Consider the following 269325-nt stretch of genomic DNA (forward strand, 5'->3'; position numbering starts at 1 on the left):
TGTGTGCTTTGTGTCGTGTTGCAGTTAAACGTTCTGTTTCATCTTCCTTGCTGCGCTGGAAAAGGCTCGGGAGGTCTCAACATGCAGTACTAGTCTTCTCATCTGTCAGCGCAAGCCTCTCCAAACAGGGTAACCGGCTGGAGGCAGAACTCCACTGCAGGACAGGCTAATCGATACAGTTGCGGGTTCACAGTTGTGTCACACACCGGGTTTGTCAGCTCTACCCAGATCTGTGTGAGCAACGGCCCCCGGTCGGAGGGCTCTGGGTTTGCGGCGGATCGGCAGTGAAGCCGGGTGAGTGACTGGCTGAGAATGGGCACATCAGTCAATCGTATCCGCGCTCTGACCGCTACACATCACTTCAGCCCTTCAGTCAAGAGAATCAGCTACCACAGTCTTAAAATGAATATGCCACCCTCCCCACCAACCCCCATTACTGCGGTCTCACAGTATTATCTGTTTCACAATTCAAACTGTTTCGGTCCTGCGATTTTCCCTAGGTCTTCCACAGTGACACATGCCCAGATAGTTCGCGCGTTTGGCGGATTCTCACTAATTGAAAACAAGCGAATTCCCATAATTTTACAGCCCATATAGCGGGCACCCCTTCCACTCTGATTGTGACTGGGTCATACCTGTGATGTAGTCGAAGACCTCGGTGTCTATTTCGGGAAACTCGCTTCTGAGAATATCCACGTATGTCGCCATGATACACCGGCCCTGTCCGCAAGGAAAGCGCATGCGAAAAGCTGCGACAAAACAGAACCCCTTTCGCAGAGCGCTCTGGGAATCGTAGTTTTATGCCTTAAAAAGCAGTTTAAATACAATTTAATTGTAACGTATTTCGGCTTTGGATAATGTTAATCACTAGCATATTTAAAAATGAATTCAAAATTATCTTAATATATAATACAATTCTCTGATTGCTTTCTAAACATGGATCAAATTTATAAACTACAACTACAACTCCCACTGATGCCTCTGCCTGTGACGTTGCTACTAAATGCACAGCTGACCAGCTTGCTAGGACTTGTAGTCTTCAACTTGAAACTCTGGACTACAACTCCCAAAAACTAAGCTATTTAAAGACACGCCGTTTTCTTGGCCAGAGCACATATGAACAACTTTAATGAATTAGAATTCAGGTTTCGACCTACTGGAGGAAGTTTATAGTGTCCTGATTTGAATCTCGCCGCAACTCTCACAGTCTTTATCTATTCTAATTGTTTATCTGAAAAAATCTCCTCTCTCCGCAGGGGCTGAGGTACATGTAGCTCCTCACTGCTCTTCCTCTTTACAGTGTGGGGACCTCTGGAACTGTAGTAACAACCCTACAGGAGTTACAGGTGTCTTCAATCAGCAGTGAAAGATCACATTAATCTGAAAGTACAGTAGTAATAATAATAATAATAAGAAGAAGAAGAATAATTTTTTACACTTATATAGCGCTTTTCTGGACACTCCACTCAAAGCGCTTTACAGGTAATGCACCCCTACTCTTTTCGAGAAACGCCCTGGGATTTTTAATGACCACAGAGAGTCAGGACCTCGGTTTTACGTCTTATCCGAAGGACAGCGCCTGTTTACAGTGTAGTGTCCCCGTCACTATACTGGGGCATTAGGACCCACATGGACCGCAGGGTGAGCGCCCCCTGCTGGCCCTGATTCATTGTGTTACAGATTGTAGAATGAAAAGCAGAAAATCCTGAGGCTGCAGTCTGCCAATGTACAGCAATAGACAGAGACACTACATGGAAACAGTGCAGGTATATTTTATTCAGAATGCATGGACCCTGTCCTCTACAAGTTGTTGTTCATTTGACCACCAGATGGTGGTATAAGTCGTAACAAGCTATAACCTATGACCTGGGGCGTAATTATAAACTGACCAACAGAGGAAAGCCAGAATCATGTTGTGTTATCGCTGGTGCAGAGGCCCTAAGGCTAAGCAGACCCAGGAGGCTTGTGCGAGGTTCTCCTGTCTCTTTTCATCTCATTGTGTCCTGGGTGCTGCCAAAGTCCTTTGCCAACCCACCAAGATGCATTTGTGACAAAAGTTCAGCTGAGTCCAGGTGTGTCCAGTGTTTGGACTGCAGCCTCTCTGCGCACCGCCTCTGTGGAAAGGCTGTTGCTGTGCAGCCTCTCTCTCTCTCAGCTGCTAAGATCTTCTGGCTTCAGTCGGATTATCCAGGAGTTCGCTGTGATAATGGTACCCTGGCGCAGGATACGGCAGGTGTACTGGCCCTCGTTAAACTCGTTAGCAACAATACGCAGTTCGTGGTTCTTCATGGAGATGTAGCCCGGGACAGAGGAAGACAGCAGCTCCCCATCCTTATACCAGCTAGAGAGAGAAATCCAGAAATTGATCAGATTCCTGCAGCACAGCAAAGGAGTTTGAGCTGTTTCATGTTTTCCCAGCTGTAAGCTGTTGTACACAAGCCATTTCAAGCACTCAGAATGCAACTAAGTGTAGTGTGATGTGTGTATCACATGTGGGGTGTTATGCCCATACCTGACTTTAGGGGGCACTCTGCTTGCCCTGTTGCCACAGCGGAAGTTTACAATCTTGCCCCGGGGCACCAGCTTGGTCTTGATTTTGGAGGCAGGGGATGCCGTTGTGGTGTCCACTGGTGGGGGCTCTGTAACAGGCAGATAAATCAAGTAGCCAGAAAGAGCAGGGAGGGGAAGAGGGGAGGAGGACTGAGAAAATATGATGCTACTGTAGAATTTCAGGATATCCACTGGAGCAAAGAGCCCACTGGAGCACAGTGACCACTGGAGCACAGAGCCACTGGTTAGAGCAGAGTGTCCACTGGAGCAGTGTCCACTGCAGCACAGAGCCACTGGTTAGAGCACAGTGACCACTGGAGCACAGAGCCACTGGTTAGAGCACAGTGACCACTGGAGCACAGAGCCACTGGTTAGAGCACAGTGACCACTGGAGCACAGAGCCACTGGTTAGAGCACAGTGACCACTGGAGCACAGAGCAAGTGGTTAGTGCAGAGTGTCCACTGGAGCAAAGAGCCACTGGTTAGAGCACAGTGACCACTGGAGCACAGAGCCACTGGTTAGAGCACAGAGACCACTGGAGCACAGAGCCACTGGTTAGAGCAGAGTGTCCACTGGAGCACAGTAATGCTGGGCCCCTCACCATGACAGAGGTCGCAGCGCTGGGGGCAGTACTTCTGCATGAAGCCCCTCCTCCTCTCACAGAAACCCACCCGGGCCCAGGGGTCACACAGTCGCCTCTTGTCCACGCAGCCTGGAGGGAGGGAGACGCCCACGCCCAGTGAGAGCCAGCTCAGGAAACCCCCCCCCCCACCAGTCCCCCCGAGCCCCAGAAGGCCCCGGCTCACCGTAAAGCCGCTGGATGCCCCAGACGTCGTCGCGGGAGATGGTGCGCTGGCCGGTGTACGTGGCGTTGGGGTGCATGAGCGCCTGCGGCTGGCGGGAGTGCCAGAGCCCCAGGGCGTGGCCGATCTCATGGGCGGCCACCTGCACCAGGTCGTTCAGCCACACCCCTGCGCAGCACAAGCAGGAGTCGGGTCATCCGCCACATTTCTGATGCAGTACGTGAGTATTTCACAGCTCATGAGTTTGATGACAGCTTATTATTATTAATGCCTGCTCAGACAGCGACAGATCACTTCGACTGTTATGGTATTTATGTTGTTGGTATTTAGGGACAGAGAACAGGCATTGTGCTGCCAGCTGTCTGTTAAGTGCAGTCTGTGAGCTCAGTCTGTGAGCTCAGGGACTGTTTGAAAGTGGAAAGCTCTTTGTGAGCCGAAAAGACATCTGTGTCACATTTCCAGTTCTAATAAGCACGACTTTGCTTCGTTCCTGTACAATCCAGCCGGCTGTGCTGAGCAATAGAGTTTCATCTAACCAGTCTGGGGCTCATAAATGGTAGTTTTAGAACTGAGCAGAGTGCATCTAAATCAGTGTATGATTTAAAAGGACTTCATGACAAGTGCTGATATTGAGATATTGAGTATATTGTTGTCTATTTGTCCATTATCAGAAAGTCACTTTTCCCACTGAGGGTCAGAGCATCCATGAGCCCTTCCCAAAATCAGAGGGTGTGAGTAAGAACTGCATCCTGAATGGAGAGCCAGTCCAGTGCAGCACAAGCAGGTCAATTCTGAGACACAATGAGCCTAGCCAGTGCTCAGTGGCCACAAAACTGAACACAGACTGACCTGGCCAGCCAGAATGGACAGCCTAGGTGACAACGGCCTGGACCATAGAAACTGGAGACAGGCTGACCTGACTGTCCAGAGAGGACAAGCTCTGTGATCACTCCCTGGTCACAGTAATTGGACATTGGCAAACCTGGCTGTCCAGAGAGCACAAGCTATGCTCCCATTGTCATGTTTTTGTTGTAAATGTGTGTAAATGTTTTGCTAACTGGTATTGCTTTGGCAACACTGTAACTCACTGGTCAGGACAACAAAGTGCTTTGAGTCTAAATTTGACAGACAGAGGGAGAGTGGAGAGAGATACGGAGACAGGCAGGGAGGGGAGACAAGGAAAGAGAGGGAGCGAGTCAGGCAGTGTGGGGCTGCAGGGTACCCTGTTTCCAGCTGAAGCGAGACCTGCCCAGCACCCAGAACTCGTGGTTGTCGAAGTGGATCTCCCCACGGGGCGGCAGGAAGGCATGTGCCAACTCCCCGTTCAGCCCGTCAAAACAGGGGTGCAGAGGTGAGGTCCAGCAGTCTGTGTGGTTGAATGTGTAGAAGCCTGCCACACAGGAAACACATGGTCACACACACATATACACATTAACTAACACAAGGCCAGCAGCTATATCACCCTGCAGCTCTCAACTGGCTACCCACTGAAGCTAAGCAGGGTTGAGCCTGGCCAGTACCTGGTTGTGAGACCTCCAGTTTCCCGCAAGACCGTATGGTATAAAGAGGTTTGGTGAATGACATGACATGACAAGGGGTCACACACACATAAACACTACTAACACACAGGGGTCACACACACATAAATACTAACACACAGAGGTCACACACACTGGTCACACACACATAAACACTAACACAAAGGAGTCACACACACATAAATACTAACACGCAGAGGTCACACACACTGGTCACACACACATAAACACTAACACACATGAGTCACACACACATAAATACTAACACACACTGGTCACACACACATGAACACTAACACACATGAGTCACACACACATAAACACTAACACACAGGGGTCACACACACATAAACACTAACACACAGAGGTCACACACAGGGGTCACACACACATAAATACTAACACACACTGGTCACACACACATGAACACTAACACACGAGTCACACACACATAAACACTAACACACAGGGGTCACACACACATAAACACTAACACACAGGGGTCACACACACATAAACACTAACACACACGAGTCACACACATAAACACTAACACACATGAGTCACACACACATAAACACTAACACACACGAGTCACACACACATAAACACTAACACACACGAGTCACACACATAAACACTAACACACACGAGTCACACATCCCCCTTTCCGTGTCCTGTGTCCTTCTCCTCGTCCTCCCCCTGCAGGCCGGGAGCTCAGGGAGCTGGATGTGCAGTCGGGGCTCACCGATGCGGATGTCCGCAGGGCTGTCCGCGGGGACCTCCGTGAAGCTGAGGGGGGACACGGCGCTCCACATGTTGAAAGCGATGCTGATGGCACGCCGCGTGTCCTCTCGGTACAGCGTGCTGGGGAACTGGGTGATCCTGACTCCCGGACACAGGGAAACAGCGTTAGGAGTCTCCCTGCCCTCTGTCCCAGTCCCACCCTCTTCCCTGCCACCTGCCGCCTCTCCAGGCGGGCGTCACAGGACTCTCAGAGACTGCCAACCCCTCTGGGATTAACATCAACACAGATTTCACCCTGTATTTTATCCTGCACTGCTTGTACTGCACTGGACCTGCTCATCCCAGTGCTTTGGCAAAACTGCGTAAACGTGCCATGCAAACTGGGGCTTGTTTTGGAGAAAAGAAGAAATCTGGGGCTGGCAGTCTGTGCCAAGTGACTACTGTGCCAATTCCCACATCCTACCCGCCCCTCACTCCCGTCTGGAAGACCTCCCTCTGTTCACGGGCTCTCACTTGTAAGTGATGTTGAAGTGCTCCCACTTGTGGCCCATGGGGTTGATGGCGTAGCGTCTGGATCGCGCCCCCAGGACCTCAGCCAGCTGGCCCTGGGTTCCAGGAATGACATAGGACTGCCGGAGGGCTGACAGGCCCGATTCCTGCTCACGCAGCGTGGGAGGGAGGGAGGAGAAGCCGAGGATGAGAGGGTGGCAGGAAAGGGGCATGAGGGGGAGGGCGAGTCACGGAGGACGACAGGGGAAGTGGAGAGGAAGAGTGTGAGTCTTTTCCCGGGCGAAGAAGATGAGAAGATGCTACTCTGGCCGGGCTGTGGCACCTTCCAGGGTGAGGAGGCTCTAGAAGACGCTCTTACAGCCCAGAGAGGGTCAATACTCTGGAAACAGAGGGCAGATGTCCAACCATTGGCTGCCAGCTACGGCCTGCTCCGATTTGAGTTCCAACTTGTGCTGCAAGGAGGTGTCTCTATGTCATAGCTGCTGAGCTCACATGACAGAGCTCTGCAAATCTGCAGGAAAAGGATGTGCACTGGCAATGCAGTACAAAAAAGAAGGTAGCTGTGTCAGCATGCGTAGGCTGCAAAGAAACAAGTAAAGGTTTATTCAATGCTGAAAAGAGAAGAAAAGAAACACAAAATTCCGGCTGTGGAGCCTTCTTCGGTTGTCAGGAACCTTCAAGCTAACACCTGAAAAAGGGTCCACAGCCAAAACGTTGTGTTTTTTTGCATGGAATAAACCTTTACAGTACTGAGTAGCACATAGAGTAAAACAGCAGTTTACTGCAGTACTGTAGAACACAGTGCTCTGTAACAGTGTAATTCAACACAGGACAGTGTAACAAGGTACAGTACAGTGTGCACTGCAATACAACGTCTTACAGCGCAGAACACAATACCATACAGTACCATACAATACATACATACAGTACATACAGTACCATACAATACAATACCATACAGTGCATTACAGTGCATTATCAGCACAATGAGCTGTGGATTGTGCCAGACTGGCACCAGCAGGGAGAGGCCCATCTCTTCCCAGCTCTTTATCTGCAGCCTGGGCCCTGCACTCCGCTTCACAACCCTGCACAAGTATCTGTCACCCAGCTGTGAGGAGAGCAGGGCTCCCCTCTCCCGCCCCTCGCTCTCTGAAGATCTCACCTCTCCTTGTCCCGTCTGTTCTCCTGCCCCCCCACCCCTCGCTCTGAAGGGCTGCACACACCCGCCGCGGCAGAGAGGAGTGCCACACTCTTTATTACTGATTTAGCTGCGGTCGTGGAGAGTGAGAGGATGTTCTGTATTTTCTGCACAATGACTTTAATGGCGGTAGAGTATTCCTTTGGCTATTATTAGCGTGCTGGGGTGGAGGGTGAAAACTGCAGTTTTGCACTGGGGCAAAGGTCATGTGGGTTGAGGCTGCCCGAGAAAACCGCCCTGAGCACATTAGACCCCACCGTGGACCTGAGACTTCATTCAGCAAAAAATCTTTTCCGTTATGAACCAGGCTTTCCCTTCCAACAGCTACTAACACCACTGAAGGGTTTCAGGAAGGTAGAGCAGTCAGAGGGCTAAACTGAACAGTGTGGTCAAAATGAATCACTGGAAAATGAATAATGGAGGATGGTTCTTGGGTATCAAATCACTCGTCAGAGAACCAAGCTCAAATAAGATGGAAAGTTGCTGGATACGTGCCTTATCCCCTTATCTGTGCAGAGAAATGTAACTTATTTCCTTGTACATAAGCTGCTAAAAACTTGAATCCTGTGTCTGTCTCCTGCAGTGGCTCCAACATGCTTTAAAAGTTGAAGTTGCAGCTTTGAAGACAATTTTGAAAGCCAGCTGAGCTGTCTTTGAAACAGCTGCAGTTAATGAATCCAGACACAATCCCTATTCCTGTTGTCCTGATGTATCCTTTTTATCCCCACACCATGCTAGTAGTCCAAGCAAATGTAATTCTACTTACTTAGTTTTCCTAACTCTTCACCATTTTGACTACTCCACCTCAAGTATGACTATTTACCAATATACACAATCTAGCGGCCTCTAGTGGATGGCGGCTGTAACCACAGGTGGCAGACCACACTGACCTTGTGCTCTGTCTCATTCTACTGAGGCACAGCTCCCCAGGTCTGGCTGTCTGCTCAGAAACCATCACTGCTCAGAAGCTGTGAAGCCTGCGTCTGAGTGACTGCTGAGGAGTACTGGGTGACTGCTCCATGCTGTTTTTATTTATAATATCATTAAGAATAATAACATTGAGAGATAATTAAGGATTAAAGTTATTTACCAAACGCCATTTGATGTAAAGGAACAAGTAATAGGTTTATTCCATGCTGAAAAAAAGAAGAAAGAGAACACAACGTTTCTGCTGTGGAGCCTTCTTCAGGTGTGGATGTAGATGTAGACATTTGATGTAGACATTTGCAGAGTGTTACGTGCAAGCAGCTAAAATACAAACTGTTGTAATATAAAATGGGAAACTCAGCCTGAAACTGCTGCGTTTGTAAAAGGCCGAGGTGTTTATTTCAATTAATTACTTGTATTATTTAATGCACGAGTACGGAAGACCTCAGTTTGATAATCGTACATTATTGCTCAGGAATCAGTCCAGGAAAGAGTGACCAGACACATTCCCGAGCTCAAAGGAGTGCCCCACACTGAACTGAATCTTCTTCGTCTTGAACAAGCGGGACTCGGAGGGAACAAATTCAAGTACTCAATACCCTCCAAGGCACAGACCAGACCGCTTCTTCAGAATTAACAGCGACACACGCACAGCAGTTCACGTGGAGACCAAGGGAAAGTGCATTTAAAGCCGTAAAACAGGAGGCAGCTTGTTACACAAAGGGTTGTGGGGGTCTGGAACAGGCTGCTCGAAACCGATGACCTCCCCTATCCAAGGTGAATTGACTTTAGGAGCACTGATCCAGTGTTATGTTGAACTAAAGTGTTTGGACAAGTGTGCTGTGTCCAGTCTGAAGCCAGTCATGCCCAATCACTCACCATCTCTGCCCTCCAGCTGGGGTACCCTGCTGCCCCGCCGAGCGCCGTCATCAGCAGCCCTGCCACCAGCACCCCAAGACCCGCTGGTCCAGACAGCCCGGCCCGTCTCCGGCCCGTCCTCACACACCGCGGCATCGCTGTGACAGGACCAGCCCGGCTAGGCCCACCGGAGAGCCACTGCTGCGCGGCCCCAGCAGCACTACAACTGCAAAATTACATGAGACAATCAGAATGAAATGGAATAACCATCAACAAGCAAGTCCATAATTACACCCACACTGTTTTTATCGCCACCAGTCCTACAATTACAACACAATCAGCAGACTCGGAGCTACCATACCTGTGTGTGTAGGAATGTGTCTCCTGCGAGCTCGGCTCACTGTGGAAAGCGCTGGGACACCCGAGCTGCCTGAAGTGTCAGAGCCAGGCAGCGGTGTCCTCAGAACAGCAGCGCTGAACAACCGGACACCAACATCTGCGGGGGAGAGCAGCGAAAGTCCCCCCCCTCTCCACACCTCCCTCAGCGGCTCGTGTTTCTCTCTCCGCCTCTACATTCCTCCCTCCCGCTCGCCTCTCCGCCCGCCGCCACCGGGCCTCCTCGCTGGCGGCGTCTCAAGCTCGCGTCCACGGGCGGCCGAGTCTGTCGCCCTGGTAACGGCGGAGCGCCCTCCCGCCCTGCTCCCGGGAGCGGTCCTCGTTAAAGACACTCACGCGCAAGCACACGCGCCTCTGCGTTTCTGTCTCTGGGGCAACTTCCCGTTACGCTTCAGCTGTTGTCTGCCAGACGTGGGGAAAAAAAAACCGTTTGGGGCACTTTTTACGTTTGAAAAGAGAATGGATAATGGATGTCCTAACCCTTTTTGTCAATTAGGAGCTGTGTTTTGTGGGGACGTCTTCTCAAGTATTGTTTATTTCAGATAGTAACATGTGTCCAGAGAAACGTAAACTCTCTCCCCCACACCTTCCTAGAAGCACAAACACACTTGTGTATACATACAGGAGGTGATAAAGTACACTAGGTAGTCCACAAAAGTTCAACTTGACAAACTACAATGTGAAGGATGAGAGGAAGCAATTTTTGCTCATCTGTCTTTACATGAGCTATTTTTCGACAGGTTTCCCAGGCAGTAAAGGCCAGCCCCTGCAGGACGTGGGAAAGTCCACTTTCTCCTATAGGTGAGTCCAATTCTGCCAAGTTCACCGCTTGCTGCTTTGAAGAAGGCAGTCGTCTGCTGAACCCTCCCCGCAATGTGATGGTATAGCCCCCAGCACACTCAGCATGTGGGATCTAGGTTTGATACTGTACATCTGGATTCCACAGAACAGGACTCCAGATGTTCTTATTTTCCTTGGAAAAGGAAGCTATTCCTAACATATGTTGAAACTGCTCACTTGTTCTCTTGAGCTGTTCAATTCTCACCCCATCTCCTCACCCATGTCAAAAGCGACACTCCCTTTGCTGCTAAAAATGGTGCTAATTTTTCATAGAAATTTAACAGTCTGCATGCCACTTAAGTCATTATCCTGCATTTTAGGATTAAACAGAGAGCACAGTGGAGTCTTGATGGTAGGAGGTATTGTCAGTGTTCCTGTACAACACTTGTAGGGATATTTTTGGCTGTCTTGATTTTGTCAAGGTATGTGATGTCTGCACTGAGTTCACTCAGTGATTAAAAATAGCGATGTTAATCTAGTAAAAACCTAGAATTTCATCTGAATGCAAAACACCATAGTACAACACTGACTTTCCAGCTAAAGGGGTGTGTAAGTCTGCTTATTTTAACCTGCTGGCCATCCATAAACACTTGCAGTTTATAACACATTCTTTCACAAGTACATGAAGAAGTGGAAATATTCTTCAGTTAAGGCAAGGTGGATGGTTTCCATTTTCATCTCAAATTTGTCGTTTTGGGCTGTGATTTTCTACCCCTTGGACAGACAGGCAGGATACTTTCTTACTCTCTATTAGAGTCACTCTCTCCCAGCATTCCCTACGTGCCTTCTCTTCCCTGTTCATCATCAGCTGAGTGACGGTAACAGGCTCCAGCTGTGTGGCTGCTCACCCAGGGCACCAGGGCAGGGGGCTCTGTTACTGAGGTGTGAGCTCATGTTCAGTGAGTTCACTGGCACGACCAGCCCAGCCTGCAACACCGAAGACGCGTGAGCCTGCTGTTCGAACAAGTGGACTCTGCAGGTCAGCCTTTTCAGACTGTTCACCGTCAGACCTGCGGCTAGACCTGTCTCGCACTGCTCTTGATGAGCTGAAAGATACGGAGGCTTTCCTTCTTTTGTAAGTTGCTGTAAGAGCAAACCTATCAAGAGGCCCCGCAGGTGTAACCGAACATACAGAGCCCGCTACTTTCTTCCCACAAGCTGTAAGATTAACTCTACCCTTACCACCGGTGCACACTGATGTTTTTCTCAAACTGCTTGTCCGACTTTTTATTTTAAAGCTGTATGTTGACTTCTTGTCGTTGCTGCTGTTCTGTGTTTGTGTTTTTGGTGATTCCTTTTATGTCTTTTATTGGAGCATACATGCAAATAAGCATTTCATTGCATGTGACCAATAAACTGAACTGAATAAGTTCTCTTTCCCTTTTGAATGTGGAACAAGAGCACCACACCTTCGCCTCAGTGCCCACCCCTCTGTCAGGGAGATTACCCAACTGCCCTCCCCCCACTGTGGAGGACTGTATTTGGATTGGGGGGCCCTGAATGTCCCGTGACTGGGGCTCCCTGCCAGATCACACTTCCCTGGCTACCAGGTCACTCCTCCGGTTCTCCCAGCATGTGAGCGGAGACCAGGTGCCCTCAGCCCAGCGAGACGCAGAGAAGAGCCGCCCGGAGCCGACAGCTGCCTGCGGAAACCGAGACGCCCTTCGCAGTCCGGAACTCCAGCTTCACAGCTCAGCCTCAACAGAACGAGCCATTCGATTAAACAGACCTTTCTCATCTCAGGTTTCAGACTCAAGAAACTTTGCGACCAGGAATGAAGCTGGAACAGGAAATGGGCCTGCATATCCCTAGTTTAGGTCTGTGCTCAGAAAGCCCTGAGGAGCAGGAGGAATGTGCACGACCTGTTAGTGCATGTGTGCTTCAAACTTCAGGTAATAAAATGTATTGCCAATGATATATTCAACTTGTTTTAATCACATTAAAAATGCAGTGTAAAAAATTGCCTAGATGGTGAACTAATCATGAGAAGACTTCATTTCTACATACATTTACAATTTATACTGTACATGTATATACATGGTACAATGTACATTGTATATACATACATGGCAAATGTTTATGGAAGTTTCATGGAAAACATAAATCACTTCCATACAAAAGCAACAAACCTGTATGTCACAACCAAAGCTAAAAGGAACCTGTGCAGTTTGAGAAGAGTCAAAGGAGGCTGAGGCTCAGCATTAGTAGCTGTGGGTCTAGAGAAACCATCATTCAGAATTGACCAGCAAACCCCACCTCATGTTAATCTGTACTAAGAGCACATGATTGAGTTTAGTTATTTAGAGCTATGATGGAAGAGCCTGTGGATTTCCAGGACCAGGGCTGGACAGGTTTGGTGCAGAGTACTGATGGCACATTCACACCAGTCTTCACCCTTTCAAACCTAGTGCACGAAACAGAGGCCAAATAGAAAATCCATAATGGATGTGAACCATCACTGGCCGGCACCCCCATTTCAGATAGGTCCAAAATACATCAATTCCGAGACTCGCGCAACGACAGACACACAGACAAAACTATATTTTCCCATCACCTGCATCAAAGGAAAAACAAAGGAAATAAAATACAAAGGAAAGCACACTAGAGTGGTTCTATAATGTTTTATTAGGATTAACTGGACGATCACAAAGTTACCAAATGGAGATCAAACACGGAAGCAAAGGGCGCTGGTGCAGGCAGCACACTGACAATCTCTCACAGAGGGATGGTGCGTAGCATGACCGCAGGGCAAAGAGCTGCAGTAGGAGAGTGGGCAACCGAGACCCAATCTTGGGTCGAGAGAGTGTGTGTACTTGCAAGCGTAGGTGGAGTAAGGACTGTTGTGAGCAAGAGGCATGTAGTGTTAAACCATGTGAAACAAGAATGGAGTTTTGCTACCACTCTCACACAGGACAGTATAGTCAGACTGGGTGGCAAATAAGCTACTTGGATCAATAGTTAAATCCTCTGAATATTTCCAGGGTAGTAACCCCTTAGCAGCACTCTGTGAATGCTGTTAAAAGGCTGTGAAATGACTGGCTGGGAAAACTGTGATAGTGACTCCACCACTCACTTGACTCACTGTTTCTGCAGTGGCTGCAATTCCTGCCCTGGCAAGTGGAAGGAAAGATCCAGTGCACTGCCAGGCGGATTGCTGGGTGGAGCACCACAGGGAGGTGAACAACCTGGTCAGCTGTGACTGAAACACAGGCTAGTGCCTCTTGGCACGCAAACCCCACAACACTCAACAGACTAAGCCTACATACACAGCAAGAAGTGGGAGAGGACCTAAGGGATTTAGGTGAATGATAACCAGGGGGGCTGGGGTAGTGTTCTGCAGTGATCAAGATTTTAGAACAGTCCTTTTGGTCGGGCAGGCAGTGTGGGGGGAGACCCTGTCCACAGCTCAGATGAGAGATGGCCAGAGAGCTGCCACAGCTGATGCCTGCACACACGTACATACCAGGCCAACTGGAACTGTCACACGGAAACGAGAAAACTCCCACCATAGCGCTGCTGCTCAGCTTTTTAAAAAAAAAAACATACAGATTTTTATTTCTTTTTCCTTAACATTCTGAGAATTTGGTCACGAGAGTGAAACACTGTAGCACTGAAAACTGAAAACCACAGTATATAAGTACTAGACAATCATAATATTGAGAGAAATAGGCTAAAGATAGGGGGAGAAGGAAAAAAACACGGAATGAGGGATTCCGAGAAGGGGGAATTACCCTTCTCTGCGCAGAATGTGCTACTTTGCCATCACATTGCGACTATCCCTAAATGTCACGCTTGTAGAGGGAAGAGAATAAAAAAAAATCCAGAACAACTACTTAAAAAAAATATAACTCCATACTGATGCGTCCAGTTGCTGACTAAACACTAGATCTACGATACGGTTACACAGAGATGGGGAGAGCAGGTTGGCAGGGGGAGACAGGAAGAGAGAAAGTTATACTTCAATAAGACACAGATGGAGAGAGAGGACAGGCTGGGGGAGGGAGAGGGATGACTGCATCCTATAACAGCAGCAGGCCAGGGGCAGGGTAACTGTTCGCTGGGAAAGAGGGAATTAGGGCATTAAAAAATTAAAATGAACAAAATCAGGATTAACGCAGAGAGATGATGAGGGCAGGGTGGGCATGTGTCTGTGAAGCCCCTTTCTCTGGTTTACAGATTGGAAGGTGGGGGATGGGAAGGGGGGTTTGCATCTCTCCTGGTACACACCCCCTGGCATAGAGAGAGTCCTGATCTGTCATTCAGAATTCTTCAGTGATGGAACATTTTCCACAGGACCAGTTTTGCATTTATATATCATTTCTCTGTAAAACTTGTTGCCAGCACTCAAGGACAGAGGGTAAAGGTGTGAGGGAGGAAGGGATCTGGAGAGCAGAGGACATGATGTGATGCGAACAGGGAACCCTGCTGCCTTCCCCTCCCTCCCCCAGATCTCTCCTTCTCCCTCACTCCTTCCCTCTCTCTCCCTCTCGAGCTGTTAGCAGCGTGTCTCATAGATGCCGCTGCGCCCAATGTAGCGCACCCATTTGATGACGTCATGGTCGCTGTAGTTAAGCTTTGGCTCGAACACCTTCAGGTAGCGCACCTTGAGCCCTGAGGGAGCGAAGGGGACCTGTGTGAAAGACCAGGGGAGGAAACCATTAATAAATGCAGGAAATACCTAACTGGCCTGACCCACAGAGTGACAGATGCAACTCTGACTGACAGCATGAGACAAAAAAGGCACACACACCTCAAAGTTCATAGAGATGGGGGGACGAGCCCACTTCTTCTTGTCGTTGGTAGGCAGCAGCTCGATCTCTGCACTGATCTGGGATTCCTTCATGCCTGCCATCCGCTTAATCCTGGAGTGGGAGAGGAAAAGTGGGGGGGGGGTGGGGGAAATCACTATTCCACATAGATCAACACAGTGTGAACACAAACTCTACAGTTGCCTCCTGAAATAGGCTCTCGTACACTGAACCCACACAGCCAAGAAAATTAACCACAGCCCTGGAGAAAGTCTTAGTGAGGACACTGAGGCCACAGGGCCAGGCAAAACTCCAAAGGCCCTTGGTTGGTTTTTGTGCTACCAGTTTGGGAATCAGTGATTGGAGTATCCCTTTATAAGCCTAAGGAATTATTATTATTATTATTATTACTAATAATTAATATTGGTCCTACTCTAAGCTATTTTGTTAGTTCATCAACCTTGTTTTGTTAGTTTTGAAGGCCACTTCAGATATCTTGCCGTGTACAAGTACTGAACTAGTACTAGGTGTTCAGAGCACTCACTTCCAGACGATGGCATTCTCACTGGCCTTGTACTTGGCTTTGCCCTTCATGCAGATCACTTGCACTCCACTGGTGTTGAGAGGGGTGGGGATGCGGACCTGGAGGTAAACAAAAAAAAAACAAGTTGGGGGGCAGAGAGGGAGAGATAAGTTTCAGGATTTAACAGGGGTCTCAAAGACCTGCCATTCACTAGACTGACTTCTTGCCTTTAAAATTCCTGGTTTATAAGCTGCATAGCTTTGGGAATGGAATATGTCTATTACAAAGTTACTATAGCCTGCTACTGTAACAGAACTGTTCTACATAATTAAGACAGGCCTCCATGGTAAAGGGACTATTTTATTGCACTGTTACTCTAGCACATATAGTAGAACATTCAGCATTGTGAAGCAATTTAATAAGCTAGGCACACACCTCAATCTTCTGGGCCAGCAAGGAGGGCTTAAAGTTTGACTTGATGACGACCTTGACCTCCAGCTTGGTGCGGCCAACCTCTCTGACTAATGGGATGACCCGGAAGGGCAGGATAATGTCCTTGGTAGTGCGATACCTGTAGCCCACATACACACACAGGTAAGATTTAGACTTTTGTCTAAGCGAAAAGCTGTTGGTAACACTGTTAATTTAAACCAATATGCGTAGACAGACATGAAAATTCTAAACAGCTGCAATTCTGCTTTGGCAATGTTACATTTGGCAGACCTTGTGCAAGAAGGCAAGCAAGAAATGTAGTAAAGTAGGGAGCGATAGCAAGTAGATCCCTGCTCCCCACCTCCAGCTATATATATTTCAGGCCTGGTCAACAGAAATCGGTTCATAGAAATGCACTAAAACTGGGCAGGCTGAGGCCGAACATTATGCCAGCAAAGGCAAATGACATCAAAAGAGGAGACAAACCTCATGAGCTCAAACTCGCCATCAGGGGGAATGAAGCTGATGCTCCTCTCAGAGTCAAACTTACTGAGACGAACACACTGGTGGAACGTGCAGTCGTCGATTGCAATAGACTGCTTCCCGCTGCAGGGAGAGGGAAGGAGAGAAAGAAACGTAGCATGAGAGAGAAAATGGAAGGGGGGGGGGGGGGGAGAATGTTACAAACCTTCAGATCATAATTCTCTGTACCCTATGTCTCTGCAGTAGAAGACAAAACAGCTCAGAGATACGGGAGGAAAAGGAAATTACAGTCACAACACCAGACACCCTCACATCACACAGCAGGACCACTGTGTGATGGGACAAGGCTCCTGATAAATGCTGCACACAAAGTTAATGGGTCTTGTCTGTTTCAGCCTAAGAGGAAATACAAAGACTGAAACACAGCCCTGATTACGGAAAGCACCCGAGTCAGTGAGCAGCAGAGCGTGATTTTTTTCAACATGCTCTGGGGTCTTCACAGTTAATGAGGACTGTCTTGGGAACAGGATACCCACTCTACCGCCAAATAAATCATCAGTGTTTATCTCAACATATGTGAAAGTGCAGCCTTTGCTCAGAGGAAAAATGTGCTAAAAAATCAACACACAGGATCATTTACAGGAGATGCATCAAGACACCGATGTGGCATCAAGGTTGCCTGTGGAAAAACTTTTGAAATCGGTCTGAAGATGGACACACCAACATTAGAAACCTTTCTCAAGCAAATACCATGTGAATCGAGGCCACAATCATCCAATATGAGCTCTTCTGGACCAATCACATTGCCAAGACATCCAGCTCAAGACTCTCAAAGCAAGTTATGTTCTCCCAGATCATACAAGGGAAAGGAGCAAAAGAAGGGCAGAGAACAAGCTAAAGGTTTTCAAGGCTAACGTGAGGAAATGAAACACCAATTTATGGGAGATCGTTGGGCATGTCCCCCCAGAAGGGGAAAGTGTACAAGGACCTCAGCAATTGGAAAACCTACATATAAAAAAAGCAGAAAAGTGGGGGCAGCAGACACCACATATGACAGACCAAACCAACAACCCAGGGCTGCCTACAATATCCAAAAACACACCAAAGCCAAGCCTGACAATCCCAGATTAGCCTCATCAGCCATCTACAGGGCCAGTGATTAAACAGCCATGGAAGTCAACCTCCCTTGATTGAGATTCATTCTGCCCCCAGCTACTTGTGTGTGGCCCCAAGTCAGTGAAATAGTTAAGCTCCATCTCTCAAACCTGCTGTCAAGCCGATATCCTGTCAGTGTCAGAAGCCGTTGTTGATCCCATGGTTTGTTACTTTGCAAGTGGCTTTAGATAATGTATCTGCTAAATATCATATAAAAGCTACACTACATTATTAATTGGTTTTTATTCCTTTCATCCTAATACAAGTACAATAAAGGTATCTTGCCTAGTGCAGCTCTTACAAAGTGAGGATGATCTATTATTGAAAAATGTTTGATGGAATCAAATCTGAATCTTGAGCACAAACCTTGAGGACATAGCAGGCTGACAAAGGACTAAAGACCGGGAAAGTCCCAAAACTGAGCACAAATAAATCACCACATATTGTAGCTCAGCTTTGTGAATCAATGGAGGTCTGAAACCTGTTTATGTACTAAACACATGTCAAATGTGGAAGGGTGATGGGAAAGTGTTTTGGCTGAGATCAGTTTGTCTGAGCTAAGCTCTTTTTATAGACAAGGGATACCTTGCACCAACCTCTGTCCTGCTCTAAAAGCAACCTACAGGTGTGTCCATTCAGGTTAAGCTTAAGGGACAAGCATAATGAAGCCAAGGGGTGAAGGGGAGGCAATCAAGCAGACCAACACTGATCACAGCTGCAGGGCAATAAAAATGGTTTACTCTAAAATATACAGAAGGAACTCAAATGTGAGATGTGAGCTGAGGTGGGTTTGTGCACATGCACAAAAACAGCACAATAAGAATTAATGCATGCATGCGCACACACCCAACACACACACACACCCTGACACGCGTACACCCACACACAGAGAGGTACGCTACCTGCCCCCCAACTCACTGCGGTCCAGCACACAGAGAGGGGAGAAAACAAAATAAACAATAACAGAAAAATCAAAAGAACCTGAATTTGCCACACAATAAAATGCACCCAGCATTGCTGAAAATAAAACAGCTTTACAACTCTACACAGCAAACTACAGCATGGCATATTCCACAGGGTGAGAACGTTAGCAGAAATAAAAATTAGAACAGCCTGCCAAAGAGAGGGTGAATGGAAACCAACGTTTAGAACAGCAGAGGGGCTGGCATTGCAGTCAGATGTGCTGCTGAAATAAACTTCACATGCTGCACCAGACAAGGAGTACCTGAAACAGGGCTATTCACAAATTCAGCAACTGCAACTGTTCCTGTTAAAGTGCTCCAACTGGTCAGTGATGACACAAGATAAATAGTAAATCATTCATCCTGCTAACATTTAAAAAAAAACCTTAAAGGTAATAAAAGACGGGACTTTAAAACTTGAACAGTACAACTTAAACTGGAAACAATAACAGAAATGCAAAGAGAATCGTGTCAGAACTGACACTGGACACTGAGATACTTTGAGAGGCAGGGTTAAGTGAGTCTTTCAACTGCACAGAAAGAAACATGTGTAAATGAAGCCATAAGCCTAAATAAACCTTTCCCGTAATTACTGAGGCTTAGTTCCACGTAACAGAGTATCACGCCTGTTCTCTATGACAGGTGTTGGCACAAAGTGAAAATCGACGCTGTGCCCTGCTGACCACAGTGCTGCGAGTGTGCTGATCCAGCAGAGACATGAGACTACATGTGCTCCGAGTGATGTGTCTGCATTCACGGTGTAATCATGGTGTCAGCAGTCCTAAGGCCACCGTATGCGTGCCCTCTCACCTCTTGCCAGTCTCATCTGCGGTGCCCTTGCCCTGTTTGTCGATGACAATCTTGTCGTTCATCCCGAACTTACACTCCGGCATGCCGCTCAGGTAGCTCTTCATCACCACCCGGCCGGACACATGGGCACTCAGGACTTGACCTGGGGAGGGGCGACACGGAAGAGAAGACAGGGCAGGACAGGAGGGGGAAGTCAAGGGGACGAGAGAAAAGAGGGGAACAGGGAAAGGGGCGTTAACGTACAGGTCAAGCTATGACACTTGGCTTCTGCAGTTCTGCTACTGAAGAATAGGGAAAAACCGGATGTGATGACTGGAACAGCAGCAAAGAGAACAGTGATGGGGCACAGGGCATGTAACACTGTATGGAAGGCAACAGGAGGCACAGGACGTTAAACACCCTGTGGGGGGCGACGGGGGAGCACTGAGTTTTACCTTGTGGTGACATGAGCAGATTAACACTCTCCAACACATCCAGGAAGAGCTCGTTGCGGCGGTACTTGATTCCCTCACGGCGCCAACCAATCTGCCCAGTCACCTGACTGGTGATCTGAGACTGCTCCTCCTTTGTCTGAAAGAGGGAACAGGAGGAAAGGAGGAAATTAGTTGACCCACTATGCTGCTGTGTGGTATTAGTCTTAGTGTACCTTAAATTAGTAATGCTGTTCTGGCCAAAAGCCACAGTGACATCATGTGAAGGCTAGATAGCATGAACCAACAATATCAGATCAATCAAAATCCAAACAAATCCAACATGCCATTTTATGGGCAATAACTATGAATGAATTGTTCAGGTTGTTTTAGTGCAGCATTACAGCAAATAGATCAAACAGCACCACCTACTGGGTATATATTGAAATACATAACCAGCAAAGCCAACTGAAAAACCTCAGTAACAAGCATGCACTATTCTGAACCTTCGAGCAAATTCTTAACTGTGGTGAGCTGGAACAGGTGGAATACCTCCAGCTCTGGAGAACATGCCCCACCAAATAGCTATTCTCCAAGCCAGTTAAAGCAAATGAGTCACTCCACTGGAGAAAAGGGGTTCAGTACCAGAGTCTGAAGTGTAGCTCCTCAGAACACTCATGTGGTTTTTCACTTAAAGCCACACACACTGGTTATGGTTTGCTCAGCTCTACTCTTTGCAAAACATGTTCACTAGGAATGTGTCATCAGAAAGGCCTTCAGTTTGAACTAATAATGTGCTGTCGTTGCGGTGAAAAATCAAATTTCTCTGCTTGAGACAAATGTGAAAAGATGGAACAATATAAAGCAAAGCACAGATAATACAACTGACTACTGCTCTATTGTTAGAGGATATAAGCGTTATTCTTAGGCAAGCTGGTATTGGAATTAGTGATTGCCAGGTTAGGTGTACATACAGCAAGGAGGCTGATCTTACCTGGTGCTGGAGTCCATGTCATTCCCAACAGGCAGGAAGGATCCACGGAGCATGGAGAAGTACAGAAAGGAGACAAAAGAGGGAAGTGGTTTAAAACCTTCAAGAAGCACAAATGTCAGTTGTTTGTTGGTCCCCAGGGAGGATGGGTGTACCAATAGTTCACTGAAACTCAACCCTACATTTACAGGTTAAACAACTATTACTGAGTGTGATACTACAGTGCCCTCCAGAATTATTAGCACTCTTGGTGAAGATGAGCAAAAAAGGCTATGAAAAAATGTCTTTATCAGCTTGATCTTACACTGAAAATGAGAGAAATCTAACCTTTCAGTGAGGTAAAATTAAATGAAAAAAAATCATCATAAAATCTTTCACAAAAACACATCACAATTATTGGCTCCCCTGCATTTAGTACATGGTGCACCCTCCCTTTGCCAAGACAACAGCACTGAGTCTTCTCTAATAATGCTGGATGAGGCAGGAGAACATGTATAAAGCAATCTGAGACCATTCCTCCATACAAAATGTCTCCAGATCTGTCTCCCCTTCAGCTCACCCCACGGGTTTTCAATGGGGTTCAGGTCAGGGGACTGGGATGGCCACTGCAACAGCTTGATTCTGTGGTCAGTGAACCCTTTTTGTGTGGATTTGGATCATTGTCCTGCTGGAAGATCCAACCATGACCCAGTCTTAGCCTCCTGGCAGAGGCAGCCAGTTTTTGATATAAAATCTCCTGGTATTTGGAGTCCATGATTCCATGTATCCTAACAAGATTCCCAGGGCCTTTGGAAGAAAAACAGCCCCACAACATCACAGATCCACCACCATACTTCACAGTGAGGATTAGGTTCTTTTCTGCATGACCTTGACTCTTTTTAAGCCAAACCCACCTCTGGCGTTTGTTGCCAAAAAGCTCTCCGTCTCATCTGACCATAGAACCCGGTGTGTCACCTCATATTTATACCCCAGTGTAACAGGAAGTTGTGGATGACCACTTAAGAGTTCCTGAAGACTCAGGTGTGCTTAAAAAAGGTCAAATATGAAGGGAATATATGTCAATTAGACTTTGTTCATAGAAATTCCCAATAATTGTGACGTGTTTTTGAGAAAAGGTTTTTTTTTATAAGGATTTTTTTCTTTGAACAATTTTACCTCACTGAAAGGTTAGATTTCTGTCAAATTTTCAGCGTAAGATCAAGCTGATAGACATAGCCTTTTTTGGTTATCTGTACTGAGGGTGCCAATAATTCTGAAGGGCACAGTAGGTTTTACCTCTATCTTTTAATTTTTTACCTTTTTATTGTGGACAGCATTGATGTAATAAACATGCATGTGGTAAACCCATATTTGGTTATTTCTCCTTGTATTCACAGACATTCTGTGTTTGCAATCTTTCAGTAATTTCTCAAGCTCTTAGAAATCATCGGAAGATCCCAAACTGAACTGCATTGCCACCGATTACATCAACAAAGACAATTCTTAAAAGCAACACCCATGATAACAAAAGTGTCCTGTTCGTTGTGTAGAAGGGGGAATGAGAGGTCAATCGGCAGGAAAGGAAACCAAAATAAACAAGATGGAGGAGAAGACAAAGCAGGCACTGAAAGAACTGAACGAGGACCAGAAAGTAAGGAGGGGGGACTGTGCTGAGAGAAGTAACACAACAGAGGCTAAAGCTACTTGTCTTTTGTATTGAATATCACTAACTGCTCCTTTGCCCCTCCCAGCTCTTACCTGGCTCTTGATTCCCTGCTGTGTGATGAACGTCTTCAGGGCTCCAGTCTCGGAGTTCTGGGGGTATCCAAAATCCAAGATTTCTGAGGACAAAGAGAAAAAAAGCAGTTACACTGAAGCTGTCTGAAGCAAGCAAGCCCCTACCATAAAGCCAGAGCTTAAACAGGCTCTTCCAAGTCTCTCCAATTGAGCCTGACACCCTATTCCCTGTACACCACCCCACCATTCTCCCTGTTGTATAAAACAGACGGCACTGATGAAGGACTACTTCTGAGATACCAGTTCAATGTGAAGTAATTTTCATCATGACGAATGTTCAAGACACTCAGTGAGCCCGCTCCTCTTGAGAGGTATCAAACCCTCACAATAGGATAGGGTACAAGCAGACATTTCTGCAGCATGGCTGATGGCAGGGTGAAAGGTTAGGATACACAGGGGTGGAATCTGTCACACATATACACATATTCCTCATTGGCACACCAATACTAATCCCTCACTCCACACACTACACCTCTAGGGCACTTATGAGCACAGACATCCAACCCTCACAAACTTTACACCCATTAAAACACCAACCATCAGACTTTCAAACGCAGGATAGCACACAAACTAGAAAGGCACACAATACAAACACCAGCACAGCCAACGCAGATGCAGATGTCCACACATTTGTATTCATATAAAGGCGAGGACTTCACAATTCCTTTATTTACGATTCTGAACTCAACTCAAAAAAAGCACTGCATGAAAACAAACCAAGAGCAAACACTTCTTGCACATTCAGATTCAAAACACGGCTTGTTTTATTAAATACAAGTTATGTCCATTTTGAGGGATGTCCCCCCCGCTCAGCAGGAGCTTCCATACAGATAGCAACACAGTAGACTCACACACAGACCGGAGATCCATCGGACAGAAGAACACACTCACTGAAGATTGGAATTTCAGAGTGACTCAGAGCTGCAGGATCAATTTGCACCACCTTTCACAGCAAAATAAGCACAGAACTATAAGGTCAAATTAAAAGGGTTCCTTTCCTACAAATGTGTAATGTGACTGGAAAACACAAAGGCTGAAAGCAGAGGACAGGATGCCTGTTCAAAGCCCCCTAATTCCCCACTCCCTCTCACTCTTGGCCCTACATTGAACAAACCCACTTGACTGAAATCCTTCAAAAAGCACCTTGACGAGGTCTTCAGAGCAACAAGCTCCTAGCTGACTGAACGAGCTAGATAAGCCAAAAGGAGATCTTTCATGTGGGACCAATCTTGGGTTCTGTCAATACCTCCCAGAAACTCCACTTTAACAACACAGTAACAAACAATGCCAAAAAAAGAAATCTGAAATCCCTTTCTACCAGAACCTAATGGGCCATCCATGTAACACAACAATGCTGGCCGGTGGAAGAGCCCTCCTTGTTCAATGAGAAACCTACAGCAATTAACAAAAACGACTTGTAGCGAGGAGTATGACAAGAAAAAAATACAGGAAGTGGGGGAGGGAATGGGTGGTGATTTGAGAGAGAGTCTAAGAGTAATAAAGGGTACAAATTAATAAAAACCAATAAAAAGTATAATAATCTCCTTCAGATGGCCACTGATGGACAGTCTGGCTGTGCAATATTTTCTTTAGGTTTTGGTTTTCTCATCTGAATTCAATAAAAATCAAAACCTAAAAAAACTACAGCAAAGCAGAAACACTTGATGCATCATATAATAATGCCTTTAAAAAGTGTACAAAAAAGCAGGCCTCTCCTCACCCCCTGGGAATGAGCAGGCTATCCAACCACAGAGAACAGGCACCACAATACCAGCATCTCTCTCACTGCAGCTGAACTACCACTACGGACAAGCCACAGAAGCTTGGCAACTTAAAGGCAAAACAGAGACAGTGAGATGACCCAAGAGACCCTCAGAACGGCATACTTACAGAGACAAGAGTGCCCACATAGACTGACCTACAAACCACAGGGTATAGTCCATAGAGACCCTATACAGAGATAAGGGCCCAAAGACACACCTATAAAGAGGGGTATCTCCACTAAGACAAAGCCACGTACACAGGGACAGTGGCAAACCCCCAGAGACATGTAAAAAAGAGCGCGAGACCTACAAAGAGACCCAGAAAGAGAAAAAAGGAGCACTGCGTTACCATCCAGCAGCTCATAGATGAGGACGAAATTGTTCTTGATGTTCTCCTCACTGATCTTTCCAAAATAGGCAGTCATGACGTCGCACATCTTGTAGAGGAACTCGAACACCATGGCGGCATTGACATTCTGCTTGGTGACGGCCGCCAGCCAGATGTTGGAGCGCTTGACATGGAAGAAGCTGGTGCGCGCAATGTTGGTGACGGGGGAGCGGACCTGCTGCCGGGCGTGGATGACGTTGACGCGGAACGCATCCACAGCATTCCGTCTGGGAAAGAGGGGGGGGGGGGGGGAGGGAAAACAAGGACAAGGAAAGAAGGATGAAGAAAGAAAAGGTGAGAGAAAAAAAGACCAAGTCAAAACCCCAGCGGTCACTCACATCCATAATCAAACCACAGCTTGCATTTCCTGATATGGACTGGGGAGCTGGAGGGCTGAGTCATGCACATCCCCCACTAGAAAATGAGGATAGATCAATGCAAAAAGTAAAAGGTGATTAAATTCAGAATTTTGAGAACCGGAGTGTGAAGTACCAGTATGTTAGATCTCACACATATTCTTACAGCAGTCTTGCTCTCACCCCTCTTATTCACACAGGGTCTTCAAACCAGAATCTGCTGACTTGTAAGCATCTGATTGGATATGACCGAGAGCTGAACTGTAACAAATGGCTGTCCAGTAAATACTGAAAAAGAGGAAGTGCTTCCCCCTGCCTCTGTTATGCTCCGAACCCAAGGAGCAGTCTGCACCGTGAACAGCTGTCATTACTGCCGAGTACAGCAGTAGTGTGAGTCAATCCACGAACACTGCCAGCCCCTTGCTCAACAATTCCAGTTAACATGCTGTGCAGACAGACGAGACCCAGCTCCAAAACTAGGTGGAAAGATGTCAATGTAAACGCATAAATCTTTTTATGCGTGTATCGTCTTCAAACTCAGTTTCCCAATTCATAATTATTGTTTATGTTTCTGCTACCTACATGAAACACAGGTGCCAGGTGCTTTCCCCAGTCCCAAATTTTATTGATCTTTTTAAATTTCCTTTGTAGCTTCTACAGTGTTTGCAAATCCTATTATAGTATTGTCTGTAAACCTGACTAGCTTCCAACATCAGAATCTAGATCAGGGGTGGTCAACCCTGGTTCTGGAAAGCCATAATGCAGCAGGTTTTATAGGTCACCCTCACCCCCAACATCACTTGTTAGTACTTATCAAGTTGACTCGATTGGTTAGGTCAATTTAGTAAATGAAGTGATCCAATTAAGACCACATTTGGCCAGTCTCTGTCCTTAAGAGCTATAGGATATGGATATTCTAATTTAGTCTTGATACAATGCTTACACAAACCACCTAACTTAGGAAAAAAAGTTTTGCATGTTTAGAAATTGATTTAAGAGTGGTAAATGAAACCAATCGAACCCTGGCTCTCTGGGACAAGGATTGGTCAACCCAATCTAGATGAATTATATAAATTAAGAGCAGCATTGGTCCTAGAGGTGCTCCAATAATATTGCCACAATCTGAGCCCTTAACTGTACTGTTTTCCATCCATTAACTATCATTATTAAGTGGAAACTTTTTTTAGTTTTGTGCTACAATTGATGTTTATTACTCGAAGCAATTTCCCAAATCAGGTCTCCACTCACACACCATTGAGAAGGCTTGGTTTAGAGATCTAGTAAAACCGCCCTCTCTGCCTGCAGCCTTTCAGGAGCGGAGCTGGATACTCCTGACAGAACTGAATGCATGAGCCAACTGAGCTGGATCAAGGATGGTGAACCAGAATACTGATACACAAGTCCTCACACACAGCCTTCTGTTGTCACTTTACAGACAAAAAGGAAAAAAAATAATTATAGTTCAATAGCAGCAGGAGAGAGTCATCAAAAACAGAAATAGTTCTGGGAGGGGGTCACCCTGCCCCTTATAGTGCCTAGGGAGCACAATAGTGTGACCAATCCAAAGCTGCAACGGTGTTACAATGAACAGTTACCAGGGGAGGAAATAATGACCCTCTGCACATCAGCCAGATCCATTCCAGTCCAGATTCACCAGCCACTGACTACACAGGCTGTCAAAACTAAAAGAAACTGCCCAACAAGTACCATGTTGAGCATCTGCAAACAGTAAGCGGAGTTTGAAGGGGGAGTACTGAGTTGCTTCCACAAGGTTTCAGTGTACCCGAGCTGAATACCATCCCATGATGGCATTCAGGGAGTGCTGTGATGAGGGTAACTGGGTGTGGCACGGACATTTCAATTCAACAGAAGTTCCCAAACATTCTGAACACATATGCAAGGGCGCTTGTGGTTAAACAAAAATGAATACCTGCATGTGTTCAAATCAGGACAAAAGGCTATGCTGGTGAGAATCCCAAAATGGACGAGGCTGCTGTGCTATGGGGGTCTCTCTTCGTTTTCCGTGTGACCATTTGTAAAACGCTGAAAACAAGTGTCAGTCATTCCGTGGCACCATGCCATGACACAGGGAGGGGGAACGCACTGCCTTCCTAAAGCTGTGCCCAGGAGGTGGGGGGGGAGAGGGGCACTGCAGTGGGCATGCTTTAGGCAATCATCAGATGCCATGTGGCTCTTACCTATTCCTACAGCAGCCAATGGAGAGATGGAGATGGACAGAAATGGCACCAGCGAAGGGAAGGAAGGAGGGAGAGGAGTAACAGATCAAGAGAGAGGGTTAGAGAAAACCACAAGCACGCACACATGTATGCAAGGCTATCACACACACCCACGTAGGCTCACAAAAAGCACAGCGACATCACCCTTAAAAAAATAAAAGAAAGACCGCCATCTTCATGACAGAAGACGGCAACAGCTCACTACAAGACAGCACAAAAACGAACAGATCCAGGGGTTGAACACGGTGAGGATCGGGGACAGAAAAGGAAGTGTGCGGCACTGCACTGCAGCACAGATCAGTGTCAAAGCACAGGGCAACAGAAAAAGCTTACTACAGAAAACAGCTTCAGTTCATTTTTTTGTGGGGGAGAAGCTCACAGTGCCGATTAACATACAATGTGTGTTCTATACTAACAGATCCACATTTAAGACTGAAGGAGGCCCATGCAGCCAGCACCTGACTTGCAGAGTATACTCCAGGTTTTAATGTCTGAAGCCTGCTTATATAGGCACTGATGAAACATGAGTAAATATACTGATCGTGTTTTAAGATGAAATCTTTGTAAGCCTATTTTTTTAAGCTAAAGAAACAAAAAGGATTCACCCAGCACCTAGTGGCACCTCACATACAGAAGCCTGCAGCTGGAAAAAGCTGGAGTAGATCGGATTGCTGTGCAATATGAGTCCTATCAGTTTATCCACAGCTGTTAGTGCAGGACTGCTCAGTGCAGAGCACCAGTCTTCAGGCACAAAAGAGTGAGATATGTCCACACATACTGAAACTGATATGGCTAGTCTACTGTATACTATGTAGCTGGAGAGGAGCTTCAATTTTAATTTCTAACGACTATCTTTTTTGCAGAGAACCAGATGCAAAGAGATGAGCCCACCCATGTTGATAAGAACTGTACATTATCCAACAGTAACAACCACAGATAATGAGCCAGAAAAACAGAGGGAAGCAGTACTCGGTCATAGTTCCATGGGGAGTCATGACTACTTCCCTGAGTTTCTAACGTTCCTTTTTGCCACCAAAAAGAAAACTTTAAATTTGAATGCTCAAGCAAGTTTCCATTTTACATCTTGTCACTTCAAGGTTGTAGTTTTGAAGAATTAATACAGAAGGAACTACAATCCAGCCCCTGGCCCACTGGCCCAAAACAGTAAATAGAGAAAGATGTCAGCACAGTTCACAGAGTCACCCCTGTTCCAGTCTGCAGTGCCAGACCCTAGGACTGCTGCTGAAGCTCCAAAACAACACTGTTACCAGAGCCCTGCAGACATTGCTCGGGGATGATATGGACTACAGCTCTCTAGACCCATTACATAATTAGAAATCTTTCAGAACATGCAAGGAATAACAGATTTTGCACTGGGAAGTCATTTGATTTTTAACACAGATTCTTGCCTCCCCATGCACTCTAACAGTGACAACTGTGATTAATCAAATGTCACAATGGATCACAGTCTTGACACTTTTAGACAGACTTCATGAATGCATCTGTAATTGTCAAATTACAAGTGTCAATCAAAATGCATGGAAAGCTTAGGTCTGTCACAAAATAGAAAAAACAAAAAAGGCTTTGTCAAAACAAACTCTGGAATTTACTAGCTCCTTCAGGACCTTACAATTATCTGGCCCCAGACAAAACATCTGATTGGCTCTTCTGCTAAAGATATTCTGATTACCCACTCACTGCTCCTATACTGCACTACATCCTCTGCATCCTTTATAAATCCTTATTGAAAAGTCCTTTTTAAATGTCTTTTTAAGCAGATATACAAATGAGAGTAAGTTTGTTTGAAATGTGAATTTTTAACATGTTCTTACTGTTTCAGAGTTACTTTTCTACATTATTTCCATATTGAAATATTTTTTAAAAATCCATCATGTGACCACTGTATATGTTGTAAAGAATGCAAGGTAGAATAGCTTAGGGCACTGCTGCACAGAGGGGAAACAATACAAAGAGGCTGGAGCAAGAGGGGTGGAGAAGCTCTTAACAGGGAAAAGCCAGGCCCCCACAGCCAGACAGTCTTCCTAGCCTGCGTGCCCCGACCTGCACACGACTGCTTCACTCCATAAACACAGGTTGCTAATACGACATGAGAAAGGTCAGAAAAGCGGAGCATGCCATTCTGTCCATCATGATTTTTGGGTTACTAGCAACTAACTGATGTGAGAAACTCATCCAGGTATTTCTTGAAAGCAGCCAAGTACAAGCTTTGACAATGTGGCTGGGAAGCTTGTACAAGTTTCCCCACATCTTTGAGTAAATAAAAACTGCTTCAAGTTCTTTTCAATGCACTGTTTCCTCTACTTTATTCAAATATCGGTAGAGGAAACGGATAAGACACTGCACTGCAAAGGGCACTGATCCTGATCGAGTTACGTGCTGTAGAACTCTTATGCTGACTGTGCCAATGAAGCAGAAAAAGGAAACATTTTAAACAGTGAACTTGTAGTAAGGTTAACAACTATAACCTTACTGTAACCGCTTCTAAATCTGTTACTAATACTCCAGAGCTGTACAAACATACATAGAAGATCCCTTGCAGCTGATAATAGGTGGATTCAATCAAACTGATGCAAAATAAAAGTGTTTCTGCCATTAACACCACACCTTGCTTGAGAAAGAGAGAGCCTCTCCATTTATGGCTGGAAGAGGTCTTTTACAAATGCAACTGCTGGAGTTTTACAGGAGTGAAGGACAAAGTATAGTTAGCAGAAGGCTCACAGTTCAGATACTACCCCAGTAACTGCTGATAAACAGTTCTAGCAGCTTTGGATAAACGTCTATGCCTACAACCTGACTGACCAGAAGCAGGGGCTGGAGGAAGTCTGTACGAGATGGACATCCACATACTGCAGAACTAAACACTATACAGAACACCAGAAATGGGTCATCTGGTTCTGCCAGACTACAGAGATCAAAACAGATGTTACACCCATGTCAAATATTTCTCAAAATATGCTCTGTTAATATTACTAGAGAATATTATTTTCATTTCAGAACAGGACAAATTCTACAACAGGTCTTAACAATGAAGGCCCTCTGCATCACAGCGCCCCCCACCTCACAGGCCTCCCACTCACCCGATGTCATCGCGGTACACCCGGGAGATCAGTACCTCCCCCTTGTGGTTGTAGATGAACAGTCCTCCGATCATGGTGAGACTGCCTCAGTCATCAAGGCCCATGATTATCACAGCAGCCTGAAGACAGGAAATGGAGGAACAATATGCCAGAACATGGAGAGTGCAATTTATGAGGGGGGGGGGGGAGGAGAGAAGTGAAAAGAGACAAAAGGAAAAAAACAAGTTAATTGCATTGTTTAAAAGGAAGCTTCTGGCCAGAGTGACATACAGTACACCAATGTAATAAGACCCCAAGAACAACAGACCACTTAAATCGATAACATTTTTATGGACACATAGCACTCCTGTACACTTAAATAGAATGCAAACAAAAAAAAAAAAGAAGAAAACCACTGAACAGGATATAAACAGCTACAAGCATAAGAAGGCCAATAGGCACATTCTGCTCATTTGGCTGGCAACTGCAAAGTGCAATCGTCTACACTAACACTGTCACAGGAAAGATCAGTAAGGTGGGAGAGTACCTTTAATTGGTTTAATTCAATTTTCCAGAACCTCGTTCTAAAGCAACACGTGAAGTTCTACCCCTCCCTATCAAGGATTACGCCTTGTCTGATCCCATAATCCAGCTCCCGGAAAAAACAGAAGACAGGCCACATATACGCATTGATTTGATTACAACACCTACGCTGCAGATAAAGAAGGCGAAAGTGTGACAAATGCAAGAAAGAGGGGCTACACATGGGAAGAAAATACCGGGTAAAGGAGAGAAGAACCAGACAATGGTGTGTAATGGCAGGAGACAGGCATGAGCTGTGAAAGAGAACAGGAGACTGCATGCAAAGGGAAAAAGAACACGAGGCAGGAGAACTGCAGGGCAGTGGCTGGAGAGAGGAAGGGAGCCACCCTCTCCACTGTCAGTTCTTAGAAAAAGGAAGATCAACTGTTGTCTCCGATTACTCAGCAGACACACCAGTCAGGACACACCTCACAGACACTGGCAGGAGAGGGAAAGCTGCACACGACACATACACACCACTGGTGTTCATGTGAAATGCAACATTTTGTTATTAATTTTTTTGAAAGAAATCACTGGATTGGTAATATTACCAATAGACTATTTTCATTAACAACCTTATGTTACCTGTATTTTGACAATGGTCAAAGCTTTGGCAATACTCACTGAGGTTATGCCGATGCAATTGAGCCTTATGCTTGGCAGCACTGCGCTGAACAGTCAGCGACACCCCGTTTTGTGATTAATCAAACAACGACAGTGACGGGGAGAGAAAGGGAAACAGTTCAGACCGTCACAGTTCAGAGCAATGATCCATTTCAGGTCTTACTATCTGTTGGCTCCTACTGCTAATGCAGAATAACAACAGATCTTATGTTGGGTTAACCTCACAGATCCAAACGTGAAAATTCACCCAGAATAAGGTCATGTACTTGAAGCAGGCAGTCTGGAGAAAGCCTGAAATAGAACAAACTAACCAAGATGTTTGGTTCCAGTGTTAATCCTCACATCAGCCACAAATGTATCTTTTTGAACCCATTCAATCTGGGTTCAGATAGTGACACAGCACTTGAACATTGCAAATGGGTCAGGTGCACTACTAATCAATCCTCTTAGATGTCAGCATTATATTCGATATTTTAAATCATGACATCCCATTCTCCTGGCATCTATGGGCAGAGCCATTAAATGGCTTAAGTCCTACCTTGTCGAGAGTCAATACTACTTGTCAATGGTCTTAGTTTCAATGTTGAACTGTATGCTGCGGGGTTCAAAAATGGATCCTCTGCTACTTAGGATCTGAACAAGAGGAAACAAGGTTACATGGTCTGAATGATCACTTCACACCATGTAAATCTATGTCTGCACGAAAGCCGATACATATGCAGTTTTAATGCACACTGGTTGCATTCCTGACATAAAAGGTTGGATGACAATTTTGTTAATCTTCTCATAACAATGAGGTTATAAGGTTCCCGCCATCAGTTAGGTATTGATGCCCAATTTTCTGGCATGTTTCCAGTATGCTTGCTCCTACATGAGGAATCTGTACTGAAAGGTTTCAAAGGATAGCTATTTATACATTAATTCATTAACAGTCTTTATTTTGTGCCATTAATCCTAACCACCTCAAAGCTCTAAAAAACACTGGAGAGATAGGCCCTTTTGCATGAACAGTATCATCCTCACAAACATCTTAAGGATAGCAGGGCAGTAAGGGACTGTGGATGACAGCCCAACTCACTCAAAAAGGTTCTTTTAGTTTACCAACTCCTGCTTTAACAATGTTTAATAGCTCAGCAACGGGCCCAATGTCTGTTTCTGAATAGACCTGTTCACATATTCGGGATATACCTCTATGGAGAAAGCGTAACAGATTCACTCCATGTTTCACTAGCAGCAGGTTCTTGTACAAACTATACTGGTGGAGCAGAAAAGGCAAACATTAAATTTTTACTCCCCATCTACCGAATATTAAGAAAAACAAAAACATCCGGGTCTCCTGTACTGCTTCCCAGACCTGTAAGACAACTGACAGAATTTGCCCAGGGTCTTTGTGATTAAGGACAAACAAATGGAAGAGAAAGACTTTTACAAGAATGAAAACAATTCAGAAACTTTCCTGCGGAGAAGCTCACAGAGAGCCTGTATCCGGGATCACAGATCTCAGCATGCAACTGGGACCAGTGCTGATCCCAGACTAGGTCCATGCCAGGAAGGTGCAGGGCTCTGAACTGAGAGAGCTGCACAGGTCTTCTATACCACTAACCCCCGAGTGTCACACCCATGTAGCACTGTCTATGAGGCATCTACATAGAACATTTCATGAGGCCAGCAGCAGTCAAATTAAACATCCTAGAGAGAGACTGCCAGGAAACATCAATACCGGCATGTCTGCTGCCTCAGCAGAATTAATATCCTGTGTTGCTGGGGCCTCTCTCACATTCAGAAGCTCAATTTCAGATGATTTAAGAATACGAAAACGTGTGTATCCCAGGGGTGTTTGATAAACAAATCGTTTGCTGCACAAGAGCCAAATGACAGCATTGTGTGTCCTTTATACAGATAATATCAGAGCTGGGAAAACATCCAAATTAACACTATGACATGTTGTAAGACAACACTAGGGTGTTCGAGATGATTAGAATTATCAGTGAACAGAAACGACGCATGATAAGGGGACAGATCATTGCATCGTAGCACTTTGCCAGGAACAGCTGAGGCTGAAGAAAGGTGGACTGTTCATGTGATGATATACTCCCCTGCTTGCAGGAGCTACTGCAGAGCACAGACAATTCCAGTGAAACAATGAATATCCTGAATGTTCTAAAATCTTGAAGACCACTTCTGAAACAAATACTGTGCATTTTGTCTGGTGCCAAGATGGACAACTCAACACGAACCACTCAGCTGAGGGTCCCCATCCTCTGCGCCTCACACACCTGATAGGGGCCCAGCCAGCCCACACAGGATCAAGCTCAGGCTTGCATATAGCTCCAAACCACAAGGAGAGAGACTCGAGGAGCAGGAAGAGGGCAAATCGGCTTCATCACAGAAAGGAGAGGGATGGGCAGCAGAACACCACGGGGTACAGTGCCCAAGGTTTCATCTTAGTTTCTTCTGGATTTGAATCTACCTCCACTCTTAATTACGTAATTGAACAAACATGTACATGCTATGCTTTCCTGGCATGCAGTACCAAACAGAACTTGAGGATGCACAGCTATAGGGGTGAAAAGGATTCTCCTGTTTTTGAACAAGTGAACAAGTCAGAGACAGCTGTTCATGCAACCATTCACCGCGGACTGCAATCGCCAATCTCCAGTTGGTTAATTCCATATAAAACCTACATACCCACTGGTTAGATGAAGGCATGGAGCGTCTGAAGTTCAAATACGCACAGCCTGTATAGTGCTGACAGCAGGGGAGGAGCTTGCCCTGGCACTGAAGGCACAGTTACTCACTCTTACCTCCACAGAGAAGCAGCAGAAGAATTACACAACCTCTTCACTCCCTGACCCCCACACAGGGTGATACAGGAAATTGAGGACCAGGCTGGAAATACAGGATATCCAAATCCACACACACAGAGCTGTGCACCAGTACAAATCCATCTCATAGACTACCGCTCCAGACCAACGGAGACACTGTCACACTCCTCAACAATTCTGTTCGGAGCACGAATCTCCTTGTAAATTACAGATTTGAGACGAAGTCAAAGTACATCACCTCTGCTTCCTGTGCAGCCACTGCACCGACTGCGGCGCAACGTGCCTCGCAGACATCACAATTCAAGTCAGTGCTACGAGGAGGATAATGCGCAAAGAGCCTCACTGTACTAAATATATAAATATCCCGCGATAGACACTTCCAAAATGTCTGCTCCCGCTACCTCTGCCTTCGATTTCAAAGCACGATCCGAAGGTTGAGTTTTACTGCTGATTACGTCCATGATTATCCTACTGACACACACATAGGCAGGTCGTGATACACATGTACAGCAAAAGGCCTCGTCCGGAGCTGCACAGACAGGGGCTTTAAATACAGACTGTGTGCGCGTTATTGGGGGCGGACGGGAGGGCAGGGGCTTTGGGGAGACATCGCCGAATGGCGGGGGAATCGGCATCACATTTAGACCAGCGCAGTACGCCACACAGCCTCGGATGGCCACCTGCAACATTAAATCGTTAGGGTGCCGTGGCTAGGGAAGACCATTTGTGATCAGGATCCTCGCGTGAAAACCACCCCCCGAGAGATACGAGTCACCCCGAATCCGTTACTAACATGTCCGCTACAGAGCCCGAGAGCCGCCGCCGCCGGCTCCCCTCTCCTCCCCACCACCCGCCGCACAGGGCTGCACCCGGACACCCCGACAGCACCGCAGCCCCAGCATCGCCCTGGCTCGGCGCTGACAATCTCACCTCAACGCCTTTTTTTGTATCAGGGCGAAGCTGCTCTAAGCACTACAGCGGCGAGAATGACAGACCAAGATGTCTGCCTCGCCGGAAAACACCCTCCTACCGACGCCGTGGTCTGTGCGCTTTCACTGTACTCATCTTTCAGTTCCTCATCTGCCTTCCCCGGCTCAGGGAAGAAAAAACAATCCATTCAAATACAATCCCACTCCCTCTTGAGATTACCGCTTTTTCCCTCTGACCGTTACATCAACTAAAATAATGTCCCGGCTCGCCCGATACTGTTGGTCTTTCTACCGTATGGCAAACACCGCTCTTACCTTTCTCTCTCTCTATTTGCCTTCCTCGGCACAGAGCCGTTGCTCTTTCACCCAAGGTGCAAGGTACGACTTCCCTTTCGCCGCCGGGGCTCCTCAGCTCTCTGCCTCTCCCTTTCTCCAATCCAAGATGTCCGCCGCTCCTTCCTCCTTCAGAGAGCCGCTCCGTCAGCTGACCGGCGTCACGACGTCGTGACGTCACAGGCTGACGTAAAGGGGGAGGGAGCTGGAGGTGTCAGTAACGCCCCGCCTCGAAGACGCGACCAACTTGATCTGAATTGAACATTAAAAGGGTAAATACATTTTCTTCGTTCCTTAATGAAATGTGGTAGGGCCCTTGGGGCGTGAACTGCGAAATAGAGAAGTGAAAAAACTAGAGATTGCACAAAGTGTAAATCAAATACATGTCCTTAAAACCCAAAAAAACGTTTAACATGAAAAATAACAAAATAAGTTACCTGACCCGTGCTAGAGCCTTCGCGGCTCCAAACAATTTGTATGCAGTGAACTTCCTAACAGGATATCGAATGCCTAAAGATAACACTAAAAGCAGGAAGGGGGCCACCAGCCATTTGGAAGGTGCAAAAGGCGTTTCTGCAGAAATTTGTACCTGAACATTAGTGAGCTCCAATTCTTGAAGTTTAAATAATATTTGTATATTATTTTTTATACTGGCAGTTTGAGGCCGATTCTCCGCTTCCTACTGGCCTTAACAGTGCGGAAAAGATCTCTGGCCTACCGCTCGCTCCTGAATTAGGGCAGCCCAGATTCCTGGCAAGACAGCAGGTGTTGTTTCTGGCGGGTACCCCATTAGCCCGTGGGCATGATCAGGGTGACCTGAGCCTCACCAAATTCCCTCCAGAGCAGAGCAGGTCTGCCGAGCACTGAAGTCCTGTTACACTCATCAGCGGGCAGGTCATATAAAACTGCTCCTGAGCACGGTTTAGTAACATTAGTTTGGAAGTCAGTGGAAATCCCCCAACACCACCTACAGTGACAGCTTTTGGCGTTTTTCATTCAGCATTCATGCCTGTATAAGCTCTGTATGAGATTAGTACCCTAACCCTAACCCTCTGTGCCTGTAGACCTGCACAATCCTGCCAAATGAAGTTCACTTGATTTGACCCTTGTTCAGTTCACACACCACAGGTGAGCCTCTCTCAGGGGAGATTCAGAGTTCGAAGCCGTCGGTCCTGATCCCGCAGACAGCAACTCCACTCTCGTGGCTCCTCATGCCAAGCAAAGACACTGTGTCTGGACCTGCCATTTCTCTCACACCGAGCGGGAGTACCGGTGCAAGAACTCGTCTCATGAAGGTCTAAACCAAGTTCACGTTCCCTGTGAGTGGGCGAACGATCCAAACTTCGAGGAATTCTTCTTCACCATGACGTTGAAAGGCAGCTGTGTCAGCACAGTCGTCGAAGCTGTGCTGTAAAGTCATTGGTGGGCCTTTGAGACCCCTGGCACAGCTTTATGTGCAGGAAGGCCTGTGCTGTCACTGAAGACCCACGTCATAGCCTTCACTCTGAACTTGTGCCTCCAGGAAGGTTTCGCTGAGCACAGTACTAGACAAATCAAATGAGATTGAGCTTTGTTCCAGAGCACGAACAGCGACTGTAATGGTTTATCAATACAACGTCTATTAGAGTCCCCTCTACAAATAAGCATTTACATTAATACCTTCTTAAATGTTACTTTCAATCATTATAGTCTGTTGCTGTTTTTGTGTATATTTTTTAGTCATGTTTTATTTGTTATTAGATGTTGCGCCACTTGCTTTTTAAATTGCCCCCCCCAGGGATGAATAAGAGGCATGAGATGATCAGACAGAATGTGCCTCTCCCTCGGACCAGCCAGCGCACACCGCAAGCCAAGCCGATGGCCGGTGGCAGGGCTGTCCTCTCCGCAGGCCTCCAGTTCTGTGTGCTCAGCAGGAAGGCCGGCAGCGCTGCTCCCCGATAACCCCGCCGTCTTCCTGCGTCCTTCCTGGCCGAGCTCTGCTGACTCCGCACAGCCGCCTGCCGCAGACGCCCATCGCCCTGCTCCTGGTGTCGGAGTCCCGCCGGCCTGTCTGCACGGCCTCTCTCGTGTCCCATGGATCAGGGGGGTATGGAGCTGGGGTCTCCATCTTGTTAGATCAGCGCCGGTCGGCGGGTAGGCACAGCTGACGTCACCTCAACCAGCCGAGGGGTGGCACGCATTTCTAACCCCTGGACGGCCCAACAGGACTAAAACCTGCACGTGGATTGGTGAATAGATTGAGGCATGATTTAATCCAGACTTTCCCGATTACTAATCTTGAAATCCTTCATTTCTACAACGGGCTCTGTATAAGAAAAAAAAGGAATGCAGTCTGTCCTGGTTTTCCCAGCTGTTTTACAAGTTTTTGGGGATTTAGAAGCAAGTCATGCGGAGAGGACAGTCACAGCAGGACAGCATGGAGACATTTAAAAAGCTGGGGTATCTACCCAAGACCTTTCCAAACTCCCATAAATAATATCCCAGGCTAGAATCGAACCCACGAGTTTAATACTCTACATTTTTTTTTAATAAAACCCCTACGATGGGCACCTCCCTCCAAACGTTAACGTGGTAGAAGCGGAGTAGAATGGTGGATCTGTGGCTCAGGATCTGTGCCTGTCGCTGGAAGGTTGCTGGTTCAAATCCCGTGGCCGGCAGAGGAATTCACCCCATTGGGCCCCAGAGCAAGGCCCTTAACCCCAGCTGCTCCAGGGGCACTGTATAAAACGGCTGACCCTTCTCTCTCCCCGTCTGTGTGCCTGTGTAGGGTATGCAAAAACACAAATTCCTAATGCCAGAAATTGTATATGGCCAATAAAGTGATCTCTCTTAGAAGCATTTGTCCCACCGCTTCAATTTGTTGAAGCTGCTAAAGAAAAGTAGGTTTCGGTGAGATGTGTGGACTTATTAGCTGCTACCATTATAGGCTCAATGCACTGGTTTGTGACCCTTTTTAAGTTCTCAGGACACGAGAAAACAGACACTTTAGGCAATAAAACTATGTTTATAAATAAAAACAATTTTTCATAAAACCGCGTACAGTACAGCGTGTATGAAACTGAACCGTTCATCACTATACATTATCAGTTGCTAATTAAAAACTGTAGGTATAAAGGTACTCGGAGGAAAAAAAAATTAAAAATGAAAATAAGTTTACAAAGTTACAATGAAACATTAAGCCTTGTAAAGTATACAGGGTGTTAACGTTAGAAAAGAGAAAAATAAAAAAACGCTGAAATGTAAAGGAGAGAAAGAGACCCTCAGACAGGGTCTTTTTTCCCCCCAGCATCGGACCTCAAGCACAGACGCCGCTTAACAAGGATCCTGGATCCCAGCCGTGAGGAAACGATTTGGACACACTGCGCTGCCTTCCGCAGGGAAGAGGTTGTAGGAACGTCTCCTATTATTTAAGAAAGGGACAATCCGATTCAAATGGAGAGGCAGCCCGCCCTGGGCGAAACCAGGAGTCCAGCTGGCGCAGGGACCAGCGCTCAGCGTCGCCCGTCCGCTCCGAGCCGAAATGGCGAATAAGGCTGAACGGCATCAGCAGCTCAAGGAGGGTACAGAGAGGCGGCTAGGTTCGTCGCAGATTCTTGTGCTTACAGCTCAGAAACCATACCACCGGGTCGAAGCAGGCGCGAAGGGAACGCGGCACAATCGAAAGCGAGAATCAATCGCCGGCGAACCGCTGCGAGGCGCTGAGGGCGTGTGCTCCCGACGGGAGCTCCAGCCGCCCCCACGCTGACCTGCAGGCCGCCGCGGTCACCCCGGAACATCCATCACCTGCTCGACTGATGACGCCCGGAACCCGTGCACCGCCGTTCCCATGGCAGCCGCCGCAATGGGGTGTCTCTGCTGGTGCCGGGCAGCAAGAGAACACCTGGGACTGAGATTCAGCGATCCAGGGGAAAAATACAAATCGGAGAGCGAGAGGACTGGAAAGAGCACCTGACCACCAATTTTTTTGAAATTGTACCTGGATACAGAAAACTGAACTCGATACCACTATTTTCAGACTACCCCAAACCAGAAATCGTCGTCCAGGGGCCAAAAGCTCATACTAATTCTGTCCACTTAACGCAACAGGTTAATGAGAGTAACAGATCTGGGGTGAAAAAAAACAAAGCCCTAGAGTTTTCAAGGAGTAACAGCAGAGACCCTGGCTCTTCAGTAACCCAATCAGGGCAAATCGTTCAGGTGAAAACGCTGCACCCCCTTTCATGGAAAAAACACAAACTCTCCGCTTGCCAGGTGGTTAGCCTGTCAGAAAAAAATTCTGGGATCCCCCGCACCCCATCTTAAGACCCATGTCCATCTATGACTCTCTCTTTCTCCCCTTCAATAATGAAAACCAAAGTAAAAACACCTTCTCTCAGTCTCTGCGTTAGTGTACTTTGTTTTTGTTTGTTACGCAGTTAGTTCATCCAGACAGTACGAGACCATGAGGGAAGCAGTGGGGGGGGACAGTTCTCCTCCTCCTCAGGGTCCTGCAGCTACTGGTTCAGTTCATTCTGAAAGAGAAGGGAAATCCGGACCGGAGAGGAGCCCAGAGCTGCAGGAAGTGATGATTCGAGCGCCACGAAGAGTCGGGCCATTGATCAGCTGCTGGGTTCTTACAATCCAACAAATCAAGTGAACATTACCATCTTAATTCAAACCGGTTTTTCATTTAATGAGGAACAACAAGGGCAGTTTAAAACACAGTCCTCCTCTGTCTTGACCAGGCAAATCAGTTTCACTACAGAGGCGGGCAACTGCTCCTCCAGGGTGTCAGAGTTATTCCTACCCCCTCCCAAAAACACTATCCCAACAACGGAATAACGGAATGATCAGTTCCTGCAGCCCCCGGAAACGTGGGACCTATAAGCAGAGCAATGGTGTTGTTGGAGCCCTGTCTCCAACAACAGAAAACAGCAAGCAAGCGGTTTCAGGTTCGAGTTCCTTCCTCTCCCCCTTCCCATGAGCACTTGAGGCCTCAGTTAATGCGTTAAGGCAGAACCGACCGGCAGGCGTCAAGAAAGCCAGCGCCTACCTTCTTCACTGAAGAAACGAGCTGGCGCCGGCGTGCCTGGAGGGGAGGAGGAAGAGGAAGGAGAGAAAACCTTTCCTCGTCTCGTTAACTAATTAACAACCCCCCACACTCTCCCCTAGCGCAGCAGTCCGCTGCTGTTTGGACTGTTTGGACGGCGTGCGGTCACATGACGTCGACGAAGAACTCGCTGGGGTTGCCCATGGCCATGCGGAAGGACTGGCGGCTGGCGGTCAGCTCGGGCGGCACGGAGCCCAGGTCGCGGCTGGGTGGGGCGCCAGGGGGAGCGGCGGAAGATCCCATCAGGCCCATGGGGGGCTGGGGGAAGGGCGGGGGCGGCAGGCCAGGGGGGCCGTAGGCATGGCTGTGCGAACTGCGCAGGCTGTGGCCGCTGCGCACGCTGTGCTCACTGGGGGGCGCCGCCGAGCGCTCGCTGGGCGCCCTCTCCCGCCGGACTGTCGTGCTGCGCGTGGTGTGATCTGACTCGCTCCCGCTGCCTCCCGACTTGGGCTCGCTGGCCCCGCCTGCCTTCGCCGGCCCCGCCCCCTCCTTCTCCTTGCGGCGCTGCTCACTGCCACTGCGGTTAGAGCCGCTGCTGCGACTCCCTGCGGACAACAGCACAGGACAGGCAAGACGTGAGCGGCGGCACGTGACAGAGCTGCGGTGCGCACGGCCTGCAGAGAACATGAGGGTGTGCAGTGTGCACAGAGCATGAGGGTGTATGTGTGTGTGTGCATGCGTGCACGTGAGAGTGCGTGAGCACGAGGGTGTATGTGTGCATGCGTGCACGTGAGAGTGCGTGAGCACGAGGGTGTATGTGTGTGCGTGCATGCATGCACAGAGCACGAGGGTGTGCAGTGTGCACGTATGTGTGAGTGTGTGCAGTGTGCACATAGCAAAAGGGTGTGTGCCCTGAAAAATGTCTCCAGCCCAGCTAGTGACCTTTGGTCTGCACAATAACTGCACACTTAGTGTCTCAGTGCACCCGCATGTCTGTGGCTCCGTCTATCCAGCAGCATCCGTGTGCCTGCGGAGCACTCACCTTCGCTGTGCTGGGAGCCGGCGCTACCCCCTCCGCCCCCATAGCTGAAGGCTGGGTCATGCAGGGGGTGAGGGTTGTAGGGATGGGGGACGGGGTACTGGTAAGGGAAGGCCAGGGGCCACGGGGCTGCCCCGGGATGGGGCAGGGGGGCCAGGGTGTCCTGGTCCGACGCCCCACTGGAACCATCGTGGTCGTGGAGAGAGAGATTGGCCATGTCTGTGAAAGAGGAAGGGGCGGGGGGGAGACGGAGAAGACAGCGAGAGGGAGAGGAGGGCGTTACTCACTGGCTCACTGAAAACCAACAGAATTAAGAGTGGCCTCTTCGAGAGGAGTGCAGGCACAAGTAGGGAGAGGGAAGACGAGGACAGAGAGAGGGAGGGGGAGACTCACTGCCACACAGATCCCCGAAGATGTAGTAGCACTGCTCGGAGAAGGTGATCTTGTTGACGGTGTGCCGGATGTAGCCGGCCTTCAGCAGGTTGCTGGCGTATTTCCTCGCCTCCCGTCGGTCTGTGAAACCCTCCACATGGTGATAGAGCCAGTCTACCACATCGGAGCCTGGAAAGAGAGACGGGACGAATGACTTAGGGGGTATCTAACCTAGGGGGCCTTCTTTGTTTATCTCAGCACCAGGACTCAAGAGAAATACTTCCTCGGACGTCTGAAAAGTGGACAGATATTGCGAATGACACTTATATAATGGAAAGGGTAACATTCTCTTAATTTACACTCAGGAAGGTTAAGCAAGTACTGGTTAACCTGAATAAAATGTCCCATTACACAAGTCCACCCCTCTACCATCACATAATGTACTATGGTGTATAGTATGCATGGTTAAAAGACACAAGTACCCTTCCCTTATAAGATAAAGTATTAATGCATCGGCTTTAAGTTAATTTAAGTAACGCTGATCAGGTAAAAGCAGGAGTAAATCGCAAAACTTGCGGAAATCAGCTAAAATTAACAACGTGAATCCCTCCTCTGCCTCCAGCCCACACTTCTCTCTCTGCCTGTGTGATCAACACGCCCCGCTGTAATTAAAAGGGCACTAAAACGATCAGGAAGCCTGTAAAGTCATCTCCCCAGACTGCAGACACAGAACCTGGAACGTTCGTTACCATATAAAATCAAGACCCTGTTAAGAAAGGATGCTGGATAGTGGGAACTGGGGAAGACGGCAGAGAGATGCTCACACACTAGCGAGATTCATCTTGCTAGTCTACTGCGCCGCCCATTGTTTAGTTGAGCTTAACAGCCTTCAGCTCGGTTTCACCCCTCTCTGCTCTTCTTCGATAGCAGACCCCGTCGGCCAGAACGAATCAGCAGTTATCAAATTCACCATGTTAAATTTGCAAGACTTCAAGACCCTGCTCTAGTTCTGAAGTGTTACTGTAAATTAAACCGAAATGATGGCGGAGGAAAAAAACCCAAGAAACCCCGTATGCACATCTTACACGGAGAAGTTAAAAAGAAGAGCTCGTCAGACGTGGCTCCACCCTGGGCCGGGCCAGTCGTCCTCTCTGGCCGGGGCTCTCCGAGCGGTGCTCCCATGAGGGAACCCGTGAGTGTAGCTCCTTCAGCACTCATGGGGAGAACCGAAGCACTGCCCACTGGCGATGCCGGCTGAGGGGGGCGCTATTGTGCCACAAGGGAGGATACCGTGGGCTGACCCCACCGACCTGGCAGCACTCCCAGGGAAGGGAGAGTCACAGAGACGGAGGGGAAGCAAAGCGAAAGAGAGACGACAAGTACCTATGAAGGCGTTGGGGATGGTGATCTTCAGCCACATCCTGTCTCGCACCTCCAGGCCGGACTCGGGAGAGGCCATCGCCTTGGCAACAGTGGCCATGTCGCTGTGGATGGACAGGTGGAAATCGTCGAAGCCTGCGGGACGGGGGACAGGGGTCAGACGGGCTCGTGGGTACCGTGAGACTGGAGCACTGTCCCCCAGCACCGCACTGTGCTGCAGCTTCCAGTCAGTTGTACATCTTATAGGGATGTTCAGTAAGGGCTCCAACACAAAGAACACTGCCAGGATGGTCAGTAGCAAGTTGTAGCAAGCAGTTGTGGATGAGTAGAAACAATGTTATAATGTGAATGACTAACCACACTCAGCCCCAGTGCAGCATGAAGCTCTTCTTGATGAAGGATTCAACCCTTGTGGCCAAGCATGCAGAGTTGGGGGGGGGAGGGTTGTCAAACCTTCTACTGTTGTCTTGACTACAGGGATAACCGGACACCCTTTCTCAAAAGCAGCATCACTCAGATAAATATAGGACTTCCCAAGATGAATCAGGGCAACTTTAATCCTTAGCTGACATTTACTAGTGAAAGACATAAGTCTTGGTGATCTCACATTTCCGCAACATTTTACGGTGGCCAAGCATGGTACAAAACGCCTTGGCCAGACAGCGCTGAGAAGAGGCAGGCCGACGTGCTGGACAGCACCCCAGCCAGACTGGCCAGGTCAGCTGGCCAACTGAAAAACTGCCCCAGAAATGAGGCATCAGCCACTAGAATGGCCGGGATCTGTGAAAATGACCAGAGATCACTTGTGGGGGCTGGGGGGCAGAGGTGTTTGAGACAAATCAGGAGGCCTGTTTTTGCACAGCATTGCAGGCAGCAGGAACAGACTGACCTGAAACTGTTGAAATCCGATTCATCCATCCATTATTCAAATGATCTCGGTGATTTTCTGTGATCAGTAACCTGGCTGTTATCAGGCCAGTGCGCTCAATGAGCTAGATGGGCAGACGGCCCCCTGTCCACAGAAACCCTTCTCATGCTGCGAAGGGGGATGGAGGGTATGAGGGGCACAGCAGGTCACGGTGACAGCAGGGCAACAGGAAGCAGCACAGAAACCCGGCACGGACAGGAGAGCGGGTCTACGTGTCAGCGGGCGCAATTAACAGAGTTGTCAAGTGTAGCTGGGCGAATGTGTGTTAATGTATCAGTGTCCGCAATTAATGGTGCGATCGAGTGTTTTAACAGGGAGAAGGAGTGTTAATGAATCACTACCTGCAATTAACGGAGTGTACAATTGTTACCAGGTGTGCTAAAGGGAAACTGCAGTCCCAGTTTCTCAGCGATATGTAATGCGATATGCGAGTGATTAAGTACAGGTTGTGCAGCAGACATTTCACCGCAGAAATGTTAACTCTGCATGCAGATCGCGCTGGAACAAGTAAGTTGTACTTGTCTCAAAATCGAGAGTGATATTTCTATTGGATTAGAAGAGACAGCTTCACAAGCCTGCTTGTTTACGATGTCACTGGGCCACATCATGTCACTGCAGGTTTAGTTGTCCCATTCTGAATTGCAGAACATGGCACTGCGCAGACCTGGAAATCATGCCTGTTTTGGGATATAAATTGGAGGTCTGTACAAGTTACTATACAGATTATACTTCTACTGTGGTTTGAAATGCATTCAATGCCGATTCCTTCTAACCCTGGAATAGAAAACCAGTGTTGCAGTTCCCTGCTCCTGAGTTAGTCAGCCAGTGGCGGAGTGTATGAAGGTGTGTTTTTGAATCAGGGTTGGCGGGTGAACGAGTGTGTTAACAAGTCTTACCAGGTCTGCTGGTAAGTGAACAAGAGGGTGTCGGAGTGGAAGTGTGAGGGGCGAGCGAGCCCCTCGATGGGGGACAGAAGCGCGGCGCTCTCTCGGCCGCGGGGAGCCAGGCAGCGCAGGGACGCCACGACACTTACGCTCGGTCTCTGGGATGGAGCTGGTGATGGAGGAGCTGGTGGAGGTGATGGTGCTCATGGAAGGGCTCATACCGTACACCGGGTAACCCCCCGTCATCGCCGCCGTGTGGGACACCCAGGCTGCGGGGTCTATGGGCCGGATCGGCTCGCCTGAGGAGAGGGTGAGGGAGACCCGTTGGAGGGACGCAGAGGCCGGTAGAGGCAGACAGAAGGTCAAGGGAGACGGATACTGATTTCACTGGGGCACACAGAGCCAGTGATCTGACATTTCTTGGGCTGGGGAAGGAGCAAGGTGCACTGCACACCCACCACACAAGCAGGTGCCTAAAGACCTCCACAGTCTACCTGCACAGATACAGAAGCTTGTGTCTTCCTGAAAACGCATGCAGATGCATGGCCAAACACAAACTGGCAGCCTTGGTCAGATTTTCTGACTACCCAAGCAGCACCACAATCACATCAACACAACACTATTACACGAGTAGTGAGCAAAAACGCGTCAGCTCAGCCACTCCCGACCTAGAAACCAAACGGGTCGATCTGTATTGCTCAGAAGATCCTGAGAGCACCAAGTATAGCAGCTCGGTCAGACTAGATCTCAGTTGATTAATATCACTAGATTCCAGACTAGATCCCTGTGGTGCAGCCAAGCAGTGCAGGAAGCACAGGAGGCAGCGGGGTACCTGTGTGGGGGGAGCAGTACACCACATAGCCGACCACTGTGGGGGGGGAAAGATCCGTCAGCACTGCCCAGTGAGGGCCTCCCACAGTCCCCAACACACACACACTCATCACAATCATCCCAGCTCCAGCCACAATCACACACCACATGAGCGTGTGTTCACGTGTGGGCGTTGTGTGTGCCATACGTGTTAAAGGCGAGGGTGTCTTGCACTCACTCCTGGGCAGGGTGAAGCAGCCTCTTGGATTGGGGTCCCAGCACTTGGCCACAGTCAGAGTGATGGGTCTGTGAACAGACAGCACGGAAAGTGACAGAGGGCCAGAACCGAGGCCTGACACCTCCTTCACTCACACATAGACCGGGGCCATTCGAACCGTCACTCGCCACAGAACAAACCACAGAATAATCAAGACTCCTGGCTGTGCCAGCCTCACCCCGAGTGTGCATGTCTGGGTGTGGGTGTCAGTGTGGTGATCTCACCCTGGTTTGTGCACGATCTCCCGCAGCACTCTCACTGCATCATCGTTACTCATGTTCTCGAAGTTGATATCGTTCACCTGGAAGGCACAAAGATAAATACATATATCATCACCAAATGACCTTCACTCGACTCTCAGCTCCCCCGCCTGACCTGTCTCTCGCACGCATCCAGTCTCACTTGCATTTAGGCCACACCCACTCCCTCAAAGCCCCTCCTCTACCCTTACAGTACAGTCGTAGAAACCCCACCCCTCCCTTTAAGACACACCCACCTTGGAGCCCCACCCACACTCTCTCACCCGCCATGGAGTCCTGCCCACACTCCAGCTCTATATCCCAGCCCCTGGCCCTCACCTGCAACAGCATGTCTCCTGGCTCTATCCTCCCATCCGCCGCCACAGCGCCCCCCTTCATGATGGAGCCGATGTAGATGCCCCCATCTCCACGCTCGTTACTCTGGCCCACAATGCTGATGCCCAGGAAATTGTATTTCTCTGCAGACAGAGAGAGAGCTCAGACAGGTCCGCCTGGTAAGCAAAATACGAAATACCAACCAGCAGACGGATGTGTGTAATGTACTCACCCATGTTTAAAGTGACAGTGATGATGTTGAGAGACATGGTGGAGTCCGTGATACTGCTGAACGAGGAGGACTGGAGGGGGGGAGAGAGAGGGCGAGAGGAAATCAAATTTCATTTTTGAGTTTCTCACCCAGAATGTGTCTGAATATCTGACCACCTGACAACAGACACACCCTCCATCACAGCATCTGAACACATGTCTGAGTCTCTGTTCGTCAGTTCATCAAAGCATTTTCCCCCAAGTCCTTGCCCATGTATCCGGCTTTCCTACCCTCTCCATGCGTGGTGCCTTGGGTTTCCGGCGCCGGCGGCGGTGTCGTCTCATGAGCCGTGAGGAGCTACTCTGCTCTGTGGAGCTGCTGAACCTGGGGAGGCAGTCAAAGGTGACATCAATGGCATGACGTCACTCAACGCTATGACATCACTAATTGTGCAAATGAGAACTCAGCATGTGAGCGTTTTAGGTTAATCAGGAGGGAACTACACCAAAAATTGAATTACAGTAAATTAGCAGCGAACTGCTATAAGACTTCGCACCACAGTAACAATGCAGCCAGGGGGACAATTGAAAAGCCACAGGAATCCAAAGTAATGCAGATGCATGGATGGAGAGCTGGTCAACAAACAGGAAACAGCACAGCACCACGAGGGGTACCGCAAGGCTCCCCTTTGGTCCCTTTGTCCTCAAACCAATCCCAGTTGCGAGAATATTCTTCACAACCAGCATTGCACAGAATGCACGCGTGCAGGTTTAAATCTACTCAAAGAAAAGGAATGATCCGCCTGTGAACCAGCTTCGGGACCCTTGTGCCCGGCGCAGGAGAGAGGAAGACGCTGCACCTGACTCCGGGAGACACGCGCTCAAGCGATCTCCTCCAGCTCCTACCGCCAGCCCCAGAGCAAGGGCACACTCGAGCTCTCCCCGATAACACCGACCGTCACAGCAAACCCACTCGCCTACAGCAAGAATAACTGACCCACGCCCCCGGGGAACCCCACTCCCCGGCCAGCAGCGATGGAAGGCCCTGCACTCCCAGCCCTGGGCTGTGTCACCAGGGCAGAGCAGCAGGGGGCACCGGGCGCGCGGACGCCTTACCGGCTGGCCGAGTCGTCTTCCTCAGAGTCGAAGAAGCTGGTGGTCTCCAGTTCACTGCTCATCAGCGTGGAGGAGCTCTCGTACCCGCCCAGCTCCTGCCGCCTCTCCGGCCGCGTGTGCCCGTTCACCCGTGGCCCTGCAGGGGGCGACAGACAATGCAAAGCTCATACTACTGAGTGATCTACAGTCCCAGTAGAGGAGACCAGTCCCGTTACAGAAGGGGCTACAGTCCCAGTAGAGGAGACCAGTCCCGTTACAGAAGGGGCTACAGTCCCAGTACAGGAGACCAGTCCCGTTACAGAAGGGGCTACAGTCCCAGTACAGGCCAGCAGTAACAGGTGTGTGAATCTGGTATGTTGTTATGTACAGTGCTGGATAATGCAGTGAACTGGCTGGACGCTGGCGATCGTGGGCTGGAGGGCGGAACAGAGCACTTCGGTTACCGTGATCGTGCCCATCTCTCCGCCGGGGCCTCTCCTTCCGCAGGGACACCACCGACTCGGTCTCCGTCTCATTGTCCAGATTGTCCTGACTGCCCACAGCATTCGCACTGAGAGAGAGCAAAAGAGCAGCAGGACAGGGATCAGGGCCACAGCTGCGCACGTACTGTATCCATACCAACACGGGAACACCAGCCTGCTGGATACCTCCCTGCAGACCTTCCGGACAACAGAAATAAAGAGACGTGCGGAAAAGAAACCAAGGTTACGGCCTTCAGCTCAGAAGCCTCAAGAGGGAGGATAATAAACCACTTTCCTCAGAAACTACAACTACAATTCTACATGAACATACAAAAACATAAAAAGTAACAAATATCATCATCTTTACTGCATATGCACGGGAAAGCATGTACAGGATTTGTTCTGCAGCGGGAGATATTTGTGGGTGTTTTCTAGGTTTTCCCCAACTCTGAGCCTCTGCTATCAGGGGCTGTATTCTCCCCGATGGTCTTTGCAGATGTGCAGCCGTGGAAACGCAGCTCTGCTGCAGCAGCGTGGAAGGAGATGTTTCTGCAGCAGCTGCACACAATGAAAGCCACAGAGCAGCAGAGTTCATAGATGTTTTGTATTGTCCTGACATCGTGCCCTGTTTTGAGTGAAGAGCCCTAGACAGGGTGTCCCAGGAGTGTGTGTAGGGAGGGGCTGTTTGTCCCCAGGACACTCGTAACTACAGCCTCCAGGGGGTCTGAGTGTCATTGCTGTACAGTGACACAGCCTGCCACTAGAGGGAGACAAACACCACACGCGTAGCCGCGCACAGAGGCCAGGAGGGCACAGCTGCCACCTCAGCGGCTCAGGTGGCTCACAAATCTGTCTAACCCACAGCCAACCAGGCAGCGACCAGCTGCCAGGCAGAAATCCAGCAACACAGATAGCCACAGAAGAGCAGACAGGGAAAACGGCGCTTGTGACAGCATTCTCACCACTGAGGCTCCTGACTACAGGTTGAAACACTCCAGGTCAGCTTCCAGACACTGCCTCATGTAGGGCTCAGCAGAGCACAGAATATGAGCCTGAGGAATAGAGCTGGCAATCCTCATTTTTCCCCCCAAGACCTATCCAGATCAGGCAATCTGAACCTCGTAATCTAAGCAAGGGCCACCAGCACTGGGATGTTGCAACCCCTGATAAAAACCAGATCGCTTCTGTAAGTGTGTTAGTGAACCAGTAGGTGGTGCTCTTCCCTCCAGACTAGAACTCCCTAGCATGGTGAATGGGGACCGCTGTGCTGTGGGACAGCATCCTTCAGATGAGTAGTGAAACCACAGTCATTAGAGATCAGATGGTATTGATCGTAAGAGCAGGTCTATCCCCAGTGTGCTAACCCAGAGTTTAGTGAAACCAGTCTGGCTTTGCCAAGTTTTCTCCTGAACTCCACTGGAGAAGCCATTTGCCACCCCTCCACCAGTGGGGCTGCAGGTGCAGAAAGGCAGGGAACCCAGGCTGCTGCAGACACACACGCAGGTAAGCGGAGCACGTACACGGACAGAGGGACAGACGACTACTCACTGGAAAGACGGGGGTCTGGAGTCTCCGATGCCCCCAGTCCTCTCGATCGGAGGGGGAAGGTCCGATTGGCTGTCGGCACAGACCGAGCCCCCATCCGAGTGTGACCCATCAGCCGACACCAGCTGCGGACAGAAAGACAGGAAGACCATCAGACTAACTCATCCAGAAAATGGGGGACAGGAAGCCCCAGAGCTTCGACTGCACCTGGCTTGTCCCGTCCTTCCTAACGGCTCGTTCAGCCCAGCGCTGCGGCCTGCTCACCAGTAGACACCCTGGGGGACACCAGCGGCCCACGGAGAGGAGCTGCGCAGAGCAGACACACAGCTCCCCGCCTCCCTGACCCAGGAATGTGCCATTTGCCTGTTTGTTTTCCTGCACAGATTCAATGTTCTCATTAGCCTGCGATATTCTGGGAGCGGCATCGGCATCCTGTGACTCCAGTTAGCTAACTCAATCAGGCGGCTCTGCTGGGGGGTTCCCCCCCCCCTGTTCTGACCACTCTGCAGACAGGCTAGTTAAAAAGTTCTCTGGTTGGCAGACAGACCGATGCAATTTCACATTGTGGCCACCAGGGGTCTCCTTCTCCCTGGTTGCTCGTCGCCCTGGTCAGGCGGCATGTTCAGCAGTTTTGAAACCCCCCAGTAGTGCTCTAGTATGCGTGTTTGAGAGTGTCCCAGTGGGTAAGGTAGTGCTGTCAGGCTTGTGCTGGGGCTTGTGGGTTTTAGCAGTGCTGTCCTGAGGGAGGCTGGTGGCACTGTGGCTCAGGGCTGAGAGCTTCAAGACAGCCAGCTGTTGGAGCTCTTCTCTAGGCTCAGCAGGGCTGTACAGTGGTGGGAGTAACCACTAGTTCACTTTTCTCTTCTGTATGTTTAACCAGTGGGTATTGGCCTAATTCAGCCCTTCACAATGGTTCAGAAAGGAAATGGAAGGAGAGAAACTACTTCTGTCTTCCTGCCCCGGGTCCTGCAAGAACTAGCCGGAAAAGATCCTTGGAACAACAAGGCAGGAGCTCCCCGACTGGTCTAATGGCCTTCTGTGGTTCACACGCCACGGCCTGCACTCTCCTTCAAGGTGCACCCAGTCCCCCCAGTGCTCTCACACGCATACAACAGTCTGCCACAGCCCCTGCCTGGCCCTCTGTCCAGTGTGCGAGAGAGAGACATGCGGACCAGCTGCACTGTAATTGACAAACACTCGCAGGCAATTAACCCAGAAACGCTAAGCTCAGGACAAACAGAGACCGTGCCATGACACTGGGGGAGAAGTAAAGAGAGAGAAAGGGGACATTAGACTCACCATGTAACCCATCTAGCTCGTTTGCTTTTTCAGTAACTCGTTAATCTGAAGCTCCTACTTATCTGCTTCTTAAAATAATATAGGGTGCGCATGTCAACAACAGGGCTGGACAACACCCCCACAACCCTTTACTAAAAAGTACTAAATTCAAAGTGAGCGTGGATGTTCTGTACCTCATCCAGGAAATTGCTGGCTCAGTCTGATCCTCCACATTTTATACAACCCTGTTAGACGTTCTATGTCCTGCTGAGCTTCATGCAGCAGAGAATGTGCACCCTGTTTCATTGTCTCTGACACCCTCAGCCAACCTGTAGTTAACCTGTAACAAAGGAATTCTGGGAGGGGTCGCTCCCTGCTCTGGGGCAACTCCATGACCAAGGGTCAGAGTCCTGCAGGGTCTACAAGCAGTTTTCAATTAGCAACTGATTAAAAGCTAAAAAAAGAGTGTCTGACTTCCCATCCAGATAATTAGTTTGATTAAGTAAGATCAGAGGGCCCCTCGAGGTCTGGAGCTGCCTGTCTCTAGACTAATGACCGACCTATCAGACAGGCAGCTATTAAACACGGGGGAGGCATCACGATGCACCCATCGCCGGCCTTCACACGTGCTGAGAAGCAGCTGTGAAAGCATCAGGATAGTTTAGACAGGATTAAACAAACATGGTGTCCAGTTCAGCTGGGCCGGACAGGTGGGTTTTTCAAAACGTCAACCTCCCCACCCCCCACCCCCAAAGTGGCAGCGGAAGAGGGTCTGCAGGGTCACCCCGCTGCGAGCGGACGGGACCCCAGAGAGGAGGGGGTGGGGCACGCCACTCACCCAGGACACAACCCGGCCGTTGAAACAGGGCAGCTTGGCGTTGTCATCCGAGATCTCCTCCTTCACCACCCTGAAAGAGAGAGAGAGCGAGAGCACAGGTCAGGTCAGCCACCACAGCCACCCGCACGGAGTGGGGAGAGCCAAAATGTTTTCACGCAGAGAGAGGAGGCTCGAGCATCACTTGCGGTCTGGCAGGAGGGACGCGGCTGACTGATGGCGAGCCGGGGCCGGGCTCGACGCAGTTGACAGAACACAAGCCGAGTGGGTCCGCAAGAACTCCACATCGCCGCGCGCCAGGCGGACACCAGAAGGACTTGCTAGGTGGCTCTATCTTGTCACGTGACGGAAGGGGTTCGCAAAAGGTTCTGCACCAGGATCCACAACAAGCAGGCGTTTGCCAGGATCAAAGAGACTCGATCACCGTCCAGGAGGCAAGAGCTTCTTGCTTCCATTGCCTCATCTTTACAGCACTGTCAGCTCTTCCCAAACACGCCAACCCGGCAAAAACGATCAAGAGGCACCCAGCTTTCCTTGTTAATTTTGTTACCAAAAACGGTTTGAAAAGGATTCCTTGTTTTTATTTATGTGGGATCTTTTGCCAATTCATTTACAAGAAATCCCCCCCCCCACCCCAATCATCCAAGGAAAATTTCGTTTTTTCTCATGGAGGGCCTGCGGAGAAATGCAAAATCCACCGAGCACCCACTGTGTTACTGGAAATGACTCTGGTTAAATTAACGACCCGCGTCGGCACACGCACGTTACCGCTGCACACGCACGCCGCAGCGCAGGGGAACAATACAGCACAGCCCCAAGCGCACAGGCCCCGCCACTTGAAAGCGGGACCAGCGGAGCAGTATTTGACAGCAAACAGTGAGGCGCACACCGAGAACCCCCCCCCGCCACCCCCACCCCTCTTAACGACCCTCACAGCTGCTTCGTGAAAAGGTGGTGACCCCACGTGACCCCCCGTTCCCATGGAAACCCGCTGCAGCCCGTCAGCCGGGCCTACAGGGACAGCTGTGCAGCACAGAGCAGTCAGGGGAGGAACAATAAAAACACAACGCACGACACGCTCTCTGTGGGGAAGCAGAGTGGAGCAGGGTGCGCACACCAGTCCGAGGTCAGCCTCTGCGCGGTGACCCCCCCACCCTTGGGCTGGGAGTGGTTCCTGTGTCCCGGTCCCAGTTCCTTTCCCGTTTAAATCCGACTCCCAGGTCAGTGGTACAGACAGAAGGCTCTGGACTCTTTAGAAGTCCAAATGGGCCTACATACAGCCAGAACAACCCGGAAAACTCGACTTCTGCTCACTGACTTCCCTTGAATGTGTGGAGCTCACCAAGAGCTAGACACAGGCCTGTCTTCAGATCAAGAACTTCAGCTGCAGGGCTTCTGGGACTTTTATCAATATTGCTTTGAGACAACAAAAGCCATTGCAGAACAATCCCATTACAATAGGAGCTACAGTCCCAGTACAGTCCTTTTAGAATAAGAAATGATATCGAAAGCCCAGAGGAAGATTCAGGAAGCAATGAACAAAAACTACAAGGCTATCACACCAGTGATAAAGGCTCAATTCAAAATAAGTCCTTGGAGTATTTCCTCCACAGGGTCATGTTTATAGAAGCCAGCAGCAAGATGGCGTCAGTGCGAGTGCGTCAACACAGCGCCCTGCGCCACTGCGGACTGAGCAAACACTGAGAGACCAGCGGGCCACACAGACGCAGCTCAACACTCGCGTCAGTTACACACACCTGAACACCGAAGCCAACTCAGAAACTGAACACACTGCCAATTCAAACCAGAGGGAAGTGGAGGGTAGCGGCCCGGGTTCACGTTGAAGCCCCTTCTCCTGGCGAAGGGCGACACCTGCCCGAGCTCTCGGACCCGGGACTCCGGGGGCGCTGCTGTATCAACACACCGAGACGTGCGAACTCACTCGCACGTCAGCGGCCTGAGAAACAGACTTTTCCAAGCCGTTACATGTGTAAATAAACAATATGAAGAAAGCACTTAGAAGTAACTGTCATCAGCCAAACTAAACACTACAACTGGCTCCATTTCCAGGCAATTTACCAAACACCCAGCCCCACCCTCCCCACCAGCACACACACTGCAGGGAGGGGTAAGGGAGAGACAGACAGGACTCCAGCGGGAGGGGGGGAGGTTAGAGAGATAGACAGGGCCCCAGCAGGGGTGGGGGGCGAGAGAGAGAGACAGAACCCCGCCAGGAGGGGGGAGTGGGGGGGTAAGAGAGACAGAGTCCAAGGAAACAAGGTGACAGGACAATGGTCTACTCCAGCTTCTACCAGCTGTGCTCCTTTATTTTTTCATCTTTCCACCCAAACCCCCCCACCCCACAACCAGGGGGCTGCCAAACCTCACGCAAGCAAGCAGGTGCCGCTCTCCCAAACAGGGGCTCCACAGAGCAGCACACTCGTACCCACAGTACTGCCCCCAGACCCCCTCCTGGACTCACTTCAAAGACGGTGCGAAAGCCCACAGGAGCCTGTGCTGCAGCCGGTAAAACCTGGACTGGACTGCTGCACGGCGGGAGTCTCAACCACCGGCTTTGTGGCTTCGCGGCTTAGGGAAATCTTCACATTTCGGGCGGAGATTAACAAACAAAACTATTTATAAAGTCATCAATAATGCACCTTCCGCAGAGAAGCACGCTGTTAGCATCTGGCACTCTGGTGGAAGGAGGCAGGAGAGAGAGGCTGAATCTGAGCGCAGGCGTGTTAAAAGAACCGGTTTCACCACCGTGGAGGAGACAGGAGAGGTGTGGATCACATCAGGGGGATGAACCTGACCCCGTCAATACCAGGGTAGGTTATATAACATTACTAGATCTCCACTGGTCTCTAAGCAATGCAGTTAAGCTGTGACCTCGGGCACACAGGCACGTCGAGACCCTCCATCTGATCTGGACTCAGACCGGACAGTTCCCGACCGAGCAGGACACGCTGGTATACCTACACACGTGCCTGCGGACCCTCACATGCCTCACCTCATCACGCCTAACTGAAACGCCAAGCTGCCTGGAAACAGATCTGGCAATTTAGATGATTAAAGATTCGATTTTCTCCCTCCCCCCCCCAAAAAAAAACAGTCTTCCCCAGTGCTTACAGAGCCCCTTTCTCAAATATAGTAGCTCTGGAGGGGACACCTTCTCCAGTCCGGTCATAGCAAATATAGGCATACCTGCACGCGCACAGCCCCGAGCGCAGGCAGCTGCCGCCTGATGCGTTTTCCACGTGTGGCTGGAATGCGCGTGAGGGGTGGAGGAGGAGGAGGGAGGGGATTCCAGACACGTCTTGGTCCCAGCATCTCCGATCTCAGTTCATTCGCAAAAACAAACTCCAGGATGGACTCGCAGTAACACTGCGTCCTGCTTCCTAGATGAACGAACCGCAAGGGTATTCCGGACAGGAAGCGCCCGGCTGAAGGCTTTGGGGAGGCAGGTTCCACAGAGCCGGGAGGGACGAGGGCTCGACGTCCAGGACTCGCGAGGAGCGGGAAAGCTGAGCTCTGCTCCCCCTGTGCTGGCGGCACCCGAGACGAGCTCTATTAACCGAGACAGAGGGCAAAAGTGCCCAGCTGACCACAGGGGAGCGCCCGCACCCACCCCTGCCCCCAACGGGTACTGATGACCTGCGGGTACACAGGACGCCCCCCTGTGCTCCAAAGAGAGGGCTGGTCAACCCCGTTGACTGAAACTGGCCGACAGCGCACGCCTGGAATTCCACTCGGCGCCCAGTTCTTTCAAGCAGCCTTGCAGGACATAAGTTATTATTCCTTTTCCTGGCCGGTTCTACCTCGTGAAACTGGATCTGTATCCTGGTCACGCCGCTGGGTGTGTGCCCGGGCTGTCCGAGCCCCACCGCGGAGGAACAGCTGCCTCAGCACCCCGGCACGCCGACGCCACCGGCTAGCTGAAGGGCCTGGGCCGGGGCTCGGCTCAGGCGATGCGTGATCCCTCTGCCTCGGGCGCGCTGCCGCGGCACAGCGTGGCTCCGCGCCACGGGCTGATTCAGCTGCAGGGCAGAGGAGGGCTGGTTGCACGAGACCTGGCCCGACTGAAGGAAGAGAGAGGGGGTCTACCCCCATCCCGCTGGAAACCCAACGAGAGAAACAGCTGGCGGAGAAGGGGCTCGGCCCACACGCTGGAAGGAAACGGCCCAGAGCAGGCTCGCTGCATGGAAACACACCAGACTCCTGCTGTGCAGCAGTCTGAGCCGCTCCAAGCTTTAGCAGCTGCAGAGCTCTTGTAAACAAGCTAATGCCAGGTGCAGATTTGGAGCTTGGAAGCCAATTTTGAATAAATCTGCACAGATGCACAAAAGAAAAAATAAACTAAATAGACTTCCTTTTTACTTGATCCATACAGGTTGCAGATTGGCCCAGAGTAAAACCTGGAGTGGATCAGACTGATGTGCAATGGGAGTCTGACCTTCCTGTGCCTAAATATCACAAAGAGGACCTGCTGTTATAAGCAGGTCACCAGGGCACCAGTTTTTTTCTTCAGTCCCTCTACAGGGCCAGGTAGACACGTTTTTCTTACATATAGAGCAGCCAAATGCCTTGATAACTCTTTCCCTGAGAGGGGGACGACCCCCTCTCGTCTGCCCTCCCTCTTGGCATGGAGACAACCACTTCTCTCGGCTGCCCCTCCACGCAAAGACTACTGCCCCATTGCCTACCCTCTCCCAGACAACTACCCCCTCAGTACGCCACAGTGCTAGGAGAGCGAGTGTACTGGAGCTCCTTCTGGTTCTTGTTCTGCGCAAGCGTGTTAATTAGGGGCTCACCATCATCTCCGTCTCCATCACCCTCTCGCTGGGGAATCAAGTTACCCCCCCCCACCCCCAAGACAGCTCGTTAACACTGCCACCTTCAGACTAGCACCGCACTGCAGCCACTCAGATCGTCACATTACAGAAACGGTTCTGCTGCAAGGGTCCAGTACTGACAACACCTTTCGTTTTTTTTTTTACCACTTTTCTACTCGATCCTGCTGCTGCTGGGGTTCAGAAGAAGGTGTTCCACTGCTCTGCGCCACACGGTTTTCACAACACCCCGGCTGACTTCACAAGCAGCCCATACCGACATCCTCAGGGCTAGCGCAGGCAGACATTTTACACCCCCCCCGGTGTCTAGACACAAGGCACTACCCAAGTGCCTCCCCTTCAGGGCTGCCCTGTCTGCGCACTCCTCAGGCTAGGGCAGGTGGCTACACTCAGGATTGCTTCCACCACCCCCCCCTTATACACTGCTCTAGATGCCCTTATAAGCCTACCCTTTGCCCCTTCTGGGCAGGTATAGTGCTGTGCTAACCTCCCCTGCTCCGTTAGCGCCACCACCAGGCACTGCTGTGCCAGTATCCCAGCACTCCCCCTGGACCCCTCTCTTCTTCATCAGCACTTCCCCTCTCACCATCCACTTCCGGGGCACGCTGTCAGGGTGACACCTGAAGGACTGGCAAGGCAGCTCCTACCACCAGGGGGGCGATTTACAAAGGAGGACAGACAACAGCCGTGGGTCTGTCCTGCCCCCGGGAGAGGTGGGAATCTTGGGGCTGACCCGCTGAACTGAAGGGCAATGGGAACAAACGCCCCCTGGACCCCCACACAGGGCCCAGCAAGGCTGACCTTCGGAGAAGAGGCAGGCTCCCCCAGTCCTCTCTCTCTCTCTCAGCAGAGGTTCTGCTTGACCAGTGAGCCCAAACACTCCCTGTCGACTTCCAACACAGAACCGTCACAACAAAGAGGGTCAGGCGTGCTCACAGGCACCGGAGAATTGATCGCCAACACTTCACTCAGAGCAGGACTGGATAAGAGGCGCAGCACAGAGAACCCAACATGGCCGCCGAAAGAGGGACGGGGCGCGCCGGCCCTCGGGACAGACGAGCGAGGACGCAGGGATGGAGGTGTGGGTGCAGCTCGTCACAGGAGCAGCCCGCAGGTCTCTCACTAACACGCTGGCTCGCGTCAGGCAGATGAAAGCGGAGAAGAGAAGGAGCAGAAAGTAGGTCAGCCTCTTTTTTTTTTACATCCCTGATTCAGAGGCCGAAAGCAAAACCACATTTTAGTGCGGATCCTCCAGTACCTCAACTCCACCGGTGACCAGCTCCGGTTACACAGCCCCTCACACTCCTGCATCGCCGCACTCATCGCCTTCCACCAGCTCCCTACCGTTATTCACTGCTTTCTCTGCCAGCCAAATAACAATACAAGCAAACTCGAAGCAGTCTGGGCGTTTTTCAGATTTTAAATATGCCGCCAAGGTGCCAATAGCACCCTGAAGCCTGATCTCAGCAGAGGTTCATCAGGGTTCTCTGGCTCAGTAGAACGCCAAGTTAACGCAGTGAGTGGTGTTGGTGGACCAGCAGTCAGTGCTCTTGCCTCTGAACCAGAGCTCCCCACCCCAATGCCCCAGAAAGTCACTGGGGACACTGGGCTGTAGGAGGTGCAGTCCTCCAGATGAGACAGACATCTGAGATGGACCAAACTGAGGTCCAGACTACATGGTCACGAAAGGATCCCTTGGCACTGTTCACAGACAGAGGGGTGTAGGTGTGGACACCCCAATGTCCTGACTTAAGTCCCTGCTGGGCCTGAACAACCTGACCTACCGCCAGCTCCCACACTCAAACTGGAGAAGACCCCGGGGGCCGCAGTATTTAAGAGTGGGAAGATGTAAAACACTTGGGGTTCCTCTGCCATGAGAAGCGCTACACAACGGCAATTCATTTTCCCTGCGAGGGCTTCCTGCTCGTCTCCCAGGAGTTCCCGTCTTCCCCTGCAAGCCTGCTGCGGGAAGAGTGTCGAACACGGCACAGGCCTGCCTCACTACCCCCTCGGCCCCAGGACGCCGGAGAAAAGAGCCGCAGCTGAGGTGGGACCTGCCGGCGGTCAAATTCCAGAACGCTCCCCCCTGTCCCGTCAGCAGCGGAGGCTGGAAATCCACCAAGGCTGGAATATTCACTAGTGTGAACCTGCCGAGGAGGTGTCGCCAAACAACCGGAGAAAATTCCGAGCCGCCCCCACACAGGGCACGGATGCCAACCAGCACAGGTACCGCAGTTCCCATAATTCCCTTCCGCTCCGAGAGGGAGAGCGTGAGGAAGCAGGGCGAGAAGGCCGGGCGGACGCAGGCAGTCCTGCCGGGAGCACACGGGGGAGGTTGTGGGCGCTCAGGTTGCCTTGAGCTTCCTGCCACAGCGAGTCTCTCCCAGCTGTTTCCTAGACGATGGCAGCAACACCACGACCAGCTGACAGGCCAGACCTCACCGCTCCAACAGCCACAGGCACCAGGAGAGGAAAGAGAGGGGAAAAGATCTGAAAGGGAACCCGTCACAGAAGAAGCAAAGCCAGACCTTTTCGTTCCAGTCCCTGGCATCTCATCCCATAATCCCCCCCCGTACCCTCCTCCCTCTGCCGGGTGATTAAGAGGAGGTGTCGGATTACAGGCTAACAAGATCAGGGAGTTGCAGACGCGGGGGTTCACTTTGCAGGTTCACCGGGAGGCAAAGGGAGATTGACCCCAGGAGGGGTCAGCAGCAGAACTCAAGGACTCGGACTCATTAAAAGCCAATTTCCTCCTCGACCCGGAGAATTTTCCACCTCCGAGTCGGCTGCCAGGCCACCGCACAGAGGAAGAGGGACTGGGATCTCTCCCGGCTCTGCCAGGATGGTACACGAGCCACGAGCTCTCGTTGGCTAAAGAGCCGTTTAACTTCTGTGTTACTACGTTCAAGGACACACTAAAAGCAAGTCAGTTGAGCAAACAGTCCTTCTAAAAAAAAAAGCTCAGTTTTAGTTGAAATTCCCCCGAACGCGTCAATGACAAAACACTTGAGCAGTGCTTGACGCTGGCAGCAGCGTGGAGCAGTTAGACTGGCAGTCCTCACTACTCTGAGCTCTGGCACTGTCCCTCTGCGTTCCTCCAGCTCCCGATCTGCCACAGAGCAGCTCAGCACATGGAAGTTGAAAGCCTGATTAAAGGAAAAGGATCCTTCCTAATTATTTCTATATTATTTAATTGGGGCCTGGTGCAGAGTAGCCTGAGGCTCTTTGGTTTTCCGAGCTCTTAATTACTTAATTGGATGAATTACCGACTTCAGTGGCTTAATCCACCCCTGCATCCAAGCCTGCAGCCCAGCTGGGAAATTTCACTTCGAGAAGCCAGAGTTCACAGGGGCCACAGAGTTCGGTATTCTAGAGCCACAGCATCTGGCTCCTGACCACACCTGGTCTCAGGGACATCACTGGTCATTATTCTAATTACATAAAAAAATATTTCTCCTCCTCCTGCATTGACCAACATATGTAAATTCACTTACATTTGCTTTATGCCAAAGGAGAATTGAGAAGCTGTTTAGACGGTTCAGCTCAGCATTGTGAACAGCCTCAATTAATATTAATTCCCATAATCTGTTGCGAATGCAAGCTCTTCGAAGATAACAACCCAGAGATGCTTCCTTTTCAGCGAAGCAGCGCTGTGTCCAGGGACAGGCCAGCGGACTGCGACAGCTCTGCTGTCCGTTGATGTCCAGAGTGTGACAGCACACTGCTCCGATGGATGCGTGTAGCAGCGTTGCATGATGGGCCTGTGGTCAGCGCTGTGCCCAGGAGCCAAGGCTAAAGAACTGTACACGTACACACATTTTGTGAACGACACTCACACCAGGATATTTCGTTCTGGAAAGCCTGAATTCTTTTAGCATTTAGTGCTTCTTTTACATCGTGAAGCTTGTTATTTGGACACCGATCTTCATTAAGCAAGCAAAGAATCTGACCCCTCATTAAACCCTTCAGGGCACACCCTGCCCACAGGCATGACCATTTCACAGGCCTGACTGAGCCCAGTGCAGGACCCGAGAGTCAACATGCTGAACACCACTTCTGGGAAGGTTTACCTGCTTCTGTAAGGGAGCATAAACAGAAGTAAATACTGCAGTGCATAAAAGTCTTATTGGAGTTTACTTATGTGGTGGAAGAGTAGGTCCCTTTGTTAAATATGTAAATGGATTTGGGATCTTAAATGCCACAGAAATGCAAGAAATGACTTCTTTGCCTGCCATTGTATTCAAGGCTGAAGCGGTCCTCCAGCATGTTGCTTTCCTCTGCTGCTCTGAGCTGTGGGACATTAAGAATAAGAAAAACATCAGGGGAAATATTCTAGGTGCTGACTGCCAAGTGTTCGCTTTCCTCCCACACACCCCTCAGTAAGGGCTGGGCGGTCAGAAATAGCGTCACTCCTACAGCGGCAGCACTGTGTCAATCAGTGTGGCATGCATGGCTTGGCACATGCTGGGTTACAGGTACTATCCACTCACCTCTAGTCTGGCAGAGCTTGAAATGACCAAGCAGCCTTCACAGTGGCAGTGTGGTTAGTGAGGCATCTTTAAAGATTCTGGGCTTGAGTCCATATGTGTGGAGTCTGCATACTCGGCCCTGCTCAATTATATACTGTACGATATAGTCAATTTGTAAAGACACTGACAAAGGACACCATCTGTATCCATAACGGAACAGAGGACATGTGAATGAAGAGCATTTATTTTGAAGTCTGAACAAGAGGTATTTCTGGAACATGCGATCCAGAAGTAAAATAGATTGCCCTATGTCTTCTCGACAGAAGTCTGGATAAGATCTTCAGGTCAGACAGGCATGACTTTGAAAAACTCTTCATGACAGTCCAATTCCAGATCAGACATGACCAACGCTTCTCCATTGCTGTAAAGGCAGTTGTTGAAAACATACTTACCCTAAAAGAAAAAAAAACACACAGCTGCCCCAGACCACAACTGAGAAAGGATGTGGTTTAGCACCAGACCTGGGTTGCCCAAGCCAGACTGTCAGCCGGGGCTGGAGAAGGACAGTCTGAGAAAGTGATGTGCGTGACCGGAGTTTGAAATCTGACCAGGGCAGCACAGACTGCCTAAGCCTCTTAAAGAGAGAAAGAGGGGGAGAGAGACTTCACAGATCCTCCTGAAATCACGGGAGCCCCAGACCATCGCAGGACTGCGACTTGGAGAGACTCTTCTCTGCCCTACCATGGTCATCTGGCAGCCCTTCAATACCAACATCTCAGCAGGCTGCTTCTTGATGACCTCCCAGTACAAATAAAATACACAGAGAACCAGCAGTCTTAGTCATTTCATTACGTGCTGCAGTCCAAGCAAACTCTGTACAGATTTCCGAGCTTATCGCCATGATATGAGCACATTTGGACGGTGAAACAAATGTTTTCAGCTCAAGCGGTTGGCAAGACCTGCTGTAGGTCAGCCCCCCCCCAACAGGCTCAAAATCCGAATGAGTTGTAGAAACAGGCCTGTCTGAAAACCCAACTGACAAATTGCTCTGTTCTCTCATTTGGATCAGAAAATCGTCACAGCTTTCAGACAGGCCTGCTTTGAAGACGTCTTTTTACGAGCTTTTCATGTACAGTACACTCCTAAGCCTTTGGGCTCCCAGCAGGCTCTCCGGAGGAAAGGACTCTTTCCACCCAACCCGGCTGCTGCTCCGGCTTCTCTTCAGTGTGACTGTTAGCTCCATTTACTCATCGTTTAAAACAAAAACAGTGTGTACGACCAATGGCGTGGGTCTGCTGGAACAGGCCATGAACAACACTCTATAGACAAGAGCACAAGTTCACTGTGGAAACACACTGGATAGGAGCTTTTCAGACTACCGATTCTCAACAGCCTCCCAGATAGCACCTACCAGACCACGGTAAATGAACAGCTCTTGAAAGAGACAGCCCTGCAGGGTTACAGGCAACATTGGCTCCACACAGAGCCTCTTGCCAGACCCCAGAAAAATCACAAACCCACAGCCTGGTGTTGAGCAGGTCAGATCCACCCAGAAACGGGGGCATTTTGGACCAATTAGGCCAATTATAGAGTCATTAAGCTACAAAGATCTAAGGTTTAATATAAACCAGTGTCTCTTGAGGAAAGTGCTGGTTTGCCTCCTGTTTAGCTCAAGTAAGACACAAAGCAGGTCCACTTCCCTGACCTCCTCCTCCACAGCCCCTGACACCAACCAGCCTTATTAAACACCCTCTTAACCAACTGGGCAGGACAGTCAACAACAAAAACACAAAGGCTGCTCTTCACTGGCTGGACTACCGGTCACCTAACTCAGAATCCTATCCGAGTTGGCCTGCTTTTTCCCCCCACCAAACTTCTGCGTCTTGATACTAACACTCTCTTTCTCCCTGCGATTATGCAGGAGGCCTGCTAACAGCGGTGTGCGGGAAAAGGCCTGGTCAGCCAGGTAGCGAGAGCTGTGTGCACAGGCCAGCCTGAGCGGTCAGACAATGGAACTGAGACAACGTCACCTAAACAACTCTGAGTCGGCCGCCCGGCCTGCCCTGCATGTGTCAAACAGCTGATGTTCGGCGTTCAGTGCCTGCTGCGCTGCGTTTGGAAGACATCCGAAGATGCCAGGCACCTCTTTGTTTCAGTCTGAGCCCGGCCTCATATGTGTGCAGATCAAGGACAGAGAGGGTGAGCGGAGCGGAGCTGACAGCGAGCTGCGGCTCCTCCGGGTTCACAGTTTTCCCAAAACCCACATTCCAGGCCGGCGAGGCAGCCCGACCTCGCCGGGCAGAGAAGCTGCGCCGCGCACCAAACGCAGGCCAAGGCCCCCGAGAGAGGGAGGAGAGAGCGGCTCCGTGTGTGAGAAACTAATGGGGGACAAAAGATTTTTTTTTCCTCGTTCTTTTCTTTTCACAACAAAAGAGTCCCGTCCGTCAAAAGCAGTACCAGCCACCCCCACCTCTCCACACTCGTATCCGCCATTTTCACTCCCGAGTGCAGAGAGACGCCGCACAAAACGCACGGCAAGCGGCAAGCGGCAAGCGCTTGGGGTAGTAAAATTCCCCTCCTTTTTAACATGTTAGGGTGCAAGAGCAAGAAATGGAATCGATAATCGCGCATAATGCTGAAACAAAAACCTTCCTGCACTCAAATTAAAAAGGTACTCGGGCTGTAGTTATGTGAAAGGACTGTTGTTGCATTTAAAACAAATCCTTCCCGTCTGCTTTCTGATTTAAGATTGAAGGTGATGTCACCGGCCCCCTACTGAACTTGTGGCGAGATTGTTGGGATTTCTTTCGTGTAGGACCTTCCCACCATCTCTCTCTTTCGCTCACTCCCCCGATTCTTGTTGGACTTTATTTTCCACCAAAAATGCACCACCAGCTCCGTCTGACCTCGGTCCTGCAACCCCCCACCCCCGCCAGAACCAAACCCCCTTCCAGAGCCTGTAACTGAATCCCAGGCTCCGGCCACACAGAGAGCTGCTCACTCCCCCTATCCAGGCGCTCTCCTGCGTTCACCCCCCCGCCAGCGCAGGCAATAACCTTATATAGGACTCCTCCATTTCCAAAATGGACGCTGTCGATATGGAAAAAAAAAAATCTGGCTTCCGCGACATTTTTTAAAATCCTTTCTGCAAACCGCACCAAGCACCGAGTGTCCAAGCGCTCCCATCTTCCCTTCCCTCCCTCCCCAGCTCCAGCTCCGGGACCGGGGGTCACTCTCTCCCCGCACACCGGAGAGGGGAGCCGGGAGCGGCAGCAGGCGGCGGAGGGGGTTGGAAGAGGAGGGGGTGAGGGGACGGGCAAGAGCAGAAGTAGTTGGCTTGCAAAGAAAAATAAAGGAGGAAAAAAAAACAATAACACGGACAATTGTCACCCAGAACTGAAACAATTAACAACAACAAAACAAACCGTGCAGGTGTCCTGCCGCCTTACCCAAAATCGTCGTCCATAGATTTGAAGAAAAACTTGTAGCTGGGTTTATTGAGGACATTTTTGAAGTCTGCCAAAGTGACCCTGTCGGCGGGGATGGGCAGCTTGACCAGGTACGGGGTCTCCTGGTCGTCGATGTGGTAGATGATCTTGGTCTCCCCCATAGCGAGCCGCTGGGGAGGGGCAGGCCAGGCGCATCCAGCCCGGGGGCCGCCGGCTCTCCGCTGCGCTTCCCCGGGTCCCCCCCGAACACCGACCGGCGAGCTCTAATCCTCTGGCTCGGCAAGCCGGAGAGACCGCGGCGGCGTCTTGCCCCCACACACAAACCCAGAAAACAAACGCAACAGCTCCGGTGCGAGAATAAACCAATCCCTTCTGGTTCAATCCCCTCTTCTTTTCTCCGAATTAAAAAAAAATACAGAAAAAGTTTTCCTTCTTTCCAAACCTCCTGTTTATACGGGATCTCCAGATCCGTGCTCTCCGATCCCTTTCTCTCTCACTCGTCCCCCCCCCCCTTTTCTCTCCCAGTAGCAGCTGTCCGTCTTTCTCTCGTTATTCCAGGATACTCCCTCTGCAGGAGGAGGGGAAAAAGAATGGAGAAAAAATCAATGGAAATGCACACTGGTCGATCAGCGCCCCCCAGCGTCGCTAGGCGGACTAATCCGCGGAACAATACAATTTCCCATCCTTCCTCAATTCAAGCTTCTGCATGAGCGTCTGCGTCGGACCTGCATCGGGGTCAGGCTGGATCAGATACGGAGGGCGCTCCGTTCAGTGCGCGTGTCGGCTAGTGTCCAGGCCACGGCTTATTCTGATGACAGAATAGACGAGGAGGAGTTGAGCGCGATTGATCCCATCAACTGATCGATGTTGCTCGATTATGAGATGTATTAATACAATTTGCGGAACTGCGTGGAATTAGTTGGTTAATTATGTGTCACCGATAGTAAGCATGTCTTTGGACTGAGGGAAGAAACCAGAAGGAAGGGAGGAAACCCACATAATCATGGGGAGAACATACAACCTCCACGTAGATAGCACCCCAGGAATTGAAGCCAGAACCCCAGCACTACGAGGCAGCAAGACTAAGTACCGCACCACCAAGCTGCTCTATACCTTAACCCTGAAAATACATTCCTCCCCTGGTTCCACTAAGCCTGTGTGATTACACACTTCCCCCTGATTGCATTTGCTTATAGCTCATTTATAGTGAACTCATTGATTGATTCAGTATGGCTCGATTGAATGTAGGACTGCTGCAGTTATTTCTTGAAAAAAAAACTGGGTTTCTGAATGCTATAATCTGGTCCTCTTGAAGTCTTCTCTGCTGGAGAGTATAATATTCAGTTCCTTCAGCCTGTCAGTGCCCAGGAATGTCTGGTTACTCTAATCTGGAGTGATTTCTGAGCAGATATTCCTGATTTGCATGTGGAGTCAAGTTGTACACACTATTCTAATGGAGGTCTAACTAGTGCATTGCACAGTTTTAACAACTTCTCCAGATATTTTTTATATTAAACTCACTTGTTTGCCCAGCTCTTGCTTTGTCTACATTGTCAGGAAGAAGAAAATGATGTGTCAGCATAACCTTTTGTTACCTACACCTACAATTGCTGAAAACTATAAAAGCAATTTGTGAATTAGCATGCGCTGCTGAGGGGCAGCTCTAAAGGGGCAGCTGTGCAGGTCAGTGAAAAACAGACTTCACCTGGCAGGGGTCAGTACTGTCCAATACACACACAACCAGAGAGAGAGAGAGATTTCCTTTCTGTCCCATAAGAGAATGTAACTCCTTTTTCCTCATGAAAATAAGACCTTACAAACCAGTCATACCATTCTGGAACCTTTAAAGAACTTATCTGGGATGCAGGAGAAGGGCCCCTTGCAATTAACTGTAACCCCATTTAAAGCAGGCACTTATTTTCTTTTATGCTGAAAAGCTTGTAGTGGCTGCTGACTCACCTGCTACCCTGCTGAAGACCAGACAGGGATGTGTGGGAACCTGGATTGTTAGAAAGTGAGGAGCCCTTCCGCAATGAAAGATGCAGCCGACTCAATTCAGTTTAAAAGTGCCCATACTGACCCGTTAATGTGCCACTCATCTCTTGGTGGACCAATCTCACCCTCTAGTGGACAGAGCTGGTTACTGCAGCTTTGCCTAGGAGTATCTCTGGTTCCCTGACTGCAGAGAGCTGCCAGACCTGGTTTTCTCCAGAGCTCACCCTGCGGGCCGGCGCGTCTCTGTGCCGGGTCACACAGCTCCAGAGCTCACCCTGCGGGCCACTGTGTTTCTGTGCCAGTGTCACACAGCTCCAGAGCTCACCCTGCGGGCCGCTGTGTCTCCGTGCCAGTGTCACACAGCTCCAGAGCTCACCCTGTAGTTCACCGTGTCTCTGTGCCAGTGTCACACAGCTCCAGAGCTCTCCCTGTAGTTCACCGTGTCTCTGTGCTGGTGTCACACAGCTCCAGAGCTCTCCCTGTAGTTCACCGTGTCTCTGTGCCAGTGTCACACAGCTCCAGAGCTCACCCTGTAGTTCACCGTGTCTCTGTGCTGGTGTCACACAGCTCCAGAGCTCTCCCTGTAATTCGCCGTGTCACACAGCTCCAGAGCTCAACCTGCGGGCCGCTGTGTCTCCGTGCCGGTGTCATACAGCTCCAGAGCTCACCCTGTAGTTCACCGTGTCTCTGTGCCAGTGTCACACAGCTCCAGAGCTCTCCCTGTAGTTCACCGTGTCTCTGTGCTGGTGTCATACAGCTCCAGAGCTCACCCTGTAGTTCACCGTGTCTCTGTGCTGGTGTCACACAGCTCCAGAGCTCTCCCTGTAGTTCACCGTGTCTCTGTGCTGGTGTCACACAGCTCCAGAGCTCAACCTGTACTTCGCTGTGTCTCTGTGCTGGTGTCACACAGCTCCAGACCACTCTCTACTGGTATTGCACAGGTGTGCTGTGCTGGTTTTTTAACCCCTGCCTCAGCTATTTCCGGGTATTGGCTTAACTGCATCAGTAGAGCACAGCTGAGGTTTAAGCTAGTGCTTCACAGAGACCAGCTGGATCTGATGGACTTTGGGCCTCCATGACAGGGCTTGCCCAGCTGGGGACCCGGTCAATCTAGCTTGACTCTTGACTTCTCTGAAATAACGACTAATTCTTAAAAGTCTTGGACATAAATTAATTTGTGAAATTATATACTGTATTTGACTTAAACTTTAAGAGATAAGGCACGCAAAAGCAAAACCTGGAGGCCTTAGGCCAATTCCGATCTTAATTAAGGGCATCAACGCATTGAAGTAAGAGTTTGGCAGGGATGGCGACTTCCAGACATTGGGGTCACAGGTCTTGGGGCTGGGAAAGCTGGACGGCATCACTCTCTCTACTTGGCCGATTCTTCCGGTCACTCCAAGTGGTTGCTTCAGTATTGAGTCGCTGGCTTTAAAGCACTGCAGTGGGGTGGAATGGGAGAGTGTGTGTCTGTGGACAGACAGACGTTTGTGCTGGTGGCAGGGTGCAATATCTGCAAGTCATTCACACCTGCAGGGTGTACAGGGTGGCTTTCTGTGTACAGACACCGAGAGACTGAGTGTGCCAGACAGAGAAGGCGAAAAGAGACGACAGCTATACATTCCCCAAGGAGTGTGTAAAAAATTCAAACCATCCCAGACAGCTTTCTTCAGAGCAGGACACTACCTGCGTTTATTTCAAATATAAAGAATTAAAATACACTAGTGTTTCATTTTGTGCAAAATCAGTAAGGCTTCTGACAAGGCCTCATATTGGTAAATTACACCACGCCAACCCCCCCCCCACACACATCCCCTGCTACCTCGACAATACAGCCTGTTAAAACACAAACATTGTATATCTTTTTCTAAACTTCCATCAGAATCGTTAAGGCAGGCTGTGAGGTCAATTATCATCCATGAACTCAGTGATGATAAACAAATTTCACAAAATTAACGTAAATCACCATATTCTGAAATTCTCCCATTAATTAGGTTGCTTGCTTTTTTTTTTTTTAAAAAAAGTTTCTTTCTCCAATCAGGGAAACGCAGGCAGACAGGTGGAGCCAATCAGGAAGAGTGTCTGTCCAGACCGGGGGGGCGGGCTCATTTCATAAATGGGTGTGGCTGAAGCAGCAATTGGCCAGTCACGCTCCAAATTAGTAGCTGAAGGGCTGCATGGCACCAATGTGGCTCAGCCCCCTCCTGCTGAGAGGCAGGCTGGAGAATAAGGTGGGAGGAGCTACTTTAGCACCAGGAATTAAGGCAGGACCATCCAGTCCAAATGCTACGAAAGTTGCACTGTCCTCTATTTATAGATCCATCCCCAAGCACTTCATGAACTCAATTTTTTATTACAAAACATTAGAAAGAATAGCCCATGAGGGGCTCTCAACCCACAAAGGTCTGCTTAGGACACCCCCACAAGGAGCTATGTCATCAGCCAGCTGTGGTTAGGATTCCCCAAGCAGAGCGACACAGCTGACTGGGGGCTTTTAAAACAAGCAGGCTGTGTGGTCTGGACCCCTGTGACCTCGCGAGTCACCCGGGAGAGCTGCCCAGGCCCCCTGTCCCATGCTAACTCTGACTAGCTGCAACATGTCCTTTCTGCCGGGAGCTGAGCTCATTCGCAAGAGACCATCCCACAAGCCAACAGAGCTCTGCTGGCATCCACCTGGGCAAGGCGCAGCTCCTGTCCTTTGAATCGCACACGCCCACACCAACCCACTCTCCAGGAGACCTTGACCAAGGCACATGCCCACGAGGGCTGGGCACTAAGACCCAGCGGACGCTGTCGGGTCTGTGGGAGCTCAGCCCAGACCCCCAGCAGTCTGCTGGTCTCCCATTCCTGTTCCCTGAGTCTCTGAGGAAAATCGCTGTCAAATCCATTCTGTTAGCATTCCACAGCAGTGATTAATGACCGGCAGCGACTGTGCATAAAAAGTACCAGGAGCTGTGTGATCGTGCCAGACGCAACGTTTCGGAAGCATTTCTGGCACAGCGCAGTGGAGGAGGACATGGCGAGGACAGGCAGGGTCTACGGCTGTAGCACCAGGGAACTTGTGTCTGAAGGACTGGTCAGCCTGGAGCTGCCCAGGGACTGGTCAGCTGGTCTGTGTGCTGGGGGGTTCACACACACCACAAACTCTCACACACTAGTATTTCTAGACTTGACTCTTTATCTTCTTATTCACTGCTACACTCAAATCAATCTCCACAGGTGGAGAAAAGAGACCCCAAATAAATATGTTCGGCACTTTTAGACTTAAAAATAAAATACTGTATTATGATTTTTCTTTAAAAAAAAAGTCATTTATATTGTGTGGACATCCTTATGTTGTAACTATCAAAGGGGACACATTTTCTCAAACTTTGTCCCCACCTTGTTAGTAATGCGTACAGCAAAAAGTGCCACTGCACTGCAGGCTCCCGTCTCTCACTCACACCTATCCCTGTCTGGAGAGCCAGGGTCGCAGAGTGCGAACGGAGAGCCCCTTTACAGCCAGGTGCCTTTACAAAAGAAGACAGGTGGCACACAAGCCTCCACACTGCAGAAATTCACAACTCGAGACCTTGAAGCCCACCGTCTCTTCAGGTTTTTATTTATTACATAACTGAATGAAGTTTTGACTTAACTGCATCACTGCAGCCCTTTTCCCAGGTTCTAAGCTGTTGAGATTTAAAGAGGCCTATCAGCCTCCCAGGCCCCGAGCTGTGCATCCCTGTTGTACAGAGCAGTCAGTGGAGGAAAAAAATAAATCAAACATTATGACACATTTCAATAAATAATGGGCTTTGTGCGGGTTCTGTTAATGCTCCATCAAGCGGTTCTCTGTCTACAAAGCTCCTGTGCAGTTTAGGCTTGTCCAGCACAGGCACGTCCTGTGCACTCAGTCAGCGGCTCGTCCTGCCAGCCTCGCGCGCTGTTGTTACCTTCCACCTGGTTCTCTACACCGCTTTCTTCAGACGCTCTTCTCCTACGCTGTGGTGGGCCGGTCAGCCCCTCCGTGGTTCCGGCTCTGCCCGTTTCCGCGCCCTCTCCCGGACGTCAGGCCGACACGTTGACGTCTCGCAGCGCGATGGTGCTGCCGGGAGGGGCGTCGGCGGGGCGGTCGGGCGCCGGGGGGGGCGGGGCCAGCAGTGGGGGTGCGCTGCTCTGGGACAGGATCTGCTGCAGCGTGCGCCGCAGGTTGGGGTGCAGGCGGCCCTGGGTCTGGTAGAACACCTCCACCGCGAAGGACTTCATCACGCCGGAGCACAGGTCCTCGTACAGCGGCACCGTGTACATCCGAGAGGTCTGGGAGAGGGCCAGCGGGATGGAGCAGGAGACGTTTAGAGAGGGAGAGAGAAAAAGATCGGCATTGTCATTTCCTTACCCCAATAACTGTCCTCCTCCTCCCCCATCCCTCCTTTCCTTTTACCTCATTTCAATTCAAGATGCTTTACTGGCATAACCAATGAGTAAAATCAGTGTTGCCAAAGCAATACAAACACAATTAGCATTAAATTTACAGACACATCATAATATATTTACAAACATATGGAGCATTATTGGGAGACCATTGAACTGGCAGCCCAGTACGTGATCTCATGTCACAGCGTGAGGGACAGCTTTCTGTCCCCCTTCTGTCCCCACGCTCCCTCTCCAGTGTCCCACCCTCTTACTCCCCCCTGCTCACATGTGTGTGTAGAAAGCTCCGCACTTGGGACAGGTCCGGATAGAAGCCATTCCGCACCACGATCTGCAGCCAGCGGATCCGCACCTCCGCGTTCATCCCGTCCAGCAGCGCGGAGTAACAGCGGGACAGGCGGGACATCACCTCTGGGAGACGCACAGATCACTCCGTCACGGAGAGTTCGATTTCTCCCCCCCAACACGCCGCAAGGTCACCGGGGCGTCTCAGAGAAATACACTACCTTCACGGAGGCGATTTACAACGCCTGCCGCCAAGAAAAATGTAAAGAAGAAATCCTTTGTCCCCTGTGCGATGGGTATAGCACAGCTAAGCGACTGTTCCCTGTACGCAGCTGTCGGGTTAGTGTGACAGGAGTCTTAATATGGGCAGGGCAAGATGTGTATATATGTACTGTTGCATCTCTGAGAACAACATCTGTTTTTAATATGTATTTATCTTACTTTGAGTGTTGCTTTTTGTAGTTTTCTATGGTGATTCCAAAGACAAATTTCCACCCTTCTGGGCGGACAATAAAGTTCGATCTTAACGAACAGCTCCTCTGCCCGCGTCGCCTTCGCAGTGTATCTAAAGACGGACCCTGACAGGTGGGGGTCTCAGGGGAGCACGCGTGTCTTTCCTGAGCATGTGATGGAGTCGCTGCCGGAGAGCCACTCTCTTGTTCAAAACAATCGGTAATCCCCAGATGGGAGTGCGTGTGCAGTAACTAAAAAAGAGAATATTCCCTGAAGGCTGTCAGGAAGTAGAATTCACAGGTCACTAGTCTGGTGCGAAAACTGTACCCAGTTGGCTACCCCACCATTCACCCCTTGCTTGCTCACTCAATATCTGTGGAAAACACACTGAAATGTTATGGGCTATTGAGTCTGTGAACCAGCCGTAAGCCCACCTGTTCAGACAGCAGTGTGGAAGCACAGGGTCAGGATCTAGCTAGGGCCAGGACAGAGTACGCCAGAGCAAAAAAGAACAAGAATGGTGAAAGCAGGCTGCATCCGCCTTAGTGTAATTTAGTGTACTCAATAAGGCTCTCTAGATGACCGACAAGCCAAAGCATCGATTGCAAAGAGGTGATGGAGTCATAAGTGCTCTGTGGCCAGCAAATCAAAGGTCACAATCTGCTGTTAAGACTGTTCATAAGAGTTAGAGAGACTGCGGGGAGCAATTAAAAACATTTTTTTCCCCTAGATGGTGCACCTTCTAGGCACAAAGTTGGAGATTTTGTTTTTTAAAAAGAACTGGCAGTGAGCATTCTTGTTGTATTAAACAATGCACCCCTTTAAATCACTTCAGCACACTTATGTCTCTCACCTGCTTATCAACAGCGACACGTTATTTGGTTTCAAGTGTTTTTCATGCCAAGAGACTGGATCTCCATGTCACTGTGACTATCAGTTACTTATCGAATGCAATGGCAGCAGACTCGAGCTCTGTTAATGTTGTGCCTGTGATGCTGCAGTAGCAGCGCAGACACACACAGCCCACTGCTGCTTGCAAACTGGCAGGCTTCGGCGACAGCCGGAGACACTATTCATTTTTGACAGCAGGTTGCGGATGTACTCTTCTTGCTTTACCTGCTGCACGAGCCCCAGCTTCAACCCTTACCTATGACCCTGCCCCCCCACTGTACGGTGCCCCCAGTTTGCCCCCCCCGCAGGTACCGTGTGGCAGGGGTGAGCGGTCCAGCAGTCGGTCCAGGAACAGCACGATTTGGAAGGTGCTCCAGGTTGAGAGGTCGAAAGTCGCAATCGTCAGGAGGTCGAGAGGGTCCACGCTCCACAGCTCACAGAGCTGCTTGACCGGACCGGTCAGGACCGACCCGGCGGACAGATCCGGCTCGGACAGGGGGGGGCCACAGCCGTTCAGCCAGCGCTCAAACTCCAGACCTGAGAGATGGGGGGGGGAGAGAGAGGGGAAGGTGATCTTCTTTGACATCCATCACTCAGGGCACCTATTCTGGCTACTGGTGCAAGTGGGATATATTGTACAGATCGGACATGTCACAGCTTCACAATCTATTTGAGTAAGCTGTGCCAAGGGGATAAACTGGAGGACCCCCCCCGGCACAGCTTGCTCAATACCTCAATACCTGTGCAGATTCGCAACAGCTTCCTCTGTGAGACCTCGGATATATTTAAAGGGGAACTGAAGTCCCAATTTCTCAGACCGGTTATAAAAATCGCGGTGACAAAGTTAATTTGTTAACGTTATAGAAAAAAAAGATAAATTTCGTATTAAGCACAACATTTTGAACTTTTTGAAAGTACTGTAAGTTCCCATGTTGTCGCAAACTCGCAGTCCAGTTCCCACGAACTGCGACATGATTAGGCCCTTCCTGCTCACTAGTCTCCATTAAGACTACTGTAATGTGATGTACGAGAGTATAAATACAGGTTGTGCAGCAGACATATGACCGCAGAAATGTTCCAGCGTGATCTGCATGCAGAGTTAACAAGTAGTATTTGTCAACAGAACTGTATCGAAATCAAAAGCAATATTTCTATCGGATTGAAAGAGATGTATTCACAAGCCTGCTTCTGTGCAATGGCTTAAGGCTGCATACATCACCGGAAGTTTTGTTACCACGTTCAGAATCGAAGAACATTGCGCTGCGCATACCTGCAAATTGTGGTTTGAAACGCACTCATCGATGTCGATTCTTTCTCACCCCGAAATATAAAAAAAGATTTGCATTTCCCCTTTACATAGGAAAACATGAACTTACCAAGTGCCTTGTGCTCTTTCAGGAGACTCCTCTTACGCTGCTGAAACACACTCCCACCATTCACCCCTTCCCCGCCCTTACTCGTTCTCCTCTCCCACTTCTTTCACCCCCGCCTCTCACCCTCTCTCTGGGCCACAGAGCTCTCCTTCAGCTCCGGGAAGAATCCCAGGAAGAACTCCAGGAGGTCGTGCGCCACCACGCTGGTGAACTTGAACTTCTCGGTGTAGGCCTGGGGAGAGGAGGAGGAGGAGGAGGCTCGGTGAGGCGGACCGGAAGACCGACAGGAGCCAGAGAGAGGGGGTGGGCGAGCCCAGAGAGTCAGAGCTGAACCAGGAGTCCAGCGCCCAGCTGAAGGGCGAGATGACAAACGAGTCGTAGAGCTATCTGGACCTTGAGGGCAGGTCAGATCCCACCCGAAGCCCAATCTGCCTTCGGTTGTTTTCTCCTCAATTAAGATACGACATATTAAACTGCACTACCTTCGGCTGAACTAGCCAACATTAAAAGCATCCCAAGATGACAGCTAGGCATAATTAAAGAAACTAAACCTAAAACTGAATTGCTATAACCAACCAAGCAGTCGGCCAAACTGTGGTTATTACTGCAGAGGCAATAGAAAATCTGTAATTGATTAATGGGCCTGATAGGGAAATCATTAACAAGCCTAGGAATATTTCATCAATGATGCTGAGTAATAAATGATCAAGATGCTTCAAAAAATAATTGATTAAGGAACCTCACTGTTATTGGCTTAATAAAGTTTCAGATAACAGAATAATGAATATGTGGGTTGCAGAGATCAGTGCATGTCTATCTCACCCGCAGGAAGGCATCAAAGCGCTGGGTGTCCCCACACAACTGCGACAGGTAGGAGACAAAGCAGTAGCCCTTCTCATAGGTGAAGAGGTTCATCAGGCTGCTGGGATTTACACCTGGACAGGACACACACAGAGTCAGGCACAGCCGGACAGCACACGCAGAGCGTCCAGGCACGGCCGGACAGCACACGCAGAGCGCCCAGGCACGGCCGGACAGCACACGCAGAGCGCCCAGGCACGGCCGGACAGCACACGCAGAGCGTCCAGGCACGGCCGGACAGCACACGCAGAGCGTCCAGGCACGGCCGGACAGGACAGGCACAGCGTCCAGGCACGGCCGGACACCACACGCAGAGCGTCCAGGCACGGCCGGACAGCACACGCAGAGCGTCCAGGCACGGCCGGACAGGACAGGCACAGTGTCCTGGCACAGCGTCCACGCACAGCCGGTGCCTGCTGGACAACATACACAAAGGTTTTCTGGGTTTTCTATTGAGTCCTATTCTAATATATTTTACAACTCTCTACTCAGCTGAAATTAAACCACACACTCAACCATCAGACAAGCAGAACAGAACCAAATGTTTAGATACTTTTGGATTTAAAATGAAATGCCATTTGGGTGGTAAAAACGTAATCTCCTTTGTGCAGATCTCCACGCTGTCAGAAGTTACTGTGTTTTTGTGGACATCTTCATAATCTTGAGCTGCTTCACACTGAACAGCAGCTTGACCAATTTGTTGCACACCCCTGAACGTATTATACAGAAAAGAAGACACAAATGAAAATGGTAACATTGTTCTTGAACTGAGAGGCCTGTGCAAATCTAAAAGTCAGAAGCAAAGTCTGAAATGAGCAACAGCTAGCTAACTAGCCAAGAGCCAGACAGTTTGAAATGCACACTGTCATCACACATTGACAAAGCACAGGCAGGGCAGGTGTGCTCAGTGTACCTGGCTCGAATTTGACCTGCAGTTTGCTGACAGGATTGTTGTCTCCCAGCAGCCTCATCTGCCTGTGAAGAGCATCCAGGCGGAACACCGTCTCAAGACAGGTGAATGCAGCACCTGAGGGGAAGAGAAAGGGAATTGAAGAGAGAGCTAGTCTGTAAGATAGCAGATGAGGAACATGGTGTCAGTGACTGAGTATGACATTCACATTAGGCCTCAGCTGTGTGTCTCTGTTACAGATCAACATGTCTGTGATTGTGAGCCAGTGCCCTGCCAGTGTGCACAGCTCAGCATGCCTGTGATTGTGCGCCAGTGCCCTGCCTCTGTGCACATTTCGGCATGCCTGTGATTGTGAGCCAGTGCCCTGTCTCTGTGCACAGCTCAGCATGCCTGTGATTGTGCGTCAGTGCCCTGCCTCTTTGCACATTTCAGCATGCCTGTGATTGTGCGCCAGTGCCCTGCCTCTGTGCACATTTCAGCATGCCTGTGATTGTGCGCCAGTGCCCTGCCTCTGTGCACATTTCAGCATGCCTGTGATTGTGCGCCAGTGCCCTGCCTCTGTGCACATTTCAGCATGCCTGTGATTGTGCGCCAGTGCCCTGTCTCTATACACAGCTCTTAATGTCTGTGATTGTGAGTCAGTGCCCTGTCTCTATGCACAGCTCAACATGCCTGTGATCATGAGTCAGTGCCCTGCCTCTATACACAACTCTGAATACCAGTGATTGTGTCAGTGCCCTGTCTCTATAAACAGCTCTGAATGCCTTTGATTGTGTGAGTGCCCTGTCTCTATGCACAACTCAGCATGCCTGTAATTGTGTGTGTCAGTGTCCTGCCTCTGTGCACAGCTCAGCATGCCTGTGATTGTGTGAGTGTGTCAGTGTCCTGCCTCTTTGCTCAGCTCAGCGTGCCTCAGTGTTCTCACCATAGGCCTCAGTAGTGATACGTCTCTGTGCGTATGTGGCCAGCCCCTCGCTCAGCCACATCTCCTCCCAGGTGGCATTAGTAACAGCGTTGCCGAACCAGCCGTGCGCAATCTCGTGAATCACGTCAATCACCAGGAACTCTCGGCTCTCGAGGATCGAGGAGATGATGAATGTCAGACACGGGTTTTCCATGGCAACGATGGGGAAGGAGGGGGGAAGGAATACTATGTCGTACCTGCAGGGGAAGCCAACACAGCAGGGCGGTGAAGTACCACGGTCTAGTACAGTAGTGCTGTATTAGTGCTGCAGTGTCTTAAACTAGTCTAACAAAGGAAAGAAGTACAGTACTATAAGCCCTAAAATGTATAGTAGAGTGCAGTAAAATACAATGTAGTGCCGTGGTATGCAGAACAATGAAGAGCCAAATTGTACAATATGGTTCAACGGTGAGCAGTGTATTACGTGCACCATTGACCCATATATAGTACAGCAACTATATTAAATGTGCAGATATTTAACAGAGATGGGTTGGTCTCTCACCTGCCCCAGACATACGGTCCAAACAGCCCCTCCGCCACTGCCAGCCAGCGCTCCACACTGCCCCCCAGCTTATTGACAGCAGAACTCAGCACACAGGGCTCTGCCCACACTCGGCTCCTGACGGAGAGCAACAGGGGTCAACGCACTGCCCGGCGGAGAGGCAGAGGGGTTGACACGCGCAGCGCACCAAGAGAAAACCCCGCCCTCGGACGCAAGGCTTCACAGGCTGGACAGCAAGCTCCAGTGGAATTCAAATACATACATGAAACTGCGATGACAAAATCAACTTCCCTCCCTGCAAACTCACCGGGGGCCAATGTCGGCGGGCTGCAGGTCTCCTGCCACCAGAGCCACCAGGTAGGCTGGCACAGGGAACTCCATGGAGAACTGATAGGCCTGCTCCTGCTGACTGAACACACTGTGCGTGGCGCTCATCAGCACGGTCACTCCCTCGGGCACCTGGGCACAGCACACACCGTCAATACACACGGCGACCAACACGGAAACACCGTCGTCAGCGCACAGACACAGCTCACCCACTACCTGCACACGCCTTCGCTCACCGTACACGATGATACACTCAGCATACACACGGTCAATACACACTTCACCACTCTGTCAACACCACACGCGCGCCGTCAGTGCCGTGCTCCTGTGAAAGTACCGACAGTCACCGTGAAATGGTATCGACAGTGAGCCTGTCAATATGTGAAGTAATAGTGACCTGAAGTGTGCGAGTGATTCTGTGTTTATGCGTGAGGCACTGCTGTCAGTGGGAGCGAGGGAGAGTGAGAAACACGAGTGTTCGCTCACTTCGTCCCCAAGTTGTTTACACTGAGTGGTCAAGGGGCTGTTCAGCCAGAACCCACTGCCCTGAAACTACTGACACGTGCAGCCACTGTCCAAACAGCCTGTGTCTACACAGGGGGGAGAGAGGGAGTCCTACACATGGAGGAGACAGACCTGGCCAGGGAATGGAGAGTGAGAGTGACACTGTGGGAAAAGAACTCTCACACATACAAGAAACCGACGAGGTCAGAAGGTGGAGAGCATGAGACATTGAGGGACATGGAGTCTCATACTTAAAGAGACAGAGCAGAACAGGGAATGGACAGAAAGAGACACTGAGGGACATGGACGCGTACACATACAGGAGGCAGACCAGTTTAGACAACAGACAGTAAGAGACACTGAGGGACATGGACGCGTACACATACAGGAGGCAGACCAGTTTAGACAACTGACAGTAAGAGACACTGAGGGAGGTGGAGTCTTACACAGACCGGGACAGGGGATGGGGAGTGAGAGACAGTGAGGGAGGGAGAGACTCACGCGGATAGTGGCGGAATAGGTGCTCTTGACAGCGGGCGTGTCGAAGCAGGGGAAGAAGGACCGGTTGCACACGGAGTGACCCTGAGTGAAGACCAGCGGCCGCGTCTGGCCACACGTCAGCTCCGAGTCCAGCCACCAGATCTGCGGGACAGACAGAGACGAGGTAAGCAGAGAGTAGGAGAGAAGGCCAGAAGAGAAAGACGGGGAAAATTGGTATGATCGCAGCACTGAGACACTCCCATCGACACACAGCTGGCATCCTGGACTACTGTGGTAAGAAGACAATCTCCTGCCACTGCAGTGTGGGTGCAGCACGGACCAGAGCTGACGCAGAGTCCATAATATTCAACTTCACAAGAGCCGTCCAGCACTGAGCAGGGCAGAGGTATGGTGTGGCAGTTCGCAGCCGAGAGAGAGACGCCACCTGCACCAGCCCAACACATGGACTGCCTGTGCCTCTAACCAGCCAGGGGAAAAACAGAGGGGTACCGAAATAAACCGTAGATGAATCCAAGTGCACAAATAAAATGTTCCTTGAAAATGACAGCTGTCAGAAACATAAAGCTCATGTCGCAGCGAGGACATCAGAGATACACCACCTGGACTGATTTATCGAAGCAGGAAGAATGATGGGTTGTGTGGAAACAGCCCCAGTCCCCCAGAGACCAGCCCCCTGCAGCAGGGGAGACTGCGAGAGAGGCGCCCCCAGACAGCAACCTGCTTTCACAACTTTTGGCAAACCGATGACTAACCGGAAGGAAAAGGATTTCCCTGAACGAACAAGTGGAACACCTGCATCTCCCGAGCCCCGGCTGGTCCAAAACCTTGGTTCTCCAGCGCAGGTCCGCCGTGTCCCGGGCGAGATCAGAGCCCACAGCGCCAGCCACCGGCCTGGACCACCCCGCCAGCCCTGAGGGCATGTCCCTTCCCCCCTGCCAGTGCCCCAACAGGCCCCTGGCATCACAGCACAACCCGGCCTCTGCTTTGAGAGACAAATGTATGGAAATCAGGCTGAGAGACAGAAGAAACCCTGTCGCTGAAAAGAGAGGTTATGCCGAGAGAGACGCCGGTCCAGGACGGCCCTTCCCAGATGCTAGAGCTCTACGCAGCACAAACGGATCCTTCATGGGCACCTGGGGGGGAGAGAGACACTGCGGCACTGTTAGCGTCTGTGCTCCCCCTCTCCGTGAAGACGGCTGGTGCTGAGCTTGATCAAACGTCTTCTGTTTCCAGCCCAGGCTGCAGGAAACGGGCCCAGAACAGGCCCATCAGTAGGCCGTCCAGACCGCAGACAACATCGAGGAAGAGAGCAGAGACCAGCGTCGCCGTTCCGCAGGCCCGGCGCATGAGCCAAGCACAGGACCCACTGCCCTGACACTACTGGGCGCCCTGAGCTGATGCCTCCTCCTCACCCAGACGCCCTCCACCTCTGGAACAGCGGTTAGCCCCCACCGTGGGCGGACTGACATATCAGGGAAGACCAGCTGAGCCCTGAAACACGCCACGGGCCCCAGAGTCAACACCCCAGAAACCTGCAGCCCCTGCACAGAAAACAAACTGCAGCTCATTCGCACCTCTGCCTAAAGCTTCATAACTGGCAGACAGTGGAACCCAGGGACAAAAAGACAGCGTCTGGGGCCCCTTCTTTGAGAAGCAAGTCAGAACACTGACAGAAGCAAACCTCTTCCTAACCCCCTAATAATGGCTACAGACATGAATCTCCAAGGACCCGACACACTGCGCCAGGGTTTCGTCCATCTCAAGTCGCTTCTGAAAAAAGTTATTTCTTAAGATGCAGCTCAGGCACAAACAGCAATCGAGCACGTCGCCACCGTGACCAATGAAACCGACTTTCTCGCCCCCGATGTTAAAGGCGTGGGGAGACAGAAAGCCAAGGGGGGTGAGAAAGCCTGGAGCGGACTGGCGTCACTGGCCCGGTCAGCGCTGGGAGTGACCCCTGATGCCCACAGCTGGGTTTCAGGTCCTTAACTGGACTGATCACTGGGTCAGCGGCCTGCATGTAGTAACGACAGACGCATTTAAGATCTGCACAGCTGCTGATTATCACAGCTCTGGCTGCAGGGACTTAACTGAACAGATTGCTTCATCACCTGGCTACGTCTGACTCTAGGTCTTCAGCAACAAAGGAATTAAGAGTAATGAGGAAGCTTAATGCCCAGGACTGAACGCGGGCGGACTCCTCAGCACAGCCCCTCCTGCCCCAGGCTACAGTTTCTCCTGACTCCCCTGTCCTGACCTGAGGCAAGGCCCCTGTTAATAAAGTTTTCGGTGGCTGACCCCCCCTCCAGGAGTGCATAGTGGTAACAGCCCTGTGACAGGACCCTTCCCATGCTGGGCTGTTCAGCGCACCGCCTGCACAGAAAGAGTTCAGACAGCCAGGGCTTCCAAAGTAATTCAGAAATACTGCCTCTGGCAAACAAGGCAGACACTTAGAAAAACACGCGGCTGTTGTTGTCCTTAACCATATTAGTGGAAGAGACTGCTTATCACTCTAACAAAAAGGAACAAAAAATATTGATGTGACCTTTTTAGGACTTGATGAGGACACTAAGAAGATCATAAATGGGTATCACTTACTGTATATACCTATACCTGACGTCCCGGAGGGGGACAAAAGAAACTCCAGGGTAGAAATAACTGGAGTGTAAAACAGACCGGCAAACCAACCCGTTGAACAGCGTTGTTCCGGGCAGATGTGCACACCATCATCATCCTCATGCCCACACAGCTGTCATCACTGCTACTGGGATTGCTCGTCTCCGTTGCTAACATTACTACACATGCAGGGAGGTGCATATTAATAAACTATGACTAAAGACTATGAGCAGCTGTGAGGCAGATGAAGATACTTCCCTAAAGTTGCACAGTGCGCTGGGAGTTTTTTCCTGACATTCCAACCATCCAGATGAGCGCAAAAACTGTACACAAGCACTACAACAACACCGTTCACATACGCTCCGTGTACTCACAGGCTACTTCGACCAGAGTTACTGCTGCCGGTACGGGCGGCTGTCTTACCGCCGGGCCGTCGGTCGTGGTGTAGCGCACGGTGATCTGGAAGGCTTGGTGCGGCCGGAGCGCGGCGGCCGGCAGGCAGATGTTGAGCGAGGAGCCGTAGTCGGTGAACGGGTCGACCCGGTAGGTGAGAGAGGTGCTGGTGTCCGGGGCGCCGCCGGTACCGAACACCTTGCAGTCAATGGAATGGATGAGCAGAGACGGGTGGGTGTCCAGAACCAGGGTCTGGATCCCGGGCTGGACCGACACCAGCTCCAAGACCTGCCAGCCCGTCATCTCCTTGTCGACGAAGCTGAGGCGCAGGTCGAGGTGGAAGTGGCGGAGCTTGAAGCTGTGGAAGTTGGACGCCGAGGCGATGTCGACCCGCTGGCAGTGACCCGGCGCCGGGCCGCCGTCACAGGACTTGCTGGGCACCGTCAGAACTTTCCGGCAACAGCACAGCGTCGGCCGCTGGAAGTCAGACATGGCTCCGGAGTTGTAAAATAAATTAAAAGACTAATAAAAGTTATTTAAACACAGGGAAATAAAAAAAAAGATCAATAATAAAACACGATGGCAGCCGACGAGACCAGAGGTAGCTGTGGGGGGCGATGAAGACGCAAAGCTGCTGAAAACTGAGGTTGAAAAAAAAGAGAAAATATTCAGGGGAAGAGTGAATAAAAGTGATCCTGGCTACGTGAAATCCATCAGGGCCGGAGAGAAAAGCGAGTCCAGCATTTTCCACTGCCCACCGAAACAGACGGAGGGAGAGCAAAGAAGTTGTTTTGTTTTAGAGTTTAGTTAAAACAAACGGAAAATAAAGTCCAATAAAACAAAAGGGAAACAGGACGCGCAGAGGAGAATTAAAAGTTAAAATGAAAGAGGCTGAGCTGTGACTCCCTTTGAAAACAGGAAGTAAAACGGGAGGAAATCGGTTTCGGAGGAAAGTTTGGGAGCCACAGGGGGGCGCTGGAGAGCCGGGAGCAGGCCGAGGAGATAGCGGCTCCCCCACGCTGTCCGTCCTTGGGGCGGGGGCACTGTTTCACAGTCGATAGCTGGCGTTGTGTTGGAGCAGCATCATCTGAAGTAAATTTAATCTGATTCCAGCTCATACTGAAGTTTTCACTTCGTCGACATGACTCCAGCTGTGCCCAAACCATTGTAGACGCAGGACGCAAAGGGTTCCCCCATACAAAAATATGTTTACAAACCCGAAGCACGAAATTCCATGTTACTCCATCTATTCCGCTGCATGTGAAGAGAAAATGGACCTAACACAGTAACAGAAAACCTAAAAATCTGCAGTAGTTTCCAGTTTACAGGTGTTGGCCAAGCGCAAGTCCAGAGGACTGAGAATCGTGTCCCTTGCAGGACAATTGCTCAGCCACGTCCCAAAGTAACAGCCTGTTACCCGGCTCCGTGCAGTAACGGGAGCGCTGGCTGTAACCCCGGGCTGCTCACGACGGGGTAGTTTATAAAGTCACCTACCGGAGAACGAGCCCCCCGAGCAGTCGGTCTACACTGGGGACCCGACCAGAGAGGAAGAGCAGGCGGATCGCATGAGTGTTACTGCTACACTTCAGTAGCACCTTCCTTTTAATCTTATGCCATGATTCCCGTGTAGAAGATTGAGAATCATTACGAAATCTGGCGTATAAAAAGACCTCACATATTCCAAAGCCTGGATGCTAACAACACAGCCCTCCGGAGTAAGTGTGACACAAGGACTTGAAGATACCAGCAGAAATTAATTTGATTTACATTTAAAACATGTGGAGCAGTTGTTTGGAACAAGTTGCAAATCCACAATGCTAAATGATTCCCTGGCATCCTTTAAGAAAAGGCTAGATGAGATCTCCAAGACACCAACAGCTGCTAGCTCTGGTCAGCAGGTTTAGAACAAGAGTTTTTAACAAGCACAATTCCCCACCTTTGCTCCAACAGCATAGGAGAGCTGCGCTCCTCTACCTTACCCTCATGACCATCCTGTATCCAGGTCAGATGAGCTCCTGGTAACTTTAAATGAACCCAGGAAGAGCACTGAATCCTAAATTTACAGTAGCTTTAACATCAGACTCCATTTACCCTGGTATTAAATGCACAGTTATTGTTGGTTTTGTCTTTTGCAATTCTGACCTCTCTTTGTAACTTTTAAGAAATAGAAAATTGACCACCAGTTGAGACCATGTTCATGTTGATAAGATCAGCCTGTTGATGTCGGCACCAGGACACATGGAGCTGTTTAACCCCACTACCACCCCTAGCACACAGAGCTTACAGGGTAAGTGCTTATTACATCAGGGAAGAACACAGGAATGTTGGTAATGGGCAGTAAATAACATTGGTTTGTTGTTCTGATCATCATTCTTATAATCTTGAATATAGAGGACAATGTTTTTGAGAGCTGGTGACACCGCTACACAGGATGCTACCCTTGAGCTACTTTGGTATTTCCTTGACCTCTTAAGCCATTTTCATATTCCTCCACCATTAGAAATAAACACCCAGAGTGCAATGCAGTAAGCAAATGGCATCACTGCTCTATGTAAAAATGCAAGACCTTCACATTCAGATTTTAGGTTTTAGGACATAGGGCTATGAAGACCCTTAATTGGCCTGATAACTTGTCAAGAGTGGTTCCCCAAAAATCATATGATAATAAATTGCAGATTTAAAATTGTAAAGGTTTGTAGGTAGCAAGGTTCCAAGGAGCAGACTTGGCTGTATCCCGGGTTCAGTTGGTCACAGAGCACCCCTGGAACAGAAGGCCCTGTACAAGAAGAAGGGCACTCCTGCACCCACAGTGGGCAGAGAGACCCTGGCTGTTCTGGGTGGCACCAGGGAGGGGTCCCAGGAAGATTATCTGAGCTGATTTCAAGTGCCTGTATTATCCAAGACAAGTACAGGCAAAAAGCATGGAAATAAAATGAACACAAGGGTCCATGAAAAGCAGCATGGGCTCTTGGTTAACCTTGCTTCAAAATATTTACACACCCAAGTGTTAAGAAATTGCTTTGCCCATACGAACGGTACATGTCAAACACCAGCTTTAATTGCTGAACATTCTTTTGATTTCCCTCAACTCAGCCTTCCCACGTTTTAGCATCTCCATTTCTGTACAATATTTTTTTACATTAAGTACGCACCTTAAGTTGAAAACATTAAGGTTCTGGAAACATGGATTAAAGTGGATTACGTTTTTCTCAGTTATGTCGTTTTGCTTTGTAGAACTCTGAAAATCATTTTGACAAACAATTTAAGGCGTTTTATACAAAAGAGCACATGAACATTTACATTTCATCACTATACTGTTCTGTACGGAAGGTAATTTCTTGTAAGGATAGTTCTTGACTGCATGCCCTTTTTAACTTTTTGTTGGCTATAGTTTTATAGGTGTTGATGTGGAAGATGACATCCACTACAGCCTTAATCAAGAGTGAAAACCGAGATAATTGGACTGAATTGGCCTTTGCACCTGGGTGAATGCAAATGCAAAAGAAGTCTCAGTATTTTCTTATCTTATTACCCTCCATTTGGCTTCTAAGTCACTGAAAGAATGTAGTTCCTGCACAAGTCCAGATGCCACAGTTTTCACATCACAGAACTCAAACAATTGTCTCATCCAACAACTATGTGCATAATCTTAAACACACGCAAATATTAAAAAGATGCAGTTTTGTATAGTTTAAACTTATAAACAAGTAGCCCCCAAAGCTTGCTCTCAAGGGCTACAATCCAAAAATTTCCAGCCATCTCATTGAGAGTATTAGCTTGAGTGTGGATCAAAGGTTTAACTTGACCCAGTCAGGCCCCATTAGTATAGAGCCTCAGATGTTAAAAAGAGACCTAGGAAACTTGGTGAATTAATGAACAGAAGGACATACTGCATTGAGGGCTCTTGTGGCACAAGTGGCCAGAAACTGAATCAGATTAACAATCTAGTTACTAACACCAGTCATGATAATTAAGACTTCCAACACACAGAATAAACTCCCAAAATAATTTTAATATTTTGTTCTCATCTCTCCTCTTTCTCTCACAAGGCAATAATGTAGTCATGCTAAGGCTATAAAAAGTCAAAAAAAAAAAACAAACAACACACAGACATTCAGCCGGGCCTCCTGGGAAGCCACTACAGTTACAGTACGAACCCATGAACGGGTACAGAATCTTAAGACAACTTCCATGGGAACAGCACACACCTGACTCTCTGATGTTACAGCACAGCTGTGGTTACGCTATACAGCAAATCTGCCCCCAGCAGGCAGAAGAGTGTTACTACAGTCTAGGAAGGGCTCTGGGATGTGAACAATCCCGCTAGCGAGCCTGGATTGGATCCTGCGGGCACACCGCATGAGTGACGGACAGCTGGGATCCCACACTCCTCGACAGGGAGGAGACAATTACGACACTGTAATCAACGGGTCAAGAAGACACTCGACAAGAAAGGACGATTTCCTGAAGACTAAACACAGAAGGGTAAAACAATCGGTCCGCAGACAAGGCCTCTCGTAGAGGTCACACCTCAACAGGACTTGAGTCATTGGCCCTGAAACAGCACAGACCTGCAGTGCTGAAAGCCTGGTGCAGACTGGCTCCCAGTCTAACAGTGCAATGACAAGTCACATACCTTCTCAAAAAAATAAAAAATCAAGACCACCTCAGAGCCTGGGGCAGAGACAGGTTGGAGAGAGCAGCTCTACCCAGCAGTAGAAGTGGGTGGAAAAGCATTTCATCAGGTGCTGGATACCAGATGACAAGCACATAATTATACATTTCATAAGATGTTAAAATACTAAATACAAATATCAGACTACAAGGCTGGAACATAAAAATATGAAATCAAGAACATGTTACATCCAGTGAATATGTACATATAAAGTCAGTACAAAATAAACTTAGCTTACATTTACATTTCACTGTAAATATATATATTCTATAAAACAGACCTGTGTAAATATAGCTACACATGTAAAGCTTTGTTTTGATAGAAACTCAAACATTACAGTATCGCTGGTTCCCTGACTGGATCAGTTCAGAGTGCGTTTCAGATCAACAGCAGAGGAGGCAGTTCAGTCAGGACCGTGTCCAGCGGCAACATTTCTGTGCCACTCGGGTCCCTGTACTGGCGGAGCACAGCGCCCCCTGCAGTGTGTGGTGTGAACATCGGGCAGGATGCTCTTCTCCCCTCGTGGGCGTGGGCGCTCGACCTTCAGCCTCTCACGGTGATCTTGTTTTCCACAGCAGCCAGCATGGCACCGAAGCGCGAGTTCTCATTCAGCAGGAGCTTGGATGGCTCGTCAAACTCCACCACCTGAAGAGACCAGATTCAGGCTCAGGTCAGGCGAAGGGACGAATGGACTTGTGAAAGCAGGAGGGGGGAGTCTGTGAGGTGGGGGCGTGTGGCAGGAGTGATGCAAGGCGAGGAAGGTGCGAGTACCTGTCCCTGGTTGAGCACCATGATGCGATCACAGTTCAGCACAGTGTGCAGCCGGTGCGCAATGGTGAGCATGGTGCAGTCCTCAAACGCCTCGCGGATCGTCTCCTGGATCAGAGAATCCGTCTCCGTGTCCATTGCTGCCGTGGCCTCATCCAGGATCAGGATCTAGGGAACAGCCGACACCGAATTACACCGACGCTGTGCTAAGGGTCAGATGCCCACAACTGGGTGAGGTTCGATTCTCTTGGTGGTTAACCTGGAGGCATTTTTACACAGATTTTACTTGTATCCATTTCTTTTGTCAAGTTAAAAAATAATAAGAGTAGGCATAGCTCTACCTCTAAAACAAGAAATTCTTAGCATCTTGCAAGTGGTGGCTTAAGAATAGCTTTCTGAACTCATCTTTAATGAGATGGCTGCTTTGTGGCAGATGAAACAACGTGATTAAAGGTAATTATTTTGCTCTGCTGGAGGAGTGCTTCCGTGCAAGAGTTTCAGAAGAACAGAAACACGTACACAATTAAGATTGTAACCGATCACTTCTATAACACAAGAATATTTTTTTTGGGGGGGGGGGAAACAGTTCAGAATTTAACTTTTTGTTATATTATCAGCCTCTTTCCGATACTCAGCGAATCTTCCAATAAACTGATTTTCACAAACCCTTTTTTCAGGCATTCAGACTGGTATAACCAATATCCAGTCTTTATAACAATGGTATAATATTCATCTAATAGTGACCAACAATTTTCACCTTGGTTCCCAGCGTTCAACCCAGCGTTGCCCTGTGTGTGAGCACTGTGCAGAGCGGTTTGGAAAAGCGCTTACTTTGCAGCGGCGCAGGAGGGCCCGGGCCACACACAGCAGCTGTCGCTCCCCCACGGAGAAGTTCTCTCCGTTCTCCACCACCTCCGACTCCAGCTTCAGGGGCAGCTGAGTGATCTGGAAGGAAAACTACGCGTCGGCAAGCTGCTTCAACACGTCTGGCTTGAAAGCGAACACCTGAGCCAGAGCGCGGCCCGCTCTCGCCAACACCAGACACTCACACACTCCTTCATGTGCGTCCTCTCCAGCGCGTCCCAGATCTGCTGCTCCTCGTACTGATTGAAGGGGTCCAGGTTTGACCTGCGGGGGGGGGGTGGGAGAGTTGAGCAAACTCCACAAGGAGATAAAACACCTCTGCGATCAGACACCTTGAAATGAACTACAGGCAAAAAACAATTAAAAATGACCATCTAGCAACAAACTGTAACCAAAGCGTATTTCCGAACACCACGGATTAAAGCCAACCTGTCTCAGACAGCAGGGGCTCATCCACACAGCAGTGAGAACATGCGAACACGCAGCACTGCTGGACTGGAGCTTCGGAGTCCCTCAACGGCTGCTTTTAAAAAGTGGTTACTCAGTTTTTGGGCTTGGGTTTTAATAATGTGTGACTTGCAGAATGAAGTAGATACCCCTCTGCACTGTAAAGTTCTCTGTAATGCTTGACGAAGGAGCCACAGCTGAGGTTTAAGAAGCTGCTGTGACGCCGTGCTGCAATGGCAGTGCCCCACGGCGCCCCCACCTGACAGTGCCGCTGAACAGCACGGGCTCCTGGGGCATGATGGACAGCTTGCTGCGCAGGTCCGCCAGGCCGATGTCGCAGATATTCACACCATCGATCTTGATGGAGCCGCCACAGGGTTCCACTAACCGGAACAGCACCATGCCGAGAGAGGACTTCCCTGCAAACACACACAGGAACAATGACACCGCTACCTGCCTGAATCACAGGCCTTTTTCACCCTCTTTGCTACACTATTGAAAAATATCCAAATGAGCCCACACAAAAAAGGGGGCTTTCAGAGTAACAGAGGCAGATCTCCATGTTATCAATGAAATGTTCGTCAGAGTTCACCAATTCCAAATATTTAGATGGCATTCCTCTTTCACAAGCAGGGAGAAGTTGGACCCTGAGATTTAATACAGACCTGAACCAGTCCTGCCCACAATGCCAATCTTCTCCTTAGGCCGGATAGTGCAGCAGATCTTCTTTAGCACCAGGGGCAGGTTCTCTCGGTACCTCATCTCTGTGTTGTCAAACACAATCTCGCCCTCCTGCGGCCATTCCTTTGGAGGGGCCTTGTTTTTAATGCGGGCAGGAGCTTCAAGGTCCAGAGACTGCAGAGAGATAAACAATGAAGGCAAAAGTTCAGAGGTTAGGGGACTGGTCTATACCTTATGCAGGACTGGGCTGATCTATTTGAAGAAAGATGTCGGCTCTGTACCTTGATGTAATGGTTTATTCTCTGCACGGAGGTGAAGCGAGCTTCGGTCTCAGAGGCCAGACGCACAGTGAACTGGAAAAGCCCTGTGAGCTGAGATAAACAGAAAGACAAAGGAAGGAGAGTTTTTAGATGTCTTACATTGTCAGTCAACTAAAGTACAGGGCCATAGTTGTTCTGGAGATTCACTGGAGATCTAAGGTTAACAGCAGAAAAATGTTACATTACACAAAGCTATATAGCACCCAATGTTTAGAATTTACCCTGGTTTTAATTCACCCAGAAAACACATTAAAACAGTTTGTCGATATTTAGGCTTTTGTTTGAAATCACACCACAATCCCTTCTGGATGAAACAATGGTGGGTGCTCTTAACAAGGGGGATCGCAATAGAGTGAGCAAAATAAACCGCTACTGGGGCTCAGAGCTCAAGAGATACCCCTGACACAAAACCAGGACACACCTGCACAGCATAGGAGATGGCCAGACCAGCGTAGGCAGGGGGAATCTGGCCATGCATGAGAACAATCATGAGGCCGGTGATGCTGATGAGAGCCACACTGATGACGTCCAGACGCACAGCCAGCCAGCGCATCGCGCAGTTGAATAGGTAGACGGGTGCCTGGTTCTCATCCAGCAGCTCCTGGTACCTGAAAATACACGTTACAGTCGGAGTGCTGGGACTGTCACATTCCTGAAGGAGGCTACACCATATTCTGGTCACAAAACAGACCACGGATGTACAGCTGCTCAATACACCTAACGAGACTGAGCCTACACAGCACTTTAAGGAGCTGGCACAAACTAAGTATCCAGTAACCTTTTATAAAAAAAATGCAGTACCTTTTATCAAAGTATACAGTGGGCAGACCTTGCTGGGCTGTGGGTGTCTGTTTTGTTACCTTCTCTAGCCAAAAGCTAGAGATTTGCCAAAAGCCGAAGTGCAGCACTCACCTGTACAGGAACTCCTCGCCCTTGTTGTAGGCGTGCACCGTGGTCAGCCCCTGGATGCTGGAGGTGATGTGGGAGAGGAAGGGAGACTGGGTGATGTTGTCCAGGCGCTTCAGCTCTCTGATGAACACCCTGTGAGGAGCCAGACATCACACCTCATCAGTACCGACACACAACCTTGGTCTTGGTTTCCCCGGGAACAGGTCTGCATCGCTCAAGCAGAACCTGACAGCGCTAATGGCACCATCTGGATACAGTAACCAGTCAGCCAAACAGCAGAATCCCAGGACCAGTTTAAAACACTGCATTAAATGAGTAATAAACACATTGTGAATCTGAATGTTGGGTAGAGGTTTAATAAGAAAAGCATCACACAACTGCAGAAATTTATTAATTCTTCTTATTTCATCCAATGAAAAACAGCAAAAACATTTTAGAAAACAGATAATGGAGTTTAATGAGCATTCTATATTCAAAACAGAATGAGATGCACAGTTCAAATCTCAAAGCTGTGTACCTGGAAACCATGTGCAGGACAGTGAAAAGGATGACCAGAGGACCCACTGCAACCAGGAACCACGGGAACACACAGGAAATCACCCCGAGGCAGAAGAACACCAGGATCACGTTCTGAATAAACATCTCTGCCTGGAAGGGCAGCCGGGTGTCCACTGTGGAGAGAGAAAGAGGGCAGGAGTGAGACTTCATACAGGTAGTAAGCATGACCTGCACTAAACCAAACATCCACTCTTATTAAGAAACGACACTCCAGAACTGTGATAGCAACCAGAGTTTTAGATGTCAGCAGAACATCCACTTTGTGTGGCACCTCATAAAAAAAAAAAAAAAGGATTTTTTCTTAAAATCATAGTTGCAATTTAAGGCCACAATAACAAATAGGTTAAGTGCTTTAAGACATATCCCCCTTTATTAAGTCTGCTGCAGCATTCCTGTACAATGCTTTTTCAAGCTGCGTGCTGTGTAAGCTCAGGTACATTTGTGCAACATAATGTTTCCCAGTGGTCATGGAGCACTTCTGTTTAGGCAATGGCAGGGTAGTGCCAGCCAGCTGAATGCAGCTCTAGAGCAGAGAGGGGCGGAGGTCTTCACCTTCATCCATGTCCTTGGAGAAGCGGTTGAGAATGCGCCCAGTGGGGGTCGTGTCGAAGAACTTCATGGGGCTGCGCAGGATCTTGCGGAAGAGTTCGTCGTGCAGCCTGGAGGAGGCACGCAGGGTACCCTGTCCAGAAAATGGGAGACGGGATTCAGACCAGATGCTTCAATTTGGTCAGAATCACCAAATCACCCTCCCACAACACAAATACATTAAGACACACTTGTAGTGTGTTTGAGGTATCAAGACAATCGAAAAGATCAATAGGAAAGTCTTGCCCTTCCCCTTGAGTCAAGTCGGGACTATGATGGGAGAAGCCATCTTAGGCAAGAAGGAGATCAGCATCAAAGTTTACTACTAAACTGTAGCTGTAGCCTTTCAGGAATAAGAAGTTAGAGATCCCAAAGGAAGATACCTCTAGACCAAAGAATTTTACCAAGTGTTCGATGTTTATACGGCAGTAATTGGGGACAATAATCATTGATCAGTTAGACCTAGAGAATTTGTTTTAATACAGAAGTAAGAGCATGGGTTAAGGGACATCATCCAGCAATGACAGCTGAGACCTATCAGTAGACAGATTCTTTCCTGGTCACCCAGGAAAGTGAAGGGTGGCAATTCCAAAGTTATCATTTCTCTACAACAGACCATTGCCCAGTAAGACTCCTGGCTATTGGAAGGGGTTGGGTCAGCCAATCTTGAGCCATCACTAAATATCCTAGGAGAGGTAGTCAGATGTAGACTGATCAGATGTTAATGGTCTTATCACTGGCACAACTCAGCCTGTGTTGAGATATCCAGTTGTTGAAGTCCCTTAACCCAACAAATTGAACAGGGCAGCAGACAGTACTGCTGTTCTGAATCTGAAGGGGTTTCGAGGACTTTACCTTCACAAACGCTATCCCACGCACAAACTTGAAAATGAGTATGATGGCCATAGAGAGAGCGTAGATGCCGGCATAGTATTGCATCAGAGGGTTATCCTTCATGCTGTCACTCACCACTGTGTCATTACCCAGAAACACAGAGGTGTTCTACCAGAGAATAAGAAACATACACTGGGTTAGGAAACAGCAACTCTTCTATCATGTATTTTGAAGTTAATCTAAACGGAACTTCAAAAAGCAATGGTTTACATGCAGCACCATGTCATTTCCGAGTGTTCTTTGTCTGAGACGTGACTTACCCCACTGCCTTGCTTGATCCAGTAGCTGAGCCACCAGTTGCTGAAGGCTGTACTGCCCACATTGAGCACGAAGAGAGACAGGAGGATAAAGAAGACCAGGGGGCCACCAGCAGCCTGAATATAAATGCCATACACTGACCAGGGCACAGAACCCTTCCCCTTTTCCTCCACCTGCATCAGCTGGCCTGGGGAGACAGGGTAGGAACAATTAACAGCAGCAAAGACAGACTCCTGCAGTGCAACATGCGTGTGCAGTTACAAGCTTGTAAAAGATGACTGAAAACAAAACATGTTAAATAAAACACCTGTAACAATCATAAACACCATCATGAATAACTTCGGCAATGTAGATCTCTTGTGCTCGTTGTCAGGTATCTAATTAACCTCACTTTAATGCTGTTGTAGATTGTAAATGATCTACAGAGGCAAACAAAATGCCCTGTCTACACACAAAAACACAAAAAGACATGTTCCTCCGAGAATCGAGTCCCAAGATGAACGCACAAGGTGCTGATGCTTTTATAGCTAATTGTAACCGTGCTAGCTAGCAACAAGCTTGCAGGGGGAAATACCTTTTTAAACAAAACATTTAAAATCAGAGCATTAAGTTTCTCTATAACAGTTTTGTTTTAAACTTGGCTTCAGATGATGTAAAGATATAACTTAAGCTAAAAATAAGCACATTATAGAAACGTTTTGTGATTTTTCAAAAATTAAAAGCGTAGAAAAGTAAAATCTCTTTTGTTCTATACCTGGTTTCAGCACATAGCCCTGACCATGATCTTTTCTAATAATCTATTCAAATATATTCCACACCTCGGACCTCAAACTCAATACATGACTTCCATGTCCACTGGCTTTTAACAGCCGAGCTCTCCATTTTTGGGCTCCAGCCCTCAAAGTCCATACACATATTTTAAGTCATTTTTAAATATCTTCATTCTACTTCCCAGCTGAGTAAAAACTCAGTGACCAAGACCTACAGCTGGCACAACTCCCGGAAGAGAGTGCATTTCCTGAGGACTGGAGTTCAAGAACCCTACACAAAATGATCCGAGTGCAGAGACAACAGGCACAGATGAACAAAGGGTTTATTTCAAGCTTTGGACAAAAGAAGTAAGTGAATCCAGAAAACATAATAGTTCAGCTCTCCCACAACCTGAAGAACTTACCGTCATCCTTGCTGACAGGCTTGTCTTTCTTCACAGAGCTAGCCTTGGCTGCTTTCTCAGAAGGCTTCTTCAAGGAGTTGCTCGTGTTCTTGTTACTCATCTGCTCACAGACAAAGCATTTACACACAACTGCAATGGAGATTTTCCTTTAAAGGAAAGGTTGTAAGATAGCAATAAAATGCAGCATTTTTAATGTGAGATTCACGTCAAACATTATGGATGCCCTTCAAAATAGAGTGAACAAGAATGATCAACTTCATGGCAAAACATCCAGCACCCATCTTCACTCTACCCACACAGGATGTGCAGATGAAGAGGTGGAACTGACCTCAATGCAGGGGGCGTCCCCCAGCTGCAGGTTGTTGAACATGGCAGCGTAGTCTCCATTGAGCTGCATCAGGTCCTCATGGCTGCCCTTCTCTGTGATACTACCATCCTTCATGAAGAGCACATCGTCACAGTCCACCAGGTACTGCACACAGACAGGACACATAGAGGGAAAAAAAGAGTGGTTACTCTGCTTATTACCCTTTCTTCTCCATTTCAACATTTTAACCCCTTGTTATACTGGATCTCATTATGTCACAGTATCAAGGTTTATACCAGATCCTCACATAAAGGGGAGGCTTATTGAAATTAAAAGGTTCCAAGTCATACGGTTTATATTTATATATTAATATTGTTTGTAAACATGGAGGCTGGCTCTGCAGACCCATTGCCTCTCCCCACAGTCAACTCCACAGATTGTCTGATAACACTGTGTGGCACTCTAGCAAACTGGACCGAACAGGAAAGTCTGTACAGTGCCATGCTTATGAATACAAAGATGTCTTGCTATTTCAATCTCCATTTGTCTATAGACACGGCCGAGGAGGGTTTTAGAGTTTTAACTGTGATCCGTGCCTTGGGGAATGAGGTTCGAGTTGCAGGGAGAAAAGGAGGAGCTGTGGAGTGGGTACCTGCAGTTGATGGGTGACGAACAAGATGGTCTTCTGCTTGAGCTGTTTCTTGATGGCATGGTTGAAGATATGGTTACCCACATGTGCGTCCAGAGCACTGAGGGGGTCATCCAGGATGTAGATGGCCCTGTTGCTGTACAAGGCCCGTGCCAGGCTGATTCTCTGACGCTGACCCCCACTCAGGTTAGCACCGCGCTCCCCAATCTACAAGGGAGATGAAAGCAGAACCTGGCATCGGTCTCCATGCTCCTTCGTGCGTATAGTTTATTTTCCTCTCCCATTCCAAATTTTTTGATACAATAATCCATTTTGACCAATTAGATTTTTAACTGGGCAAGAAAAGGAAGCCACTGTGTGATGCACGTTTGTATGTGCTCAAATTGGAGTTCCAAGATGGGTGTATAGGAACATCATACATAACGTGCATGTCAATGTGCACTTTTAGCAGGAAAATTGTGCAACCAAGCAACAGCGTTAACGGACGTTCTGGGCATTATTTCTTAACCAGCCTTAGTAAAGCTTACTAACCTCTGTCATGTCACCATTGGGGAGAATAGCCAGGTCAGGCCTCAGGCAGCACGCATTCAGCACAGCATTGTACCTGAAAAACAGTGCTGATATTAGTTACTGCTGCGGAAATAGAGATACCAATGAGTTACTGCAGTTATACTGTTTACTATACCTCTCCTCCTCGTATTCTTTCCCAAAGAGGATGTTGTCTCTCAAGGTGGCATTCAGTATCCAGGCCTGTTGTGCCACATAGGCAAAGTCCCCATTCACTGCAATACTGCCCTCCTGCAGTGTCATCTGGGGAGGGAAAGACAGCCCAAGAGGGGAGTCATGCCTTTACAAGCCCCAATTCTTCACACGTAATACATAGTAAAGAACCATTCCAAAAGAAAACTGCTTTTTCTCTTCATTTGGATACAGCAGAAATCACTACCAAAGGCAGGACAATTAATCCAAGCGGGTTTGTGGTCCTGGTATTTGAACAAGTGTAACCTAGTTCATTTTCAAAGAACAGAATTTTCTCTCTAGTAAATTGGGACAACTAGCTACTGTTTTTCCAGTCATTCTGACCTCACTGCCAATAGATTTTTTTCCTCTTCAAAACAGCTGCAGTGTCCTTCCTTATTATACTGGATTGCAGTAAAACCCATGATTGTAAACATAGGTTTTTTATCGCCTTAGAATCTATGACTTGTGACCCTTGGTGGGCATGAAGATCAACAGATTACTAACCAGACTCTTACCTGTCCCAGAATAGCAGAGATCAGGGAGGTCTTTCCACTCCCCACACTTCCACAGATTCCAACCAGTTTGCCCTGATCAGAAACACAAAGGATAACACACATCATCACAAGTGCAAAGACAGGGGCAGAGTCTATCAAACCTACTGCTTCAGACTTCGCTGCTGCTTACATTTTGCACTGCAACTACATCTTTAAGACAAAGAACCAAAATTAGTGCCATTGAGACAAACATACGTACTTTAAAAAAGCTTCCCCTACCCTCTCTACCCCAAACTCACATGGCAAAATTACACTGATCACAAACACTTGACACTCACCCCTAGCCTGGTCTGAAACACACATCCCTCTGGACCCACAGACAAACACATACAACTCTCACCCCATTACCCCATGACAGGACCCACAGACACGCATACAACTCTCACCCCATTACCCCATGACAGGACCCACAGACACGCATACAACTCTCACCCCATTACCCCATGACAGGACCCACAGACACGCATACAACTCTCACCCCATTACCCCATGACAGGACCCAAAGACACACATCCAACTCTCACCCCATTACCCCATGACAGGACCCACAGACACACATCCAACTCTCACCCCATTACCCCATGACAGGACCCACAGACACACAGCACCCCTCACCCCAGTGCCCCCAAGTCTGGCTCTGACAGTCTCAGTTCACCTGCTGCACTGTGAGGTCGATGCAGTGCAGAATCCTATGCAGTCGCAGGCTGATGGTCGGGATAGCTCGGCCCTCATCCTCAGGACTGGACGGCTCCTCGTTTTCCGTGAGTAACTGGCCTCTCTGCTCCGCCAGCGCCGCCTGCTCCACCTTCTCCTCCTCCCTGTGCGGCCTCTTGCGCTTGCCTGTGCTAACCTTGGGGGTGCCCCGCGGCGTGGGTTGGACACTGGAGCTGGCCGAGTCCCACGCGCAGCTTGCGCCTATCAGCTCGATGACATTGTGGGGGCTCGCTGGTTTAGCCCTAATCATTTGAACCTCCTCCATTAGAAATAAACTCTAAAGAGAGTGGTGAAAAAGGTGTAAACATGAGAGCTAGTCAAGAGAGGGCACAAGCCATAGACAGCAACAACAACACTGGGCCTGAGGTGTGAGCTGAAGACTTCCTGCAGTTCTGAGGCCCCAAGCCCCTGTGGCCTGCCCTCACACAGCTCTGTGGCAGTGCTTCTCCTGCAACTACACAACTGATTGTTCCCGTTAAGTTGTTCCAGTCCAGAGTCATTTTTAGTAACCTTACAATCACAGCCCCTCAACCTAACAGGCATCAATATTGTAAAACATGGTCATGTATAAAGTCTGCATGTCCTGCTCCTCGTAGTACATGATGCTTCTCATTTTAACTAAACACCATGTTTTTTTCAACAAACAGCTGAGGAGTTAAAAAAAAGATAAAAGTTTTTAATTAATTAAGGGCTGAAAGTGTCAGAACTTAGCTGGAAAAAAACAGATGGCGGGGTCTAAATGACAACGATTGGGACGAACCAGAATGTTTTGAAACATTAGCAAAACCTATTTGGTTTGAAAACATTTTGCCTTAATCCATATTTGCATGCAATGCACTTTATTAATTGCATTTCCCCCTTTTTTTCTGAGCAGTTGTTTAGTTCCTTAAAGTGTGATGAATCTTCAGTACTTAAAGAGACTAGAAACAACAACTCATCATATGAAGCAATGCTGGCAGTGTGACTCTCTGGCTGACCAGTCAACCCCAGTGAAAATAAGACCAGCGTGGTCTTACACTACAACAAGGAGTAGCATGATGACTCCGCACTGTACTGGAGACATTCCAAGCATTCCCTGTGTTAAGGGTTCCTTGAATAGTGCATATACTCTGCTCAGTATCCTTCTTAGTGATAAAAGTCCTTAAACAATGAAGCACTTGTAAGGAATAGTACACATCAGCAGTTCTGTAAGTTACAGAAGTTTATAGTCATGACAAAGACTGTGCATACTGTAAATAAATCCCGAAGGCTCACCTTACCCGGCGCAGAAAAGCTGAAAAGAAGAACTGCCAGGCACAGCGTGTATTTTAGAGCACTAGAATAGAAGGCTGCATCTCAGCTATGCAGCAGTTGAGTGATCTCTCACCTTAAACCGCTCCATAGCCACAGAGGCCTCAGAGAGGGACTTCACTGAGAATGGGGTGACTTTGAGAGCGAAGGTCATGGCGTTGAAGACTGTGACCACTGTGAAGGCCTGAAGGCAAGAAAAATTATCTTTAATTAAAACATGCTGAGCACCACCACTCTGTTAAAATAATCACAAAACCAGCACATCATACCCGAGTGGGTTCATCCCCACAATTTAAGCAACATTCGAAACTTGGGAGTCTTTTGAGGGATATCCACGGACTGGGGAATTGTTAAAGCAGTTCCCAACCTTAAAAATCAAGCAATTACAGAGCTAAGACAATATGGTGTATTATAAATGATAGAAATGACACTTTTAGTTTGTTTGTTTGTATCGCAATAGGAGACAGTCAACATGGATTAAAAAAAGCTCAATCTTGTTTTGACTTGGAACCAACCACAGTCATAATGGATACATATAGAGCATAAGGTTTCTGACAAAGGTAGTAGACATTAAGAAAACTGGCCAAATTACAGGGAACAAAAGACATAAATAACAAGTGAATGCTCAATTTGGCATTATGTCATTACTGGGGTACCACAGGGATCTATATTATAACCACTAATTTAGATTGTAGACAACTCCACAGACCATACCGTAATGGTAGGTTTAACAAATACTACAGTAGCTGAAAAAAATTACAATGACCAAAAAGACTGGGAAAACTGCTGTATATTACATATTCGACTCTTTTAATTATGTCATCCTAAAATTGTTCAATACATTAATAAAGCATCGTTTAGAATATAGTGTGAAATGTTCTAAAACAAGATATTGCTGATATAGAATCAGTCCAGATAACATCTGCCAGAAATTACTGGTCTCAAAGAAACATCCTCAACTGGTAGGAGAAAAAAAGGAATGTTTTGTGTTGAATGGAGATGACCAATGGGGAGGCAATTTCAAGTATTCAGAATACTTAAAGGCACTAATAAAGCCAACACTGTGCACTGACAAACTACAGGAGACGCTCACGAACGGACACAGAGCAAACTACCAAGGTGTTCTGGAAGCCTCTACCACGGCTTGTTTTCTGGAGGAGATCCTTGTACTCATTAGCTAGGTGGTCTGAATGGGCTCCTCCCTTAGTGATTTTCCTTCCGTTTACAAATATTGAATAGCCAAAAACTGAATGAGGGTTGACAGAAAGTCCCCACAAAGAGCAATACAAGCTGGCGTGTGCTGTACCTGAGCAGCAGTTAGGTCGTAGCCCAGCAGCATGTGTATGGAGAAGGTGGCCACACTGGCGATGACCACTACAATAGGCGCTACACCCACAGTGATGCTCTGGAAGTAACCAGCACGCTCCAAGATCCTCCGCTCCTCCTCACGAATTCCTGTATCGCACAGCATAGTCAGATATTACACTGTGCACAAGAACCCGAACAGCACCGACAGTCAGCTTGGGGACAGACATCACACAGATTCTAGCCTTGACGGGAATGGCCCCGTTTATGGTCTTGAAAGTGGCAGTGCCTGGTAATATGGAAATTAAGTACATTACATAAAGATGCAGCACGACTGTTCAGAACATTATTACGAGCTCCTGAAGAGACGACCTATGTAGTTCTAATTGTTCCAAAAAAACGGAAGCAATTCACAGGGGCAGTGATTACTCAGACAGAGTAGTGCTCTGCAAAGCAGAGGAGGACCAGTAGCAAGCACTTACTCTGTACTCCATGAGAGAAGGCCTTCACCCAGGCATACATCTTAATAAACTTGATGTAGTTGAGAATTTCGTTCATCTTCTGAACCCGTTTATCAGTCACAGACACTCCCTTCCTTCTGAAATAAGCTGTAAGCCTACAGACAAACATCTGAAGAGCAGGCAGGACAGGTTACATGAGCCAGGAACGTTTAGCTGTAAAGTCTTACATGTGCCACACTGAAACCTGTTTACATTTTTGAAGACTACAGAATTCCGGATTAAGTGGTTTGCTGCAAAATAAATATGGATTTTCTGGATCACATTCTTCAGTTAACCAAAGACATTAAATAAGATCTTTACAAATAATTTTTAAATTCAGATTTAAACTTGCATCGAAACAGAGGGAGAACTGGTTTTGTTCTCTTGAAACATGCAGGAAGCCCACTACTGGCATTACAGTCCTAAACACACCAGTATCTTATTTAAAGATGCAAAAATCTATCTGTTCTAACACAATTAATTTAATCAAAGACAAGAAGAATATATCAAACAGCAGAAGAAATGTCATACTTTGGCCTTGTATGCCATCACATTTTTTTTTTCTGAATTAAAATTTCACAAGAAACATCTTGTATGTTTTCATAGGAAGAAGGCAGTAAAAAATATCCAAATATGTGCTTAACGCAGAAAGAATCACTGATTCATTAAATAGCCTGGAAAGTGGATAATAATGTGTTCAACATAACATTAAGTGCTTAACCTGCACTTTTAAAGTGGTCTCTATGCAAGAGAAAAGACGACAGGCCGTGGCCTCTCACCATAGCAGGGTAGAAGAGAATGAAGACTGCAGAGCCCAGCAGTGAGGTGGGTCCCAGGATGATCATGTTGTACACCATGCCCAGGATGGCAATAAGAGGGCCACCAGCCAGCAGACTGCCAACTGCTGCCGCCTCGAACATCCTCTGCCCGTCGCTCGAGCACATGTTGATCAGCTGTTGGCGATAACCAGTTCAGTCCAGTTAGTAACGCTTTAGTCATGTCATGCAAACCTGGACTATTTCGGTTGTAAAACTCTTTGAAGGGGGGAGAAACCGTCAGGCCTGGTACCCACACAGGTACCAGAGAGGCTTTTGTTTTCCTCTCCCTTGCTGTTGCTGCTATACAGTCCTGTCAAATGCTCTGCGGCAATCTATTGCTAAGGCAATGTAGCAAACAAAAAAACCCATCCCAGCTGTCATTAGGCATGCACTGGTTTTACTTGGTTATTTCAGCTGGCCAGGTTTTTGTGAACAATGTTGTTTTCTTTAATCGCACAAAATGCAATATACTTTGGATTTTCCTGTGTGAAGGTCTTTAATGATTTTGCAGTTTTGCGAATGAGATTTGTCCCCTTCTGAACAGCTGATAGACCAGCTTCACATCTAGACAACTCCCAAGTCTTCCCATAATCAAAGACTTAAACTGCATTCTGCAGATCTACTTCCTCATTATCTGAGGATCAGAAGGTGCTGTGTTCATGGTTTGGGCAGCCTGACCACTTCACAAAAACAAGCTCCAGAAAGGAGAAGTGGGGGTTTCGAGTGTGACTATGACATAGTGAACTGCAGCTGTGCTGACAAGGCCCTGAAATCTCACATGGAGCTGACTGGGTAGAAAAATGTTTTTGCCGCATTTCTGAAGACATGCTTCTTTGGGGTATCTGGCAGAGTCCCGTGTCTGGGACTGAGAAGTCCCAGGACAGCGTCACTGCCACCAGCGCGTGCCTCACCTCGCCCATGGACTTGTCCCTGATGTTCTTGAGCCGCAGGATCTTGTGGAAGGCCATGGTGAGGATGGCACCTCGCAGCCGGGTGGCGGTGCGGTAGTTGAGAGCCCAGGTGAGCGCCAGGGACCAGGAGCGCACGACCTCGGTGGCGAGCAGGCCCAGGACCAGGAGCAAGCCGTAGGGCAGGTCGGGCTGGCTCTGCTGCGTGTACTCCAGCAGGCGCTTCACCACAAAGGCCTGTGGGAAGGGGGGAGACAACACGCAGGGCGTGAGCAGCCATCCCCAGATGCCAATCACTGCAACACCAGCTTGTACGTTTCAAATGAGTAAAGAAATGAATAAACAAAGAATGGAACCCTATTCAACAACAGCAGTACTGAGTACTGGTTATAGTCTACACACTACCCTTTTTTGAGGTAAAAAAAAACGGAAAAAAATAAGAAAATACAACCTCTTTGGAAATATACAGTGAAGAGTTACCTTTGGGTAAATTGCTTCTCTATTAAGATCTTTAAAGAGAACAAAGAAACAATGAAAATACTGACATGACTATTTGTAACAAAGGCAAGACAAGGCACATTCCACTACGTGACTGAGTACAGTTTTTCTGTTCTGTTTGTGCGGATATAAAGACATTGTACCTACAGTCAGACTGGGGAAGAGGGAGAGGGCGCAGTTTTTTTATGCCTGAAAATAAACATCAGCAGTTTAATGATACAGAGACAATACGAGCAGAAAGAAAGAGAAAACGACAGCTCAGCAACAGTCAAGAATCTCACGGAAAAGGCTCTCTTTTCAATATGCTTCTCACCTCTAAGTGCAGAGGACCTGAGGAATCTGGGGAAACAGCCTCCCCTTTCACGCCTGCGAAACAGTTCTGTATTTCTAGAATACAATTACCGAGATGCACACAGACAGGCATCGCCACCAGCTCACAAACAGGCATTACCCAAGGAAGGGAAGTGCCATCAAACCATACATACACAGTTCAGGACAACAGCATGCTTTTATTGCTTTCAGATTTTTTAAAAAAAAAAAGCAAAATAAAGAGTGCATCAAAACCATCTCTACCATTTGTGAAAAAATGTGCATTGAGTACAAACACTTGGTACACGGTTATATAAAAAAAAAGCAGAAAAGACAAAACAAATGCTGAGGACACAGCTTATAGACACAAACGCTGTCCCTCCAAGTGTGACATTAGCAATGCCATGAAGTGAAGACAGGACTCTGCTGAAAATATGACTTCAGTCTCCCGACATTCATTTCTATACTATTCTGGTGTTTCTGGACAGCAACAGCACTATATAAGTTGTTCAAGTCCAGCTTCATTGCTTCCAGAAGAGCGTGACGAATTTAACCCCAGGGTGCCGATGTCGAATAACTGTTCTTTCAGCCTCCCAGAAGTGCCGAACCTCAAAACTAAACAAAGGAGGAGCCACAGAGAGAACTGGCTTGCAGAAACAGCCAAGGCATGCCACCCAGCACAGGGGTGGCAACATGATGGCACAGCACTGGTACTGTACAGGTCCTGAGCCTGGTAGAGCAGGGTGGCTCCTCATCACTCCCAGCTTGTCCCTCTTCCCTTATGCCTCAGGCTTGTCTTACAACCAAGCAAGCTGCTGCATGAGTCCCACGATCCCTCAGTTACTTTGCTAAAGAGAGGAAGCCCTTTCCCAGAAGTCTGTTGGAGGACAGGAGCTGATGCGTTTTTAGTCTTTTGCAGTTGTCCTTTGGCAGTTAAGTGTCCAGTATCCATAAGAAAATGTATCGCACCCCCCCCCCCCCCCAAATTAAAAACCAAGACCACGAGCATCTCTCATAAAGTAACAAACATCTTCATTTTTAAAATGGAAACTGACCAGCAGTGCTTTACAAAGAAATGAAACAGGCTAGAAAAAAAGTAGGATTAGTGGATAAAACATCTGTCATGGCTTTTCAGCTAGGAATTATTTCTATGCAGAGAAAAACATACATTAAAAAAAAAAGACCCTGTTAGCTGTAGGCATTCCTGGGTAATAAATATGCCCTTACCTCTCAGGCTTTTGGCAGTGGTTTCTGCGCGGTTCGCCCTCTATTTCTCTCCACAGTATAGGGACAGCCTGTGAATTCTAAAGAACAGCTTCTGTCACTTGCTCCACTGTTGGGACAGTAGTGAATCTCTCCTCCTGTGCCTTTCCACCCCCAGCCTGTTCAGCCGGCACGGAGACTGGACCCCATGCAGGCCTCAGACAAACCTGGAACAATGAAGGCCGTCGCCATGGCCAAGGCACTGAGTCAGCCATCAGGCCTTAATTCAGGGGGTAGCTGTTCCTCTCCACACTAGCTCCAGCCATCTACCCGGACTTTGGACTACTGTACACAGCCGACTCTCGCAGAAAGAGCTCAAAAACGTATCCTTGTTGCTTGGGAGATGGGCCTACAGAAACCCAATTCAGAGTTTCAAGTAACCGTGTTGGCCAAGAGACCGTCTTCGTGGGCACTTCTACAAGAAACTTCTGAATGTCGCTACCTAACCTCTGCGATACAGCATCCTTGTGGACTTCTTTGCATCCTGAAACTCAGTTTGTAATGATTTTCATATGCAAATACACAAACAAAGGCACTTAAGACTTACGGGGTAACTCGAAATGGTATAGAACACCTGTGAGCTTTTAAAATGATAATAAACATAACTGGGTTGTACATCCTCCACTCTTAATGTCTTATGAAGGGATCAGTCCGGGTCAGATTTGTTTCTCATTTGCCTGAAAAACTCCAAAATGAAGTGACAAGCCTATAAACAGACACTGGTAGCGTGTTAATCTACACATCAGAGGCTCTAAAGAAGAAACAGGGATTAACATTTAGGACACATGGCTAGTCTCCTACCCCTTACCTCTAAACTGAGGACAGCTCCTTCTTATGCTTGATTTTAAAAGTTTCCTTGAACACATTCTGCTCGCCTTACGTATGCCAAAAGGCAATAAATGAAGTACCCATAGAATAAAGGACAATGCCTTCTTGAGCACATAAGCTAATACACAGGCCGACGTACCTTCATTTTTCCAGATTTTTTCACAGCCCTACTGCAGACTTAACAGGGCTTCCTGAGGTGAAATCTAAAGAGCGGGCTCAGCTCCAATGCCTTTCAAAGTCATTCACACACCCGAGAGGGCTTGGCTGTGGGACTGATGCACCCATGGGTGTTAATTGTGTAGTTTTTCCATAGCAGGAGGGACTGGGTCAGGAGGAGGTGGGGCGCATTAGTAGGATTGCTCCTGGCAGAAAGATTAACACAAGAAGCCATGTCTGGAAACCACACTATAGTTAATGCTAACCAGAGAGCAACTCCTATTTTCTACACCCTGACAGCCTGCTGACACAGGGGAGGGAAACACTGGTGTAGGGCTATGATCTTGGACTCCTGATACTTTAAGGCTCTGGCCCTGCACCAAGGTGTTAATAAAGACAATGAAGGAAATAAACTCACTACGTACCCCGCAGTGGAGCAGTGACAGAAGCTCTTCTTGGCAAAGATGGTGTGTTAACCCTGACACCCGCAGAGAGAACTCTAGATCTGAAAAAAGTCTTGCACTTTTGCAGTTTTCACAGTATCAAGAAGAAGAAGAACAACAACAAATACCTATTCAATACATATGTACAAAAATAAACGTATTATGTGCAATTAAATAAAAGGGGATAGACTTCCATCAGTGGAAGGGAATTAAAGGAAATAGGGTGCTGAAAACAAATGAAAGAAGCAAAAGGTGTGGCTTTATTTTAAAAAGGTTACTATTTGTCAAAATACAGTGGCTTCTAAGGTTCTACCTGATCCCAGATAAAACAGACGTTAACGAGAATTACCCTAGCTTCTTGACTAGTCTAAATTACAAGAATTAGTTCAAAATACTTTAAGATGAAATGTTACCTATAGACAACCTTGATCTACCAAGCTCAATTTACTTACCCAGGACCAGAACCCTTGAGATAATTTACAAGGGGTTTCCTGGCAGAATGTAAAGTTACAGGAATAGTGGTTACAAGTCACATTCAAGCAGGTGCTTTTGCTAAGAAGGCCAATATCACTCTGCAATTAAACATGCTGAGAACCGTAAAGTTAAGGCCAGGTCTTAAAACAGTCAGCATGGTTGTGAACACCCGGAGGAATTCAACAAAATGGGTTTATTTCAGACTGAAGCTCTAGTTAACCTGGTCAGCCTCTAATCCAGACTGACCCCACCTCGTTGTCAAACAAGTCAGAGTTCAAGTGATTTCTTCATAAGGAAGTAGATCTCCCACTACTCTAACATAAGGAGCACTTCAATATTATCCAGCCCAAGTCCAAAATCACTCAAGGAGAAACGCTATGAATTTAACGATCGCTGTTCTGCTTTAGTTCAGATCTGAAAATAAAATAAAAAAGTCAAGCTGACTACAGCATGGGATCGTCTTCCATTACCCTTACCAAAAATACATGCATCCAATTGTAGTCATGCAACCATTTATCCAGTTCATAGCCTCCCAGTAAGGTCAGATGCTTTGCTTTTGGCATATGGAGTGCAAAAGCCCAGCACGCACAGCCCAGGTGGTGCAGATGTGCGTTTTGGTAAAGGTAAGTGTAGTCGATGTCAGGCTCACCACTCACCTTTCACCTTTCACCCCTCACCTTGGCGCTCTTGCAAGGGTGAGCCGCCAGGGGGCAGTGTGAGTACAGTTAGGGGAGAGATGGGGATGGTATTACTTACTGGTCCACTGAAGCCCGCGAGCTGCGTGATCATGAGGCACACTATAGACAGGAGCAGCCTGGTGCGGCAGAAACTCCAGGCCACGGCGTGCAGGGAGGCCTCGTCCCCGCGGCTCTTCAGCTCCACCTGCCACAGTGCCGCCAGCCTGCGCACACAAGAGCACTGGGAACTCAGGACGACCACTGAAATTGTTTGGGGGGGAGGCTTCTATTTTGTGGGCTGCTGACGGGAAGTATTTTCAGCCTGTGTTTAGGGCTGGGCGATATGGCCAAAAGCATTATCCCGATAAACATTTTCATATCAGTCGATATCGATAATTATCACGATAAATGTCAAATCGTTATTTCTTTCAAGATTAAAGGCAGATTTTTTTCTCCTGAGTGAAAGTTGAAGAAACCGGACAGTTAATTAAGAAATTAAACAACTCTTTATTTTAAGAACACAGCAAACACTTGCCAAACAGCAGAAACATTAAACAAATCTGGTAGCTGCCCGGTCTACAACACGTACGCGCGCTCGCGCAGTATTTTGTGCGCATGCGCATATCGTGCGCAAAGCATAAACATATATAATCGGACATTTATCGAACTTTTGTTAAAATTATATAGAGGAAAACTATCGTGATAATTCTCGTTATCGAATTATCGCCCAGCTCTACCTGTGTTCAGCAAATTACTTTGTTTCAAATGCAATACATACCATCTGACTTAGCAAACCCACCCTCAAAATGATAATTAGCCAAGATTTGAAAACGGGGCCCAGAGGAGAGAGACCCCAAAGGTCTGCCACTCATGACCAGGGAAGGGGAACCCAGCTAGACCTTTACTAAATTAAAGGTTACACCAAACTGATTTTATGACATTATAAGTTGGTACGGGGCTTCCCGCAGGAAAATCTTCCACACAACAGGCTCTAGTCGGGTAATGGGAAAAGTCAGTGTTGGATCCTTGAGAAAGTCCACGTTCCAAGAGAGTGAAATTGTAACGGGGACACGTCCACCCATTTTCTATCTGCTTCATCCAATTCAGGGTCACGGGGGAGCCGAAGCCCATCTCGGCAAGCAAAGAACACAAGGCAGGCTACACCTTGGATTGGACGCCAGTCCACGGCAGGGCAGATCGGGACAGACAGGCATACACTCACAACAGGGCCAATTTTTCAAGAACCTCATCAATCTACCAGCATCTCTTTGGACTCCTGTGGGAGGAGACCAGAACATCCAGAGGAAACCAACACAAATGCAGGGAGGACATATAAACTCCACACAGATAGCACCCTGGGTGCTGGAATTGAACCAGGGCCCCAGCGTTGCAAGGCAGCAGTGCTAACCACAGAGCCCCCATGCCTCTCTGCAACAGAGAGGGTAGTCTAGAACTCGAGCCTGATCTCACCAGATCTCAGGAGCTCAACAAGGCTGCAAGCCCTCCAGGAAAACCCACATTGCTACCGTAAGTGCAAGTGTAGAAGCAGTGTGCTTTCCCCTAGATCACAATTTTTAAAAAACAATGCTTCAGTACAGTTAGCAGGGACAGTGCTGTACCATCTTTGTTTAATGTTTTTAAGCCAAAAGACCCTGACTACTTGTTTCATAAAAAGCCAAAGGTACCATCCCTAATAATTGAGGCTAAAATCCTGGCGTTTAACCACCTTTCCCCTTAACTAGTTAATACAACAATTTGTCACTTCTCCACTTTTATCAGCTGTGTAGTGGCACAGATACCTTAAGTGGATGCAGCACAGCAGTGAAGAAAGTGGATCCCTCACTTAAGGAAAGCATCATATAAATACAATTGTAATAGGTTAATGGCTGACTTAACTGAAGTACAGCAGTTTCCATGAGAAAGTTAGCATTAGAGACTTTTCTGGTATGTTGCTGCTTGTGTGCTTGTAAACATAGTGTAAAGAATGATCAATGGGTCAAATCCACAGTCCGCCCTGACTACTGACCTCCTGCTGTTGAGCTCTGAACTCTCCCACTTGGACAATGCCCAGATGTCATCCATGAAGAGCTGCCCTTTCTTATGAGCTTTGAAGGCCAGAGGAGTGAGCCAGTTGAAGGTCATAAAAGAAAATAGACCAGCATTGTCTACAGGATGTTGGTGTCTAGAAAACAAAGAAGAGAATATCGTGCTCAAGGCAGGGAGAGGAGCAAGAACATTACTGGGATACGGTGAAGGACCGGGCATGCTCTTAACTGCTGCAGCGCTGGCTTACTTGTTAGTGGAGCGGATGGGCTTGAGGAGGCTGAGGCTGTGGTGGTACTTGCTCCTGTGCCTGTCTTCCTCCAGCTCTTTCAGGTGAGGAAGGGTCATGGTATCCAGAGGCAGACCCTCAGCCCGTGCTGCTGTCTCCAAGGCATCCTGGCACAAAGGGCGCTGCAGAAGACACACACTCATTCAGGAAAGCATTCATTCACTTAATACACAAAGGAAGTAGTGGGTATAAAGCAATGCACTTTGCTAAACAAATAAACCTAAACATGAAATGTCCCAGGTTCATAGAAGCAGTCAGAATCTCCTTTTACATTCAAACTTTCGCTCAGTTTTATTTAAAAGTAAATGTTGCAAATCCATACCACAGCTGTCTTTTTGGCAATAGGAGCAGAGCTTAAAAAATAAATGCGGGTTATTTCTCCAGGGCTAAAAGTGATTTTAGGATGAGGTTAGCTTACTCATTGCTGGGATCACGTGCAGGTCCCTTACTAACAGGGAGAACTTGGGAGAACAGGGAGAACCAAACCATAACAACCAGATTGGGCCCTTCTGTCGTGCCACCTAAGGAACATTCTTGCCTGCAGCTCAAAAGACACTCGATCAGACATTTCTGATGACTGGAGGAAAGATGAGTGTTGTGCATTGAAAACGAAGGCAGCTAAATAGCTTCCTCACCAAAAGCACCCATTCTTGTAAAACAGCTCAGTGACATTTCACTTTATTTCGTTTAAAACCTAATATGCTGCATCAAAAAAGCTCATTGAAAAAACTCCTCATTGCTCAAGCACCAATTTCCCTTCAGTTAAATGCAACATGGTTTGTGAACCCCTGAGGATTTTCACAGAATTGAAAGCTAAAATATTACACCTTCATTTGTGTTCTAACAATAGATGAAGTTAACCAGATAAAACAAATGTTCTTTCAACATTAATTGACTCTGAAATAATATGATTCTCAATTTCAAAGTGTGACAAAGAATGTGAATCTCTAGATTCAGTAACTGGTGGTTTCTCCTTGAGCAGCAATAACTGCAACTAAATGTTTCCTGGAACCACTGTTCCAAACAGGTTTTAAACAACTTTAGCCCATTACTCCATACAGATCATTTTCAGCTGGGTGACATCTGGGGGCTGCCCTGCTTGGACAGTGTGCTTCAGGCCCTGCCATAACTTGGCATCAGCAATATATCCCCCCCAACCCACAACTAGCAGCTCACTGAAGCTAGGCAAGTGTGAGCCTGGCCTGTACCTGGATGGAAGACCTCCTGGGAAAGCTAAGGTTGCTGCTGGAAGAATAATTATAAAGTATAGCTGTATAATAATGCCTCAGTATAGATGCAGTATACCGTAAAAAGGCGCCATCTTTTGGATGTGCTGTAAAACAGAGGTCCTGATTCTCTGTGGTCATTAAAAATCCTAAGATGTTTCTTGAAAAGAGCAGAGGTGTTATCCTAATGTCCTGGCCACGTTTCCCATTGGCCTTTACCAATCATGGCTTCCTAATAAACCCCATCTCTTCATTACTCTGGTATACTCCCAACTAGCAGCTGATGTGTGATCAGCATAGTGGTGCACTTTGTCTGTCATCACATCATCCAGGTAGGTACTGCACATCGGTGGTGGTGGTGGTGGTGGTGGTGAAGAGGAGTCCCCATTATGGTGATATGTAAGTGTAAGGATGATATTATGTAAGTGGGGGTTTTAGTCCAGCCTTTGCCTAGGCCATTGTAAAACAGAATTCCTCTTTTGCAGCCATCCATTTATAGAGCTGCTGAGGATAATGTTGAGGATTATGGTCGTGCTGCAAAACCCACTTTCGCTTCAGCTTCAGGCCCCAGACAGACAGTCTCATTTTCTACAATCTCCTGCTGCAATGCAGAATTCATGGTTGTGTGGGCAAGTTATCCAGATCCTTAGGTGACAAAGCAGCCCCAAATCATCACACTCCCACCACCATGTCTGGGGCAGAGCAGTGGGTCTGTGGCTAAGGCTCTGCGCCTGTGACTGGAAGGTTACCAGTTCAAATCTCACAGCCAGCAGAGGAATCCTACTCAGTTGGGCCCCTGAGCAAGGCCCTTAACTCCAACTGCTCCAGGGGTGCTATACAATGGCTGACCTTAAGCTTCTCTCTCCACCTGGCTGTGTGTGTCTGTGTCTCATGGAGAGCAAGCTGGGGTATGCGAAAAGACTAATTTGTAATGCAAGAAATTGTATAGGGGCTAATAAAGTGATGTTATGTTAGACAGCTGGAAAGTGGCTCTTCTGTTGAAAAGCACCATTTCATTTGACCTTTGACCCGTCTGTCCTGAGAAAACCGTCTAGTAAGCCTTGTGGATCTTTTACATGCTCTCTGGAAAAGCTTCAGAGGGGCAGTAATGTTCTTTCTCCTTGCGACCTGTCGATGAGCATCATTCTTGTTCAGTCATTTTGCCACATGAACCAAGGTGAGAGGGGCCTGTAGTTCTTTGGATGTAACTTTCTTTCTGAGACTGGATTGTAGAGGCCCAAAACATTTTTCCAAGGTCCTCAGCCATTAAAGATCATGACATTTTTTACAGTGAAGACTAAACGCACTTGGCATCTGATTTTAATATTTTTCGAACTCAGCCTCCAACATCTACCCAATTATTTAAATACCTGATTGTGGTTAGGAGTTTAGTTACTTTTTCACATGTCCTGTACCTTACTCAATTTAATTTTTTACATCATTTTGTTTCAAAAGACATGGAATTGGTTACTCTAAACCCTATTGGATATTAACAAAGATGAGTTTAGATTCAAGAAGGCTATCGTGGTAAAACTATAGCATTTCCACACTTTCTTTGGGTGTTTACAAACTTTTTCTTGGCACTTGTAGACCTCTTTAGATAGATTAGGCAGGATATTTTCAGCTTATGATCGTTTGAATATTGTTTGCGTGCGGCCTAGAAAATAGCTAATTAAGACTAGTTTCCCCCGCCCCCATGCCTTATACTACACAAATAGTCTAGTGGACCAGTGAAACACATTGCTCTACATTAAAAACATCCCTTCCAAGAGAAGAATTGTAACATGATAGTATATGGGTCAACACCAATTTTTGAACTCTCAAAAATGTTCTTTTATACATGAATGGAACTGGAATTCACTCCACCCTGTAAGCTAGGGCTGTAAAAGGTATTCATTATATTATTCGTTATTGGCAATTTGGGCATGTAGCTTACAAATATTTATAGGGGCTTTAATCAGCCAAGTGACTGAGGGTACACAAGGAGTTAATCCAAATGTTGCAAAAACTAAATCATTCAGTACATCTCATTTCTTCACAAACAATGCATTATACTATACACATTTACATATAAACATTAGCTGTATTTAAATATACACAATTTGAGCATATATGCATGCATATCTACCATGACAGCAGAGGGATACATGTGCCTGAAAGCTTTTGCTGTAATAGATCTTTCGAGTATCTTCCAGACAAAGAAAATGGTTTCTCAGAGAGACCGAGATAATCCATAGACTTCTTCCTGGACTTGGGACATCCTGGTAGTCAGTTCAGCAGGCAGTGCAGCACGAGACAAATTAGAGACCACTGCTCAATATGGAAATATGGTGCTGGAAAATAAAACACTGCGTGTGACTTGCCGATTTGATGCCACTGCACAGCAAGTTCTGAAGAAAATGGATTCCTAGTTTGATCAGATCCTAACGGTTTGGATGAGAGCCCATGTCCTCTCTGCACATTTCAACCAGCGCTGCCAAAAAGCAGGTTGGATCATCAGTGCCCTCTGCACATGCTGCAGTGCGAAACAGTTCTTTCAGAGCGAAATCAGCTTCTCAAGGATAAATTTCCAATCCTTCCTCAAGATCTAAAGCAAAAGGCATAGGTTTGCTTTCTTCCTGTGGATCATTAGATCCGTATGTCTGCCAGAACAATGCCTCAGTCAAGAAATGCAAACCTTGAGAATTACCCTTGAAGAAGCTGATTTTGGTGGAGAGGTTAAAAAAAACCCTCCGAACTAGATAGCACTTAAAAGGAACAATTTCTAGAATGCCATAGCAACAAGCTGTAACAGAACAAAGGAAGTGCTGAAAGGAGGGTCTAGCAGAGCCAGCCTTGAGTGGGGAGGGGGCCCCGATAAAGCCCATGTGCAAACAAAATAAAAACAGGGAGGACAAGTCCATGTTGAAGTCTCGCCTCTAACAAAGGGATGGTGCAATGCTGTAAAGCACCTTTGAAAATCCCGATTCAAGCAGGACTTTCATCCTGCTTCGCAGCAGCACAGTGAACAGTGGCACTGCACAGCACGTGCAGGGCTGGCAGCCCACAGTCACGTTTTGCTAATGCTCTCACGTTGCACATACAGACAGCAAGACCGAACCCCGAAGTGCCAGACAGCCAATTGGGCCGTCAGCAAGACGCTCCATGTCGTCTACCTGCAGCGCCACTGGCTGCGCTGACGGGCTGAGAGCCAATGGGAAGGCAGCTGTTATGTAAATAATTCAACCCAGGCGGGGCAGGCAGCAATTGGTGGGCTGGCTGCTGGTCTGGTAGCCAATGGGCACACAGCAGTGTGGAGAGGACCTCCAGGGAAGAGGCAGCAGAGCAGCGCAGTCCCAGCCCCGTCCTGCTGACTCAATGCAACAACACAGACCGGGGGGAAAGGCCTCCCAGCACTCCCACTCCAGATGCAACTCTGAACAGGCATTAGCTGAGGGCCTGCTGGAACCGTTTAAGTGGAGGTTTCTGTGCCGCAGCACGAGACTGGATAATACTTAAACTCAGTTTAGACATTGCTTCAGTCCCCTTCTTCCACGACTTTCCTCATCCTGCCTTCAGCATATTCAGCGCTCTCTACTTCTGTAGCAGGCTGTGAAGTCGAGGAAAAGCACGTCCTGTGTTGCCCCCGGACACAAGCAGCCGGAAATACCGCAGTAAGCCGGCACTGCACTTAGATACTCAACGCACTGCAATACAGCCCCCCCCGGTACAAACGCCTAGACAATATTTTTCCCTCCCAACATCATACCTCCAGCTAAGAGAGAAGGCTTCAAGGCCTGGCTTTGTGAGACTTTCTAGGTCTTCTTAAATTCTGGCAAGGATTAAAGACTGTTATAGGACTGAACCAGGCATTCCCCCTCCTATGAGGAAACTCATTTAGAGCTCCCATGGTTGGCTTGTTTAATTCCGAGTTTGGGTGCCTGACAATCAAAAACGTTCAGTACACTGGTCAAATCACAGCTGCCCGCCCCCCTCATCTCACTTTCCTCCCATAGCCCAGTGACCACTCATCCCACATCCCCGTCCCGACAGATTCCCAGACAGGGGGAGGGCCACAAAGAGCAGAAGGACTCAAGGGAAAACCCCAGCAGCTACGCTCAATAAGAAACAGACCCGATTCTAAGAGAAGAACTAAGCACGAAGGCCCGCACGGACCTGTCGGTTTCCAGCGAGTCAGCACCAGAACCTCAACCAGCCAGATCTGCTGCTCAGGCTGAACAGCAGCTACGGGCACACTCACCTGCACCTTGGGTAAGTGGTATTTGCTGCTGTCCTTGGGCTGCTGTGCGTCCCTGCAGGAAACTCCCCTGTACCCAGGGCTCGGGAGCACATAGTCCTTTCCCAGCTCAAGGTCCTTCATGGTCTCTTGCAAACAGCTGCACGGAAAAACAGAAGCCACAGCACATAATCATTAAGCACTTTTCCTTCTCTATAAAAGATGCCTTTCAACTTCCCACGGGACACTCTCGACAGTTCTCAGGGTCAAGGCCTGATAAAGATAAATTAGTCAGAATCCCGTGACCCATCACGGAAAAAAAAAAACAAGTTAACTGTAAGAGGGATACCAGAAGGTAAAGCCTTTAACTAGAGACTAGTTTCGCCCCAGCAAAACATATTGAATTAGCTCGTCTCTACGAATAGCTGACCGAAAGAGGATGGATGCTTTCGAGTTATGGTGCTGGAGAAGACTGTTACGGATACCATGGACAGCAAGGGTCACCAATAAAGAGGTTTTGGAGCTCACCAAGCCAGAAATTTCGCTTAAGGGAAAGATCACCAGACTCTGGCTCACTTATTTTGGTCACGTGATGCGATCAGCTTCAATGGAGAAAGCAATGATGCTTGGAAGGGTCAGTGGAACGAGAAGACGAGGCCGCCAAAGAACGCGGTGGCTCGACGCCATCAAAACGGACACTGGCTTAGGCATAGAACAGCTGAAAGGGAAAGTCCAAGACCGGAAAGCGTGGCGAGAGATGGCCTATAGAATCGCCGAGAGTCGGATCCGAATGACCGGATAACATCATCACAAATAAGAATCTCAGACGACCGCCTTTTACAATGGTCCCAATGCTGCAGTCTTGAGCGTTTCTTCCCCAAATAAGTCCAGGCAGACAGTTTCTGCGAAATGGCGAGAGGCAGCCGTGAGACACCGCTGTCCCGGGACGGTGTCCTCTTCCGCACCCCGGCTGTCTCAGTCCTAACAGAGACTCCCCACGGTCTCTTCCAACATCCTTCACTGGACGGGAAGCGTGCCGTTTTAAGGCAGTTAGGTACTGGAGACGAGAGACCCGGATGAGCCATTAGTTAGCCAGTACAAGTTACCCAACTTCCCTTGATCCTTTCAGCTCACCGCTATCGAGAACGGGGCTAGCCCCACACTGACAACAGGGGTGTACAGAGCTCCCCAGCATCACCGAGACCTGCTTCCTTTCCACGACGGGTACACGGAGAACAGGTCCGTTCCCTCAGGGAAGAAACGAGCAGAAGGTGCCGCCCCACAACGAGTAATGAATAATAACCCCAGCCCCCACACCCTCTCTTCCGAGAACCGGAGATATTCAGTCCCCCGGCTTTCATCTGAAACCAACAGGTCCGCGGTATGAAACCTGCACATCGACGTCTTCGTGCGGATTCCAGTTCTCAGTTATTTCATTGTCATCCGTGGTAACGGCTACTTTTAATATTTAATTTCGGTTCTAGTAGTGAACCTTGATGCATGACGTTAAAAGCCTATAAAACGATATAAGTGGGCAAACTAACGGCGTTAAGTTAAAATTAAGCGTCAGTTTCATAATGATCATATTGATACGATGAAAATCAGGTCGTCATACTCCTGCTCATTAAAAATCAAGATATCCACCATGACGAAGCCAAAACAGGAAACATAAGCACACATACGTAAGTGTAGTTTAAAAAAAAGTAGTTATATAACGGTGTACAGTGAACTACATGTAATGTTAGCAATTGCTTTGTTAAAAAGTACAATAAAGCTTACGATAAATTCATATCAATAAAGAAGATGACTGAAGCATCCGGGGGCTTTATATTTCCGATGTACCGCAAATCGCTTCCCAGTCGGATTTTTATCCAAAACAGTTTTTCTTTATATATATATAAAATATATTTTTTAAATTTTGACCTTTAATAACCTTCGTTCAATGAGCCAGAAGACTTTCAACGCAAACATAAATTCCAGCTTATCAATTTTTATCCCCACCCGCCGCAGCCTAGCAACAGATACCTGCTCTTCTGCCTTCCAACGCAGATCCCAGATCATCTACCACGGCCAAAACAAACGCCTTATAAAGGAGCTGCCGAGAGCTATTGAGCCGATAAGACTCTTCGGGAAATGTAGTTCACTAAAAACCCCGCTCACAACGAATCTGTGGAGCAAGACCTAAAAGAAAAACTACAACTCCCGCAAAACCCTTCGATGAAGACAAGGGTGTGGTTAAGTGTAAACGTCATCAGTGTTACGGGCACGCGAGGTCCGAGTCGTGCTCGCTCCTTCAGCTAGAAAAGTCTTCAGAATAAAGACCGCGTGCACGCGAATGCGGGGTCGAGCGGTATTTTTTTTTACCTTTTGCGTGAATGAATACAGCATTTTATTTATATAAAATAAATGTACATTTCTAAAGGTACTCGTCTGAAAAACATATAATCATATTACAACAATTACGCAGAATTATATTTTCCTGTGCAATTTTCTGTGTTGTCGGTTACGTACTTTTCAACATTTATATTTTTTAAATAGACTTAATAACGTAAATAAATCATTAGCCTTGTAGTATATGAGGTTGTGTTAATTTGCTTCACATCTTGATTAACAGTCCCGAAGATGTCAGCGCTTGGTAAATAAATGTCGTTAGTCCACCTTTGACGAGGCAATCTAATTTCGCGATTACTCTCCACATAAAAACAGCATTAAGAGCTCGTTTAATTGTCCGTACCCTAAAACAGAGAAGCCTCTGCTAACAATCAGCTAACATTGTTAAAGGTGTTTTATTTCGGTGTTTGTGTAAATGTTTCATAGGGGCTATTTTTGTGCTTGTAATGAGGTAGCAAAATGCATAGTAAAATTAATTCTGAAGACGAATCTATCTAAAGCGTCATTCGCTATTGTGTTATTTTAGATAACTTTTTATTAGCAATTAGAACAAAATTGCGTGTCCGTTACAATTGTTTCTTTGCAATGATCCCAGTTACACTTCTCGTCACACGTCATGTATGATCAAATTTACCATCTTCTGAACAGTCTTTGCAGCGGAATCACTGAAACAGGCGATTGAATTCGCTTCCTTCGGGCACAGAGACAGCACAGGTTTAACGACACGCTGGCGGGACGGCTTGAACGCTGTTATTTGCGGTGAAAATGACCTATGAATTGAAACAGAGTGAAGAGGCCTGCGGCCTGCCTTCCGCCGAGGTGCCGTAAAGGTAGTCGCAGCGCTGTTGCTGCAGCTGCGCTTCAGATCGCAGATGGGCGGCCTGCGCGCGCCGGCCCGGCTGCGCATTGTCGTGCACGGAGCTGGGAGCCGGGGGCCGCAGTCTCGCCGCCGCAGAGACTCGGTACTTTTCCACTCACTGCGGCGCCTCCTGCTCTTCCACAGGCGGAGCAGAGCGGTGGAGGACTAGGCCGCCGAGCTGCTGCACGCCTATAAATCTATACTTGCAAAATATGTTTCTAACAGAACCAATGACACAGCTTTTTGTTTAATATCAGTTAACGATGCTATATATATTAAATAGTATTGTATAGTGATTTAGAAAGGAAAAAAAGTTCGTCTGTAGTTCAATTGAGTTGAACCGAACTGCAGATGAATATTTTTCATGTTAGCACTTGCTAACATGATGCTCCACAACTTGCCAACTTTCATGTTAGCAGTTACTAGGTGTGCCACAGTATGAAGACCTACAGCAGCAAGAATGCCTATCTTGTGTGTTCTTATGATTAGAAAAATATTTAAAACCCTTAAGTGTGTATTTGATTTGATGTAATTACAGAATAGGAACAGCTGTTGTGCAGAAAAATTACTGCAAAAAAAATGGTTAAGGCCAATGTTAGACTATAACTGGATGTGGAATACAGTAGATACGACTATTGATCCCAAAGGGAAATTGAGGTGTTACAGCAGCCCAGCCCAAGACAAGTGAAAACAGACATCAGAGTAGACTAAAAATTAAAAATACATACAGTAATACAAAATAAATATAAAATAGGCGTGCAAAATATGCTCCTAGTCACTGTAAAAAAAAATAAAATGTGCAAAATGTGCATAGGTATATATAGACTGAGTGTCCAAAAAGTACATTAGTGCAACATGCTGTCCATAGATGAGCCGATGAAGGGATAGCAGTCCTAGCCTAGGGCAGTGTTAAACACCCCGACAGCCACCCTGACAGTAACGCCTTTATATAACTTTGCTTATTAATTTTAAGCCCCCAGTTACAATCCTCAATTTCACAAGGATTGCAACATAATGTGTGCAATGTGTGAAACTATGCAATAATGTAATTCTCCCCCAATATAACTGGGTTATCTGCCCACAGTAGCTGAAGAGAGCCCCCTAGTGGACAACGACTTCACTGCAGTTCTGAAACTACAAGCCAAGGCCTGCCAATTTGAGTTAAGCATAAAATACACGGGAAGTCCATTCTTCTCCAGTCTGAAGGCTGGAATCCATTAGTTCCTTAAAACCAGAAATAGCTTCAGATTTCTGGGTAAGCAACGACCTGGTGAAATCTGAACCTTTGCCACAGGCCTTGGGGTTGTACATCATTTTCAAAGGCCTGCTGGTTTTGTTGTCCTTCCAGGACCAAGACAGGGGAGTGGCTGTGACAGACTGATTAAAAAACTGGAGCTGCTGAGTTCCTGGGTCACTGTAAGATTTTAGTCATCTGAAGTACTCCAAATTAGCATGAAAATGGTTCTTACAAAAAACAGAATAACCTCCATGTCCTACTCCTAAACAAGTCCTTCTCAACCAAGACACTCTCCGAGTCATGCAAGGAGAAATCTGAAAAGATCTTTCGGTTGTTGCTGTTAAATCCTTCATAATGCTGCTGGCATCTCCCTGCAACAAAAGTCAAATGTAACAGAAATGCCTGCGCATACCAAACCTGGTGAAAACATCCAATGCTCACTTCCGACAGTGAACACCTTTTTTCAGTTATATCAGACAACCCCCTCTTGTTCAAGCATCTGAAAACTTTCCACTCCTTTTCAGTGTTATGGGAGAAAACTGCACCAAATGTGCTTTTTTATAAATGCTTATAGTGGTCAACAAATAAAAATGCTCTCTAATAAACATGGGCAAATTGGATAAATCAGGATTTTATGTTCCAAAGCTCTAGTCCCACTGGGAGCTGTGGATTTCATGTGACCTCATTGATTCAGTGATTTAAACAAGTGTTTAATCGAGTTTCCCAGCTTTCAGATAGGTGGTGATTTAAAGACCCTGTGAAGCTGGCAAGACCCCAGCCCCACCAGAACCTGGAATTCCATTCTCTTAGCAAGACGTCCAGTGGTCACACGTCGAAGAACCTGCCTCCGCACCCTGGAAAGTTCATGATCAATGTCCAACAGACCCAGAAGGGCAGAATGTAAAGAATCACTCACTTTTCCAGGATAACGATTACTTCCCTGGTAAACTACTGATTCCCAGAAACATCCATTCAGGACACTAATGGCACATTTGCAGTACTGCTTAACCTCCCAAGTCACTCTAATGTACAATCATGCCATACATGGCTCATCTATTCAATAGTTTATTGACAGTATCCAGGTTCTGGCTGTCAACCCTGCACCACACAGGTGCCAAGTCTTCTGCACCTCATCAGAGATACCACAGCAGAGCTAACCCGTGGTCTATCTCAGAGAATTACAAAGAACTAGAGGCAAAATCAGGAAAAAAAAACAAGAATCAAACATCAGACACTCTGTCCAAAACAGAAATAAGGCCAAGCCAGTGCCATCTTAACCAAGATACAAGATGTGAGCCCAGTTTGTAACAGATACTGTATCTTGAGAAACCCAGTAAAATGAAACTGCAGGTGTAAAAGGAAGCCATGGAAAATCAGCCCCACAATTGATAGTGAAACCCCTGCTTGTCTAAGACAGCCCAAGTTTACGGGCACACATACACACCCCTCGAGGAAGTGCTCTCTACTGCAGCTTCTCAGCACATCAGATCTGCGCAGCAGCAGACAGCTCCTTCAGAAAGAAACACTGCAGACACCGCTTGATTTGGACCAGTCCTTTTATTGTATGTACACAACCACAGCACATTACACCCGTGATGGATACAGCATCTGCAAGAGAAGGAAAGGGATTAACAGTGACAGTGCAGTGTGACGCCGCAGATCTTGGAGCTACATGGGGGAAGTATAGCTGTCAAGCAGGAAGAAGACGGCTGCCTGCGACAGGTGAGCTGCATGTTGGTCAAATGCTTTAGCAAACAAAGTGTCCGATTACTGTAAATTACAGCTGCTTAACCAACAGCCCATGCAATCCATTTTAATAACATACTCATCTCCAAAGACATCCCTAATTGATTATTTAAAAGATTAAGATAACAACAGTGGAGTTCGCCAGAAAGGCTGGAAAAAGTTAAAGCAAAAATCTACACTTCTTCCTCAATCATCCTGTGTTATAGTGGTATTACCGGGAAGAGGTGGGTGCATGGAAAAGGACAGGCAGAAAAGGGGAAAATCTGAGTCTGATGTCATTTCAGATGGGCAACAGAATGACAACACAAAGCTAAGGAGCGATGAAGGAGGCTGACCAGTTTATAAGTGACCACAGCTTTGGAAGGAGGGATGAAGAGGGTGTCGTTCACCCTCCCTCCAGTAGCTCACCCAGTGGTAGTAATGATGAAGAGGCGAGAGACAGACGCGAGGAAGAGCAGAGCAAAGGCTGGACACTCACCACTCTGATCCTGTGCCCAATGGCCTTGGCGGGCAGGTTGCTGCTGAACTTGGCGCGGATCATGCCGCTGTTCCCGTGAGCGCGCATCACCTTGCCCCAGATCACGCGCGTCTTGCTGGGCTTGCCGCCAGGAGTCACTGTGTTCCTTGAGACAGAGGGAGAGCGAGAGAGGCCTCAGTCAAACAGCAATTATTCAGGCAGCTCCAAAACTGCAGATATCTTCTAACACGGAATGAAAACGAGCACAGACATAATCGAGCAAACGTGACCCCCGCAAACACAAAACTAAATAAACAGCAACTCTTTAATTTGAATGAGCGACGGAGGGTGTATGATGGGATCTGAAGACAGAGACAGGAAAGAGAGAAGAGCTGTGAGGGACAGCAAGAAGGCTAATGTCAATCTTGATAAAAATGGCATCTGTTTCTAAGCAAAGGATAATCTGATAAGGGAACAAAAGCCAACCCACCACTAAATGCGGCCACACATCCCCTAACTAACGGCCTTTGACAGAAATGATTTTATTCTTTATTTGAAAGCTGCTCTTCCTTCAGTGCTGCCTGTAATACAGTCATATTCAAAACATCACAATTCTGTATGACACAGGGCTATAAACAAGAACAAGAACCATATTTTAAGCACAAGAGGAAAAACGCAGTTTGCAAGGGAAACTGCCCTGACACACAAACACATTCAATGAAAAATTTAGTATTGGCCCTGTCTATGAAACAATGGTAAGTACCTCATTAAATGTTAAGTGCATAATTATACATCCCTTATATGTCAAGAACACCTATTCTTTTAATATTTAATACGTTTTTTGGAATAACAAGTGGCAGGCGAAATGATGAAGTGCCTGCAGGTACAGAGACAAGACAGTTCTACATGCAGATGTGTATTACCGAGCTGCTAGCAGTGTGCCACATGTGTAAATAAGTTTAACCTTCTCCAATTATTAAACACATCATACAGATAAAAAAAAAATCTTAACACTGTTCCAGCTGTGCCTTGTTTGAACCATGCCAGCTCAATCCTCCTGAAACAGACACCAGACACAAAATCTGTGTTTGCTGCTGCACTTAGAGGGCCAGCAGAACTTGGCAGCACATCCACTTCAAGTCCAGCAGCAAAAGAACAAATATGGACAATGCCATAAAACTATACAGCACAGCAGCACCATAAATGTGCTCGGTTTTTCAGAACAGATCTCTAAACAAAGAAGCACGTTTCCTGTTACCAAATCCCTAAACCTTACCGTCCACTAACTGGATTCAATAACTGAAACTGGAAATCTGCCTGCTTAAAGAAAATGAGATAGAGCACTAAAGCAGCTGGGCGAGGTCTTCTATATACAACATATATACACACATGAGGACTTCCCACTACCCACTAGTAAATGTGGACCCAGGTTGGGGAACCGGCTTAAGAGAACTTGTCAGCTTCTCTCTGCAACACTTAAGTGGCATACCAAGAAGAACCTTCACAGGCACACCCAGTTTAACACTGGTGCGCCGGCAGCATTGGACTCACTTCTTGGCCTTGTAGACGTAGGCGCAGCGCTTGCCCAGGTAGAACTCGGTCTCCTCGCGCGTGTACACACCCTCGATCTTCAGCAGCGCCGTGTGCTCGCGCTGGTTCCGGAGGCCTCGCTTGTACCCTGTGAAGATCGCCTTGCACCACAGTCTGGGGGGGAAAGAGACCAAGAGCCCTTGTCAGAAGACAATCACAGCCCCAACAAGAGACTGTCCACCCTGCAGCACGATCCACACTCTTCATTGCCCCTTGCAGACACTGCAAATGTTTGTAATTTTATTAGATAGGATCACGGTTTTGATACAAACTAGGTATCTTAAGTGAAGAGCCAACTGGCAGAGATCATTACTGACTGCATGTAAAAAAGACAGCACTCTGATCCATGTCAGGTTTTTAACTGAAGGCTCCTATACAAGTGGGAAAGCGATGCTTATCGCACAGCACTGCTGAAGGATAAGCAATCTAGGAACTGAAGACTGAACCTGAAATCACTGCACTGCATTGCAGTGGCCAAGCTCGGGACACCAGAATCACTTACCGAAGGAGTAATTAGCAGCCAAAGGCTCCCACTTGGATATTAAACTTCACATCTACTTTCTTCAAATACTTGAATCTGTACTGCACTTTTCATCCTAATTTGCATATAGCAGGGGATCTATTTCATCCATCAACTGAGAGACAGCTGCAACTTTCTGCAACCCCACCTCACTGTAGATCAGGTGGAGAAGTGAGAAGAGCATATGGAAGTTAAAAATCACTGAAATGCATCACACCGGGTAATACAGGCAATCACTCAATTCAGAACTGAGCTCTGCTTGTGTGTAAAATAGCCTGCTGTTTTAAAGGGTATATCCTGTGGAATAAAGCACATTGGAGAAGTGTTAGTTTAAACCAGAGATAACCCACCAGTTTGCCACAGCACAGTACCGATCAAACACAAACCCTTCTGCTTCCAAAAAGAACAGATTCTGTTCCTGTTACACTCCCACTGCAGGAAGGTCGATTTTTAAAATTTATTATTCAGCAATGCTCACCAATACAAAGGCAGCTCCAAGAATACCTGATTAGTGAGAAACAAAGGACTCACCTTCCTGGCATTGTGAAGCTTGAGTATTCAGTCACAGCCAAGCCTGGAGATGGACAGGGAGCACATAATCAGCACACAATAAAATCATGTTAGTCTAAAACACAAGGAGCTATACACAGATGACCACTTCTAGGTACGAAAGTTACTTTGGGGGAAAAAAACAACACAACCCAGCTAAGAGAGATGGACCACGGCTGAGGATTTTAGCTCTACATCACGGTAACGCACACTGTATCAATAGTGACAGCTCCTGTGGGAAATAGCAAAGGACATCCGTTTTCTTTGAACACGTACACATTTGCACGAGGAACTACTATCTACACGAAACACATGTAATTCATTTTAAAAGACACTATTGCTGAAGGTTCATGGTCCGGGCAACACTGTGCACTTTCACGATTCTACCTATCTGAGCTGTGAGGGACATGTAACTGCTGGGAAAAACTGCAACAAGTTCAGCCACGATATTACATTAAAAGGGCCTGACCGCCACAGTTCCGGTTAGACACAATCGGAAGCAAATAAGGTGTCGGACTCGGCAGTCGAGAAACGAGAATTCATACATACACCCAAAACGGCAGCAACCGGGGACGTATATGATTTCGGGGTACAAACACCGTGTATATGACTACACACTGCATAATAGCTCCCACCATTAACACTCACTGACCATACAGCAAAACTTCAGTCAGTAAGGCAGAAATGAATAAAACCATCATTTTATAAGAAAGATAAATGGTTTCCAATTTTAAAAATCACACCAGGGTTTTGACAGTTACAGGGCTCGGAGACATTCTTGTATTTTTAAATGGGAATCTAATGAATAAAATTGAGTTTGAACGGCCGAGGCTCAGCTCCTGCGAAGCCGGGGCATTTTACATTTCACCCGAGGGATTCCAAGCTAAATCCACTGAGTATCTCGGCCATCTTCAGCTCAAAGGCTACAGCACTGGTAAAACAAGCCGTATAAGACTCACGGCTGTTTAAGATAAGTAATATTATAGTTACTATACTTTTAAAAACTATTTAAAAACCGGTTGATTCTAAACGCTGTTTATCTCTCTCACCTGTACTGATATCCAAGATGGAGGAAAAAGGGGGGTCCTTAGGGCATGCTGGGAAATCAACACCATCGTCGCACGAGTCGTGACTGAAACAGCGCCTGACTAGAAATGTGCTTTTAAAAGAAGTACACTAGTTTCTTAAAAACATTTTTTAGTTTTAAAAAATCTCAGAAAATATTTAAGTTCCATATGTCCAAAACTAATCATTCGCTTTGCGTTTACAATTTGTTGTAACAGGCAATTTTATAGACTAGCCTTTTTACTTCGCTTACTTGCATTTGTTCCTCAGAAACTAAATAAAGTTTCTTGTCCACTAAAATAAACTAAACATTAAGCTTCAAGTATATACTTCAATATATATATTGTATTTACTAATTTAACATGAACAAAAAAAAGTACATGCAACTGTTAAGCTTGCTCACCACGGTTGTGCGGTTGCCATGGTGATCGGTGTCAACATCGAGCAATTTTCACGAGTTGGAAAAGTAACCTGACTGAAACGGTGGTTAATCTTTGCGACAGTATTATTATTTTGTCTTTGAAGTTTTAGGAAAGTTATTGATCAGCAGTTACAGACATCTATTTTAACATATTGGATCGATTCATTTCATTTTTCTTGCAGCAGAATTTTGATTTTGAGATTGGTAGAAATTGGTAACCTATTTGAAAGTGTTAAAAGACTATTTGAAGTCGCTAATGGGGAATGGGAAGTATCTATTGGACCTGCAATGCTTACTGACCTTTCCAGCGTGCACACTGTTAATATTAAAACTTTGATTAGATTCCGGTTTTTAGTGCCGAGTGGGCTTTAGAAGGGACGCCCTGAGACAAACTGTACTGTCAGTTACATTGATATTGACTTTGTCAGTCACACCGACTATACAGTATTAACGTACAATATCATTCAATCTGAGTTTACAGTATCTGCGTAAGTGACATTATTGAAGCAACCTGCATAATTGTACAATCTGCACACAGATCATTTGTACTAAGTTCTCATTTGCATTTGCAGTGCACACGATGTCTCTCCAGTCGTATGTGGAGCAAATCCGGCTGTGCACGGTTCTAGAAGACGGCGCAGATCAACTGGCCGTGCTGGGTCACATCATGCCTGCCACGTACGAGGGGCGGCCTGACGCTGACTCGGTACTCTCTCACCCACAAGTTTGTATCTGTCTCAATGTGTCATGTCTGTCAATGTGTCTCTCGATGTGTTTTCCTTTCTGACATGTTGTCTTCGTGTACTAATATATGTCTCAGAACCCGTAACACTGTCCGTTGTGTGAGTCTCTCAGATTATGCTGGGTCAGGTGTCTCAGTTTCTCTCTCTAGCTGTATGTTGTTCACGTCTGTGGCGAAGAAGACATGCTATTCTAAATTCTAGTTTATACTTATACCAGCCATAGCTAAATAAATACAATTATATTTTATTCAGGAAATCCCCAGAGGGGAAGATTTTAAAAGGCCTTGTTGAATTTTGCAGTGGACGTGAAGGGTTTAGGAGTGTTTTATGCCCCTTTATGCAAACTGAAAGTTCAGTTTTTGAATAAAAGTTGAGAATCAGTCATTTTCAATATAGACATATTTAGATCTATCTGAATTTGGAGGGCAGCCAGGGTTGAGGACAGGAGGTGCAGGTCAAGAGGTGTGTGGGACAGAGGGAATCATGGGTTGAAATGATGGAGGAGGAGGAAGTGGATGCTACATTGTCTACAGACCAGAGTGAGACCCGTCTTTTCATGGTTTAATCTGTCAGATTATGTGTGTGTGTTCAAGTGTCTTTGTGTCTAGGTGTCTCAGTGTGTTTGTCTATCGGATTGTGTCTGCTCACTTTGGGCAGGTGTTGCAGCAGCAGGGGCAGAGATGTATTTCACGGAGATGATGTAATTGCAGTTGCAGGAGAGGGCAAAGCTGGCACAGGTCACGGGGGCGCTGCAGAGGACCCAGGTGGAGCTGAGCCGCATGCTTGAGCACAACCCCCTGACCCCCGAGCACCTGGTCAAGGTGCAAAGAGACAGGTCAGTTTTGCAGTGAATGGGCTCTCTCTCTCTCCTGCTGTCTTACTATCTCTCTACTTCCTCTCAATTTCTGGCTCTCTAGCTCTGCAAAAATCTTGCATGCGTTACGGAATTGCATATAACCTAAGTCCACTGACCTACTCCTCTGTGGAGCATTCCTATAGGTCAAAAGTCTGAAAGATACAAATAAAAAATACATATGATACAATGTTGAAATGGCAATTTATTTTTGACCCTTCCCAATCTGTTACTGACAGTTGTTGATCAATGTGGCACACACCATTTGATATGCTCTCTATCCCATCTAGATGTGCTGTTTGCAAGCTCTCTAGTGCCTTACAGGAGCATTGGCACTGATTGAACGAACATTATGACTCTCATTGATGGTGCTGTAGGGTCTCCTGCTCGGCCAGCTCAAACCACCGAATGCTACTGGCATCTAGCATGCTGGGAATCCAGGCATCGAAGAAGATCATGATCCTAGCCCGAATTGTATTGGATACACGACTTAATCTATGATTCAGAATGGTGTTTTTACAATTAAACCACCTGTGAGATGAAATTAAAGTTAAATTTAAACATTGGACAATCAAATCTCTTTGCTTCTCTTTCCCTTTTCTTTCCTTACTCTAATTGTCTGTCCTTCTCCATCTCACTCCTCTCTCTGCCTTTTGCTCTGTGTCCCTCTTTCTCCTCTCTCTGTCTTTCTGTTCCTGTCTCAGGCAGTTTGCAGCACAGGTGATCTCCGACGTCCTGGCTGAGCTGCAGGAAAAGGGCACATTCCAGAGCTTGCTTTTGGCTGTCCAAGCGGAAAAAGAGAGGAAGGCACACCTCCACGACATCATAGTCAGGTCAGCCTCTCAGTTCTAGTCTTCAGAAAGTTTTGGTCTCAGTACCAGGCAAAGTGGACATCGGACATTGGCAATGACTTTGTGTGGGCGTGTCTGCATGCGCTTTTTGGCAGGGAAGAGGAGGGGAGACGCAGAACCAGAGCTCTGCAGAGACAGCTTTTGGATATCCGCAAAGAGAAAGAGCTTGAGCTGCAGGTATAAAAACACATTCCAATGAGTGACACACACTATTGCAGTATAATAACTCAAACATGCCCTTGCAAGGATGTACCATATTATAGTGTAATAACATGGGCATGCCATCATTACATACAGTAATAGCTATGCTTTATAACTTATCTGCTCTGTGTCTGACATGTCTCTCTCTCCTCACCCCTCACCCCCAGAAGCGGGAGGAGATGATCGCCCACATGAAGGACCAGCTGCAGGAGATGAAGGCCAAAACTGGGCTGGAGGGGAAGTATGTGAAGAGCAGCGCGGAGCTGCAGGTGTACCAGGGCCAGAAGCTCAATGGACACGCTGAGCAGCAACTGCAGGAGCAGATCCAGGTCTGCGCACAGTGCGTGTGGGTCTTGGTGTGTGTGCATGTGTCAGTCTGTCTGGGAATGTATTTGTCAGTGCGTCGGTCAGTAGATTGATACAGTCACTGCCCCAACAGATCCGGTAGCAGCCAATCACAATGTGTTCTTATCCGAACACAGTGAAGGAGTCATAAAAAAGACCAACACAGTGCTGAAATACAAAGTCATTGTCAAACAGACAGTAACCCCCTTTGTTCTGGTGTTAGCGGCTGCAGGATAAGATTGACCAGGAGACCCGCGTTCACATCGAGATGGAGAGCTTCCTGAAGGAACACCAGAACGTGAGTGTCCTGTGTCTTTATACAGTGCCTTCCACACTCACTCACACCGACTACTGCATTAGTCCCTGTCTCCTAGCTGATCTTTTCCACGTTCTTGAAGTCCTTTCCTCCAGAGCTAACCCCCAGTCTCACAGAGGAGCTTGCATACCCAGACACTGCAGTCCTTCTTAGGGAATGAAACTACAACCTCACAAGACATATGTGATGACATAAAGAAACAACAGTTTTTGCTGTAACCTTGATACCTTTTCACGCTAAAAACAAGTGTTTTTGACACTTGGAACGTCCTGATTGGACTATACAGGATGAATGAGTCCCGAGTCGCCGCACGGATTGTCTGTGAATTTGAAGATGAGTGCTGGACAGATCTTTGGTTTGAAAGCTTATTGATGAAACAGTCAAGAGTTGGGTGCTGACAAGCTGAAATGGATTTTCTGTGAACGTGCCAGTGCAGCTGAATGGCAGGTTAAAGTACGATGTGAGGCTGGACTGGGCGTATTCTGGTGTGCCTTGCAGAGACTGGAGGAGAAGCTAGAGGTGTGGATGGAGCGGTACGAGAGAGACATAGAGGCCAAACAGCAGGAGCTCAACCTGCTGAAAAGCAACAAGACCAGCAACCTGACCCGCCTGCAGGAGCTCGCCAAGCAGGTATACACTACATACATACTACACACTGTAGATGTAGACGCTACATACAGCACTGTACATAATGTAGATGTAGACTGGATACCCTATAGAAACACTACACAGTAGAAAAACACTACATACTTCACATTAAACATACAGTCTTCACCACAAACTGTCTATATACAAATTACACAAAAATACAGCAAAAGAGAAACACAGCACACTATTCACACCACTATGAACTGCAGATACACATGACACGCTGTAAATATACACACTAATATCTACACAATATATTCACAAAACCTGAGGCAGGAGTTCAGCAAATCCTATAACTCTCCTGCAGAGTTCTCTGAGTTTGAAGAGTTTGAAGGAGTCCTACAGGGCTACTGCAGTAAACCATGAAGATGTCAAGCCCTGAACACCACTTCTGGGTTGTTTTGAAAGGAGTTCACACTGGAAGCACCTTGACTATACAGTGTAGACACTGTGCACACTGACCTGGCTGTGTGTGTGTCAGTACAGGGAGTGTGAGCAAGTGGTGATCGAGGACCGTGTGGAGAAAGAGAAAGCTCGGAAACAGAGGGAGCAAGAGGAGACGGAGCACAGGGCTGCAGTCAAGGTTGGTGCACATTTCACACCCCCTTTCACCTTAATACCACACAAGGTAACAGCACTCTCTGAAAACAGTAATACCACTGTGATTAAATTAATACTTCACTGATCACATTAATAGCACTGTGATTAAACTGATCTCACTCTGTATTCTTACCCAATACTTTTATTACTGTCTCCCTAGGTATCCGTATCTGTCTTTCGAATACCTCTCTCTCTAGGTATTAACATGCTTCCTTCTCTATATGAATGCCACTCTGCAGATCCAGTCGTGGTGGCGTGGCACGCTGGTGCGGCGGGGTCTGGGCCCCTTCCAGAAGGGCAAAAAGGGGAAGGGCAAGGAGAAGGGTGGAGGCAAGAAGAAGAGAAAGAAGAAGTGAGGAGGACAACGAGGACAAGGACTAAGGAGACGCCAGGCATGCCCACTCTGGTTTATCTCACTCCTGGGGAGGATGTGTGTGTGGGGGGGGGGGGGCATAAAGCACTGCTGTTCACTGAGAGTCAAAATTAAAACTGCACTAATACATCTTCATTTCCTGGTCTGTGTGTGTGGGCAGATGCTCACTGATTGCAGTGCACAATGTGTCGTATTAAGCCCTGAATTGCCTGGATAAGAAAAAAAACAGTGCAAATAGGTGAATTCCCAGATTTACTGGATGTTTGTTACTGCTGCTGGCACACACCTGTATTATAATTGGGAAGCCAGGTACATCAGCAGAATTCACAGGATATGTAATTCAAGAAGTACAAGAAGAACTGCAAGCAAAGTTCACAAAATATTAAGACCAAGAAAAAGGCTGGAGGCATTCATCACATTGGGGGCTAAAATAGTTTTTTCAGCACTATAACAGCAAGAAACAATGAAGAAAGAAGTGATTTGGGATACTTTATGGAAAGCAAATTGTAAAGAACAACATTCCTGGAAAATGTTTTAAATTATATGTACTTTTAATATTCATGATCTGTATTCTGGCATTATGAGTAAAGTACTTCTTTTGGTGAAAAAGATGACAAATGATACCAAATTGGAAGAGATTAGTAAACACTGCTGAAGATGCAAATGCAATTTAAAATGACTTGACAAAATCCGGATCTTGGCAAACACCTGGCATATGACATTTAATGTAGATGAGTGCAGTGTCACAAGCAATTAATGAAGGAAATTAAAAATAAAAGCTCCTTTCATTTACATAGTGCTTTTCATGCCAAAGGAACTTGTAATACGCTAATAAGATACGCTTTACAGAAAGGCTTAAGAAGCAATAGAATGTTAGCATGGTGAAAGTGCCCTTTTTTAACTGGGGATATTGCATTGCAATTGTAAAGTGCACTAGTAATACAGAATTTTAGAATATTTTTGTAGAATTTAGTCACCATTACACTTAAAAGATTGTGCTGCTCCTGAATCAGAGAAGAATGATCAAATACATACCCAGGCTCAATGGAATGTTCCAGAGAACTCATTTTTTTAATAATGAAAATAGAAGACCATAAGGAGTGATTCATGCATTAAATACTCTCCATGGCATTACCCACGATACCCAGCCGTGGTGTCAATATAGCTAATCCAGGTCTTTACTTTGATATGTTCTAATGATGTAAACATTAGTTCTTATGATAACTGTGTGATTAGGTGTGAATGTGACAGACAGACTGACACTGTCAGTGCACCTAGTGAGAGGAAGATCAGCTTCAGAGGTCACAGTCTGATGTGGGCTTGTAACACAGCAGGATGCTGGAGGGTCAGATCTCCAGAACCTGAAAGAAAGCATCACAGGACAAACCTCTACATAGGCTTGGAAAACTTATTTTATTTCTTTTTAAATTACACTGAATATTAATTTCAAAAGTCATAAAAATGTTTTCGACTGGTTATATACTTATGTTTTTTTTTCTCTAAATTCTAAAAAAACTCAAAATGACCAAAGGGGATTTTAAAATAACATAATATATATAATAAGCAGTGCATACTTGTAAACGTATGGAATGTATTTATTTACTGTACAGAGTCACGCAGGGGACGAGCCCTGCACCAGGGACATCGCATGATCACCAACCTCACACCCAGATTAGCTAAAACAGCTGAAAATACCTATACAGGAAAAAAATAACATTTAGAACAATAATAGGAAGAGATGACAGCTGTAACATCCCCTTTTAAAAACCCTGCCAATTAAAAAGGTAATAGAAATGGTTAAAAACCATAATTCTTGCAAAATTTAAACACTTGAAAAGCCTTGCTCTGCCTGGACAGCGGTGTTCCCATTAACACAGAAGAACCTGGGTGGGGTGGGGTGGAGCACACATGATCTGTGAGTTACACATGCATGATTCCCAACATGTATGTGGTTGAGCCACAAACACAAAAAAGCCCATTTGTGTAACTGGCCATTCCTCCCAGGTCATTCACAAGTCCTGCCTGTCTTGTGCACAGCGAACAAACTTAGACTAGAAAGTAAACACCGTTTCAATGATAAGAATTGCCAACAATTTGCTGTAAACTTTTGGTTGCAGCCTTGACATGGCAACAACGTGAGAAAGTCAGCCTGTTGCAGTAATGTCTGTGGAGACAAGTCAGCATATGGGTCAGTAACAAGTTTCATCTGAGCAGCCAGCACATGCACATACTGTACGCTGATCTCATCTTCATGCTGTCACGTGTCAGATCTATAACAGCTCTGTAAACATTCATTCATTTTTTTTAAATGAAGAAAGTTTCTATACATTGCATATTAATAATTGAAAACCAGAGTTCTCTTTAAAGACAGAACTCTGTCTTTAACTTTAAAGACAAGTCTCGCTTATCTGGTTTCCACTAGTCAGAACAAAGTGAGTCTGGTTCGGACTTTGGGACACCTCAGGCAGCCCTGAGGTCCTACAGGGTTCCCCACATGCAAACATGCAACCACCCTGAGACCCCCCACCTGAGAGTGGGTGGTGACAGTCACTAGGTATCCTAAAGGACTCCCTTTAGAAAGTCTTGAATCAACACATCTTAGAGCTGGGGAGAAGATGGCTGCCCTGTGCTCTTGCAACAACAGCAGGCTAGAAGTGCACCTACTGACACTGGTTCAGGATTTCAAATGAATATAAAATCCAGTTTAAGTGCTCCCTGTATTTTTCCCTTCATCTCCAGGGATTGTCTGATCCTGATTTCACTCCCTGGAGCTGGGGGACAACCTAATGCCAAGATCAGGAAGGAAAAATGAAAGCTTGATCTTAAAAAAATAACAGTGCTGGATTTGCTTTGTGTTTCAAACAGTGAGCTCTGTGCAAAAGTCTATATCCCCCTCTCACCCCAGGGTTACCTAGCTGGGTAAGGGGGGGAAAACCCAGCAGGTACAAACCTTTGCAAAGCAAGGGAGCATGGTCATTAGGAAAGGCTGGCTTCCTTTTTAAATGCAGCCACCATTAGTATCATGAGCTGCAGCAGTAACTGTTCAATGCAGTGGTCACTCCATAGTGCTGCCGTTATTGCAAAGTACTAACCTTCCCCTGTGGTCCTGCACCTCTGTAGCTCCTAAAGAAGCTAGGGTCTGTGCAGTGATGTAACCCCATCGTTGTGTCAGTCCTGCAATAGTGTCTTTAGTTCTATGTGAAGGGTTACTTGCTGGCTGAGCGTGAGAACTGCAGCTCATCTCAAAAGCTAGCGAGCTCACAGCTAGCAGCAGAGGGAACTACATGAATGAAATAGAATACAAAAACCCTAGAATATAAAGAATACCCACCAACCCATATCCCCTACAACACACAGGGCACTGATCACTAGAAAATACTTTAAAATAATGTTAATCTTAATATAATACAAAAAACAACAGTGCCAAAAGTCATCCTTGGGAGAGAGAGTGGGGGAGGGAGCAGAGAGATGTGGTGTAAATATAAAGATAAAACCGTATTGTAAAGGGACTAACTGGGCCTCCCTCCCTTCTGTTCTCTCACCCTCTCTCTCCTTATACAGTTCCATCTCCGTTAGCATCTGTCAGTCCACCCTGGCGCAGGTCACACAGGCAAGAGTGGAGCCTCCACATCCCCTCTGTCACTCAGCGGGAGGTGTCAGGCAATCCCCCCCATCTGCTGTACCTCTCTGGCTGTGTAGCTGCAGGACCAGAGACTCTGCAGGGTAGTGGGGCAGCAAGGGTGTGCCGTAAGGGGAATTTGGTGCCTCTCTGTTCCAGTCTTGGGGGTGTCAGTGTGAGCCCGGCGGAAGTGAGGGGGGGGGGTGTGTTGCGTCAGTCTCTCTAGGTTCATGAGTTGGGCTGATCGGGGTCGGCAGGGAGGAAGTCCTAGATGGGAGAGGTGGGGGGATGTTTCGGGGGGGCCAGCTCCAACAATGCTTGGACTGTTCCAGCCACCTGGGCCAGACCTCGCTCCTCCAGGATGTGCAGTGGCAGACACAGCTGGGCCTACAGACAGACACAGGAGGGACAGACCCACACAAAACAGGCAGAGAAACAGGGGCACACATGGGAAACACAACACAGGAGCACGGGCACACGCAGAGAAGGACAGACACAGACAGATGCACAGGGTGATGGGATGGGGGTAGGGAACAAAAATTAAACAGAAAAAACAAAACAAAATGCCAGGTCAATGGATAAATAAAAGTTAAAACAACAATAACAAAAGTTGCAAAAAGTGAATCAACTAATGGAAATGAAAGAAATTATATGGAAAAAGAGGAAGGAGTAGGGGTGAAGCCAGCTGCTCAGCCCTGATCCACTTCAGGGTGCTCATGTCAGATGAGGCCAGGCCATCACTCAGCCCATATAATACTGGTTGTGATTTCTAACTGGAGCCCCAACTCATCACTACGTGCATCATATTCAAATACAGGCCTACAATCCTATTACAGGGGGCTGAAGTAGAGGGAACAATTGGAAACAAATAAACAGCACAGTAATTCTGTTTTGGTAGATTTCCTAACTGCTCAATAGGATAGGTCTGAGTTTAAGTCTGTGCCCAGAGCTTAGGGTGGCAGTCCAGGGTTAGCATGAAGAAAGAAGAATGCAGGAAGAGGGATGGAAAAAACAGCAGGAGTGAAGAGAAATCAAGTCAGTGTCACAAACCAGAATTCAGCCAGGCAGAGTTTGAGAGGTCAGAGAGCCTGTAGGCATTGTGTTTATGAACTGCATCAGTGCTGGACCCCTAACAGTATGTGAAAAACAGATGCTGCGAGAATCAGATTTGATTTGATTTTTTTATTTTTATTTTTTTAGGAAAAAGGGCAGAGCCCTGGGAAGAGAGACTGTTAGGTAAACCTTACACAGGAGAAGAGGCACATAGTAGAGAACCAGAGGCACACAGACAGATGGACAGGTCAAGATTATGACAAGCATAAATAGAACAAGCAGTCAGTGACACAGAGGGAAAGGGTATGTAAGCCTATTTAATCCATTTACCTCCCTCTGTTTTTCACACACACACTGCAACACTGTTTCACTGGACCTGTCTGACACACTCTCGCTTGCAGCGCAATCAAACTCATTCCCTGATTTCTTCATTTAGTTAAAAAAAACGCTGCACATCATAACTGTGAAGATACGTTGCACATTCTATAGCAGGCATACTGTGAGCACACCAGTGTGTTAGTGGAATCAACGTGTGCACAGAGTCAAAGCTTGGGAGTCATATGAGCAGTGTGTAGTGGTCAAGGGGCATTGGGGACTGTCAGCTCTCTGCTGGTCAGGGTCTGACCCCCTGTATCACTGTGGAGAGGAAGGGCAGAAGAGAGCTGGTTGGTGGTCAGGTTTGAGGCAGCTAGCAGGGCCTCTTCTCTGAACAACTTTCTGAACGCCCAAAAGGAGAAGTACCAGTCCAACATGCACCTGCAGGACTTTTCACTCACAGAGACTCACAAGAAGAAATAAAGAAATAAAACTGAACAGGTCTTCGCAGAAGAATCCACACTGGTATTTGCTCCCGCATAAAAAATCTGTTTGAGAGCAGCTGACCTTCTTTGAGAAAACACTGCCAGTCCTCTGTGCACAGCAGTTGTCCTGAACTGACCGGCACCCCAGCTGCATTTACACACGATAAGGCACAGGGGGCAGCAGGGAGCGGGTGAGAGGGGCCACAGGGAGAACACTACTTGTGAAAAGTCTCCACACACCAAAGCCAGGGACTGGGGCCTGGGAAATATTACTATTTCCATCATCCTTCTTAGGGAAAATAGTGATAACAGTCAACGAGAAGATCTGCCACTTCAAAACAAACATTCCTAAAATTAGTGCAATTCTCTTATTTTCGAGAACACTTCCAAAACTGCTTTTTTGTAAAATACCAGCCTTCCTCTTTGAATGTCTGTCAGGCACAAGATGCACAAGGCTGAGTTTCCAGACACTTGTGTGTGCAGCGGAGCAGTCTGCCCAGAGGTCTGGAAGAGGGTTTGTGACTAGATGCTGCTCTTTGCATCACAGTGCTCTTTCCAGCTCGCAAAACATCACCCAGTCTAGTCCCACAGATGGAGTCTCCAAAGAGCTAGAGGCTAGCAAAAGATTCAGCAAGTGCAGGCAGGTCAAATAATTCACACCACATGTCAATGGCATCAGTGCCCTTCTATAAATCTTTCTGAAACCTTGTCTTGAACAAGAATGGGAAAGCGTGATCCATCAGTGCAAAGGAATAAAGATACAAAACATTATAGCTGAGTAACAAGGGACCAGAAGAGTTTTGGTGTCCTGTTTCAGTTAGGAGTGTTGTAAATACTGTCACCCTGACGGTGCTGGTTGCTGCGACTGCTGGGGGTCAGGGTTCACCATAATAGTGACAAGAAGAGAGACAGCAGAGGTCCCGTCAAAGCACAGTCCAACTTGTGGTGGGGGCTACAGGGTTTCCTTTTCAGGATGGGACAGGCTGTAGTGTAGGCCAGTCAGAGTTCACGGGAGACTGCAGATGTGCACAGGGGTTGAATGGGGGCGTTTTCAGTATGGTATATGTATGATGTGTCTTTGTGTGGTGGCTTGAAAGACATAATCTAATACAGTATATCTAAGGTGCATAAAACTGGAATGGGAGCACAGCTGTTTTTGCAAATAGAGGTGTCTGCATTAGGCGCAGTGCTATACAAATATGTTTATCTCTCCCCACAAGTCTAATTTGTTGTGCTTGTATCAGATCCTGTCTGAAGACATGATACTAGGATGCCGTGTGCTCAGTGCACAGGGAAACAGTCTCATGGAAGGAGTCTTGGGGACACATTTTCATGTTTGCCTGTATCGGCACTCTGTAACTGAATGAGGGTCAGGAGGTCCACACACTACTTGTGAAAGTCCAAGAAGACATTAGGATGGAACCGTGTTTTTTTTTAAAAGTGCACATAAAACAAGTGAGAGTGAATGCTATATGCCCATGAATGCCCTCTGCTTTAAAACTTCAAGCTGTGATGGGTCATACACAAGCTATGTGTTATGCTTGAGAAAAATCCCTTACTTTCCAGCCTGTGTCTGTGTGTCCACCTGCTGGGCAGGAATGATGCATGATTGGCTTTTGTGCTTTGTGCTTGCCTGATTTCTAGACAAGTAAGAATGTGTGTGTGCGCAACCGTGCATATCGTGCACATATACCGTGTGACAGAGCACAGTGCGTGCCAGTTCAGAAGCGTGGCACCAGGTGGCAGTAGAGGGCACACAGCAGCGACATGACGGAGAGGTAGAAGAGGGCAAAGCAGGCCAGCTGGCCAGGGGGGGCTGCTGAGGGGGGTGTGCTGAGAGATAGAAGAGCCTCTAGTGTATGATACACGTAGCCCCCCTCACCTCCCAACACTGCACCCACCGAGCACAGTTGTTCCTGGGCCACGGAGGAAGGAGAGAGAGTGGGTGTGAGAGAACAGGAATGGAAGGGAGAAATGGGATGAGAGATGGAATATTCACACGCGTCGGTAGGGATGATGAAGAATGACAATTTGGAAAAGATGGGAGAGGATGAAGAAGAGGAGAGATAAGAGTGGCAGAATCAGACAAAATCAGGGCAGCAGAGAAAACACAGGGACGGGTAAAAGGGGAAAAAAGTGAGAGAGGGTTCAGGACAGACAGCAGAGCAGAGAGGGAGGAACGGAGAAAGACAGAGCAGGAGAGATGGAGAATGAAGTAAAAAGGAGGAGGAAGAAAAGGGGTTAGAGAAGGGGAGAGAGAAAGAGAGAAAGCCTGTTAGTAGCATACAGCAGGCCACGGTTAATACAAGAAATCTCTATATTCACTACAACTACAAGAGTCAAACAGTGTTGGTATACAGACCTGTCACATATACGTACACACACAATCAACATATTTCATTTCAGAGCTTCGCAAGTCTGGATGTGTACTACAGAATCAACAACTGCCTGACAACAGGACCTGACCTGTAATGTCTGTGTTCATCAGTCTCAGTGCCTGTCAGTCAGGCAGTGTGTTCGCCAGTTTCAGTGTCTGTCAGTCAGATCAAGCGTGAATCTGTCAGTCAGCTATCAGTCAGGAGGTGAGTCTGTTTCGTCAGCCAGGGAGAGCACCTGTTCCTCTTTGCCCTTACCTGTGGCACTCCAATCCTCCGACACGCTTCTAAGAAGTTTTCGACGTTCCGCCGACATTTCGCCATTGTCAGTTTGGGCTGCAGAGTCAGAGACAGGCATTTTGACAAGGTTACACAGAGGCTGGCAAAGACAAAGCAGGTCGAGAGACAGGGCAAGATGTGTAGAGGTAGAGAGCAGGAGATGGTCACAGGGAAGAGCCAGAAAAACTGATGATGAGATGACAGAAAGAGAGGTCAGCTGACAGAGGAAACTGACCACATACTTCCAGAATGACAGACTTGCACAGATGTTACTGGTGGACAAAGGCATGAACAGGTAGAAATGGAGACAAACAGATGTATGAGCAAATGACACTTGCTGGCAAGAAAGACAGAACTGATAGATACTTTATTGATCCCGTGAGGGAAATTGCAGAATACACAGCCTATTAGAAGGGCTGAAATGGACAGAAAGACTCTTAAGGCGACAGAAGTACTGACCACAGCAGGCGAGGGCACGTGGATACTGGGCACAGAACGTGGCCGGACATGGTTGGCCAGGTGGCAGAGCACCACGCCGTCCGTCAATGCTGCCCCCAGGTCGCTGGGCAGTGACACCTTCAGCCGGGACTCGATGCTCTGGGGGACACAACACAGCTGTGAGAGGGTATCTCTACAGTTCTGTGCACAACTGTGGGATTGGCCATCAGGCACGTACTTGAGCTGCATCACCCACCACACCAGAGCCGCCCAGGCCAATTCTGCAGCAGGCTTGCAGATGGCAAAGCTGAGGCTAATGTGTGAAGTGATGACGTAGTGGGAGCAACAGCACCATTTTTAATTTAAAACAAAAATTTAAGGTCTCTTACAACCAATGTTAACATGGTCAAGGTATTAAATATGCATTATTTTAACCTACTAGTTTAGTTGGAGTACTTTAACGAATGAACAGTTCAGAGGGGATGCTTTCTTGGACTTACAGAAGAGCAGTGATTGAGCTGTTTCTAAGATCAAAACCGTAAATACCCAATTTAATTTCATCTACAGCAACTACTATTTCTACGGTGACCAAATTATCTTTACATGAAAGGTCATGCTGAGGACTGTTACTTTTATTTTCTCACTCATACAAACCTCACCTATTATCATCCCATCACTGCAGCTTTCACGGGTGATCACAAGCAGACGAAAAACAAACGTTTAAATCTTAAGAGGACAGAGTCATGATCAGAACAGTCTGAGCGGAACGGAGAAACACACCTTGCGCAGCTGCTCCACGAGCTCAGCCTCCTCCCCCTGCGCAGCACTGCTGGGAGGACTCACGCCGCCTGACTCTGGCCTGATGGCCGCGGACCCTGCCGCTGGGAGCGAGACAGAGAGAGACGCTCAGACTTGGAGCCTCCGAGAGACCCTACACGACACACAAATTCAATTCCTGCTCTACACAGACATCCAGGTCCCGCTGTCACCCACACAGTGAAGCCGAGACAGAGACAACATTTAAAAACCAACAAAGGTCATGGTCTTCCAGAAAAAAAAGGCTAGGAGCTAGGAAAACCAGTACCAGTATCCTAGGTAACACCACCTTAGAGCACAACTTGACCTGATGATGATGTCAGGGAACTTTGGCTTAGCAGAAAATTACTGAAAGAAAAAAAGGCTGCAGTGTCTTATGCCATCAGAAAATGGTACAAAATAAATATACATTTTTAGATTTGGTCAGAAATCTTTAGTGTTATCCTGCCTATTGAGGTTTGAGGTGCATTCAGTCAGCAGGACTACACACAAAGGACAAGCGCTCAGCACAGACGCTGTTTACAGAAGTCTACCAAATCACTGTAAGCAAAAAGTGAAGCAAAAAAACCACTTAATGCACGCAGAGCTGAATTAGGCCAACACCCACATAAAAGTAACCCAAATGACTCCTGTTTAAAACCAAGAACTCAATCTCAAGAGTCCTCTCAGATAGCAGGCCCTGAAGCTTACTGCAGCCTGTCACAGCCTGAGGGACACAGTGAGACCCTCTACACAGACAAATCCCAGGGGTTAAACATGTCACATCTGAGAGACAATGAGAAACTCCACGCAGAGACACCCCTGGGGTTCAAAGTGTCATAGTCTGAATGACACAGTGAGGGCTCTGCAAACATGACACAGAGACACCTCTGTGGTTCATACTCAATGTTAAAGGTTACTCCTGGTAACACATTTTTATTTTACATATTACTACAGAATATTGTTGATTCTTCTGTCATTGCTATTATATCCTTACTTTGTATTTGCCTATTTGCTCTGGCATGTAATTTTGTATTTTATTGTCTGCTTTATTGTTATAATGAACAAATCTCTTTAACACTTTTATGTATGTTATGCTTGTAAGGCATTTCTGAATCTGAGAATTTAAAAACTCAGAAGAGACTGAGAAAAGCACGCAGACAAAGCACAGTTTATACTGCTATGTACTGGTTTGTAAAAAGTCATTTGCATTTAAAATGAAGTCTTCGCATCATATGTTTATCAGGAGTTCTGATCTTTGTGGGGATATCTGCTGCAATTTTATCTCCACATTGACAGTTACACTGTATATACACACAATGAGGCTACACGCACTGGCTATTCAGATAAACAGTTTGAATAACTATGTTCAACTCCATTTTGCAGTGCTGATGTTCCATGTAGGCAGATTGTTCTCATGGTGTGAATTTTTTGTCCAGTGTACAATCCTAACAATAACCACTTTGTTGCTCTACTCCTATGTTTGGTGACTTTGAAACAAATGCAGCCCTGGCACCAACCTTTGTTTAAGTTCACCAGCATAAAGTTCATTTACAGCTCATAAAAATGGGAATACAAAGGATGGCACCTGGTTGGACTGCATCGCAAGTTCTGGTACTGGAGGCAAATGCAGGGTTACACATAATACCTCCCATACAAAAGCTTGCATGCAGAGGTCAGAGGTCATGACCTCCAGACCTACCTCTCCTACTCTCCTCTCTCTTGCTGAGGCGAAACAGGAAACTGTCAGGTCGGAGGGCGGGACCTCGGAAAGGGGGTGGGGCAGCAGAGCCAGGGTAGGAAGGCGATTGGAGGGCTGCAGGAAGACAGGAAGCAGATGCACAGGAAAGGGGCAGGGCAACAGCAGGGTGATCAACACAAGAAGGTTAGGGAGAAAATGCTAGAGCAGCTGGGCAGCGCAACTGGGGAACAAATTAAAACATACAGGCTCACAAACACACACAATCCCCCTACAGGCCCCTCACTGTATCTGCAGACAGTGCTTTATCCACATAGAACATGCTGCAACATCCTACTCTTAATCAGTACTGTGACCATTACATAAACCAAAACTAAAGAACAGATTACAGTAAATCTTAAAAAAAAACAACAAAGATTGTGAATAAATCCAAAAAGGACAATTATAAAGTACATAGTAATAGACATGTGTGCAGCAGAGGGTCCTGGTTCAGAGATGTGGTGTCTGTGTCCACACAATCCTCTTCCTCTCTGGGGCTGCGGTGTCTGGCACTCTTACCTGAGGGTGGAAGAGACGAGCTGGGAGACAGGGTAGAGCGGTCTTCACTCTGCAGGGAGAGGTAGAGAACAGCAGACAGTTATTCAACCAGGACTGAATGACGGTGTAAGAGTTTCAAAACCCAAGCAGATGAGAAAGAGATAGAGAGACAATAACAGAAAATGAATGTCTGAATAAAGATCAGATTCAAAAAAGCACACAAAGTTTGTAAAGACTGTGTACGAAGTGTAAAAATGTCTGCATGGTGTCCATTGAATGTGTAATGCGTTGTATGTATAGTGTTGTGCCATGGATTTATTTTGGTATGCTGTGTGTGAAAAATGTGCTTTGTGTATGGTGTGCAGTGTGGTTTTGCTGTGCTGTGTGTCTGTGATGTGGTGTGCGTACACTGAGTGCAGTATGTTTGTCCTGTAACAAGTATGCCATGATTGACACTAGGTGCAATACCTGCAACGAACAGGAGAGGGCAACCTGTGGAAGCTTAGCAGCAGAAACATCAGGAGGAGAATGCGGAGTACAGCCGTCATGGGATGTCCCAGAGAGAGACTGAAGAACAGAAGGTAGCAAAGATCAAAGTGAGAAACAAAATGACAGAATTTGAATGGGAGGAAAAGAGTAGAAGAGAAGAACAAAAGAAGAAGGAAGAAAAAGGGCCAGCCACAACCAAAGAGTAGGCAGGTACAGAACAAGGGTGTAACAGTAACAGCAAGAATAACACTGTATGAGCACAGTGCGGGCAACCGTGGCACAGTATATTACTTTATACACAAGCAGTGTGTATTGTGTAAAAACACAGGCAGAAGTGTACATGTGTCACAGTGTACAGACGCAAGCAACGTGTATGTCACTGGCACTGTACAGACACAGGCAGTGTGTGTTACTGTACAGACACAGGCAGTAAGTGTGAGCACATCACTATGTACAGATGCAAGCAGTGTGTGTCACTAAGTATAGGCACAGGCAGTGTGAATGGAACTGTACAGACATGCAGCACATCACTATGTACAGACGCAAAAAGTGTGTGTCACTGAGTACAGACAGTGGTAGTATGAGTGTAACTGTACAGATGCAGAGAGTGTGTGTAACTATGTACAGACAGGCAGTAAGTGTGAGCACGTCACTGTGTACAGATACAGGCAGTGTGTGTGCCACTGTGTAAAGTTGCTGGCAGTGTGTGTGTTACTGTACAGACACAAGCAGTAGTGTGCTTATGTCACTGTGTACAGTCACAGGAAGTGTGTAACTGTGTAGAGACGAGGGCAGTAAGTGTGAGCACATCACTGTCTAGAGACGCAGGCAGTGTGTGTGTCACTACATACAGATGCAGGCAGTGAGTAACTCAAGTCACCTGCTTGTGGGTGCCCGGTCTCCTCTTTATGGTGTTGGTGTTATTGTCTATCTCAAACACCATGAGGGGCTGATAGCCGTTCTGCGCAGTCAAGGTCAGAGGAACAACAGACAGAAACAGAAAAACAGAGAGGCTCTGAAAGGCAGTACAGACCGAAAAGCAGATGTACAGAGCAGAGAGGACAGGGCAGCTGTCATTCAAGTCAGTCAGGCGATGGGTGAAGGCCCAGCACAGAGCCAGCACAGCTGTGGGGAGCTGCGCTGCAGAGACACTGACGATATAACAGGACATTTATATTTTTCCCCCAAGTCATGCAAGCTGCATTCTCTTAGATCAGGACATCTGTAACAGAGAGAGATGGGTTTGTCTGGTCGGACTAGAAACACAGCTGTGGCAAGATTTATTGGAGTGCTGTCAATCATAAAAAAAAGGTTGAGTGCTTTTGTGTTAAACAGATACTTCCACAATTCTGCACACACTCCACAACTCAAGCAGAGCAGTTTGTGAACCAAGCACACAAGCACCTGTGAGTCAGAGTGGGTTAGCCCTCAGAGACACATGCTTATGTTTCACAGTGGGCTAACTGTCCACTCCAGAGAACCTGAATCAGATGACTCATTTGCCAAATGGGAACCTCTCAGTGCCTCACTTACCCACTAACACACTGGGCAGTGGGGTTTAGGCTGGTTCAAGCTACTGCCTTGGGCTTTTAAAATCCAGATATGCCATCCTGGGGCAATAAGTACACACAACACGAAGAAGAGGGAGGGAAAAATGGAGGGTGACGGAGGGAGATGTTGAAAGAATGAAAGGGGAAGGGCTGTGGCTCTGTGGTGCTCAGGTTTCAAGACAAAAGAGAGGGGAGAGTTGCTGCATGCAGAGTCAGGGCTGGACATGCAACGAAAGCCAGAGTCTCCAGGAAAGTCACGTGGGCAGAGGGATAAGCAACGAGCCAATCAGATACAGGGGCTACAGCTGCAGCCCCCTTCTCTGCGCACAAGCTGGACAGTCAATGAGAGCTCCTCGGCACTACACTGGAGACCAGAGTGACTGTTAGCCAGACAGAGAGACCAACATACAGATACAAAGACTCTCTGATCAATTTATTGATTGCTCCATCGATATGCATGCAAATTTTAATCACTATGTTGGTGGCAGAGTAAACTACAAGCTAAAGACTGTGAGAGAGATGGATTGGCATCACTCTGTGGAGGCATGCTCTTACCATGAAGAGGGCGGAGTCGTCCGTATGTGTGGAGCGCCTGGAGGGGAATGAGCTCTGGGGGGGAGGGGAGACAGGGAGTGAGGTCACATAGAGGGAGGGACAGTCAGGTGGGCAGAAGAGGTAACGCAGGGGAGCCTGGGACATGTACAGTCATATTCACAGAATAAGTCCTGCTACTACAGGATCTCTTTTTCCCTTCACCAGTGTGAAAAGCCTCTGCCCCACAGTAGGCACTCCCCCCCACCCATCAGATGGATGCACTACGAGCTCTGCAAGCGCAGCAAGAGTAGCACGTCTCTCAACAACCTCACTGCACGCCTGCAGGCGCCCACCAAGAATTTGCACTGTTTATTGGAAAACCGAGAGAGCCCAGCATGAGTAATTCCAACCCAACAGAAATATTACCACTTTCTCACAGCTGTGTTACCACCTTAGAGCCAAACTCAGTGTTACTCCTGGTCAGCACTGGGCAGGGAGACTTCAAAGGAAAACCCAGCTGCTGCTGTAATCAGTGGACCTTCTGGAGAAATTCTAAACCATTATGCATACCATGGGTCGACAGTACAGGTGTTGTCAGAGATACTGTCCTTTGGCTGACACATTAAACCGTGGGTCTGTCTACTTGGCTATTAAAGATCCCATGGCACTGTTCATAAAAGCAGGGGTGTTAATCACCATGCCCTGGCCAAATTCCACTCTGAGCTTGTAAAAGTCTGGCCTCCCAAAAAGTTCTGAGGTCCCCAGGAGTGAATTCCCTCCCTCAGGCACTCTTGGAAAGAAGCATTTAAAAAAGAAGTATGAAAAAGGGAAATGGTATGAGAGTGTGGGAGATGGAAAGAGTGAATATGAATACGAGACAGCAAGACAGCAGTCCAGAGCAACTCACCTCGCTATCTGTGGGACTCTGCTTTGAGGGACTCTGAACTGCTTTGTGCTGAAGAGTAGAAAAACAAAACCATTATATCACAGTGGAGTGCGACCAGCGCCCTGTAATGTGTCAGAGGGGATAGGGCCCCCTTTAAATCACTGGCATAAGCTGGGGGCCAGTTTAAACCAGTGTTGCACAGACCTGATGTGTAACTTGTAATGATTTGTAATGCTCAGATAGTTGAGAAAATGGTATTTGATCAATATCTGCTTCTAATCAAGTGACCTACTTGTTACACACTGTGACCCCTCCCTTCTGCTTCAGCTCATACACACAGATTGCTCTGGTGTGCTTGAGTAGTACATCCCCATATTCTTCGTACTGAGAATCCAGGTCATAACTGTAACACCTAATCAAATGGACATTTTTCAGATACATGCAAATGAACTTGCTCAAATATCAGAATATGTTTCTCGGCGCTAGTTTAGACTCTTCTCCACGGGTGTCTTGTGTTTTAGTGCTAGTGGTACAGCACATCTGTGTTTCTTGGTGTCAGTGCCTCTCTGACCTTGACGTAGCTGAGCATGGCGTCTCTCTGCAGGTGCCGCGTTCGTTGCCTTTCCTCCTCGTACTGCAGCGCTGCGATCTGGGCCTCACGCCGCACCCTCTCCACCCCTCCTGACATCCGCTGAGACGGGGGGACAGGGAAGAGCAAAGGGGTGGGCATGGAATTCACTGATCCACGGGAACCCAATTATTGTCACACATGTAAACACACCAAGAATTTGCAGTACCTGGCTCTGAGCAATAGAGGGCGATGTACTCCCACTGTCCACTAGGCTTCTGGGAAAGACCGAAAGAGGATGAGAGAAGTTAGGCAAGAGCCCACGGCACTCAGCTTTATGAGACGTGCTCTTTGTGTTCAGTACTGGCACAGTATACTGTCTGCACAGGTGTAGGGTGTTCTCTGTGTGAATAGTATCAGTGTAGTGTGTGGTGTGCTTTATACTGTGCAGTATGAGAGGAGCTCTTAGAACAGTGTTAGTACAGTGTGAACGGTATGGTTTCTGCACCTGCTGTGGAGTATGGGGTGTCTCCGGGGGTCATCTGTCCGCAATGGGTCTCTGGTGGGACTGGACTTTACTGGAGAGCCCTGGAACCACATAAGAGGGTCAGCTCAATGTTTCACTACCCCATCCTGTTCTTACACTCTCCATCTCACTTAAACACCACAGACCTCTAAGGTTTTTTTAAGTGCTAGCCACTCACAACTAAACAAAAGTTAAGGTTGCCATTTCAAATCTTTATGGTCCAATAAAAAAATACGAGCTTCAAGTTTTCTTCTCTGTAATAATGTAACCAGCTGCATTCTTTCAGCCAGGGTGGCTAGGATTAACACTATGGTTCTGGTGTAGGTGCAGTAGTTCTACTGCTTACAGCAGCTGTTGCCTTGTGTATATATGATAACTGTGCATGCTTTTAGCTCAGAATGTATGGAACTCAGCTGCTTAGAAAGTCAATTAAGATGCAACCTTCCAATGAGTCAGAAGATATTGCACTTCAGTTCCCAGGACAATCTGATATGAGATGTTTAAGATGCACTTCCTGCACAGATACTTATTCTCACAGCATATACAATCAAAACAAAATCCTCCCACAATATAACTTTGGTTCTCTGGAATTTACTTAAATATTTCCATTGGCCTTTTGATGTAGGTTACATTTGTAAACTGCTGATTATTTTTACTAGCCAAGATGAGAGATTTGTTTGTAGGGCTTCATCACCTCTCACTCACTCCCAGTCATCTTCAAACTTTCTCTCCACTAACACCTCTCACCTACACACCTCGCCAACTTACTTAGCTTACTACGTACTAATTTATTTGGATGACCTTTATATCCCAGATGATTTACGCTTGCACCTCTTAATACAGCTTAAGTATATTAGTGGAACAGTTCAGGTTTCAGTAATTCCTTGCTCTCACCTGGGATTTGAACCCACCACCTTCCAGTTACAATTCAGGAATCCTAACCCTATACCCTCTTCAGTGCAGAGCAGTCTCTCTCCCCTGCAGTGCCTCCTGTACTGCCGTTCTCTGCACCACACTCACTGTATCATTCATTTCATGTGCTTGTTCTCCTAGCTTTCAAGTTCACAAACATCCGCTTAACGCATCCTTTCTTTCCATCTCTCCCGCTACCTTCTCCAAACCCCTCCCTTGTTTTTCCCGTCCTCCTCCCCCCTCCCCCCACCCCCTTCCACCTGCGGCTCTCTCTCTTACTTCATCTCACACACATCCTCTCATGTCTCCACTCCCCCTTCTCTCTACCTCTCTGGTAATCCTCCTCTCTATGTAAGCCATGAACTGTGAGCTGAGGCTTGCTGGCTCCGCCCCTCTGTGCCGAGACTCCTCCTCCTCGTCCTCCCCTGCGCAGCTGTCAATGAAGTCTATCTGTTCCAGCTCCGCCTCCACTGGGACACATGGACAAACCAACACAGTGAGACATTCTGACACAAAGACTGAGAGACGGACCCAGAGAACCGATGGTAAGACAGAGAACGTGAAACTGATTATAAAATGAGACAAGCAGATATACATGGGGTGGAAAGATGCAGTGAGACAAAACACAATCAGCTGATGAACAGATAAATGATGAGACAGTTACACTGAAGCACAGACAATGGTATAGTTGGACACTGAGACAGTCAATCACAGAGACAGAAGGGGTAATCAGCCCAAACACATACAGATAATTCGAGATAGAGATGCAGAGAGTTAGGTGCAAATTCCCCCAATCACTTTTTCTCACCTGTACCATTGGATACCAGTGCCCCAGTCCTACTTTCCTCTCTTTCCCTCTCTCTCCGCTGTCTCTGCTCTTTTGTGATCTCCGCCACTCGCAAGGGAAGGTCCGTCAACTCATCCGTGGGCTGGGGAGACGAGGAGAGGGAAACGGAGGAATGATGGAAAGAGTGAACGAGATGACTACGAATGGAAAAGCAGAGCGAAAACAGGGCAGATCTCATATAAGAGTTAAGAGAAAGAGGAGACAGAGGCTGACACCTCACCAGTGGGACACACATACAGTGCTGTGAAAAAGTAAGTATACCCCATGAAAAGGTGTGTTTTTCAACATATTTGCATGTATGGATATTTGATCTTCATTTCAACAATACTGATAGATAAAGGTGATGTAATTTAACAAATAACATTCTTTGCAATCATTTATTCAACAAAAAAAGTCAGACATGCAATTGTATGCTGTGGAAAAAATAAGTACACCCCCTAGCTTCAATAGCTGGTGTTGGCCCCTTTGGCAGAAATCACTTCTTATAGGTGTTTCTTGTAATTGTCTATCAGTCACCTACATCGACTTGGATAATTTTTTGCCCACTCCTCCTAACAGAACTCCTTCAACTGTGTGGTGTTTGAGGGCTTTCATGCACGTACTGCCCCCTTCAAGTCCCCCCACAGCATTTCTATGGGGTTAAGATCTGGGCTTTGACTTGGCCATTCCATAACCCTCCATTTCTTCTTTTTGAGCCATTCTGTGGATTTGGTTGAGTGTTTTGGGTCATTGTCTTGTTGCAAGGTCCACTTATGGTTCAGCTTCAGCTTTTTGACAGATGGACTTGCCTGTAAATCCCTCGATGTTATCCTGGGGTTCTTGGAGACTTCCTGCAGCATCTTTCGGTCAGCTCCTGGGCTGAATTTGGTGGGACGACCTGGCCTGAACAGATTGCCATTGAAATTGTCTCCATTTGTAGATGATCTTTTGGACAGTGGAGTGATTGACTACAAATTGCTTGGAAATGGCTTTAAAACCCTTCCCAGACTCATAGGCATCAATAATATTTCTTGTGAGGGCCTTAGAGAGCTCTTTTGATCTTGACATGATGTAGCCACACACCTCAATTGCTAAGACCAAAGCAGACCACAGGTTTCGGATGTTTATATAAGGCAGTGCCCTCCAACTTACTCTCTATTGATTTTCTATTAATTTTCACCTGTTTTGGTGCACCTGATCCTAACTGTAGGCATTTGATGCAATGATAAAGGTAGGGGTGTACTAAATTTTTCCACACAAGGAAATTTAATTTCTGTTAATTTAAATAGTACAAATGAGTGCAAAATGTGATTTTTCAATGTTATTTTTTAATACTAAATCACCTTTATCTATCAGTATTGTTGAAATGATAAACAAAAAATCCTTTTGTCTAAAAATGTAAAAAAAGACAAACCTTTTCATGGGGTGTACTTACTTTTTCACACCACTGTACATAAACATAACACAAACTGGAATTCTACAAGGACCTAAAATGAACATACATACTGGCTGAGCATCTGACCAAGATGAGAGACAACAAGGAGAACAAGACCTAGACAAAGTACAAGCTAAGTAACTACAACCTGGACACAGAAACTGAGTGGCACAAGCAGATCTGTCTGCGCAGAGAAGGGCAGGCTGTGCCAGCAGAGGAAAGCAGAGAGAGAGCTGCACTTTCTGCTACACAGCAAGAAATATCATGGGATTACACAATGTTTTCTCAAAATAACCACCCATCCCAGAATTTCCAGACATGCCACAATCAGAAGATTTTCCACTCCTATTGGGGGAGGGAGGAGGAAACTCAATACAGCTGGCAGTAAAGCATGTGATCTCCTGTCACCACCAGAGGAACAGACAGTGAGCCTCTTAATAATTATTATTACGGGGGACAAGGTAATGGGAGAGGAAAAGGGGAGGGAGTTACACACAGAAGACAAAAACAGGCCAGTAAAGGCAGATAGTAAATGAGGACAGTGTGGGGGATATGACCAACTGCTTTAGGCATTCCAACTGTTAATAAGTGTAGCTCAGAACATCATTTTTACTCCTCAGTTTGTGTTTGCATTATGGAGTGTACTCCCAGCCTGCAGATGTTTTAGAGGCTGTATCCTCAGACAGTATATGCGCTTGTGGTCCTCTCACCTCGTTCCCTGACCACCGCTTGTCCCCACTGTCCACACTGTTGAACCCAGAGTCCAATGCTCCATATAGCCGGCCAGGATATAGATCCTCCATGCTGAAAGAGAGAGGGGAGCATAAATGTAAACTTCACTGGTTATCAGGAGGTTCCTACAACTGTGAACATTCACTATGTCATGCAATGCAAATATAAAGCAATGTTTGTCAGAACAGCATTTAAAGTGGTACACTAGTGTACTGAACAACATGTATATTCTTATAATTGATTTGTGATAGGATGGTGTTTAAACTGGGGGAAAATATTTTTTAGATTTTAATTTGATTTCAAAATTAAATTTTGTTATGCTAGTTTTATACTAATATTTGAACCCTGTTTGTGCAGTATATGTGCATTTTCAATACATAAATCAGTAATTATGACATTATTCTCACACACATATACCCGTTTAAGGACATGGGACCAGCATTGAACAACTTAAGTAAAAATCACCCTTACTGTTTACTGTGATTCTCTCAAAACAGAAAAAAACAGACCAGGCAGTTCCAGACAGGTAAGTAATGATGGTCAGCCCTGCAATCTAATTAGCAGCAGAATCAGCTTGTTTTAATCTTAAGACACACTAAATTGTACAATTCTGTGTTCCCCTAAGCTAAAGCATTTTGTTTAAAGATTGCTGTACTTCCAAGTATTTTAAGTCCTCCATCAATTAAAAGAAACAAATTAAAGGGTAACCCAGTGGCATTTATGTCAAGAATTACGATAAGGCAGTTTTTGTCTTCATGGAATTCTTACAGTGTAGTGCCCTAGGGTTCCTGTACTGCTGGCCCGCCTTGTGCCAGACCGACTCAATCTGGCTTTACTCTGTAGTTTTGAGAATCAAGCCTTTGTTCAGCCCTGAGTGTAAACTCTATGAAATCACTCACATGCTCCTCTGGAGACACTGCCTGTCTGTGAGGCAGCATGCTGATGCCCTCCCCGCAGAAGTGCAGCTGCACTGTGCTGACTGCAGACTTTCATTTCATTGCTTAACACTTTCTGTGGACCCAAGATATTTTAAGCTGGGCCTGTGTGACTTAGAGAACCTGTTTCTTTGAAACATTTGCATAAAATACCTGAAGATACTGTCCCCTCAGCTCTTGGAGCTGTTAGGTGTTACACAGGGCAGCTGAACACACTAACAACGTAGTGAAGAAAAGACCCAGGTATTTTTATAAATTTGAGACCACCTTTATTTTCCTTTTTACTCCCAACCATTTTGGAATGGCCTGGGTCTGGACTCCTGACCTGAGAAAGGTGCTGTACCCTTCGGTAGGGTGCTTTGCCCAATACTGTTCCAGCCACTTTGGAGAAAAGCAGCAGATAACTCTGCAAAATATTCATCATGTGACTTGACATTACAGCTGCTCCTCCCGCTGTGCTCGGGCAAGATTCAGCCATGCGGGTGTGCTCCGCCAATATGCCCACCTGTCAGAGTCATTCCTGCCATGACACACTGCAGCTCTCTGGAGCCTGACAGGAAAAGTCCGTTCTTAGTGGAGGAAAGGCACATCTTTTATTGATTTTCCTGCGGTCATCACAAGCTCGCAGGAGCCTGGAGAGTCCCAGGAGACCTGGCCCAAACAACTATTTTGGCTTATTGGGCACTGCTGCCTGGGGAAAGGCCGTCACAGACTGCTAGTGACACGGCCCAGGTGGGAACCAGAGCTGTCAGGACCAAGTAATGCCGAAGTCAACGCCGTGGTGGGGTGGAAATGATCCATATTCAATACCAGGGGTGATTTAAACAACCAGGCCTAGTTAAGTATTCCCCTTACGTAGACACTGGGCTGGACTGAATGTAACTAGGCTCAGGTGGGTGTGACCAGAGTGCTATAAGGTTCCCACTTGTCAACACCTTCCCAAATGTCTCTCCATCTATCTGGATTCTCCTTACTTGTTTCTCTCTCTCTCCTCAGGACCCTTCCTCTTACAACTGTTTTTGTTATTTTCTCTATCCACCTCTCCATATTTCCTGCCCCATCCCTGCCCAGCCGTCTCTGTCTGTTTCTGTTCCTGTCTCTCACTCTCTCCGACATCCTGTGAATTTCCAGCTGGGAGACCCTGTTATTACCCCCTCCCCCAGCCCAGCTGTCTCTCAGAGTGGCACAGCTGTTTCCTGGGCTGCCTCTCTCTCCCGCGCCCTCTGTTCCTTATCCCCGCTCTTTCATTCTTATCCTGTCTCCCTCCCTCCTGCACTCCTTCCCTCTCTCATTGTCTCTCTCTTCCTCATTATTAAGCTGTGGGCAGAGGGGTGGGTGTGAAGAGAGCATTTAAAATTAGTATATACAGAGTGAATGCAATAAGTCAATTCAGTATGCACTTACAGTGTTCTTCACGGGTGCTATGCAGTAGTATCAATGGAAAGTTTATTAAAAAAACCTTAGCCAATTGATCCTAACCCACCCAACTTGAAATGTTTTTCATTTTGACTTTAACAGTTAATGAACTATACATATATACAAAGATACCAGAACTGTATACAAATGCCTGTGTGTGTAGTATTATTAAAGCACATGTCTGTGTTTGTACATCATTAGTATTTGTGTGTACAGTGTGAAAGAGTCTAGTGTGTGTGAAGGTACCTGTAGCCTGCGTCTGCTTTGTTAAAATCTATTTGTACAGCATGAGCCTGTGCGAGTATTTTATCCAGACAAAACAAAGTGCTTCAGTGTGTTAGCATGCCTGTGTGAAAAGTACATTAAGAATGTATGTGTCCAGTATTAGAGAGCTCGTCATGTGTGTACAGCATGTCAGAGCCTGCCTGTGAAGTGTGTCAGTGTTTACAGCATCTGTCCTTTAGTCTGTTCGTGTATACAGTGTTATAACATGTCTGTGCACAGCATAAAAAGTAAGAAGACAAAAAAAAACATTTCAGCAGTAAAGTCTCTTATGTTATGTTTGATCTCCACAGCTGAAACACTGATTTTGTTTTTGCAGAACCTTTATGCAGAATGTGTAAGGTGTATGTAGCAGTGTGTATACTGGGAGAAAAGTGTGTGATGTACAGTATGTATAGTGATGTAGCAGTAAACAGTGTGTGAATCTGAGTAATAGTCTGTGTGTGACTGATCATGTACTGCCACCAATATGATACTGCAGGGACAACCCCATAATTAAGTTTTTTTATAACCCAGCTGTACCTTGTGTAAGTTACCAAGTGTCAACATCATGTGTTTTGGGTCTACTTTCACTCCAGTGGTGCTTTTGAGTGCAGTTAAGTAGTAAATAACAGAATGTGAGACAAAGGGAAGTCCCTACTGAAGCAGGAATACAAACAGGTGTGTGTGTGTGCAGTGTGAGCAGCAAAGTTACCAGGAGCCGAAGCCTAGAGGTCGGCGGTCGAAGTCGGGCAGGTCGGCCACATTCTTACACGCCTCCATGTTCAGGTACTTGAATATATGGATCTTCCCCTTGATGCAGATCTGGAAGACAGGCAAAAATGCTACAGTGCACAGAATTTCAACAACTCAGTGGATAAAGGGGTTTGTCTGCGCAGTCGGTGTGTGTGTTACCTGTGCGGGGGGGCTCTGTAAGGGGTTGTTGTCTAGGACAATGCTCTGAAGGTGCCGTAGATTGCGGTAACACACTGGGATCGTTGTCACTTTGTTACAGGAGAAGTCTAGCCGCACCAGGGGAAGTTCAGCCAGCTCTGCACATACAACATCGGTAGATTACATCCAATGACACACTGCTGCACAACACATAACACTATTTTTCAGCATTCTACAGTGGTAAGTGGCAGCCTCCTGCACAGTGCAGGCATCCACAGTGGACAGTGGCAGCCTCCTGCGCAGTGCAGGCATCCACAGTGGACAGTGGCAGCCTCCTGCGCACTGCAGGCATCCACAGTGGACAGTGGCAGCCTCCTGCGCAGTGCAGGCATCCACAGTGCACTGGGAAAGCCTACGGTACAGTGCAATGGTCCACAATGCAGCTTTGAGATCTGACCTGGGGGTAGTCGTGCTAGGTGGTTCCTGCGAATGTTGAGGTCTCGTAATGACTCCAACTGTCCCATCTGAGAAGGCAGCATTTGGATCTCATTGCAGCTAACATCCTGAGAAAAAGACAAGGAAGAAAAGAGGAAGATCTGTAAATGACAGTGTGTATACAGGGCAGAATATACCATAGTGCAGTATTGCTAAGCCCACCAAACACTGATTCTTCATCTGCTGATTCACAAACATGTCACCACTATTCTCATACACAGATTGAGTTTCCATTCAAAGTTACTTACAATCATGTCTAAAGGAAGCAGTCAATGCAGATGAAAAACTCATAGACCTGCTTTACTTTGTGTTGAAAACACTATTTCAATCATCAAATGTGCTATGCCTATATATTAATGTATTCATAAACATGCAATATACAGTACATAAAAAGCGCAAACATTTATAGTCCGATGCCTTTAATAGTGCATTAAATATTTTCTGTCAGCAGAAAACTACAAGAAAACAATAAAAACAACTACACACCAGACCTCAAGAAACAGTAAGATTAAATTAGTATGTGCATTATTTATTTTCTTATACTGCATGAATATATTTCCCAAGAACTATTTTCTTTTTGTGCACTGTTACAGCACTAGGGAGAAGAATACCAAAATACCAAAATATTTCCTGTTTGAGTGTTTAACTTGTATTTCTGAGTCCCAGAACCTAACCCCCACTTTTATATTAATCTTTATAAACAAAAGAGATTTGTTATCCTTTGATTTGCTATATACTGCACTTGCATAGAATGCACCTCTTACCTTTATTACCTACCTTCATTTGGTCCTCACCAAGTTAAAACAGTAGATAAATCTAAGCTCAAGTGACCACAGAGGGTGTACTTTTTCACATCACTATATACTGTATACTTGGATACGACTTGGGTATGTGTACCAGTGTACAATGTAATACGGTATATACATCATAGTATAAGGTATAGTAGACAATGGCATAGTAAACAATAAATATAGGGTGTAATGCATTGAGTATACAGTGCAGTGTAGAAAGTAGCATACTGAAAACACAGTACAGTGAATAGCGAGCATACAGTCGAATGTGGAATCCTAAGTCTATAGTGCAGTGTAGAATAAATAAGTAGTGTGTTAAACAGCACATTGAAGACTCACTAGCTCTGTGAGCTGCCGCAGCTGCCCAATTTCCTCTGGCAGAGAGACTAGTTTGTTGTTACAGGCGATGAGGACCTTGAGGGGCAGACCGCACACCAGGGCTGGTAGTGTGGACAGCTGGTTACGACTGGGAGAAAGAGAGAGAGAGATAGAACAGGAGAGATAGTGGCTGATCCCACCTAACTCTGACATGACAGTGGTATCCTACCTGGTGCTGAGATGTGACTGGTATGTTACCAGATGCTGAGGAGTGATTAGTAACTCACAGGATGCTGAAATGTGATTGGCATCTTTGCTAATGCTGACATGTGATTGGTATGTTACCCTTATACTGAGGTGTGACTGGAGTGTTATCTTACACTCAAATGTGGCTGGTATGTTACCTAACTTTGAGGTGTAGTGTTACCTTACGAGGTGTGTTATCTGAAGCTGAGTGTGACTGGTATATTGCCTAAAGGGGAACTGCAGTCCCAATTTCTCAGATTGGTGATTAGATCTCTGTAACAAAATAAATAGAATATATATATAATTTATATAGAAAAACTTTATAAATTTAGAATTAAGCACAAAATCATGAACTTTGTGAAAGTATTGTAAATTGTCGTGTTGTTGCAAACCCCTGGTCTCACCACAGGCAAGAGCAAGAGATCCCTCAAATTGTGACATGATGCAGCCCTTCCTGGTCACTAGTCACTGTAATGACCAATGTAATGTGTTGTATGAGCGAATAAGTATAGGTTGTGCAGCAGAGGTGTCACTACACTGCAGAAATGTTCCAGTGTGATCTGCATGCAGAGTTAACAAGTAGTATTTGTCAGCAAAACAGTCTGGAAATCGAGAACAATATTTCTATTGGATTAAAAGAAATGTATTCATAAGCCTGTTTATTTACAGTGTTATTGGGCTTCATCACATCACCGGACGTTTTGTTGCCTTGTTTTGAATCACAAAACTTGATGTTGTGCAGGCCTGGAAATTTAGTCTATTTTGTGATTGAAATTGGAGTTTTTTACATGTTACTGTGTATTTTTTACCTATGGTTTGAAATGCACTCACCAATGCCGATTCTTTCTAACCCTGAAATATAAAAATAGCATTGCAATTCCCCTCTAAAGCTGATGGGCTGTAACAGTTATGTGAAGCTGGGGTGTGGCTGGAATATAACCCGAAGCTGGGGTGTGGCTGGCATATTATCTGCAGCTGAGTGTGGCTGGTATATTACCTGAAGCTGGGGTGTGGCTAAAGTGCTATCTGACACTGAGTGTGGCTGGCATGCTAACTGAAGCCGGAGTGTGGCTGGTATGCTAACTGAAGCCGGAGTGTGGCCTAAAAGTTCACCTGATGTTGAGGTAGGTGAGAGCCTGCAGGTTGAGCATGGTCTCAGGGAGGGTGCGGATGCAGTTTTGGTATAGGTTCAGGCTCTCCAATGAGACGAACAGGCACACCTCCACAGGAAGTTCTGACAGGCGGTTCCGCGACAGGTCTGCAAACAGGGACAGCGGTGAAATACACATTGCACATGCATTTCACATACTAACTAAATACAGCGGATAGTCGCGACTATCCGACATTCCGTTTTATCCGACACAGCCAATCACACAGTCGATCACCACAGTGTACAGTATATCAGTATACACTGTACACTATGCGTGCGCATGCATAATATTTTGCCCAACCTGATGCTGCTCTGTCTCTCCGTGCGTCACGTACTGCGGTTGACGTAACTTCGCGTGTTGATTTCGTGCTTGTGATTACCGTTTTTCCTATTGTATTTTCCTTTAATATAACTTTATGAAACTGAAGATGTGTCCCAGCGTGCACTGAGGGCTACTACCCTGGGGAAGCTGTAGGTCTGCCTCAGCAGATCTGTCGCAAATGTGAAGAGAATTGCTTGATTTGCCATGGTGCAGGACGAAACTGTACAAAATGTAGACATGGATATAGCCTCATCGGTGGCACATGTATAAACATGCATCATAACAAAGTTGAAGTCATGACAATGAAGTTGATGAAGATGACGATGCTGGGTCTGCACTTGGACTAGACAGATCTGAAAGAATCAGGCACAGCGAAGGGGTCAACGCTCTCTAAGTGGGACTAGCTTACATTGAGCAACAAGAGGAGGCAACTGCTACTGATGTCATGTTACTAACACGCTGGCGAGACCTTGCTGCAAGGAAGAGAAGCACATCTGAAACAGATCCCAATCGCTCATTTTTTAAATAATAACTAACAACAGCTCTGTACTCTGATATTTTAGTATTACAGTAGATTAATAAACCAAATTTCATACTTATACTGCGCTTCCATTAATCTATGATTTGTCTATTCAGTTTCCGCATTATCCAACATTTTCAATTAACCGCCATACTATTGGTCCTGTTTAGGTTGGATAATTGCGACTCCACTGTAATGTGAAATGCCTCGTACATACTAAATATAGATACCACTCATGAGAGTGCAATAACCCTACTGTATGTACGATAAACACACATTGTACTTCAATCTATCAAGGTTGTGTGTTAAAGACACTCCCCTAGTGGCTTTAAAATATAAACATCAGAAGCTTATGAACTGCAACAGAAGATCAAAATACCGATTTCATTGTAGTTCTTACACTGCTGTATTCAAAATCAAGCTTATAACTAGAGACATATTATTTATGAAACCCCTATTATTTGCATTTTTCTTTCTAAAACTAAAAACAAACTGATAATGTCCTAAACACATGTAAAACACCATAATTCAGAACAAACATACCTATACTGGCTGGCACTATGGCCAAGCACCATGACAAGCCAAAGAAGAAACTCAATAGTGTAACCAGCTAAGACACAACCTACGCATTTTTGTAGTGGGACAAACACAGAATGAAACATTTGCAGGCAGACTCAATTCTGTCAACACATGCACACACTCCCCCATGAGAACACTGTGGGCGTCTGTGCAACTGAATGCAGAACTAGAGAGACTGTGCTAACAGTGACTGCCGTGGGCTGCTGAGTGCCCAAGCACAGCCAGGCAACGCCCGCTATGGATTTCGGTGGATGTCTGTGTGCGTTTGAGTCAGTCTTGATGTTGGGTGAACACACCTGTACCCGTGTCTGTGTGTGTCACCCGGGGCTGCAAGAATGGCTGAGAGTGTGAATGTATGGTCTTGACATCTCATAAAAGTGAGACAGGATGCATCTAAAGGGCTTTTGCAGGAGGTGTTGTGTGAACAATACAATGCAGCATAATTGTGCACAATATTGTTGAACTATACACACATTAGCACTGCTGTGCTTGCTGATGGGTTTCCCTGCCTAGGTCTATATTTAACTGTGCAGCTGTGAGAGGGAAACAGGAAGAGTTGCTCTCAGCATAGGCTGCTTCCTCCTGCGAGTCATACAAGGACCAGAATCTTACTTCATTAGTAGACTGAGGACAGACTGCACTGAGACCAAGACACTGGGGATATGCAGCACTGAGACAGAGAGATGTCCACAGATTAGACAATGAAACTGACTTCATGTTTCATATCTCTCTGTCTGTCATTTATTAACTCCAATAACCCTACCCTGTCTTAATCAGGCAGGCACCTGAGATGGCCACCCTCCCTTCATCTATCTAACTTTAACCCTGCATTTTACAATCCCATCTCAGCCTCTTTATTTTTGCCTTGCTCAAGTGGGTAGTGTCTGTCATCCTATGCCATTTGCTCTTCTGTTCACAGCGAGAAGCGCTTACTATCAGAATCCTTCGATATCTGCCAATAAGATAACAGACCTATTACTGTGTATCCTTCAATGTTTCCGGGACAAAGTTAATCCACACAACACTATTGAGGGTAATACTCTGTGTCCATGATCAACTGTCTTACAGCTCTACACTTGCTGTCTGATGTGGTCCCTGTTGTACATCCCAGATTTTAAGGAATTATACCTCTCAGAAATATATATTGGCTGAGAACAAAATACCATAACAATGTAGTGACATTTTAATTTATGACTTTAAGGTTCAATTGTTTAAGCCTGTAAATATACCTGGGTGTCAGAAAAAGCTGAAGGCTGGTTTTCACCTGTACAGCCGATAGCATAGCCCAGATGTGTTAGGACTTGTAGCTGAAATATTCAGAAAATGTAGAAGTTTATGATTCTGCCCTTTTCATTCTTACAATGGAGCATACTAGAAGGGTACAAAGATTCGGATGAAAATTTCCAATACAGTGACTTGATACAATGACAGCACAATAATAATACGTAATATAAAAAATAGCTGATAAAAATGTAATGTTATAATCAAATAAGCTCTCCACCCTGCAGTCAGACTGGGAATATCACTAACAGAAGCCAAGGTCAGCTACAATTGACAACTATCTTTAGAGGGTGAGGGCTTATTACAGTATTTTGTGGTGTAGCCTGAATTACAAATGTTTTAAACATAGGAAGGCCTCTGCGCTTTATCTACACTGCAATGTATCTGCACTGTGTAAACACCTGCCCTGCGCTTCTTGGAAATCCTAATTGCGGACTCCATCCTTTTGTGGAGCCTGTCTCAATAAACGACAACCCTGCAAAATTCCAGGACCATCTAGTTCTCCTGCAACACTCCCGGGCCTGTGGTACAAACACCAGTCTTCAGCCTGATCCTCAGAATCAGACCCTGTCTGCTGTGCAAGACTGGGCTGGATCATATACAGAGGTGTCTGAGAGTTTCGTTCTTGGTGCCCTCACAGTTATTTGTCTCTGTATAAAGGCATCTATTTTAAAAAGGCTAGTTTCTACAACCGCGTGTGCACGTGTTTATATATATACACACATTGTGGGCTACGCGTACAAAAAATTTGTAACAAGATTTCAGCTCGCACCTGCTATTTTTAAGTACTGCATCAACTGTTAATATAAATGTTTTTCAAGTAGACTAGGACTAAGAAGCTGTTTCTACTTGAACAGTACTGCACACAGTAAATCCATAGACAAGTTTACCTTTCTAAACCTTTCCATTTTATAAAATAAAACATTTATTGATAAGCTAAATGTTATGAGCATTTCACATATCTCACTTGTAATTAGTCTTGAAGTACAACTATACTAGAGAGCCCTTGTAACACATGAAAAGTACACAATTCAGAATTAAGACGTTCAAAGATATTTTTTATAAGTTGAGACTTGAAATACGTTTATGGTAAATTGCATGATGCTGTCTAATCAGCTAACTTTAGGGAAGAAAATCAAGATACCAGCTAGACCTCAACAAATTATCCAAATGTACACACATTTGGATAATTTGCTGAGAAAGCACTGCAAAGAAAAGAAGTATCCCCATATGACCGATGGGTCAGTTTCTGTTACTCACAAAGTCAGCAACACTCCTCTGCCAGTTCACAATGTGCTTTGCTTTCTCTTCAGGAGATAAACCAAGCTACTGCACGTAGCACAGCCAGGAAGCTGCATGTTTCAAATGTGCTGCAAACGAGGGCAAAAAAATGAGATGAAACTGCTTACTCTATAAATCTTAATGTTGTGAGGGTGAATGAGCACTGCTGTTTGTTTTTACACAAGGATCCTAAATACCAGCACCTACCATTACATTTAGCTAGTACTTTTTAGGCAGCTGCTTTTCTGCTGTGAACTGAACACTATTTGAGCACTAAATCCAGCTAAAGACGATATTTAAAGTCTAAATCCATTTGAACACTAAATCCAGCTAAAGACGATATTTAAAGTCTGGTTTAAATGCTACCCGACTCTTGGGACTCCTAAATAAAAAAATGTTGTTCCCCAAAGTTCTTTCCTGGGCACTACTGGCTCTTTCATTACATGTTCCCTAGGCCCTCAAATGTACGTTCAACACCTTTTTATGCGAATATTATTTGGATGAACCTTAATTTGTCCTCTGTTTTCCATCTACCAGGACTCCTGTATCCGCCTCTAACTCTGCCTGTGTCACAGTCATCCCCTCCTGGATACACTCTTATCATCATAAAATCATCCTCACGAAGTCTCATCTTCTTTTCTTCCCTTGCTCTTCTTCCCCATGAAAAACTCTCCAAATCTCTGCTGGACTACACCACTGTCTCGTCCCCCTCATTCCCTGTCAAGAGCCCCAGTGTTAACTCTTGACCTCTGCCTCCCTTCACCCAACACACATCCTCTCTGGCACACTCCTGCCACTCCTTCGTGAGCACCACCCTCAGATCCTGCTTTCCTCCCCAACTACAGAACTCCTTGTCCAGGTGCAGGTACTCTCCTGCCTGGATTACTGTGGCTCCCTCTTAATCTCTCTCTCCCTGCCAACACCATCCACAGTCTTCATCTTGCCTTCTTTTCTCTCCACTGCTCCCATGGTTCTCCACTGCTCCAGTACTCCCATTGTCTCCCAATCGCTGGACACATCTGACTGAAAAACCCTAGTCCCCGACTACCAGCATCTCAACCACTCTGCTTCGGACTGTCATCTCTCCCTCCACCTCCTCTCTCCGTCTCCGATCTCCTCCTTCCACAGCGTGTGTGCTCTCCACTCCTGCAAACAGTGGAGGGCTGAACTACCCACACCAATCAGATCTGCTTGGTCTCCAGCCACCTTTCAGCCCCAGTTCAGGGCTGATCTGTTCTGAAAGCACCGGTGATCTCTCAGGCACATCCTTCAGAAACCCTTATGCTGTACTGTACTATTGTGTTTAACTCTCAGACTGGTAATGTAACTGTTTAATTACACTTATTTACTGTAAACAAGGGAGACATATCTGCAGGGTGTCCACACTATCTGTACAATGTTTCCATTCTGATTAAACACTTTTGTGTGGCACTTGTGTTGATCTTCCAGCTTGTTCTAATATCACTGCCATTATTAATTCAATTTACGTTTTTTATTATAGCTTATTGTACCTGCAAATCATTTGCTTCTACTTATAGGAAGTATTTTGTCTACATTCATGTCATCCTGGATAAGAGAACAACAATAACAGATTGTGAGGCTCCGCATTCTCTCCTGGTTTTAACACTTGAAGTCTAATTTCAATATTTTTTTCAATTGCGAACACAAGTTAGATTCATTGTGACACAAGGAGGTGCTGGTGTTGTGCTAAGTAGTCCTGGAGAGCAGACGGTCTAAAACCGAGCAATGCCGAAGCACAGCTAAGCAGAAATTAAGCACAGGAAATACTGCACCTATCCATATACAGAGTAACAGTCTGGGCTCCTAAACACCTTTGGCTGGGCTTTACCAGCTTTAACCTCAAGTACAGAAGAACCTCAAGTTGTTTTTTTTTTACACAGGTGGAAATTCAAGTAATCCTTTATTTACAAAGCATAATGTTTGTTTCACAAAGATCTCCACAGTCTTTATAATCTACAGTATAATCACAAACAAAACAAAGATAAATGTATACCTATTTGTTTAGCCCTAACTTGATTGCAAAACACAGTCCTACATAAAGGGATAGCAGGTCACCTCCACCATCTGAGCAAACATTAATGACATTTTCTACAGGTTTATATACATATGATACAGCAGTTCCTTTAACCTTTATCCAACTCTTTGACAATTCAAGCAGAAGTCCAGTGTTTCCACTTCTGCTCCTGGAACAAACAAGGAACTGTTTGCCTAGTTCTATACAAAGGCCTACTCTAATAAGAATATAGGTACAGTTCCAAATGAGAGAGGTTATTCATCCTTTCTAGCCTGCTAGAAAGCTTGCAGCTAACTGATCAGAAGATCTGATCTAGTTGTTTCCTGAAAAAAGCCAGCTTGAACAACATGGCTTAGCAGCTTGTTCCAGACCCCCACACCAGAATACTACGTTTGTTTTGTAGCACAGGCCACCAAAAGGTTTCACGTTCTTCTGGGACTTCTGGGACTTTCAGCTCTCCATGCCAACCCTGGGGAAGTACACTTTTTGGCAGACAAGGTAACAAAAGTTATGCACTTGCAACTTTGGCCCAGTGTACACCTCTTTTATAAACTTGTACCTATTTGGTTTATGACTAAAGGGCAAGTACAGATTTACAGACATATTGATAAAAAGGTAATATGCAAGAGAATGCATAATGACAACCATGCCTGAAGCGATAATTCCGTTAGTTCTGTTTACTAGGAGCAGATACAAATGAGTTTGTAGTTTATATGCAGATGTTCCTGTTTTTCCTGTCATGTTGTTCCAGTTAAGTAATCAGAGGCAAACTGCCATTTGAAACATAGTTTTGAATTTGAATAAAACGAACAAAGAAAGCTTCAGAGAAAGTATAACAGATAAGAATCCCTCAGTTCTCTTTCCCCAGGTGAAACGGATGTTTTAGTTTCTCCCCACTGAGACCTGATTTATCAACAGTCTCACATCTGTCCTGTTAACTTCTGAAGTCAGGATAGACCTATACCCTACCATATAGCACCCCCTCAACAATCCAACAACAATTTCAAGCAATTCCGTATCTCATCAAGTCCTAATGATTCCCAACACAATGTGCTCAATCCAGACCAACCAAACCCTCCGCCCACTCACACTCCGTCTGTGTGACAGTGGGCCTGTTGTTGCAGTGTGGCAGTCACAGCGAGCACACACAGAGGGCAGCACGCTATAACTGCCCTGAGACCAGCGCATAGAGACGGGGGCCTGAGGGACGCCGAACAATCAGAATCAGTCATTTCACATAAATTGCACTCAAAACGTGACTGACAGAGACTTGAGGGTGAAGGCTGTCCCAACAACAGTTGCTGCAGAGTCTCTTAACAGGATCTCAGTCTTACATCTCAGCAGAAGGATGGAGCACATGAGGGTTCTAGAACTGGACACGCGGTGACTCAGGAGTACAGATAGGGAACATGAACAAGATAGCCAGTAAACAAGGCCTTTAACCTGACTGCCTAGAACAACTCTCCTGCTGATAACCTAGAATTACACCGCTTTCTTCACACCCTCATCCTCCTGCTTTACTCCAGGTTAATGCAGACAATGTTTTCATTTAAATAAATACAATTGTCTCTTTCAAAACCAATATTCATTTGCAGCTAATATGCAAGATAGACATTTTTGCACAAAAAAAAGGCTGGATCTTACAAAAGCTTTGACTGTACAAAGACAGAATCTGCCACAAGGATAAAGGCCAGAGGTGCTTGCGAGGGCTACTGTACAGCTTTATTTCATTGCCTGTCAGTAAAATGACAACGAAGCACCGAGAGCCCGTGCCTTGGCTGAGTAGATTACACATCTGCAGGACGTGTCCACAGACCAGCCTCTCCGCTGTGGGTTGGCAGTGTGGCAGCGGGTGCTCTTCTACAGCCTGCCTCCGAGCGCTGCCTGTGTTCGAGTGCCACAGTGCAGGGGGCAGCAAAGAGTATCCTGAGCACAGGCTCCCTGTCTACTGCCTCGGATGGCACGCAAGGAAACACAGCTAAATGCAGACCTGAACTTCACTAAACAGAAAAGCATTTCAATCCTTAACCCAAGTTGCAAAGTTAACATGCTGACCCAGACCCGTCAGGCTTTTTAGCAAACCTGTGTTACACAGCCCTTCTAGATAGTTTTTTTTGCATAGCTTAGCTCTGAGGTACCTAAGCGAACACTTAATTGTACGGACCGCAAGCAAAAATATTTTTACTAGTCCTCAGCTGTTAAACAGCTGCAGATTTCCAATGTTATTACAGGTACCCTGCAAGCTCCAACTGTTTGAGGCCTAAGAGGCATGGAAGAGGGAAAGAGCTCAGCTGGACCGAGCAGGCAGCTGACTCTGGGATCCCAGGGAGCAAGACCGGAGACCCACTGGCCGCCAGCTGATGTCTAACCCTGAGTCACTTAAAGCAGCTTCTCCTTGTACGCCCCCAGAGAGATTTTCAGAATCTTATCTGTATTGCTAGGTAAAACAGCCTAATGAATATTTTTTCCACAACACAAAATCAACTTTCCATGACAGGTGTGTGTAAGACTAAGAGCCTGATGTGTCTGCATAGCAGCCAAAGACGGAGAGTGTACGGCTGGGGAGAGGAGCTGAGGTTATGACTTTCTGCTAAAGAAATTCTGCTAAAGAATATAACAACTACCAACATCTCAGCTGAGCAGTAAATGCCGAAACACCATGGACAGCTTCGCTTTTTGGAAGTGTGGAGGGTTCAACCCACAAACTAGCCACAGTGCCGTTTATGGCAGCGATCAATATCACTAGGCCATTGCTGCGGATTTAAATAAGCCCCATTACCAAGTCACTGTCCGAGGCTGTATCTTTACTCCAGCCCCGTGCCGTACACAGACTTGTCGCTTCCCCTTTTCGTAAGGGGACGAGCCGGTGTGCGTGCAGACTCTCAGCCCCCGCACTGCGGGCAGCTCACCCTGGGGCACGCGCACCAGGAAATTTCGTGCCTTTCCCCTCTCATTACAGTCCAGACACCTTCGCCTTCCCTGGCATCACCGACCTCTACGTGAGGCCTCTTTCCTTTTTTGAGTCAACGCCAGCAGGTGAGATCTGGCTCAAGCTAGCAGCCTGTAGCAAGGGAGATGAAATCACAGTTGTTTCTTCAATCCCACACTGTCAGTTCCTTACTTGCGGTAAACGTGCCACTGTACAAACTGAGAACATCACATGACTTGTGATAAACCCTTTATCACCCTTGCAGGGACCGCCTCCCTGTTCCCGACATGCAGCACTGCATGTTATTATTATAACAATTTATTGCAGCAGGGATTTGAGTGAAATGTCTACCACACTTTAGAAATGTTAATCCATTTCTTCCCCCCCCCCTCAAATATCACCTTGTCTCTCTCTTCCCAAAAAAAGAAACAATACACACAAGCAAATGAAACACTGAGCACACTCCCCCCTGTCAGATGAGGTGCCAGTTTACACAGATAAGGGCTGTTCATGAGAATAACTGTGCAGTCCCTCTGATCAATACCACGCTAGACACACAGAACTGACCTACATACACTGACAGATCATCACACGCACACATTCAATAATCTCCAATCTCTGTTATATATTGTACCGGCGTCCTAGCCAAATTTCCCATTGGCCCTTACCAATCATGGTCTCCTAATAATCCCCCTCTATAAATTGGCTTCATTACTCTGCTCTCCTCCCCACTGATAGCTGATGTGTGGTGAGCGTTCTGGCGTACTATGGCTGCCGTCGCATCATCCAGGTGGATGCTGCAGATTGGTGGTGGTGGAGGGGATCCCCATTACCTGTAAAGAGCTTTGAGTGGAGTGTCCAGAAAAGCGCTATATAAGTGTAAGCAATTATAATTAATTACTTTAACACTACTGATATGAATTGCCGATCGAGTGGGGGACTGTGGATCAAGCTATCCGTCCTCAGATCTCAGCGCAAATCCCTTCTGTCTCCAGAAAGTTCAGAGGAAGAAACGAACGAGCACCTCACTAGATTCTATGCTGCAAGGCACAGCCTAATAATTGAAAGATCTCTAATCCCGATATATCAAGTGAAAAAGAGCCAGCTCCTTTGTCGGTTTTCCAGTGCCCCCCAAAACACACCATAACCGTGTGCCAGGACAGCTCTGCCTCAGCCTTTCCCATCATTTAATACGTTCTGACTCACTACTAAGCACAAAGAAACATCCCACAGCGCTGCCAACAGCAAAGTGCTTCTGTCTCACTCAGCCTGACTGTCCCTCTGAACAGTGTGACAGGTGGATTCCTGGGCTAGGCCGGCAGTCTGCACACTGTGTGGGTGTGTGTACACAGCCAGTGTCATTCTGCGTGAAAGCATACAAGCCTGTTTTACACAAAGTCAGTGTGCGCCTTTTGTGTGTCATCTCCCCACCCCATCCGCGAACATCCACACCCAGGACTGCCCAAACTCTCCACAGGGGTGTCCACAACGGGACTGCCAGAAACTGATCAAAATAAAGTTATCCCTGTCACATACACAAACAAATTAGCAATGGAGCAAGACATCCAGAGAGGCTTATCTATGCATATCAGTCCGCTAGGTGTTACGACCCTCCACACCTCCCGGCTCCCATAGGGCTGTGGGTAGTGTTTACATCACGAGGGCTATTTCCACAGCGGACTCACGGCTGCCGAGTGGGGTGGAGGGGTGTCTTATACTCCACAAGGCAAGGACAAAATCGTGATTGTTCTCCAGTCATTCCGCTACTCTATGCGTGGGGGAGACAGGGATCTCCCACGAACTGGCGCTGTCCTGCGTGGATCATCACGGCAACGAACACATTGCTCCGCCACAGCCCAACTCCGACAAACTTCACAACAGCTACAACAGCTCTCAAGGAACCGTAATGCTCTCCCAGCCACGACTACACACCTCTTCTTAATAATTCATGATAATATGATCAGCCACGAATTGCAATGTAACTAATAACACGCGTGAGCCGAGCTGTTTTTCCATTCCACCATCCCTCAAAACAGCTGTCTGACGGAGCGGCTACTGAACATGTCAAGCAACTGCAGACGCTCAGTAACGCGCACAGACCCCGTCTCTCCCCGCCTGCAAACCGCTCGCAGAGCCGCACATTCTCGGTCTATAATTTAGGGAGTGCCCGGACTGTTTTCCCGGCCCCCCGGTCTCTTCCAGCATCCCTCAGCGGCCCTCGGGCGCTGCCTACCGGCCTGGGTTGTGTCCGTGAGGTCGTGGTTGGCGGCACTCCTCGGAAACTCCTTTAGCTTTCTGCCGCTGAGGTTGAGGAACCCCGTTACTGCAGCCTCTTCCAGGGCTCGGTCGAGTGAGCGGTTCCAGGAGGCGGGTCCCGCTACTCCTGGTCCGCTACCGGGGACTCCTGGCACACCGGGACCGGGGCCCTCAGCCGACAGCAAGACCGCAGCCGCCATTATAGAGCTAACTCCCACCGTCTCTCAGTCGGTGGGACTGAACATACTTTGCGTCTGCGCAGCAACTGAGGGCGTTCTGAAGCCACCGGCAGGGGAGATTCTAGTGTGGGCAAGGAGCATGCGTATAAAAGCCCGGCTTTAGGGCATAGAGCATGCGTGGTGCCTGAACATGAAAGCGAGTAGGGAATTGACGGAGTGTGGGCAAGGCGCATAGTCTTAATAGTATGAATTTATTTGCGCAGGAAAAAACAGACTACAGAAAATAATTCATTGAAATGGTTAAACATTTTAACATTTATTTTGGTTTTTTTTTAGAAAATACCCTGCACGTTTATGTCTATGTGAACATCTTCCATAAAGACCAATAACAGAGCAAAAATGTCATGAAAAAAAAAAACATCCACACACAAACAACAAAAGTAGAATTAAAAACAACACTGAAGCCCATGTCAGAGCTGGGCGAGGTGTAGCAAAGTCACAAAACCATAACCAAAATAAAATACACTCCTATAAAACCAAAGTACATTAGTGTTGCCATGCAAAAACCAGGCCAACCTGCTTGACTCCGAGTCTGGCATTTCGGAAAACGGCACTACTTAGCCGGCAGGGGTCGAACAACAGCCGTGTTACTCTGCCCCAGGGACAGGCAGCTCTGGAGTCCTGCAGGGCTTCCAGGTATGTTCCAATTGGCAACATCATAAAGTATAAAATAGGTGAACTCGTTTTGCAAATAATCAGTTCTTCATGATTGGAGGCGGAATGAAATCCTGAGGACCAGAACTGCCCATCACTGCTCTAAAGCCAAGACACTCCATGTGCAGCCCTTCCAGTGTACCCTTCCTTCACAGTCACCAATCCAATACTGCTGACATTCCTCATGGAGTCGAAGCCGAAGGAGCTGGTGGTGATGGCAGTGTGAGATCTGGAGTGTACTGGAAGGGCCTCAGGTTATGTAGGTAATTCCATGCTGTAAAGAAACACAGACTCTTCAAAATAAAAGCAGCCCTTTTCTGAATTGTCTTTGATAAAGAAAATCTAGATAACTCAAAATGATAAAGTCTAAAAAAAACCCAACACAATTTCAATGCCCCCACCTGCTGGAAGACCACCACCCCCCACTCCCTCCCCCTCCCAGAACACAAACCGAGTGTGCGTCAGAGCATCGTCCTCAGCCAACTTCCCTTTGCTATTCAGAACACCGAAAACATTCCTGAACGTACACAGTAACAAATATCAAATATGAGAATAACAGGATCAATGCAAAAAAAAAAACAACAAGTAAGAATAACTATATCCAACAGGAACGCCAAAACTCTTTCAGCGATGGGAGGGAGAGCTGCAGCATCTTCTGTTTTTACAACTTTTTCTCTCTCGTTTCCTCATTTCCAGATCCCCTCCCTCCTCTGCCCCTGCCCCCACGAGTCAACCAAAAGCACACAGGAGGGTCTGTGTCTGGTGCCCGACCTCAGAGGGGGCCTGTGCTTCCCTGCCGGGGCAGGACTGTCCACCCCCTCCTCGCCTCTCCCCCTGGGTCCGGCGCATCTGAGAGTGAGAGTGTTGGCTGGGGGGATGGGAGGGGTCTATGAGTAGCATCTCTCTCTGACTGGCTGCCTCGGCATACTGTTATCCCACGGTGACAAATCGGCTGCTCTTGCTGCTCTGCGCCACCTCCGAGCGCTGGTCCTTCAGGATGCGGAATCGCTCATTCAGGGTCATGGCCGTCTGCCCGGGGAAAGCAGGGTTAGCACAGTGCCCACAGCCATGAACAGCACACTGGCACCAGCGTATCCAAGGGCATGCAGTGATGAACTGCACGGTCACAGATACAACACAGTCCCACCCAAACACACACACACACACACAGTGACAGATTACACACGAGGGCACGCAGAGATGAACTGCACGGTCACAGACACAGATACAACACAGTCCCACCCAAACGCACGCACACAGTGACGAATCACACACGAGGGCACGCAGTGATGAACTCCACAGTCACAGACACAGATACAACACAGTTCCACCCAAACGCACACACACAGTGACGAATCACACACGAGGGCACGCAGTGATGAACTCCACGGTCACAGACACAGATACAATACAGTTCCACCCAAACGCACGTACACAGTGACGAATCACACACGAGGGCACGCAGTGATGAACTCCACAGTCACAGACACAGATACAACACAGTTCCACCCAAACGCACGCACAAAGTGACGAATTACACACGAGGGCACGCAGTGGTGAACTGCACGGTCACAGACACAGATACAACACGGTCCCACCCAAACGCACACACACAACCTCCCAGATCAACAGAAAATCAGAGCTTCTGAAATGATGATTAGAAAGACTGACACCTGGTGGTGAAAAAATAAACCATGAGACAGCTGCATACAATGGGCTGCAGGGCAGGGAGGTTTGTCTCTGCTCAGGGTCTCCTGGGCTTCCCCATGAGCTGCCATGAACACAGTGTCAACAGGGATAAAAGGCCACGGAGGAGGGCGTAATTACCTGCTTGCCCACACTGTTAATGTCAAACTGCAGTGCCACACCCTTGGGGGTCTTCCGCAGCTCTGGCTCCTCCTGCTTGAGAGGGGTGGGGGGCAGGGGGGGGCGCAGCACACGAGTTCGGGGGGGGCTGTGGAGAGAGAGAAAGCTGGATGGTAACATGAGGGGGAAGGTGTATGTGACAATAAGGATCAGATCAGATCACTTTATTAGCCACATACAATTTCTTGCATTAGGAATTTGTCTTTTCGCAAACACACAGACAGGGAGAGAAGCTTGGGGTCAGAGCGCAGGGTCAGACATTGTACGGTGCTCCTGGAGCAGTTGGGGTTAAGGTCTTTGCTCAGGGGCCCAACGGAGTAGGATTGCTCTGCCAGCCACGGGATTTGAACCGCCAGCCACAGGCGCCCCAAGGAGGGACAAAAATCAAAATTCTTAAACAATGCTCTAGACAAAATGTTTTATCCAAGGAGACACTTGTTTTCAAATCAGATCAAACTGGCATTAGATCCAGTTGCTGTGTGCCAAATATGTCAGTCAGGGGAGCCAGGTACACTGTGGTTTAAAGGAGGAGTTCCCTTTGCTCGTTTTCTTCAGTGTAGTGAGGAGAGAACACTTTTCACTTTCAGCGTGGGATAAAGACCGTTCATACCCGCGACGCATGAGGAAGAGCTGCTTGTTGGTACTCCTGAGTTTATTTTAAAGGCAAAGACACCATTAGCTCCAGATGACAATGTTAACAAGTCTTAAAATCCAGGCAATGAGCACATCAATTAGCCACAGTTGTGACCACTTAAGTTTCAGTCTGGGGCCTTGCCATACAATGCTTTTGTTCATTACCCTTATGTTTGGACAGTATTCTACTGTGTCGTTACCAAACACCTAGTAAACCCACCCGGGAGTTACAACAAGTGCAAAAAGGGGATTGGAACTAAAAAAGTGGAGCTTATCACATGGCCCATTGTATATGGTCTGCTGTCTTCCCAGAGGAAGAAAACCAGGATTTTAAACCACACTATATTTGTACCAGGACAGGTATTAACACAGCCTCCAATGTAAAAAAAACAAACTTTATCGATCACTATTGCAACATCCATAATGGAGTGTTGTGACTCACTCTGACGGTATTCTGGCAGTGGGGTTGTCAATGGATATGGTCAGGATTCCTCCGCTAGTGGTTGATGTGCGCCACCTAGAGCACAGGGCAATACAGCAAATTGTACAGAACTGGAAAGAACAGCATACGCAATCAGGATCCACACATTCACAAGACATTCACAAGACTGGAATGAGACCTGGCTATGGCTTACAAATCTGAGCTGCATTACATTGGTTCATATTATTTTATGACTGAATCAGAACTGAGAAGCAGTGGGAGGACTCACAGCCTTTCCACTTAATGCACGTGTGCTCAAGTGTCTGCTGTTAAATCCAGCAATGAGACGAAGAGGCAGACTTACGGCCGTGTCCTCTGGGTTGCTGGGGACAAGACAGGGTTCTGAACTTGGGCCTGAACCTGAGAGAGAAAGAAACAGAAAGGCACAAAGTAATTACAACTATATCGGGGAATTCAACGCAATTTTTGCAGTGGTGTTTCATTCTGGAGCCTTCCGACACTGACATGAGAAAGTCCTGCAGAGGAGGAGGGGAGGGGGGGAGAAGGGGTTTTAAGGATGAGTGTAAGGGAGAGAAGGAGGAAAAAGAGGGGAGAGGGCAGGAGAAAAAGAGTTGCGTACCTTTAGGCCACGGCGGAATAGAAAGGTGGCCTGACGAGCCTCTCTCTGGGCATGGTGAGAGGCGGGCGGCCATGTGGGGAGTATGTTCCTGCAGAGAGAGAGAGTAGGTGATCAGAGAGAGAACACAGTGACAAAGCACAAAATTGAGCAGCTGAGCCAGAGAGACAGGGTGAGAGGAAGACAGAGTTTCTGAGAAGACGGTGAACACACAACTGTGCTTAATGGCTGTTTAACACGGTTCTCTGCTCACCGTCGGCGGAGCTGTATGGGTCTGTGCAGGGGCTGGCCCTGGCTCCTCTGTGTGTCCACCTGTCCATACGGCTGTCGCTGGGAATCCACCTGCCGGTATGTTCGCCACTGGGCATCCGTCTGTCTGTATGGGACTGCCCTGCGCTGAAGAAGAGGCCGTGGTCTCTGGCAGAGGCAGGGACAGAGAAAAAGAGAGGAGGTGTGAAAGAATCATAGAGGCCATGAACGTGATATAGCGAAAGGATAATATTTCTGCTGAGCAGTGTAGCTTCTAACGTACACATAAACAAAAATAATCCTACTCACACACAGACCAGACACTCAATTCACTGCCCTTTTCTTCCAAAGGCAAATATACAGAGGAATTCCATTTCATCTAAAATTTTGGATTCACTTTTCTTGTTAGAAACCTTAATAAGGAATTGCCAATTATCATTATTAACTCATCCATGCAGAAGGACTCTCTTATGCACAGGACAGAGATGGTGACTGCATGCACCTTCTGAAACATTCAAGGTAAAGATCAGCAGGCTGTGTCTCATGCCACCTACAGCACAGCTGTCGCCTTGGAGAGGGCCGATGCAGGCAAACACATCTCCAAGCTCACTGTCGTCAGGCAGGATTCAGCTGAAGCACACCCTGAGCAACTCAAACCTGTCCAGCCTTGACAATGGTCCAAGTCCCTATCGCACCCGACACAGCTTTATATTGACATCATACACTTGTCCACAGACACGCTGACATGCACGTGCACTTAAACGGCCTCCCAGCTCTAAGACATGATCGCTCTGCCCTCTTTCCATTTCTCTCTGCACACACACCCTCTCACTCCGTACCTGTGTGAGCGGCGGTCGGTTCAAGGGGCTGATCCCCTTGAGCAGCACAGCATTCCTGCGGGCGGCCAACCCGGTAACAACACCTTGACCCCTCCGGCGGAGAACGGGGGCCACCCCCCTCCGGCCTCGAGCCCCCAGGTATCCCACACCTCCCGGGAGGAAGAGGACAAGAGAGGAAACAGACGAGAAGGAGCGAGAGAGAGAGGAAAAAGAGATGGGGGTGACAGATGTGGCAGAGACAGGAAATAAGGAAGGGAGACAGAAAAATGTTGAGACAACACACGCCAAAGGCATCTTCGACAATCTTCAACAAGGGTATACTGTTTAATGCAACACTGCTAATAGACTTTATTTTATACAGCACCATTAAAAGTGGCTTCTCAAAGTGCTTTGGAGGCATCTCAACAATTACAATGCTTCCCTGCTTATCAGTGCATCAGTACCAGTATGTTCCCTGCGAGTCTATTAACATGTGTGACACGACAGGGTATCAGCATGTAGCTACCTCTCTGCTGCTGACCCCCTGCCCAGGCCGGCCCTCGCCAGCCCTGGGTGAGCCGGCCATTGACACGGGGCCTCCGGGGCCCAGCGCCAGCCCACTGGGTCCTCTGCTCCTTCCTGTTCAGTCGGATGATATCATCTGCGGGGGGTGGGAGGGGAGGATGACAAGGAGAGGAGGAGTGCGAGGTTATAAAGAGTGCCTGAGAGAGGATGGGAAAGAGACATGCATTGCACGCACAGACTGACTGCCCACGCTGCAGACAGACTTTCTAACATCATGGACAAGGTAAATTGACATGTACAGTGAACGTACTATGTGTAGGTATACTGTTCACTATATTCAGACTATGAGAAACGCTGTACTCTGTATAGACCATCACTGTACACTGAAGAAGGAGACTATGCATATATAAACTGCACTCTGTAGAAGACCAGAAAGCTGTACCCAGACAACTCGCACAGACTTTACTATGCAGAAAACTAGACTGAAATGCACGCTGTATGCACACCGCTTAGGGAAACGTGTTGTATGTAGACCCCTCTATAACTATAAGGGCTGGTGAAGGGGTCCCCTACAGATAGGACGTTTTTTCAGACCCTTAGGGTATTAGGCGCTATACAAATGAGGTTTGAATAAATACATAATTGGCCATTTCTGAGTTAATAGAGCCAACATCCTGAGCTTCTCGGTATTGAGCGTTGTTGTTTCTTTCTGTCGTGATCTCTGAACTATTGACTAGAACTCTGAACTGTTCAACAACCCACTTAAAAGTGGTTGAACCGAAACTGGTCGAAGCCCCTGCCAACTGGTGATTTAAGGGTGACCCGTGAAACCTGTCCTATTGGACTGCCACACTACACAACTCACACAAACCGGACAGCCACACACACACCGCTGTTACTGCAAGCTCTTTAACGACAAGCCTCTCGGTGGCTGGAGCTTTCCGTACAGTCCCGAAAGTAGTACCGTTATCCCCATCCCCCCGGTGTTTACCGCAGCGCTGCTGTCTGAGAGCTCTAAACCGGGCTGCCTCCCCACCTGGACTCCCCGGCTCCGTGCGGCCTTACCTAGCGACATGTCAATCTTATCCAGGCCGTCAGAGCCGCCGCTGGTCCCCGGGCCATTCCTCAAGGCAGGGACACCGCCAGACTTGAACCCGATACCGCTCATGTCAGGGCTGTGCCAGGCCTTTGTGTATACGTCTGTATTTTGGACTGGATGGCACAGTGCAGCCTAACCCCCACCTCCTTCTTCTCCCCGTGTCCATTCAGACACGAAACCTGCTCTGCGCAGGCGCGCAGCACACGTCACAGCCAATGACAGGAGACGACAGCTTTCTGAGAGGACAGGCTGTGCTCCCACTGCCAGCGGGGAGAGACAGAGATGCTCCACTGTGATAGATATTCTGGGATTCGACAAACACTCTTCCCTAAATTTATAAATCTAATCCCAGAATTCCCTCACCTGCCAGAATCACAACAACTCCCAATCCTACTGGGAGAGGGAGGAGGGAACTCAGCTGAACTGGCAGCCCAGGACGTGACCTCCTGTCACAGCCTGAGGAACAGTGAGCCTGTCTCCCAGTAATGTTCCATATGTCATGTCATCCACCAAACCTCTTTATACCATGCGGTGTTGGGGGAAGCCAGAGCCTACCCAGCAAGCAACTTGCGCAAGGCAGGGTACACCCTGGACAGGACAGGGCGCCAGTCCATCGCAGGGCGATCATACATGGGGACAATTTGGAGCCACGGTAAAGGCCGAGGGGGGAAATTTGGCCCCCTGGACACCGGGATAACTCCCTACTCTTTCTGAGAAATGCCTGGGGAGTCTTTAATGACCAATGAGAGTCAGGACCTCGGTTTAACGTCTGATCTGAAAGACAGCGCCATTACAGTACAGTGTCCCCGCCACTATACTGCATTAGGACCCCCGCTGGCCCCACTAACACCACTTCCAGCAGCAACCATAGCTTCCCAGGAGGTCTCCCATGCAGGTACTGGCCAGGCTCAACCCTGCTTAGCTTCAGTGGGTAGCCCGTTGAGAGCTGCAGGGTGATATGGCTGCTGGCGACATGTTCCATGTGTTTATATGTAAATAATTTATGATTGTGTGTTCATCCCCTTGTAATGGATAAAAAGGCGTATTGCACGATAGCCTGCGGTGTATGCACATACAACTGCGAAAGGATCCTCGCGTAAAAGGACGTTTCATCAAGCTTTTTTTTTAAATTAAGCCTTTGGTGCGTTAAACATTGCCAACAATGCATTTTTTCTGGTGCGTGTATCTTTTTTTTTTTAAAAAGAGGGTAACAAAATAGTAAATACATTTTGTTAGAATTCCACTATGTTACCAACACCGATGCCTTGTAGGATCTTTGGCCTTTACTGTTTCAGAGTTCATATAGAATTATTTGTGTGAATTGTTGGCCTAATGGGTCTCTATCACTCCTGTTGTCACATCCTTAGCCAGTTTTTTGTACTCACCCATTATGTAATTTGTAAGAAAAGGGGTGCCCTCCTGAAACTACCTTTTTAATTCAATTTAATCCTCTTTTATAAGGGGACTGCACTTCAGTTGTTAATGCTGGCTGAAGAGGTCCCCTATATATAAAATCTTTTGAGATCCTTAAGGACAATAGGCGTTATACCAATACAATGAAGAAGTATTTATAAAATGTATAACCTACAGACAGGAGTCCAAACCACAAATGAAGGGAATATCACTAGCCGTGTTGGTGCTGATAGCTTTTCTCAAAACAAATTAAATTAAGCCGTCCATGTCGCTGAGACCTCTGGGTTTTGTAGTTCTACTTTCCTCCCGCCCCAACCGGAAGAAGGAAGTCGGCGGTGAGATAGAGGAGGGGTTGGAGCTAGTCTTGTCGTTTTGCGTTACATTCTTGACCCTGAAGTCCGGGGCTGATTGGATTGCGGCTGAAGGCGAAGGCACCGCGCAGTCCGAGAAGCCAGGTAGAGGGGTACTCTGGCTCGGTTTCCCCAGTCCCAGCGCTTCGTGCCGCAGCACCGGTACATCAGCATGGAGATCCAGGAGGCGGAGGCCGGGGACCGCAGGTGAGTGACCATCCACAGCCGGACCTGCGGTTCTGCGGGGTTCTAGAACAGTCTTCGGAATAAACGCGGGTTTGAGACAGGGGACTGTGAGGGTGCGGTCCGGGTGTTTGTTTTTTTGCCCCAGCCGTGTGTGTTGAGTGTGGGCTGGCGTTCACTGAGCTATTAATAGGCTCGGGGAAAGCGGGCTTGTGTGGGCTGCAGATGCCCTTTGAACACGCACCGGCACAGATGATCGTGCCATTAAAGCCGGGTGCGCAGCTGTCGGGAGGAGTAATTGCATTACCGGGGAGAAATCTGGGAAGAGAACCGAGGCGCTGGGGGAGATGGACTGCTGACAGCCGTTTCCCCTGGACGATGTGGACCAACGCAGGCTGGAACTGTCTTTTGCTCTGCCGACACTAGCGGGAAGCTGTAACATCATCGGCTGGCCGTGTGTCGCTGTGCTGTCCGTCAGCTCTGTGCGTTACTTGGCCAAGGCAGGAGGAGGTCACCAGTGTGTCCCAGTCGCCCTTACTGGGCAGTATCCTGTACTGCATTGACGCCCCAGGTGGTTGTGAAGGAAGAGTACTCGCCTAGCATCCCCACAAGCCGTATGGTTAGTCACCCTGTAAGACTGCAGTGCCACTAAATGCCTTAGAATGTGTCAAAGCTCCGGCATCTTCCTTACTGCTGATCGGTTTATTGACCGAACTGGTATTTCCTGACCCACAGTTGTGCTGTCACCCTGACAAAACCAGCACCTCCTTTATCGCTGTGACTGTGGACCTGTTAAGTGATTCAGGATGCAGACTGGAGCCAGGCTTTGCAGCCTACTGGTCTTTGCTATAGATGTTATGAAGTGGAATGAATTTGGCCCCTATTCTTCTTCCCAGTCTTCTAAGGAAACAGGATCTGCCAAATCTGGGGGCGGGGGGCTTGCTTGATCCAGATTGCAGCAGTGAGCCCCGGAGGTTTGTTACGTCTTATGTGGGGGGAAGTCTGTCTCGCGGGGTGAGCCGGGAGTGTGTGCCGGTACTGGGAGGGGTTTTCTCTGCTGGTACTCTCGCTGCGCGGGACTTCCTTGTTCCTCCTGTGCTGAAAAGTCCAGTGGTGGTGGGGGAGTTTCCTAGGGGCTGGCCCGGCGTATTTACCCCCTGTGCTGTGGTCAGGCCGAGGGAGGGAGGGGAAGTTGGTGAAGAGCTGTACCGTGTCACTGCGGGCGACGCTGACACTCCGACTCCCGCTGCACAGCAGTTGAATCCTTTCTTGCTCTTGCTTTCCGCCAGCATTTGCTTATCCACCCATGATGCCATCTTTTCTACTTACGGTATTGGCATACTTCTGAAACTGGCCTTGGAGTTTCATACTTTTTTTTATGGTTAACTGCATGTAATTAAGGCAATTTAGTTTTATGACAGTTATTGTAGTTTTCAGCGACTTCTCGGCTTAGTTGACTGGACTCCGCAGAGTTTGATCAAGAAAGTCTTCTGTGTTGTCACAGTATCAACAGTCAGGTACAGCACAACAGGTTACAGGGGAAAGTCCAGTCCTCATATACTGTATATCTGTAGTCTGTACAGGCTGTCGGGGTGTGTTTGTTTGAGCAGTGTGTGCATGCCCGCTCTCAGGGTGTGTGCCTGCTGCCAGGGTGTGTGTGTGGCCACCGTCAGTATGTCAGTGTGCCTGTAAAGGGCCTGTGTTGTGTGATATTTGCAAAGCGATTTGGGATCTCTGATTGGGATCTAATGAGAGTGATTTGGCGTCTCTCTCTGCCAACTGAGCAGGACGTGCTATTGGACCGCTCCTCTCTCAGCAGCTTCCTCAGGTCCTTTGACATTCTGCGTGCAGCTGCTGAATGTGTCACCACCCTGGCAGAGCCTGGCGGACTGAGGCCTCCCCTGACCTCATCTCGGGGACTTGTGATTGCTTGTGTCTTTTTCAAAAAGCGGATGCCCACTTAGCATCTCCCACTCCCGCCTCTTGCCTCTCACTGATCTCACTCTCACTGATCTCTAGCCAGTGTCGGAGTGAATCAGGAGAGAAGGCTGCAACCCTTGTTGCCTTCCCAGTTCCATGCAGAAGTGACCTCTGCAGCAGCAGCTGATATCGCCTGAACTTCCCTCTCGGCTAATCTGACACCCTTTCCTGCTCAGTGCTGTTAGTTCTAGACTACCGTGTCAGCAAGCAACCAAAAAACGGAAACCATTGTGCTTGTGCAAGAGCCCCCTCTCACAGCGAAGGAGTGTGATTGAGGGTGAAAGCCGAGTGCTTTCCGCTTCGCCTGCAGGTTTCAGACCCCTGCACGACGCCCAGGCCCCCCGGGAGCTCGCAGTGCGGCAGGCGCGGGGTCAACCTGAACCGCACTGCTCTCCTCCCGTCTTTCCAGCGTGCCGTCCTCTTCGTCTCTCCACAGTGGCGGCTCAGCCTCAGCCTCCCCTCGGCTCGGCTCTGGACAAAGAGAGTCTGTCTGCCCCCTTTTAGTTTTAGGTTTATTTGTGGTTGTTGACAAACTTCGAGGCCACAGCGTTCAGGAGCTCACGCTGCTTTCCATACCTGCAGATCCTGTCGGGTCCCTCTGCTTCTCTCTGCCAGCAGTGCCGCGTTCAGGTCCTTTAACCGGAGCTTGTGTCTGACGTGGCAGTGGCAGCAGACCTCGCTTTCTGTCAGCTGCTGCAGCGCCGCCCCCCCATCCCAGCGAGTTATAATTCCCACGATCAGCTGAGCGAGCTGAATCAAGGCACAGGGCCCAAGCCACCTGGCGAGCTGCTGCCTGTGACTGCAGCTCCGGGCCCGTGCTCGCGAGGGCTGGAGTCGCAACAACAGCTACGCAGAGGAGACGTTTGAGTCCTTGCAAAACAAATGAAATGGCATCCTATGAAATCCCTGCAGGCGCCCAGTTTATGTCTCGGAGGTCTGCTTTCAGTCCTTATCAGGTTTTGTGTCGGTGGAGTGTTGACGAGTAAATAAAAACAGAAGGAGTCAATGAGAAGTCCCCACGAAGGTGTAACTAGAGTGCGTGTGTGTAGCTTTATGCTGTGTGTGAGTGTGCACCTCCATGAAGACGGCCGTACTCCTCCGTCTGTGTATGCGCTATACTTAGCCAGATTGCTGACTCAGGGGAAGCTCCTGGAAATCCAGGAAGCGAGTCGGCAGGAATCGCTGCACACTGCTTTTATTTTCCTCTTTTTATCTTGGTTTTTCTGGTCCTTGTGGAAGAGGTGCTGTAAGCAGCTTTTGTTGACACTTATGACCTCTCATGTCTCCCTGTCTCTCCCCCTGCTCTCACTGCTCCTCTGTCCTTCGGTATCCGCTGTCCTCAGCCTGTGATCCTGAGCTGTCTTGTTATCGCTCTCCCTGGTCTCACTGCTCCTCTGTCCCTCTGTATCTGCTGTGCTCAGCCTCTGACCCTGAGCTATCTTGTCTCTCCCCCCTCACCTCACTGTGCCTCTGTCCCTCTGTATCTGCTCTGTTCAGCCTCAGACCTTGAGCTATCTTGTCTCTCCCCCTCCTCCACAGGCGAGAGCACTGGAAGCTGCTGTACAGCCTGAAGACAACAGTGGAGGGGCTGCTGTCCACGAACAACCCCAATGTGTGGTCTCGCTATGGCGGCCTGCAGCGGCTGCACAAGGACATGAACAACATCCTGAGTCACGGGCTGAAGCACGACCAGGTACAGTGGGGTCAGAGCAGGACTGCCTGGCTGGGCTGAGAGCGCAGTGCACACAAGTACTGCCCATGTGTCTGTGCTAGGGTGCTATTAATAGGAGCACTTGTCTACAGTAACTGCTGGCAGAAGAGTATTACTAACACTCCTCCCTGTGTACACTCATCATTTTTATTGCTGACTGCATTCCTGTGCAAACTATAAACAGCAAAATTAAAATTAGTTCAGCGGACTTGCCTCCTGGAAACAGCAGACATTCTGTTGAATTCTGGCCATGATTTTTTGTGCAGCGTGTGACACTGCCATGTGCGCGCGCACTGCAGCGGTGTTCAGCGTGTGACAGTGCCGTGTGCGCGCGCACTGCAGCGGTGTGCCGCGTGTGACAGTGCCGTGTGCGCGCGCACTGCAGCGGTGTGCAGCGTGTGACACTGCCGTGTGCGCGCGCGCACTGCAGCGGTGTGCAGCGTGTGACAGTGCCGTGTGCGCGCGCACTGCAGCGGTGTGCAGCGTGTGACACTGCCGTGTGCGCGCGCGCACTGCAGCGGTGTGCAGCGTGTGACACTGCCGTGTGCGCGCGCGCACTGCAGCGGTGTGCAGCGTGTGACACTGCCGTGTGCGCGCGCGCACTGCAGCGGTGTGCAGCGTGTGACACTGCCGTGTGCGCGCGCGCACTGCAGCGGTGTGCAGCGTGTGACACTGCCGTGTGCGCGCGCGCACTGCAGCGGTGTGCAGCGTGTGACACTGCCGTGTGCGCGCGCGCACTGCAGTGATGTGTCGTGTGTATCTGTGCGCCATGCAGCCGTGTGATGGTACCACGTGTGATGTTGTGTGTTTTGCAGGTGTACTGTAAGCAGAAGGATTACTGGCGCTTTGTGTGGTGTGTGCGCAGGATCAGCCCCCACCTGGCGGAGCATGTAGAGAAGGTACAGTACTGCGTATTCTTTTGTCAGAGTGCGTTTCCAGCCATGCTGTCATTGAGCAGAACACTCACTGTGCCGTCCACCGAGGGGTCACTCAGCCGTTCCCCACATCACGTCACTGTTTCCCCTCCTGCAGTTCAGTCGTCTGGAGCCGGTGCTGGGGCTCTCTTCCGGAGGGGAGGGGCACAAGGCAGAGCGCTGGCTGCTGCACAGCCTGCAGGTGCACTGCCTGTCTGCTCAGCTGCGCCCCCTGCTGTGCCACGCTCATCATACCCGAAAGTACTACAACGGTAAGACGCTGTGCCTGCCGCTGCATGGGAGTGTGGGTGGGGTGGGTACAGCCCCTGTTTGTTAGTACCAGAAGAAAGTCTAGATGACTGGAAGATGGCTGGAGCAGGGTTGCTCAATCCCACACTTACTGGATTCCATTGCAGCTGAGCACTTGGTTTAAATGAATCCTTAACTGAGTCAACAAGTTGCTGGGTTGCAACCTTTTGCCGGTTTGTTTTTCTACTCTGAAGTTGAAGATAAGATACGAAAGAAACACAGCAGTAAGAAGTCAACATCCTACATGTTTAGTAACTAAAAACAATCAGAGTTCAAATATCAAATGTATTATTTGGTCTACAAAGACGTCAGTTATTTGAGTGCCCAGGTGGAACAAAAACCACCATCAAGGACTGGGAGACTCTTTTTTATAGGGATAGCAGAGAAATGCATCAGATACCCTTTGCACAGGAGCTTGAGCCACTTACATACTTTAAAAGCTCCAGGATGAAAAACCGTGCTGAAATGGAGCAATAGTTTTTAATATAAGTGCAACTTGCTTTTGTTCAACAGATCTATCCAAAAGTTCACAGGCATTACATATTTTGTATCCTCCTTCTAGTGACAGGTTTTCTAAAAGCCCTTAGCTTGTAAAACCTACAATGGCTGCTATGCACTGAGAGTCTGATCTGCTCCCAGGGACATTCAGTTTGAGTTTTAAAGAAGACAGATCTTGTCTAACTATTTTGAGCAATTCCAGTACTAGTTATGAGCTGAGCGATGTCCACGTCACTGATGATTAAACTTGTTGTAAAAGATTGTTCCTTAAATAGTAATCTCAAGAAACTTGCAGCTTGCCTGTGGGTTGGGATCTGGTGCAGCACATAGTTCCTTGGTGATCTGTTAATATGATAGTGCAGTTCGTGAAGTCATCCCATTTGCTGTAGTAGCAACAGCAGGAAAGCAAATACAAATGTCTGGCAAACACTGTCTTAAAGTGAAAACTCCTGTTAGCACGTTGCAAGAATGGGCTCCGGTAATGTCAGGTCAGTGGAAATTGAAAGATGGGGCCAATTTAATCGAGTTAATGTTGATTCATTATGGCTGTCATTTAGACAATGTGCGGAAGTGGTGTGATAAGGTCTGCCGCTGAGATACAGGCAGTTTAGAGTAAATAGCTATTCAACAGAAGCCATGTGAGGTCTTTAAAGTGCCCTGAGAACTGTTCTACAAAACCCGTATTCAACGCTGGTCTTCACTGTTCAAAGAGGGTGTTGCTGCCCTGGACGTAGGTCAGAGAAGACTAACCAAGCAAGCAGAAGGCTGTATGGACTCCTCTCGGATAAAAACAAATCCTCTGTCACAGCCCTTCCCCTCAAGCAGGGTAGTCCCTAGGGCCAAGAGCTGTCAAGTCCTCAGGTCTGTACTGCAGATCTTTTCCGCACGGCAACAAAAGGAAAGCAATCAAAAATCCCAACCTCCACTAGCACCATGCATGTCCCTTAAATACCAAGCAAAAATCCTAATTAACCCCATGTGAGTGAAGTGCGTAGAAACACCCTTCACTGCTAATCTAGCCACTTATCACCCTGTGTGAGGCTATTTACAAAGATTTAAAGGGTGTGTAGTGGCCCCGAGTGGCAGGTCAGCTGTAATTACAGCTCTTTAGCCGGTAAGCTACACTAAGGCTCTGATTCTCACAGTAGTGTTTTGGTGTCAGTATGCAGTATATACCGTATACAGGTCTGTCTTCATGCTATGTTTAACTTTATTGGCATAAAGAACCGTAAATAAATGCTAAATGTGAGAGGCAGTGGGAGGTCCTCACCAGTACATGCATGCAAACGTCTGCGTGTCGCACATGGTAGTTTCAGTGTCACCTGTCTCTCCTCCCCTCCCTGTCCCAGAGGGTGCCTTCCTGCTCAGTGAGCCACACGTCTCGGCCATGTTTCAGTGCTTGGAGGCGGTGGAGCAGAACGACCCCCGACTGCTGGCCCTGATTGACACTGGCAGGGTAAGCAGTGCTGCCACCTCTCTTTCTGTCTCTCCTGGTGTCTCACTGTCTCGATCGCCGAAGAAAATTAGAAAGTTTCGCTTTTCTTCTTAAGTTGTTTGGTTTAGTTTTGCAGGATGAAAAAATGCATTCTTTTTCTGAGCTTCCTCAAGGTCCATGATTCCCATTTCATATTTCTAGTCTGTTTTTACTACCTGCGTGTACCGTTATGTGCTTGACTGCATTTAAAGAGACATTTTCCCAGTCTTGAATTTCCACTGACTTCCTCTAACTTTCCTGGTTTCTCTCTTACTGTCTCTGTCACCCTGACGCCACCAGTCATGTTGTTACTGTCTCCCTCTCTGCAGTTATCTCACCTGCAGCAGACACCACTGTGTCTGTTGAAGACTCAGGGTCTGTGTGCACTGCCAGGCTTAAGGGACAGAGAGATGTCCTGCCCCCCACACATCAAAGTACCCCAACGCCATAATGCCACAAACTCCACCCTAATGGAGAAGGAGAAAGGTATCATGTGTACTCAACTTCAGGCGTTGTGTGAGTGGGAGAGGGGGGTTGTGGGTCTGTCGGGCGCCGTGCGGGCCGGAGGAGGGGGGTTGTGGGTCTGTCGGGCGCCGTGCGGGCCGGAGGAGGAGTGAGACTGTCGGGCGCCGTGCGGGCCGGAGGAGGAGTGAGACTGTCGGGCGCCGTGCGGGCCGGAGGAGGAGTGAGACTGTCAGGCGCCGTGCGGGCCGGAGGAGGGGGGTTGTGGGTCTGTCGGGCGCCGTGCGGGCCGGAGGAGGAGTGAGACTGTCGGGCGCCGTGCGGGCCGGAGGAGGAGTGAGACTGTCGGGCGCCGTGCGGGCCGGAGGAGGAGTGAGTCTGTCTGGCGCCGTGCGGGCCGGAGGAGGAGTGAGACTGTCAGGCGCCGTGCGGGCCGGAGGAGGGGGGTTGTGGGTCTGTCAGGCGCCGTGCGGGCCGGAGGAGGGGGGTTGTGGGTCTGTCTGGCGCCGTGCGGGCCGGAGCAGGGGGGTTGTGGGTCTGTCTGGTGCCGTGCGGGCCGGAGGAGGGAGGTTGTGGGTCTGTCAGGCGCCGTGCGGGCCGGAGGAGGGGGGTTGTGGGTCTGTCCGTGCAGGCCGGAGGAGGAGGTTGTGGGTCTGTCGGGCGCCGTGCGGGCCGGAGGAGGGGGGTTGTGGGTCTGTCAGGCGCCGTGCGGGCCGGAGGAGGGGGGTTGTGGGTCTGTCCGTGCAGGCCGGAGGAGGAGGTTGTGGGTCTGTCGGGCGCCGTGTGGGCCGGAGGAGGGGGGTTGTGGGTCTGTCAGGCGCCGTGCGGGCCGGAGGAGGAGTGAGACTGTTGAGTGCTGTGCGGGCCGGAGGAGGAGGTGGTTGGGTGCTTGTAGTGCCTGCATGCTAAAGGGGGAGGCAAATGTATGCTAACATGTTAACTGTCTCGCTTGACCACCCCCACTCTCTCCAGGTGTCTCCTTCTGTCACAGTGTGTCTGGTGCCCCCTGGATGTGTGGGGTTGGGCAGCAGGATAGTGCCTCAACTCCCTTGGGGCCCCCCATGGTCCCCCACATCTCCCTGACGGAGCCCAGCTCCCCTGCCTGGATTGGCGAGGGGGGTGAAGGGGTCGAGGCGGGGGAAGCTGACTTTGATGACGGACCAGAGTACCTGGCCATCGGTAACCTGGGCCAGTGCCGGCGCCGAGGCTCCGCCAACAACTCCACCACTAGCGACCAGGTGGAGGGCTCTGTTGCCAGGCGTTGCCCCCTAGCCACGTCCCCCCGACGCTCCTCGTTCTCAGAAGGCCAGGGGCCCGACCGGTGTGGAGGGGCCAAGCAGGGGCACGTCCGCTCCCTGTCCGACACCGGGGTCATGCAGAAACGCAGCAACGGTGAGGAGGGTTTTGGGGGTCACTCTGTGGACTGGTGTGGGGGTGGGCGTGTCTGGGTGGGTGTGTGTGTAAGATATCTGTGTAGCTAGGGGTGTGTCTGCCTGCTGAGCTCTGTCTGTGGCTGCATGTATCTCTCACAGTTTAATTTTTAACTGAAGATTGTCTGTTTATCTCGGCTTTCTTTTTCTCTCTAACCTCTGTGTTCCACTCTCCCTCCCCCCTGCTCTCTCCTCTAACCCCTCTCTCTTTGTACTCTGTGAAGCAGGGGGACACAGGAGCATCACCATTATAATAGAGGACCCTGTGGCAGGTTGGCGGTGCTCGCGCTGCGCTTTCCATCTCCCTTTGTCCATCTCCCCTCTCTCGCTGCATGCCTCACCTTCACCGCACTCTCCCGGCTTCTCACAGTGGTGTTTTCACACAGCCCTGGTGCATTAAAAGGAACTGCCTTGGTTTACTCACATACGGTACTGAGAGCAGTTTCTCCAAATGAAAAGCACTGAATAACTGCAAGAACTTATGAGCATTAGAAGAATCATCATGGCATTAATATCAGGTTATTCAGGAGACAGCCTTATCCAAAGAGCTGCTCTCAGACTAGCAGGGCACTGTGGGAATCACATTTTCTGCTGCAGAGCCTCCATCTATACTGTGCTTGCTTTGAAGTCTCATCCTAGGGGGTAGGACTCGCTGAAGGAGCACGGGCAGTCTTGAGCGTCCTTACCAATGGGCCACAAGGCCTCCTTTGCTGCCCCTTTGGTAGACGGCAAGCAGAGAGGAGGGCAGGCACGTGCACATCTGTGTCTTGTAAGGGGTGCAGGGCCTGACACAGACGCTTCCGAAGAGGGTGACATTGAGAGCCCTTTCCTGGAAGTGCTGTGAGACAACGGGACCGTCCGGCTCGGCTGGAGGTGGCGTGAGTTTTGATACAGCAGGGCTGTGGGGTCATGATTTTACCCCTTTTGTCGTGGCCTGGGGGCAGGGGGCAGAGGAAGTGGAAAGAGGAGGGAAGTTTGGAGGAGGAGTGAAAAAGTGCCTCTCAGCCCAGGCCATGGTTCAGAGCCAAGCTAATTCATCGTATTGACGGAAGTGTTTTGTTTCTTCATTACTGAACCTCTTTTGTTTTTTTCCCCTTTGAGGAATAATCTCGTTTGCCGGGTGCAACGATTAATTGTGTTTTAAGACCACCTCATTCTGGTGTTTCTGTGTTGTACAGTGGTGATAGCATGCGTACCCACAAAACACCCATGAGTGGCTATCAAGGCCGTACAGCTGCACCTTCACGTCCATGCAGAGATCTTTCCCGCTGAGTTACTACCCCGTATAGCATCTTCCCTGTGTGTGCACTGACCTGTGTGTGTATGTGTGCCAGAGTCGAGGGCCGAGGTGTGTGGAGCGAAAGAGTACAGCGCCTTCTCCCCCCAGAGCAGCGAGGACAGCAGCCCCAGCTCTCTGTATATGGAGTCGGGTAGGTGCGGCACTTGGACCAAATCAAACTTCTGGGCAGTTTTGCACGCGCATGCATGTCAGTCTGTATGTATGTGGGGCTTGACGCGTCTCCTGCGTCTTGTAGATGGGTCTCAGAACAGCAGCGTTTCTGACGGCATGTTCCGCCGGCCCTCCGAGGGACAGAGCCTCATCAGCTACCTCTCCGAGCAAGACTTCGGCAGCTGTGCCGACCTGGAGAAGGTGAGGCGTGGCTGCAGCTGGAGGTGACTCAGGCAGGAGGGGTGGGCTGGGGGCTGAACCTGAGGAACCGGGAGAATCTGGAGAGGGGAAGGGAGGCTGTGGGAGCAGAGGGTCTGGGGAGAACTGGGAGAGGGGGGTGGGGAGGCTGTGGGAGCAGAGGAACTGGGAGAGAGAATGTGATGGTAATAGCGCCCCCCCCTGTCTGCCTGCAGGAGAATGCACACTTCAGTATTTCAGAGTCCCTTATCGCGGCCATTGAGCTGATGAAGTGTAACCTGCGACTGCGTGCTGAGGCAGAGGAGGAGGAAGAGAGTGACTCCGAGATCCAGCAGCTGAAACAGAAGATTCGTCTGCGCAGGCAGCAGATCAGGAAGAGCCGGCAGCAGCCAGCAGTGCAGTCACAGCACAGTGCGTTACTGCCTGTTACGCCTTCTCAGCACCATCCTACGTCTTCACTCGCCTCTCTGTCCCACTCCTTGCCCCTGTCCCTGAATAACTGTGTATTCTACGTTGTAGGAGAAAAGGAAGATCTCTCATATTTGTCTCTTTACCCCCATCCCAGCATTTCCAACTTCTGACAGTGGTGACTCCCGGCATAGCTCCCAGGATTCCCTGCACCTCTCTGACTCTGGCTCTGCTGAGGAGGTGGAGGAGTGCGAACTGAGAGGTATGGAGAGGGGAAAGAAATTGGGATTGATTGAGCATCACGGAGAGGAGTAATGAGGAAGAGGCAGCGAGGCTAAGAGGAGTGGTGTTTATTACTTCCAGAGATCTTTGCGTGTAGTGTTACTGTGGTGCTGCCCAAAAACCTTACCCGAGCGTGATTCCTGGTTTTTCACTCCCCTGCTCATTTCTTTAAGGAAGAGAGCAGACCTGAGTTTGTCCCTTGTGTAAAGATTTAAAGTTTATGGAATTTCTTCGAACACTTTATGGGGATATTTTGTTAAAACGTTCATTAATGCAAAATGGTGAGAGACATCACCTTATCAAAGAAAAATGGAAAGTGTGCCTGTCTGCAGTCTGGACACCAACTCAATCATCTGACTTGCACTTGTCTTAAGTCATTTAAGATCTGTTAAGTCTGTTACTCTTGTCTTTAGGCTGTGTGTATATGTGCTCAGCAGTGGACTGGTATCAAGTTCATGGTTTAGTCCTGCCTTGTGCCCTACACTTCTAGGATAGGTTCCAGGCTCGTTTACCACCATACATATGTGTGGTTGAAACAAAATCATAGAAATGTAGATAATTCCTTTCCTCTGTTTTTCCAAGCAGATCAGCCAGCAGATGGATCAGTGGGGAGTCTGAAAGCTGTTTTAGAGTCTCTGTGTCACTCTAACAGGCCTCCCTGTAATAGAATAAAAGTCTTGTGGTCCAGAATAGCTCCAGGGCAGGGCTGTGTCTCTGGGAGGATGTGCAGTTTTGCCAGGGTTTACAGAATGGGGATGAGTTGAGTGGGTTTGGGGGTGCTGTTTCCGAGTGAGAGTGTGTATGGGGAGGTTATGGGGGGCACTGCCATGGAAATGGTGCCCAGTGAAGTCTTGTTGTCCCTCAGATGGCAGCGAGGGGGGGTCCCTACTGGCGGTGTCGAGGAGTGGACTTTCACTGTCCCTCGCCTCCCTGTTCTCAGGTACCTGCTACTGCCCCTGCCCCTGCACTGCAGAGTGACTGAATGTGTGAGAGGCTGAGAGACTGTAGACTGTATGACTGTATAAACAGCAACCTCACAGAAGAAAATGACAAACAGAGACTGCACATGGTTTGGACTGTGGGGTCACAGTCACAGGAAACACTGGTGGGGTGTAGACCAGCTACTGTGACATATGAGACCACGACGGGGTGTAGACCAGCTACTGTGACTCAGGAGACCTGGAGGGGTGTAGACCAGCTGCTGTGACACAGGAGACCTGGAGGGGTGTAGACCAGCTGCTGTGACTCAGGAGACCTGGAGGGGTGTAGACCAGCTACTGTGACTCAGGAGACCTGGAGGGGTGTAGACTGCCTACTGTGACACAGGAGACCTGGAGGGGTGTAGACCAGCTGCTGTGACACAGGAGACCTGGAGGGGTGTAGACCAGCTGCTGTGACTCAGGAGACCTGGAGGGGTGTAGACTGCCTACTGTGACACAGGAGACCTGGAGGGGTGTAGACCAGCTACTGTGACTCAGGAGACCTGGAGGGGTGTAGACTGCCTTCTGTGACTCAGGAGACCTGGAGGGGTGTAGACTGCCTACTGTGACTCAGGAGACCTGGAGGGGTGTAGACTGCCTACTGTGACACAGGAGACCTGGAGGGGTATAGACCAGCTGCTGTGACACAGGAGACCTGGAGGGGTGTAGACCAGCTACTGTGACTCAGGAGACCTGGAGCGGTGTAGACTGCCTACTGTGACACAGGAGACCTGGAGGGGTGTAGACTGCCTACTGTGACACAGGAGACCTGGAGGGGTGTAGACTGCCTACTGTGACTCAGGATACCTGGAGGGGTGTAGACCAGCTGCTGTGACTCAGGAGACCTGGAGGGGTGTAGACTGCCTACTGTGACTCAGGAGACCTGGAGGGGTGTAGACCAGCTGCTGTGACACAGGAGACCTGGAGGGGTGTAGACCAGCTACTGTGACTCAGGAGACCTGGAGCGGTGTAGACTGCCTACTGTGACACAGGAGACCTGGAGGGGTGTAGACTGCCTACTGTGACACAGGAGACCTGGAGCGGTGTAGACTGCCTACTGTGACTCAGGAGACCTGGAGGGGTGTAGACTGCCTACTGTGACACAGGAGACCTGGAGGGGTGTAGACCAGCTGCTGTGACACAGGAGACCTGGAGGGCTGTAGACTGCCTACTGTGACTCAGGAGACCTGGAGCGGTGTAGACTGCCTACTGTGACACAGGAGACCTGGAGGGGTGTAGACTGCCTACTGTGACACAGGAGACCTGGAGCGGTGTAGACTGCCTACTGTGACTCAGGAGACCTGGAGGGGTGTAGACCAGCTACTGTGACTCAGGAGACCTGGAGGGGTGTAGACTGCCTACTGTGACACAGGAGACCTGGAGGGGTGTAGACCAGCTGCTGTGACTCAGGAGACCTGGAGGGGTGTAGACCAGCTGCTGTGACTCAGGAGACCTGGCGGGGTGTAGACCAGCTGCTGTGACTCAGGAGACCAGGTGGCAGGCATTAGACCTACAGTGACGGTGTACTGTGAGTGTGTCTGTGTGTAAGTTAGTGTGAGAGGCCTTTGCTGTGGGGCTGCAGTAGACTATAGTTGCTTTGGGGTGTGCTGCTGTTTTGGATAGAGCTAGCTAGCTTACTAACAATTATTCTTTAACTCCCTTTCTGGCTGTGTCTTGGATCGTCCTTCCTCTCCAGCTGACCCTAACACTGTGGTTGGGAGTGCACTGGTTAGCTTCCTGAGTCCCGACCATTCTAGGTGGTGAAGGGATTTGATGCCTGATGGTTCAGGGGTGCCTCCAATAGGAATAGGTTTTTTTCTGTGCAGCTGTGCACTTCATGTAGCAGTGAGGACAGTGGAGAAGGGGATAAAAAGTTGCAGGGTTCGATCACAGACACAGATGCTCACCCACCACTTACTTTATCTATCCTGCTCTGTCTCTCGCTTGTTGGAGAATGGAGCCACTCAAGGTAGCAGTGGAGTCCTTGTGGAGCCTAGCTTCCTGCCCTTGCTGCTCTTGGTATTGCTCGTGGCCACCTGACTGTCCGTCTGCCTGATTTTCTGTTGCCTTACCAGCCAAACTGTACACTCATCGTTTCTCCCTTCTTGCATGGTGCCCCTTTGACATCTTTCCCCCTCGTAACATAATTAAATAGTTCATCCTAACATATTTAAGCCAGGTATTATAATAAATGCATCTCAAATGCATCTTGTAACCCCAGTTTGTGGCTGCTGTATGCTATTAATTGACAGCACAGGGGTACTTTATGAGACTGTGGATTATTTTGCAGGTTGATGTTTTAGAAGAGATTAGACTTGGAGGATCTAAGCAGGGTGTCACATTGTATTGCTACTTCCCCCATTGTTGTTTATAGGTGTCCTGGGTCCATCCTGTATCACAAACTGGCACCAACGCGTTTTAGATGTGGCTGTCTCCGTCTGGCTTGTGCGCGCTCCTATGCGTATCCCAGTGTCCCACCTGCTGAATTGTTTTCACCTTCTTCCTCTCGCTCTCCGCAGCCGCTGACATCAAGCGCAATGTGGCCGGTAGCACCAACAGCCGATCGTTCCTCAGCTCAGACTCTCCGTAAGTCCTCTCTCGCCCTGCTCCTCTGCTCTCCTCCTCTCCCCTGCCCCCCTTTCTCTCGGCTCCTCGTCTCCCTGACCGGCACGAGCGCTCCTGTCTCTCCGTTGGCCCTGCTCCGAGTCTTGTGCACGCTGTGTCTTCCAGTCCCTGTGTTCCTCTCTCTGCAGCTCCCACTCGTTCCTGCAGTCCAACTCCGCGGAGTCCGTCGCGATGGGGCTTCTGCGGCAGTTCGAGGGGATGCAGCTGCCTGCCGCCTCCGAGCTGGAGTGGCTGGTCCCCGAGCACGATGCCCCTCAGAAGGTAGGGGGCGCTGTGGCTACGAACCCGCCACTCTGCAGCACAGCATGGGGTAGAAACCCACACAAGTACAGTATAAGACTACAGTACAGCAGTGCCGTATAGAAGAGCACAGGTCCCTGGTTCTGTTCACTACAGGAGTTCAAGGTACAATAAGCAAACAAAAACTGTAGTGAAAAATCATCGACTATTATGTTGCCATGCTGGCTCCTTAAAACATATCTTTAAACTTTAGCTAGTTTCGGTTTGTCTGGCTTTCTTTCCAAAATCATTTGGTTGATTTTAAAACAAAGTCTTGTCCTTGCCAGTTGCTCATTTCGCACCCTGCTCGTGTTCACCACAATATGGTACAGTGAATTGGATCATGGTACGTGCGGGATCTACAAAAGAGAATACACTGCAGGACATTACTGTAGAACAGACTGCATTACGGTCAAGTGTATTGCATTACAAATCAAAAGCCGTGGATAAATGGCGAAGTACGAGCTAAACTCAGAGATAGAGCATCCACCTTCAACTCTGGAGACAAGGACACGTACAGAAAATCCAGATCCCATCTCAGAAAAGCCATTAAAAAAATCCAAATATAACTACAAGGTAAAACTGGAATCACACTATCACGATGACCGGGACACTCGGAATATGTGGAACAGAATCCGCACCATCTCGGATTACAAAGTGAAACCCATAAAGCGGAATTACATGGAATGACATTACACTGTGCTTCCCCAGCTCCTGCCCATCCCTGACTCACTGCCCATCTCTCCTGATGACGGCGAACACGCTGACATCTACAAGCTCCGCATCCGAGTCCGGGGAAACCTGGAGTGGGCTCCCCCTCGCCCCCAGATCATCTTCAACATCCACCCTGCGCCCAAGTAAGTTTGTACCATCTGTGTCTGGAGGCAAGGGCAGGCGACAGCTGGAGGCTACAGCAGGGGGGGTCACAGCTGGAGGGGGGTCCTGGGGGAGGGTCACAGCTGGAGGGGGGTCCTGGGGGAGGGTCACAGCTGGAGGGGGGTCCTGGAGGGGGGTCCTGGGGGGGGTCACACCTGGAGGGGGGTCCTGGGGAAGGGTCACAGCTGGAGGGGGGTCCTGGGGGGGGGTCACAGCTGGAGGGGGGTCCTGGGGGAGGGGTGCAGGTCGGCGGGGAGGGTCACAGCTGGAGCTGAAGGGGGTCAGTAGGTGGGGCCGTGAGGGAGTGGCAGAGACAGCTGTCCTCCAAATGGTTCAGGCAGCACAGGCCTGAAGGAAAACCTGATTTGACTATAGGATGGAGAGATGTTGCCAGTGTTATCAGTGCAGAGAGTCTTCAACAAGGAGCAGAGAAGATACTGCAGGATGAATGCATTGCCAGTCTAACAGCTCTCTCTTTGTCCCTCCACCCGCTCTCAGGAGAAAGGTAGTGGTTGCCAAACAGAACTACAGGTGTGCAGGCTGTGGGACCCGTGTTGATCCAGGTGAGCAGACTGTCTAAGATCAGGCAGGCAGAGAGAGACTAAACAACATCAGAGATATTGACAGGAAATATATGGCCATTCAGTCCATCCTGCTGGTTTGATTGTCTCCTACTTAGCCCTACAGACAGCCTACTGTCCAAAGGGTCAGTGCCTGGGAAATAATTCTAAGTATAAGTGACTTGCTTCCTTTTGCCTATCTTTTTGTGATATGGCTTTGAAAGCAGGAATTGTACCAGATGTTGCCCCATTGAACTAACCAGCCATTAAAGAGCAATGTCCCTTCTGTAGCACAGATCCCAAATCTGATGCTGTGTGCTAAATGATACTGTGTCCTTCTAATGCACTAATTTTAAACTAGCCCAGCCTAGTTTTCAGTGCACTGCTAGAGTGTATGTGTGAGACAGTGCATGGGGTTTGAGTGTCTATCTTCCATGTCTTTAATCCTCCTGTTTGTCACACTCTTGCCTGTCTCCTTCTCAGACTACATCAAGCGACTGCGGTACTGCGAGTACCTGGGCAGGTATTTCTGCCAGTGTTGCCATGAGAACTCCCAGGCTGTGGTTCCGGGTCGTGTACTGCGCCGCTGGGACTTCAGCAAACAACCTGTCAGCAATTTTGCCCGTGACCTGCTGGGCAAGATTGCTGGAGATCCCCTCTTCAACTTGCAGGACATCAACAGCGCCCTCTACAGGAAGGTCAAGGCACTGGAGCAAGTCCGGGTAGGCAGGAAGGCATATCTTTTGAGACATGCACAAAAAAATAATGATAATAATTGCTTACACATATATAGCTTTTTCCTGGACACTCCACTCAAAGCACTTCACAGGTAATGGGGACTCCCCTCCACCACCACGTTTTACGTCTCATCTGAAGGACAGTGCCTTTTTACAGTATAATGTCCCCATCGCTATACTGGGGCATTAGGACCTACATAGACTGCAGGGTGTGCGCCCCCTGCTGGGCCAACTAACATCTCTTTCAGCAGCAGCCTTCATTTTTCCCAGGAGGTCTCCCATCCAGGCACGCCTGCTTAGTTTCAGTGGGTGGCCAACTGTGAGTTGCAGCGTGATGTGGTTGCTAGCAAAAGTCCACACTCTTACACTCAAACATGCTGATCCATGCATGATTAAACACTGATGTGCAACAATACACTCAAGGTACATATTGAACACAATATTAGTAGTGTTGTCTGCTTCATGTTTGTGAAAATTAATGAAGTAGTAAACCACTCTGAGTCAAACGGACTCACTGGTAGTGCAGACTGGTTTACACATTCACACCATTTATTAAATGTGAATTCCATTTTCACTATTATCGAATTTCCATGTACAAGAAATCTAATAGTAATGCCCTGATAACTCTTCTATCTCCCTCAGCTCCTGAGGCTCCAGCTGTTCCACATGAAGAACATGTTTAAGACCTGCCGTCTGGCCAAAGAGTAAGTGTTCAGGGGTCTAACACTGGGGAGTGTATGGTATACTGGGGTAAAACCCTTCCTTACTGTGTGTCCTCCCTCTCCTATCCCAAGGGTGCTGAATCAGTTCGACTTGGTCCCAGGGCACCTGACAGAGGACCTGCACCTCTTCTCTCTAAATGATCTCAGCGCGGTGCGCAGCGGAGACCTGCCCCCCCGGCTACGAGAGCTGCTGCGCCTGGGTTCCACACATGTCTCGGGCTGCATGGTGAGTAGCACTCTGGCATGTCTGCGCTCTGAGGTACACAGTCGTTTATAAATTCTCCTTCGCACATGTGCCCAACCGTGCGCGCACAACAGAACGACACATCCACAAAGTGCTACAAAACTGTGATGGTCCCTGTGAGTGCGATAGCCATGTAATGCCAAACTGAGCATGTGCAGGTGTGATGTCTGTTGTTCACCAGCCTCATTCTCTCCCTCGGTCTCCTTCCATCCCTTGATTTCCCCTCTGTCCTCCTCCCTCTCCAGCTGTGCCAGGCGAAGGGCTTTGTCTGCGAGTTCTGTGGGAACGACAAGGACATCATCTTCCCCTTCGAGCTGAACAAGTGCCGGCGCTGCGAAGGTGAGGTGATGGAGACGCGGCTCTCCTTGCTTAACTGTGTCCAGACAGCTGGCGGGCACAGCTCTGCCCCTCCTGGTGAACCTGGGAATTATATCCACCCAGGCAGCCTGCCAAGGGCCTACCAGGGGGCAGGAGAGAAGGGAGGAAGGCAAGACAGGTGCAAGATGAGAGTAGAGAGAACTGACTTCCCTCTGACTTGGGGGTGGAAAGGGGGCGCTGTGCTCAGTGTTGAGGGGAGGCAGAGGATAGGCCGGAAAGGATAAGCTGGTAGCACTGCTGGTGCCGGGACTGTATTTGCAGGACGGTAGTTTGTTAAAATATTCAGTTGTGGAGGGGGTGGCCAATATCGACAATTGGAAAAGGAATACCTTCACACCCAGAGCCATCCGATTAGGTGGCATCTTGGCACGAAAAGACGGATAGATAGTTTGTCCACTGCTGTGGAAGTTTGTCTTTGGCTTTTCACATAAAGTAAAAAACACACAAGCCAAAAGAGTCACATGAAATCACAACAGTATGTGATGGATAAATAAATAGGTAGAGGAGGGAATACATTTACATCCATTCATTGATTTGTCTTATTGCAGAGGGGACAAAAAAACTTCTTATAAATGTTTTGATTTGAATTTGGCACCCTATACCCTCTTCCTGGTGGGAGTAGGGATTGAGAATGGAAATCGCCTGCCTTGGTCAAGGCGGAGGGAGGTATGTAATGCTGCAGTCTTTCAGATGAGAATTAGTCGCGGGGCCACGATGCGGCAGTGCGTTTCGGAGGTTCCGCCGACGCCGCTGCCACGGTCTCTCTCTGTCCCAGATTGCAAGGCCTGCTATCACCGCGCCTGCTTCCGGGGGGAGCGCCCGTGCCCCAAGTGCCAGCGCCTGGCGGAGCGGCGAGAGAGGCTGGCACGCCGCAACATGGAGGAGCTGCAGGACGAGGGGGAGGACGAGGGAGGGGGGAAGTAGGCCACCCCTCCGGAGAGAGGTTAGCGGGCTGGTGGGGGGGGGAGAGAGGGGCAGACCGCACAAAGCTCAACTGCAGAGACAGTTGGGTGTGCCCCCCACCCCTCCCCTTGACCCCTTCTGCTAGATTGCACACACTGGAATGCAGAGCTGCACTAGAGACTTGAAACTGCGCCCCCTGGCTGCAGCACTGGGGTCCTGCAGTTTTTTTTTTAGCCCCATCCAAACTCTGCTCTTTTTCCGGACTACAGAGGAAAAAGGATTCAGGGAGGGGGCAGCTCATTCCTCCTGGGATTTTTTTGGGGGGAGGGTGTCCCAACCCCCTGTTGCACACTGTCGCTTGTATTCGCTTCTGGACCGTACTGGGAATGTATTTATGTTGTCAGGTTGTGCTGCTAGCGTCCACGTGTGGGCTATGACTGGGCACTGTGCTCCGAGCTCCGCCGAGTGAGGGCAGGGTGGGGCGTCGGGGGTGACAGAGGCACAATTACTCAGAGTCCGGAGCCGCGGAGCCCTTCCGGAAGAAGAGGCCTCAGTCGGCGGTCGCTCCGGACGAGGATAGAGACCGCGTCTGTCTCCCTGTCTCATCTCCGTTCAACTCCGCCGCCAAAGTCGCACTGTAGCAGAGTCTCATGAAAAGTCGTTTTATTTTTTAATTCATTTTATTGCTGGTATTTTTTTTTTAAGTGAAGCGATTTTGGAATTTGGCTTTGTCTGTCACTAAGTCGTGCTGCAGGGCTGCTGAGGTTCCTCTGAGGAGGCGCCAGTGAAGCTGCCGGGAGCGTCCCCCCTGGGCACCTCTGTGCGCTGGCCTGGGGTGTCCCCCAGGTTATGAGGGTGATACCAAAGCTTCTCGACAAAGTCGAGTCCAGTTCCACGGCGAACAAAATTCCATCTCCCCTGCAGACAGTGACCTGATTTTGGGTGTGAGAATTGTCCATGCGTCACTGCCTCTGAAACACCGTCTTTAGTATTTATTAGGTCTTTTACACTGTCAGCGAGCTGTGCTCTCCCTCTGCGCCCTCCTGCCTTGGTGCTACTTTGTGGGGCGATTGTGTCTGGAGACAGCCCTCGGCCTGTAAGGAGTGCGAACAGGAAAGGGGAGGGGGAGGGAAGGGCCGTTTGAGCTGAAGTGTGGAGGACGACCTGCCTGCACTATCAGAAAACCGTCCTGTATGACAATTGAAATTATTAAAAGATGTGGTAACTGAAAAAAATCTTTCTGTGTTTGAATTGTTTTTTAAAGTACCTCCTAGCGTGCGTTTGCAAGAGACTGGTGGATTGTGCTGGAGAAGTGGGAGTGTTTGTGCTTTCGGTGCTCAGAGGATATAGTGTGGAGCTGAGGTCAGGCTTGTAACATGAAAAAACATGGTCTGGGTTCATCTGGATGAGTATCAGTCCCCCTGAGGTTGTGGGTATGATGATGTATAATTGATAAGGAGCTCAACCTCCCCTCAGGAAGGATTTTCAACGTCTTCAGGTGCTGTGCTGTGTGAAAGATTGGTGATAAGTGATAAAATGCTCAGACTCGCTTGGAAGTGAGGGCCAGCACATCAGTCAGGATGTCTGTGACTTCTGCACCTTCTGTATTGAACTCCTTTACTAACTGAACCTCACGCCCAGTTGACTGCAGAAAATTTGTTTCCAGAAGAAGCGTGCAGCTCCAACTGGGAGTGAAGAAGGATGTGGGAGACGGGCTCCCCTCCCCTATCCGAATTGCAAGTTTGATTTTCCTGCTTGAAAGAGAGTGGAAGGGGGGAAGCTGGTTGTTTTGGAAAGCTGCACTAGTGATGCCAGGGCACTGAGAAGGTGCTAATGAGGCACCTGGTGAATAAGCACATGGGAAAACCCCGGCTGAGGTCCGTTATACTACACAACACAGAGCTGCATTTGTTCTTGCGTTTATTTAGGTACACATGGAAAGATCTGGAAATCCCTCTCTCCTTCAGGTGTTTTGGATCACAAACTGAATCCTCTTCAGCATGGAACAGCATGAGCAGAGACTGGGAAATAGCGTGGAGATCAGGGGGTAACCTAGCGTTACCCTGAAGACTGCAGGAGGGTTCTAGAAATAGCCTACAGGGAATTAGGGCAGCTTGCTGGGGAGAGGGTAATTGGCTATATTTGGGATTGCACAGGGGTCAGGGGTCACAGGTTGTACCAGACGCACCACATGCAGATGATGACCAGGGCATACAGGGTGATGAGCAGCAGGTAGATGCGGAACAGCAGGTAGTCCAGCACGTATCCCACGTGTCCCCACTGATCCCGCAGGGCGCTCTCCTTCTGCAGGGATGTCAGGTGGGCGCGCATGGTCCCCAAGTCCTGTGAGATCTGCTGCAGTTCCGGTATCACGGGCATTGCTGGGAGGGCACGGTCACCTTGCAGCCCCTCCCTGTGGTCTGACAGCACTGAGGAGGAACAGGGCAGAGAACAGAATGATGCACCAACCTTCTCAAGCATGTGGAATAACTGGGAATGCAGGGAGTTCTGCAAATGTAAGTAAATTAGGTGTGCATTACGAACAAATAATGTTAGAAACGCATGCAAACTCAAGTCACATGGGTGTGCATCTCTTAATCCTTTGCTGTGTGATTCAGTATGTCTGCATTTGATGTGGCTCCCTGAACACTACAGCGTGCACAACCGTGTTTGCATGAGGGAGACATGGTGCACAGGACTCCGTGGGCTCTCACCGATCCTGTGATTTGCAGTTTGGCTGTTCCTGGCCAGCATTGCGGGGGTGGAGGGCTTTGTGATCCAGGGGTCTGGAGCTCTGAGGGTTTCTGTAGGTTGTTCAGGGGGGTCAGCGGGGGGGTCAATTGGCTGGCGGTAGCAGATGAGGCGGGCGATGTAGTGTAGTACGATCAGGCGGATCCAACGTGGCACAGAGCGGTATTTCATGGCACTGTGGTGGAGCACATTGGTGATGATGACTGTCTCCAGCAGGCTGATCACCATCAGGGCCAGGCACACTGAGAAATAAATACCTGAGACATGCAAACACAAACAGGTAAGTGCACATTTGCGAAACACAGACTGGTAAACACATTAGAGATACATTGCCAGGCCAATGCATGCACCTGAGACACACAAACAGATAAATACACCTGAGATATTCTGACAAAGACAATACTCACACCTGAGACACACAAACAGGTAAACACGCACTAGAGACTTGACTGTTCACGAAGATCTGTAGAGAGCACAGAAAGAATTTGCTCTTTCGGCAGTTTCTTACCGATGAGTGGTGTGCCGTTGGCCGTGCTAGGCAGCAGGTCATTCATGATCAGCAGGAAGACAGTGTAGCCCAGGATCAGAGTCATCTTGAAGGACGCACGGTCCACGCTGTGGGGGGGCAGGTAGAAACTCAGGATGTCGATCACCATGAGGAAGGAGCTGGGGATCAGCAGGTTCACGACGTACAGCACAGGCCGCCGCTTGATCACCACCTGCAGGGAGGAAACCGAAGTGCCGGGCATCCATTTTCACACAGGGTAGAGAGAGCATAATTCACAAACACTTCCACAGAGTGGAGACAGAGAGGAAGGCAGAATGTTTCCAAAAGAGGAAAGGAGAGTAGAGTTATACAGAACTGCTGAATAACCAGTTCTCCACAGGGAGAGTTCCCTTGGCCAGCTGGTACTGTGTTACATACCAAACGCTTACCACACCTCGAAGTGGACACTGGCTCTCTCCATATCCTCAGTCACTGAGGCTGGACAGTAGGGGAGAACAGCTCCTTCCATGCTCTGAGGGACATTGCATGGACATCATATCTCTTTAGAGTCACACTATAAGTGTGTGGGGAAGGAGAACTCTGTCCCTCTATCTGAAATGTTCCTTAACATTAGAGAGTGGTTACTGTGTACTGTATGTGACAGAGTATTGCTTTTGGAATTTTATTAGCTTCCTCACAGTAGCTGAGCTGTGAAATACTGCACTAGAACACAAGACAAGTGTCTGGGCAAGTCCCAGTTCCTCTGCTCGCCTCCTCTCTTTTTTCAGACTCTCATCCCTATCGCTCTCTCTTCCTCTCTTACCCAGAAGGTGATGATGTCCCACTCATCGATGCCGAACTTCAGGATGTCAGCTGAGCCCTCAATCACCACCAGCTCCCATTCCCCGCTGGTCTCTAGGTACTGCTTGGAGTTCCCGGAGATCTGATCGAAGGGCAGGGCAGGGCTCACTCGCACATCCCGGACAGAGGGGACAGAAAGTGGGAAACAGCAAAATGAGAACCACATTTGAAACAGATCTGGCTCATTTTCTCTTCCTTCTTCCTAGTTTGCTTTGTCTTTTGCTAACATCACTGCAGGATCAGCCCTGCAGTGACTGCCCCCTCAAGCTAATTCTGAGCTACCGTGTCTGGGTATGATAGCATACCGCTCATGGTACTTTCGGTGCCTTATTTCCCTGCCTGAAAGACAGAGATTACACAGGAGTGACGTTATAGTGCGTAGTCCCCCCCTCCGGAAGTTTAGTAGTATCCTAATTTTCACCATTATTTTATTTAGTCTGAACCAGATGAACAAGATCCTGAAACAAATCCAATACAAAACCAAAGACAATGTTTACTTGTGTTCTAGAATTATGTTCTAACATTAACTGCAAAGCAACAACAAACAGTTTAGAGAGAGATCTTTATCTAACATTATCTTAACCTATCAGAATTGACAGAAACTATAGACTGTGCACTATCATGTGAGCAAAAACTCCAAGACTAAGTTTTACCAGTCCTCTTTTGACATTTCACAGAATGCTCTTAAACATTCTAGCTATGTATACAAAAGTGTCTAGGCAATAGAATTACAGGTTACTGGTGTGTCCTGTAAAGAGAGATGGTAGAGGGAGAGACAGTTACTGGTGTGTGTCCTGTAGAGAGAGAGTTACTGGTCTGTGTCTGGTAGTGAGACAGTTCCTGGTGTGTGTCCCATAGAGAGAGATAGTTACTGGTGTGTGTCCTGTAGAGAGAGAGAGTTACTGGTCTGTGTGTGGTAGAGGGATAGTTACTGGTGTGTGTCTGGTAGAGAGAGACGGTGGAGGGAGAGAGACAGTTACTGGTGTGCATGTAAGATCCGAAGGTCAGGGAGCAGTTCTGCACATCGAAGGGGAAGTTGAAGATCTCCAGGTTACAAGAGCTCACAACCCGCAGCATTCTGTCGTAGCGGATGTGTCCCGTGTGATTGACATAGACGTAGGGACAGCGCTGGGACTTGTCTTCATCTATACTGGGAGAGGAAAGGAGAAAAGACGAGGAAGGGTGATTAAAAGAAAGAGGAGAAAGAAAAAGATGGAGAGGGAGAGATGGACTGTCAGAGACAGGTAAAGGGGTGAGGGAGAGAGGTCAGTATATACTGTACAAATACCCATTTGTGTGGTGCCTCAGTTTTCCAGCTGTACTGAGAAACTAGGCAGAGAGGCAGGAAGACAGACGGACAGAGAGGAAGAGTGAGACAGTGAAAGTGCAGAGTCAAAGAATGAGAGAGGTGCAGTGTGGCAGATCTGCAGAGCTGAAGTGACCATGAAAGGGTGGACAGCTCACAGGTGGCCAGAGGGAGTTAGACTGGACACTCACAACTCATAGACAATGATGTCAGGGGTCCACAGGTCCTCCACTGGCAGCGAGATCCTGGTGACACCCCCACACTCATGAGGATCCCACTGCAGGAACTCATGGAACCAGTACTGCAACACACACATGCTGGAATAACACCACAGGCCTCACAACAGCACCAATCCAAACCATAATCACAAGCCACCAAAGTGTAATTTATAAAAATGAATTGCATTTATATAGGAGTGTCTCATCCTTAAGGACTCTGGAGCACTTAACATACAGGAGGGGATCCACTTCACTCCAACACTGAAGGTACAGCTCCACCTGTTTGATGGACATCATCTGTTCTGCACTAGCAGCTCCACTACACAGCAGATCAGGAAGAGGAGCAAGAAACTTCTTCATCAGGTGAATTAAGTGGAAATTTCAGGCAGGTCATGTGCCAGCCCATGATGGAATTTAGCCCGTACACCAATAAATGTCGCTCAACTATACAGCAAGCTGTTTAGTGTGTGGCAGCACAGTTCTCTCTTACCAGCCGCAGCCACAGGAAAGTGGTGAGGATCTGAGTCTTTTCATTCTGAAATGAGATGAGACTGTTGTTGTTGAACAGCTATAATGGCTACATTGTACCAGTACACACTGATCTCCAGCAACACAGCTGAGACACTCCATCACACACACTGATCTCCAGCAACACAGCTGAGACACTCCATCACACACACTAATCTCCAGCAACACAGCTGAGACACTCCATCACACACACTGATCTCCAGCAACACAGCTGAGACACTCCATCACACACACTGATCTCCAGTAACACGGCTGAGACACTCCATCACACACACTGATCTCCAGCAACACAGCTGAAACACTCCATCACCCATATTCATTTTACAGCAACACAGCTGAAACAGCGTCACACACTGATCTACAGCTGAGACACTCCATCACACACACTGATCTACGGTATAGCAACACAGCTGAGACACTCTGTCACACATACTGATCTACAGCAACACAGCTGAGACACTCTGTCACACATACTGATCTACAGCAACACAGCCGGGACATTCCATTAAAACACAGTGATCTACAGCTACACTGCTGAGACATTGTGAGAACATGGTGGTTATCTCAATGATAATATCTCAGTGATCTCATGGTGGATATTTCAGTACATGATGCTGATGTAACCTGATTTCCCTGCCTATAAATTGTTTAAATTTACTGTTTTTCAGAGGCATTTCTTCCACTCAGAAAAAAACATTGTGAAGCTAAAGTACACGGGAATACAAATCTTCCTGGCGCTTTTTTGTGTGCTGTTGGAACACAAGAGCAGCGGCACTGACAGGAACATCTGCTCAGGCTACTCACCACCCCAAGTACAGCATACAGAGTGAAGGAGATGTTGGCCAGGGTGGGATTACTGAGATTGAAGGCTGGGCGGAAGGCCTTCCTGTCGAAGACTTGCTGCATGGACTCGTAGGTCGGTCCGCTGTGGCCTTCCAAGCAGGACAGCCTGCTGAGAGTGTGGGGGGCTTGGGGACAGGGAAGGGGGGAGAGTAAAAGAGACGAGGAGGCAGAGACTCTTCAGCAGGAAGTAAATATTCCTCCAAATATATAAACTGCAGCCCCACAAAGTCAACCGTGTGAAAATGAGCATCTTCATCTTCCAGAAAAACGCGAGGCTTAAAGATTCACATTTAACAGCACAAGCCTGTTAGTCCTTGAAGATGCACTGGGCAACACTTACCTAGGCTGGTTAATTAGCTCATCTGGGAATTTCTGTCTAGCAGTAAGAAACAGTGGCAGAAAGAGCACAAAGGAAATATTATAATACAAAAGAGAAGCTGTCCAAATCCTTTGACAGTGAGATCCTGAGCATCCTGCTGTACCGCCTCCTGACAACGAATTTTGGGTTCCTACTCCAAATATTTAACATGGAAGAATGGAAAATACACCCCACTGAAAATTGTCACTGGATTCCTCGAGCTTTCCACTGGTCACAGACAAAACCCTCAAATAGTGGCTGTTCCTGGACTGGGTTGACCGAGACACCTGCTGCTACAGAGCTCTGGAGCAGCAGGCGCTGTGCCCCTTAGCCAGCAGATAAAATATCTGAATTTCCAGAACTCAGTCTCGCCTGTCCACTGCACAGCAGCAGGAACAAATGCTGATCTTGCCGTGCTAACAGCAGAATCTGTTCTTGTCTTTGTAAGGACGTTGTGACCTGTGGTTAATTGCATCTTCGAGCTGATGGGACACACTGCACACTTCACACTTCTCATTCTACTTTCTGTAGAAGAAACTAGGAGAAAACTGTAGGAGAAACTAAGAAACATGAAGATTAAAGGCTTTTACTACGACTCGTGTTCCATTTGGTTAGCAACTATATTAGTGTCATATTTTGTTTTTCACCTGTTTTAATACCCTTTCAGTTCCCATTAGTGTCCTGCCTATAATGGCATTTACCAATCAATCAGATTTTAGAAAAACAAATGTATTTTGTTTTCAGTTTTGACATTTGGGAGAAGTTTAGTCCCGATATACTTGTTGAGTCCATTTGACATGTGGACCATAAGCTTTATTTGAGATAATTGATGTGCTTTGCCCTCTGAAGACTTCTCGATGGAGTTCAGTCCATTGAAGAGTGTGCTTTTAATGTCTCAGTTTGTAGAATGGCACAAGATTAGTGCCATAATGATAAAACCAATGACCAATGTTATCAGGTTAGCATTTTAGAGTTTAATTTAGCAAAAGCAAGTATTGTTTTACATTTATTGTCTGAGTATTTCAAGCAGGTTTTGTAAAAGTACACATTATAAAGACTCAACGAATATGAAACAGTAGTGTTCTGCCCACATATCAAAACACTTTTCATGAAGGTTTTATAGAACTAGCATTTTACAATATGTTTGTATTATGGAGGGCTATAGATAGGATTTAATCCCAATATAAAAGGCTTACCTGTGAGTAGAAAACAGCATACAGAGAGTAAGAGACCCAGCCGATTCCACATCGCAGTTACTGAGGGGGAAATTTTAGAGTGGAATTTAAAATGGCCCAGGTGCCTGCTGTACTAACTGCCCTGATCTCAGTACAAAAATGGGTGCCAGGCGCCTGCAGTCCTAAAGGTCAAGATCTCACCCTTACAATTGCTACAGTATATATACCCAGTGGCAATAGGTTCATGACCAACGTGATGCATTAGGCACCTGCAGTAATGACTTTGTGAAGCTGTTTTGTGTTAGATTCTGTTTACTCCTGGGGAGAAACCCTCATTCTGTTAACAGATAAAAAAAACATAATAAGACTGATTCAGCTGTTACCATTTTCCTATTAACACATTAACAGATTAACAAGCACACATGAACTCCAAATAGTGGCAGAACATTAATTGTGCACCTGTACAACAATGAAGAAAGTCATTCCAGGAAATAATAACAGGGTGACTAAGCAGCTGAACAGTTGTAACCATGTCTCCTTCAGTGCATGTTTATTAACCAGACTTTGCCTTAATCTGATTTTAATGCCCTTTCACTTTTTAAAACAGCCTTGTTCCCCATATTTCTGTATTTCATCAATCAACACATTACCAGAAAGGCAAAGAACACGCACATGACACACACATGAGTCCTACAGTTCTTGCATTGCTTATGATAAAATACCAACAACTTTATTTTAAAGTTAAGGAGAGTTTAGATTTTGAGATCATAATACATTCCAGTCTGGGGATGCTCAACCAGGTTTGTGGAACAAATTTGTGAAACACGTCCAGCTTAATTCCTCGTCGTGTGAGACAGAATTAGAAGTGAAAAAGCCCATAAAAACAGATCTCAGTGGTCCAAAGTTAAACTGTGTTAATGCCCTTTCCAGCTTCACCTATTCGCACGCAGCAGCGAGTATACTATGCAGACAGGCTGAGAGTAAGGAATTCTTATTTTTGAAGTGTAAGAATTTAAAGTAAGGGTTTTCTGAACATAAAGAGCTTGACAAGGTCCTGGCAGTGTGGTGAGTGGGCCGTGGACAGAGGTTGCCAGTCTTATGTCCTGAACCACCCCACCCAGATGGCCAGGATGACGATGAACGAGCCACAGATGAAGACGACGTAAATTGCAAAGAGCAGCCTGTCTAGGATGTGCCCGATCTGGCACCACTCCTCGGAGGAGTCGCTGCTCTTGAAGTGTTTTTCTGCGTGCTGCCTGATGGCCTGGAGGTCCCGGCTCAGCCTCTTCAGCAGCTCCACGGCAGCCCGGTCCAGCTGGCTCTCCGGCGTCTGGCATGGGACATTCCCGCCCCCTTCCAGACTCTTCACCACCTGCACATCTGGAACACAAGAGCAGCGGCGCGGTTAACAGCCTCTGGAGGAGCAAAAGGCATACATCAGCTCAAGAAGGACTCACATGGGCAATGGCTGCTTCTGGGTTCACTAAAGCTCACCTTTAAACTGCTTGGGTGGCTAATTATTATTAGCTAAGTATGTGCTTTCTAGGTCAAAGCAAACAGTGGAGTGTCCAATGGAAGATGCCTCTAAAGCCTACTGAAGTTTAGCCCCTGTAAGACTTGGTTGATCATCTTTGAAAAGGCTTTAACTGATTTATCCTTTCCAAGGTTAGTACTATATATCTGAATTTGATTTAATTGTTTTTCTAAAATCAAGCCAGAGGTCTCTCTCAGCTGTTCCCTGCTGAGCTCTTGTTACTGTTCCTGTTATGATGAGGACTGTACTCTCACTTAGATCAGGCTCTGTGATAGGAAGTGACTGGCTCATGTCTGGCAGAGTTACCCTGCACTCCGGGATTGAGGAAGACTGTGACTCTGTTGCTTTGGGACGTTTTCTGAGGCAGCAGGACAAGGCGGGAGAGGTACTGCAGGACGAGGATGCGGATCCAGCGTGGGACATTGGGATACTGGCCAGAGCTGTACAAGATGTTTGTGATGAGCACCGTCTCCAGCAGACTGGCCACCATCAGTGCCAGGCAGATGGAGAAGAACACATCTATGAAGAAGACACAAAGAGTGAGGTGGTAAGGGTGAGAGGGAAGTATCTGTGCTGTCAAGTGGAACACAGTCTTCATAGCCACCTTCCTATAACTGCTTTTCAAGGCATTTCCAGACAAGTTCCTGCTCTCTGAAGTCTACCACAATCTGAATGAGTCCAACACTAAACAGATGTGTTTGGAGAAACCTTTTCAGATTTTGGCAAGGACTGCAGGTCAGAAGAGAAGCCATGGAACTAGAGACATATACAGGACTTTAGCTGGGAGCTAAAAATACAATTGCATAAGACTTCTACTCTTCAAAGACAGAGATGTAGCTATTGGACCAAATACTACTTAAGGCTCTTAAATAAATGCATTTTTTAGTTGCACAGTACAGATTAATGCTCTTATCCTTAGATTAAAGAGGGTTTTTTAGGATATACATCTTTTTTCTTAGGTGATCAGAGCCAGCTCCTGACCCTTCCTTCCCACACATATACTAACTGATAAGAGGGGTTGTGCTGCCTGTGTCTGGCAGCAGGTCATTCATGATGAGCAGGAAGACGGTGTAGCCCAGGATCAGAGTCATCTTGAAGGCAGATCTGTCGACACTCTCTGGGGGCAGGAGGAAGCTGAAGAGGTCCACTGTGATGAGGAAACAGCTGGGGATCAGCAGGTTCACCACATACTGCATGGGCCTGCGCTTTATGGTCAGCTGCAGACGGAACGAGAGTGAGAGGGGGCGTGGTCAGAAAGTGAGGAAGACAACGGACTCATGTGGACCACAGCTGCAGTGCCTTGCAAAACTGTTCACCCCCTTCCAATGATGTCCTATTGGGTCGACTTATAAATGATTAACATACATATTTAAAATAAGTCTTCAGAACACGAGGGCACAAGCTGAACACTTTTGATGGGTGAAAGAAGCTCAATGTGAGTAAGAATTACAATGGAAACCCCCCCAAAAATCTAAAAAACATTTTGATTGAATATAAATTCACCTTCTTTGCAGAGACAAACCTAAAATAGTTATCTGGCACAAAATGACTTTGATAAGTCACACAGGTAGCTGATTGGCCTCTGCGTGGGTGCAGCTTTACAGAGCCATTTTGCAAAGAGGAATAGCTGAAAACTGCACCATCCAGGTGTGCAACAAGAGTGGACACTTTCCCAAAATGACTTAAAGGTGTAAATGCTGTCAAAGGTGCTTCCACCAATTATTATCTCAGTCAATATTAATGTTTTATTGATATTAACTAATGCTCATTTAAATAGTGTATATTTTCGGCCTGTCATTTGTATAGGATACAGAAAATGTCTTTGCAATTCATTTGATTAATATGATCATTATTGAAGATGTGAGTGCCACATGGAGCTGTACCATTGATGCACAGCTAAAAGAGGTCTCTCACTGAAAATCTAGACACAAATGCAAGAATACAAGTAAGACTGTTTCTCCTGGTCTTGGCTTGCCCAAGCACAAATGAATCTGCTTGTGATTTCAATATCCCTTCCCTGGAGAAAGCTGTATACAAGAAATCAATTCTACAGAGCCCTGATCAGCTATTCAAAACACCTTTCACATCTCTCCATCTTCCATAGAAAACAAAAGTGCTTCAGCTCTCCTAAGACCCACTTACGTTGTAGACCACCATGTCATAGGTGCTGTTGCTTGTCAAAAGTGTTTGATCCATGACGCTGATATTGACCAGCTCCCATTCCCCTGTATTCTGCATCACGTTCAGGGACTCCTCCAGGATGTACTCTACTGGCTGCCCCTGACTGATTGTCACATCTGAGGCTGTAAGGATAGACACAATCCAAAGGCTCACAAACCCATGTGTGAGGAATGAACTTCTCAAATCCTCATCAATTTTCATAATTTTATATGCCAATAAACCATCCATCCATTTTCTAACAGCTTTATCCAATTCAGGGTCGCGGAGTAGCCAGAGCCTATGAAGACAAGCAGTGGGCGTAAATCAGAATTCACCCTAGAGAGGACGCAAGTCCATGGCAGGGGACACAAACAGACAATTTAATTTTCACATAACCTTACACTATGTCTTTGAACTGTAGGAGGACACCGGAGCACCCAGAGGAAACACATGCGAAAATGAAGAGAATATGCAAACTCCACGCAGATAGTACCCCAGGAATTGAACCCTGGGCTCCAGCGCTGGGAGGCAACAATGCTAACCACATGCTGCTCCACATCACTATAACCTGCTATGCAAAGTTCTAAGACATTCATCATCTTTTCTTACTCTTTCCATTCTTCCATTCTTCATGCAGAAACACAATTTTATTGGCCACCTTCTACTTAGCTTCTTCTTACCAAACTAAGCTGTATTAAAAATAATTGTGGGATAATATGAGTATAAAACACCAGCAGAGATTATAAATTCATTATCAATGCTCATAACATACATAAATTGTAACTCCTGAGCAATGGATGTGCAGGAAATACATTGCATAGCATGCTAGTTTTGAGCATGCTTGTGCTGTAACTCCACTCTGCAGCTCTGCTCGAGTCTTTATTCCGAGTGCCAGGATCTAGATGCCTCACCATAATGCAGGTAGGACCCAAAGGAGAAGCTGCAGATCTGTACATCAAAGGGGAAGTTGTAGATATCGAGACTGCAGGAGCTGTCCACTCTCAAAGGCCTGTCATCGTACACGTGGCCTGTGTGGTCGATATACACGTATGGGGTCTGAGGTGATTTGTTGTCACTCATGCTGCGTGAAAAAGAAATAAGGTTGAATTAAACATCCAATAAGCACTGCTTGTAATTATTGTTCTGGGAGGCCCTACAATAAATAAGCACTCTAACAAGTTCCGAGATCATTTCAGTAAATTTCACACTCATGACATTTTAAAATGTCTGAGATATACAGTACTTTGCGTGCTTTACCTTCAAAACATGTTCAACAGATTGTGAACATAACAAAAGCAGTTCTTTTATCGCATCTGTTATCTGATCACGGTTTTCTTTAAGATGGCATGCCCTGAGACCAGGGTGTCTAACTATGGCAATGGTCTCACGTGTCCCCGAGGTGGAAATACTGTTTCTGTCCAGATTTATGCACGGCTCCATGCCAGCCTTGTGAGGTGCAGGTTCAGCCCTCTACCAGTTTCCAAGACTACAGACCTTCCTCGGCCGTGTTTTTCTAAGCAGGAATGAAACATTTCAAGTCAGACGAACCTGACCTGAAGAAGAGTTTGGCTTGCAAATTTATTTGCGTGCTTCGCCGCAGTCAGAAATGTGGTGGTGAGAGTGGAAGTTCCAGTGACGTTGTGGGACAGTTAGCCTCCAGAGGCTCAGGTGGACATGCAGAGTGACGCAGGCCGACATGGAAGTCTGATACAAGGGCCTGCATGGGGGACATAACTTTGTACAAATCCCTTCTGGGGTCACATGACGGGTGACGTCTGGTGGGAACTTGGAGAGACTGGAGAGACATGTGTCTTTATTTCTTGAAAGAAGCACTCAGCTCTGCCTCAGGTCCCAGACCACCCCTGAGTTAAGATCTCGGTGTTATAGGCAGAGTGCAGTTTAGGGCACGTAGGGGACATGTCCTTGCTCGTGTTTTTTGGGCTGGGCTTTTGGACAGGAAGTGAGAGTTTGTCACGCCTGTGACACGGTTCATATGCCTATGAAGGTGGCAGAGCTGGAAGAAGAGTGCTCTGACTGAAACCAGGCCTTGGCTGACAGGCCACAGCCTGTTTATTGACATATTTTAACTAAACACAGCATCACAGGAAATGAGAAGGCAAAGGCCAGTGATGCCAGTGCTTAATTTGTAAGTCAAGAGGCACTGGAGCTCGAAGAGGAGAGCGCGGATGTAGAGTAGAAGGGGCAATGGAGGTATCAGAGCACTTCACTGGAGCGAATGTTACATGCTACAGTTTCAAGTGTGCTTAGAGTTCCTGGATCACAGGTAGACTCAGATTGAGAGGTACTGGAAATGTGTTCCCATGTGCTCTGGCACAAATTAAACACTGCTAAATGGCACGTATTATTCGTCTTTTTTCATCACCCAGGCCATGCTGTACTTACAACTCATTGATCAGGATATCAGGCACCCAGATCATCACCCTGGGCAGGGAGACTCTCTCAGTTCCACACTGCTCTGGATCCCAGCTCAAATATTCAATATCCCACTCCTAGAAAACACATAGAGTAACACAATGAGAAACACACAACAGACTGATTATTCTGAAACTGGAATGAGGCTGTTTTCAAAGAGGCATTGCTAAACATTAAATATGAAGACAATCCTTTATACAGTGGGTGAGATGATAACTCTTTGGTAGCTGTAGGCAACATGTATTTCTGCAACCCCTACAGGAAAACAGAGTAAAGTAATTGCTGCAGAGTAAAGTAATTGCAGCATTGCTGTAGGGGTCCTGCAACCCCTACAGGAAAACAGAGTAAAGTAATTGCTAATTGCTGCATGGCTGGAGATATGATAAATATGAAGAAAAATAAATATTCAGAGAAATCCGTATAATACATTTTAAAACAAATTGCTCTTATATAGTGCTTTTCTCTTTTCAAGTGATCTGCACATAAACTTGAGTAATGTGAACCAGCTACACCACCACAGAGCAGGTAGAGAAGAGAGAACAGCTATAGCCAAATGAATGAAAAGGGGGGACTTTAGGAAGGTCAGATAGTAGAAGCCCAATGAAAAACTTAGCAAGGACACTGGAGTTAACACCAAAGATCTAACAAATAGTACCATGGGATCAAATGACCAAATACTCAGGACCTGGGTTTAATGCTTAACATGGAGGATGTCTCCTTGTACAGCACCATGTTCCCAGTCATCATGCTTGGGAGCATCTAATGAAACTATGGTTCAGAGGGAAGAGTTACCTACTGGACCACCAACACCACCCACCATATGAACCTGGTTTTCCTAGGAGGTCTCTCATCTCAGTACTGACAAGGTCCAGCCTTGCTTAGCTTCTGAGATCAGATGAGACCAGACTACAAGGTGGTAAAGTCTTTCCCTTGTAAGACACTCTATCAACAGTGGCAGAAACCTCATCAAAAATTAATATAAGTAATTTCTAATAGTACAATGAATAAAGCAAAGGGAATACAATAGTTCCCAGAAACCTACCAATACTTGCCAAATGAAGGTTGTTAATACCTGTTGTTTGTCATCCTACAAAAAAAAACATGTAGTTTCCTTTTAATCACAGCTTTTTAAATCCACATCAATTATTATATTTGATTAACAGAGGCAGGACTCACCACTCCCAAGATGCTATAGAGTGTGAAGGAGACATTAACGTTGGTGGGGGTCTTTAAGCTAATGACTGGGCGGAGGGCACTGTTGTTCAGGGCAGTATTAAGGACTGTGTAGAGAGAATACGTGTCTGGTCGGGAGCAATTCACTTTCACCGCAGCAACACAGCTCTGCTCTGTGGAGCACAAACAACACTTTTTTGGTCTTCACCTCTCATCTACAAACTGGTGGCAGGGACAAAAAGTGAATAGCTTTTTTCATGCTTACAGCTCTAAGTAGGCACACTTAAGCCATTAAGACAAAATGCTCACTGATAAAATGCTAAACTGCTGGATTACAGTGGGTTCTTTGTATATTTCATCTAAAAATCTGAACATTCCCATATCAGAATCATTCAATTTCTCATCTTCCCAAGATAACTTCAAGACAATGCCATTGAATAATACTGGAAGCCTCAACTATCTGTTTGGCACTATTTGAAACAGTCCATTCGGCTTAAAGTAATCTCGGCATTCCACAGCAAAAGGATCTGTCTGAGGTGACCATACTGCGTATGTGTCCTCATAAACCCTCTATAGACCAAGCACTACTGAAAAAAGCTTTCTTCCTCCTCCTGTTGGTGATGTGTACTGTACTCACATGAGATACTGAGCTGCGTGCCATCCGGGTTGTAGTCCTGCCTGGTGCCTTATGTTTCCAGGTTAGGCTCCTGACTTTCTGTGACCCTTACGTGGCTCAAGTGACTTTCTGATATTGGATGGATGTGTTTTAAAGTTGAGGAAGCCATTGTGACACAGACACAGGCACAGGCAGGGCAGAGATCTTACCTTGGAGAAGCAGACAGCAGCTGGCGAACAGCACCAGTTGGCAAGCAGCAAGCTTTTTTGGGCTGGACGGTCCTGGGAGAGGAGCCCCCCTTGGTCCTCCCCAGCTTCCCTGCCCCCATGAGCCATAGGAGGGTCTGATCGCCATGGGAATCCTCCTGAAGGAGCAGACCTGGGAGACGGGGGCTTCCAGCTTCGCCTCGCTCCGCAGCACAGCTGTGATCTCGGAGCTGTCCTGGATGGGACAGTGGGGCCCCGAGGGGCTCTTCAGTCTCCCTCTTTCCTTCACAGGCTGCGACGCGTGCCGGCCTTCCTCTCTACCTGCCTTGCTTGGAAGGGCAAACGAATCAGCCATGTCTCCACGGTCGCCGCACAAGTAGTTTTAACCAGTTTTCTTGGAAAAGAAAAGAACATGTGCGAGTGTTACTGCCCAGGTGTGCACAAGCAGTCAGAAGTGCTGCTGCAAAGTGGAATTTACATACATGCAAAGCCACTGCCATCAGGTACATGAAATGTAAACAAGAAGAAGACAGGGTTAATCACTCCCTGTGTCTTCAGGGCAGCAAGCCCACAGTCTCTCACTTTAAATTAACCAATTCAGCCTTCTGTGTGGAATTAGCAGTGCTGTCCTAAGACTAGCTTGTGTCAGTGTGTCAGTAAGCCTCAGGACCAGCTGACTCAGGGGGCTCTTTGTTGGGCTCAGCTCTTGGCTCAGCAAGGCTTTGTTTTGGCCCTGCACACATTGTTAGGTGGTTTTCTCTGCACATGGAGGTTATCGCTGTCAATGAGTGAGAAGGCTGCCAGAGCTGTGACATCACTGAAAAGTCCAACAGAATGAAGAAGTGGATTCAGAATGATGAAGGAAAAGCATTCTGTCCGCGGGACATGTCAGGTTTATTGAGGTTCAATCAAATCAAACCGACTGCCCATGTCTTTTGTCAGTCCGGTTTCCCAGCCCGGGTACTGTATGGCAATGAAGTGAAGTGTGGCAGATACCTCTGGTGCCTCACAGCTTCTGGGTGGTGGGTTCAATTCTAGTGTAGGGAGCTTGCATTTCTCCGCATGTTTGGGTGACTTATGCGAAGACATGATGCCCACAATGGCCTGGCATCTCATACCGGGTGCCGTCCTGTCCTATGCCCTGTGTTTCCTGGATGGGCAGTGGGTTGTTATGACTCCGTTCAGGTTCTTCCAATAATGAATGGATCTAGTGAATTGTGGAGGATGGCAATCAGGGTTGGTATCATTCTAATTAATTCAGTGTCATTCTAATCGACTGTATGAAACAGGAAAGCTATACAGTATGTTGGATGTACCACAGTCACGGTACTGCCTAGCCCCTTATTATTTTGGCATAAATGTTTTGTGTATGAATCTAACGTTCGTTTATACATTTTTTTGCTTGGTTATAACAGTGCAGATCTGTAAAAATGTATCACGCTTATTGAGCCATCACTCCGTTGTAATGTAAAAATAATTATTAAAAGGAAAAAAAAAGGTTTTCCGAGCCAGATGTGTGTGGATCGCAAAGCGGTAGAGCATCATTAACTAATACTTGAAATTAAGGCACAATTGTCTGCAACTAACCAAAGTTGGCGTCTTGTTTATTAATCTCGCCCACTTGAGCTATAATGGTCATAAATGCTAAATTTAAAACCTACAGAGGTGACGTACACACATATAATACTACACTTCTCACTAACAGTTAACAGCAACATTCTGAAAAAACACGCATCGAAAAGTCTGCAGGCGTCTTTTGATGACGCAATCTTAATCTTCTCTATACCGCAGAGTGGAGTTTGTGTAACCATCACTGATGAGCTCTTCGCAAACTAGGAAATAGGAACGCTTGTAATTTGAGCAATTGCATAACGTGCTGTTACAAAACGGGTAAATAGAGAAGCCTACGTAAGGCGATTTGTGGTAGGGTTAGCGGAGGAGGTATTGTTTATCAGTAGGATAGGCGATACACAAACTGAGCCAGAGTACTGGCTGTATGTTACACTGCAGGTAAGGAAGCAGGGTATGCTATCAGTTTATATAAAGCTAATAGAGGAGTTGTTCTCTTTTAACTAATTTGTTGTATAATGTTGCCTGCATACGCACAGCGCTGTTCTGTTGACCGAATGAAGAGCGCTTTCTGACTTGGTATTCTTGTCTGACCGTCCGATTTTGTCTGCCAGTAAACGTGTGCTTATATTTAGCTACACAACTTATCTGCAGATAAGAGCATTGCCTTCCTGTGTGTGAAAGTGCTAATCACTAATTTACTGACTATTTCTCTAAAAGTGTTGGTTTAGTCGGGTTAATCGAGCAGTAATTCATCCTGGCAAACTACAGTGTGCTGAACCAAGTACACTAGTTTAAATACATTTGCAGCCGTGAATATCGCACGTGTAAACGTGCTTTCTGTTTGCTTCATTTTCATATGATGCTTTGCTCGGGCGGTTATGCAAAGAGCCGTGTCTGGTATGTAAATGTGGTGAGTGGAGTCTCTTAGAGACCTGTTTTCTCACACTTGTCTTTGGACGTGGTGCTTAACGGGATTTACTACTTCCTGTTTCCTGTGCCTATGAAGCAGAAATCATTTTGAAGACCCAATCAATTACTCAGACCAAATCCTTTCACTATTTAAAAAAATATGCAGTTCTGGGAAGTCGAGTTGCACAGCAACAAGCTATGGATTGTCCTTCACCTAGTATGAACGAAGCAGAAAAGTGCCATATCAATGACTTAGTCAGCTGGCTGATGCTTTTCTCAAGAGCGACTTGCATTGGCACCCCCCATTCTTCCATCTGGTTGTCTATTTCACTGGAGCAATCTGAGTGAAGTCCCTAGGGTCCCACCGGAGTCCAGAGCCCCAGGCACTGCTCCACACTGCTGCTGGCCCATTTCATTCCAGTAGCCCCCTGGCACTGGCTCTTGTTTGCTGGAGAAGATTGGAGCTCTGCGCGGCAGAGGAGCCCGGCGGTGACCCCCGGTTCGCTTCTGTTTCCCAGGCTGCAGCTGCTGCTGTGCCAGTCGAGTGGAGCTGCTCTCGGTCGTGTCCCGTTGTTGTCTGCCAGGGAGTCCGGTATCGCCTCCTCCTCTTCCTCCTCCCCCCATTGGCCCCAGACGCAGGGCACCGGCATGTCGGGCAGGTCGCCACCCTCACCACAGGGGGGCGCTGCAGGCAAGGGAGCGGCCAAGCGAAAGCTGCAGGGCGGCGAGGGAACTGGCGAGAAGAAGGCGAAGAAGACGGCGCCCGAGCAGGGGGCCGGCTGGCTGGCGGAGGCTGTGGCGCAGTCGAGGCGCCAGGCTGGGCTCTCAGTGCAGGGCTTCGGGTTCGACAAGAAGCGGATGCGCGTGCTGTCCAAGGCCAGTGCTATGAAGGGGGGCTCCGAGGGGGTCCTGTACTGGATGTCCCGGGACCAGAGGGTCCAAGGTGAGTCACGCCGAGCAAGTTGTGGATTTCCAAAAGAGCAAAACGATGTTGTGCGTCATGGAGCGCCGCACCACCTCTGTGCGTAAGTTTTCTGTGATTTGTTTGCAGTTTCACAAATGCTTAAGCTGACGGGTTGACTGCAGTCTTTCAAGACGCCAGCTTTTCTCTGCTAGGTTTTTTTTAATCGTCTCAGTGGTCTCTCTCTCCCTCCCCTGGCTGTAGATAACTGGGCATTGCTGTATGCCCAGCAGCTGGCCCTGGAGGAACAGCTGCCCCTGCACGTGTGTTTCTGCCTGGTGCCATGCTTCCTGGACGCCACCATCCGCCAGTTCGGTTTCCTGCTGAGAGGCCTGGAGGAGGTCGCCAAGGTCAGGCCACTCACTGCTCTTCTGGAAAAACCCGAGACCCTCTGCCAACAGTGGCATCTGTAAAACCCTCACCAGCCCGCTGGCGTCTGTAAAACGCGTCCGACAAACCCACTTTGGCAAGCTGTGGCTCGCAAAGGGTTTCTGGAACAAGCTGCCTGGCCATGTTATTGAAGCTGTTCCCTTCAAAAAGCTGTTAGATGAGCTTTTCTGATGCAATATCGACCTGTAGTCAAATGAGCTCGATGGCGTCTTGCTGATTGTGCCCCTGAACTGCCTCCACAACTGTCCCTTGAATGGAAAAAAGTCAGAACAGCCTCCTGACAGCATCTGGTGCTCTGTACTGTCGATCAACTGTGATATATAACTCTGTTAAAATCTATTCATACTATGGTACTTGAATATTTGGTTTTTGTGAGGAGACTGCTGTAATCCGACAGCAGGACTGCCCTTATTTTCCTTTGTCTGTGTCAGTAAGAAGTGTCAGGATTTTGCTCTCTGTCTGTGGCAGGAGTGCTCTGCTCTGGGGCTGGAGTTCCACCTGCTGCGGGGCTCGGCCGGTGAGGTGCTGCCGCAGTTCGTGCAGAAGCAGGGCCTGGGCGCCGTGGTGACTGACTTCGCGCCCCTCAGGCTCCCGCTGCAGTGGGTGGAAGAGGTGAAGGAGCGGCTGCCTCAGGACATTCCTCTCATTCAGGTCCGGTCATCTCGGTGTGCGGCGCTGCCGTTCCCCCTTTTCACCACTGTGTGGCGCTGCTGTCTGTTCCCTGCACCACCTGCTGCGTGTCTGCTCATAGCTGCTATGGGGTGTGTGTGTGGCTGTGTGTACCCCTTGTGCTCTGACTCAGTCAGTCTGTAGTCAAACTGCTGTACTGCTGACGGAGACACTATGAAATATGGCAGCCTTTGCTGAGATCTCTTGCATTTCTTTGATGTATTTTATCAGTTCTTCTGGCCTAATCTTACAAAAATCAAAGTCAGCTGTACTGTGGCATTGCTGCTTGCTGTCTGACACTGTGTTGCCCTGCAACAAGTGCATTGTCTTGAAACTGTATCTTGAGTTTTATCTTTTCACACTTTGTCCTCCACATTAAGTTTGAATCATTAGTTTAAATTTTAATTGAATCTTTAGTTTTGAGAGAAAAATATTATTTTTTTCTTAGTGTAGCTGCAACTTTAATGTCATATTGTATTCTAACCTGTTTTAAACTCTGACAGGTGACATTCTGATGGGGTAGCTCAGTGTCTCACTGTACCATCGCATGTGCCCATCCTACTTTGTCCTCCACCTGTCACTCACTGTACTGAACACCCCTCAGGTGGATGCCCATAATGTAGTGCCCTGCTGGGTGGCATCTGATAAGCAGGAGTACTCAGCCAAGACAATTCGCAAGAAGATCACCAGCAAGCTTCCAGATTTCCTGAAAGAGTTCCCCCTGGTGGCCGAACATCCCCACCGTGCCTCCAAGCCTGCGAAGGTCAGTGTGCACGCAGCAGGACTGTAGTTTAACACCTAGCCTCCGCGTGTTGTTACTCTCGCGTTGTGCTTGTGAAATACAATATTGTAATAAGACTGTGTTTACTGCATCTATATTTGCAGATGAAAGAGGGCACTGCCTTGCTAAAATGAGAAAATCTAGCATGCTAACCTATCTGTGACATGGCCTCTGAGAAACAGTGGAGCAACAGGTCTGTCACCTGTGTGCAGAGGAGCTGCAGTTTTCAAAACCAATGGGAAGAGCTGTAGTAAATTGGCTCAAGACCCTGTGCCTGTGGGAAGTTATTTGCATGCCGGTGTCTCGGTTCTGTATCGGCCCCTGAGGCTGTCTTATCTGCCACCTGCAGCCCATCGACTGGGAGCAGGCTCGGTCCAGTCTGGCAGTGGACCGCAGCGTGAAGGAGGTGTCCTGGGCCCGTCCCGGTGCAGCAGCTGGGCTGGAGGTCCTGGAGTCCTTTATCGACCACCGGCTGAAGGATTTTGCAACCCAGCGCAACAACCCCAACGGGGAAGCCCTCAGCAACCTGTCCCCCTGGCTGCACTTCGGTCAGTGTACTGAGCATCTGTCACTCTGGAAACTCTCTGAAGGTCTGATCATTCATACAGCGCGTCTGTATGAATGAATAGAGCTCAGGTTTAAGAGACTCTGCCTCTCAGTTTAAAGACATCTGTGTTAGAGCTGGGCGATAATTCAATAACGATAATTATTGCGATATAATTTTCCTAGATATAATTTTAACAAAAGTTCGATAAATGTCTGATATATATGTTTATGCTTTGCGCGTGTGTGTTGCAGACCGGGCAGCTAACAGATTTGTTTAATGTTTCTGCTGTTTGGCAAGTGTTTGTTGTGTTCTTAAAATGAAGAGTTGTTTAATTTACCAATTAACTGTCTGGTTTCTTCAGCTTTCACTCAGGAGAAAAAATCTGCCTTTAAACTTGAAAGAAATAATGATTTGACATTTATCGTGATAATTATCGATATCGACTGATATGAACATTTTTATCGGGATAATGTTTTTGGCCATATCCCCCAGCCCTAATCTGTGTCCTCTGTCAGTCTGTTTCAGTCTTCATTGTGCTTTCTCTGTCACAACTTCAACACATGTTGTTCAGATCATGGACACCAGTAACCTCACCGTAACAGGGTAGCACTGTAGTCAGATTTGGTTTCGTCCTGTCCTGTATCGCGCGTGCTGCTCTGACCCCTGACTCTGTGATTGCCGCAGGCCAGGTGTCGGCCCAGCGCGTGGTTCTGGAGGTCCGGCGCCACGGCCGGCGGTGGCCGCAGTCCGTGGACGTGTTCGTGGAGGAGGTTGTGGTTCGCCGGGAACTGGCGGACAACTTCTGCTTCTACAACAAGAAGTACGACCGTGTGGACGGTGAGAGAGGCAGACGGACAGGGAGGGAAAGGGCTGGACTGCGGTAGGGCCGGTTTGTGAGGGGCGGTTCTGACTACCTAACCTGGCAGTAGCCTAGGACGGGTTTGCAGACACAGCCAGAGGGCAGCACGGTAACTGAGGAGGGAAAAAGGCTGAATTTCCTTTGGAAATAGATCCAAATATGGAGACTAATGAGAGGGACTCAGACTAGGAGCACTGTCCTTAGGGTTAGCAGTGTGTCCCTCCCCTTGCAGGAGCTTATGAGTGGGCACAGAAGACCCTGAGAGAGCACGCCAAAGACCGCCGACCTTATCTGTACTCCCGCGGCGAGCTGGAGGCCTCCAGGACTCATGACAAGCTCTGGAATGCAGCTCAGGTATTGAAAGCACTGTAGTCTAAAACAGCTCGTCCCCGGCCTCGCGCACTGAACGCCACTCCCTCCAGAGCATGGCAGCGTCCCTCCAGAACACTGCTCGCCCCCGGACTCGCACACTGGTCCCAGCTCTCTCCAGAGCGTGGCTGTGTTACCAAATGTCTCTTAAAGTGCTGCTTTTACAGAAGTACTTGTCATGCAGTGGGATTACTTAGTTTAACAATGACAGGTTTCGATCTCACATTGACATCAAATACATATTTGCTCTTGGCAAACAAATTCATGGACGTTACCACTCCATAGCAAAACATATGAAGCACACGCTATCCTCCCTGGGCTGTGTGTCCTGCAGGTTTCTGAGTTGCTGTAAACCTGTCTATTGCTCCATTATCTACTGCTACTGAAAGTTATCAGCATTGACTAGTACCAGATTAGAATGGAAAATGATTGCTCCTAAAACTTTGATATATTTGGCATTTTGTCTCCAATGAAATCTCCAGAAGTCTGGCATTGCACCAACACTGACATTTCTTACAGTTTAACAGCTTTCGTATTTCAATAAGTATTTAATGATTTGTGTGTCAATGCAAACAAATCGGTGTCTGTACATCGTCATAGCCCTAAAACCAAATAGATGCTATAGATAAATGTGAACACATTTCTGCAGCTTAGCTGTAAAGAGAAAAGATATTACCTGGTGTCTGAAGACAGCCTCTGGCACCACTAGCAGGATGAAGAAGAACTTCGAATATCTGCAGTGTTTGTCATGGAGGTCATTCAATTTCTTTTCAAAAGTCAAAATTCGGTAGTGAGACACTGGAGAAGGGAAGACATGGTGATTAGCTTAAGATGGGACAGTTTCAAGAGCTGTCTGTGGTGTATAGGAGCTATTTATTATAAGTGGCTATCTTATTTGCTTAAATAAACAAGGATGTTCTACTTGAGAGGCTGTTTCTAAAAGCAGAAAGTTTGCGTTAAGCACTGTGGTTTGACTCTTTAGAGGCAGAGAACGCAGCTGGCCTGCCAGTCACCACAGATCAGCCTTCTGCTGAGCAGCCCGGACTGTTGCCATAGCTACAGGACATCCAGCCCCTCTGGTGCTGATGACTTGTCCTGTATCTCATTGGCATCTAATTAACCTGCCCTCTGAGAAGGCACCTCATTAAACCAATGCTGAACTCTGGTTACACACAGCACACATGAGGAAGTCTGGGATCAATAGATCAGGTGGCACTCCAAGGATTGGTTTAGGCAACACTGCTGCTCTATTTGAACTCTCTCTCTCTGCCCTCTGGATGTATGTGGCCTGTAGTTCCAGATGGTGTCTGAGGGAAAGATGCATGGTTTCCTCCGGATGTACTGGGCCAAGAAGATCCTGGAGTGGACAGCGTCACCGGAAGAGGCTCTGGCCACTGCCATATACCTCAATGACCGCTACGAGCTGGACGGTCGCGACCCCAACGGATACGTAGGTCAGTGCAGGGGCAGGGCTAGGTCAGTGCTGTTCTGTGATGATCAACGCGGTCATTGGTCGTGCATACGCCATTCATATCTTGTATGGACTGAGCCTTAATGCAGATCAGCCTGCGCTCTTGTTGTGGTTAAAGTATGCGCACAGTTCAGTTCCCACCAGCTGCGATGGTCACACTGCTTTAACCTGCAAAAAGCAAGTCTCTCCCTCTCATTTCTCCCCTTTGATATTGTGCTTTTCCTCTTCCTCACTACCTCACGCTGTTTTTCTCTTTTTTTTTTTTAGTCTGAATATTTTTACCTTTGTTTTTTCCTGGCTGAAGAAATTTGAACAGCTTTAGAGTTGAAGGTCGGGAGAGTCAAGATGATCTTACCGCATTCAACTCTCTGGCGACGTGTGCGGTTGAAGTAGATAAACTCACCAATAGACAGTCCTGTGTTTAACCTGTGGTGTTATTTTCATTTGGTGTTTTGGGATTAGACTCTTCTCTTGCCTTTTTTAATATTGCTTGAAAATGTGAATGAGGGTGATGTCAATGGTAATAAAAAAACAAAACAAAATACAATGAAACAAAATTATATGCAGATTGAAGCTTTTCTTAAACTCTTTCTCCACAAAACACTACCGACCACTTCTTTCACCCTACAGTAAAGACAATGTTTAATCACAAAGCACCTCCCTGTTTAGATTCAACCAATTAGATTCACTGCTTGATATTTAAACCCCAGGCAAGAGCGTAAATAGCTAGATGTCACTGTAATGCTGAAAACAAAAATGACTCATGCGCAGTCCTGATTAGGATATCACAAGTAAGTCAAAACACGACTGTTTAAATATTTACAATGGATGGAGCTTATAGTTATGTACAAAAGTATGTGTCTGTTTTGTTTGTCTGTCTCTAATTGTGTCCCATCTGCTTTATCCACACCTCTTGTCTGTCGGCGGTGATACACGGGGAATGGTGATTCAGGTGAGCTTGTTTTTCGGTTTGTCTTGTTTTAACAGTTGCCACGTCTCTGCTGTCTCTGATCGATGGTTTACGGTCGTAGCTTAATGCCTCTGTCTCCACCCCCCTCGCTCTCAGGCTGTATGTGGTCCATCTGCGGGATCCATGACCAGGGCTGGAAAGAGAGGGAGATATTTGGGAAAGTGCGCTACATGAACTACGCCGGGTGCACCCGCAAGTTTAATGTTCCGAAGTTTGAGATCAAGTACAACCCCAAACGATGTGATGACGAAGATGGAAATAGGAAAAGGGGGGGTGATTGAGCACTCAATGCCAGACTTCTAACTCTGAACTCTGACCTCTCCACTATGAACTCGGAGCCTTGGCTTTTTCTCACATGGTCAGAGCACTCTTCTCTCTTCCACCAAGTGCACGGGCTGTGTTCACTCCCACTCTGAAGTGTGCAGCGATGGTTTTATCATCCATTGTTATGGCGCGGAGGAGCAATGAGACAGGGATTGCCGGTAAATTCCTTACACCTTTCATAAAGCATGAGCTGAGCAGCACCCTGTTCTGAGATACTCGGAGTCATTTTGCTGACTGTTAATAAGGATAGACCCTTGACTTTCTCTTGGTTGGTAATGCCATAATCTCCTTGGCACTGAGCTGTGATTTTTAAAATACACTGTCACTGTTGGGGCTGCAGTCTTCCTCATTTCCTGTAGTTTCACAGCTGTTCTTTCTGACAGTGCGAGTTACTTTAGTGTGGGTGGTGGCTCATCCCTTTTTGCTGGCCAGTGACACCTTTCTCTTGTGTGTCTCTATGGATCTCCAGCTTGAATAAATTGAGTATTTTCTTATTTCTGTCTCACCTATCATTCTCCCTAAGTTACTGAAGCTCTGTTTTTGTTAAAGCCAAAGGGCTTCCATGGCATCTTTTTTTTTATATACAGTATATACTGTACAGGACTATTTTGTATTGTGTCAAAGCACTCTAAAGTAAGAACTTTTCATACTGCTCTATGCCATTTCAGAGTCTATAGCTATTAGCTGATACTTCATGTAGATTAAATATGTTCATTTGGAAAAAATGCTTCCTGTCCTCATTTATCGCCTTTTTGGTGTGTTTATAACAGGTAGTGTTTTTTTTTATGAAGGGTGAATATCCTGAAATTCCAGGGATGTTCTGCAGTCGGTGCTGTACCTCCTGCTATAGTATTTCTGTGTGGAAAGGGGAGTGGCTTGTACAGTAGGTGGATGAGTGGGAGGAGCCTGTACGTCCTTATTCTCCCTTGTGTGCTGTTGCAGGGTTTGTATCTGTGAGCTGAAATGCAGTTGGCTATTCCAAACTGGGTGAGAATAACAAAAGTAATTGGCCATCCTTAATTTATTTAAAATAAACAATATAACTGGATCCTCTGAAATATTTATGGAGCCCTACACCAAAAGCTTCATTGTATCTTTATAAAATAAATTAATATAATTAATATAATTTACAGAACTGTACAGAGTTTTTGAAAGCATTAAAGTACAGGAAAAAACATATAGAACCTTAATTTTCACAGTATTCAGTAGAAACTACCTTGAGAACAAGCTGCCCCCTTTAGCTTATTGCTTAAAACATTGTCTACAAGGAAAAATGAGGATATTGCCCCTATATACAACCATTCACCCTGCAGGGAAACAGATCAGACTCACAAAACACAGCAGTCTGACCCAGCCATTTTTTTATTACTGGCTGCTGTTTTTACTGCCCGTAGGTTCTTGTATTGAAGCTATCACCAGGTGTTTGGTCTTTCTAGCTTGTTCTCACTATTTTCTGGAAATCTGCCTGTGCAGATTTGTGAAAAAGGTATACATATATTTGGCAACCATCATTGGCATTCATAAAATAAACGGGAGTGGATCAAACTGCTGTGGAACAGGAGTCTTTCCCTGATTCCGGCACAAGAGAATGCCATTTGCTTTCCATCCCAGGTGGCACTCAGGTGGTCCTTTGGCAGATGCCCTTGAAACACGCTTCACAGTGTGCCTTCTCGTGTGGCCCCTCCCGTTCCCCTTCGACGTAGAAGGATCTGTTTTTCTCTCCGGTGTTTTCATTGTAGCACTTGGAAAGGATCTTCTCCATCAGCTTGTCCAGCAGGACCTCGACATTGTCACGTTTGATCTGCGGCTCCTCGAAGTTGGCATTCTGACACTTTCGGCACTTCTGCTTGTACCAGCGCACCTTGACAGTCCCCTGGCCCTGGGCCTGGTTCAGCTGCATGTGGAAGACCACTGGCACCTGGGCTGAGGCCCATGTGTTCCTGCACATTGTGCAGGAGAACCTGAGGAGAGCAGAGAGGGCAGGAACTGCGGTTAGCAAAGACAGCTTCCACCGCAGGGCAGGATGTGGAGATAACCAGCTGTCTTGAAGTATTCAAGAACTGTACATATAAACCTTCTTCCACACCCTCCGCAGATTAATTAATGGAAATTATGTTTACTCAAAAACTATGTGCATGTTTTTCTTTTTTACTGTTTTATGTGCTTTTTGGTGGAACGTAGAGATACTGTATAATGCATGCACCCATGGTATTTTTTTTCCAATCAGAAATAATCAGCTAGAGATTTTACAGAAGTGAAAGTCACATTACAGATGCACAATGTGGCTGTGGTTTGAAATCATCATCTGTGTGAGTGTAGGGCTGGATAATGAGACTGCAGTTTACAGCTGTTGCCTAAAGAAAATGCTGTCTCTGCTGCTGCCCAGCTCTCTAACGCTGGGTTCCTGGACACACGGCAGCCCAGTGACCCTAGTTTCTCTCCGTGCGGTCTTACCATGCAAACGCTTTCCGGATGTACTGCTGCCAGCCTGCCGCCTGCTGATCCACCTCAATGCTGTTGTCAAACTCGATCCACCACCTGTGCCCTTTATTCAGATCGCAAATCTTGCTTTGGAAGATACTGATCCATTCCTGGTTTAGCATTTTTAAGTTTTGCACTTAATTTAGTTTAACCAGCCCTAATTTCTCATCCAGTATTGACAGCTCCTTTGTGTGTGTTTCTTCCCAGCTCAGCAGTGAATTCACTCTGAGCTGCTAACCAAGGTATTTAAGCCCTTATGTCGTGTGGGTGGCTGCCTATATTCCTCATTCTCTGCCAGTCAGCTGAGCTGTTTGGCAGCAGAGGAAGCAAAACTGAAACTGTTTTAATTAACTTTCGTTTCACCTGGGTGCTGTCCCCTGGCCTGAGCTTCTGCATGTCGGTATCAGGACTGCTGTCCATGTCGGTGTTGGTGGGGTGAGTGCTGTTCTCTCGAGCTGTGTCAGAGCTCCACTGCACCAGAGCCTATGTGTAGTAGAGCACCTCTCTTCTACATGACAGTTATTTACAGTTTTCACAATGGTATAAACTGTAACACCAGTGCTGGGATGTTTGCTCCAGGTCTTTGCCTGCAATGAAAAATAGAGAAAGTCTTTTTATAAATTGTACTTTTGAAAGTGCTCTTCAGGATTTTTACATTTATTCTGTTGCAATAATCCTTCACTGACAACCTTGACCCACCACTAATCCATGTCTTTACATGAAAATGTGTATATTCTGTGCTGTTTAAAAAATGATTGTTAGACTTGCTGTAATCTTCTATTATAGGTCTGAAGGGTGATGTTGGTTAATTCACCAAAAGCTGATTGTATATGACATAAGCCCATCTCAAAGTGAAAAACAGCTGGCAGGCATTGTGAATTTATAGTACAAAAATCCTGTTACAGAACAGTAAAACACTCCTGTTACAATAGGGGCTACATTCCCCGTACAGTAGTACAGTCCTGTTATTTTAGGGGCTATAGTAATAGTACAGTAGAACAGCCTGTTACTATTGGGGCTACAGTCCAGTACAGTAGTACAGTCCTGTTACTTTAGGAGCTATAGTAATAGTACAGTAGAACAGTCCTGTTACAACAGGGGCTACAGTTATTGTACAGTGGAACAGTCCTATTACAATAAGAGGCTACAGTAAAAGTACGGAAGAACAGTGTTTCAGAAACTACTACACAAACTGAGACTCTGTGTTACTATCTGGCTAGATTTTGACTGTTATTTTGTTTTTTGGACTGCCATTTAACAGGCAGAATGCCAGTTAAATATATAAAATGGCAAATTAAGTTATTTATATATTTGTGACACTTCAAGCACAGATTAGCAGGATAGATAAACTCTGTGTAGATAGATAGTAATCTTATTTGTTTGTCCTGAGAACTGCCTAGTTACAGTAAGTAACACCAGATGAAAACTATGCAGTGATTCAGAGGGGATTAAAATAGCAGGGGGGGTTAAGTCTCGTTTTCCTCTACTGTCTATATCCCTGTTTGCAATGAAAAGGAAAGCTACTAATAAAACAGAACTAAAATTATTAGGAAATTCATAAAAAATAAGGACCAGTATAAATTACTGTAAGTGTGACTTATACTGACCTAATGAGTAAATATTTTAAGGTTTTGTTTCATCTGGACACAAGAACAAATGCATGCACAAACAAAATCTTTCAAATAAGGTATTGTTTGAAGAGGGACTTTGAAGAGGGATGCAGTGAGGGGACACCCACATTGTTCTAGGGCACTTAAAACACCTGACCTGTGAGTATCCAGGTGGACCAGTTACTGTCTGTCACACAGCAACCAGAACGAGCTGACGTGGGGCCATGCACATTGAACCAATACAACAGGCAATAAAAACCAACATTCTCCTTTTCCCACGATCTTGACACCAGGAGTGCCATGAGGAATTTGCTTTTAATTTTACAAGTGGTAACTTGCGATATAAGCAGTTATGGACCTAATTTTCTACATTAACCTACATTAACAGTTCCCAGATAATTTAGCTTTCACATGTTTAAACTGTCCTATAAAATCATCACGGAGATCTCGAGTGAGAAACCCTTAAAGCTGTTAATGGCTAGCAGATGTTGTCTGTGATAAAAGGAACTGGAACAATGCCAAAATCAATGGCTTAGTATGAAATTTATAAAATTGTGTAGTTCTTGTGTTTGTGTGGGAATCATCCGAAGTATCTGCTTGGCCTTTTGTGCTATGTGGACATGCTGATTTATTGGACAATATGAGGACAGAATGAAAAGCAAAATGTTTTTATGGAACCAAAAGGGCCCGTACAGAAAACAATGGATTAGATCTAATTAAGAAAGCAGCTCTATGGACTCAGTCATTATCCGACGGGCGTGAGGTGTATTTAAGTTAGCAGGGGGTGCTCAGCTTTTCACCCATCACCCCAGGGGCGTAGCCACGGGTGGGCCTGATTGATCCTAGGCCTACCCAATCAGTCCAAAGTAATTTAAGATTTTTTTCCCTTGTTGCGTTACATGATTTGCTTTTTAATGTTATGTGTTTGATTTTTATTTCATCGTATGTGATTTGCTATTGTCTCGCTGTATCTTTTGTGACCAATAAGACAATTATGTAAATATAGCATACGTAGCCGTAGCCTAATTGGCTATAATTGTCGTCAGACTGTCTTAGAGCTATCTAGCGCTAGGTTTTTCGTTTATTAGCCAACATGGCAAAACAAATGCATATATCTACGTTTTTGAAAAGGCCTCGTGTAGATGACCAGACCAGGTAGGCATCTTGGGTTTTAAGGAGTACAGCCTGCCTTCCAGAAGTGTTTCTGGAACGCAAGCGGCAGTGGACGCATTTGCTTGTAGTTGTAGCAGCTCGATACATGCTCGACCTCTAGGAGTTAAGCACAAAGAGGTTTTAAAATGTATCCTGTAAACGAATTTCAAGTTTTGGAATGCATGAAAAACATTACGAAAATATTGACGGATAGATGCCTGTGTGCATTTGATCAGGTCGCCTCTAAATGCCCTGCAGCATTTTTAAGTGAACGGCGTTTACAGAGCTAAAATACATCCATCCAAAGTATGTATTTGACGCTTTTATTAGCAGACCATTCTTGCAATTAAAGGTGTGATTAAATGGTTAGCACTGTAATGCGACTATAACAATTCAGTGTTGTCTTGTGGAAAGTCACGAATTTCCAAATTAGGTGTCTTTTGGCATCGAAAATAGAATACTAATTTCGTGGGTTTCATACAAATGTAAAAGCATCATGAAGGATCAAACAAGATCTTCAGAACTTAACATTTTAATACCTTCGCAGTTTTTATTCTCATGGCGCCTCACTCAGTATTACCCTTGGGGCGATGCATTTACTCCAACCTCTGAAACCCATACGTGCGTGCATGTTTGGTATGTTATGCTTAAGTCCGCTGAATATTTAAAGGCAAGGTAAAAGCTCCGTGAAGTTGCCCCCCCTACAGACAGCACAAACGATTAAACCCACCTCTTTCGTTAATGCTACGTTTGTGCCGTTGAAAGTAGCGTTTGTGCTGCTTTCGTTTCTGAGATATAGTGGCTTGTTTTTTCGGGGCCGTGACGTCACTCATCCCCCTACAATGTCGTAGGGAAACCGAAACGGTCTCATTCGTTAGTGCTACAGTATGTTTGCTGCTTTCGTTCCCGAGATATATCGCCTTGTTTTTTTCCGGTGATCATATGACCATGCAGTGACCCCGTCTGCCGAGTTCAAGCGCTCTGTTACAGTTAAGCTCGTACTCTTAACATTTTAGAGACAATCAATATCCATAAACATATGAGCCTCCTTAGATGTGAATAATACTAAGACACGGTGCATGCCAACAAGTTAACCATCTATGACATAAACCTGTGGTTGTAATGTATGTAAAATCACTGTGATTGCAAGATCTACTACTGTTTTTATTTTCTAAGGCATGTTATCCTTTCTTTCCCTACCGTGACACGCTGTTGCCAAACGCGTAACTGTGGGATACCATTGCTACAAGACCTCCGCAGCATGTCATGATAGGGATCCCATCGCATATATCGCGGCCGTGTATATCACGACTGGCGCCTTGCTTCCATACCATGTCGCGACACAGGGATGGGGCATTTTGTCGGAGTATGTCATATCGCGATATATGGGCTTCATGTCGTGACATGGGGGTGGTGCATTTTTTCAGGGTATGTCATATCGCGATATATGGGCTACATGTCATGACATAGACATGAGGGGTTTTATCATATCGCGATATATGGACTCCATGTCGTGACATGGGGGGGTGGGTATTTTGGCTGGGGGTGTCATATCGCGATATGTGGCCTTTCATGTTGCGACATGGGGCGGGGTATTTTTGCCGGGGTATGTTATATCGCGATAAACAGGCTTCATATCGCGATACGTGGCCTTTCAGGTCGTGACATGGGCGGGGACATTTTTGATGGGTGTGTCATATCGCGACAGTGGCTCGCAACGGGTATCGCGATGTGATCTTGATGCGCGCACTCGTGACATGCTATTGGAGTCCTGAATGCGCTGTGGATGCCATGACATTCTTTGTGTGCTATTCAGTTTTGCCCTCAGTGCGACTTTGCTTAGATTGATTAGTAATTGGAAACCAATGGATGTGTTACTGTATATCCAGTGTGCTCATACAGCACACACGGTTAACCGGGGCTACAGTATTTGGACCAAGAAGAATATCCATCACCTAACCTGCTACATGTTCTCGGAACTTCCACTGTGGCGCTTTACCGAATCAGAGTGGCGATTCTCACTCCTCACCCAATCTCGGCCCGAACTGTTCAGGGGTTTAGCCTGAGAATGAGAATCTATTTTTAAAATGCTTTACTTATTTGCAAAATAACTATATCGGCTTATTTTTTTAACGTCTTTATTCATTCACAATTTCCCGTACTCTTCTAAATAAATATATTTTATTTGCAATGTACTTCAAAAATGAACAGAAATGTAAAGTCTATGATTATTATATTATTATGCTCGTGCTTTCAGTTTTGTTTTTATTGTTACATTATATCGATCTTGAAATCAATACCTAAAAATGTGAATATGGGCTCTCGTGTTGTACCAGCGGTAATTTGGAAACTGGTGTCTCTTCACCAAAGAAAGGAGTACACAAGCAATACATTTTCGAAAACATGGTTAAAAATGTAAAGAAAACACCTAACCCAATGAACTAACATAGTAAATCCTCCCTAAATGTAACTGTTTATTCGCGTAAAGGGTGCAAAGTCTGGGGTGAACTGATCAAAAGATCACAACTGAAAGATCTGGTGGTCGTGACTTTGCTGTTTTGTACTGTACGTCACAGCCAGGAAAAGAAGGCGCTTCATTTAAATATATTGAAACATCCACCCCACCCGACCAGACAGACTCCGAAAACAAACTGCCCCAATTTTTTTCATCACAGTCAGGAGCTCAAGTATCGAGTTTGTTGGTACATGTAAACATTCTTGTTGATAGTTCCGTGATTACCCGAAAAAACAAGGCGCTATATCTCGGAAACGAAAGCAGCACAAACGCTACTTACAGCGACACAAACGCAGCACTAAGGGTTACGGTGAGGTGCTCCTATGCTGGCAGAACGGTCAATTAGAGCCCAGCCTACCCACTTTTGCACATGCCCACCCAAAAATCAATTCCTGGCTACGCCCCTGCATCGCCCCCGTTATGGGACCGCAAAACAAAAGATAATTGGAAATGTCCTATATTACAAAGAGATCATTTCCTTAAATGGCTCAGCTTTCCTCGGTATTTAATTGCGTAATTGGCTCACAGCCCCTGCAGAGCATGGTGCCAAATATTTCGCATTAGGTTGCGTGTTTTTCTTTGACCAGGAGGTCAGAGCAGGGTGTGTTCCCAAATCCAGCCCTTTCTTTCTGTTTCTGTTTCCTCACCTGAGCCTCAGGCTTCGCAGGGATGACGTGACGGTTCGCCGATAGGATCCCCGTGCTTGGAGTTTGTCCATCACGTAGTCGTACGGGGTGTGTTCGGCGATTACACCCCTTACGACACGGCAGTACCGAGATATTGTACATCTGAAGCCAGATCTGCTTTATTTTGAGGTGCGCTAAGGTGCTCTGTGTGAACCGCGATGGGGATTCTTTCACCATTCACTGCACTCCTATACGGGCGCTCACAAGTCAATAAAAGATACAGTAGCAGAGACTCACCTCAAGAATGTCGGCTGATTCTGCGTAAGGGAAACAAAAGAAGGAGTTTTGTCGTCTTGTGATTACCATACTGCGTTATTTTCAGAATGAAATAATTTTATTTACAAAACTGTCCAAGCCAATTGGGTTTGAGAGTACATATTCTCGGTGATTATGAGAACCCTATAATAATATGACATATTAGTTATATTGTCTAATTTCATGTCATTTCTGTTTTTGGGCAAGAAAGTTGTCTATCATGGCCGCATTATAATAAAGTTCTGTACAATGACTGCAGTCAAGTAAACAAATATATTGTAATAATATATATATATTCCAAGCCCATTGTTTCTCATTTCACCTCTGACGGCCACGACCACTCTAATCTCTCCGTCTGTGTTCTCAAAGACGGTTTTCCGAACTCATACATCAGAAAGACCACCGAAACTAAAATTATTCTGCAGGTAGGATCACACATTCTCCCTTCCCTTAACGACAGATTACTGTTCTTTTATATTTTCTCCATTCATTGGAAGTTTCATTTCACACCTCTCTGCACCCATTCTGACTTCACACCTCTTGATTGGCCTCTCTTTCTGTCCCCTGCTCCCGCCTCTCACTCCTCCTCCCTCCCAACCTTTGTTCTCCCTACTTTACTTTTTACTTTACCTTTGCCTACTGCCCTGTCTCTCTCACACCTGAAGAAGGCTCCACGGCCGAAACGTTGTGTTCTCTTTCTTCTTTTTTTCAGCATGGAATAAACCTATTATATTGTAATAATGACAGGCTGCACGCCTTTTCCAGGCTGGTTCTAACCAGTCCTGATGCAGAGACACCTTGACGTTTCTGAAATGTCCCAGAAGTGCCGTCTGTTGAAGCTGCATGTACTGTATGTTACTTAAACAAGCGAGCTGGAACATGTGGGTCAGAGCAAGTCATGATTTTGAAGATTTAATTCTATTACCTGTACACCAATTCTAATCCTGGACAGTTCATCCCAGTTTCACCAGGCATCTGCTTGATTGGAGTGTTATCTGTTAATCCAGAAGTTCCGCTGACATGGACCAGAGCTGCCACCTGGTGGACAGAATATTGCTTGTGCAGAGCGGTTGCGCTGCTGTGTGACGGCTGTCACTCCAGATCAGCTGGGACTGTGCTGGTGAAGCCAGAAGGAATCTCGACAGCTGCACTGTATTGGCACCACTGCTACGAGTAGGGTAGCTGTCTCTGTTGGGGAAAAACCATATGCTACTGAAACTGAGAGTGTGTGCCTCTTTGATGGCTGGCCTCCTGTGGCCCTGGGATATTTATACTTGCTGCTTTCTCTTGGGTTCAGCTGTGAACCCCTTCCTTGCACAGCTCAGCAGCGACCGGCGAGTTCTTTGAAATCGGTGACAGAGACAGACCTCAATTGCAGAGTGCGGGGAATCGCGGCTGCCCACGCGCTGAGGCCAGGGGCGGGTCGTGTCTACTGGCGTTAAATTCTTATTGCCTTGTGAGAGAGTTCTCCCAGAGCCGCCTCTGTGGCAACACAGTATCTTGGCCTGCAGTGTGGAGACAGGTGAGGATGGCAGAAAGGAAAATGATGTATGGAAAATGTGGTAATCCGCATCAGGGATGGCTTGGATGTTCCAGTGTTGTCTTGGATGTTGGTCTGTAACATTGTTGTGAGATTGTAACTAAAAAAACATGGGAAAATTCAGTCCATCCTCCACCTGGGCACAGTGATGCACTGTGGGGGCATTTCTCTGGCTGTACCCTTGGGAAAAATTGATTGTAGTTACATGTCAAACCCAAGCCTGAACAATGTTCTTTCTTGTTATTATAAAGCTGTATGTGTTATTTATGCTCACTGCCCACACTTTCACAAATACACACACAGACGTACCCACAACAGTGTCTTGCTCTCCCTTGGTGGAAATGCTGAGACATGGAAAGACATTGTGCCCATTCAGCTTGCCAAGGTTCGCTCACTTAACCTTAGCTGGAAATTTGGTTGGGTTGTGCATTTCAAACGTGCCAGAGATAATCGCATCACTGCCAAGTAAAGTCATTATACTCACAGTATTGAATGTAAAGTCCAAAAACTCCCAGTACTGCCAAGTAAAGTCCAAGGACTCCCAGCATTACCAAGTAAAGTCCAAGGACTCACAGTATTACCAAGTAAAGACCTGTTTACCTGATCATAATTTTGAGCTACTTAAAAAATAATTAATTGTGCCTTTCTCAATTAACCAGTCTTCTTTAATATAGCATCTCCAAGGGGTTCAAGAACATAACAGTAATGTTAAAAACTGTAAAATAAATCACATTGCAGCTCATCTTAAACTTTTCCGCTATATTTGACTTAACATAACACGCTTGCTTAAAAGGCCTGCTTACCTGTGTAAATAATGAATAAATAGATACCATTTAATAGCAACTTGAAAAGAATTTCAAAAAGAGCTAAAATTGACGATATTCTATATAAATCTAGTCTAGAAGACTTGACTAAGTCTGGATTAAAAACAGATGTTTTAGTGTGAAATGTATCAGTGGAGCCTTCCCATAGCTCAGGAGCTCTGAATTTCAAAGCTCTGCCCCTTTAGCCTTCATAATCCTGAGAGTTTTAAGCTAGCCAGCCTGTAGTCCAAAACTATCTTCTGTCATGGAAAATGTATTTCTCATTGTTGTTCCTCTGAGCTTTATTCCTCTCGCGAATCCAGAAGAGCATCACGGGCAGCTTGTCCTGCTCTTGTTACTGCTTGGTCTCAGAAAATCAGTCCACTCACGAGAAAAGGTACACACACATATGAAAGATTTTAATGAATAGAAACACAAACTTTATTATGCGTAACATTTGTAAATAAATTAAGGAAAACGCTGCACAGTGAGTCACTGAGCTCTGCCAGAGGGAGTTCTAACAACACACGGTGTGATTGTATGTTCTCAGCAAGCAGCTGTGTGCACTGACAGTGCAGAAAAGTACTCTGGGCCTGTGGGACAGGGAAGAAAGCAATGACTGTAGTATCATGAGAAAATTACAAACATAATGCTCTACACAATGGTGTGCATCACTGTAGAGGCTGCAGATGAAACAGTCTTGCTAGTTTTGTCGCTTAGTCCTGTATGGTGACTCCACATTCTTGTTGGTTTTTCCCCTGCCTGCACAACCTGTGTGACACATGACACTTTAACATCACGCTCCACAAAACTAACATATAGAATATAAACTTTCATTTATTCATTTTCTATTTTTCCAAAATTCCAGGGCACACCTTGGAACCTGTAAAGAGAATGACAACTTTTCAACTAAATTAACATCAGAGAGTTCACGTGGAATAAAAATCAAAAGACCCTCCAGAGACTGAGCGCAAGACCCCTGTGCTACAGGCTGGTGAAAAGAAGTGAACCAGAAGGGTCCACGTTCCACAGCTCTGAGCATCGATTGCATGGCTCCAGGTATTTTTTTAAAAGCCAGTTGGATGTTAATCTTTGATCAGTAGTGTTGCTTTTGGCCAGGTCACCCCAGTCTGGTACTCGAGGGAAACAGCCCAACACGCTCTGTAGTTCTCCTAAATTCATCAGCTCTGCTAGACCTCTTATTGTGGGGTAAATTAGGCTCAATTAAGACTTTAATAGAACACTTGAACTCTCCTGCTCAGATGGCAAGCTGGTGCACAACTCCAATCTTGGAGGGCCAGACGATTTCTGGTTTTCTTTCCACCTGTGCCCCCAACTCATTAATTGCTTAATTGGACATGTTGAAGCCTTTCTTTGTTCTCAAGGAGCTGGAGTAGTAAAGAGACCTATCATCCATGCAGGACAGCAGCCCTTGAGGACTGGAGATTAGGAGTCCTGCTGATGTGCAAACAGGCTGCTCATCCTGAGATCTTCACACACATCCACCACAGACACTGATCACTCCCTCCACAGACAGTAGCAATGCTTGGAGACGTTACTGATTACAGATTCCCGATTCCCACACACATTCAAAAAGTGTGAAGTGTTCATATGCAAAAAGTAGTTTCATCTGTTACAGTACAAATTCAGGGCAGTTTAGTGAACTTGATGCAGCATGTACAGTATGTGCACAGTCCTCTTAAGAGACATGGAGATAAGGGCCATGTTTCCCTGCCCTTGTCATGAGCATTTGCGAGAGCTGCAGTCCCAGCATCTTCACTCAGGCACAGCACTATTAGCTCTGCGCAGTGTGCAGTCAACGTTCAGACCAGCTGGCCAAGTGTCGTCCCTCAGCTCCGCTCAGACACCTGTGTCCAGTCTCCCAGTGCTTGGTGCTGTGCATGACTTGCACAGCAATGTGCACAGTCTGAGTCTGCTGCTCTGTGATTGCGCTGCTATCGCACTCGACCACAGCAGAGCTGCGACTGCGCCCCACGACCGGCCCTGGGGTTCTGGCAGGGGGGGAAGGTGATGGTGGCGTACTCCACATTGTCCTGTACGACTGGCTGTCCCTCCCCCTCGACACGTCTCTCCGCGCCAGGGAACTCCAGTACGCCATACTCTATGGAATAGACCGGCAGCCCCCTGGACATCTCACTGTCCTGCAATGAGGAAATAAGTTCAGCGAACACTTGGAAACAACAGGTTTTCACAGCAGCACAGACCCAGAGGGAACACAGTCTCAGCCCGATGTTGAAAAACTGTTGTTACAGGAACGCTCACAGACATGCAAATTCACATAAATCTAGTAGCAATGAGGAAGTTGCTTATCGGGGTCAAACATGGAAAGTCAGACCTTCTTCAGAGCAGAATGGCTGTTGTATGAGGTTCAGAGGTTGGAAACTAAGATCAGAATAAAGACAGCAGGCAGACCTCACCTGGATCTTGGTCCTGGGTGTTGGGTTGGTCAGAGCAGCTGGTGGGCCTGGAAGGAGAGAACAATAGTTAGAGGTGAAGTGGTGCTTTTTAATCATACACCGCTTCCCTGGGTTAAATATTACTTGACGGAAGTTCAGCTTTGTGTAAAATCTCCCATAGTTCCCATGAAAAAGCCTTCAAGTTACGAAAAGTTCAACTCACAACTGACAACCCACTGAAGCTAAGTAGTTGTGAGCCTGGTCAGTACCTATATGAGAGACCACCTGGGAAAAACTAAGGTTGCTGCTGGAACCTGGTGTTAGTGGGGCCAGTTGGGGGCACTCACACTGCTGTCTGTGTGGGTCCTAATGCCCCCTACTGCATTCTTTGGATGAGACGTAAAACCAAAGTCTCAGGACTTTCATTAAAAATCTCAGGGCGTTTCCCGTAGGCCTCCTAATAATCTCCATCCATGAACTGGCTTCATCACTCTGTTCTCTTCCCCACTGATTAGCTGAAGTGTGGTGAGCGTTCAGGTGCACTATGGCTGCCGTCGCATCATCCAAGTGGGGGCTGCACATTGGTGGTTACTACAGTACAATACAGTACGCGCAAGTGATATTCTTTTAGTTAAGTTTTAGTGCAGTTACAGGTTATGTTGTTCCATTATTATTGAATAGTGAAGTTATTAATAATGTTTTTCATGATCTCTGATGTGAGAGCATATCTTGCTCAAATCTAATTGGTTGATACCAAGTAAACCATTTTACTCACCAGTTTTCCCTAAGTGCCTTAAAGTTCTAGACATGGCTATATTGTTGTATTTCTCCTACTGCTTTCGTTTGTGTGTGTTATTGTTTTGAAAAAAAAACAGTATTTTCCAATTTTATGAAAAGGGGTTTATGCTGACTCTCAATGTAGCGCCTCCCCGCCCTCGAGTTTCGGTCTTGAAAGTGTGCATGTTTTTCTCCGTGTCTGGTGCACCGCAGTTTTGCGGGGGCTTGTCGTTGTGGTGCTCAGGTGGAGACCAAGTGCTTGCAGCCCATGTTAGCCTGTCAGCCCTGAATGGGCCTTTTCTGCCAGCTGCCCAGCTCGCCCCCCTGCTGGAGCAAAGAACCACCTAGCCTTCACATCTCAGGAAAAGGAGACCAAACCGTTAAGTTACTTGTTCTCTTTGTAAATAGAAGATGGCTCAACTAATCTGCTTAAGTAGTTTTTAAATGCATATGAGTTACTTCCACCCACACATTTTGTTACTCAAATTAAAATGACAGGACAATAGCACAATTAGATAAGACAGTGATAAAACTGTGCACGACATGAGAAAAAAAATGAAACGGGCCACTGGCATATAAGCATTTTAGTGGACTGAATTTGAGTTTGAATATGTATTAAAGTTGCTGTCTTTAAATGTTTACAGCCTAGAGGATTGATTTTTTTTTTTGCATGAAATTTCCAGCCCTTGTCAGAAATACAGTTATTCCTGTTATTTCTAGCTGCTATTCATACTACCTTCTGGGACAAGAAGTCAGGTTTAGACTATGGGTGCCTTTCTAGTCCAATTAATTAATTGGCCCGTTTGCAGGAACTTTTTAAAATCATTTTATTAGCCGTTACCTTAATGAAGGAGTTTTCATCTGTATTAGGCTTTGAACAAGGCTAAATGAAATAGAGAATCATTTTCTTTAATTTTAACGAATTTATGACAGTCACTGAAAAATAGTCACTTGTCTGGCAACTTAAGCACTTTAATTTTGCTAACATAGCGTTTTTGCAAAGTTGCTTGTAGTGATGGAGAGCAGAGCGAGTCGGTATCTGGGTGCTTCTTGGGTACGAGGGTGCGTGCAGGTGGGCTGAAGAACCCTGCCATCCTCGTGTGTGAGTGTACAGTGTTTTTAGCTCTAGAAGTAATGAGGTTTGGGGAGGGAGGGGGTTTTAGATCAGTGCAGGCATGTGTAGGTGTTTATCTTCATTACCAAGTCATGCTGCCTACTACATCTCCCTCCTACCTCCTCTCACTGTCACTTTGTTCCACGGCTCGCTGTGTGCTGCTCTGCTCCTGTCCGCACTACATTGACAGCTCCCCCTTAGTTCACTGCTCCATAGCTGTGCTCCTAGATTACACCCCGGCCAGGCCAGGGTGAGGACTAGCCAGGTGGCCACACAGTAGCCTTTAGTATTGAGTCTGTCTGGGTCAGTGACAGGGAGGGTCGGTTTTCACTCAGCCTGAATGATGGAGAGAAGGAAGCTCAGGGGATAGTACATTAGTTCCAGCCCTTCAATGGCTGTACAAAGGAGTTATTTTCATTCAGGAAGCTCCACTATCACCATCCTCATTTTCAGATTCTAGTTAATTCCCATTGCACTTTTGTAACTCATATCTGTAGGAGTGGGAAGAGATGACAGCGATTGTCCATGAGTCATAAGAGATAACGTGTGAGAAATTCTTGCTGAACTGGGATTAATAAAGATCTTTTCTCATTCTCTAAACCACCTTACTGCAGCTCCTCTACGCTGCCTTCCTCAAATGGTGCTTTTAGACATTATAGTTTGTTTGTCTCACATGCCATGAACTGTACTTCTGCTCTGGTTCCAGTACTTTGCAAACTCCTGAACTTTACACAGGCAGACTCAGCTTTGTAACTGGTGCTCTTTGGCACATTTTCTAACTGTGAAGCATTGCTCCTCAGAAGAAGCCTTCAGCAGAATAAAGGAATGAAAGTAAAAGTCTAATGCCATGTCCCCCAGTAAGAGACTTGCAAAACTCTTGACGGGGCTTCCAAAGTCTCACCTGTGTTCTTGTGGGTGGCCAGGTACAGGCAATACCCCACGACAACAAGCAGTATCAGGACTGTGGCCCCTGAAGCTATGATGATGTAGGAGATCTGGTTTGGAATATCTTCTTGCGTCGGTGTTGTTGGAGCCTCTGGAAGGAACATGTCAGCAAGATGTTAATGTCCTGAACTCTAACCTAATCTCATCTTCATAAAGGCTCAATGCCTGCCCAGCTGAAAGAGTATAACATGAATTGTCACACATCTGCATGTGTGCTCTAATATATCATGTCAAATTACTGCATTTCAAAAGTGCAGTTTTGAAGTATTTCTAAAAATGCAAAGGCTTCTGTCTTGGACAGCTGCAATTGAACTGCAACAGTTTTTTTAATTTAACATCTCAATCACAGTCCTCAGTTAAAGGCTCAGCAGTTCATAAAAGACAATGATTCTCATACTCAGATATGATCAGTTTCTTGACTCAAGGCTTGAAAATGATGTTTCGGCTGTTGCACCTCAACTTGGCGTGAACACCTAAACCATATACAGTAAGTCATAACTTGAGCCCAGCAGCATTTTAAATTGTGTTTTTTTTCATCTGCAAGGCAAAAATGCAGTTTGCTTCCTAGTAGAATTGTTTCTCATTCCATGTGTCTGTTCCCTAATAGACTTGGCATCTCTGCTCCAATGCCATCTGAGGGCCATGTCTCTGGACTTGGAGCTGTGTGACCAGCGGGCAGCGTCGGCGAACACACCTACCTGTTCCATTTCCTCTCTCACTGACCGTCAGGTTGACTTTGCTGCTGAGCGTGAGCGGATCTGTTGTGATGCTGCGAGACAAGCCGATGTGATAAACTCCAGAGTCGCTGAGCTGCAGACTGTTAAACCTGACTGTGACGTTGTTGCCTTCCAGCTTGATTAGTATCCTGTGGTGTCCAATGGACTGGCCGCCTTTAATATACTCATTGATTTTTTTTCCATCTTTGTACAGACCAGCCCCTTTTATTGATGACGGAGCAATACTGGAATTGAAAACAAATCGCATGTTGAAGTGTTCGCCTTCTGTCCCACGGAAGGATTCCATCTTTTCTTCTTGTAGGTTCGCTAAAGAGGATAACGGAGAGAAAGAATTCAGGGTGTGAATGTATGAGCAGAGCTTGTAGCCATCCAAGGTTCACACTGGTCTGAGCCAAGCATGCCTGGTGCAGGAGAGTCAAGGGTTATAGTCAGTGTGTGTGCATGCATATAGGTATATACTCTGTATAGTTAATAATAACTGTCTCTTACACCTACTGTAAATAGCACTTTTCTGGATGCTCCACTCAAAGCACTTTACAGGTAATGGGGACTATTGGCATCCAGGGGCTGCCAGTTGTGTTGCAGGGTGATATACTGTAGCTGCTGGATATATGGTATATGGCATTCTCCCCCTTTCTCCCCATGTTATTCTAGACTCAAATACATTATGCGTGTCTGCTAGAGATAGTATCTGTGAGCAACAGTATGCAGGAGGCAGTAAGCTGTGTAAAGCTGTAGGGCTGTGTGTCTGTGTTGGGGAGTGAGTGAGGCAAAGGAGTTTGCGTGTTTATGTGTGTGTGTTCAGGATGCACCACGTCGCTGTGTGCCAAACCCCAGTCCGCTGTGTATCCTGTCTCAGCGCTCTCAGCACAGCACTGACATCACACCTGTGGTTAACCTGGTGAGGCTGCATGCATTTCCTCTGATTATTAATAAAACAGTTCAAACAGAAATAGGAACCTTCCACTGGTGATTCAGTGGTTCAGTTACCGTAAACTGACGGTTCCTGCACACATGGACGAGTGAAAGGTCTCCGCACTGAACAACACTTATAACTGTTCTGCACTTGTTACGGTAACACATGCAAGGTGGGAAAGCCAGCAGATCTGCAATGTAATGCATTTATATCCTTTTCTGTTCTACTGTACTGTTACAAATCTTCACTGCTTGTGCTGTAGCTTCACATACCCTGCTCTTTGAAATTTAATCATTTTTAATCAGGTGCTCACCCAAAATGAAATTGCCAGTTGGCTTTTTTATGACTTGGATCACAGCAGGAAGGATTATGACAGGTAATAACTGGCCAGCTGTTGAGCCATTCATCTTTTATAATAGACTCAACCCTGACCAGAAAAGAGCTATATACATTAGCGTGAAGAATTGAGCAGCTTAATGGTTTTTCGTGTAGTTCTCTAGTTTCTTTCCTGTCATCCCAGCAGGCACCAGTAGGTTAAGAATAAGCCAAATGAGTGACTGAATCCGTTAATCCTTTGTGCTGCGTTCTGTGCTGAAGAAAAAGTCACTAAGTGATACACAACTCTGCTTTCCGAAAGGCATTGTGGTTACGAATTGTGTGGCCTGTTCTCCCAAACCAGGCTCGTTGAGGTTAACACTCACGGTCATGTTTTTCATCGTGACAGATTTGTTCTTGAAAGTATCCTGACTTTATTGTATCTGTGCAAGCAGTAGACGACTGCAGTATTGACTGTGTCCCTTTCAAAGCTCTCCAGTAGATTTTGTTGGCAAAGTTAATCGATAAATGTTAAGAATTCACCCTGAAAAGCGTAATTTTGGTTCACATCCAATGTACCGCACAGAGAATTTTCACCTGTGTTTGATCTTTCTCTCACAGGGAGTGTGTAAAAGAGGACTAACACTTCAGGCATATTTCCACAGTGGCTGTAGACCCGGTAAACACTGAACTGAACTGAAAAGGGTTTTTGCAGACATTGCCTTGGAACCAATTTCTTATCACTGATAGTCCAATTGGGCCCACAAACCAATTTTTAAACTAGACGCACATTAAAAGGAGCAAAGCCACAACCTGTCCTAAAAGAAGAACATCCACAACTGCACTCCAGGAATTTTGAATGAAAGTTTAGCTTATTGCCAGTATTTCTGCCGAAAAGAACTTCACCACTGTGTCAAAACCTTGGTGTCCTGTAAATGAAAAATTGGCCCTGTGACTTTTTGTCCTGTCCACTCACAAAGTTTATGAAGGGGTGATGCTGTGGCAGGATGATTTACAGCCCTGAGCTAGATAGTCATTATAAGACGGAATGCATTCCTACACAGAACACAGACTCCCTGCATCTTCAAAGCTCAATAAAGCCCAATTTTAAAAAATTGTACTTGTACATTATTCATCCATCAGTTTTCAAACCACTTATCCAAAATACAGTAGGACTGGGGGTGAGCCAGAGCCTATCTCCAGAAAACAATGGACACTAGGCAGGATACACACTGAAGGGGACAATATAAGCTACACTAACTCAAAGACACTGAATATCAAGGAGTACGTCACACAGAAAACTGTTGACTTTGCAGAAAAGCCTGCTAAAAATAAAATGGGTATACATATTTGTAGCTGCATTACATGCAAGTAGCTGAAATTTGCCAGTCTGATATACAGAACTTTGAAGACAACGGGCCCAATGAAATTAGAGTTAACCACGTCCCAATATCAATATATACAAACATACACCATGAATGCAAAACTTAAAGTTCATCATCCACACAGGTTTAACATTTTAAAAATACTGCCCTGCAAAAAGGAAGTGCATGGAATATCACAGTGGGAAATTGCAGCAGTGTAGGATGCACAAAGTAACAAAGTCTCCAGTGGATGATTTTCTAAAGCAGGGTGAACAACTCAGTCTTCCACAGCACATAGTGGAAATGCAAATCCGTATCTTGTACTCCACCCTTGGCAGTGATGACTGTCAGGGCTCGGTGCCTCATGAGCCCTGATCATCTGTCTGGCACGGTCGCCACCTGAAGGAGTTCACAGGTTAACCCCTCTCCTGTGACTCCAAAAGAACCAGAATGGTTCAGGCTGAAGCACACAGGACCCATCCTACAGTTTTCTGTCATCGTTGATTCAAATAATTTTAAAAACATGAGACCATGTCATTTCCATGCTTACAGCTTGATCAATATCATCCCATCACTTCTTCTCAATCTCATAAATCATCCATATGATCTTGCTCCTAATATATATTAATGTACCTTTGTATTTACTGCATAGCAGTGTGAGCTCTGGTATGACCAAAACAACACTGACCAGTAAATGATGGGACTCATGCCCATCATAGAACCTCATAAGCACATCATGCTTATCATGACGACCTTGTCTGACACTGTAAAGGACAAGTGGGCTTTACTCAACACCCCAGAGAAGTGGTGCCTAGCCAAGTCTTAGCCATTGGACACTCTTTACAGCACAGACATAATTTAAACGCTCCCTGCATTGACAAGAGACAACCTTCTTTTGCTGCTTGCTGCAGCTCACTGGAGTCAAAGCTCATCAATCACTTTTCTGGTTTTAATATGAATGAATAATTATAGTGGCTGAACGTTTTCTAGCTGTGATGTAGACAGCGTGTTCAGTTGAGCTAGAAGTAGGCAGAGGCCAAATGCGCAAATGAGGCGATGGGGTGATACCTTTCACAGCCCCGAATATAGAAATGACATGGTTTAGTTTTGAAAAGATTTTTGTCAGTGATGGCAGAAAATTAAAGCAGGGGGGCCTATGTGTTTCGCTCTGAACCATTCTGGTTCTTTTGGAGAGCTGTGCTACGGTAATAGTTGAGTGGTTAAATTTGTGCAGTTCTGAGATGAGTAAGTGACTGACTTCTTGTTGACGGTCCTTCCTGTGCTCTCGTGATAGACGTGTGTCTGAGTGTGATCTGGTGTGGCAGCCCTGAGCTTTGCGTGACCTCCTCTCTCGGATCCGAGGCAGCACTGGCCAAGTTCTTCACCTGTGGCTTTTAGCACCTAGGCCATTTTTTCTTTTTTCTGAGTTCTCCTTATATAAAAATCACCCAGAAATGCTCCTGCTGACCCTGTCAGCTACTCTGCTCTGGTTTTGTGACATTTGTGTTTCCGTTACTGTCACAGACATTGCTCAAACCGTCCAGTGGAGGAAATCAAGGTCGGTATATCTTGCACACAAAGCAAATAACAAAGTTCACAGAAAATTTCCGATAGCCTGGATCCTTATACCAGCCACGCCTTTGATCCAAAATACTGTTTCGTCTTTACTTTTTAATTTTCCATCCATTGGCGGTAAGAGTGATGGAATCGCTGTGTCAGGCTAAGGTCAATTAACGTCAGACTGTAATGATCAAGAAAGAAGAGGAACAGTTTTTGAGTCAAAATAAGTATTCACCAGCGTCTTCGTGCAAACACAGACTGTTTTGTTTTTCCCTTACATCTCTGTGCCTGCTGTCCACTGCAAGTGTCCAAGCTGAGATCTCTGGACCCAAACCTCAGAATTTATTTTGTTTTACTTTGTTCTACTTTCCCTGAAATATCCTGAGATCCTGAGTGACACACAGGGCTGGGCTATACCTACAGAAGAATGCCACCAACTGCAAAATACAGGCAGTGCAGGACAGTGCATCGCAGTGCCTGATAATCAACTCAAAGTGGTCTGCTTTTCATGCCAGTGGCCTTGAGCTGAATCTTCCCTTGGGTTCCCCTTGAATGCTGTTGACTTTTCACCCTAGTAAAGTAGGAGCAAGTAGGAAAAAGGATCTGTTTTTAACACTAAAGGTAGTACATGGAATAAGTGCCAGCTGTCCTCAGTCCTGAAATCATTTAAGACCAAGACCATTTACCTGCAAGTATTAAATACTTTACCCCTTAACCAGGCTAATGCCTCCAGTGCATTCAGCTGCTCTGTGCCAGATGCTTGACTTTAATGAGCACTTAAGGGAAAAAACTAAGAGGAAATGTGACTCAAAGAGCTTCATCCAATTGTGCACTGGTGTCCTGTGTCCTCTGGTGGTCTTTCCAGCTGATCATTTAACTTCTTAACAGAACCTGTAACAGGACCCTGAGATCTGAAGACAACATTAAGTCGATAGCTCAATTACTTGGTCATTAATTAAGAAATGTCAGGATTTCATAACAAGTCCTTGTTTTTGAATGTCTTTGCACTTCTATTTCTCTGTGACTGAATGCAGGGACTTGAGGTAGATTTAATTAATCTACATATAAACAGATACAAAATAAAAAAAGACAGCTAACTAATTGAAAGATGGAAATGGAGAAGCTCCTGATCTCACTGAGACAGAAAGTAGCAGGTGTGAAAGTCATCTTAAACAAAACAGTTCATTTTAAAAGGTGAATGTTATATTTCACAAAAATACAGGCTTAATTATAAGTCAGAGTTGCTAAATGTTTAATGGTTATTATTGTGACTATGAAGTGTACTCCTGCTGAGCCACACAAATTGATATTGGCAATTGATATTCCTTGCCAACAGTAGCTGCCATCTTCAACGTACTGAAGGTCTGTTGCTTGGTCTGGCTCATGGGGAGGTTATCTCACCCCTTGGTATGTGGAGACCAGCATTAGGCCAGTGCCTGGGACTAATGCTATTGAATTACAGTGTCAGAGGAACCTGCTAATAACACAAATAGTACAATGCAGTTGTGTCACAGCCTGCCTGCTTCATTTTCACAGCTGTGATGCTTGAACCATTAACACTTAGACCTTGCCTATAATTGCCTCTTTTATATTTTATATATAATTGTGTTAATTGCCTATGGTGGAGATATAATGAGCAGCAAAAGAAAATTCTTACTAACATGTGCAAAACAATTTTTATAAAGTTATTGTCAGGAAATTGACAACATAAGTTTTGTAGCTTGTGCACCAACATTTTATCGAACAGACATGACACACGCACGCTGACTAAAATGTCTCATCAACAGAGCTGATCCTTGCCATCTACTCTGAAAGTCACAGGCTAGTAGTGTCTGGTCAGTGTCAAAAGCAACACAAGTTGTACATCTGCGACACATACTTTTCACCAGGTTACGGGTGCTGTCTTGTGAGATTCTGCCCCACACATTTTGAAGAGTCTTGACTCTTAACTTGCCTCTGATTTGTGAAGGTCGCACATCATTCCAGCTCATCCCACAGTTGTTCAACAGGACTCAGAATTCTCATCTTGTAAGAAATCAGTTTCAGAAGCAGCATGATCAGGAGGAGGTACTGATTTATCGTTTCACTGCAGGTGAGCCCTCCAACATACAGTACTGATGACACAAAAGCACGGTTCTCTTGATAAGCGCAGGAAATTAATTGTTTTCTGTGCTTTTTCTCGTTCTTTACAGGCTAGAAATGCAACAGGTAGAATTACCTCATCACCTGTGCCTGGTGAGCTCTTACAGCTGAAGTGATTTAGTGCTTATGCAAAAGTCAAAGTCAGTCAAGAACCTCATGGTCAGTCATGAGTGATCAATTATTAAAATTATGCCAAATCATTTAATCAACATCCACAATCTGTGAACATTGTTTTGAAAACCTGCAAGCCACAACGCTCTTCGTGATTCTGATTTAACTGTGGTAATTAAACACAAAAGCTATCAACATCTAGATCTTTCATGCTTTTAATATGTGACGAACTGAATATTTCTTCACCTCAGCACTACCTGCAATTCCCCAAAGAGTTGATTGGTTATTTCTAGCAATACCGTACAGAGACATTTTGAAATAATTACTAAAAATGGCAAATTTTGTGTGAAGGAACTATGCTTCGGTGCTGTCCCACAAAGGAAATAAAGTGTATTAGCTAACTAGTAAAAAGCAAGTTAGAAATGTTGTGATATCATACAAGCACTTTAGAGGAAACCAAAAGCTAGTTGAATCGGTGACTGAACATTGTGTTAGGTGTTTTTCCCCTTGCTGGCCATCTGCACGGCTCCTGGCCGGGCTTTTGAAATACTACGTGAACTCCTCCGGGACTTTATCTCCCGAAAGCATGATCAATACCGACACCTGCGGTGCCTTTTCCACTGAGAATGTCACGGCCGGAGGTTCCGAGCAGAGCTGCTCTTTCCCTTTCAAGTGGAAACAGAAGTGACAGAAGACTGGAACTGAAAGTGAGCTGGCGAGGTGTTTGTCTTCTGATGGAGCACATTCCCTACAGCAGTGGCAGCTTTTCAGGTGGTAGCTGTTGTTGTTGTTGTTGTTGTTTGGAAAGGACTGATATTGGTAGATTTCACTCTTTTTGTTTTTTGTTAAATCACAACGAAAGCTGCACCTCAATGGAAACGAGACTGACGGAGAAGAAACCCCCCCTACAAAATAACAGCCTAATAACGGTCGGCAAAAGAGAAAGACGCGGCAAAGAGCCAGGAAGGGGCAGGAAGCAGCTCAGTCTGCTCTGACCAGCTTGCTGCACCATCAGCTGCTGCTCCAAAGCTCGGAGTTTGATGCGACAGTGACTGTTCGAGGGGCTACACATCACAACTGACCGGAATCGTTCACTTGCATCACCTTATCTGCCACAGTAACAATAAGCCACACAAAACAAAGTCTAACTCCTCACTCGGAGCTGTAGTTCACTTCCCAACTCTCAGAACTGTCTTTGTCCTCTAAATGTACTTCCGCAGCAAACACAGGGATTCAAGTCTTCCCCAAAGAAAAAAGCCGAAGGTGCTGTGCTTGCCCTGCCCTTTTATAGATTGAGAAACAAGCTAATTGTCAATTTCTGAGACTCAAAAATGCAATATTCCACAGATTAATCATTGAAGAGTGATCTGCTCTACCACAATCAAGGTGAATTTTCTGTGATTCTTTTACTGTTCTTCTAATCCGACGCATAAACTCTGAAAGAAAGCTTTCAGGGAGCTGCTGCATTGCCAGAAACTTGTATCTTTATTAAAAACTAACAGACATGAAACATGCTTGTGAAACCACCTTCTTTACACCTGGTCTTGGAAGAGTGTCCCCAGTATACACCATACTCCACTCCACAGTGCATGGTCTTTGGCATGCCATACCCGATCTGTATTTGTAATGTTCATTGTCAGTAATTAGACCGAGGTTGTCAATGACGAATGGAATTCTTACCCGAAGCACCATGTGAGGACGTCTTGATGCAGAGGCCAGCTGACAGACACAGCAGAATGACCCTGAAACGGCCGAGCCCGGGCACGAGAACACCAGCCATGGTGGCGCCTACCCTACAGCGAGTTTGACGTTTCTCCCTCCCTGCTGGAACGTGATCCCCCCACAGTCTGAGAGGTCTTCCTGGCTGGGGTCCCACCTGCGGCTCAGGTTTGTTCCCCAGCGGTGCTCTGACACCGGCAGCTCCCTAGCTCCACGCTCCGCGCTCTCTGACTGACTCGGGGATCTCTCGGGACTGATACCGAGAACATCAGACAGAATCAACAACAACAAGACGCTCCAAAAAAGGAAAACGGAACTGTTAAAAACAGTAGCAGTTTCAGGAACAAAATAAAAAATGAAAAATCTGAGCTGGTTAAGAGAAAAAGTGCAATCAGAGAAAAACCCTGCAGTGGCGTTCTCCGTCAGACTTTCCACGAGCAGCGACCACGGAGTGAGGTGGAAGAGAAACCCGAGGGGTTGGGTTAGAACTCTGCCTCATGCTGTCTCTCTCTGCCCTCCTTGTGCTGGTGCTGTACAGCATGTGCACATGAGCCCCTGTCTATCATGAAGCGAAGAGGCTAAAGCCTAATCTTTAGAACGAGAACGAGTGTTTGAGGAAAGTCCGCACTGATCTTTCATATTGCCAGAGTTCCCGTCCCAGCCCTGTGACCTCAGTCATCCCGAAACCGTGTGCATAAACATTTCTTCAAGCCTTCCAATCCCTTACACAAAGACAAGCCTTTCCAAGATTGATTCAATTCTATATAATTTCCCTTTCACAGCAAGGACAGAGTGTGAAAATCCTCAAGGTTTTCAGTGATTAAGAACAATGTCCGATCTCTCACCTTAAACTGATGCATCCCAAGACTGGAGAGTTCCCACAGCAGCAACGAGAACACAGAATATTTTGTTCAGGAGAGCAGTTCTGCTGCCCTTTCTTAAATCTCCTGAAAGTAGTTTGAATGTTTAAACCTGCCTTGCACAGTCTGCCGGATTTCTGTATTTTCAAGTGGCAGTATATTCCACAGCTTGTATCGGAGTGTGAGACACCGGCAGATAAATCAGACTCAGGCTTCAGTGTGACAGCACCCCACTGCCCTTCGCGCATGGTCAAGATTAGAAGACTATTAGAAGACGTGGTTTTCTGTGGTTGTGGCGAGTTCTGATCACGTTCTTTTGCGGTTGTTTGGTGTGAGGGACAGCTCTCTGTGTCCAGGTGGGGGTAACAGAGACCAGACTTCCCAATTCTCTCAGCTGTGGGATTGCTGGTTTTTACTGCTTTTTAAATTGATAATTAAGACTTTAGATTAAAGAGATGGTTGAACCAGAGACCCACTCTGGCATGAATTGACAATTCCAGTACTTGGCTTATTTCTTTTCCAAAGACTTTTCTTACAAAGGAGCTTCAGATACTCAGCTCAGCGATTCTTGTAGTGCACCGCAATGGGAGCTAGCTTGTCTATCCAGAGCGCTCTGGACTGCCCTGCCTGGTGTTGGTGTGAGTCTGTGGTGCAGTGTGCAGCTCAGCGGGTGGTGTCTTACCGTTGGGTAGCAGCAGTAGCAGGGAAAGCATGGAGAGCCGGCTGGCTGGGTGGCTCATGGCCTCTCTGGACTGGGGCTTGGGGAGAGATGAAAGCCTGGATTTCTTCCGAGACACCCTCTCCCTCTGATACTCCGGTATCTCTCTCCCTTCCCTCTCTGTCTGTGTTCTTTCTTTCTCTTTCAGCCCTCCTCTGTCTCTCTCTCTCTGCCTTTCCTCTGAGGTTGCGAAGAAAAGAGGTTTTCAAGAGGGGGAGGCGCAAACAGGAACTCGGGCAAAACCTCGTCACAGCTCAAGTGCTCTGTGCCTTGATTTCAGAAAAACAAAACAAAGTCTTGTGTCTGAAAGGTGGCCAACATCTGTGCCACAGCTGCCACACAGCTAGGGATGCCTTGAGGAGGACAGAGCATCCCTGGGAGTCATGGCTGTGTCCCTGGGCCACTGTCAATGAGAGACACATGAGCTCTCTCTGAGCTTTCACACTATCTAGTGCAAAGCCTGAACAGATTAAATCACAGATGGAAGGCTTGTTGAAATACTTTGAAGCTTGTGGTTTTGTACTGAATTGATTATAATTAAAGCACTCTGCGATAAAAAACAATTCTGTGTAATGTCCCAATCAAGAGCCCTTTTGGAGCTTAACAATTCTGAAATGTATCTTAATGTTATTCCCTCTTAGGCCTTAATGACTTTTTTACTCCATATTACCTGACTGACCAGTTTCATTTTGCGATAAACTTGAAGAGGTTCAGCAGAAGTAAATGAACACGTGTGGTCACTGAGGGTTGCACTGGTTCAGAAATAAATGTTGTCCCGTTTGTGGTGTCCGTAACAGGGACATTCCCTATTTCATTAATGCTTATGAGTCTTGTTAGCTATTTATGCAGATTCACCTCATACAGTATTATCCCATTGAGCTGTAGCTGAACAAGGTCTTGTGGATGAACTAAATTATGGAGGAGGTTGACAATACCTGTGTTTATGTCTGTCTGTTCCTAAGATGCACTGGTGCTTCGATAAGGAGCGTGAAACACAGTCGTGTCCTCCAACATACTGATGATGGACAGTCGGTGTCTATGTCAGGAGACAGGACAGGAGACGACTAGCATGCTGGTGTGTGGTGTGTGTTTGTGATCATCAATTGGCGTACTTTCATGATCAAATTGAAATAATGAAATGGCCTTCTAGTGTGCTGCTGTGTTAATTTGATCCAGTTCTACTGAAGAGTAATAATGTTAATATGCATTTGCAGTGAATTGTGTTGCTGCCAGCATGCTTGGGTTGTTATCTCAGTGTGTTGGTGTCAATGTGTGTGCCTCTGTCGTCTTGTGCCTTTAGAGATGTATCTGAGAATCTGCTTTAGTCCTGCTATGTCAATCTGCGTGTCAGTGCGACAGTCTGGTGGCGGCTCTTGTGGTCTCAGTTTTAACCAGGGTGTGATTCCTCCTGCAGCCCCTTTCACCGCTGTTCTCACAGGCCCCCCCTCCCCGAACCACAGCCTGACCACAGACACCCATGCAGGGGGGCTCTCTGGCTCCTGGGCTGCTGTGCCTGCTCTCCCACCTTGCGCAGGACCCCGAGTGCAGTGGCAGACGGAGTGTGGGACTCGCTGCAGACAGACCGCAGGGGCCAGGAGTGCTCTCTCATGGTGCTGCAGGGGGAGCTGTCCGAAACACGAAAGCGCACGCCTGGGAAGAAGACAACAGAGACACACAGACACTGCTTCCATCATCAGTATGTGCACACAGACACTGCTTCCGTCGTCAGCATGGATACAGACACTGAATCTGGGACTGACGGGCTCCGGTTCATTAAATGCAATCCAAGCCTTTCATAATATGTAAGGAAGAAAAGGTGAACTTATGTTTAGCAGTGGTAACGTGGATTTTGCAGGCTTTGACAGAGCTCTTGCGAAAGCTAACACCGACTTCAGAAAACAACACAGTCCGTCTGCTGCAGAACAACACTGTATTTCTGAGAGAGTCAGTTTGTGATGGGTCAGTACTAAGGACCTAGACGAGAAGGGTTTACCTTTCTTCTGAGAACAGAGCAAAGACTCCATGAAAGAGGTGGCCTGATTCACATTCTGTAATAATTCAGCAACAGTTTATAAATCTGGTATGTCTGATGGTGTTCATCCCTGTGTGAGATAGGATCACCTGAAACCTTGGTTGCTTTCCCCAAAGACATCACTGCAATGGGGTAAGACCAAGCTATCCTGAGACATACTGTGCCTGCCCTGTTCACAGAGTAACCAGAGTCACATACTGTGGGAGCATGATGTGCTCTTATAATGGACTTTCCAGCGTAAATTTGTGTCACAGTGTGACTCAGAGTCAGTATCAGCGTCGCTGTCCTGGAAAAGAAAGTGTGACTGAAAGAGAGAGTAGCTTGGATGCGGGGGTGTTCCCCAAAACTCTCTGTATCTCTTTGAGGACGTGTGTTGCCCCACACATTATACCTGCTTTGGGGAAAGAAGTAAGTGGTATATATATATTTATGATAACCAGAAACCGGAACAGTTTCAAACCACAAGGAAGGAGAACCATCTAAAAAGAACTCAAATTCTGCCTCATCAATTAAATCAAAACAAGAAAACAGCAGAGGAATCATCAGTGTGGTTAAACTGTGTCCAGATCAGTGAAACAGATTTAATACTGTTCTTATAAGAAACATGGATCAGTTCTGATACTTTGAAGAGCAGATAAAGGTCTGTACAAATTAAGAACCTCTTATTGTGCTTCACATGATGTTAAGTCATAATAAACATTGGTAGAATAGGTTTTCAGATTAAAACATTTTAATATCTATTTTAAGAAATCCTTAAAGAGAAGCCAAATTCAAGTAATGTTTCATATACATACAATCAGACATACAGTATCAGACATTTTCGTAATTTAAAAAAAATAATGCTATTCAAATTTGTACAATTTCAAGAACACCGAGGCCTTTTTCAGTAAAACACTTTTGCTGGTTGGTTATGTCACACTGATGTCTCATATTTTCAAACCTTTAGGAAAGAAAAGACACTTTGAAGTGTGTTACCATTACCCCCACCCCCTGCCTACTGGCTCTCCAGGTGACACTAAGGATGTGTTTTCTTGTGTTTCTCTGTGGGCTGCATCTGCAGTGGAGCAGTGTGGCAGTGGGCTGTTAGCGCAGGTCGCAGGGTTGTTTTCACAGGGTGTCACGTCATCTAGAAAATGATGCGGCCTGGCTCCTCACTACTGACCAGTTTGACAGCCAAAACAACAACAACAACAATGGCAGCAGCAGAGGAGCGTCCCGGCAACAGTGCTTTGGACTTGTCGTAGTCATGGAACCCTCTGCACTCTAGTGGGTCTGATTTTCTCTCTGTCCCACTGCAGATCGTGGTTTTGCTTTCCTTAAATTACTGTATTTTTCTGTGCTCAAAGCATTTCAAACTTTCTAGTCTGGGCTGAAATCTCCTGAAGCCTGAGCTGTTTTCTCTCTCAGATATTCCTAGCTACCCTTGCAGCTGGAGCACTCTAAATTACTCTTAATTATCTCTCAGTAAAAGGGTGGTATCTGACTTCCCCAACTTTATGGACAAGTTCTTGTTCTCCTCAGTGGGGTGAGTCACCCCAATAAAGGTCACTGTTCAAATCATGTCTCTTCTTCACCTTAATCCTGGCTTTAATCAGGGTATCACCGAACTGCTGAATTCACTAACAAATATTAGACTGATTATATATATATTTTACAATTGAATGTTTTTGACTAATATATGATAAATAAGGATAATGAATATGTTATATAAAACTTACCTTGTCAGACGTGTTACTCGACCTGTTCCTCTAGGTTTGCTTATTCTAACAAATGATGGAATTAACTTCAGACATAGAGTGGCAGGACTTGTATGCTTCTGACACCCTGCCACATCAAAACTGGACTTCCTCCAGTCATCATCAAAAATTAAAATTTTGCTGATCAGGAATCAGTGCAAAGAAGAGCAACCATTTATGTTTCCAGGCTTAAAGGAATATTTTACGAAGAGCTGAATATTTTTAGCCTTGAACAGAGAAGATTATGGGCAGACCTGATTCAAGCATTCAAAATCCTCATAAGTACTGCCAACCCAGAAGACGTCTTTGGAATTAACAGGGAAACACAAACCAGATGGCACAAGAGGAAACTATCTTCCTCTTATAACTGGTCTCGTGTTCTTAGTGGAACACTCCTTGACCCATAACCAGAGTATAATTTTAGGCTTCTGAAACTGTCATACCCTGCATGATGTACGAGGGGAAATCTTAGCACCATACCAATACATTTCCTCTGTATTGTGCTTGGTGCTGAGTTACAGTTGTTTTATATTTCTGTCAAGACTGCTTGTTGTGAATACGACTTCTTAATATTAGGGCTTGGCATTTATTAGACATTACACCGCAACCAGACAGTAATCTGTGTAATACTATGTCACAGGTCAGGCATGAGGTAGCAAGGTTTTCCACTGCTGCAGTCTCATAGTGAAACACAACTGCACAGTGGCATTATTTCACAGAGTGGAGTGGCAGTGGGGCTCTTACAGTCTGTGTGCAGGCGTTTCTGTTAAGGCTGTGCTGTGTACGCTGTGCTAGCACCGCAGACTCCCTGACAGTTCCCTTGCTGCTGTGGGTTATTTCCATTCGATGAACTGTGTGCTCTTTTGTCTTCTTTCATTTGTTATTTGAATAAATTGCTGTAGCAGTCTGTGGTAATGGTGGAATGTTGAAATATTTCTTACACTGTGACTTGTACAAATCGGTCGCCAGTCAGGGAGGGCTATGAGAAGCTATAGTGGTGAGGAGGGGATCTGCTGACTTGATTAGCCAGTCCTGCACACCTCAGTAGAGTCATCTCTTGCCCCCCTCTGTTTCCCCTGGCTCTGCTGTCTTTCTCACGTTCTCTGGCTCTTCCTAACTCCTCTCTCTGTCCCCCTGTCTTTAGGAACCCTTCAACTTCTGCTGGTCACTCCCCTTCTTCTGCTCTCTAACCGTACTCTTTTCTCTATTATTCTTTTGCTATATACTAAGCTATCTCTGTTTCTCTGTGACCCTTGTTGTGCCAAACAAAATTACAGCAATTCGGGAGCCTGTGTAGCAGAAGTCTACACAGAGGCAATGGTTCTTTTAACTGGAAACACCTCAACCCACCGGGAAAACAGATCCACCATCACTAAGAGTCCAGTTTTCCCTTACATACTGGCAAGCTACAATAGTCAATTTGCCAGTGCATGAAAGTTTCCTCAGGGGCAGGTCATCTGAGAGGTGGCACCCGCATCTGAGCTGTAGTTGAGTCCCTTTTGCACGCATCACATAGAGATACCATCCACGTCAGTGGCTACTGCTGCAAACCTGGTTCCTGGTTGGGAAAACCAGCATACCATTGGACTGGTATGTCCGACGGAATGCATTTGTCGGCCAACAAAGGGCATTAAGCTGTGAGGGCATGCAGGGCACCCAGTCTGCTGGCAGCGCCACACCCCATCATCATGCAGCCCCACATTCTTTTGTAACCATGTCAATTTCTCTGTTTTGGAGGCCTCAGCCTGAACGTCCTGTAGCTGTCCTTTCTCCCCCAGCAGCGGTCTCAGAGAGGGCTCAGACTCCTGCTCCCCCAGGGCCGCTCGCCTGGCAGCCGCATCTGCGCAGTTGTTCCCTCGAGTTACTGGCAACACTACTTTATTGTGTTCCTTACACTTCACCACAGCTACTTCAATCGGCAGCTGCAAAACGTCTAACAACTCAGAGACCGATCCAGCATTCTTAACTGGAGTCCCTGCCGCGGCGAGGAAATCCCTATTCCTCCACAGCCATCCAGATACACCAAATGTATATATAGATTCTGTATAAATTGTTACAGTTGTCCATTTAGCATTTTTACAAGCTTCAGTTAAATCTTTTCATTCGGCCTGCTGTGTCAAGAACATGGACTGAAATCCGTGTCAGATCTTGTAGTAGACCCTATGCGATGCGGTAAGAGCTGGAGAAAACAGGAGGCGTGGTAAAAAGGAACACACAGGGGTTTAATAGTGCACAAAATAATGGTGACAGTCCGTGAGACAGTGTACGGGGAAGACAAAATGGCATCCAAATCCAAACGGGTCCAAGGGCAGGTCAAAACACAGACCAAGAGTCCATCAACAAGGAATCCATCCTGGGACGCGACAAAGTTAAAATCCCCGGGAGGGGGGCGCACACGGACAAACAAAACATGGAGGTCCAAGGGTGGCGGGGCGAGATCCTCCAGACCCCGGGCTCAGGAAGCGGGAGGTGTCGGGAATGAGGCCTATGCCCTCAGGAGACGGACGTAGGGTTTCCTGGTGCTAGGTGGGCCTCATGGCATCTTACCCTAATGATGAGCCCCGAGGACTGGAGGAGCTGGTCTTTAAGTAATAACGCTAAAAGGGTACACCTGGAGAGCTTAATCACACGGACAATAATGGGAGCAGTGAGGGGTCCTGAATGATAACCCACTGGGAGATGCCCACCTCCATGCTCCTGCGCCAGCACAGCAGCCCAAGACCCAATTCTTTCACTTACATACAGAAATAAAAACACTTGATCCGTCTGAGGGAATCCATCCCAGGGCCAGTGCCTGCAAAAGAGCTTGTTTCAAATCATTAAAAACCATTTCTGCTGCAGGAGTCAAGGCAATTTTGCCCTTAGACTGCACTACCCCCACTTAAACAAGTCCGTCACCAGTTGAGCCCGTCCTGAAAAGGAATCCACCCAGGCTCTGTTAAAATTACACAGACACAGAACTAATCGCAATTCCTTCACAATCTTTGGTACTAGAAACCCTCAGATAGCCTGAGATCTATCCTCAGTGAGTTCCCTTTTTCCTTTACTAATCTTTTGTCCAAGATAGATCACGGTTTCCGAACAGACTTGTGCTTTATCGTAACTAGCTTTATGCCCTTTCTTTGTCAGAAGATCTAATACTTGGAGCAGCTCGGCCTTATGGATTCCCTCTTCAGGGGAAAGAATCAGAATATCATCAACATATATTTAATGACCACAGTGTCCCACAATAGGGAAACTGGGACACCATTTACTGTACACTGCAAAATTGGCTCCCTTTTGTTTACATTCTGAGTTAGCGGGCTACAAGGGGGCTTCCTACTTTAAATCCAGTATCTCACACAAGGCTCTCTTTCCAGCTTTGTCCCCCTTTTCCCACAGGCCCACCCCCTGCACCCTCCATTTGGATATGGCCAATCAGAGTATTTATCCCAGTCCTCATTTTTTCCTTGAAGAAGGCCTTATATCTGGGTATAATTTTGGGGTTGCACTGCAATTGCGACACTTCTCAAATAAGGATTTTTTCTGCCTTTTCATTATTAGCGAATAAGGTCTCATTTCTTTCTGCCATCGCTTTAATTTTTTTCATCCCATTCTGTTTTCTCAATAGTATTTTTTGTCGTGCCCTCAAATGTTTCCCTAACACCAGTCCAGTTTTGGTCTGTTTATTCTTATTCCATTGTTCATGCACCTTTCTGCATTCTTGTTCGCTATATACCATCTGACAACCCGTATTTCTTTTTCAACTTGTCCTCACACTCACCAAGTTTCTTCTTTTCTGACGCCCAGTCAGACACTTTCACTAACTTTTCCTTAACCAACTCATTCTGTCTAACTTCCGCCTCCCACACTTGCCAGGCAAACTTTCAGGTGAGGCAACCCTTCTGGCGAGGCAACTGAAATCCCTGGCTTTACTGCAACAAGAACACCAAGTTACCCACCCTTGGGTCTATTGCATTCGCGCACCAGGTTATACTCCCCTGGTATTACCGCGTCGACAGGGTGGAACACAAACTTACAATTTACAGTTCCTCTATCTCTTCCCTGCCTCTTTGCATCCTGGGACCTATCATACATACGGTACCACAGTTCCAGACGTCAACTAACGCACACACCACAAACTCATTGTTCTTTTGTACCTGCTCTCCAGCGGCTCTCCCACTCTCCTCTTTACAAGCTTTTCCTCAGGCCACAGGTGGAGAGAGCGACAGACAAGGAGACAAACTGTACCGTTGAAAGTGTTTGTTCCACTTTCATCTGCGGTCAGTATTTTTTGAAAAAGAAAAGCCGTCCTGTGAAGGCAGGTGAATCTGAGTGAAAGAGAGAGAGAGAGACCGACGTGAGAAACAGAAAACATCGGTACTGTTAGTGCACAACCGCCCTCCGCCTCCTCGCTTTCTCCCTTGAGTGGGGGGGCAGGTGGGAACTCACCCCACAGTTACAGTAACCCCTGTGCACACCCCTCCCTCCTGCAGCGCTTTCATGCATCTGTACTGTGTTCTCCTGCTGTCGCTGCAGCACATTCACTCACACACCCGCAACTACATGCACACACAATCACATACTGTATACAGCTACATTTGCACACAACTACGCACACAGTCATACACATACTCACTTATGCACACACAAAAACAATTACCTATCTACACCAACATACACACACAGGCATACAAACACAGTACAAAAGCAATTGGACATTCACATCTGCAAACATCTAACATCTTCACACACAATCACAGAGGTACACACACAGATACAAATAAAATCACTCATCCACACCTACATACACACACATCTACACACATACAATAACATATGCAGTGCTGAGAAAATGTTTGTGAACCTCATAGTTCTACCATGAGAACCTTTTTGAATCAAAACCACTCATTATACACATGGAAATATCCAATAGAGTTTACAGTAACCAATTCCATGCCTCTTGAAACAAACTGATGTATGAATTTAAAAAAATCAATGAGCATAATACAGGGGATGTGAGAAAGTAGGTGAACCAGTAGTTTCATTAGCTCAATTAAGGTAATAATTAAAACCAGATGTTTAAATAATTAGGTAGATACTGGGGGCTGAGTTTGGAGGATACAAAGATCAGAAACATTGTGAATTTAGTCCCATGTGTGTGAAGACAAATTAAGACATGATCTTAGGAAATCTCTGAGGACATCAAAAAAAGTTATTGATACTCATCAAGATGGAAGGGACTATAAAACATTGCTAAGGATTTGGGATTCCACCTGTCAAACAAATAGTTTACAAATAGACCACAGTCTTGACATCTCTCCAGGAGGAATCATCCTATCAATATGTATCCAAGAACAAAATAGATCCAGTATCCAAATGTATCCAAGAACAAACTAGACAGTTGTCTGAGTGTTACAAAGAAGAACAGAATAACCTCCAGGGAACTGTAGCTCACTCTCACTATGGCTAATGTGACTCAACTATCAGAAAATGACCAGACAAGAATGATGTTCCTGGAAGGATAGCAATGAGAAAAGCACCAATCTCCGAAACATCACTGCTGCCCATCTGAAGATTCCCAAAGAGATAATACATGTTCTCTGGACAGATGAGTCAAAGGTAGAAAGAACTCTTTGGTCACAAAGAGACGTCTGGTGGAGACCAAACACTGCTTTTGAACAGCAGAACCTCATCCCAACTGTCAAGCATGGTGGTGGGAGTGTGATGATTTGGGACTGCTTTGTCGCTTAAGGACCTGGACAACTTGCCCACATTCACACGACCATGAATTCTGCATTGCAGCAGGAGATTGTAGAGAGTGAGACTGTCTGTTTGGGGCCTGAAGCTGAAGAGAAAGTGGATCCTCAACATATAAGAAGCTTTATAAATGGATGGCTGCAGAAGAGGAATTCTGTGTTTTACAATGGCCTATGCAAAGATTAAATGGACTAAAAACCCCACTGACAGAATATCATCCTTACACTTTAAATACCACTTTAAAGGTAATGGGGACTCCTCTCCACCACCATCACCAAAGTGCAGCACCTACCTGGATGATGTGATGATAGACAAAGTGCACCACTATGCTGACCGCACATCAGCTACTAGTGGGGAGTATTCCAGTGTAATGAAGAGATGGGGATTATTAGGAGGCCATGGTTGGTAAAGGCCAACCAGAATTTTGGCCAGGACACTAGAATAACACTGCTCTTTTCAAGAAACATCTTGAAAATTTTTGATGACCACAGAGAATCAGGACCTCAGTTTTATGACTATATAGCATAGTGTCCCCGTTACTATACTGGGGCATTATAATACCCTCTAACACCAATTCCAACAGTAACCTTAGATTTCCCAGGAGGTATCCCATCCAGGTACTGACGAGGCTCACACTTGCTTAGCTTCAGTGAGCTGCCAGTTGTGGGTTGGAGGGATATATTGCTGAAGGAAAGTTATAGCAGGACCTTACGTGCACTGTCCATGCAACACATTAGATGTCACCCAGCTGAAGACGTTCTGTATGGAGGAATAGGTCCGAATTCCTCAAAACAAAGTCTGTGCACTTCTCAACAAAAGACAACAGCACATGTGTGATACAAAACTAGTGTGATGACAGACATAATCTGGCATGGGTCCTAAGGAGCCAGTCTGTCAAATTTTCAGAACTGTGAATGATTAAGAAAATAGCAATTATTTTTTTCTGGTGTTTTTAAAACTATGAAGCTCTCCTGAAGCACTTAGGAATAACTGTACCATACAAGAGTCATGAAGATTAAAAACAGCATTCACAAACATAAGCAGGCTTCTTGTACATTCTTAAAAATAGTAAGTAATGCAACTAAACTTTACTTTCTTGGTTCCACACAGAAAAAAAAAGGAAAATAAAAGACATTTCCAGAAATTGCCCACAGCAGCAACGCAGAGAGAGATGTAGCTCTTATTCATTGCAACGTGAGCTCGCAGATTCCAGCTGAGGGCCCATTGAAGACCACCCTGCCAAAGCACAGCACGTGAGCTTTAATCCCATAGTTTCATAGTAGTAATAGTAAAGCTTTGCTGTGTAACCCTGAGGTACTAATGAGTCTTCTCTGCGCTCTACTATACCGGACAGACACCTACGTCTAGTTAGCTAAACGGGTTTCCGTATGTGACAGGCAAGGTGCTGGAGGCAGGCCAGGTGCTGGTGGGTCAAGGGACCCAGCTCCAGCTGCGACAACCTCCCACAACAGTATTTATATAAAGGCAGACAGACTGGAAAAAGGCTTTGTGTTTCTTCGTTAAGGCTTTTGGGCTGTTTTGGGTTTCTGAGCTATTCCTAACTGCTTTATTTTGTTTTCTTTTCCACAAATAAAATCATTACGTCGAAACCATGGGCTTGAGCCTGTCACAACGTTTTATACCTGAGGCCTGGTGACTGCCCACAGGCCTCACAACTGGTCCACCAGAGCATGATTTTACATGACGACTCAAGAGATGCTAAGAGAATGACCTGAAAATGCATTTAAAACCGAGAACCAGGGTTGTATGGGTTTGTAACAAGCTGCCCAGTCATGTAATTAAAGAAACAGGTGATCAATTAACTATAGCAATAACTCCTTTGATCAATTAACTATAGCAAACGGAATAGAGGGGCTGAATCTCGTCCTCCTGTTTGTAACCTGTAGAGAGCGGCCGAACGGGCTTCATAATTATGTACTGTGATATAGTATGGTGAAAGCATAAAAAAAGAGACTCCAGGCATAGTGGCTTCTTGCATTAAGTGCACCACAGTTCTGATACAAACTGCAAAGCCCCTTATGGTACAAGCAATGGTGACAGACTCGGACAGCTGCAGCAGAAATACCATGAAAACTGCCGTGCCTTTCTGAAGCTTGTGCCCCGCTCTGCTCCTGCGTCCCTGCAGCTTCTCTACTGCCGTGAAATCCAGAGACTCAGCGAGAGAGAGAGACAGAGAGCGCTGCTTACAGTCTATGTCAATATTTTATAATATGTCTTTGTTGTAAATGTCTGTAATAGGTAGATTTTATTTTACTTCTATTTTGTTTTGTTTTGTTTAATGTAAATATCATTACTTTAATTTGCTTTAGCAACACTGATTGTACCCATCGGTCATGCTAATAAAGCACCTTGAATTGAATTGAGAGAGACTCACACCCCAGGGACCCCTTCTGGCTCCGCAGCTGTGGGCGTTCTCAGCGGACTCGTGCTCAGAAGAGTTTTTTTTTCCGTTGCCGCCTGGGGTTTGTCGCAGCTCCCCCGGCCCCCGCGCCTCCACGCTGCGCTCTTTGAAATGCAAATGGTTTCAAAATAAACAGAAAGCGGTAAAAAAAAATGCAGCTCCACACAAGGTGCAGAAAGTCTTACACCCGGCACATACAGTAAGAGCTCCGTGTGTTCAGGGGCAGCATGACTATACATCTCCTAATTTTAAACTGGGGACAAAATTAGCTCAGTTCACTGCAAAGATCTGATAGACAACAAGTGGAAAGGTTTTAAAATGAATATTATCTAGTGGCGTTGTACTTTCACCTTTATATCCTGTTGCACTTGGAAAACACTGCAGTTGTTTTCCGCAGGCTGGAAAGATTTATAAATATGCAAATGCTTCCACTTGAAGAAATACAGTTAAGAAATGTAGAGAAGTCAGCGGAAAATATAATGTGATTTCAGCTCAGGCCATGTCTCACCGGGGCTATTGCTGACTGTGTAGGCCAGAGCAGAAACAACACTGGATTCTCTGCTAAATCGTGAAATTGGATTTCCAGACACTGGTGCATGTGTATAAATCTGTCAAAGTGACAATTCGCTGCACGGTAGTTTGCAAACTAGTATACAAGTATGAAAAATATACAAGTAGTGACGAAGGGAAGAGGAAATAAGTAAAGGGATCCACAAAGGTAGAAATCTGAGAGATGAATTCCAGGGGATCTGTGGTAGATGGAAATCTGTCATTTTAAAGATTTTTAGAAATAAATTAATAGATCATGCAGGGCTTGGGGCAGGCATGAACAAAGTTTAAGCACAATTTCTGGTGTTTTTCTGGAGTAAGAATGTATGAAAAGGGACATAGACTGAAAACGGATTGTAATCACAGTTGGGCGAAATAAAATGTGGATTAGTGGCTTGATGAGATCTCCGATCCTCACTAATGGTCTGACATGACAGGACCACTCCTTAAAACACATGGACTATTTTCCTCCTGTTTCACAAATGCAAATTACAAGGTCATTTCTGCAAGAAATGCTATAGGTTAGATTGTTGGACAAACATTATGCCCTCTGGAAGGTCTAATAAACACATAATCACGCCAAACACCAAATTAAAATAATCAGTTCTTATTATGAGTTTGGGAGTTAGAATTAACATTTTTTACTATAAGCAAATATTATCTGAAAGCAAATCTTTCCGTAAGCAAATATAATTTGAAAGCTTTTGAATATACGCTATCTGTGGAAAGATGGAAACATGCAAACACATTTAATATGATTACAATAGTAGAAACAAGATTGAACAATTTTATTAAAATATTAAATTTTTTCACCTATTTTCAAAGGTGACTTGAGAGCGGGGGTGTCCAACCTTTTTTACTGTAAGATCTACTTTTTCATTTGCCAGTCAGAATCTTCTAGTGTGAATTTGAAGCTCTGATGTAGGGAAAACAGACTGGGCACATCAGTAAGTACAACGATACCCATCACTAAATGACAGCAAATACAAGCAAGGGACTCATGCTACAGTGAACAAGTAATGTTCCCTATTTTAGAAAAACGAATATCCTACACTAATGTGAGCATTGGAACTGAGAAGCTTACTTGAGAACACTTCTAATTTTGTTTGAACGTGTTGACACTGCTGATCATGTCGATGACATTTTTATTGTGTCCCTGCAGCTCGACAGCAGTTCAGTCAAGTCTGTGAGGAATGTTAAATCCAGAAGCCGCTGGTCATCTTCTAATTGGCCATATTCAACATGTTTAGATGACTTGCGAAAACTCTGGTTTCAGGCAACAGCTGTCTGAACCTTGCCAAAATTTTTTGTTTTTGACATCTCCAAACAGCAAGTCAGCAGCCTCAGCAAACGCTTTTTAAAAATGACTTCTCTATTCCTGAATTACTTTTTGTGTTCAGCCAGGACTTGGCTCACACGGAACGATGCGATGATTGCTGCTTTCCCTCTTGTATTAGGCCTCGTGAAAACCCGACTGCGGCTAGTTGAGATTGAATTTTTTCCACTTTTCTTTTCCGTAACCCACTTGTAGCGGGAAAGTGCACACCATACGTTCTGTGTGTGCAGTTTTGAAATGTTGTTTCCCTTCTATGTTTCCCTTTTTTCGCTTAGATGCTAGCATTGCAGATTTGAATGCGAAAGTAAAAAAAAATCATGCTCCCTTTGCTTAATCATTAATAGTTTTCGGTCCCTTTGCTTAATCATTTTCGCTCAAACACTACAACTATCAAAAAGACAATCAAATGTATCAAACTGTTGGCGCATTTGTCACGGCCAGTCTGTTTCGCTCCACTATGCACTGTAGCGAATGTGTTCTCGGGCAGCCCACACAACACTCTATTTACGGCTCCTGTAGCCTTTTTTCCAGTGTCAGCCAGCACTCAGGGAAGAGACCTTTACAACCTATTCGACAAGGGTTAAACACACACAAGGGCAGTAAAATATATGGCATTACCCGCACAGATCTGAATACATTTTAGGCTATCGAAAAAAGTAAATAGTCAAATAGCCCATTTTTTTATTTATTTCTTGCGATAGCCCATCCCGGAAAATTAGAGTTTAAGGCGGGGCCGTGCCTTATAGGGGAATAACCTGGAATCTCCCGGTCATGTAGCCAGCATGACTTTGGAACTTGGCTGGAGACCCGAGCCACCAGTGAAATCCTAAGGGAACATGGGGAATCGGAGATCTTGCAAAACCCATGTCTGGTATGGATTCAATTTATTATTAATCTAATTATTGAATGCTTATTGTATTATTTTTAAATAATATTCACTTTATGGAAGTCAATATTCAGAGGTTTTAGATAAAATATATATGTATATGGAAGTTTATGTTTTTAAATATGTAAGTTGCAGGGGGGGCGCAGTGGCACAGTGGCTCGCATTGCTGCCTGGCAGAGCAGGGGCCCTGGGTTCAGTTCCAGACCTGGGGTACTATCTGTGTGGAGATCATATATTCTCCCTATGGACTTGTGGGTTCCCTCCAGGTTCTCTAGTTTCTTCATACAGCCCAAAGGCATGCTGGTAAGTTAATTGGCTTCTGGGAAAATTGGCCTTGGTGTGTGAGTGTGGGTCTGTGTGATGGACTGGTGTCCTATCCAGGCTGTATCCTGCCTTGTGCACAATGCTTGCCAGCATCAGCTCTGTCTCCCCAGTGACCCTGAATTGGGTTAAGTGGTTAGACAAATGGATGTATGTACTTTGGAAGAAAAACAAATGTAATTTATGAAGACAAATATGAATATTTTGACTTTGTGAAACAGGTGATATTTTAAGTTAAATATGAAACATGGCTGTTTTTCTAGGTCTGCCTTTCAGACTCTGATGGAGTTAATTTTAGACCTTGAGGTCTGTACAGACTGAGTACAGAATGGAAAAACGAAGACTTCGCCCCTGCTTCCTCTACCCTATCATGTTTTAGATAAAACCTTTGAAATCTGAAAACAACATGACGCCAGGTGACCCAGGCATTGCAGTTCTGCCCTCAGCTTCTTCAGAGAGAACAGATGTTGAAACATTTTGTGGGCTGATGTTGTTTCGCAAGTCTCTCTCAAGAGGTTCTGAGTGTTTGACGCCAAATCCGTGAAGTTAACAGTGACTGAGCAGGCAAACCCTCAGGGCACAGAGAGCCTGTACTGAAGTGGAGATCTGCCAGGAGTGCTGTTCATGGCCACATGTGACTCTCCTTTCATCTCTGTCTGCACAAGCAGCCTGCACACCAGCTCTGCGACTGGAAGACGCCATTACCTAGCTGGTACTTCACCTAAACTCCTGGTAAACAAACCGAGCGAAATTGCCTTTAAATTTTACCACACACTGGGAAATCTGTCCTGAAAGGAGATGAATGAACCGTGTTAAGAGTTTATTTTCCTTTCTTTAATATCAGTGTAATTACTCTGTAATAATTCAGTTGAGATGGATACCAGTAATTATTCCAATTTAAATACTTTGGAATAAAAGCCTGATTTATGGCAATTCTTAGGTGTTTTATGCCTCTAACTATCCTAATAATAGAGTAATTAAATTGACTGACATTTTAGTTTATCCAAGTTGATCCAACATATCTGAAATTGTTTAATGTAGTCTACATAGAATGCATCAAATACCCTTCATGAGAATTATAATAGAAAGGTGTCAGGGTGACACAGTGCTCAGCACTGCCTTGCTGTGCTGGGGCCCTTTGTTCAGGATTGGAACTGGGGTGCTCTCTGAGTAGGGCTTGAATGTTGTCCCTGTATTTAGAGTGGGTTTCCTCCAGTTGCTCTGCTTTCCTCCCACAGTCCAAAGTCACACTGGTACCGTAGGCCAACTGGCTTTTGGAAAAACTGTCCCTGGTGTGAGTGAGTGCGTTTGTGTGTCTGCCCTGCGACAGACTGGCATGCTGTACAGGGTTTATCCTGCCGTGCACTCACTGCTTACCATGATAGGCTCTGACTGCCCCGCGACCCTGAATTGGAAGAAGCAGTTAAAAAATGGGTGGGTGGATGAGGGAAAAATAAACTTGTCTTTCACATCAGTGATACACATCAGTCCCATTCCGTCAAAACATGAAACAAAGCACTATATCTGTGGAATCAAGCATTTTACTCTAACATTAAATATCCCAAAACAGTGAAAACGATTGGTGTTCACCCAGTGATACATTATCATTAGAAGACTTTATAATTGAATTTAAATAGTTAATCATTCAATGGTCAAAGCAGGAAATATCAGATAACATCTGTGTAATTATACATATATTTCAGAAATATTTCTGATGAAACAAAAAGGAACAAATACTATCACTTTCCCCACTAATGATACATTAATTGTAGTAGAAATTAAGCAGATTTACACAATGAAACTAAACTGTTGCCATGACATTACTCTGTGATTTTATGGTAATCATGGTACATTTATGAAAAGTGCCGAAGTGGCTGGAGTTTAAACTACAGAAAGGAGCAGAATCTCTTTCGTCTTGAACAGAGGGCACTGAAGCATCTCTACTGGCCTGTATTGTTTCACTAAAGGAAAATTTTATTAATAATTATCTGTCCCCACATGTGCTGACATATCCTGTTTTGCATACTTGAAATGTGTTATTCTGAGTTGTGGAAACCGACATGCAAGGATTGAAGATGATTTTCTTTTCCACTGAGTAGGCATTTTACCTTTGAAGGGGAGCAGCTCCGTGCGCAACATGCTGATGTTTGTGACTGGAAAGAGGAAAGCCTGCGGGCTTGATCATCTGCGCCGTGCGTGGAAGAACAGGTAACAGTGTTCTCCAATGGCAGCCGGCTGCTCTCTGTGTTTGCTCTACAGTTCAAACACAACAACCTTATCTCACAGGATCAAAACACTGATCATATGTGTGGGTAAATAATGCATTTATCAATCAGTTTGTTACACAGATGAAGGAAGGGGAGGGGTGGGGTGAGCACAGATCCTGCTAAGCTCAGCAGCTATTTGCTGTCGCAAAATTTCCAGAGTGTTCAGCTATGACTGAAGTCCAAGCTGAAATGCAAATTAGGGGCAGAGGCATCAGTTCGGAAATGTACACTATAGTTTACAGGGCTTTGGAAAGAGAAAACAGAGTGTGTCAGTGTCAGAACCAAGGTGAGAACATACTTTTTCAGTGGCAGTATTAAAGAGAAAATGGAGTGTCTCACTGTCAGTAGTAGGGGATGAATGGAGTGACTCAGTGTCAGTGTTAAGGTGAGAAAGGAGTGTTAGTATTAATACTTCAGTAATTAGTATTAAGTACTTCAGTAATCAGTATTAGGGAGAGAATGGAGTGTCTTAGTATCAGAATGGAGAGTGATTCCCTGAGCAACTTGAGAGAGCTTGAGCAAATCTGCGAAGAATTTTGACTTGGGAATTACTGCCAGAGGTGCTTCCACCAAATATTGAGATCTGAATACTTACAGTATGCAATCAACACATTTCAGTTGTTCTCTCAGGTTTTTGTTGACATTTACCATTACTTATCTTACCCTTCAAAGTCTTCTTACCCTTCAGAGTTTTGAGATTCAGCATTGATGTTTTAAATAAAATGTTAAAAAAATGGATATGCTAAATTTGGTAAAATAGGACACAAAAGAACGAGTCTTACTTTTACCAGGTACTCTAGTGCTCTAGCCTGTGCTGTGACAGCAGTTACCACCCGGTAGCGTGATCTTGTTAGATCTTAGAAGGTACAGGAAGGCTGAACCTTGTCAGACCTCGACCAAGAGACCTCGAAAGAAAACCAGGAGTAATGTGGAGAGAAAATCTTATTGCCAAATGTACATGTATATCGGAATCCTTATTATCACTCAGGACATGCACAGCACGGCAGACAACACCACACAATGTAGACAGTACATTACAAACATAATAAAAAATAACAACCAGAGCAATACTGTAAATGTGTCGTAGAGAACAATAAATATGTCGTAATGAAAAAACAAAACAAAACAAAACACATGGTAGTCCATGCAAAAAGTGCATAGTGCAGAGGTGCATTGAGTTCTGAGGCATTGCAGTTAGCTTTTAAGGATGTATACTGCAGTGGGATAGAAGCTGTTCTTGAGTCTAGTGGTCTGTGCTTTAATAGTGTGGCACTGCTTGCCAGAAGGGGCAGGAAGGTGGAGGGGGGACAGTTTGTGGCCTGGATGGTTGGGATCCTGAAAAATGGATTGGGTTTCATTGAGATAGCAGATTGTGTGAATCTCACCGATTGATGGTAAATCATGTCCTCTAATCCTCAGTGTTGTTCCCACAACCCCTTGAAGTCCATTTTTGTTGTGCACAGTAGTATTGCAGTACCGAACAGGATTGGTGGTGAGCCAGTAGGTGGCACTCTTCCCACCAGATGAGAATTTCCCCAGTATGATTGCTGGAGGTGGTACATCCTTCAGATGAGACTTTAAACCAAGGTCCCTGCTATTGGATTATGAGATGTCCCATGGCACTTTTAAAAGAGCATAAGTTTGAACCCTAGCCTTCAAGTTAAATTCCACTCTGGGCTTGCATAGCCTGGGCTCCAAACAGTTCTCCTTGGAGTTCACTTGCTCACTTCACCCCCTCTGCTGTATACAGCACCTGGTGGCACAGGACTGCTGCCACACATGGCCCCAGTGATTGCCGCCCATCAGTGGGAGATAATGTGGGTCCTCGCCTGTGTGCAAGGTGCTTTTGGATCCGCTTTGGGATCTCTTGGGATGAAAGAGTTACAATGAATTACTAGCATTAATATTAATGGTTCACAACTCACAACATGTTCCTGGGTTTGATTGCAGCCTGGACTGCCTTCTGTGTGGATTTTGAAATCCTCCATGCATTTGCCTTGGTTTTCCCAGGTGCTCCAGCTTCCTCACACGGTTCAGACATGGTGTCTAAAAGTGGCATTTTGCACTGGACCTATTGAGTACTGCTGGATTCCAACTATTCAGTCTTCAGAACCCATGTGGGCATGTCTATGTTACAATATTTTGTTTTAACTTAATTTAGATTTACTGGGGGGACGGGACATG

General features: G+C 47.0%; 16 protein-coding genes across 44 annotated transcripts in view; 3 read left to right on the forward strand and 13 right to left on the reverse strand.

The window, feature by feature from the left end:
• Positions 1-756, reverse strand: part of abcf3 (ATP-binding cassette, sub-family F (GCN20), member 3) — a 17829-nt gene extending 17073 nt beyond the window's left edge. The window contains exon 1 of the mRNA XM_069197308.1: positions 636-756. Coding sequence (XP_069053409.1) covers positions 636-741 — 106 coding nt within the window. The 5' untranslated portion in view covers positions 742-756. The remainder of the gene's footprint in view (positions 1-635) is intronic.
• Positions 757-1756: 1000 nt separating this feature from the next.
• Positions 1757-9843, reverse strand: mmp23bb (matrix metallopeptidase 23bb). Of its 4 annotated transcripts, XM_069197316.1 has the most exons (9): positions 9494-9840; positions 9154-9358; positions 6153-6295; positions 5641-5777; positions 4577-4744; positions 3358-3522; positions 3153-3263; positions 2513-2639; positions 1757-2341 (listed from the first exon to the last, which is right to left on the reverse strand). In XM_069197316.1, the coding sequence occupies exons 2-9, from the start codon at positions 9286-9288 to the stop codon at positions 2152-2154; spliced, it is 1176 nt and encodes a 391-aa protein (XP_069053417.1). In that variant the 5' UTR covers positions 9289-9358; positions 9494-9840; the 3' UTR covers positions 1757-2151. The 4 variants fall into 4 exon arrangements, with proteins under 4 accessions (XP_069053417.1, XP_069053420.1, XP_069053418.1 ...); XM_069197319.1 differs by lacking the exon at positions 3153-3263 and having other exon boundaries at positions 9494-9843; XM_069197317.1 differs by lacking the exon at positions 9494-9840 and having other exon boundaries at positions 6153-6728; positions 9154-9241.
• Positions 9844-12975: 3132 nt separating this feature from the next.
• ap2m1b (adaptor related protein complex 2 subunit mu 1b) lies at positions 12976-35880 on the reverse strand. The gene is made up of 13 exons (XM_015361387.2): positions 35755-35880; positions 30501-30619; positions 24771-25036; positions 22620-22702; positions 20886-20891; positions 19916-20051; positions 19482-19623; positions 18612-18626; positions 16558-16677; positions 16075-16210; positions 15661-15758; positions 15119-15230; positions 12976-14998 (listed from the first exon to the last, which is right to left on the reverse strand). The coding sequence occupies exons 2-13, from the start codon at positions 30572-30574 to the stop codon at positions 14864-14866; spliced, it is 1323 nt and encodes a 440-aa protein (XP_015216873.1). The 5' UTR covers positions 30575-30619; positions 35755-35880; the 3' UTR covers positions 12976-14863.
• A 2876-nt stretch (positions 35881-38756) lies between these two features.
• Positions 38757-65814, reverse strand: LOC102688116 (segment polarity protein dishevelled homolog DVL-3). Of its 7 annotated transcripts, none has more exons than XM_069197310.1 (16): positions 65283-65813; positions 52515-52584; positions 50402-50523; positions 48836-48942; positions 48393-48528; positions 47568-47661; positions 47299-47368; positions 47070-47209; positions 46716-46792; positions 46453-46520; positions 46237-46272; positions 45554-45703; positions 43596-43727; positions 42234-42401; positions 41844-42059; positions 38757-41406 (listed from the first exon to the last, which is right to left on the reverse strand). In XM_069197310.1, the coding sequence occupies exons 1-16, from the start codon at positions 65441-65443 to the stop codon at positions 40967-40969; spliced, it is 2187 nt and encodes a 728-aa protein (XP_069053411.1). In that variant the 5' UTR covers positions 65444-65813; the 3' UTR covers positions 38757-40966. The 7 variants fall into 7 exon arrangements, with proteins under 7 accessions (XP_069053411.1, XP_069053410.1, XP_069053414.1 ...); XM_069197309.1 differs by having other exon boundaries at positions 46423-46520; XM_069197313.1 differs by lacking the exon at positions 65283-65813 and adding an exon at positions 64890-65109 and having other exon boundaries at positions 46423-46520.
• A 3127-nt stretch (positions 65815-68941) lies between these two features.
• rnpepl1 (arginyl aminopeptidase like 1) lies at positions 68942-83200 on the reverse strand. The gene is made up of 11 exons (XM_069197813.1): positions 82298-83200; positions 79259-79399; positions 78234-78385; positions 77927-78043; positions 77386-77621; positions 76464-76577; positions 75512-75624; positions 74813-74921; positions 73629-73853; positions 71956-72098; positions 68942-71573 (listed from the first exon to the last, which is right to left on the reverse strand). The coding sequence occupies exons 1-11, from the start codon at positions 82757-82759 to the stop codon at positions 71325-71327; spliced, it is 2061 nt and encodes a 686-aa protein (XP_069053914.1). The 5' UTR covers positions 82760-83200; the 3' UTR covers positions 68942-71324.
• A 3059-nt stretch (positions 83201-86259) lies between these two features.
• abcc5 (ATP-binding cassette, sub-family C (CFTR/MRP), member 5) lies at positions 86260-116692 on the reverse strand. 3 transcript variants are annotated; one of them, XM_015361385.2, is made up of 30 exons: positions 116637-116692; positions 114636-114771; positions 109131-109291; positions 108864-109019; positions 106917-107061; positions 102193-102426; positions 101243-101416; positions 100446-100593; positions 99965-100113; positions 98735-98842; positions 97310-97645; positions 96616-96687; positions 96045-96169; positions 95891-95963; positions 95363-95566; positions 94732-94875; positions 94404-94503; positions 93232-93416; positions 92933-93079; positions 92042-92171; positions 91449-91602; positions 90935-91063; positions 90444-90630; positions 89984-90073; positions 89687-89876; positions 89281-89440; positions 88760-88838; positions 88542-88655; positions 87714-87878; positions 86260-87587 (listed from the first exon to the last, which is right to left on the reverse strand). In XM_015361385.2, exons 2-30 carry the CDS (start codon positions 114753-114755, stop codon positions 87486-87488), a joined length of 4281 nt encoding a protein of 1426 aa, XP_015216871.1. In that variant the 5' UTR covers positions 114756-114771; positions 116637-116692; the 3' UTR covers positions 86260-87485. The 3 variants fall into 3 exon arrangements, with proteins under 3 accessions (XP_015216871.1, XP_069053912.1, XP_069053913.1); XM_069197811.1 differs by lacking the exon at positions 116637-116692 and adding an exon at positions 116545-116597; XM_069197812.1 differs by lacking the exon at positions 116637-116692 and adding an exon at positions 116002-116026.
• A 3944-nt stretch (positions 116693-120636) lies between these two features.
• rpl35a (ribosomal protein L35a) lies at positions 120637-125463 on the reverse strand. The gene is made up of 6 exons (XM_006637842.3): positions 125429-125463; positions 125010-125119; positions 123943-123985; positions 122853-123005; positions 121323-121467; positions 120637-120706 (listed from the first exon to the last, which is right to left on the reverse strand). Exons 1-6 carry the CDS (start codon positions 125446-125448, stop codon positions 120683-120685), a joined length of 495 nt encoding a protein of 164 aa, XP_006637905.2. The 5' UTR covers positions 125449-125463; the 3' UTR covers positions 120637-120682.
• Positions 125401-130503, forward strand: iqcg (IQ motif containing G). 3 transcript variants are annotated; one of them, XM_015361444.2, is made up of 10 exons: positions 125401-125508; positions 126019-126170; positions 126900-127024; positions 127747-127875; positions 127989-128070; positions 128262-128423; positions 128663-128737; positions 129254-129385; positions 129885-129986; positions 130243-130503. In XM_015361444.2, the coding sequence occupies exons 2-10, from the start codon at positions 126027-126029 to the stop codon at positions 130357-130359; spliced, it is 1068 nt and encodes a 355-aa protein (XP_015216930.1). In that variant the 5' UTR covers positions 125401-125508; positions 126019-126026; the 3' UTR covers positions 130360-130503. The 3 variants fall into 3 exon arrangements, with proteins under 3 accessions (XP_015216930.1, XP_006637906.1, XP_015216931.1); XM_006637843.3 differs by having other exon boundaries at positions 125402-125508; positions 126019-126152; XM_015361445.2 differs by lacking the exon at positions 125401-125508 and adding an exon at positions 125542-125934.
• Positions 130504-131950: 1447 nt separating this feature from the next.
• On the reverse strand, positions 131951-168375 carry lrch3 (leucine-rich repeats and calponin homology (CH) domain containing 3). Of its 10 annotated transcripts, none has more exons than XM_015361416.2 (22): positions 168116-168375; positions 156899-157043; positions 155561-155687; positions 154393-154498; positions 153957-154093; positions 153757-153866; positions 150408-150501; positions 148245-148365; positions 147764-147906; positions 146507-146586; positions 146228-146276; positions 146002-146121; positions 145452-145499; positions 144566-144619; positions 143341-143421; positions 142440-142538; positions 141993-142041; positions 141438-141551; positions 139721-139821; positions 138962-139099; positions 138482-138559; positions 131951-134382 (listed from the first exon to the last, which is right to left on the reverse strand). In XM_015361416.2, exons 1-22 carry the CDS (start codon positions 168336-168338, stop codon positions 134263-134265), a joined length of 2337 nt encoding a protein of 778 aa, XP_015216902.1. In that variant the 5' UTR covers positions 168339-168375; the 3' UTR covers positions 131951-134262. The 10 variants fall into 10 exon arrangements, with proteins under 10 accessions (XP_015216902.1, XP_015216900.1, XP_015216901.1 ...); XM_015361414.2 differs by lacking the exon at positions 131951-134382 and adding an exon at positions 135163-137764; XM_015361415.2 differs by lacking the exons at positions 131951-134382; positions 144566-144619 and adding an exon at positions 135163-137764.
• A 229-nt stretch (positions 168376-168604) lies between these two features.
• Positions 168605-175470, reverse strand: LOC102689132 (UAP56-interacting factor). Its single transcript, XM_006637845.3, has 9 exons — positions 175246-175470; positions 174182-174316; positions 173677-173825; positions 172842-173005; positions 172592-172679; positions 172316-172371; positions 171973-172047; positions 170859-170985; positions 168605-170060 (listed from the first exon to the last, which is right to left on the reverse strand). Exons 1-9 carry the CDS (start codon positions 175346-175348, stop codon positions 169962-169964), a joined length of 996 nt encoding a protein of 331 aa, XP_006637908.1. The 5' UTR covers positions 175349-175470; the 3' UTR covers positions 168605-169961.
• Positions 175471-177010: 1540 nt separating this feature from the next.
• rubcn (rubicon autophagy regulator) lies at positions 177011-197880 on the forward strand. Of its 5 annotated transcripts, none has more exons than XM_069197444.1 (22): positions 177011-177249; positions 180745-180898; positions 181732-181815; positions 181949-182102; positions 183987-184093; positions 184441-184597; positions 185546-185965; positions 186228-186275; positions 187338-187433; positions 187539-187654; positions 187867-188062; positions 188217-188321; positions 189207-189281; positions 191841-191907; positions 192075-192207; positions 192937-193082; positions 193600-193664; positions 194145-194383; positions 195041-195102; positions 195193-195346; positions 195610-195703; positions 196518-197880. In XM_069197444.1, exons 1-22 carry the CDS (start codon positions 177215-177217, stop codon positions 196664-196666), a joined length of 2856 nt encoding a protein of 951 aa, XP_069053545.1. In that variant the 5' UTR covers positions 177011-177214; the 3' UTR covers positions 196667-197880. The 5 variants fall into 5 exon arrangements, with proteins under 5 accessions (XP_069053545.1, XP_069053546.1, XP_069053548.1 ...); XM_069197445.1 differs by having other exon boundaries at positions 186231-186275; XM_069197447.1 differs by lacking the exon at positions 189207-189281.
• A 685-nt stretch (positions 197881-198565) lies between these two features.
• LOC102689545 (5-hydroxytryptamine receptor 3A-like) lies at positions 198566-203769 on the reverse strand. The gene is made up of 8 exons (XM_069197465.1): positions 203601-203769; positions 202759-202803; positions 202242-202351; positions 201728-201894; positions 200707-200870; positions 199905-200115; positions 199360-199653; positions 198566-199044 (listed from the first exon to the last, which is right to left on the reverse strand). Exons 1-8 carry the CDS (start codon positions 203700-203702, stop codon positions 198812-198814), a joined length of 1326 nt encoding a protein of 441 aa, XP_069053566.1. The 5' UTR covers positions 203703-203769; the 3' UTR covers positions 198566-198811.
• A 1189-nt stretch (positions 203770-204958) lies between these two features.
• On the reverse strand, positions 204959-221102 carry LOC102689742 (5-hydroxytryptamine receptor 3E-like). The gene is made up of 10 exons (XM_015361443.2): positions 221028-221102; positions 213298-213688; positions 212476-212645; positions 212342-212386; positions 211270-211376; positions 209778-209947; positions 208849-209009; positions 207713-207923; positions 207013-207225; positions 204959-206552 (listed from the first exon to the last, which is right to left on the reverse strand). The coding sequence occupies exons 2-10, from the start codon at positions 213647-213649 to the stop codon at positions 206269-206271; spliced, it is 1713 nt and encodes a 570-aa protein (XP_015216929.2). The 5' UTR covers positions 213650-213688; positions 221028-221102; the 3' UTR covers positions 204959-206268.
• Positions 215076-223610, forward strand: cpdp (CPD photolyase). 3 transcript variants are annotated; one of them, XM_069197497.1, is made up of 10 exons: positions 215076-215317; positions 216294-216718; positions 216941-217086; positions 217595-217777; positions 218400-218558; positions 218926-219124; positions 219808-219960; positions 220215-220336; positions 221646-221805; positions 222889-223610. In XM_069197497.1, the coding sequence occupies exons 2-10, from the start codon at positions 216424-216426 to the stop codon at positions 223071-223073; spliced, it is 1602 nt and encodes a 533-aa protein (XP_069053598.1). In that variant the 5' UTR covers positions 215076-215317; positions 216294-216423; the 3' UTR covers positions 223074-223610. The 3 variants fall into 3 exon arrangements, with proteins under 3 accessions (XP_069053598.1, XP_069053597.1, XP_015216927.1); XM_069197496.1 differs by having other exon boundaries at positions 215076-215304; XM_015361441.2 differs by lacking the exons at positions 220215-220336; positions 221646-221805 and having other exon boundaries at positions 215076-215304.
• Positions 223611-223964: 354 nt separating this feature from the next.
• Positions 223965-225924, reverse strand: LOC102690145 (receptor-transporting protein 4-like). Its single transcript, XM_006637850.3, has 2 exons — positions 225571-225924; positions 223965-225077 (listed from the first exon to the last, which is right to left on the reverse strand). The coding sequence occupies exons 1-2, from the start codon at positions 225717-225719 to the stop codon at positions 224735-224737; spliced, it is 492 nt and encodes a 163-aa protein (XP_006637913.1). The 5' UTR covers positions 225720-225924; the 3' UTR covers positions 223965-224734.
• An 8651-nt stretch (positions 225925-234575) lies between these two features.
• LOC107079166 (uncharacterized) lies at positions 234576-250110 on the reverse strand. The gene is made up of 5 exons (XM_015361373.2): positions 249818-250110; positions 240110-240454; positions 239368-239502; positions 236597-236643; positions 234576-236320 (listed from the first exon to the last, which is right to left on the reverse strand). Exons 1-5 carry the CDS (start codon positions 249873-249875, stop codon positions 236114-236116), a joined length of 792 nt encoding a protein of 263 aa, XP_015216859.2. The 5' UTR covers positions 249876-250110; the 3' UTR covers positions 234576-236113.
• Between the last annotated feature and the right edge of the window lie 19215 nt (positions 250111-269325).

The sequence above is a fragment of the Lepisosteus oculatus genome, chromosome 13 (genome assembly GCF_040954835.1).
Source record: "Lepisosteus oculatus isolate fLepOcu1 chromosome 13, fLepOcu1.hap2, whole genome shotgun sequence".
In the NCBI taxonomy this organism is placed as follows: Eukaryota; Metazoa; Chordata; class Actinopteri; order Semionotiformes; family Lepisosteidae; genus Lepisosteus; species Lepisosteus oculatus.

Coding starts and splice junctions, on each gene's coding strand:
- rnpepl1 (XM_069197813.1), bottom strand. CDS start 82,759: ATGTCTGACTTCCAGCGGCCGACGCTGTGCTGTTGCCGGAAAGTTCTG. Junction 78,044..78,233: donor CCCGCCGACATTGGCCCCCG/GTGAGTTTGCAG, acceptor GCTCTCCGTCAG/GAGCCGAGTGTGGGCAGAGC. Junction 76,578..77,385: donor TATCACTACTGAGGCCTATG/GTGAGAACACTG, acceptor TCTTCCCCTCAG/GTGCTGCATTCACCTGTCTT.
- lrch3 (XM_015361414.2), bottom strand. CDS start 168,338: ATGGCGGCTGCGGTCTTGCTGTCGGCTGAGGGCCCCGGTCCCGGTGTG. Junction 146,277..146,506: donor CACCCCATACTCCACAGCAG/GTGCAGAAACCA, acceptor GGTCTTTCCCAG/AAGCCTAGTGGACAGTGGGA. Junction 144,620..145,451: donor AGAGTCCCACAGATAGCGAG/GTGAGTTGCTCT, acceptor CCTCCCCCCCAG/AGCTCATTCCCCTCCAGGCG.
- LOC102688116 (XM_069197309.1), bottom strand. CDS start 65,443: ATGGGGGAGACCAAGATCATCTACCACATCGACGACCAGGAGACCCCG. Junction 46,273..46,422: donor GACACCCTCGCCTTTAACAC/GTATGGCACACA, acceptor CCCCCCCCACAG/TGGTCGGCTATGTGGTGTAC. Junction 45,704..46,236: donor GTACTGCTCCCCCCACACAG/GTACCCCGCTGC, acceptor CCCTCTCCTCAG/GCGAGCCGATCCGGCCCATA.
- cpdp (XM_069197496.1), top strand. Junction 217,087..217,594: donor GCCTGGAGGAGGTCGCCAAG/GTCAGGCCACTC, acceptor TGTCTGTGGCAG/GAGTGCTCTGCTCTGGGGCT. Junction 221,806..222,888: donor CGACCCCAACGGATACGTAG/GTCAGTGCAGGG, acceptor CCTCGCTCTCAG/GCTGTATGTGGTCCATCTGC.
- mmp23bb (XM_069197316.1), bottom strand. CDS start 9,288: ATGCCGCGGTGTGTGAGGACGGGCCGGAGACGGGCCGGGCTGTCTGGA. Junction 2,640..3,152: donor GCGCTGCGACCTCTGTCATG/GTGAGGGGCCCA, acceptor TGCCTGTTACAG/AGCCCCCACCAGTGGACACC. Junction 2,342..2,512: donor AGAGTGCCCCCTAAAGTCAG/GTATGGGCATAA, acceptor TTCTCTCTCTAG/CTGGTATAAGGATGGGGAGC.
- rubcn (XM_069197444.1), top strand. CDS start 177,215: ATGGAGATCCAGGAGGCGGAGGCCGGGGACCGCAG. Junction 177,250..180,744: donor GCGGAGGCCGGGGACCGCAG/GTGAGTGACCAT, acceptor CCTCCTCCACAG/GCGAGAGCACTGGAAGCTGC. Junction 187,434..187,538: donor CTCTCTGTATATGGAGTCGG/GTAGGTGCGGCA, acceptor TGCGTCTTGTAG/ATGGGTCTCAGAACAGCAGC.
- LOC107079166 (XM_015361373.2), bottom strand. CDS start 249,875: ATGAGCCACCCAGCCAGCCGGCTCTCCATGCTTTCCCTGCTACTGCTG. Junction 236,644..239,367: donor GGCCACCCACAAGAACACAG/GTGAGACTTTGG, acceptor CTCTCCTTCCAG/GCCCACCAGCTGCTCTGACC. Junction 236,321..236,596: donor CACCCAGGACCAAGATCCAG/GTGAGGTCTGCC, acceptor TCCTCATTGCAG/GACAGTGAGATGTCCAGGGG.
- ap2m1b (XM_015361387.2), bottom strand. CDS start 30,574: ATGATCGGAGGACTGTTCATCTACAACCACAAGGGGGAGGTACTGATC. Junction 15,759..16,074: donor TGCTGGCCCAGAAGATTGAG/GTGTGTGCCTAG, acceptor GTTTACCTCCAG/GTCCGCATCCCCACCCCTCT. Junction 15,231..15,660: donor GAGAATGCCATCGTCTGGAA/GTGAGTGCTCTG, acceptor CTCCCACTCCAG/GATTAAGCGGATGGCAGGCA.
- rpl35a (XM_006637842.3), bottom strand. CDS start 125,448: ATGGCAACCGCACAACCGTG. Junction 125,120..125,428: donor ATGGCAACCGCACAACCGTG/GTGAGCAAGCTT, acceptor TTCTTTTAAAAG/CACATTTCTAGTCAGGCGCT. Junction 123,006..123,942: donor AGCTTCACAATGCCAGGAAG/GTGAGTCCTTTG, acceptor TTTCCCCCCCAG/ACTGTGGTGCAAGGCGATCT.
- abcc5 (XM_069197811.1), bottom strand. CDS start 116,582: ATGTTTGCGTTGAAAGTCTTCTGGCTCATTGAACGAAG. Junction 101,417..102,192: donor GGGACAAGTCCATGGGCGAG/GTGAGGCACGCG, acceptor TATCGCCAACAG/CTGATCAACATGTGCTCGAG. Junction 88,839..89,280: donor CTGTTCAGCGGCACTGTCAG/GTGGGGGCGCCG, acceptor CCCCCCCCGCAG/GTCAAACCTGGACCCCTTCA.
- LOC102689545 (XM_069197465.1), bottom strand. CDS start 203,702: ATGCAGCAAGTCTTCGACAGGAAGGCCTTCCGCCCAGCCTTCAATCTC. Junction 200,871..201,727: donor CTTCGGATCTTACATGCACA/CCAGTAACTGTC, acceptor TTTCTGTCCCCT/CTGTCCGGGATGTGCGAGTG. Junction 200,116..200,706: donor GGGACATCATCACCTTCTGG/GTAAGAGAGGAA, acceptor TCCTCCCTGCAG/GTGGTGATCAAGCGGCGGCC.
- iqcg (XM_015361444.2), top strand. CDS start 126,027: ATGTCTCTCCAGTCGTATGTGGAGCAAATCCGGCTGTGCACGGTTCTA. Junction 126,171..126,899: donor CGGTACTCTCTCACCCACAA/GTTTGTATCTGT, acceptor ATGTAATTGCAG/TTGCAGGAGAGGGCAAAGCT. Junction 128,738..129,253: donor TCCTGAAGGAACACCAGAAC/GTGAGTGTCCTG, acceptor TGTGCCTTGCAG/AGACTGGAGGAGAAGCTAGA.
- LOC102689132 (XM_006637845.3), bottom strand. CDS start 175,348: ATGAGCGGTATCGGGTTCAAGTCTGGCGGTGTCCCTGCCTTGAGGAAT. Junction 174,317..175,245: donor TAAGATTGACATGTCGCTAG/GTAAGGCCGCAC, acceptor CACCCCCCGCAG/ATGATATCATCCGACTGAAC. Junction 173,826..174,181: donor AGGGGGTCAGCAGCAGAGAG/GTAGCTACATGC, acceptor TCCTCCCGGGAG/GTGTGGGATACCTGGGGGCT.
- LOC102689742 (XM_015361443.2), bottom strand. CDS start 213,649: ATGGCTGATTCGTTTGCCCTTCCAAGCAAGGCAGGTAGAGAGGAAGGC. Junction 212,646..213,297: donor CTGCTGTCTGCTTCTCCAAG/GTAAGATCTCTG, acceptor TGTGCTCCACAG/AGCAGAGCTGTGTTGCTGCG. Junction 206,553..207,012: donor CCTCAATCCCGGAGTGCAGG/GTAACTCTGCCA, acceptor CTTGTGTTCCAG/ATGTGCAGGTGGTGAAGAGT.
- LOC102690145 (XM_006637850.3), bottom strand. CDS start 225,719: ATGCTAAACCAGGAATGGATCAGTATCTTCCAAAGCAAGATTTGCGAT. Junction 225,078..225,570: donor ATCCGGAAAGCGTTTGCATG/GTAAGACCGCAC, acceptor TGCTCTCCTCAG/GTTCTCCTGCACAATGTGCA.